Source organism: Dipodomys spectabilis, unplaced genomic scaffold (assembly GCF_019054845.1).
Source record: "Dipodomys spectabilis isolate Male_0828 unplaced genomic scaffold, ASM1905484v1 ptg000207l, whole genome shotgun sequence".
In the NCBI taxonomy this organism is placed as follows: domain Eukaryota; kingdom Metazoa; phylum Chordata; class Mammalia; order Rodentia; family Heteromyidae; genus Dipodomys; species Dipodomys spectabilis.
The window spans coordinates 12268520-12499156 of NW_024870884.1; the positions used below are offsets into that span (position 1 = coordinate 12268520).

Consider the following 230637-nt stretch of genomic DNA (forward strand, 5'->3'; position numbering starts at 1 on the left):
AGAAAAAGCACTTGTCTTTGTCCAGGGAGATTTTTATAATATAGAGGGGCTAAGGGTGGAATTTCATGCACCTGTTATGGTGGGCTAAGATTTATGGTAGCTGCCCAAATAGTAGATAAGGGGGCCTGCTGTTACCATTTATGGATGTGTCTGGCCAAATGGAATGTTACTTCAAGGAGAGAGGGAGAAAGCTGGTGATCAACTGCCTGCAACAAAAGCGCCCTTTGTTGGCCAATCTGGGGAAAGGAGCTTTACAGGTAACACCTGTAAACCTAGCTACTCAGGAAGCTGAGATGTGAGGATTACGGTTTGAAGCCAGCCAGGGCAGGAAAGTCTATGAGACCCTTTTCTCCACTAAACTACCCCCCCCCAAAAAAAGCCATAATTAGAGTTGTGGCTCAAGTTGTAGAGCGCTAGTCTTAAGCAAAAGAAGCTCAGGGATAATGCAATGCTCAGGTGCTGAGTTCAAGCCCCAGGACCAGCACCAAAAAAATAAAAATAAGAAAAACTAAAGCCGAAAGGGTTATCGGCATGGCTCAAGTGGTAAGAGGCACTGGGTTCAAAACTCCATTACTGCCAAAATGTCTCTGTGAGTGCACATACGTGTGTGCGCACACATACTGTGTGTGTGTGTGTGTGCCTAAGCTCCACGTGTACTATCGCACAATTTCAAGTGATTGGCTAGGTCAGGAAAGCTCAGCCTTGAAATTCTACGTAAATGGATTGCTGGTGCAATCTGGACCAACCAACAAACAGGTTAAAAAACAAAAAGTTTGGGGCTGGGAAGGTGGCTCAGTGGAAGAGTGCTTGCCTTGCATGCATGAGGCCCTGGGTTCAATTCTTCAGCACCACATAAGCAGAAAAAGCTGAAGGTGGCACTGTGGCTCAAGTGGTAGAGCTCAAGTGGTAGCCTTGAGCTGAAGAGCTGAGGGACAACACCCAGGCCCAGAGTTCAGGCCCCACGACCAGAAGGTAAAAAAAGGGGGGCAGGCACGGGTGGCTCATGCCTGTAATCCTAGCTATTCAGGAGGCTGAGATCTGAGGATCTCGGTTCAAAGCCAGCCAGAGCAGAAAAGTCCCCATGGGACTCTTATCTCCAATTAACCACTCAAAAACCAAAAGAGAAGCTGTGGCTAAAAGTAGTAACTGCTAGCCTTGAGCAAAAGAGCTCAGAGACAGAGGGCCCAGTCTCTGATCCCCCAGTACTAATACTAATAATAACATAATCATAGTGATAATCATACGAATCCCTGCATTTTTTTAAAAAAAGTTTTCCATGCCAGCTAGGACAGAAATCCATGAGACACTGATCTCCAATTAACCAGCAAAAAGCTGGAGATGAGCTGTGGCTCAAGTGGTAGAATGCCAGCCTTGAGTGAACAAAGCTAAGAAACAGCATCAAGCCCCATGACTGATACAAATAATATTATTATTAATACTAATACGAATCCCTGCATTGTTCAAAAGGGAAAGTTTCAACTCCCATTGGTTTTTTAGCAATTAAAAATGTACATTGTAATCACAAGAGCTTATCTAATTGCTATAATAGACTACCCCCAGGATCCCCTCCAGGGATTTCAGAATAAATGTTTCCTTCTTTTTTCTGTCACAGACTGCTGTGACACAGGCAGCTATTCAGTGCCCCAGATTCCTAGTATGTCTGGGGTTCCTCACCCCTTGGGTGAGAGATCTCTGTGTCTAGGACTCAATGGAGAGGGGGGCGGGCAGCAGGTGTGCAGGTGACATTTTATCACCAGGCCTAGAAGTGCTGAATTCCAGGGCAGAGCTGTTGAACAAATGAAGCTGAGATTGGTGAATACGTCATTTTTATTTCTGCTAACTAGTTAGAGTACACAAACAACTTTCCAAGAGAGAAGACAAAAATAAATTATTGTTTAAAAAACTGTGCTGAGTCAAAAACAGGCAATAAAATAGCAGCACAAGGGTTCCTGATCACTTAACACCCCTTCCTGACATGACCTCTCTAAGCCTTACTTCTGTAAATATAAATTGAGGGAAGATATTCTGACAAGATTCTCTCATCCCAAATTTTCTGCAACTGGATGGTTAGCTGCTGTGTGTGTGTGTGTGTGTGTGTGTGTGTGTGTGTGTGTGTGTGTGTGTGTGTGTGTGTGTGTGTGTGTGTGTGTGTGTTGGTGCCAGTACTGGAACTTGAACTCAAGGCTTCACTCTCTTGCTTAAGCTGTTTCACTTCTGGTCCTCTCCCACTTAAGCCACACCTCCACTTCCAGGTGTTTGCCGGTTGCAGAGAGGGGTCTGTCTGCCCACACTGGTCTGTCCACACTGGTTTTGAACTGGGCTTCTGAGTTCTCAACCTCCTGAGTAGCTAGGATTACGGGTGAGAGCCGCCAGCGCCGGCGCCCATTCTGATTCACCCTTAACAGGAGCCAGGGAACCCGACCCTGCGGTGGGCTCCGGAGAGCAACTTGGGCCCTGGGTGGGGCCTTGGAGTGGGGGTGGGTGGGGCCGTAAGTCCTCCACCCCCGCCCGCGAGGCCACGCCCACCGCCCAGAGCGGAAGGGCGGTTGCCTAGCAACAAGAGTCGCGCGGTGTGCCTGAACTCCTGGGGCTGCCCGGGTATGCCCAAGAACGCCGAGGTCACCCTGCGCTACGGGCCCTACAGCCCCGTGGGGCTGTCAGTGGAGCACCGCACCTTCCGCCTGGAGGGTCTACAAGGTGGGCTACTCGGCGGCGGCCCCAGTGTGTGCCCGGCCTCGGGGTGTGCGCGCCGTCCCCCTGGAACCCTTGCCGGCTCGGGCTGGGCCCCCGCTCCGGCTGGGCCTCCCCCCCCCCCCCCCCCACGCTCCGGGCGAGTCAGCCCTCCACCGCTGGACGTGAACTGAGAACAGACAGGAGTGTGGGCCCACTGAGAGCCAGCCAGCCACACAGATCATCTTGACAGAACACAGTGCCCAACCTCATTTTAGAAACAAGGTCCGAAATACCAAGAGCCATTCCCCCAGTCGAATGGCTGGGAAATGGCAGCGCTGAGACTCTATTCTGTGATCACTCGGTCGTGCAGCAGATCCCAGGTACCCAGGGCTCACGGCTGGACGTCAGTGTGTGTGTGCTGGAGCCACCTTCTCCCTGCTGAGAGCCCTGGGGGCTTGAGGTCGGCCCTCGGGAGACCTACGACTTAGCTACAACGGGGTGGGGTGGGGGGGAAGAAGGGAGGGAGATAGGGGCAGGTCAGGAAAGGCACATTCGATCACATTGCATTTGAGTCTAGAATGAGTAGAAATTAACCAGGTACCCAGAGGCAAGAGCATTCCAGACAGGACAGTTATGTGCCAAAGCTGAAGGCCTAGACAGTGTTGAGTTGATAAAAGGGAAAGCACCAGAGAGACAGGGGTCACACTGCTGTAGGTACGGCTGCTCTGACAGGTGACAGGGGCTAAGAGTGGCAGAAAGGAACTCAGAGAGGCTGCTGGGGTCTAGCGTTGAGGTGAGAGTCGTTTGGTCCAGGACGGTTATAAAAAGGATGCATAATGGTTCAGAGTGAAAGCAAGGAGACTCTCCACGATGGTGGATGTGGCAGGTAAGTGCAAAGAGGCACCCCACCCCCCACCCCGGGCCCATCCAGCCAGAATTGGCAAGAGATGGTGCTGATGAATGGGAATCATAATTTGGAACATGTTCCATTTGGGACATATTTAACTTCAGGTGCTTTTTGCTACCCATATCAAGGTAGCAAGTCAGATCAGCTCTGGAGTTCAGAGGAAAAATGCAAGATAGAAAGGGGTGAGTGGATAATTTGGGGAGAATATCCAAAAGAGAGCCCAGGGCTGAGCATTATTGATGAACTTCCATTATAAGATACAAGCTAAAGATCTTCCAGGAAGAATGATGTAACAGCCCGGAAGACCCAAAAATCACGGGAGCAATCAGGGGAAGTTTCCTGGAGGAGGTGGCATTTGAGTTTGAGTTTGAAGGTTGAGTGGAAAACCACCTGAGAAAGAAAGTTGCTTTCCATGAGAGAACAGTTGATGGAGGCATCTTATTATAAAGAGCTCAGTGTTGGTATTAGTTGACTTGAGCTGCAAATGCCACAGATTAAATGAGTTAAATAACAGTTTCTCAAGGCTAGTGCTCTACTACTTGAGCCAAAACTCCACTTCTATCTAGCCTTTTGGTGGTTAATTGGAGATAAGAGTCTTATAGACTTTCCTGCCTGGGCTGGCTTTGAACTTCAATCCTCAGATTGCAGCCTCCTGAATAGCTAGGATTATAGGTGTGAACCATCAGCACCGAGCCAATTTCTTAGTGAATTTTAAATTTCAGTTGTTAATACCTTCTAACTCTAGAACCTCTGCTTGGTTCCTTTTCAGAACTTTTGTCTTTTACTTGATTTTAGAAGTTTTTTAATAATCCATTTTCCTGCTTTGTTTTAGTTCTTTGCTAAGATTTCCTTAGGTTCTGTGAGGATATTTAAGAGGTGATCTAAAGTAAGCTCAATGTCTGCTATTTCTCAGGGACAGTTCCTGCCAGTTTTTCCCTTTCAATGTGGCATACTTCTTGTTTTTGTGTATGGTTTGTGGTTGTAGTGCTGAATCTAGATATTAGTGTTGAGTTCTAATACTAGAATACATTCTCTGTGGAAATAAGATTCTCCTCGGTCCTCAGAGTTTGCTCTTGCTGATTTCTGAAGGCTTGGGCTATGTTCAGTGTTTTCACTAACACTGCCTTGAATACCAGGAGCTTTCACATGAAATAACCCCTTGTCCCATGCTTTGTGTATTTTCCGGTTAAGGGACACTCTAATACTTAGCCAGGCTATTCACAATTCTCCTCAGCCTTTACTTACTTTCTGCTTCACTGGAGAAAGCTTAAGGATCTTCGTCATCTTTTCTGATAATGCATCTGCCCTGGGCAACACTCGACTTTCTAAACTGCTCAGTATATGTGAGCACTTTCGAATGCCCCAATTTCCCAAAGAAAATCTGAGCTTTAGTGTATGGCTCCAGTGTTATCTTGCCCAGGCAATTGTGGATTTTTCATTTGCCTTACAATTTTTGTGAGCTGCTCAGGGTTTTACCATCCTATGTAAATTCTAAGACAAGGACCTGTGACCTTACTTTAGGAAGCCCCCGAGTGGGTCAGGACCCTGACAGAAGCATTCAAACATAAGGTATTCTTTGCCTTCTCCAGAATCAAGGACGAATTTCACATTGGGAATGGGAGCTCCAGTCTTCAAGGCTATCACCAAATCAGGAGAGACAGGGCAAAGGCCGGAACAATGCCACCAAGCTTGTCTGCTGTTTGACAGGTGCCTTCTTCTGCATTCAGTGCTCACTTGGTTGCTGTAGGTCTTTCACTGTTTTCTGAATCCCTGACCATGTTTGTTCTGACAGCTCCTGGTTGTATTGTGATGTTTCTGAGGAGTATAGGAACTTGAGGCTGCCCGTTCTGCCCCTTTGCTGATGGCTGCAGACACTCTCAATTGTATTTCTTACTGCTTCCACAATCAACAGATAATATTGATTTAATGTGAATTTGATTGTATTATTTATGGAACCAGATAACTTGAGGGGATGGGTGGAGCTAAGAGAAATGAGAGAGAATGATGGAAAGGGTAACACTATACTCATAAATTCACAAGTTGAATCGAAATAGCTTTGTACAACTACTTAAAGATAATTAAGGATTTAAAACATGGAAAATTATGTCATTTACCAAGTATACCAAAAATTATGCTAAAGCAGAAGGCATACATAAATAAACCTACAAGGGCTAAGGAGGAATAAAAACCTTCACTTAGTTGGCCATATGAGTAATGCAAACCAGATCTGCACATAGGATAGTGAAGTTTGACACATGTTAATTCTTAATATTCCCACAGGGTCACAGGAAAAGGAGAGGCATCATGGGACCTGTTTGGAGAACAGGAAGAGCTGGCTATATAGAGGGTAGAGAGAAGCAACAGAGGCTTAGCAGCCTGTGTACTTATTGAGATAGGGTCTCCCTAACTTTCTCCCTGGGCTGGCCTTGAACTATGATCCTTCAGATCTCTATCTCTATCGTAGATGTAAGCTACTATATCTGGCATCATACATCCTTGATGGAAAAACAAATTGGACAGTTAGTTTGGGAAGCAAAGAGGCAGCATCTATTAAAATGTAACCCATACTGTACAATTTCTTTTTTTAATCTCTGTCTCTCTTGTGTGTGTGTGTGTGTGTGTGTGTATCTGTGTCTGTGTAGGGTTTAAACTCAGGGTCTCATGATCTCAGATTTTTCTGCTCAAGAATGACACTCTATCACTTGAATACACTTCGAGTTCTGGCTCCTTTCTGGATACTTAGAATTAAGACTCTCTCAGATCCATCTACCTGGGCCAGCTTCAAACATTGATCCTCAGATCTCAGACTCCTGAGTAACTAGAATTATAGGCATGAGTCACCAACTCCCAACTTGTTTCATTTTTTAAGTATTTTCCTTATTTAAAGAAAAAATTCAGGGCTGGGAATGTGGTTTAATGGTAGAGTACTTGCCTAGCATGCTTGAAGCCCTGGGTTCGATTCCTCAGTAGCACATAAACAGAAAAGGCTAGAAGTGGTGCTGTGGTACACATGGTGGTAGAGTGCTAGCCTTGAGCAAAAGAAGCTCAGGGACAGTGCCCAGGCCCTGAGTTCAAGCTCCACGACTAGCAAAAAAAAAAAAATTCACACATTCTCAGAAGGCATGCTATGAATGTTTTCTGAAACATTCTTGGTGAGAGCAAAAATTAAGAAACAACCAGAAACCCAAGTGCCCAATTAAATTGTAACACATATATCATCTGAAATATAAAACAGTGGTGAAAATGAATACCACACACCTATGAAAGATCAGGCCTGGGTCTCCACAACCCAGTGTAAGATACAGTCAGACCATGTGTGTTGCTGAATCCTTGTATACCCAATCTCCCTTCTTCTGAAAGAAACAGAGCAGGAGTAGGGAAAACTGTGAGATGATTTTGAAGTTTTTGTCCTTTTCTATAATTTCTAAGGGTCATAAAAGTCATGAGTCTAAATTTATAATCTGATAAAAATTTAAAAGTATAAAATTTTTTCTTAAGAAGCAAGAAAGACGCCACTGATGGTATACGCCTGTAATCCCAGCATTCTGGAGACTGAGGCAAGTGGAGTGCTAGTCTGAGGCCAGACTCAGCTGAATATAGCAGGACTATCTCAAGAACAAAAGCAAGATCTGGGCACTGGTGGCTCATGCCTGTAATCCTAGCTACTCAGGAGTCTAAGAGATGTGAGGACTGCAGTTCAAAGGCATCTGGGTCAGCAAAGTCTGTGAGACTCCTACCTCCAAGTAACCATCCAAAAAGCCAGGTATAGCTCAAGTGGTAAAGCACCAGCCTGGAGTGGAAAACACTAAGGAAGAACATGAGGCACTAAATTCAAGCCCTAGTACCAGCACACATGTGTGTACCTCTCCCTCCACACAAGAAAGGAGAATGCTTCAGCAGGGAGAGGGGAGAGCTGAGTAAGCCATTCAATATGTGAGTAGCTTCTGCACCTCTGGCCCTTTGAGAAGTCAGATTGAGGAAGAGGTAAAGGCACAGGTGGAGTCAAAGAAGCATGGAGCCAAGGCCCAGACTCTGGCCCAGGAAGGATGGGAAGAAGTACTTAAAGAAGATCCAGGGAGTGTTGTTCTGGTTGGAGGAGGCCTGAATCCTGCAAGGGATCAGCAGGTGGTTGATTTGTAAAATAAGCTCTGTGTATCCATGCTTGAAACTCCTCTAATACCAACTGCCAATGCACACAGAGGCCCAGTGACAAGGGCCAACGTGTTCAGAGGAACAAAGCAAAGAGCATCTGCTCCCTCTCCTAGTCTTCCCCATCCTGCTGTTCCACTTTAGACACAATGCTAGCATCACAACAAGTAAGTCTGTTTGCAAGCTCCCTGTCCTAAGTCTGCTTTGGAGTCCAGTGTGTTACTTTAAGAAATCATAGCCCTTTATCATTTGCAGAAGCCCTGCTGTCTTTAGGAAGATGACTGATCTTTTCTGAATTGACCGTGCCTTAAGCAACCTGAAAGCTCTCATTCCTTCTTTATTACTCATGAATGATAATAGTTCAGCAAATGTCTCCACTTGGACTCAGCACTGATTAAGTATTAACTAAGCTTAATTAAGGCTTAACAACAGAGTTCTCAGTAATTGCCTGGACCCTGGTTGATCCTTGCCTGCTGTGCTTGTGTCCACCAAACGCTCCACTCAAAGCCAGGAGCTGGTGGCTCGTGCCTGTAATCCTAAGGATTGTGAGTCAAAGCCAGCCCAGGTAAGAAAGTCTATGAAACTATCTCCAGATGAACCAGCAAAAAGCCAGAAATAAAGGTATGGCTTAAGTAGTAGAGCACCAGCCTTGAACAGAAAAGGCCACAAAAGAGAATAAGGACCTGAATGAAAGCTCCAGTATCAACTTAAAATAAAAAAAGACCCATTTACAGGAGTTGGAAGGAATCAAACAGATCCTTCCCCCCCAAATATATTTTTAATAGCTTAAATCTTATTTAATCAAGATACCCAAAGGGCCAGTCTCTTGCTAGTTATGAATTATCAGCCCTCATTCCCAGCTATTCACTTTGGATCTCTGCTACATGGGAGAAGAAAGCAATCTGACTGGGCACTGATAGATCACATCTCTAATCCTAGCTATTCAGGAAGCTGAGATCTGAGGATCATGGTTCAAAGCCAGCCTGGGCAGGAAAGTCCACAAGACTCTTATCTCCAATTAACCACCAGAAAACCAGAAGTGGTGCTGTGGCTCAAAGTGGTAGAGCGCTAACATTAAGGAAAATTGCTGAGGGATAGTACCCAGGCCCTGAGTTCAAGCCCCACAACTGACAAAAAGAAAAAGTGATCTGTCCTTGGACCTTGACTCTCCCTGAGCCTTATTTTAGTCATCCACAGAGAATGGCAGTTCCTCCAGCATCAAGAGGATTGAGTTTCCTATGTCCCTTTACAAAGAATGATGTGGCACTTCAAAGCGGTAGGTGGCCTGTGGGTGGCCTTCCAGTTTCTGGCTGATTTATGCTGAAGCTTAGCAACTGCCTTTGTGGACTTGGTTTCAAGGAGTATATTTATCTGACCTTTCTTTGAATAGGCAGCTCCATAGCAGCTCAGAGGAAAGCTAGGGTCCTCCATGTAAGGCAGTGCCATATGGATAAGCTGCAGGAATTCCGGAGTCTCTTCATCTTTGATCCCTTAAGTCCTACAATTGGACTCTGTAAGTCCATGACTGAGGGAAAGGAAACAGGTGTCCTAAGGCTGAATTCATGATGCAGGCTCTTTAGCAGGTCATCATCCTAATACTTCAATACAGGATCACTCTGACAGCCTCTCAGGGTCCACAAGAATTGATGATGGAGCCCAGCATTGTCTGAAGATGGTTGCTGGAAGACATCTGTGTTGATACCAGGCCCTGGGAAGTAGCAACAATGCAGTAGTGGAAAGTGAGGACCACACACGACCTTAAAGGCTAGAGGCTGGCCCAGGCGTGGTGGGGCTCACACCTGTATTCCTGGCTACTCAGGTAGGCTGAGATCTGAGGACTGTGATTCAAAGCCATCTAGGGCAGGAAAGTCCATGACATTCTTATCTCCAATGAACCGCCTGAAAACTAGCTCAAAGTGGTAGAGCATTAGCTTTGAGCACAAAGGCTCAGGGACAGTGCTCAGGCCCTAGTTTCAAGCCCCACAATGGACTTTAAAAAAAAAAAAAAAAAAAAAGACCAGAGAACCTGCATCTAGCAAAGCCATAAAAGGTTGAAATGAGGAGAGACCAGATGTAGGCAGGTTTCTTCCCTTGAGGCTACATTTGCTCTCAGTTAAGGTTGGTCCTCATTATTCACCAGGTCCAGCTCCCTGGGGTGAGTTATTTTGTAGATCAAATCCTATTTCTAAGCTACTGTGCCATATAAGAGTAATACTGCCAGGTGCTGGTAGCTTACACCTGTAATCCTAGCTACTCAGGAGGCTGAGATCTGAGATTCGAGGTTTAAAGCCAGCCGGGGCAGGAAAGTCTGTGAGTCTCTTATCTTCAGTAAACAACTCAAAACCAGAAGTGGAGCTGTGGCTCAAAGGGTTAGAGCACTAGCCTTGAGCAAAAGAGCTCAGGGACAGCGCCAGACTCTGAGTTCAAGCCCCAGGACCCACAAAATAAGGCAAGTGGGGGAGCAAAATTGTTGCCTGGTGCAAGTGGCTCATACCTGTCATCCTAGCTACTTAGGAAGCTGAGATCTAAGGATCTCAGTTTGAAATCAGCCCAGGCAGGAAAGCCTGTGAGACTCCTACCTCCAGTTAACCAGCAAAATCCCAGATGTGGACTTATGGCCCAACTGGTAGAGCAGTAGCTTTGAGCAAAAAAGCTAAGGGACAGTGCCCAGGCTCCAAGTTCAAGCCCCAGTAATAGTACATAAAAAGATTGTTAATGCCCCCATAAAGTAAACTGGAATGGGATAGGAGGCTTGGTCAGATGGGCCCTGCGGAGAGGAGGGCAATGGGAGGCTGCAGAATCTTCTGCCTTGGATTTCTCTTATAGGGCTGCCCCACCTTGAGTGTCACCCTCATTCTCTCCAGAGCCCCCCAGACTTAGACTTGGGTGTTAATAGCAGCACCTTGCCCCAAATGTGGAGTGTGAGGAGGGAATCAGAGCTGTTTTGCTCCTGCTTTCTTCCTCTCAGATGAAGCCTGCTCTCCAGGATGGTCTTCAGACTACGCAAAGCCAGAGTCAGGAAGCCAAGCTGTTCCACCCTAAAGGGTACTGCTTGGGGGATGTGGAAGTCCAGAATTTTTGCCCATGGGCTTCATCTTGTCCCTCTAGATAACCAGCTAACATTCTGAACTGGGCAGAATTGAGCATGTCCTTGTCAAGGTTACTAGTCTGGATGTGCAGGATTGTGTCCAGAAAGTGTTGAGGAATGAGGACTCTGGACCCAATGACAAGGAGTAGTATAGAAAAGAGCTCCCAAACAGAAAGGGCAGGAGGAATCCTCAGCCTTGGTAGAGCTAAAGTATAGGAGTGTATAACATTTATTGAAGTGTCCTCTTTACTGACTGGATAGTTATGTGATCAGGAATACTTGGAGCTTTCTTATTGATTGGGTGTATGTGTTTATGTAATGTGTGTGCCCATGTGCATGCCAGTACTGGGGCTTGAACTCCAAGGCCTGGGCATTGTCCCCTAGCTTTTGTGCTCCAATCTGGCTGTCTACCACTTGAACTATAGCTCTACTTCTGGCTTTTTGCTGATTAGTTGGAGAAAAAAGTCTCATGGACTTTCCTGCCCAAGCTGGCTTTAAACCACAGATCTCAGCCTCCTGAGTGGCTAGAAGTACAGGAGTTAGCCACCAGTGCCTGGCTTGTGTGGTGTGTATGTGTATGTGGGGGGGGGGGGGGGCATGTCTATACGTACATGTCCATACTGGTACTGGGACTTGAACTCAGGGCCTCATACTCTGGTTTAGCTTTTTCACACAAGGCTAGCACTCTACCACTTGAGACATAACCCTGCTTCTGGGTTGCAAATACAAGTCTCATGGACTTTTCTGCCTGGGCTGGCTTTGAACCATGATCCTCAGATCCCAGCCTCCTAAGTATCTAGGATTATGAGATGAGCCATTGGCACTGACTAAAGGGAACTTTTTCACATGGAATCAGCTGCCTGAGAGAGAATCTCTCATGCTTTTCACTTTTGGGTACCTTGTTTTCCTCTCACAAACTGAGTGCCTTCTTCAAAAAATGTTTAAGAACAAGACACTTAAACAGGATACAGTAACACAAATATGCCAAGGAAAACAATGCAGGAGGTCTTTAGAGAGAGGCATTAGCTAAAGTAGGTCAATTAGGGCCACCATTGGGTGCCAGAGGAGTGCTGTCTTGTTAATGGACATCCTGGCTGAAGCTTTCTGAAGTTTCTCTCCAGAAGTGAAATTAAAATCACACAATTAAAATGCTCACAGCTGGAGCTGGATGTTCTTGAACTGATTGAAAGATGAAGTGGACACGCGAACATTTTGAAGCAGCAATTGTTTCTGTAATTAAATGCAATTAACTGGCATAAATGTCTGATTTTTCTTCACCTAAGACTGATTGAAATGCTAAGACTTAAAAAAAAATCCACACCTGATTTCTCTTCCCATCCTACCTGAAAATCTCACCAGTGTATTCAGACTTTGAAGACTATACATTGGCACAGAAAGTTTAAGTTCAAGGTGACCACATCAGGAAAATTGGGAGGAACCACACTATATAAAATAGAGTCCCGCTGGAGTCTAGTGTCTCCCACCTGTAATCCTAGCTATCCAGGAGGCTGAGCACTGAGGATCGCCTTTTGAAGCCAGCCTGGGCAGGAAAGTCTATGAGACTCAATGCCAATTAACCACCAAAAAACCCTGTCTCTCTGTCTCTCTCTGTGTCTCTTTGTCTCTGTCTCTGACTCTCTCCCTCTTTTCTCTCTCTCTCTCTCTGTCTCTCTCTGTCTCTCTGTCTCTGTCTCTCTGTCTCTGTCTCTCTGTCTCTCTCTCTCTCTCTCTCTCATACACACACACACACACACACACACACACACACACACACACACCACAAAGAAGAAGGAAGAAAAGAGAGCCCAGTGCAGCCCAATGGACATCACCTCTCTTAAACCACACACTCTGCCTTTGCACAATAGAAATTAAATCTAACAATGGCTTATCTCTTCAAAGGAACCATTGCCTGAAAGTGATAACCAACCTGCAGACTCCAAAAATGAAGATAAAATGTTTACTAGCTTTTAGCTTTTTTTAAGTACTGTAGTTTGAACTCAAGGTGTGCAACCCACTCAGCTGGTGCTCAACCATTTGAGTCATGCCTCTAGACCAGCTTTTTGCTGGTTATTTTGGAGATGGTATCTTGTGGACTTTTTTGCCCTTGAACTACAATCCTTCAGACCTCAGCCTCCTGATAATTAGGATTGAAGGAGTGAGAGTGAATCACTGGCTCCACTGGCTTTTTTTAAATGCATACTTTATGTTGCTATTATTGTATTTTTAAATTAATTTTTAATGTATTTTTTGTTTATGTGTACCAAGGAATTAACCCAGGGCCTCCTGTATATTAGGCAAATACTTTACCACTAAGCCACATTCCCAGCCCTCCATTAGCTTTTGTAAAGAACATTTTTACAAATCATAATAAATCTGGAAATTGATAAAATAATCAAAAAAATTTCATATAACCTCACCATATAGAGAGAACCACTCTTTTTTTCTTTCTTACATGAACCCTCAATTGATATTGAACATTCATTCATTCATGCATTTTGTGCCTGTACTAGGGCTTGCACTCAGGGCCTGGGCACTGTCCCTGAGCTTTTGTGCTGAAGGCTAGTGCTCTTCTTCTTGAGCTATAGCTCCACTTTCTCCTTTCTGGTGGTTCATTGGAGATAAGAATCTCGCAGCATTTCCTGCCCAGGCAGGCTTTGAACAGAGATCTTCAGATTTCAGCTTCCCCAGCAGAATTACAGGTGTGAGCCACCAGCACCTAGCTCTGGATGTCTATTCATAATGTTGTAATAGACATATCTATATCTTCATTGTTGTTTATAATACTCTTAGAAATTTAACATTTCACAAACATTTGAAGTGTCCAAATAAACTCTCATCATATGTACAAATTTATGTTGACCATCCTTGTATTATTAAACATACAAGCCAGTCACAGAATTTTGCTGTTATAATAATATGGAAAAGACAATTTGTTGTAAAATTTTTCCTTCATTTAGAACTTTATTGGAACTTTTAAGTTGTTTTATTATGTATTTTTGTGCCAGTACAGGGGCTTAAATTCAAGATCATGAACTTTGCCCTGGGTTTTTCACTCAAAGTTGGTGCTCTACTGCTTAAGTCACTTTTCTACTTCTGGCTTTTTGTGGTTAGTTGGAGATAAAAGTCTCTTAGATTTGCCGGCCTGGACTGGTTTCAAACTTTGATCCTCAGATCTCAGTCTCTTGAATAGCTATGATTATAGATGTGAGCCACCAGCTCCCTGACTGAAGCCGCCTTCTGAGTGAAATATCCTGGGCCAATAGCTAGAATTACGTTTTGAAGCTTTTAGTTTATTCTGGTAATTGCCCTCTGGGAACAGAGTAAGAAGCTGGCGGGAGCAATTCGGAGTCCCCACCGATATGGAGCATCAACTCTGAAACCTGTGGAAAGCCCAGTAGACATTTCCAGAGAAAACAGATCCTCTGCATCTGGAATAATTTGCAATTTGAATTGCTCAAGTATCTGACTGTGTTTCCCAGTCAGGATCAGACCATGTGGAGGCCACTACAGGGAAGGGTCCATCGAGTGGTAAAATTATTGCCATGAGCACCAGGGAAGAGACAAGCTGCTGTATCTATGAGGACCTATAGCCAGGTTAATCTCTCTCTCTCTTGTCTGTCTTCTAGCTGTGTTGATCCAAGATGGACATAAGGTGACCCTAGAGAAGATAGAAGACTGGAATTTGGTGGAACTCATGGTAAATGAAGAAATCGTCTTCCACTGCAACATTAAGGACTTGGACTTTGGTGAGTAAGGTTTGTGTACAACCTTCTGCCTCCTTTGAAATGTCTCTCTGGTCAGTGTGTCATGCTTAAATCCAAATTGGGTTTCTTTTTGAGTGTTTAGGGGTTTTTAGTTTTTTTTTTTGGGGGGGGGTGTTGGTGCTGGTCCTGGGGACTTGAACTCAAGGGCTAGTGCTTTCCCCAACTTTCTTGCTCAAGACTAGCGCCCTACCACTGGAGCCACAGTTGTACATCTAGCTCTTTGGTGGTTAGAGATAAGAATCTCACAAACTTTTCTCCCTGGGTTGACTTTGAGCCTTGAGCCATACTCCTCAGATCTCAGCCACCAGAGTAGCGAGTGTCAAAGACATGAGCTGCCAGCCCCAGGCTTGTTTTAAATTCATACTCAGAGGCTTATGTGGCACATGAAAAAGAGCATCACAAACCACACCTAGAAAAGGGAAGAACTTGTTGCCAGAACTCTGGAAACATTGGTTTGTGAGTTTTGTTTTATTTGTGTGTGTGTGGTGTGTGTGTGTGTGTGTGTGTGTGTGTGTGTGTGTGTGTGTGTGTGTGTGTGTGTGTGTGTGTACTGATACTGGGGCTTGAACTCAGAGCCTGGGTTCTGTCCCTGAGCTTTTATTTTATTTGCTCCACTTCCTGAATGCTGGAAACAGAAGAGGAAAGAAAATGAAGTTAAGACTGGCCTTCATGCATATGTGCTGGAACTTAAGGACAATTGTTTTTAGTACTTTAATGTTTTATTATTGTTTTCTTTCAAAGTGATTTTTCTTTTGTCCTGAACTCAAACCCAGAATCTGATGTTTTGCTCATTGGCTGGCACTCTACCACCTGAGCCATGCCTGGGGCTGGGAAGGTGGCTCAGTGGTAGAGTGCTTGCCTTGCATGCATGAGGCCCTGGGTTTGATTCCTCAACACCACATAAGCAGAAAAAGCTGGAAGGCACTGTGGCTCAAGTGATAGAGCTGAAGAGCTGAGGGACAGTGCTCAGGCCCAGAGTTCAGGCCCTACAACTGACCAAAAAAAAAAAAAAAAGATTTTTAGTTAGCTTATTCATTCTATCCAGACTTGCCGAGAGTCAGCTTGCCTGCAGTGCAGAACACTTTCCACAATGTTCTAGAGATTTGTTTGCAGGGTTTCTGGCCTAGGAGTAAACTTTTCCAATCTACTAAGACTCTATTAAAACCTAGTTAACATTTTACATATCTTTAAAATGGTGAGGCATGGCTTAGTTGATAGAGCACTAGCCAATGAGAGAAAGCATCAGGAATTGAGTTTGAGTTTGGATCTCAGAGCTAAAAAAATGCATTGCTAGTGGGAACTCAGGTATATTTAATAGAACAGTATATTATGCATAATGCTAGCCAAAATCAAATTTTATTATTTTCTAGGAGGTGATGGTCAACTGGACCCCCTGTGTGAGAAGGCCAGGATCGCTGTGCTAGATGCCTACTGATCTCCTCATGGAGCCAGCAGAGTGAACATCAGCTTCCTGGTCTAGTCTGGAACACCAGCCACACAGGCCCTGTGGGAACCACACCCTGAGCCTCACCAACCAGAGCAAGCTGCACCCTCTCTGCCTGCATAGCCTCAGGCTTGCCACCCATGCACAGGGGCTCTGCAAAAATAATAAAACCACATCATTTGCAGCACCTCTCAATCTGGTTCCATAGGGAGAGCCCTCTAATATCAGGTACACATTGAGCTGAAGGAAATAATAAAATGCAATCTAATAACAAAGCACCATCCCTTACTAATAATGCACAGTTGCCAGAAGCATTTGAGATTCCATTCTACAGGAAGTGAAGATCTAGAATCAGGTACAATTAAAAAGGCCTTTGAAAATCTGACCAGAAAGTCAATGTGAGTACAGTATTTGGAAACCTGGCTATTGCTATAAATTTATTTCTTTTTCCCATTGGAACAAATAATTAAAATTGCTAACATAAAATTAACTTAAAAAAAATCAGATCTTCAGTTATTCTCATCTAAAACAAGACACACCTGTAATCCTAGTTACTCAGGAGGCTGAGGATGTCTCTTCAAAACCAGCCCAGGCAGGAAAGTCCATGAGACTCTTATCTCCATGACCAGCAAAAAGGCAGAAGTGGATCTGTGTCTCAAGTAGTAGAGCACTATCCCTAATGGAAAAAGCTAAGCTATATTGCCCAGGCCCTGAGTTCAAACAAGCCCCAGAACTGTGAAAAAGAAAAAAAAAAAATAAAGGACCAGGCTCCAGCGGCTTATGCACAATCCCAGCTACGCAGGAGGTTGAGATATAAGGATTGTGGAAGCCGGAAGATGCATGTTCAAAGACAGCTCAAGCAGGGAAGTCCGTGGGCTCTTATCTTTAATTAACCACCAAAAAGCTACTACTGGAGCCTTGAGTAAAAAAATCTGAGCGAAGGGCTGGGAAAGTGGCTCAGTGGTAGAGCGCTTGCCTTGCATGCCTGAGGCCCTGGGTTCGATTCCTCAGCACCACATAAGCAAAAAGAAAAAAGCTGGAAGTGGCACTGTGGCTCAAGTGGTAGAGCGCTAGCCTTGAGCTGAAGAGCTGAGGGACAGCGCCCAGGCCCAGAGTTCAGGCCCCACGACTGGACCCCCACACACATAAAAAAAAATCTGAGCGACAATATACAGGCCCTGAGTTCAAGCTCTGGGATGCGCGCGCGCGCACACACACACACACACACACACACACACACACACACATTTTTAAAGAAAAATATCTACCTTTTTTTTTTTTGCCAGGCCTGGGGCTTGAACTCAGGGCCTGGACATGGTGCTTGAGCTTCTTTTGCTCAAAGCTAGCACTCTATCACTTCAGCCACAGTGCCACTTCTGGCTTTTTCTGTTTATGTGGTACTGAGGAATCGAACCCAAGGCTTCATGCATGCTAGGCAAGCACTCTATTACTAAGCCACATTCCCAGCCCCCTATTTTGTGCATTAGTCAGTAATAGGTTGTTTTGAAGGGAACAGAAAGGAATCCTGAACAGAAGCTGGAAATGGTTCTCTTGTCCCTTGGGAGGGCAAGTAGGCCCACATAAAGGTGATCTGAGCTCCAGTCAGATTTTTTTTAAAAAATCAGTCATGCCAAAATGACATTCAGTTCACTTCTCTAAGTGTTAAGTGCCAAACTATAGTAAACATTAATTATAGTTGAAAGAGAGGGGGAAATGGAGATACTGTATAATGACGGTAAATCTGAGGTCATGGCAAGAAAGGCCTAATGCATTCCAGAACAAAGACAGACTCCCGACAGGGGCTGGAGCCTATGCTGACAGAGTAGGGTGTGTAGGGCTTGAAGCCTACAAGTTGTCCTTCCCCCTGACCTGGCAGTGTGAACCCTCCTGCACCCCTACTACAAAGGCCAACAGGGGTTCCATGAAACCAGTGCGCAACACAAGTTTCTTCTTGCATGTGATCAAGTAGAAGATATCATTTGAAAACTCCAGCCTAGCCTTTGCTTCTCAGAGTTGATCTGGAGCTTATGAATCACTTAGAACGCTGGAATACTTGGGGCTGGGAAGGTGACTCAGTGGTAGAGCGCTTGCCTTGCATGCCTGAGGCCCTGGGTTCGATTCCCCAGCACCACATAAGCAAAAAGAAAAAAGCCAGAAGTGGCACTGTGGCTCAAGTGGCCTTGAGCTGAAGAGCTGAGGGACAGCGCCCAGGCCCAGAGTTCAGGTCCCACGACCGGACCAAAAAAAAAAAAAAAGGAACTCTGGAATATCAAGGCTCAAAAAGATTCTTCCTGCCTGTGTCTGGTGCTGGCTTTCACTGTGTGTATGTGTCACTCTGTGTATGTGTGTGTGTGTGTGTGTGTGTGTGTGTGTGTGTCCTAGGGCTTGAACTCAGGGCCTGTCTCTGAGCTTTTGTGTTCAAAGCTCACACTTTACCACTCAAATCACATTTCTATTTCTGGATTTTTGGTGGTTAATTGGAGATAAGAGTCTCACAGATTTCCCTGTCAGGACTGGCTTCAAACTATGATCCTCAGATCTCAGTCCCCTGAGTAGCTAGGATTATAGGCATGAGCAGCCACTACCCAGCTCAGCTGCCACTGTTTTTGCTTGGTTGGTTGGGTGGTTCATTTTTTTTTTTTTGTCAGTCATAGGACTTGAACTCTGAGCCTGGGTGCTGTCCCTCAGCTTTTCAGCTCAAGGCAAGCACTCTACTTCTTGAGCCATTACACCACTTCCAGTTTTCTGGTGGTTAATTAGAGATAGGAGTCTCATGACCTTTCCTGCCCAAGCTGGCTTTGAACCGTGAGATTCAGATCCCAGCTTCCTGAGTAGCTAGGATTACAGGTGCGAGCCACCGGTGCCCAGCCTGCTGTTTTTAGTAACCCTAGACTTAGTTCCTTTTATCAGAGGCCAGCTGCAGCTACACTGATATAGCCTTCCACCTGGGTTCTTTCTGTCTTTCTTTCTTTCTTCCTTTCTTTCTCTCTTTCTCTCTTTCTTCCTTCCTTCCTTTCTTCCTTTCTTCTTTCTTCCTTTCTTTCTTCTTTTTTGTCAGTTGTGGGACCTGAACTTGGCCTGGGCTCTGTCTCTCAGCTCTTCAGCTCAAGGCTAGCATTCTACCACTTGAGCCACAGTGCCACTTCTGGCTTTTTCTGCTTATGTGGTGCTGAGGAATCAAACCCAGGGCCTCATGCATACAAGGCAAGCACTCTACACTGAGCCATCTTTCCAGCCCCCCATCTGGGTTTCAATTTAAACATCTCAATATCTAAAAAGAAATTAAGGGAAAAATATAAGTAGTGGTAAAGTACAAATTTAAGACCATTTGGGTATATTTGTTTTAGGTTTCTTCTACTTATGCCTGAATAGTCATAAGAAAGCATTTGTAAAAATTGATATTAGCCATACAGAATCACCTTATCTGTACATAATTGTAGATCCTTTTTCTAGCCTCTGCTGAACAAGATGCTGTCCAAGCATTCTCTGTCATTATTTTTCTAGTACTGGGAGTGAACCCAGGGCTGAATGCTTGTTAAGCAAGCACACTACCACTTTAGCTACACTCCCATATATCACTTTTACAAAAAGTTTTCGTTGCAATAGCCACACATGAATATAATGTACTTTGATCAGATTTACCCACTCTGTTGTTCTTTCTTATCTCATCTCCATTTTTGACAATTTTAATGGGTTCCACATTGTATTTTTATATTATGTGTATGAAACACTTTTATCATACGCACCCTCCTATCAATCTCTCATTTTTCCCTTCCCTTTCCCAATAGTCAGATCCCCTTTTACATTTATGTCACTTTTGTTCTAGGTCTAGCTTCTGCAGATGATAGAAAATGTATTGTTTGGGCTGGGAAGGTGGCTTAGTGGTAGAGTGCTTGCCTAGCATGCATGAGGACCTAGGTTTGATTCCTCCTTATCACATAAATAAATAAATAAATATATTTTTAAGTTTAAAAGATAAAGTAAAATTACAACTTTGATATAGAAGCCAACTACCTATATTATCTAGCCCACAGCTTGAAGAAATGCACCATCCCTTCCCTTCATTTCTCCTTCACCTCCCTCTGTCCTCCTCCCTGAGCAGCCGCCCTGCAGAGAACCAGGCAAGCCAGCGTGCTCCCCAGCAAGACAAAAGTGTTCTATGCATTAACAAGCCAGACATCTGGGTGCCTTTTAATGCTTTTAAAACACCACTTAATTAAATCGCATTTTAAGTTTTAGAAGATGAACAATGAATGCCACTCTGATGGAAGATTTTTTTAAGTGTCTTTTTCCAATGAAATCAGAAGCATAGCTCTGACTCAATCGTTTTCAAGTGAAATTTAAAATCTCTACATGTGTATTATTGAGTTTAAATTTTTTCAAAAGCAGATTTTTAGGATGCCTTTCATCCTAAAGCTGCTGGTGGGGATGGGGGACCTACTGGCTCTACCTGCTCTCGGGTGTTAGGTTTATTATTTAAAACCTAGAGACATTCAAACCTAGCCTGAGCAGAAAAGTCCCTGGAACTCTTAACTCCAAGTGGCTCAAGTGGCAGAGTACCAGTCTTGAGGGAAAGAGCTAAGTACATTGCCCAGGCCCTCAGTTCAACCCAGTACCAGCACAAAACAAAAATACCAAAAGAGAAAGCCATATGCAAAAGTACTGTGTTAAAACTCAGTTTTCACCAGGTGTGGGTGGCTTACACCTGTAGCTACTCAGGAAACTGAGAGCTGAGGATCACAGTTCAAAGGCAACTCAGGCAGGAAAGTCCCAAAATTCTCATCTCCAATTAACCACCAAAAAAGCTGTACAGCTAGGGCTCAAGTGGTAGAATGCTAGCTTTGAGCAAGAAAGCACAAGGACTAGCCTTGAATTCTAGCCCCAGGACTGGCACAAAAAAGACACAAAAAAAGAAAAAAGGAAAAGAGCCCTCAGTTTCCAGGATAAGTTGCAGGGACATTTCAGTAGTGACATTTCAGTAGTGAGTGGAACACTGCAGTGACCTTTGAACCCTCCACAACTACTCCCTGGGATACATCTCCCAGATGAATGACACTGGCATGTGAGTCTCAACTTCCCTTCTTTCAGACACTGCCTCCAGCTGGTGGCTTGGCAGACACTGAAGAATTACCAGGAAGTAAATCTCAGGTGACATGCCTGTACCCTGAGGGGGCCATGCTTCTAGAAACTGCACACCAATTTGATTTTTGTTGTTGGTTTGTTGTTGTTTTGTCAGTCGTGGGGCTTGAACTCTGGGCTTCAGCTCGTCCCTGAGCTCTTCAGCTCAAGGCTAGCCCTCTACCACTTGAGCCACAGTGCTACTTCCGGTTTCCTAGTGGTTTATTAGAAATGAGTCTCACAGAGACTTTCCTGCCCTGACTGGCTTTGAACCAAGATCCTCAGATCTCAGCCTCCTGAGTAGCTAGGATTACAGGCGTGAGCCACGAGCACCCGGCTACCAATTTGATTTAAAAACAGCAACAACAACAACAAAACAGGTGAAGACAAGAAAATGGCAGCCCATATCTGACATAAGACATGGAGAAGGATAGTCTTCCCTAATTGCTTAGCAATTTAAATGGATGACAGAAAAGAGCCTAGGAGAAGGTGGTTGGGACCATGCACTCTCTTTCCAGCTGTGAGCTGTGTGCTGAGTCATCAGCAGGAGATTGGGGAACTACAGGTAAGGGCAAGCCCTAGGGCTCAGGCAACATTGGGCTGAGTGCTAATTTGTATGAGAACACAAGGCAGCTCCATGACTGGCTCATGCCTGCAATTGTAGCTTCTCAGGAGGGTTCAAAGCCAGCTCAGACAGGAAAGCTGTGAGACTCTCATCTCTAATTACCAAGTTTAAAAAAAACAGAATTGGAAGTGTGACTCAAGTAGTAGAGTGCCATTCTTGAACCCAAACACTGCCAGCATAAGGCCCTGAGTTAAACCCAAATCCTGGCACAAAAAACAAACAAAAGAAAATGACAGATGGCATGGTGAGTGCCCATCTAGATAAGAAGGGAGGGACCAACAGCAGCTGTCCAGACTTAGAGCTGTGGCCACCACTCAGCAACAGTGCTATTGTTCCTGCAGGGGAGGAGATGGGCCTGGTGCTATCAGTATTATGGATTTTTCCAGCAAGACTAGAATTCTGAATTTCCTCAACCCTCAAAATTGATTTAAAAATCACCTGGCTCAGCCACACACCAGTGGCTCACGCCTGTAATCCAATTAACAACCAGGAAACTGGAAGTGGCACTATGGCTCAAGTGGTAGAGTGCTTGCCTTGAGCTGAAGAGCTCAAGGACAGTGCCCAGGCCCAGAGTTCAAGCCCTACCACCTATAAAAAAGAAAAAAAAAAAAACTCAATTGGCTGTAACTGAGCACTGTAGCTCATATTAATTCCTTATTGCTGAAAGCAGAACAAGAGCCTGGATGGGAAATCTTCCTATGGAGGTTCTGTACTCTCTCCATGGCCTTCAGCAGTCCCTAGAGGTTCTGCACCCTCTCCACAGCCTTGAGTGGTCCCTTAGGTGTCAAAGCACGGCCTTGAGCAGTTATACACGCGGGCTTCTTTGTATCACATAATGGCATATCATCCTGGAAGACTTGCCTGTGAACAGTGGATGGACTGGACCCCAGAGGGATAAGCTGAATGGGCACCCAATCAGAGAGGCTAATGCAGAGTTCACTCAGGCTGCTTGGAGCCTCTGATTGGCTCTGAGGACTGGTATGGCCCGCAGGCTGTCCAATGGTCGTGAGAGTCACATAGCCCTCTCCTAGAGACACCTTATGCACCCCTGCTTCATGCACCCCAGGCGGTGTCCTCCCGTGGGACCCCTCCTACCAGGAGAAGAGCTGCTTATCTTTTTCTTCAGTGAATCTTTGCTGTTTTACTTTTTCCTCTGTGTTCGTGGACTCATTCATAGAGACCAGGGATGCAAAAGAACCTCATCCAGGTGTAGCTCGTTTCCTGCTTCAGTGGGATTAGGTAAAAGGAACCAGTTTAGGAAGACAGCCTCACCCAGATCATCCTTCCTGAGGGAAGCGCCTCTCGGCAAGACGTATGCTACACAGTCACACAGACCTTCGTGGAAATGTGCTTCTGTTTGCACGGCTCTCCAGGGGCTGCCAAGAGCTGAGCCATAGTAGCTGAAGAAGAAAGGAAAGTAACCTCTCAGAGGAAATCAGTCCAGATTGTACTGCTGATGTCCCTCATAAGTAATAGGATACAGATTCCAAGCATGAACTGACACTGCTCTGTCTTGTAGAGACAGAGATTCTAGGCCTGGGTTCTATGATCTTATTCAGGACACCTGGGATGGGCCCCAGGAGTCTGTATGTCTATCATGTGCTTCTGCAGACTCAGATGTAAGCAGGCTATATGCATTCTGAGACCTGGTTCTGGTGTGAGGGTAAACCCATGTCCTCTAGGTAGAGGTGGGCATTGCCCCAGAGGGAAATGAGCTGCCCTTTGCCAGTCATCTGCAGGAGGGAAGGACAGGGAGGGGAAGGTGAAAGGAGGGAAAGGAAGTGGAGGAAAAAGGAAAGGAAGGGAAGGGGAGGAGAAATCTCTCCCTAGACAGGTGAAATAGAATGTTTCTTTCAGTTCTTAGGGTCTGGATTCCAAGATGTCTAAAGAGGCTTGGAGGGGTTGGGAATATGGCTTACTGGTAGATTTGCTTGCTCAGCATGCATGAAGTCCTGGGTTCAATTCTTTAGTACCACATAAACAGAAAAAGTGGGAGGTGGTGTGGTAAAGTGGTAAAGTGATAGCCTTGAGCAAAAGTAGTTTAGGGACAGTGCCCAGGCCCTGAGTTCAAGCACCAGGACTGGCACAAAAAAAAAAAAAAAGGAAGCTTGGAAATATCCCTGAGAAGTAAGAGAAGCTAGTTTCCAGAACTAGTCTGACAAGATTCCTGAGGTTGGTACCCTATGAGAATGAACATTGTCCCTGGTCTTCAGCCAGCTCTTGCTAACACTGACAGTGGCATGGAAAGGTTACTCTTCTGTATCTGCTTTTTGAGTTGGTACAAGGGCCAATAGGAAAAACATTCCCCTGGGAACTATGACTCAAGTGGCACTCTATCACTTGTTTTTTGTTTAGTGCTTTGCCTGGGCCAACCTCAGGCCACCATCCTATTGCCTGGGGCTGTCTGTGTTGCTGGAAGGACAAACACAAACCACCATGTCTGTTTAACAGTTGAGATGAGGTCCTGCTAACTTTTTCTCAGGGATGGCTTTAAGCTGCAGCCTTCTGATTTTAACCTCCCAAGTGGCTGGAATTATAAGTGTGCTCTACCACAATGGCCAGAAGCATGATTCTTGAGGAAAGGAGTGGAATCAAGGGATAGAAGGTGTACCTCCCTAAAAACATAGCTGATTTAGGGTTGTTGGATATGCAGAATCTTCCAGTGTTAGATAGTGTGACTTAATCTGTGAACATGCAGTTTAGTGAATTCCTGCCACTGCTGTGATCATGTGTTGAGACAGGAAAATAAGGTTGAGAACCACAGCTACAAATTTTGTGCTGTGTGTGTGTGTGTGTGTGTATGCACACGTGCGTGTACATGCACAGGTGTGCACAACAGTGCTGGGCTTGAACTCAGAGCCTGAGCATTGTCCTTTAGCTTTTTTACTCAAGTCTGATGTATTACCACTTGACCCACAGCTCCACTTCTGGCTTTTTACTGGTTCATTAGAGATAAGAGTCTCACAGACTTTACTGCCCAAGCTGGTTTTAAACTGGGATCCTTAGATCTCAGCCTCCTGAGGAGCTAGGATTTCAATGTGAACCACCAGTGACCAACTTTTTTTTTCTTGCAGTACTTGGGTTTGAACTCAAGGCTTCACACTTGCTAGGCAGACTCTCTACCACTTGAACAATGATTCAGCCCTCCATAGATTTTAATTTTAGACTTTGAAGTTTATTTCTGAACTCTTATGATTAGTGTAAAATCATGCTTACAATTTATTACGGTTTTTCAGTGTCTTTAAGTTCTATCACTGACCTAAACCTTAGCCTACATACATATTCTCTGGTTACCATAAAGTTCTCACAATATCTCAGACTAAAGCATAGCCTTTTCTGTGCTTAGTCTTGGAATACCAGAGGTCCTATGTTTGACAGAATTTTCAGATCCTGCTCACCCATTGCCCAGACCTTAACAGTTCTTCTTGGCCCCACCTCAGCCAGGCCTATAGCCCAGGTACAGCCTCATAGGCTTGAAGCTCTCCCTAATGCTCTGCCTGATAAGTTCAACCATGAAGATGTCTTCTCCGTGGTGCTTAGGAAAAGTAGGATCCAGGTCAGCAGCCTGTTTGGGGGAAACATCCACCATAACAATGTTATGAGTCAACCTGACTGGGCTATAGGGTGCTCAGATATTTTGCCAAATGTTATTCTACATATGTCTGTGAGGGTATTTCTGAATGAATTAGCAGTGAATCAGAAGATTGAGTAAAGCAAGCTTCCTTCTGTCCTGTGTGAGAGAGCCTTATTCAGATCCACTGGGGACATAAGTAGAATAAGAAGGATCTGCTGGGTGCCAGTGGCTCACACCTATAATCCTAGCTATTCAGGAGACTGAGATCTGAGGATTGCCTTTCAAATCCAGCCCAGGCAGGAAGGTCTGTGAGACTCTTATCTCCAATTAACCACCAGAAAACCACAAGTGGTGCTGTGGCTCAAGTGTGAGCTGAAGAGCTCAAGGACAACACCCAGACCCAGAGTTCAAGTCCCATGACAGACCAAAGGAAAAAGAAGAAAAAGAAGTAAGGATCTGTGTTTCCTTCTGACTGGTGTCAAGCGTGGCCACTGGACTTCTCTGGCACTTGAACTGGAATGAAAACCATCAGCATTCTGGTCCTTGGCCTCTCGTATTCAGACTGAAACTGCACCACTGGTTCTTCTGGGTCTTCAGCTTGCAGTGGCCGAGTGTGAGATTGCTCAGCCTCTGTAACTGTGCAAGCCAATTCCACCTCGATGAGGTTGGAGATAGAGATGGAGATACTCAATCTGTCCTGTCTTTGTACCCAGCGATCCTTCCCTCTGTTTTGTCATCTTTGTTTGGAGCCCACTGGTCCATATGGCTACTGAGTTTCCACTATGAGGAAGGACTGAGGGTTTGCTCCTCCCTCTTAAAAATTCTCAAAAAAACCTTCACAATGCTCCATAAATTTGGCCAAACCAAACCAGAGAAGGGATTGGGAGATGGATGCTGATGAATCATGACTGTAATCCTAGCTACTCAGGAGGCTGAGGTCTGAGGATCACAGTTCAAAGCCAGCCTGAACAGGAAAGCCCATGAGACTCTTATCTCAAATTAACCACCCAAAAGCCAGATGTAGAGCTGTGGTTCAAGTTGGGGTGTGGAACTCTAGCCTTGAACAAAAAAGCTCCAGGACAGTGCCAGATCCCGAGTTCAAACCTCAGGACTGGCATACACACACACACACACACACACACAGGATTAAGAATTAGAGATGTTCAGCTAAGAAGTGGTATGCTGCTAAGAAGTGGTATGCTGCTAAAAAGCCTTTTCAGAAAAATAGATGGAAGAATCAATATAAAGTCAGACACCAAGATTTACATGAAAAGATTCTCATGACAGATCGACTGTAGAGATGAATGGGACATTCTGATGCAGAGGACAATTTGTGAAATTTATAAATTATATTTTTGTTGCAATTTCCAAAAGAAAGAACCTTGTTATGTTTTTGTCATCTTTATTGACTACCTAGGTTAAGTGATATTCCTTTAAAGATTAAAAACAGATGAACAGATTATATCAAAAGATTATCAAATAATAGTAGCCAAAAGAGAGTACATCCCCAAAACTGACGAACTGGAATGTAGCCTATGATGTGTGGTTTTCTCAATCACTGCGGAAGAGTGCTTATTATTTTAAAATGCCAAAAAAATTGGGTAGCTCTCTGAAAGAAAGCTGGATTCATACTTACCTTTATTCTAGAATAAATTCCAGATGACTCAGCTAGTTGAATGTAATACATAAAATCACAAATCTGAAATTTTATAAACTTAGAATAAAGGCTTTTTTTAAATCATGGGCCTTGAACTCAGGGCTTGAGCACTATCCCTGATCTCTTTCTCTCAAGACTAGTGTTCTACCACTTTGAGCCACAGCACCACTTCTGGGTTCCTGGTAGTTAATTGGAGATAAGAGTCTCATGGAATTTCCTGCCCAGGCTGGCTTCAAACCTTAATCCTCAGATCTCAGCCTCCTGAATTGCTAGGATTACATGTGTGAGCCACAAGCATCTGGCTAATAAAGGCCTGTCTAAGTATCACTCAAAACCCAAAGAGAGAAAAATAAATAGATAAGTTCAACTCCATAAAAAATTTTTTACTGTTATAAAGGTGATGTACAGAAGGGTTACAGTTATTTAAATCAAGTAAAGAGTACATTTCTTCTTCTTTTTTTTTTCTAGTACTGAAGCTTGAACTCAGGGCCTGGACACTGTCCCTAAGCTTCTTTTTCTCAAGGCTGACACTTTTCCACTTAAGCCACAACGCCACTTCCTGCTCTTTCTTTTTATGTGGTACTGAGGAATCGAACCCAGGGCTTCGTGCATGCTAAGCAAGCCCTTTACCACTAAGCCACACTCCCAGCCCAAGAGTACATTTCTTTTTAGACAATATCACCCCCTCCCTCCCTCTCTCCCAGTTTTTCCTTCTGATTCCTACCTACAAGTTGTATAGTTCATTTTCAACATAGTATCTGAGTGCCACTGCTGCATAAAATTCAATTATGTACTATACCACACTTTTTGGATCCACTCATCTGTTGTAGGGCTTCTGGGCTGTTTCCACTATTTGGCTATTATGAATAGTAATGTGTTCTCTGATAAGGAGAAACTAAAAGCTAATAGCAAAACAGGCATGGTGGTGCTTGCCTGTAATCCCAGACCATTAAGATAGGAAAATTACCATTTTGAGGCCAGCCTGGACTACATAATGATTCTCAGATTAGTTCAGGATACATAGTGAGACCCTGCCTCAAAGAGGGGGTGGAGGGGAATGGAATGGGAAGGGGGGAGCAATAGAAGAAAAACTAAGATATATGGCCAAGAGACCATTATGAACTTATATCTAATCAATACAGAACTCCCACCAATTAATAAAATCTTCCAAGCAGAGGGGCTGGGAAGGTGGCTCAGTGGTAGAGCGCTTGCCTTGCATGCCTGAGGCCCTAGGTTCGATTCCTCAGCACCACATAAGCAAAAAGAAAAAAAGCCAGAAGTGGCACTGTGGCTCAAGTGGTAGAGCGCTAGCCTTGAGCTGAAGAGCTGAGGGACAGTGCCCAGGCCCAGAGTTCAGGCCCCACGACCGGACCCCGCAAAAAAAAATCTTCCAAGCAGAAAAAAAGGCAAAGGAAATGAAGAAGCCAAATAGAAAAGGATTTATAAACAATCCTTAAGCACAGGAAGAGATGTTTTAACTCACTCATAAGAAGGTCAATGAAAACTGAAATGAGGTACTAAATCAGAAAATGGATAGCACTTCACTATGGTGAGAATGTGGAAAACAGTCCCTCATTTATTGACCGAAACAGCATAAACAAATAAAAATGAAGTGCTTTCACAACAGCCTATACTATTGGCCACAAAATTAAATCATAGGGAGGTGTAAATCACAGGTGGTGTAAATCAGCTACTCAGGAGGCAGAGGTAGAAAGATCATGGTCTAAGATTGGTCAATGAGAAAAGTGCAATACTAAGGGTTGGAGATGTGGCTTAGTTGGTAGAGTGCCAGTCAATGTGCAATATGTCAGGTACTGAGTTGGAGCCCTGGTATTTGAAGGAAGGAAGGAAGGAAGGAAGGAAGGAAGGAAGGAAGGAAGGAAGGAAGGAAGGAAGGAAGGAAGGAAGGAAGGAAGGAAGGAAAAAAAGAAAGGCTCAAGTGGTAGATCACTTGCCTAGTAAGTGTAATGTTCTGAATTTAAACCCCAGGACAACACCACCAAAAATGTTGAAAAATCCTTTGACTCAGTATTACGTGTCAGTGTCCTAAAGATATGCACATACAAAACAATGTAGGAACAAAGAAACTTCACAATCTGTTAACAAAAGAAGTCTACAGCTGCTCCACATGCAGAGAAGGGATTAGGACACCTAGGGCCCTCCCAGGCAAGGAAGGCCAGTATATTCAATGAGAAGAATGGGAGAGGCCTTTGGATTTGTTATGGAAAGGACTCTGAGTGGTATGGAAGAGTGTGCATGCTGTGTTGCAACTTATGAAAAATCTGTATTAAATATCAGGAGCTAGGAAGCAGCTACCCTTAGCCAGGGAGACAGGGTAACAGGGAGACCTTTTCACATCCTTGTATTTGAAAATTTTCATTTAAATTTTAATTTGCACATATCATATCACCTATTCAAAAATAATGTTTTGTAAAATAAAGCAGCTGGAATTTAACTTGACAGAGAAATAGGACACTGGCATAGCAGAGACATACAAAACAAGAACCACCTGAAAAAAGTGTTTGGACAGATGAGCGGATTAAGTGTATACAGAAAAGTCCAAAGTCACTGGCCTTGAGAAATGGTGCTGAGCCAGGGCAGTGGCACATGCCTGGAACCTCAGTTAGCATGAGTGAAGCAAAGGTAGGAAGAGTTAGAGGCCAGCCTGACTGCACAGTAAAAACTTGTCAAGAAAGAAAGAAAAAGAAAGAAAGAAGGAAGGAAAGAAAGAAAGAAAGAAAGAAAGAAAGAAAGAAAGAAAGAAAGAAAGAAAGAGAGAGAGAGAGAAAGAGAGAGAGAAAGAGAGAGAGAAAGAGAGAGGGGGGGCAGGGGGAAGGAGGAAGGGAGGGAGGAAGGAAGGAAGGAAAGGAAGTAGGGAAGAAAGGAAGGATGGAGGGAGGAAAAAGAAGGGAAGGAAAGGAGGGAGGGAAGGAAGGAAGGAAGGAAGAGAGGAAGGAAGGAAGGAAGGAAGGGAAATGATATAGAAACAACTGTATAACCACATGCAGAAAACTGACACTAACCCCTACCTCACACCAAATATAAAAATTTTTTAAGTAACACAAAATGGGCCCAAATTATAAAAGTTACCCTATGGGGGTAAATCTTTTTATTTTTTATTCTTTATTGTTATTATAAAGGTGCTGTACAGAGGCGTTACTGTACAGATGCTACCAATAGCACAAGAAAAAAAATAGGTAAATAAACATCATTCAGGCAAAAACCCTTTGCCTTTCAAAGAGTACCATCAAGGAAATAAACTCTTTCTGTACCCTTTGTCTTGTATCTAAGTTTATCTGATTTGGGGAGTGAAGAGAAAGCACAGAAATGGTGGGACAAAAGGTGAACCAATTCAGCAGTGATGTTTACTAGATACTATGTTGAAAATGGACTAGACAACTTGGTGGAGAGAGGAGACAAGAGGAAAAAAACTAGAAGAGAATGAGGGAGGTGTAACATTGTTCAAAAGGAAATGTACAGCCTGTAATCCTAGCTACTGAGGAGGCTGAGATCTGAGGAGTGCAGTTCAAAGCCAGCCCAGGCAGGAAAGTCCGTGAAACTCTTATTGCCAGTAAACCACCAGAAAACCAGAAGTGGCGCTTTCCTTGAGCCGAATTGTTCAGGGATAGCACCAAGGCCCAGAGTTCATGCCCCATGACTTTCCAAAAAAAAAAGAAATGTACTCATTACCTGACTTAAGTAACTGTAACCTCCCTGTACATCGTCTTTTCAATAAAATTAAATTAAAAAAATAAACTGAAAGTGAAGAAATTTTTGCAAATCATACATCTGATAAAATAGCTGCATTGATTGTAAAAAAAAAAAAAAAACTCTTAGAGCACAATAATAAAAAGAAAACAGGGCTGGAAATGTGGCGTATTGGTAGAGTGCTTGCCTAGCATGCATGAAGCCTTGGGTTCAGTTCCTCAATACCACATAAACAGAAAAGGCCAGAAGTGGAGCAGTGGCTCAAGTGGAAAAGTGCCCTGGCATTTTCCACTGTTTTCCAGTCAGTATGGTTTGCCTGGCTACATTCCTGGCCCCACGTCAAGATCTCCGCAGAGTGCTCCAATTGCTTTGTAAAACACAAGTCTGGGACATGTGTTTAGGAAAATAATACTTGCTCACAAAGTTGCATGCATGCATGTGTGTGTGTGTGTGTGTGTGTGTGAGAGAGAGAGAGAGAGAGAGAGAGAGAGAGTCCTAGGGCTTGAACTCAGGGCCTGGGTGCTGTCCTTGAGCTTTTTACTCAAGGCCAGTGCTCTACTTCCAGTTTTTTGGTGGTTAAATGGAGATCAAAGTCTCACAGACTTTCCTGTCTAGGCTGGCTTCTAAGCTTGACCCTTTAAATCTCAGCCTCCTGAGTAGCTGTGCCTGTAGCATGAGCCACTGGCACCCAATTCATGCAGGCTATTGGATGGCATAGGGATGTGGAAAAAATGACTAAATTTCTGTTTACTTGGTCAGTCATCCAATCTGAATAATTCTGAGGTGCAAGAGATTGAAAGCTGAGGCATGAATGCCAACTCCCTCCTTACTACTAGGGTTGCTCAGTCTCAATTTCTGAACAAAGGGCCTTGCATTCTTGCTTGGCTATTTTGCTCAAGGCTGGCACTCTACTACTTGAGCCATACCTCTACTTTTGGCTTTGTGCTGCTTTGTTTAAGATAAGGGTTTCGTGGATTGTTTGCTGGGGCTGGATCTCAATTATGATCCTCTGATCTCAGCCTCCTTGATAGCTAGTATTACAGGTGTGAGCTCCCAGTACGTGGCAATCCTGATGTTATTATAAGGATTAAAAATGGAAGAATATAAAGAGAAGAGCCTGCTAGTACCCAGGTAAGGCATCAGTAAAGGTTAGAGATGACTATTCATTTGTTTTGGTGCTTTCTCATTTGTACTCAAAGACATATTTGTCCCATCAGGAAAAAAACAAAGCTTTTTTTAAAAGGATGCACTGCACTAAAGCCAAGCCCCTGTTTTCTCTGGCTTTTCTTTCTGGGTCCCACAGCTCTGAGGAGGAAATGACTGCAGGCTGTTTTCATTTTGTACCTCAGCTAGGAAAGAGGCGACAAGCAGCATGCGGAGGCGGATAATTTGTGACAGTTCCACTCCAGCCTCCCAACTTGGAGCTTTCCCTTCCATAGAACTGTGTTGGAAAGTTCTTTGGTTATTCAAAGTGAGAAACAGCTCACCACCTTCCCTCCCACTCCCCGTCTATGGAGAAAATTGACTGTACTTCAAGGGACCCATATTGGCCAACTTGGCTAGGCACTGAGCACCTGCCATGGATTGAGAGCTCACCCTATATGGCCTTTCTTAGTTTGCACAACAACCTATGAAGATTCTACCATCTGCTTGTGACTCTCGGCTGTGTGCCTTTAGAAAAAGTACTTACCCTCTCTGGGTCTTTGATATCGTAATAGCATGGAAGTAACCTATGCTTCCTGGAGGGTGGTAAGGATGAGAGACATTACTAAGTGAAAGGGATCACAAAACAGAACTGGATAGCCAGGACCTGGTGGCTCACTCCTTGACACTCAGGAGGCTGAGATCTGCAGATCAAGGTTTGAAGTCAGCATGGGTAGAAAAGTCCATGAGACTTATCTCCAAATAACCACCAAAAGGCTGGAAGTAAAGCTGTAGCTCAAGTGGTAGAGTACCAGCCTTGAGCATAAAAGCTAAAGGAAAAGCACTCAGGCCCTGACTTTACACTCCAGTCCCAGAACAACAACAACAAAAAGATGAAAGTACTAGGTAAATAGCAGATGTTGTTATTGGCAGCGTAGGATGGGCATCTGTTAGGCACTAGTGGCACTAGTGCCTGTAATCCTAGCTACTCAGTAGGTTGAGCTCTGAAGATCGCAGTTGGAAGCCAGCCAAAGCAGGAAACTCCATGAGATTCTTATTCCAGTCAGCTACCAAAAAAAAAAAAAAATCCATAAGTGAAGCTGTGACTTAATGGTAGAGTGCTAAAGCGCAAAACAGGCTCAGGGACAGCATGGAGCCTGAGGTCAAGCCCCAGAACTAGCACCAAAAAAAGCAAAACAAACAAAAAATGGACATCTATATTTTGCTCTTCCGACATCTTCTTTCTAGGAACCATACACCAAGTCTATTTGGCAACATACTCCACTGCACATGTATCCATTGCATGCGCATACTCCATGCATTGTACATGCATCCTCCACTGCATGTGCATCCTCAAATGCACATGTGCAATCCTCCATTGCACACATGTCCTCCATTACAGTGCATCCTTTACTGCATGTGCACCCTCCATTGCCCATGCATCTATTGCACATGCATCCTCCACTGCAGTGCACCCTCTATTGCATGTGCATCTATTGCATATGCATCCTCCATTGCATATGCATCCTCCATTGCACAACCATCCTCCATTGTGTTGCGCATAGTCTTCCGTTGCGCATAGTCTTAGGTCATCCCATGAAAGATACAGATGGCCCAAGACACGCAAAGCAGATATATTCTTTCCTGGAATTTGACAGCATAAGATGACCATATGAGATTAGAAATCTAAGAATTCCTCTTGGGTCTATTTTTCTATCCCTCCACTGCATAAGCTCCCCACCAAAGTTTCTGTAATTCCACTAGTCATTTCTGAGGCTTGAGATGGAGAAAGTCCAAGACATGCTTCAAGAACTCATCCTTTTTCAGCCAACCCTTTGCTCCAAATACATCCCAATGACAGATCCAATTGTAAAAGAGGAAGAGTCCAAAATAACTCACCTTTGACACCAGAAACAAGCCCAAAGGCAATGTATCTTTCCACAGCCCTAAGGTGCCTGAACATCAGAGCCAGACAGGGCAAAACCTACATATTCAAATAGTATATCAGGAGATGGAGGACAAACACCATGTCTCTGCTTAAAGGTAGGTATTGAAATGTGGATTCACTCCCTAGGTCCCTGGTTTAGTTGGGGTTCTGAACCTGAAGGGGACCTTGATTAGACACAGCTCTGTGGCTTCTTGTCTGCAGCTTGGATTTCTCTAGCATCAAAATATGCAGACCCTGTAAGTCTGTAGTGTCCTCATCTACAGGAACACTCTAGACTCTCAGTGGCTGTTAAAACAAATGATGGAGCCAAGCATCCAGCTCATATCTGAAATCCTAACTACTCAGGAGACTGAGATCTGAGGATCCAGGATTGGAGCCTGTCTGGAAAGAAAAGTGTGAGACTCTTATCTTCGATTAACCACCAAACAAAAGGAAATGGAGCTGTGGCTCAAGTGTAGAGGACTGGCTGTGAGCACAAAAGCCCAGGGACAGGGGCTGGGAAGGTGGCTCAGTGGTAGAGCGCTTGCCTTGCATGCCTGAGGCCCTGGGTTTGATTCTGCAGCACCACATAAGCAAAAAGAAAAAAGCCGGAAGTGGCGCTGTGGCTCAAGTGGTAGAGCGCTAGCCTTGAGCCGAAGAGCTGAGGGACAGCGCCCAGGCCCAGAGTTCAGGCCCCACGACTGGACCAAAAAAAAAAGCTCAGGGACAGTGTGTAGGCCCTGAGTTCAAGCCCCAGGATGGGCACACATGCACACACATGGAATTGGAACCATACATATACTAAGTATTTTCCTGTACACATGTACCCATGGCCAAGTTTAATTTGGCAGCAATCCCCCTTATCCAGTTTCGCTTTCCATAAATTCTAAAAACAGTGTTTTGAATTGCATGTCATTCTCAGTAATGTGATACAATCTGTTTGCTGTCTGCTGCATCCCACGCCGTGTGCACTCCCTGCACACAGCACATGCACACTGCATACATCCATCCGCCAGTCACTTGGGAACCATCCTGATTATCAAACCAACTGTGGCTACTGCTGGGTTTTAGTTCAAGGAACCCTTGTTTTTTTAATGACAGTCCTAAAGTATAAGAGGAGCGATGCTGGAATTCAGCAATACAGAGAAAAACCTTCAAGAACCGTTGAATGAGAAGTTGAAAGTCCTCAATAGAGAGAATAAAAAACATACACTGAGGTTGCTAAGATCTACAATAACTAATATTGCTAATTTCTTTATTTTCTTTCATCTTTTTTTCTTTCTGTGCTGGTCCTTGGGCTTGAACTCAAGGCCTGGGCACTGTCCCTCAGGTGATTTTGTTGTTATTTTTTAATGAACTTTTTTTTTTTTGTTCAAGGCTAGTTAGTGCTCTATTACTTGAGCCACGGCACCACTTCTGGCTTTTTGCTAGCTAATTGGAGTCTCATGGACTTCCCTGGCTGGACTGGTTTTGAACTATGATCCTTCAGCCTTCTGAAAAGCTAGTATTACAGCATGAGCCATGGACACCTGGCTAATCTTCCTACTTATGCCTCCCACTCAACAAGATGACAGGCACATGGCCATCTCATTGGTTGAGATGGATTCTTAAAACCTTTTTCCTCAGGCTGGCCTCGAACCTTGAACCTCTTGATTTCTACCTCCCAACTAGCTGGGATTACACGTGTGGATCTCAAGGCAAAGCTAATACATTTTTAAAGGCCATTAAAGCTGATAGGCATAGTTCTAAATGTATAAAAGTCAACTTTATAGTAATATGCTAAAGGTTAGAATTTTTTTGTGCCAGTCTCCTAGAGCTAGAGAACTCAGGACCTGAGCACTGTCCCTGAGCTTCATTGCTCAAGGCTAGCTAGTGCTCTTTCACTGGAGCCTTAGCTCTACTTCTGGCTTTTTGATGCTTGATTGAAAATAAGAGTCTCACAGACTTTCCTGCCTGGCCTACCTTTGAACTGAGATGTTCTTATCTCACCCTTCTGAGTAGCTAGGATATCAGGCATGAAATTGATTTTTTATGTGTGTGTTGGTCCTAGGGCTTGAACTCAAGACCTGAGCACTGTGTCTAAGTTATTACTCAAGGTTAGTGCTCTACCATTTGAGTCACTGGCCCACTTTCAGCTTTTTGGTGGTTAATTGGAGATAAAAATCTCACACTTTCCTGACTGGGCTGGCTTCAAACTGAAATCCACAGATCTCAGCCTCTTGAATAGCTAGGATTGCAGGAACCATCAGTGCCTGGCTTAGAAATTGAAATTTTAAAAATAACATTAAGCCAGGTGCTTAATGTTAATTACAGGCTCATGCCTGTAATTCTAGCTACTCAGAAGGCTGAGATCTGAGGATTGTGGTTCAAAGCCAGCCCTGGCTGCAAAGTCCATGAGACTCTTATCTCCAATTAACCACCAGAAAAAAAAAAAAGAAACTGGAAGTTGCACTGTGGCTCAAGTGATAGAGCGCTTGTCTTGAGTTGAAGAGCTCAGGGACAGTGCCCAGACCGAGTTCAAGCCCTACTACCAAAAAAACGCCCCCAAACAACAACAACAACACAAAAACATTAGCAGTGGCTAAAAACTGCAATATTTAGAGCAACTTAACTAAATATGTGGGCAGGGAGAGGTTGTTGCAGATTGCTTTTTGGTTTTTTGGGGGAGTGGGTTGGTTGTTGTTTTTGCTGGTTCTGGGGCTTGAACTCAGGGCCTTGGCACTGTCCCTGAGCCTCTTGGTACTCAAGGCTAGCACTCCTACCACTTGAGTCACAGAGTCACTTCAGCTCTGAGTAGTTTCTTGGATATGTCTCCCAGATTTTTCTGCCCAGGCTGACTTTGAATCACAAGCCTTAGATCGCAGCCTCCTGAGTAGCTAGGATTACAGGCATGATTACACCGATGCCTGGCTATGTTATTCTTGAACCCTGAAAACTACAATACATTGCTGAGTGGAATTTCAAAAGATATATGACAGCCAAGTTCAAGCCCCAGGACTAGCATGCATGCACACACACATAAACACACACACACATGAAATCTAGAACATATCGATGGGGATGGGCTGGAAGGAATTATATCTCTTGAAACTGATCTAGATTCAGCAAATGGTAATTTAAAATCTCAGATTTTGGAAGAGAGAATAATGGAAGGGGTAACTAAGAAGCACTGGTTATTTTTGGTAGACATGTTCAACTGTAATCTGAGTTATAAACCTGAGCTATACAAGGGATTAACATTTCCTTTAGTTCAGGATATCTTTTTATTTTAGTTTTTTTTGGGGGGGGGCGGAGTCTGTTGTAGTTGAACACAGGGCCTATTCCTGAGCCTTTAGGCTAGTGCTCTACCACTTTGCACCACAGATCCACTTCTAGTTTTTTGTGGTTAATTGGAAAGAAGAGTCTCACAGACTTTCCAGTCCAGGCTGGTTTTGAAGCGCAATCCTCAGATCTCAGCCTCTTCAGTAGCTAGGATTACAGATGTGAGCCACTAGCACCTGGCTAAAACTTAAGATTTTTATTGTAGTTTTATACAAAATCTTGAAATTGGGTACTAGAAGTCTTCTGCTTTCCACCTCAAAGTTGTTTTGACTAAATATCTACAGGTAAAATTTAGGATCAACTTGTCAGTTTCTATTAGTTTCATGTCATTCAGAAGGAAATTATATGGAGTCCACAGATTCATTTGGAGGGAAAGTGATTCTCAGGAGCATGAAGCCCTGTACCCATGTACTAACTTTCTTTACATACCTCAGGAATAATCTATACTTTCAAGTACAAGTCAAAATGCACATATATTCTTGTTTGTTGCTGTGCAATTGACCACATACACATACACAGAGGTACTAAATTAATTCAGTCAATAAAATGTGGTATTTTAAATAACTGACTCAGGATCGGCTAAGTAATGGAAACAAAAATCTTGACCCTCATCTTGCACCATATGCAAAGTAACTCAAAACATGTTTATAGACCTCAAGGGTTAAAACTATAACCTCTAGAAGGAAAAAAAAATGTCTATGACATTACTTTTAGAAACACATTTTTAGTTATTACACTGGTCTGATCTAAAAGTTTATGTTCCCCTACAATTCATACTGGGGTGATGGTGGGAGGGGGAGGGGAGGGTGTGGGGGCGGGACCAGAGGGTGACTCCAGGATGGGCTCAGTGCCCTCATCAGAGTCCTGCTGGGACTGCTGGCCCTTTCCAGCAAGTGAAGACACAGCGCAACCCACTTTATGAGTGGATCCTCACCACACTGAACCTGGGCCTTGACCTCCCAGTCTCCAGAACTGAGAGGGTAGACATTTGTTGAGCAATAGCTACTGTTACAGCCGCCTGAATGTGCCAGCAAGAAACAGTAAAACAACGAATTATACATCAGGAAAGTAACTCTTTTTCTTAGAGAAAAGTTAAAATGAGTCACAGCTAATATTTCCAAAATATAAAACATGTACCCACAAACTGATATGTGAAACTGAAATGCCTTTATACAACTACTTATTTAGTGTATATAATGTATCTATTACCTATATATGTGTTTATATGTGTGTGTGTGTATGCACACACACACACACACATTGTATATGTGTGTGGCATTTGCAGAATGCCTTTGTGCTGCAGTGCCCCAGCATCTTGGCTGAAGGCAGAGCAGCAAAAGGCTGCAGAGTGCAGAAGCCTAGGACTTGGAGCAGGGCTAACTAACTTTTCTGTTTGTCTTTCTCCACATTCCCTACCCTCTCTATAGCACATGTCCCTCCACAATTTTACAGGAAATGAAAACAGAAAATCTCTCTTAAGCATGTTTTTATTTTTGTGTCTATTGTTTTGTTTTCTATTTTGGTACACAGAAGCCGGGCTGCACTTACACGAACCCGTCACATCTTATTGCTCCCCGTAGTAAATCACCAGGTACCAGGTGTGGCTCTGTCTCTCTGCCTGTTAATGCTGCAATCTCTATTTCTATGAGCATAAAATAGAACATGTCTGAATCTACAGATGAACACAGAGGAAGGAACAGCAGCCAGTCTGTTGGGATAGGGAGACCGGTGACAAAGGGCTCTTGATGGTGGCTGTCTTTCTACATGGACCACATAAAATAACCCCAGAAAGAGCAGCACTTCTGGGGTAACTCTGTGGACCTCCATCCTGACTATTAGATCCCTCTGACCTTCTCAGCGCTAACATACCTTGGACAAAGGCCTAAGCTAACACCGAAGCCATGGAGCTCTTTGGCCCTAGGTGAAGTTAGTCCAGGGCTCCTAGTTGCACCCCTCCCTAGGCAGGAGCCCTACCCCTTCCTCGCCACCCCTCCACAGATGACCCCACAGCAAGGTCTGAGCAGGCCGTGCCCCACTCTAGAACGTCTTGCCCTCGAAGGCATGGAGATTAAAGGCAGTATCCAGAAACTTCCTCAGTGACACCAGGTGAGTGTTCTTGTTTCCAGTGGCTGGTGCAGCTGCTGGCTCACGGCCTACATACCTGGAGGAAGACAGACACGGGAGGTGGGGCTGGGCCAGGGCCACACTCACCCAGAACTGTTGGGCTGTGAATCTGAAGAAGGCTGGCCTGGAAGTCACTGAACTTCCTTCCCAGAGGACTGCCTGGCCTGGGGCAAACTCAACCACCCAGCCACACGAGGGGGGGGGGGGGGAGGGGAGGGGGGGGAGACAGCTCCTCCACGCCACTGGATTGGACAACAGATGTGGCCATAACACAAAGGCTTTGGAGGCAAACACACTTTGGGCTTCTCTGAGGTTCTCAGGTCTCCTCTCCTCACCCCTCCCAGGATAGGTGAGGCTGATACTGAGCACCAAACAGCTGCTGCATGCTAAGCAGCCCAGATAATGATGCACGCTCACCACCCTGGAGCAGAGCAGAGGAGAGAAAGGCTCCGGGAAGCTAGGTAAGGTGTCCTGACCAAAGGAAGGTGTGTGGTCTGCAGGAGGGTTTGTAATTCACTTCTAGATGCAGAATAAAAGCAAAGGTTTTTTTCCCCATGAAGGCAGGACTGACAGTGCTCCAGCCCTGCTGGAGAAGCCAATCTGCCACAGGCAGCCCACACAGAGCTTCAGGACTCTTGCAGTTCTCTCTGCAGTTTTCAAAGATGGACTAGGAAAGGACAAAGGGCAGTTTGGGGTGGCACAGCCCCAGGGAGCCCAGCCGAGGCAAGCGGCAGGTAGGGGGCCCAGCCTGTACCATATGGGCCGAGCCTGGCCAAGGATGGTCATGAAGCGCGGGCTGATGTAGTCATAGTAGCCCATGTTCTTGTGCTCCTCCTGACACCACACCAGCTCTGCGTCGGGGTACCTCTCTGCCTCCTGCTTGATCAGATCGAAGGGAAATGGAGAGATCTGCAGTGGCAGGGAGAAATGGGGGCACTGTCAAGGAGAAGTGGTTCTGCCTAAGGCCAACAAAACAAAACAGGATATGAGCCACAGGGCAGGCCTTGCCATTCCCAGCACTCTGGGCCCCGCCCACAGCACACCTGCTCCAGGCGAGTGATGGCCACCTGCCCCTCCAGGCCCTGGCTGCTCCGTTCCTTTACCAGATCGTAGTACACTTTTCCTGTGCAGAAGATGAGCCGCCGCACCTGCCCAGGAGCCTGCGCTGCAGCCCCATCTTCTGGAATCACTCGCAGGAAGCTGGTTCCTGCATCAGCACCAGAGAGGCGTCAGTTCCTGTGCACACCGGCTGTGTCCTCAGGCCCTCTCTGACCACTGCATTAACCCAGCCTTTTGGCTGTGGTTGCACTGGACACCTCTTGACTCAAAAGATGAAAAAAGAAACAAAGATACCCTGTAATGTCCCAGGGAGAGGACTAGAGGCAGAGCTGTAGCCAAGATCAAAGCCCCGGGAGCATCAGCCTTTAAAGTGCCAGGGAGGGGCCCTGAAGGGGAGGTAGTATGATGGACACAGATGTTGGCGCTGTTGTCTGCCTGGGACTGGCCAACATCCTGCATGGCATCCGGCTGCCAGTCACCAAGCCAAGGACAAGGAGTTGCTGGAGAGGTCACTGTGCATCCTCCCGCCCCCCAAAGCCCTATTTCCTTCCAGAGGTCCCAGCAAGTGTAGGTCAAACACACTTCAGACCTCTCAGGAAGCCACTGCTTCCTGAGCAGCATAGCTGTCTCCAAGTGAGGACATGGGGGGGGGGGGCTGCTGTCAGGACCCCAGAGAAGAGCTGCATCCAGCCAGGCTGCTCTGTCATGTGCTGGAGTTCTGCACTGGCCATGCCAGCCACCATCCATGCTGCAGCGGAGCGCTCAATCTCACAAGCAAAAAACAAGGTCAAGAAAGGGACCTCTCCTGTTACTGGACATCCTGTGTTCCAAGATGGCTCTGCTCTGTTTACCTCAGGCCTCACTCCCACTCCTCAACTTTCTATTGACCCCCCCACACACACTTTCAAGTCAATGAGACAGAGAGCTGCTGGAAGGGGCACCAGGTTCCCAGGGCCAGTAATGTCTGGTTCAGGAATAAAAATCGAATGAATGAAGGAACAATATTAGTGCCCAGTGAACCAGGCAGCTCTCCCTCCTGTGAAAAGCCCTGGTCAAGAACAGCCAGGCTGGACCTGGCGCTCATTCAGAGTGACCTGAGCTGGCCATGGAACCCATCTTTTAATTTGTGTGTGTCTGGTGGGGACTAGGCCAGGACCTGCTGCAGGGCCAACAAAGACACGGGGGGCGGGGAGGGGGGCAGAGGAGCCCCAGGGACAGAAGCCATGTCATGGCCACTTCCTCAGGGTACCCCACAGATCCAGACCACACGGCCACTTTCCTAGTAGGCCACCCCACAGATCCAGGCCAGGCACATACCTGACACCATCTGGTCGAAGCTGGACTTGGCCTCGGGGTGCCTCAGCAGAGATTTGGGTGTGAAGACAATCAGCTGGAAAAGAAACACATGGCTAGCTGCCAGCGCCCCCTCCGCCCCACACATCCCAGGCATACCCACAGTGGTGCCGACGGGCAGGCGCCTGGCTCACGGGCTTGCGGAAGGGCAGCAGGATCTGCCGGCGGAGCACGTGGAAGTAGCTGGCCGGTGTAGAGCAGTTCACGACGATCCAGTTGCAGTCATACAACTGGCTTACCTCAAAGTCCTTGGTGAACACCTGTGGTGGAAAGAGGTGTCTAGGGGGCAGCATGGACCCCAGGCCCTGCAGCACAGCAGTGTGTCCCTATGCTCACCGGGTAGGCGTCCGAGTCATCATTGCTCATCTGCAGGAACCTCTCAGGCCGTGCGGAGGAGTGCTCCGGGCCCTGAAAGCACACACAACACAGCCCAGGCTGGTCCACAGGACAGTGACAGCCACCCTTGTTTAGGGGGTCTTGGGAGCTTCTAGAACTGTTCCTTACCCTGGAGCCTAGCCCACAGGGACTATGGGATCAGACAAATCTGAAAATTGAGGTTCAAAATCAGCCCCGGCAGAAAGTCTGCAAGATTCTATCTCCAATTAACCAGCAATATGCCAGACTCTAGGAGTGGCTCAAGTGGTAGAGCACCAGCCCTGAGTAAAAAGTTGACACTGCAAGGGCCTGAGTTCACAGCTTGAACTCAGGTCTCACACCAAAAGGGGGGTGGGGGTAGGGAAGCAACCCTAAGGCAATTTTCTCACTTGAGGGGATGGTAGAGGGGGGAAGAGATAGGAGTGACACTGATCAAGACACTTTGTACTCATTAATTGAGATGTTGAATTAAAACTCCTTTGTACAACTACATATATATATATATAGTGTGTGTGTGTGTGTGTGTGTGTGTGTGTGTGTGCCAGTCTTAGGTGTTGTCCCTGACCTTTTTCACTCAAGCCTGGCACTCCACCATTTGAGCCACAGCTCCACTTTTGTCTTTTTACTGGCTAATTGGAGATAAGAGTCTATGGACCTGGCCCAAGTTGGCTTTGAACCTTGATCCTCAGATATCAGCCTCCTGAGTAGCTAGAAATATAGGTGTAAGCCACTAGCACCTGTCTTAAATTTTTAAATTCTGAACATTCTGAAACCGCATAATCTAGCAGCAACTGACTGAACTGTCTGAGTACCTACTTTAGGGACCACTGTATTCGTAAATTACTCATCTGGAGAGCAGCCCCAGGAGGTGGACACCTATTTCCTCTCCACACAGCAGCAAGGGAAGGGGCTGGCAGAGTAAGAATGGGCCAGCACCTGGCAGAAGAGGCAGGCTAACCCTGCTGGAGACAGACTCCCATCTGCCCACAATGCAGACCTCCAGGATTCAGGACCAGGAAGGCAAATATTATTCTCAACCTTGCAAGGGCCATTCCAGCTCACCTGCCAGCGCCTACATGGTCCCTACACAGCCCCCACATAGCCTGCTTGCCAGCCCCAACGTGGCCCACACAGAGTCTCACCATGCCCTCCATGCCATGGGGCAGCAGCAGCACAATGCCATTGTGCCGAACCCACTTGGCCTGGCCGGTGCTGATGAACTGGTCAATGATGCACTGGGCTGTGTTGTGAAAATCACCAAACTGAGCCTCCCAGAGGACCAGGGCATTGGGGCTGGCCATGGCATAGCCCAGCTCAAAGCCTAGAGAGAAGACATCAAGATGGAGCTTGCTGTATGCTGTTAACAAGTGTCAGCAGCTCCTGTCAAACCCATCCATTCCTCATATGCCCTCCCTGCCCATCCATCCTCGGCAACAGCCTGAGAAGAGCCCAGGGATTCCCCTGGGTCTCAACAGGACAGGATGTGCCTTGCTAGAAGATGCTCAAAGACATCACCCTTAGCTGTTACACCATACAAGGCCAGGTGCCAAGCCCAGGAGCCAAGTCCAAAGGTACCCTGGAGGAGGATACAGGACCCATCTGCCAAGAGAAACCACACCACACACACACGCACATGTGCATGTACATGCACATACATGCACATGTGTGTGGGCACACACACAGAGATAAGCAAGGCTGCTGAGGCAAAGGGGACAGAGGTAGGCACAGAGGCAGTTCTGCAGAGCTGGGAGCCACAGCCCACAGCTTTCTGTCTGGGCTCGATGACTACAGTCCAGAGAAGAGGCTCTGGTGTCTACAGAGACCCACTAAAAGGCACTCAGGGTCTCCCAACTGCAGTCTCTGAGAGTTCTAAGTGGGATCTAATCTTATTCCCTATGTATCTATCCCCCAGTACCTGCCACCCAAGGGTTCTCTAAGCTCTCCAGCCCTTGCCCTCCTCCCCACAGGCCTTAACTCCAGCTCTCCTCTATCATCCCTGGTCCCCAGGGACCTCAGGTCCACCCAACTCACCTAGGACTCCGTATTCTGAGAGGGAGCTATTGCACACGGTGTAGGGGGCCTGGTCAGGCCACAGATGGTTCATAGGAACACATGTCCTCCGGTCAACTTCCTGGTCATGAAGAACATGGTGCCTGTGGCTGTGGAAAGGCAGAGAAGGAAGGGGATGATTGCAGGGGTGACCTGTGTTTCACAGCAGGGCATCTGGGTCACTGCCCCCAGAAAGTCTGCAGAGTCTCACAAAATGGTGACACCAAGAAGGCTGTAATGACAACCTGGTCCCTGCCCACACATAGCACTGGGGGTCCTGGAGTAAGATGTGCAGGTTATAGGATCTCTGACCTCGGTGTCTTACTACACAGGGACCCAATGAGTCCTGCCCTGCTAGGCTAGCAGGAGCAGGTTGGAGCCTGAGATACAGGATAGCACACCACTGAGGCATGGGCCCCTACCCATCCTGCTATCCTCTCTACCAACTGGCCTGCCCTGCCCAAGCTCAACGGAGGCAGGAACTACTGTTCAGAATCTGAGGCTGCATAGTAAGGGGGGGCTGGCTTGAGATCTGGCTGGGTCTCAAGTCAGCAAGATGGGCAGCCAAGCAGCTGCTTGACTCCTGGTCTGGAGCAAGGCCAGCAGATGAGCACATAGGCCAGAAGGAAGAGCTTGTTGCTCTTGGAAGCCACACCATCATATCTTGCTACCATGGCACCAATTCAGGATGTAGAATGTCTGGGGCCCAAATCAGAGAAAATGGGACAGGGACAGTGGACAAGTGGGTCCCCATCTGTATCCAAAACCTCAACAAGCAAGGTAGGAAAGGCTGCCTGACAGCAGAGAAATAGAAACAAATGGTCCTAAGGGCCATAGATGACCACAGATTCCTGATAGTTGCCAGCTTGGGCCAACAAGTCTTGCTGTGGGGGTGATGACTTGGGCCTGGCTGGATGCCAATGGTATCTGTTGTGTTACCTCAGCCAGAGGAGGAAGGGCCAGATCTTTTCTATGCCTCCTATGCTGATTCTGGGTGCTCACCTTCCTTGCCAGGCTGAGCTCGGAGATCCTCCACTATGCCCTTACCTGAATGTGCCCCTCTCCACATCCTGGCCGCTGAGCCGCACATGGATGCCTTCCTTCAGCAGCGAGCCGAAGGCCATATACTCCGCCAATGCCCAGTCCACCGTGCGCTTCTTGGTCATGTCTGCACGGCCACGCAGGATGCGAGATAGGCCTATGGGAGGACGGGAGGGCCTGAGGAGCCTGACCACTGGCCTGGGACAGATGAAGCATCTGGGTTCTGGGGCCTTGGTGCAAAAGCAGGACTCTGGCAGGCTGCAGGAGAGCCCTACCCAGGCTCCCCTGCCCTGGCCTACAACCCACACAGCAAGATAGTCTGGGTCAACAGCCATAGCCTTCTCTACAAGGGAAGACCGGGTCATTCACTGCCAGGGCTCCTTGTAGCTACCCTATGCAGGAGTGCCTCTGCTTTCCAGAATAAGAGACTGTGGTTCATAGGGGAGACGTGTGTACTCAAGATCACACACCCAGCAAAGAATTCGAATTCCATCCCTTCCTATCTATAAACGACTGTGATACGCAGCGTGGCCTCAGCCCCAATGCCATCAGCAGGTTCCTCAGGAGAGATGGCGTCCATGGATATTGTGAGGTGTCCTCTTGAACTACAGCCACAGGACCCCAGACTTTCTAAGCAGAAAACACGATGGTCACAGCCAGAGGGTTCAGTCAGAAACCACCCACTAGCCAGGTTCACCAGCCGGGTGAACAGAGAGTAGCCAGGGGGCTACTCTAGCAACGGCAGGAAGGATTTCCAGCATAGTCCTCCCTATATTCCAGGCCCAGACACCCCTCCATGGATGCCCCTGCTTCCCTGCTCCCTGCCTGGTCAGGGATACCCCAAGAAACTGTTTGGCAAATCCAAGTTGCCAGTTCCTAGCACCCAGCTGGAATGTGGTGTCCACATCTTCCCAACTCCCTACATCCACCCTGAGGAGGGTTCATGGTACCCCAGGGCACAAAGGAGGCTTGGAGAGTGACAGCAAGCCAGTGAAAGGCGTCACAGGGATATGCTACATGTCAGGGTTCCCCACCAGCCTCCCCTTGGGACACTGTTAGGTCTAGGACAGTGGCCATGCTAAATAAAGCCTGTATAGCAACTCACCTGTGTGGATCTTAAAGTCCTCCAGGGGCACAGAGCTGGCCACATTGCCAATGTGTGTCAGCATGTCCTCTGGGATGCCAGTGGCAGGACATGTCATGCTCTTGGGCTCCCCATCCACGTTGAAGAAACCTGAGGGGACAGAACTCCATCCATACCAGGTTGTAGGGCTCTGCTGCCCCTGATCAGGACCAAAGGGACTATGTTCTCACGTCTACCAGCACCTGGACTCATCCTTGGGACCTGCTGCAGGTGGGCAGCTACAGCTGACCCACACCCTGACTCAGCCCCACCCCATCAAGAAGGCTCCTCCTTCCCATGGGGACAGCCATGGGGGGTGGCCTTCTCCTGGAGTCACAGAGACCTCCTGGGTGGTATCTGCTTTTCCAGGGCTGTCTGTTCTATGACAGTGCAAAAGTTCCAGGTTCCCTGAGTTGTGTGTCACTCACTCACCGGGCCAGGGTGAGTCCAGCCAGTGCTTTATATGAAGGATCTTTTTGTCCTTGGACCTGCCATATGCCTCCTCACAGATCCTGTCATACTTGGCAATTTCTTCCTAGAATCAGAATGAAGGAGGTATGGATGTCATAGCTGGCCTGAGGCTCAGTCTACCCACACTCATAAAATCTGGTCCCCGTCACCAAGTTCTAGAACTTTCTCCTTGGCTTGTAAGCCTCTCATGGCCAGAGGCCCAGATCCCAGAGTTTACAATAATCCTGGGTGTTCCCAGCCTGGTGGGCCAGCTGTGTGATCAAAAAGTGGCTTGAGGGAGACCCAGGAAAGACTGACTCAGTCCTCATCTCAGAGTTCCTTGAAGTGGAAGGACCAATACATCCATAGATAATTTGGAAGATGGACCCAGTACAGGTCTGATCCTACAGGAGGTCTTCCTGGACTCCTTTCTTACCTGAAGCTAAGCCTCCTCCACATCACAGCAATGCTCTCATCCTTAGTTCTCTGTTCCCCTTAATAACCAGGGGCTTTAGGCTCAAGGACTGTCGATGACATCTTTAAATCCTGTGCCTAGCACCGAGATGGTGACACAACCACACATGGGTTTCTATCCAGGGACGTATGTGGGGCCCGCATGACCTGCTGCCCACCTCAAACTCCTGCAGGGTAACAGTGCCCTCAGCGATGAGCTTGTCCGCATACTTCTTCAGCACAGGCACCTGCTTATGGATCTGCTTGTACATGAGGGGCTGTGTGAACATGGGCTCGTCCATCTCATTGTGGCCACGCCGGCGATAGCAGACCTACGGGGGCGGCCAGGGGGGTCAGACCCTGCCCAGACCTGGTGCTCAAGTGGGAGCACTGCAAAGCTGGGGCTTGTCCAGGTTGGCTCTCGTTGAGGCACCCAAAAGCAGCCACTACCACAACCACCAATTGAGAGTCCCAAACCCAGGCCTTGGTGCAGCTGGCATTTGGCTCCTGTCTAAAAAGCATTCTCAGCCTTTAGAGCTGAAGAGGTAAAGACCTGGCCAATTCAACCCAACAAGGACAGCTGTCCCCACTCAGGGTCAAGCACCTACCTCACTTGCTTGGCAAGGACAGGACTCTCCCTCTTTTCTTGATCTCAGCCACCCCCACGCCCACCTTGCCTGCCCAGAGCAGCAGCTCTTGCCCAGCCTCAGTCCTACAGACCTACCAGGTCCACGACGACATCCTTGTTGAAGGTGTTCCTCCACTCGGCAGCCACACTGCACACATAGATGACAGCCTCGGGGTCGTCGGCGTTAACATGGAAGATGGGTGCGTTGACCACACGGGCCACGTCAGTGGGGTATGGTGAGGAGCGGGCCATTCGTGGGTCTGTGGTAAAGCCAATCTGCAGAGGCAGGAAAAGCCAGCACACAGACCTGCTTAATTGCTTTTTGTTTTGAGGGGAAGACAAGATCTTACTATGTTGTCCAGGCTGGCCTCATACTTCAGGCTCAGGGGATATACTTGCCTTAGCCTCCCAAATAGCTGGGACTGGCACACACTACAGTTCCTGGCATTACTCTGCTTCCTTTTAACTAGACAGATGGTGCTGGCTCCAGAGATTAGACAAATCAAGGGGGTGAATGAGGGCCCCTCATAGGGCACAGGGATATACATTGGGCATAAAAGGGTAACACATGGATGGCTCTACAAGCCAACAAAGTAGCAGTCCCATAGACAGAGGTAGCCCTAAGGAGACTGTGCCTCCTCTCTCTGCCTGTCACTTTTCTTCTTTGGCAGTGAGGAACATAGGCCTGGTCCAGCAGTGAGTGTACAGCCGTGGGCAAGGCACTTCAATTCCAGTGTCTTCATCTATGAAAAGTGCTCATTAAACTCCTGCCTCCCAGTGATACTCAAGGAAGATTAAATGACTCTGCAAATAAGGCAGTTAACACAGGATGTCTAGGCTCCTGAGATGAGTTGCCATTAACTACAGCTGCCCTAAAGCAAAGGCACATGACACTGCCATTTAAGACCAAGGTGCTCTGGAGCGAAGGTCACATCCAGTCCCACATCTAGCCTCTGTGCTGTGTTCTTTCATCCTTATGACCTTCTCTGTGCTGTCTGTACAGTGTCCCTGGGTACTCATAGATATGAAAATCCAAAGATGCTCAAGTCCCTTACAATAAGAGGTATGTGCATAAAGCTCACACACACCTTCTCCTGCACTGTAAACCATCCCTAGATGGCTGCCCTTGGAACTCATGATCCTCCACTTTGCTTTTCAAGTGCTTGGATTACAGGCATGTATCACCATGCCTAACCTGAATATTTTGTTTCATTTGGTTGAACCCACAGCTATGGAACCTTCAGAAGCTGCAGATGCAGATATCTGGTATGGAGCCCACAGTCTCACCTGGTTGTTGACCACAACATGCACAGTGCCATTAGTGGTATAAGAAGGCAGGTCACTCAGGTGGAAGGTCTCATAGACCACTCCCTGGCCAGCAAAGGCGGCATCCCCATGGACCAGGATGGACATGACCTGGAAGGCAGGGTAAAAGCCATCAGGGCGCAGTACTCCAGACTATACAGCCTGTCATGCCCCTACTACCAGGGTCTCCAGAGTCCACCCACTCAGGGCGAGGTCCTCAGGGTCCACTTCTTCAGCGTCCAGCCCCTAGATAATATCCTTCAAGGCCCAAATGAGCTCACCTTCTTGCCCTGGGCATCCCCACGGTAAAACTGTTCTGCCTTTGTCTTTCCCTGAACTACAGGGTCCACAGCTTCCAGGTGGGAGGGGTTGGCCACCAGCGACAGTGTAATGTTTCTGTTGGTGACACGGTTGATCCTCTCATGGTACATGCCCAAGTGGTATTTGACGTCCCCAGAGCCCTAAAGGTCAAGGAAGCACATGATGAGCCCACCTCTCCTATGCCAGGCAGTGGACGGCCATGATGTGCCCACCTCTCCTGTGTCAGGCAGTTGATGGAGGGCAGGCAAGTTCAGCTGAAACTTGGCTCAAAAGCCATGAGCCCCTTGCTCACCACAGCCTATGGTCCTGCCATCATGACTGGTCTCAGAAGGGAGAGAAAGCATCAGGACAAAGGGACCGCCCCTGGCAGTGACTAGAGGAAATGAAGGGTAGCTCAAATCAGTGGAGCTGCTTGCCAGGCCTCTGGGAAAACACCAGATTCAAATCTCTACCTCATTCCTTACACCAAAATAAAGCCACCATTATCAGAGAAAACCAACCTATGTTAGGATTTTGGTAGGAAGTCTTTCTTTTCTTTCTTTCCTCTCTTGGGGGGGAGGGAGGAGGGTGAGTGTGTGCGTGCGTGCGTGCGTGTGCATGTGCGTGTGCATGTGTGTGTGTGTGTGTGTGTGTGTGTGTGTGTGTGTTGGGGCTTGAACTCTAGGCCTGGGCGCCGTCCCTAACCCTCTTTGTGCTCAGGCTAGCATTCTACAACTTCCAGCTTTTTCTGAGTAGTAATTTAGAGATAAGAGTCTCACAAACTTCTTTGCCTGGGCTGACTTTGATCCTCATATCCTCAGATCTCAGCCTCCTGAGTAGTTAGTATTATGGGTGTAAGCCACTTGTACCAGGTGGAAGCCTTATTTTCTAAACAATTCAAAGCCCAGAACCTGTAAGAGACAAAGCAGGTAAGGCAGATTAAACTGTCATGGATAGGGGAAGAAAATCAAGGCATGGTGTTGGGAAAGGAATTACACTGGGGAAAATATAAGACAAAAACAAGAGGGCTGGGAAGGTGGCTCAGTGGTAGAGCGCTTGCCTTAAATGCATGAAGCCCTGGGTTCAATTACTCAGCACCACATAAGCAAAAAGAAAAAAGCTGGAAGTGGTGCTGTGGCTCAAGTGGTAGAGCGCTAGCCTTGAGCTGAAGAGCTGAGGGACAGCACCCAGGCCCCAGAGTTCAGGCCCTATGACCAGACCCCCCCCCCCAAAAAAAAAAGAAAAGGACTAATGCCCTCAATAAGCAAAATGCTTTTACAAATCAGTAAGCTTTTTTTAAAAGTTAGTAAGATAAGGCAAAATGAGTGAAAACTATGAAAGGAAATTATAGAACAAGAAATAAAATGGTTCTAAGATAGGCGAAAGTACTCAGTTATACTCATAACAAGGAAATTTGTTAAAAATGAAATCATTGCCAGGTGCTAGTGGCTCATGCCTATAATCCTAACTAATTCTCAGGAGGCTGAGCTTTAAGGATCACAGTTCGAAACTAGCCTGGGCAAGAGATTCATCTCCAATTAAGCATCTAAAAGCCAGAAGTGGAGCTGTGGCTCAAGTGGCAGAGTGCCAGCCTTGAACAAAAGAGCTCAGGGCCAACACCCAGACCCTGAGTTCAAGCCACAGGCCAGTACAAAAAAAAAGTAAAAAATCATTGTAGTGCCTACCATATTGCAAAAATGACTGGACAAGGCAGGGGAGGCCAGGGTTGTGGGATACACAGGCTCACTGATGCCTGCAACATCCTCAGAAGGTAACTTAGTCCAGCCTCAGTTCTAACCACTGCCCTTCTCAGACTCCATCTAACACTGAGTCATTACACACATGTGAAGACACTCACTACAGCAGCCACAGCCTCACAGCGGATGCTCTGTAGGGCGAGAAGCCTGGGGCAGCTGCTCACACACTCATAGGAGACGATAACTTCGTTAAGTGAAAACAGTGAAGTGCCCATGACAGCCCAGGCTACTCCCAGGGCTCTGGACAAAGCTGCTTGCATCTGCACAGAACAGCCTTAGAATCACAAAGCTCAGCATGAACACAAGCACATACCCCAAAGATGGACACAGAACAAATCTCACAATGGAAACATATTCTCATTGCTCAAATTGTTTTTTTAAAACAATGTTCATATTTCATTGCCAACTTACTTTTTTGTAACATGCTAATGTGGTTTTTTTTTCAATCTAAAAAAAAACCATAAATATTTCAAACTAACCTTTGGCTAAGCTTTCTATCCAAACTCAATTCCCTCACTTCCCTCTCTCCCCGCTCCCTCCCTCACACAGATGGACACACAGACACAAACTCAGAACCACTCGGAGGCAGGTGCTTTCATCTTTGTTCTACAAGAAGCATCCAAAGCTTGGTGCCTGGGGGAAATGAACAGGATACAGAAAGAACCTGGGCTGGGTGCCAGTGATTGTGGGTGCTAGCCTTGCACTGGCACGGGGTTCTAGGTGTCCTTGGAGCAGTTACTGCAACTTTAACAAACCAAGCACTGTGCTGGGCACTGGGGCTTTGAGGACAAGGTCCCTGCCCTTGTCCTAGAGGGAAAGATAGATATGCATGCACGCACACATCAGGCTGGAAAAGGCCAGAAAAGAGGCAAGGAAGGGAAAAAAGGACACAGAGGAAGGACAAGGTCACTGCCCACAGACAGCCATCAAAAGGAAAAACAACAGCACGCTGTATGAAGGCAGGGCAGAGGAGGGGGAAGGCAGTGAGTGTTAAGGGCCCAGCATGGCCAAGGCCACAGTGACATGAGAACAAAGAGGGAGAGCAGAAAAGCAGGTCCTTGGCTGGCCAATGGGCACATCTGACTGCCACAGCTCTGTGGGGCCAACAAACAGGTGAGCTACCATTCCATGCTGGTAGCAGGATGGGGCACACAGGCTGAAATGACTTCCTGACAATTCTGTAGGATTCTCTCGGCTTCAGTTGCCACAGCTGGAAACAGGGAGATTGGCCAGGATGACCTGAGAGCTTTCTCAGCTGCCACAGGCTGCACAAGCCTTGGGAGCCTCACACACATCTCAGCCCTACACAGGTTTGTTCAGCCTGGAAGCTCCAGTGGGCCCAGATCCTCTCTGAGGCACTAGAACCAGGGCATGGCACCCACCTCATCAGCCGCCTCCAGCTTGGGGTCAAACTGGCAGAAGATCTGCTCCAGGTCCTTGCGGATCACGTTGGCCAGCACATTTAGCCTGCCCCTGGGACCAGAGGGCATGCGCTCACACCTGCCACCATGGCCACACCCCAGCCCAGCACTGCCAGGCAAGGCCCAGCCCTGTCCTGTCTCATTCTACCAAGCCATGAGGGTCCCGGCCAGCCAGCTCTCTGCAGGCAGACACTCCTACACATCACTAACCCCATCTCCTGGTCCACAGGAACATCAAGAAACTCAAGGTACACTTGTATGAAGTCCTATCCCTCTTGGGAAGAGTTGGCAACATGGCCAAAGAAAAGGAATCTCAGAAAACTCAGTGGGGCTTTGGCCAAGTATCTGGCTCTTTCATGAAGAGCTGACCAGGCCTGCTGACTCTAAGAACCTACCAGACCATCCACCTCTACCACCAGCATCCCGTCCTGATTTCCATCTCCTCCCTTGCCCGAGTCCCCTGGACAGCAGGCCCGCCTCAGAGGGGCGGAAGCCGGCTCCACCTGTGTGGCATCCCCAGGATGACATTCTCGATCCCCATCTCGCTGGACTTGTCGATGATGGTCTTGAGGGCAGGAATCATGACCTCACAACCCTCCAGGCCAAACCGCTTCTCTGAGGACCATTTTCGAGCGAGAAAGTCTTCAAACCTGATTGGGAGAGGGGATGGAAGGGGCAGGACTGGAGCTCATGAAGGCTGTCCCCAAACATGGGAGCTGGGTGCTGGGACAAGAATGGATTTAGACCCACACCTGACACCTTGTCACTCCCACCTAGCAAGAAGCACAAGATCAGTGCAGGCGTGGGCCCCCCAACTTCACTGAAGACCTCTGCCCAAAGCCTTCCCCTTCCCAGACTCCATCCTCTCCCCTCTTTACAGCCAAACTTCTCCACCCACTCCCCACCCACCCCTCACTCTCCTGCCTGCACTGCAAGGGGCTCTCTCACCAAGTCCTCAGACCACCACCTGGCTGAATTCCAAGTCCAGATCATATCTCACCAGGCTGGGTGGGTGAGCTGGACTGGGTGCACCTCCAGGCCTATACCCTGAGGCAGGTCCAGCCTCAGAGTCCCACTGCCCATGCTGGGAGTCTCCGCTGCCCTCACTCTACACTGCCCAAATAGTCCCACAGCCACAGTCTGCCCCTGACACCATGTTTCCCTGGAGTCCCACCTCTCTTCACTTGCCTGGCTCTGCCCTGGACCAGCTCTTGGCCAAGCTAACTGAACACCTGGTCCTAACACTCTGCTGAAGGCACTCCTAAAGCCAGGTGTGGAGGCCAGCCTAAGCTCTGGGCCCCTGAAAGTTCCCCAGTCAGCAGCCATGCAGGTGCCGGTCCAGGGCAGTGCTGACCTCATGGAGCGCACCAGCCGGGCCAGCAGGGTCCGCTTCTCCTCACTAGAGAACTGCATCACGCCAGGGGTCTCAAACTTCTGCCGGATCCACTGGCACTGCTCCACATCGTTAATGAACATGAACTCCAGGCCAATGTGCTGGCAATAGGTGCTCTAGAGGAAATAGGTGGGAACTCCACAGCCAGGAAGAGGGATGGCGGCCCAGGAGTCCTGAGCACACGAGGAAGTGCCCTCCCACCTCTCACACTGCTGAGAGCATCATCAGGTGTGGCAGACACACCTGCAGGGCTCACCTCCAGTCGCCGAATGATCTCCCGAAGAGAGAGCGTGTTTTCAGAGCCTCCAATGAAGGTGGTGGTAGGCAGCTGGAACTCCTTATCCAGGTCAGCCTCCTGCAGGTCGTAGAAAGCTGGGGAAGAAGCCCCAGGCAACAGAGAGGAAAGAGAGAGACCAGGTCTAGGGCAGGGTGAACATCCTCAAAGACCTCCCCACCGCCCCAACAATCTGCTCTGTACCCTCCCTCGATCTCTTTTTTTTTTTGGGGGGGGGGTCCAGTCATTGGGCCTGAACTCTGGGCCTGGGCGCTGTCCCTCAGCTCTTCAGCTCAAGATTAGCGCTCTACCACTTGAGCTACAGTGCCACTTCCGGCTTTTTACTTTTTGCTTATGTGGTGCTGAGGAATCGAACTCAGGGCCTCAGGCATGCAAGGCAAGCACTCTACCACTGAGCCACCTTCCCAGCCCTCCCTCCCTCGATTTTTGTCCTGGAAGCTCATTGGTAAATAGAGCTCACCTGCTACCAGGAGTGTGGGCTTGGACAAGTATCACCCCTGCTGGGCACAGTGAACCAGATGGGAAAGATGGAAAGGCATCCCTTTTGGGACACTGTGCAGTAGAAAGGAAAAGGCTAGAAGAGACCTAGACCCAGAGGCAGGCAGAGGTAGGCTTGGTTCAGGATGCAGAAGCCCCTCACTGGGCCAAAGTACCAGCTTGCTTTGCATTAACAGGGCATTAGGAAAGGGTCCCAACTCTCACCCAACTTATCAATAGTCGTGATTAAGTCTGAGGGCACAAAGGAGTCCAGATCTGCATCCAGAATGCCCAGGGGGTCCAGCTGGGCCACGTGGTGTCCCCGGATCTGAAAAGAGGGTGAGGAAAAGGCCAGGCTGGGTCCCAGATGAGAATATATTTGCCTAGGGTGAGGCTGGGAGCAGCTAGAACATTACTTCTAGCTTCACAATTTCTAGTTTCCACACATCTCACCCATGCTGCTGCCTGTGAGACCCCAGCCATGGCCACCAAAGCTGCAGTGAAAGAACCACATGTAGCTGACCAAAGTAGTGAAAGGCCTATATACAAAGGGATGTACTACAGTATAGAAATTGTGAAATTTGGCGGGGGCGGGGGGGGGGGGGGGGGGGAGAGGGGGAGAATGGGATGGGAAGGGTGGGAAGGGGAAACAAAGGAGGAGGCTACAATACTTGATAAGAAATGTACTCATTATCTTGCCCATGTAATTGTAACTCCTCTGTACAGTATTTTCACAATAAAAAATAAAAATTAAAAAAAAAAGAAATTGTGAAATTCTAGAAACTTCCTAAGTGCCCATCAAGAGAAGTCCAGCATACAGATAAGGAAAATCTACCTGAATGAGGAGGAATGAGGAAAACTCCCACCTGCTACAAGGCAGTCACCACAAAATACCTCTAAGGAAAAAGACAAATCCTGAAATAGTACACATAGTGAATTACCTATTATGTAAGAAAGGATATGTGAGTAAATATATGTATTTGTATGCACACAAACACAAGACTAAATCATAAAATGAGAAAACCATAAGACAAGAAAAAAATGATCATCTACAATATGGCACACACTGGAATAGACACAAGGACAGGTCTAGAAGCTATACTTTTTAAGAGAATAGCTTGCTTTGAAGGTATTTATTTGAAGATATTTATTATAGTAAACCTTTTATATTCTAAAACTAAGTGAAGCTTTAAAATTTGAAAGTAAAATGAAGTAAATTAATAAGTATATAATTCAGTGGCACCGATTCCAGTTGGCAAATGGAATATTCCCTAAAGACAAACAGAACTACAGGGGAAAATTGCATAAACTCTTTTCCATTACCAATCTTAGTAACAGTGTTTGAATTGTTCTCCCAAGACTGTTGCACGTGGGCTGTGGAGAAAAATCAATAAGCCACTGCACAGACGTCTTTGAAGATGTCTTTTTGGCATCTTTGAAAGGAGACAGCACCACAAGATTGATGAGGTCAACAGCAAACCCTTAGTCCTGCATTTGAAGTATGCTGCACCAGTATAAATCCATAATGCATGTCAGCTTTCTAGAGGAAAATAGTCATTTTCCAGCTCTAACTATTAAAATGACTAAACCAATGGGAACCTGGATGGATCCGGGCTGGGGAGAACCATACAGAATAAGACTTGGAACGTGTGTGTGTGTGTGTGTGTGTGGTGTGTGTGTGTGTGTGTGTGTGTGTGTGTGTGTGTGTGTGTGTGTGTGTGTGTGTGTGTGTGTGTGTGTGTGTGTGTGTGTGTGTGTGTATGTTGGGGGAGAAACATATATAATAAGACTTGGAGCGTGTGTGTGTGTGTGTGTGTGTGTGTGTGTTGGTTCTGTTGAACTCAGGGCATAGGTGCTGTCCCTGAGCTTTTTTGCTCAAGACTAGCCCTCTACCATATGAGTCACAGCTGCACTTTTGGCTTTTTGATGGTTAACTGAAGATAAGAGTCTCACAGATTTTCCTCTTATACTGGGCTTTGAATCTCAAGTCTCAGATCTCAGCCTTCTGAGTAGCTACGATAAGTAGCATGAATCACTTGCACCCAGCAGAGCCTCTTAAAGCAGTCAGCAAAGGACCATCAAGAACTGCCAGGGCTGGGAGTTTGGACACATTTTGAGCAACAATATGTCTAAAATCACATATATATCATCATATATCATTACAATATAATCACAATAAATACATATCATTTACAACAAAATGAAATCATCAAATATGCCTAAATGTATGCATTCACATAAAATTTTAAAAAAGGAAAAAAAACTCTACCTTTGGAAGGGTATAAAAAAATTACCACTTATATCTGAAAACCAATCAATAAAAGGAAAATCAAGTATTGCCCCGTCTCTACTATACAATGTGTACTTTGGGAGAAGCACTGTGGACAGAAGAATTTCCTGTATTTCAGGTAGTAAATAAAGAAGGAAAGTGAGAAGGCCACTATTTTGTTTTTGCAACTCCTAATGAATTCCTAATGAACTCCTAAAGAAATCACTGAAAATTCCCATCCCCATCACCAACTGGTAGCTGGTTTGTTGGGAAAATCAAACTTCTAGATCTCACCACCATTTAGAAAAATCACGTAGGACAGAAGAAGGAAGGTAAAATGACACCTAGGAATGTGATCAGCAAACTCAGGAAAACACAGGACAAACCAGCCGGCACAAAACCCGGCAAGGAACAGGAAAGGACAAGACTTCAGAGCCACATCAACCTCTGAAAACTGCAGGTTGTTTGGACCTTGCTTTACGCTAGCATCAAAAAGAAAGCAAGGCAATGGAAAATCATAAATATCACTTGCCTATTTCCAAGTTATTAAGGATTCTCCTTATAAAGAATTACTGCTATTAAGCCAGGCACCTAGGATTATATCCTAGCTACTCAGGAGGCTGAGATGTAAAGATAGTTATCTCCAATTAACCACCAAAAAACTGAAGTAGACCTGTGGCTCAGGTGGTAGAGCATTAGCCTTGGGCAAATAAAGCTCAGGGACAGGCTCTGAGTTTAAGCCCCAGGAACAGCTTTTAAAAAAAAAAATTATTGCTATTACTGCTATTATTCTTATATGTGTGAATACTATTATGATATTATGTTTCTAAAGATAATTTCTATAATTCTAAGGTTTTTTTTTCAGTGCTAAGAATTAAACTCAGGGCCTCACATGTGCTTGGCAAATGCTCTACCACTAAGCTACATCCTCAGATTTGTGGCTGCTTCGTGTGTGTGTGTGTGTGTGTGTGTGTGTGTGTGTGTGTGTGTGTATTTGCACAGACACATGCATGCCTGAATTGGGCCTTATAAACCCTTCACCTCAAGCTCTTGTTTGATTTTTCCACTCAAGGTTGCATTTGAGCCACAACTCCACTTCCTGTGGCAACTTTCTTATCTCTATAACTACAAACTGAACCATCCCTGGATCAAATGAAAGGATATCTAGGATACACCTCAAGCTAACAGCAGATAGAGGACAAGAAGAAGGGGAGCTAGACAAAGGAGGTTCACACCTGTAATCCCAGCTACTCAGAAGGCTGAGATCTGAGGATCATGATTGAAAGCCAGCCTGGGCAGAAACTCTATAAGACTCTTGTCTCCAATTATCCACCAAAAAAAGCCAGGAATGGGGTTGTGGCTCAAGTGGCAGAGCGCTGGCTTGAGCAAAAAAAAAAAAACTCAGGGACAGTGTCCTGGCCTTCAGGACTGGCATGCACACACGCACACGCGCGCACACACACACACACACACACACACACACACACACACACACACTAAAAAAGTGGAGGGAAGGGAATGGAAGAAATAAGATTATCCACGTGATGGGTAGGTGGCTCACTACATTATTCTGCCTCTTATATGCTTGAAAATGTCCGTAATCGGAGCTGCAGTTCTCCTCGTGGCAGCTATCAGTGTTGGGCCTCAGCTGTCTGTTCCTCAACTTCAGACAGAGCAAAGATGGGCACAATTCACAACTCCCCCACCAAGGCAGACTAGGACTTGCTTGGTCTTGGCTAATTACAAAACAAAGAGCAGCAACCAGCTGGAACTCAGGTGAAAGATAAGACCCTGAGGCAGAGGGGATGTTTACTCAGTTCTATACTCCCTGTTCTAATCATTGTCAAGGTCAATCACAGATCCCTTTCCATTAGTTTCACCAGCCAAGAAATGTAATACACTAGAATCTCCTTAACTTAAAATGCTTGGGTCTAGGGGCTGGGAAGCTGGCTCAGTGGTAGAGCACTTGCCTTGCATGCATGAGGCCCTGGGTTCGATTCCTCAGCACCACATAAGCAGGGGGAAAAAAAAAAAAAAAAGCTGGAAGTGGCACTGTGGCTCAAGTGGTAGAGCGCTAGCCTTGAGCTGAATTGCTGAGGGATGGTGCCCAGGCCTAGAGTTCATGCCTACAACTGGACCCAAAAAAAAAACAAAAAAAGAAACCAAAAAGCTTGGGTCTAGAAAATTAGGTCTGCTTGGGGAAAAAAATGGCCTCTTCCTTTATTCTCACTCTGTGCACACATAGCCCCTTGCCTAGAAGTCCTGGCCCAGTTCCTCTAGCAACTGGCACACCTAGGGGCAGTAGGAGGTCCCCCAGGCTGAGGTTGCTTCTTCTTCCTCTGAGATCACATCCACATCCACTATGGCCACACCAACTCCTGCCCTCTCCCTGTATATTCGGTCTCCATGACTACTTCCCCCTTCCTACTCTCTAGACAGATCAATCTCTTCTCTCCCTCTCTTCTCCCTCTGCCTGGCCTCCATCTCGAGAGCAGCAGTTTGCTCTCTCCCAACCCTGACCACCCTCCCTCATCTACCCAGACACCATAGCTACACAGTTCCCTTCTACAAAGAGGCAAGCCATCATTTCCATCTGCTAACACCCCCCTGCTGTGGAGCCAGTGTGGCAGCTTGCTGCTCCTTCTCACTGAGCCTCTGCCAAGGGCCCAGCAGCCCCTAGCATTGCCTCCACAGTCAAGTTTCCCTTACGAAATGCTTTCTACCCGTTTCCCAGAGATCTCTACTGATTACACTTCTGGTGCCAACACAGAGCAGCCCTCTAATTAATCCTGTTTGTTCAAAACCAAGAATATGAAACAACACAACTAAGAGGCCCAGCCTGAGGACCTGACACGGGACTGCCCAAGTTCGCAGAATCAACTGCTGTTGGGTGCATAATCACTAATTGTGCACCTACTGTAATCGGTCTTATTGGAATGCCCAGACTCAACAACAGACAACAATGATCAACACAGTTCCCTCTCACTCGATGTGACCATTTAGTAAGTGTTCCACTGGGTAATTAGGTATGGTTTGTGCCGGACAGACAAAATTTCAGAGACAGACCACAAGCCAGCACATTAGTAGGCACAAAATTCAGTCCTCTGTATGGCACTGTGGCAGACTAGACAGAGGCATGGGTGGCACTTGGCAAAGGACTTCAAGAAGGCTCTCTGGCAAGGTGACTGTGTTAAGAGAAACTTCTTTTTTCAGTGGGTCAGGTGGCTTCCTAGCCATGTCCTGGGTACCCTCACCTGGTAGGCCCGGATCAGGGACTGCACAGCCAGGTGGTCCTCCACCAGCTTGCTGGTCTTGGTGCGGCTTGAGGCTGCAGACCTGCTCTCAGGGACGACAGTCAGGAGCTGCTGGTGAGCAGGGCGTGCAGATGCTTCCTTACTGGCTTGCCGGAAGAAGCTGTCCCAGGCCTGAGCAGGGCAAAAGGAAGAAGCAGCTAGGTCAGGGCCTAGGAAGAGTCAGGAGTGGTCTAGGCTGGAGTACCGAGGAGCATCTGGTACTCCTTGGAGCTCATGGTTCTTAGGTCTGTTTAGAGGGCCTCTTCTCTAGCAGCTCAGGCCCCTATCCCACAGTGCAGCTGTCCTCAGGACTCAGTATGGTGGGGAGGAAGGTATAAGTTGTGGCTCAAGTACTTCAGCTGTGATAGGAGCTTGACCCCAGAGAAAACAAGACCTCACACATGGTGGGCTATGGGAGGCCTTTGTTCAGGGCAATGTGGCAGGTAGAGCCTCCACATGTTCAAGGCATGTATCTTTTGAGCTAGCAATTTATCCGTATGTGTATGTATATATGTGTGCCTGATATACATACAAAAAATGGTCCTTGCAGAGCTGGGATATTTATAAAAATGACAATGCAAGCACAACTTAAATGGCTTTTCAATAGGAAAGTGGCAAAACGAATGTACAGTGATCTCTCACCTATCACAGGAGTTATGTTCCAGAGACCTCAGGATGGGTGAAAATCTGCAGTGTAGTAGCATTGGATAGTTGTCCCTTGCTACATTGTGCTTCACTTATGCTACTTCTCAGATTTTTATCATGGGGGGTCTCTGGAACGTAGCTCCTGTGATAGGTTTAGGATCACTATTTACATATTTTCTTTTAAAACCTGTGGTACAGTGAAGCTGCAATAAGTGAATTGTGATACAATGAGGGACGACTATATGTTTAGAATCTGGAAGATTATACAATTGTAAAAAAAAAAAAAAAAAAAATCCAAGCACCAGTGGCTCATGCCTATATCCCTAGCTACTCAGGAGGCTGAGATCTGAGGATGGAGGTTCAAAGTCAGATAGGGCAGAAGTATGTGAGACTCTTATCTCCAATGAACCACCAGAAAACCAGAAGCGAGGCTGTGGCTCAGAGTGGTAGAGCCCTATCCTTGAGAGAAAGAGCTCAGGGATGGTACCCAGGCCCAGAGTTAGAAGCCCTACAACTGACAAGAAAAATAAATAAATAAATAAGAAGGTATATTCATGACCATGGATATGGAATATCATCAAGATATGTTGTAAAGAAAAAGTCAGTGATATGCAGCTAGCTACTCTGTGTAGAAGCAAATTCAGATGTGAATATGCAGATACATCTGTGTGTTTTCCAGGGAAAGAAGTGGCTAGTGTGGGGCTTAGAGGTAAGAGTACTTACTTGTCTAGCATATATGAAGCCCTGGGTTCTATCCCAGCACCACACAAACAAAAACAAAAGTACCTTCCTCCTTTGCTCACTCCCATTTAGGATCTGTGAGAATCAGTTCAAACACACAAACACACACACACACACACACACACACACACATACACACACACGGAAAGCAATCTGGCAAAACCCATCAAATGATACACACAGCTACTCTTGGATCAGACTCTTCCACTGGGAAATTTTCCTAGCTAGCTGTGCATGTGAGAGATGATGAAGCCACAGAGTATGCAAGACTGGATGTGGACCAATGGTCTGTCAACAGGGATAGAATGGCACGATGTTGCAATGGAATAGTATGCAGGTAGAAAAATAACAACGAGGGTCTTTACATACTTACATGGAAAAATCTGGGAGACAGAATGCTAAGTGGAAAAAAGCAAGGGACAAAACAGGATTGTTCACATATTACTATAGCTTACTTAAAAATCTCAGAGGGAAAAAGAAGAAACAGAGTAACTCGAGGGGGAGAGGGGAAGAATGGCAGGTGGGAACTGAAAGTTCAGGAGTGGTTGGAAGTCTTTTGACTTTTCCAAAGTTTTGGGTTCAGTCCATGTGCCTGTTTACTTTCCTCTGAGGAGAAGAGTGTTCCAGAAAAAGAGAGACAGCAACTTCTCCCCCAATCAACTTTTTCCAACCACTAAAAGGAACTTAATCAGATCATGAATCTATAATTTTTTTTTTGTCTTGACTCCTACAAAGACCAATAAGAGTCAGGGCGGGTTTCCACTGCCTGAGCAGGGCACCCTCAGGGCCACTTGGGCGGCAGCACCTTTCACAGCTGATTTCTCAGCAGGAAGGCCTGATGCCTTCCAGCCCCACGTGAGAACAGACCTGAGCCTCTTCCCTCCTCACTGCCCACCGCAGTGCCCCAGGTGTTCCCTTTCATGCAGCAGAAAGGGTGGAGTGCCCACCTGGTGGAGGCTCACATAGTGGGGAGAGTAGGGTGCCCACCTGGTGAATGCTTGTGCAGCGGGGAGGGTGGGATGCCCACCTGGTGAACGCTCCGCGGGTTTTCCAGCCAGGCGAAGTACATCTCCTCCACATAACTGGAGTCGCCTCCACCTCTGCCTCCTGGGAAGGTGGCAGGGGGCCCAGAGGACCAGTTGCGCAGGCCGGGCCCTGGGATACCCCTCGCAGACAGAAGTCTCACTGCCTGTACCCCAAGCCGGGATGGCAGCAGTCTCAGCTGACTCATTCTGCCACAGGCAATGAGAGAGGCATAAATCACAGGACCTGGACAGGAGTTCCAACAGGCATGTGTTCACTCATCACCACCTGGCATTCCCTCTGGATGAAGGGGCCTGGATGAGGCCATGGTGATAAGACAGAGGTCAGAGGTGACAATCTCCCCAGCATCCTGAGTTCACTGCCAGGTCAGGAAACCCCACAGTAGACACAGTCTTGCTGGCCCCCTCCCCCAGACCATGTTCTCTCCTTTCTGGTCCTGAGCCTGAAGAGACCTGCTGCCAGACCCTGCCTGGAGGGACAGGGGGGTGGGAGGGACTAACTCAGGCTCTGGGTCTCATTCCGTAGGTCCCAGGGCTGTGCAAATGGTCCTCCCAAGAAGGGGAACCTGGAACTTGGGTGAGGATGCTCCAAGCACTGACATGCTGTGTGTGGTGAGAAAGAGGTAACAAAGATACAGGGGTGAGGAAGAACAGTGGTGCATTATCTCAAGAGGCCCAGGACATGAGTGGGTCTCCTAGCATTGTGACCAAACCTGACCAGTGGCCACTCTGACTGGAGTACTGGCCCCAAGTGCCTTTCCCCAAGCCCCAGCCAGGAGGAAAGTGACGCAGGCCTAACAACTTGCTTGGTTTAGAGGTGTGCTGGAGGGCAGAAGCCAAAGCAGCCCTGTGCTCACTTGGCTCTTCACTGGAGCGACCCCAAGCTCACACTCCAGACAAATACCACCCAGGTCAGGCCAGGGTAACCAGAACTGGGAGCTTCCCTTCCCCAGCATGACACACACCCACCGTCCCAGGGGCTTCCTCTCCCTAACATGGCACACACCTGCCATCCCAGGGGCTTTCAATGGTGGAGATCTCCTCCACTCCACAGAGGACAGGAGTGGTAAAACTCTCCCCTGACCCTAGAGGACCCCCAAGTCTTGCTATCTGATCAGCCGGGTGTTGACAGGGCCCACTGAGGCCCCTGCTGCCCCAGGTTCCAACCTCCAAGTGTTTCCCCAGCCTCATCCTGAGACTAAGCAGCAGCTCTCCTCTGCTCAGTCCAGCTCTTACTGACTACTGGCCATTCAGGAATGTGTGGATGGAGCTGGGCCCTCCCCCTAACCCCCACCACAGGGGCCATGAAGTGGAGGAAGATCCCCCCACCGGCATGATTCAGTGACCCAGAAAATGTGCTTTCTGGGCATCTGCCTGGACTAGGACTTGATCAATGCCCTGGAGCATACTCTATCAACAGGTGGAGCAACTCCCCCACAGATGGGCAACTCCCCATCCCTGTCATTAGCTCAAACAAGCCACCAGGACCCCACTGGCTACACTTTCTGCAAGGGGCCAAGCCCCACCCCACCACAGGGCTTGATCACAGAGGACAGGAGTCCTTCACAAGGCTGGGGAAAGCCCCTCCCCCCCAGCCTACTGCCTCACTCCTTTTCTCCCCCCACCCACTGCCTCTCCCTGGCAAACTCACCTGAGCTACCGGAATAGGAGGAGGGATCTTCAATCAAGAACAAGCAGGCTCCTCAAGCCTGAAGAAAGGAAAATTAAAAACTCAAAACAACAGTCACTCCAGGGAGGGAGGGGGGTGAGCAGGGCTCTGAGCTCCAAATGCCCTCTCACCTTACCCCCACCCACCCCCCATGGCACATGCCCAGTCCCTACACTCTGGGCTGCATGTCCAGCCCACCTCTGCCCTGCAGCAGCAGCTGCTTAAGGGCTAGACAAACTCGAGGGTCACAACCCCAGCTATGCCTGGCAATCTAGAGCTGCACAGGATCTCTTGGCCCCAACCACCAGGAGCTTCCTTGTCTCCATTCTACACAAGCACAAGAAGCTGATGCTGAACCACCTGAGAGAAGAAGAGGAAGAGCATGTGCTCAGGCAGCCTGACACTGGAGCCGTCACAGTGCGCAACTTTACAGACAGGGAAAAAAGGCAGGAGAGGCTAAGCTTGCAATTGAGGGACTCTGTATGGGTCCAGGGCTCGGGCCTTCCTCAATGCAAATGCCAGGCCACTGGCAGTAGCTGATCCCTCCAGCAGCCCCATCCCCACAGGGGACGAATTCAGGGCAAACTGGGACAAAACCTGGCTGCACCCTAGGTGGGAACACTGTGTTTTGCAAGCTGAATAGTCTGGGCAAGGGGCCTCCACCCAGCCAGACGGGTGGGGACTTAACCAGGGTGGGGGGTAGGGAGGTCCCATATGGGCTCAGTATTTACAGCCAGAACCCACTAGCTAGCCTTGCTAAGGTGCTGTCCAAGGCAGCAGCAAGGAGTTGATATGAAATAGATAAATAAATAAGATACTTTGAGCCGGGCGCTGGTGGCTCACGCCTGTAATCCTAGCTACTCAGGAGGCTGAGATCTGAGGATCGCGGTTCAAAGCCAGCCCGGGCAGGAGAGACCGTGAGACTCCTATCTCCAATAAACCACCAGAAAACCGGAAGTGGCGCTGTAGCTCAAGTGGTAGAGCGCTTGCCTTGAGCTGAAGAGCTTAGGGACAGCGCCCAGGCCCAGAGTTCAAGCCCCACGACCGACAAAAAAAGAAAAAGAAATAAGATACTTTGTGCAAGCCTGGACAGCTCTTGTGGGGGATGTCCTCCCTGGGGACAACGCCAGAGTGATATGGCCAACCCAGAACTATACAGACATTCTTGCCACTAGGCCTCCGAACACACTGGACCCTGTGTTTGACCTGTTCCCCAACCATCCCTGGTGCAGGTTAGTTAAGCGAGGTGCAGGAGTGGAAGGAGGAGAGAGGAAGAGCCCACCTCAGAGTCAGGCAGCCCAAGCCTGGACTTGCGCTGGCCCTGGTCCCCGCACGCCGAGGACTGGGTCGGTGTTTGCTCAGTTGTGTAGTTTGGGGCACTGGAGAGAAGCAGGGCTGGGAGGGGTTGTGCGAATGTCCTTGGCAGAGGGGAAGGGGCTGTGCCAAAGCCAGGAGTAGGAAAAGTACAAAGGCGGCTAGGCCGTTTCCAGGCGCTGCGGGATGGGTGTCAGAGCTGTGCCAGGCAGCTCAGACCCGTGGGGAGGGGGGGGATGGGGCAGGGAGGGCGGGGGCCGGGCCCAGGCTCACTGCGGCCTGTGGGGAGCCAAGTTCCCTGTCCCCCATCCTCCCACTTCTGTGCGGAGGGACCGCGGTTGGCGCCGTCTCCGTGGGTCTCGCCCTCGATGCGGGGGGCCTCGAAGCTGTCGGGCGAGGGCGCGGGCCGGACCCCTGCGTGCGCTGCGCAGGGCGCGGGCGGCAGCAGCCCACCCAGGCCGTGGGAGCCCGGGGAAGCGGTCGGCGGCCTTGCTACAGGTTGGGGACCCTTGGTGACTGCTGAATCTCTGGTCGGCGCGTCACGCCGGAATAAAACGCGCCAAAAGGGTTGAGGAGGGGTCTCTGAGGGCGGCCGCGGCCACGCAGGCGGAGCCAGGCCTCGTCTCCGCCCCCTCCCCCCGCCCCAGCCCTCCCCTCCCCTCCCTCCCTCCCCTCCGCAAGGCCCGGCTCCGGGCGGCGCACGGGGCTCCCCAGGACCTCCGGTGGGCAGAGGAGGAGACGGCCCTACCGCAGGCGAGGACGCCGCAGTGCCGCGGGGGGGGGGGGGGGGGGGGGACAGGCCGCCGCGCTCACCGGGCGGGAGGGGTCGGCTTGGCGGCGCCGTCTGGAGGACGCAGGTCAGGGGGTGCTCAGGGGGCGCGCACCGCGCCGGCCGGGCCAAGTACCCGGGTCACGTGACGCGCGTCCCCGCGAGCGCGCGCCCGGGATCGGCGCGCGGTGACGTCTGGAGGACGCCCCGCCCCGCTGCGCGCTGTCCGCGGTGCTGACCGTGTGCAGCCCGCCCGAGGGCACTGGCCCCGGGGAGCGCGGACCCTGATCCCGCGCCGGCCGCGGGGCTGCACCGCCCGCACCTGTGCGGTCCTGGGTTCAGAAGTCATGCAGTGGTGGCTCTCGGGCTTCCGATCCTCGGCCGGTGAAACGGGAAATGTTATTTTTAAAGTTCCCTTTCCCGGGGCGGGTGGAAAAGATGGGATGACGCCGGGCCGTGCGCGCCACCAAGTCCCATGCCCTTTACCCATGCGCTTTCCGCTCTCCAGGGTGGTGTGGGGCATCTTCTAGCTATTATTGGTTATTGATTGATTGATTTCTCTTTTCTTTTTTCCTTTCTTTCTTTTTGTGCTGATCCTGGGGCATGAATTCAGGACCTGGGTTCTGCCACTTGAGCCACAGTGCCACTTTCGGATTTTGGGGGGGGGGGGGGGTGGTAATTAATTGGAGATAATAATCTCTCCGACTTTTTTGCCCGGGCTAGCTTTGAATCTGAATCCTCAGATATGAGCCTCCTGAGTAGCTAGGATAACAGGCATGAGCCACCTATGCCCAACTTGTCTCATTAGTGTTTTCATCTGCATTTTTTAATGTTGCCCTAAACACAAAACTTTATTGATAAAATACATGTCTTAGATTAACACGTGTAAACAATACAAAATTATAGCTTATTTGTGATTATAATTATGATTATACATAGACAAAGGTGATTATGACCACCAGTTTAAGTAATGAATACTAATACTTTAATCTAGGTAGCAAGATGAAATTAACAACAGTTTTCTTTCTACAAGCTCTAATACTCATTTGACATCCTTAAAATGATCCAGTCTCAATAGAACATCAATCACTGTTGAGCATCTGTGAAATTCATTGTTCCAAAATGGCAGCTTAAAGGATCTCTTTGCCATATAAGCACATTGAAAACCAAAAATTTATAAAATATACTGTTCCTATGTGCAAACTAAAAAAAAAATCACATAAATGTCATTTGGGACAGATCACAAATTAGAGTTTGGTTAGTACTTTCAGGATTTTGACTTTCACCACAAAATCATTGTGATTTGCTGAATTTTTTCCTGGATGATGGAAGCCCTTCACTTTTTATGTTGTCATTTATATTTTCAAAAAGGGTAAGGATATTAAGCAGAATCTCTCTATCCCATTCTTTATTAAAGAGTGAAATCAATTCTGATGGCACTTTACAACTGACTAGCTCTCTTGTCATGGCTGGATTTTCAGTGAAATTTATAATTAACTTCATAATTTGTATCTTGGTGAAGTGATTTCCCAGGAATAACAAAGCAAAAAAGTCTGTTCCTTCAGGGTGCTAAAAAGGGCCTTGGCCTTAGCCTCTAGGCCACCTCCACTCTGAGGTTCTACATGGGCCTCCTTCTTTACACTTGGACTGCTCTTGAGAAAAATATGGAACACTTCATGATTTGCATGTCATCCTTGCACAGGGGCCATGCTAATCTTCTCTGTATCGTTCTAATTTTAGTATATGTGCTGCTGAAGCGAGCACTCATCTGCATTTTTATGATGCCCAATGGTTTGTATCCCATATTGTTTGTTAGTTTGTAGTTTTTTTTAATTAGTTTTCTTTTGAAGGCAGGAATTCCTGGGATAGGAACTCACTATGTCTGTGGTGTAAGGCACCATCAGCCCTGTCCTGAGTTGTTGCCACAGTCTCCTAACTGCCCCTTCTGCCTCCACAGTTTCACTCCTGAATTCAAACCTAAACACAGCAGCCAGAATTTTACTCATAAAACAACAATTCAAACCAAGTGTCCCATGGCTCACACCTGTAATCCTAGCTACTCAGGAAGCTGAGATCTGAGAATTGCAGTTTGAGAAAACTTGGCAAGAAAGTCTATGAGACTCTTTTCTTGCATTAACCACCAAAAAAAGTTGGTAGTAGGGCTGGGAAGGTGGCTCAGTGGTAGAGTGCTTGCCTTGCATGCATGAGGCCCTGGGTTCGATTCCTCAGCACCACATAAGCAGAAAAAAGCCGGAAGTGGCACTGTGGCTCAAGTGGTAGAGCATTAGCCTTGAGGTGAAGAGCTGAGGAACAGTGCCCAGGCCCAGAGTTCAGGCCCATGACCAGACTCCTTTCTCCCTCCCTCTCTTTCTTTCTCAACCTCCTGAGTACCTAGGGTTACAGGAGTGAGCCATCAATACCTGTCTAATAATCTTCATTTTTACATTCTTCATATCATCTTCCCTTCAGCTGCCACAGAAATATTTCAAGAAAGTAACTCTAGCCAGGTGCTTATGGCTCACACCTGTCATTTTAGATATTCAGGAAGCTGAGATCTGAGGATCTCAGTTTGAAGCTAGCCCAGACAAGAAAGAGACTCTCATCTCCAATTAAACACCAAAAAGCCAGAAGTGGAGCTATGGCTCAAGAGGTAGAGCACCAGCCTTGAGCAATAAAAGCTCAGAGGCTGTATCCAGGCCCTGAGCTCAAACCCCAGTACTGGCACAAGAAAAGAATAAAAGACAGACAAGACAAGCAGGAGGGCGGGAAGGAGGGAGGGAAGGAGGGAGTGAGGAAGGGAGGAAGGAAGGAAGGAAGGAAGGAAAGAAGGAACAAAGGGAGGGAGGGAGGGAGAGAGGACGGGAGGGAGGGAGGGAGGGAAGAAAAGAAAAGGAAAGAAAAGAAGGAAAGAAGAGAAAGAAGGAGATAAAGAGGGAAATAAAGAAAATAAACTTACCCAGTAATGAACTGGCAGCAGAGATTCAGAGAACAGAGTTGGATACATTTACTCACAGGTCAGTGGCTGGTGGTACAAATGGTGAAAAGGCAAAGATGAGTCATAGGTTTCTGGGAAACAAGCTGTGATGCAGGTTGGGAGAACAGAAAAGTGTACAAGAAGAGCCATGAACAAACTACTTAAGGAAGAAGCAAAATAACGCAAAGCCCTAGCAAGTCAGGAGGATTTCAGAGCCTGTGTGGTCACAGTGGTCTTTGGAGTCACAGAGGAGATGGAGAGCCAAAGAGGGATAGACAGAGATCACATGGAGGAGGAAAGCAGAAGCCCTAACTGAAGAGGATGGGAGGGGAACCCAAGGGTGAAGCTACAGTCTTGGAGGCCTGTGGGCTGCCTGGTCTTCCCGCCTAATTGATACTTTGCTAATTACATGGATTAAAGCAAACATTTGAGACAATCAGGGCTCCCATGTGGGTGAATGCCATTCTGAGAAGCCTGAGAAGACTTGAGGTGGTGGCTGGGGACTCTGCAAAGATCTTCGGAAACTAGTATCTTGCTTTTCTTCCTTCTTTCCTCATTAGTGTCAGTACATGCAAGTTTATATTTATTTATCCCAGTTACCTAGATTTAAAATAATAGAGAAGCCAGGCGCCGGTGACTCACGCCTGTAATCCTAGCTACTCAGGAGGCTGAGATCTGAGGATCGAGGTTCAAAGCTCCTGAGACTCTTATCTCCAATAAACCACTAGAAAGCCGGAAGTGGCGCGGTGGCTCAAGCTGTAGAGCACTCGCCTTGAGCTGAAGAGCACAAGGACAGTGCCCAAGCCCAGAGTTCAAGCCCCATGACTGACAAAAAAATTTAAAAAAAAATAGAGAAATATCAAGCACAGGATTTAGAAACCTTTCATTTGCTGCCTCAAATCTCTCTCTCCCTCCCTTCCTCCTTCCCTCACTCCTTTCTTTCTTTTTTTTTTGGGGGGGGGGTCCAGTTGTGGGGCCTGAACTCTGGGCCTGGGCGCTGTCCCTCAGCTCTTCAGCTCAAGGCTAGCACTCTACCACTTGAGCCACAGCGCCACTTCTGGCTTTTTTCTTATGTGGTGCTGAGGAATCGAACCCAGGGCCTCGAGCATGCAAGGCAAGTGCTCTACCACTGAGCCACCTTCCCAGCCCCACTCCTTTCTTTCTTTCCGCCCTCCCCTCCCTCCCCTCTCACCCCTCCTTGCTTCCCTCCCTCCCTCTCTCCCTCCTTTCCTTCTTTTCCTTCCTTCCTTCCTTCCTTCCTTCCTTCCTTCCTTCCTTCCTTCCTTCCTTCCTTCCTTCCTTCCTTCCTTCCTTCCTTCCTTCCTTCCTTTCTCCCTTCTTTCCTTCCTTCACCTCTCTCTTTCTCTCACCAGCTACTCATTCAAGAAGATCGGGATTGCTTCCAGAAGTTGCCTATTTACAAGCAGATCTGCTATGAGCAGATTTTTGTAGGAATATACATCTTCATTTCTCTGGAATGAGTGGATAGGTTGAATTTATGGGTCATTATGGTAATCATATGTTTAATTATTTTTGCCTATCCTGGGGCTTGAACTCTGGGCCTGGGCACTGTCCCTGGGTTCCTTTTGCTCAAGGCTAGTGTACTACCACTTGTGACACAGCACCACTTTCAGCTTTTTCTGTGATTAATTGGAGATAAAAGTCTCACAGACTTTCCTGTCTGGGCTGGCTTTGAACCATGATACTCAAATCTCAGCCTCCTGAGTAGCTAGCATTATAGGCATCATACGTTTAATTTTTCTTTTTGGTTGGTCATGGGGCCTGAACTCTGGGCCTGGGCAATGTCCCTCAGCTCTTCAGCTCAAGGCTAGCGCTCTACCACTTGAGCCATAGCACCACTTCTGGCTTTCTCTGCTTATGTGGTACTGAGGAATCAAACCCAGGGCCTCATGCCTGCAAGGCAAGCGCTCTACCACTGAGCCACCTTCCCAGCCCCATATGTTTAATTTTTAATGACACTATTCTTTTTCAAGAGTGTCTGTACCATTTTACATTCTCACCAACCATGTATGAGCAATACTACATCCTTGCCAACATTTGATCTTAATACTGTGTGTGTATATGTGTGTGTGAGAGAGAGATTGAGAGAGAGAGAGAGAGAGAGAGAGAGAGAGAGAGAGAGATCCGTCCCAACAGGACTGTACTGATGTCTTATTGTTTTTTTGTTTTTTTTTTTTTTGTTGGTCATGGGTCTTGAACTCTGGGCTTGGGCTCTGTCCCTGAGCTCTTCACCTCAAGGTGAGTGCTCTACCACATGAGCCACAGTGCCACTTCTAGTTTTCTGGTGGTTAATTTGAGATGAGTCTCATGTACTTTCCTGCCCAGGCTGGCTTTGAACTATGATTCTCAGATCTCAGCCTCCTGAGTAGCTAGGATTACAGGTGTGAGCCACTAGCTCCCAGCTTGCTTTGTTTTTCTTACTGGTGAGCTTGAAATTTCTGTATATAATCTAGACACTAGTCCTTGTTAGATATGTAGTTTGCTAATATTCTTCTCTCATTCTATAGTTTGTCTGGTTATCCTTAGTAAAGGCTCTTCCATTGAGCAAAAGAAGTTCTTAGTGCTGATGAAGTCTAGTTTACATTACATGATTTATGTTTTTCGTGTCCTAGCTAAGAATTTTTTTTTGGTCGTGGGGCCTGAACTCTGGGCCTGGGCGCTGTCCCTCAGCTCTTCAGCTCAAGGCAAGTGCTCTACCACTTGAACCACAGCTCCTCTTCCGGTTTTCTGGCTCTTAATTTCAGATAGGAGTCTCATGGCCTTTCCTGCCTAGGCTGACTTTGAACCTCCATCTTCAGATCTCAGCCTTCTGAGTAGCTAGGATTCAATCTGAGCCACCAGCACTTGGCAAGAATTTTTAAGTAAAAAAAAATGTTTCTGGGGTTGGGAAGGTGGCTCATTGGTAGAGCACTTGCCTTGCATGCATGAGGCCCTGGGTTCGATTCCTCAGCACCACATATGCAAAAAGAAAAAAGCCGGAAGTGGCGTTGTGGCTCAAGTGGTAGAGCGCTAGCCTTGAGCTGAAGAGCTGAGGGACAGCGCCCAGGCCCAGAGTTCAGGCCCCACGACTGGACCCCCCCCCCCAAAAAAAAAAATGTTTCTGTGCTGCTTGGGATCAAACCCAGAGCCTTGCATATACTAAGAAAGAGATCTACCATTTTGTTGCAAGTCCCTGTCTAACAATTTTTCACATCACTCTAGATCCTGAATATTTCCTCCCATTTTTGTCTTTCAATTTTTTTTTATTGTTTTAAAAGGTTTACATTTAAGTCCATCATCCATTTTGAGCTAGTTTTTGTATAAGGTATGAGACTTAGGTTGAGCTTTTTCTCTTTTTTTCCTTCTTTCTTTTCTTTCTTTCTTTTGTGGGTGTGTGGGTGTGGGGGAGTGTGTGTATGCCCACACATGCCAATCCCCAGGCTTGAACTCATGAGCTTGTCCCATGAGCTTTTTTGCTCAAGACTGATTCTCTATCACTTAAGCCACAGCTCCCCTTCTGGCTTTTTGGTGGTTCGAGATAAGAGCTGCATGGACTTTCCTGCCCAGACTGGCTTTGAACAGCAACCCTCAGATCTCATCCTCTTGAGTAGCTAGGATTACAGGCATGAGACACTGGCAGGCACCCAGCTGGGGGAATCTTTTCTTGGACCTCAGGCTCTAGAGGACAACAGAGGGATGGCTGGGCAGGAGGTGTGCAGGCATATGGAATAAGTTGGTGGGATGCTGGCACTGGCCCTGTGCTTCCCCTGGGCATGCTCCCCTGGAATGGCCTTGCCACCCCTTTCCATCAGGGACACCAGGCAGCACTTCTTGGGCCCCAGGGCTCTGTAACCCTTCCACCACCCAAAGTTAAGACTGAGAAAGACTCCTTCCTGGTCGACCTCTTCCAACCCCACCTGTCAGAGAGAGCCCCAAGGAGGCTGGAGACCCCACAGCAGTTACTGCCTGCAATCACTCTGCAGCTAATCAACCCCACACAGAGTGTGGTGGAGCCATGCAAGGTGGGAGCTGCTCCCAGCGGAGGTGGGGGCAGAGTGGGGGGTGGGAGCAAGAAGGGGAGGGCAGAGCTCTTATTACTTGTGACAGTGGGTGCCAGGGAGGCAGGCCCTTGTCCAAAACTCAGGAGACCACTTTGTTCCTGTTCCAGTAATAAACTAATAACTTCCCTGGAACTCCTCCAAGGACAAAGATGAAGCGAATAGCCAACCAGGCCACACCTGTGACCTGGGAATGTTTTAACTCTGCATACCCTTTGTTATATCTGCCTGAGAAAAATGGCTCCTTCCCCCCTTCTCTTTGCACACCTCCATCTAATGTGGGGCAGGCAGTTGGTTCTGCTAATAAAATCTCTTCTGCCTGAATAACCACATGGCAAACCTTACATAATGCTGCCTTCTCTTGGACTGGACGACATCTCCAACTTCTACCCCTAATGTTGACACCCTTTGCCAGCAGGAAGTAGCCAGAGAATTGTGCCCCTGTATAACTATCAAAAGGCTGGAATGCTAAGTCTCCCCTGGAAAAACGGCCCCTTCCCCTGTTCTCCCTCATGCACACATGGCCCCTTCCCTAGGAGTCCCCACCCACCATCCATAACCCAGACAACTGGCATACCTGGGGGCAGCGGGAGGTCCCCCAAGTTGAGTTTATGTCCTCTTCCTCTGAATTTACATCCACATCCACCCTGGTTATGCCTCCTTCAGACCATGACTGGTTCCCAGGCTCTGAGGTCACATCTGCGTCTACTGTGGCTAGTGCCCTCCTCCTACTCTCTCCATATATAATTAGACTCCATAATTAGTTCCCCCTTCTCCTTCCCTCTGCACACCTCCATCTTGTTCAAGCCGGCATGTTTAGATCTCCTAATAAATTATTTTCTGCTTGCGACACATGGCAGTCTCCTTTCAGTGAACCTTACATAGGGTGCCAATACCTGGGAAAGGATAGTGTCAGGAGTCACTGGATCCCCTCCCCTTCTCCCTCCAAGGGTCAATCTGCCTCCTGATGACCCTTCCTTGGATCCAAACTGCTGAAAGCCAAAGGCACCCCACCTCAGACTGCTTGCCTTCACCATTGCTGGCTATTCATCCACCACACTGTCTCAGCTCTATGTTTGGTAAGTGACTTCCATCTATGGCCCTCTGTTTGTCTGTCTTTTTCAACATGGTAACATGCCAGAGAGACAACCTTCCCATGCAACTTTTTTTTTTTTGGCAAGTCTCCTTTCAGGAATTCCTGGAGAATTCATTTCTCAGCCATAGAAACTTTGGGTAGATAGGGCTCCCTATTTACCCATGGCCTCTTCCTCTTTCTCTGTAGGCCCTGAGAGGAGACTTGAGTTGGTACAGATCCATTCCAGGCTTTGCCTTTGTTTTAGGCAGACTCCATTTTTGACTGACCTATAAGGGTGCTGACTAAGAACTTTTAAACAAGGTTCAAACTAGAAAAACAACCTTAATCACAGGACCACATCTTGCCGCCAACATTCCTGGAATGAAAAATATGTATCTGGTTCCCTCCCCTTAACAACCTAACCACACCCTTGATTGTTCAGTTAAAGGCTGACTGATATAACAGATAGGTTGTTATCTGGCTCACTTTGGAGACACCACGTGCTTAAGGTAAAACGGCCCTTTGCAGGTGCTTATGGTAAACTCCACCTGGGAGTCTTAGGGATTTTTCAGCCCAGGCTGGCTTTGAATTGCAATCTTTGCCACAAAAGCCCTTTATTATTTCCAATTAAAGCAACAAAGAGATCAAGTAGAATAAGTAGAGCTTACCTGGTCCTTATCAAGAATTAACCAACAAATATTCTGAAATGACAAAACTCATTAGATGTGATGAGAATTTTAGCACAGATATGGTATTGATTTCTTTCTGGTAACCCTAACAGGTAGGGGTCTTCATCTGCACTCACCAGACTCACCTTCCCCCTCATGTTTCTTATTACGCTCTCTAGATGTCCTTTTACTCAAGGACTCCTCATGGAGTCCTTATTTTTATTGCCACAGTTTCTGCCAATGCAATGGTAAATGGCCAGAAGTTCTATATGTTCAGGCTCTCCTTGCTTGTCCTTATCTCTGTCTGTCTCCTGTCTCTCCTGCTCATAAGCCTCTCAGCCATCTCCTCTAGAAAGGTAATTTTCCTTGTTTCTTTCTCTCTCTCCCTCTCTCTCCCTTTCTCTCCCTCTCCTTCTCCCTCTCCCTCCCTCTCTCTCTCTCTCTCTCTCTCTCTCTCTCCCCTCTTCTAGTCTCTCTCTGCCTGTGCCCTTGAGAGTGAGACACAGGCTGGGTCCAGGGATCCCTCTAGGTTCCCTCTTGAAGGCTAGCCATCCCTTCCTGCTTGACTGCTTGCTTGCTTGCTTATTTAATAAAGCTCCATCAAGTTTTCTTACCATTGTGACTTGTCAAGCAATTCATCATCTTGGGTCTGGGAAGGTGGCTCAGTGGTAGAGTGCTTGCCTTGCAGGCATGAGGCCCTGGGTTTGATTCCTCAGTACCACATAAGCAGAAAAAGCTGGAAGTGGTGCTGTGGCTCAAGTGGTAGAGTGCTAGCCTTGAGCTGAAGAGCTGAGGGACAGCGTCCTGGCCCAGAGTTCAGACCCCACAACTGACAAAAAAAAAAAAATCATCATCTTTACCTTGTAGTGTGTTTTTGTGCCATACCCCCACCCGTCTGGGAAGTGTTCAAAGGTCAATATATATGCTAATGTGTCTCTTTACCAAAATTCTTTTAAAGGTTTTCTGGTAACTACTTAACTGGCTCCACAGGCCAAAAGAAGGGGGGAAAAGTCAGTTTTAAACTCAAGCAACAAAGAAGCTCATCAGATTTGGGTGCAAACAAATGTTTCTAATGTCTGTTACCCAAGTATGTAAGCCACCTTGGATACAGAGCTGACAATGGTTCAATCTTAATTAGTATCCTAAAGTGCTATATTCAGTTAAAAATTAACTAGATTGTTTAATCAGTTGCTGTTTCAAAACTCTCATCTTCACAGGGACACCTCCCCTCTTGGCTAAGTTTCTAACCAGTATCTGTTACCTAGGTAATTGGCACACTTGGAAGCAGTCACCTCCCCCTCTGGCTAGGTTACATCCTGGGCCACCTCTGGTCACATGCCTCCCATCTGACCTTAAGAGGGTCCCAGACCCTGAGGTCACATCCAGATCAAGTGTGGCCACACCTTTCCTCCACTTGGCCACACCTCTTCCTGTCCCTGGCTTAGATAAGTCCTGGCCCAGGGGTGGGTCGCCCCCTTCCTCTTCAGCCATGCCTCTCCACCATGCATGGCCGGAGAAGCAGTTCAGTAAATAAACTCCTTTTCCTGCCTGAATAGCACATGGTGCTCCATTCTCTTCATCAGCTACCTATGAAACCTACCTGTTTAACATACCATACACTACTGAATTTTGTTATTACAGATTTTATCCTCTGCAACATTAGTCAGACCCACAGAGGAATAAATAACTCACAAGTATTTATTGGTCAAACTTAACTTCTATTCTTAACAAGTTACAGGTGAGCCCTGCTTAAATACTATTTCTGTTGATCTCCTTGTTGCTTCAATTGAAAATAAAAAGGGTCTCCTGGCAAAAAAAGTCACTTGACCTGTCACCCTGCCCTTCCAATGCAGGACATGCCATCAGCCAACTAGGACATGTCATCCCAGCTACTAGCAAAACACCAACTGGGACAAGCCATCCCAGCAATGAGCACCTAGACCCCAGGGCAAAGCTAGTCCTGGTGATGAGGAGTAAGAGGGATCACATCCTAAATAGAGTCACTTTGTGATTGCCAATTCAAAACTAATCAGAGCCAGGAGATCAAAAGAAAATAGTTAATAAGAATGCCTATCCAATGTTCATACCTGTCTTTCTTCTAAATGGACAGGACTTGTATCTGCTACCTGCTATTTCTATTTATAGTAGGTCTCCTATCCATACTCTATAGGCCAGATACCTATAGTCCAGTTATAGGAATAATCAAGGCCTCCCACTGGTCCCTTAACCACTCCAATCCAGCCCCAGCTTCTGACTGTTTATTCTTAACTAGTCCACCGTGCTCTCCTCTCCCCAGTCACCAGATGTTACACAGTCAATAGTAGTCAGGGACATGATCCACCACTCCAGGACTGCCTGGAATGCAGGAGACAGGAACTAGCCAAGTCATCCATTTTTTTTTCTTTTTCATCCTGAATGGATGGTTGCTCTTCCTTCTGCCATTTGTGTGCCTTTTAGTAATATTTTTTCTTTTCTTATTGTTCAGTCCCTGCCTCACAAGATGTCCTTCAGACTTCATCCAAGGACACATCCACTCATCATCACCAGTGAAATTTTACTGCTGCCTTCTCCCAGACTGGATGACATCTCTGCCTTCTACCCCTAATATGGATGTACCTTACCAGTGGGAGGTAGATAGAGGGAATAAGCATCCCTTTATAACTATCAAAAGGCTGGAATAGGTCTGCCCGGGGAACAATGGCCCCTTTCCCCTGTCTCCTTGCTTCTCTCCACACACCTCCATCTGATGCAGCCCTTGCAGACCTCCATGTTGTGCAGGGCAGGCAGTTCAGTTCTGCTAATAAATTCTTTTCAGCCTGAACAATCACGTGGTGGGCTCCTTTCAGTGAATCTTACACCTTTCTCACTCCCTGCCCCAGTTCTTCCTGTTTAACCTGATGCCGAAGTCTGTCCTCATAAAGATTGCTAAAGACATACTGAAATTCTGCTGTCTTCCCACAGCTGCCATATAAGAAATCTCCTTTCTCTGTGCTTCACATGTCTCTTTTATTTGGCATATGGGGGCAAGTGGCCAAGCCTAACTTAAGACTCCCACATCTAGGGTATAAAGACCCAGTTTCAGGGTTGATTGAGTAGGCCCTTTACATCCTGGTTTGGAGTGTTCAGCTTAATCCTTGAGACCCCAAATTCCAGTGACTCTACAAATTGTTAATGCAAATGTTACTTGGTTTACTTGCCTTTTGCACTATAACAGAAGTTAAGAACACAGCCTCCTGGCACTTATTAGACCTATTCTTTTCTGAAAACTCTTTAGGCGACTGTAAGCAGGGTGACTTAGGAGCTCTGGCAGTATAATTAACTTCCAGTGGAAGCAAGGAGGAAGTGTGGGCTGGGGTTAGTTAATGAGATTGGGACAGGCTCCTGCATTCTATAAAGTGTGTGGGCTAGAGACTACAGCCCTAGGAAATAATCAATGCCATTGTTGGTTGAGCTCAGATTGATTTCATAAGCAAGAACTGGGCTATTGAAATATCAGAGTGAGATAACTTTTCTATTTAAACTCCTTTTAAGAAAAAAGGAGAGAGATTGCGTGTGTGTGTGTGTGTGTGTGTGTGTGTGTGTGTGTGTGTGTGTGTGTGTATGTGTATGTGTGTGACAATACTGAGGCTCAAATTCAAGGTGTTGACTCAGCATTTTTGTTCAAGCCTGGCACTTTACCACTTGAGCCACAGCTCTACAGCTTTTTGATCATTAATTGGAGATAAATATCTTTCAGACTTTTCTGCCTGGGCTGGCTTTGAACCATGACACTCAGATCTCAAGCCTCCTGAGTAGCTAGGATTATGGGTGTGAGGAACCATATGTTCTATTACAAATTAAAACACACATTTGGGAATCAGAAACAAACGCAGAGAAGAATAAATTAAAAAATTTACCTGTTGCCTTTGATAAGTGTTATACTGCAAGTTGCATAAACTCAATCTAAGGAACACTACTGACTAATCCCAGATTTCTTCATCTTGGCCCACAAATTGGGTTTCTTCATTGAACAACATTTGGTAATGTTTAGGGTAAAGATTTGAGTGAAATGAGATACTTTTCATGAAAAAAAAGTCTGAACTGAGAGTTGCTCTTGGTTGCACCACTTCCTTTTATGCATTAAGGTTTGGGAAGCAAAAAAAAAAAAAAAGATGTTTAAGGGGGGACCAGCTTGGGGCCTTAACTTTCAGTGAGTTCATCTGTAAATAAATACAAAAAGTCTATCTTGATGTTCAATTTTTTTATCTTTGCCAAAAGTGGTAGATGCACATGCCTGTAATCCCAGCTATTTAGGAGGCTGAGGCAGGAGGATTGTGAACTTCAGGACAGTCTGGGCAAAGGTAAAGAGACTGTCTCAAAAATGAAACACAAAGGTCTAAGGGTATGGCTTCATGACAGAGTGCTTGCCTAGCATACATGAGGTCCTGAGTTCAACACACAGTACTGAGAATTTCAACCTTTAAAGGAGCCTTTCCTTTTCCCCTGTCCAGGAGGCAATTATGTCTCTCCTCAGTGCCACTAGGAAGTATTTTTGTTATGACTTTTTTGGCAGACCACAGGAACATGAAATGTAAAGATCTTGTGTGTAATTCACAGACAGGCTCATTTCTTCCTAGGGAGCAATAATGTACACGTGTGTGTGTTTGTGTGTGTATGTGTGTGTGCGTGCACACATGCACGCACACATGTGAATCCACCACTACTGGGACTTGAATTCAGGGCTTTGTGCTCTTACATAACTTTTTAATGCTCAAGGCTGCTGCTGTACCACTTGAGCAACAGCTTCACTTCTGTCTTTTTGGTGGTTAATAGGAGATAAGAGTTTTCTGTCCTGAATACCTCTGAACCTCAATCCTGTGATCTTAGCCTCCTGAGTAGCTATGTTTACAGGCATTAGCCATCTGCACACAGTTAATATACATAAAGTTTTTATTTATTTATTTTGGTCCGGTCATGGGGCCTGAACTCTGGGCCTGGACGCTGTCCCTCAGCTCTTCAGCTCAAGGCTAGCGCTCTACCAGTTGAGCCACAGCGCCACTTCTGGTTTTTTTCTTTTTTGCTTATGTGGTGCTGAGGAATCGAACCCAAGGCCTCATGCATGCAAGGCAAACACTCTACCACTGAGCCACCTTCCCAGCCCACACACAGTTTAAAGTTTTTAGTATTGTTAATTATTTGGAGCTGGCTCTTTTTATTCTTTGTGGCTCATCATCTGTCCATGGTCATATTGTAGACTAGATTTCAACTCAGAGTAAGGGGCCAGGCTGGGAGTAGGGATGTACAATTCCCTCTTCAAGGATTTAGCCAAAGAAATGAACTCCTGTGGAGGCTGATTAATGGTGTTCTTAATTCCTACAGCTAAGGCTTTCAGCAGGGCTGCTGAAAGAAACAGGATCTGATGCACTAAAGAAAAGTTGTGGGGCTGGGAAGGTGGCAGGGGCTGGGAAGGCGGCTCAGTGGTAGAGCGCTTGCCTTGCATGCATGAAGCCCTGGGTTTGATTCCTCAGCACCACATAAGCAAAAAGCTGGAAGTGGTGCTGTGACTTAAATGGTAGAGCACTAGCCTTGAGCTGAAGAGCTGAGGGACAGCGCCCAGGCCCAGAGTTCAGGCCCCACGACTGGACCTTCCCCCCCTGGAAAAAAAAGAAAAGTTGTGCATTTGTCCCAAGCTTAGAGTGACCCAAAATAGCCCAAAAGCATCTGGACTTTTAAGTACTCAGGAGATATCCAACAATCCACACCTAGGCATGTGCACACATGCTGATATACTTTGAACTTTGGGCATCACACTCTTGCTCTTTTTTGCTCAGTGCTGGTGTTGTCCTACTTGCGTCACACTTCCACTTCTGTCTTTTTGCTTTTTAATTGGAAACAAGAGTTTCACCGATATTCCTGTCTGGACTGTCTTCCAACCTTGATCCTCAGATCTCAGTCTCCTGAGTACTTAGGTTTACAGGTGTGAGCCACTGGTACCTGGTTGTTGCAACTTAATCATGAATTGATCTTGAATTCTGTCAAATGCTTTTCTTCTGCATCTATTAATTGATTAAATGACTTTCATTAGCCTGTTCATGTAACAGATTCTATCAATTGACTTTAAATATTGAAGCAATGTTGCATAGCTAGTATAACTCCTACTCTAGCCAGGTGCTGGTGGCTCAAGCCTGTTACCTTAGCTACAGTTCAAAGACCATTGGGCAGGAAAATCCATGAGACTCTTATCTCCAATTAACTAACAAAAGCCAGAATTGGAGTTATAGCTCAAGAGATAAGGCACTAGCCCTGAACAAAAAAGCTCAGAGACAGCACCTGGCCCTGAGTTAAAGCCCCAAGATTCACACATCCACACATACATTCACCTCACTTTTGCTGAATTTCATTTGCTAACATGGTTTTAAAGACTTTTGCTTCTTGGAGGAATATTGGTTTCTCATTTTGTTTGGTTTTGGTATCAAAGCAATACTAAAAATTAAGAACTTTTTCCCTATACCATTTTTTCCCCCACTGTTGTGAGTCTTGAACTCTGGGCCTGGCGCTTTCCCTGAGCTCTTCAGCTCAAGGCAAGCACTTTACCACTTAAGCCACAGCGCCACTTCTGGTTTTCTGGTGGTTTACTGGAGATAAGACTTTCCTGCCCCAGTTAGCTTTGAACCATAATCCTTAGAACTCCTGGATAGCTAGGATTACAGGCATGAGCCACCAGCGCCTGGCTATTCTATTTCCTTAAAGAGGTCATACAGACATGTTCTACCAAACATTTAGTAGAATTCTCCTGTAAAACAAATTGAGGTTGAAGACTAGGTTGCAAAATTCAAATTCAAAAATTGCTATTCAAATTATAAAATTCATACTGGGTCAGTTGTGGTAGATTGATCTTTATAAGGAATTAGTCCATTTCATCTAAGTTGTAAAATATACTTTTAAGAGACTGCAAAATCTGTAATGATAATCCTTCATTCACTTCTGATATTAGTAGTTTGAGTCTTGTTTTTCTTGCAGTCTTCTGAGAGCTTTGTCAATTTTATTGATCTTTTCAAAGAACCAGATCTTTGTTTCATTAACTCTCTATGGATTTTTTATTCCATTTCATTGATTTCTGCTTTTTATTTGTGGCATTGCTTCCTTTGTGTTTCTTCTCTTTTTTTAAAATAAGTTTTCTGAGGTGGAGCTTTCCTCTTTTTTTATATATGCAGAAATTTTGTATGCTACAGATTCTCTGCTTAGATGTCCTTTAGCCACATCTCAAAAAATCTTGACATATATTCATTTTTACACACACACAGTGTGGGGATTGAACTCAGGTCTTGGTCTTATTGCTGAGCATTTTTTGTTCAATGCAGTGCTCTATCCCTTGAACTACAGCTCCACTTTTGACTTTTTGCAAGTTCAGTGAAGATAAGAGTCTCATGGACTTTCCTTCTTGGGCTGGCTTTGAATCTCAATCCTCAGATTTCAGTTTAAAGCCAGCCTACAGAGGAAAATCTGTGACTCTTTATCTAACCACCAAAGAGCTGGAAATGGAGCTGTGGCTCAAGCAGTAATGCCAGCTTTGAGTGAAAAAGCATGGGACAGGGCTGGAAAGGTGGCTCAGTGGTAGAGCACTTGCCTTGCATGCATGAGGCCCTGGGTTCGATTCCTCAGCACCACATAAGCAAAAAGAAAAAAGCTGGAAGTGGCGCTGTGGCTCAAGTGGTAGAGTGTTAGCCTTGAGCTGAAGAGCTGAGGGACAGTGCCCAGGCCCAGAGTTCAGGCCCCACAACTGGACCCAAAAAAAAAAAAAAAAAAAGCATGGGACAGTGACCAGTCCTTATTTCAAGTCCCAGTACCAGCACGCCACGTGCATGCGCGCGCACGCGCGCGCGCGCGCGCACACACACACGCGCGCACACACACACACGCACACACACACACACGACACACTCCCAGAATACTTCCCCAAAGACTTTCTCTTTGACCTATAGATTATTTAGAAGTGTGTTGTCAGTTTTCATGTATTTGGAGACTTTCCTTTGTGTGTGTGTGTGTGGTAATGGGATATGAATTCAAAGCTTCATGCTTGCCAGGCGGGTGTGCTTTGCTAGTAATTTTGGAGATGGAATCTAGTGAACTTATCTGCCTAGGTTGACCTTGAACTTCAAATCCTCCAGAGTAGGGGGCTGAGAATGTGGCTTAGTGGTAGAGTGCTTGCCTAGCATGCATGAACCTTTGGGTTCAAGTCCTCAGTACCACATAAACAGAAAAATCTGGAAGTGGTGCTATGGCTCAAATGGTAAGAGTGATAACCTTTAGCAAAAGCAGCTCAGGTACAGTAACCAGGCTCTGAGTAACCAGGTGTGAGCTCAGTTGGAGATTCATCTTTTTCCTGTTATTTCTAGTTGATTCTATTGTGGTACCAAAATAGATTTCATATTATTTCAGTTTTCAAGAATGTACTAGGGACTGATTTATGGCCTTGTGGCATATGTTCTGTGTACACGTAAAAGACATTTGTCCTGCTGTTTAGGGGTTAAGAGATCAGCAAGTGTCATTTAGATCCTACAGATTCATAGCACTGCTGAGTTCTACATCCTTGCTGATTTTCTGTAAATTCTGCCAACCTGTCTTTTATATTTAGTATTTTTATAGTTAATGCAACTCTCGAAGCTATTAAAACTTAAGATTTTCATTTAAAAGCTAATAAACGAACCAGGCATTGATAGCTCACACTTTAATCCTAACTATTTAGGAGGTTAAGATCTGAGAATCAAGGTTCAAGAGCTAGTACAGGCAGGAAAGTCTGAATCTTTGTTTTTTTTGTTGGCTGTAAGGATTGAACTCATGAGCCAGGCGCTGGTGGCTCACGCCTGTAATCCTAGCTACTCAGGAGGCTGAGATCTGAGGATCGCGGTTCAAAGCCAGCCCAGGCAGGAGAGACCGTGAGACTCCTATCTCCAATAAACCACCAGAAAACCGGAAGTGGCGCTGTAGCTCAAGTGGTAGAGTGCTCACCTTGAGCTGAAGAGCTGAGGGACAGCGCCCAGGCCCAGAGTTCAAGCTCCACCACCGACAAGACAAAAAAAAAAAAAGGATTGAACTCATGGCCTGGACACTGTCCCTGAGCTTTTTTTTTTTTTTTTTTACCACTTTGAGCACCACTTCCAGTTTTCTGTGATTATCTGCAGATAAGAGTCTCCCGTAGACATTCCTGCCTGGGCTGGCTTGAATAGCTAGGATTACAGGCTTTGGCCACCAGTGACTGACTGAGAGACTCTTAACTCCAATTAACCAGCAAACAAAACAAAACAAAAAGCAAATCCAGCAGTAGAGATGGAGTGGTAGAGCATGGGTTGTTAGTGAAAAAAACCAATGAGAGTACAAGGCCTTGAGTTCAAACTTCTGTGACAGCACAAAATAAACTCTGTGTGTGTGTGTGTGTGTGTGTGTGTGTGTGTGTGTGTGTGTGTGTGTTTGCCAATCCTAGGGTTCCTAGGGCTTGAGCTCAGGGCCTGGGTATTGTCTCTGAGCTTTTGTCCTCAAGACTAGCACTCTACCACTTGAGCCACTCTGTTAGGTCTGCCCAGAAGAGCAGCCCCTCCCTCTCTTCCTCTTCACCTGCCTGAAACAAGTAATCACTGATCAATCCCTGATTGTGAGTCAGCAAAGAATCTCAGGCTCTGAGGTCACTTCTTCAACTGAGGTCATTTCCTGAACTGCCCTGGTCCCACCTCCCTCAGACAACGAGGTTCCCAAGGCTCTGAGATCACTTCCCAATCCACTGTGGTCCCACTTCCTGCTTTTCTTTATATAATCCAGCTCAACACGAGTCCCCTGCTCTCTTTCTCTTCTTCCTTCCCCTAGTATCTGCATGCCTCCATCTTATGCAGGTTGGCAGCTTGCTCTTCCCCCAATAAGCTCTTCTGCTTGAACCATGTGGCGGGTTTCCTTTCTGGGTAACACACACTTCTACTTCAACTTTTTGGTGATTAACTGGAGAGGAGTCCAGGTTGGCTTTTGTTATCCTCAGATTTCAGCCTCCTGAGTAGCTAGCATTACAGGTGCGAGCCACCAGTACCTGGCAATAAACTTTGTTTTTAGAGTTGATCTTAGGTCCACAGCAAAACTGAGCAGGAAGTACAGAGTTCCCATATATCTTGCTATAGTTTGATCTGAAATGTCCTCCAAAGGCCCATATGTTGAAAGCTTTGTCCCCAGGTGTTGTTGGAAGGTGGTAGAAACTTCCAACTAGGTAAGGCTTGGTTGGAAGTAGATTTAAAAGGGGCATCCTAGAAGGGTATATCTAATTCCTGGCCTCTTTGCTCCCTGGTTGCCTTGAGGTGGGCTACTTTGCTTCAATGCACACTGTTTCACCATATTGTTTCATCATAGCCAATTGGTCAAGTGACCAAATGAATATTTCTGAAATGTACACTAGTAGTATTTGTGTTAAACTAAGTTTCATCTTTTTGTGTGTGTGTATTCCGGTCTGGGGCTTGGGCCTGGGTGTTGTCCTTGGGCCTTTTTGTTCAAGGCTAGCTGTCTACCATGTGAGCCACAGCTCTACTTCAGGCTTTTTGGTGGTTAACTGGAGATAAGAATCTCACAGATTTTCCTGCATGGGCTGGCTTTGAATTGTTATCCTCAGATCTCTGCCTCCCAAGTAGCTAGGATTACAGGTGTGTCTCTGGTGCCCAGCCTTTCTTCATTTTTTTATTGATTGAACATGTACTGTTCAGATTGAGGTGACGTATTTCCAAATAAAGCAGAAGAAACTTGACCTTTAATCGAGGTTGTTTGGATACACTACAGGGAAATGAACATTTCTAATAGGAAATCACTTTATTACCTCAGCTAAACTTTCTCAGATCCAAGGCCCCCTGGAATCAAGATGTGCAGCACTAAGTGAAGAGAAAGCCATTAGCTGGCCCACATCACATCACACTAAGCATTAGGACATTTGTTACACAACCCTCCTCAGAGAAAGCTGTGTAATAAGGAAGTTGTGGGGGAACTGACATGTGCAGGATTGTATTTGAGTTTCCACACTGAAAACATAAAGACTCAACAGGTTTCTCTAGGTCACACTGGACAGCGAAGAGAACTGCCAGTTGCCAGGTCTAGATCACCTAACTCTACTCTGCCAATGTTCAGAGCTGAGTACAGGGGCAAGTCTTTCATCTTTGCACCCCTTGATCAGAGTCCAGTGACTGGCCCAGAGCAAATACAGTGCTCACAAATACGTGAATGGTTAAGGACATGTCCTCAGAAACTTTAGGACATTTGTCTTGATTGTGATGTGAGCACTCTTGTGGGAGGATAAAATTAGGGAAAGGGCCAGGCACTGGTGGCTCATGCCAGTTAATCCTACCTACACAGGAGGTAGATGGCAGTTTGAAGCCAGCCCAGGCAAGGAAGTCTGTATCTCCAAGTAGCTAGGAAAAAGCCAGAAGTGGAGTGGTGGCTTAAGTGGCAGAATACTAGACTTGAGCAAAAAAGCTAAGAGACAAATCCCAGGCCCTGAAAACCTTGGGACCAAGTGCAAGCACACACACACACACACACACACACACACACACACACACACACACACACACACACACACACACACGATAAAGGAACAGGGAGCCAACAGCAGGAAAAGCGTGGCTCAAGTACCTCGCAAGAAAGAAAACACAGGCAGCCAAAGCCATCCCTAGTACTGGGGCCAGACATCACTTCTACATTCTAAATCCTAGTGGGGAATGGCAAGATTTCATGCAAAAAATGTTCACTGAGTCCCTAAGACACACTCCAAATGTTTCATTGAGCTCATGCACAACCTCAAAGGAACAACAAATGAGTATTTGAGGGGAAAAAAAATAATGGGTGATGAGGTCAGAGTTTATTCTCTATTTAAAAACACATTTAGGGGGCTGGGAAGGTGGCTCAGTGGTAGAGCGCTTGCCTTGTATGCATGAGGCCCTGGGTTCGATTCCTCAGCACCACATAAGCAAAAAGAAAAAAGCCGGAAGTGGCGCTGTGGCTCAAGTGGTAGAGTGCGAGCCTTGAGCTGAAGAGCTGAGGGGCAGCGCCCAGGCCCAAAGTTCAGGCCCCACGACGAGACCCAAAAAAAAGAAAAAACCCCAAAAAACCCAAACAAACATATTTAGACCTCACCCCATCCCCCAAATCAGAACATGACACATTAACCTTATATTTAAAATAAAACAAGGCGGGCACCGGTGGCTTGCCAGTAATTCTAGCTACTCAGGAGGCAGTGATCTGAGGATCAAGGTTTGAAGACAGCCTGGGCAGGAAAGTGTGTGAGACTCTTATCTCCAATAAAAATAAAAGCTGAAAGTGGTGCAGGAAGGTTGCCTGCCCCTTTTTCTTCGTCAATAAACAGTCTTCACCTGTCCCGTTTTCCGTTTTCCTAACAATCCCTATAGCAATGACAGAGTAGGCCCCTTTCATTATAAGCTCCTATTAGCTTACTGGAAAAATGGGCTAGAATACATAGAGCAACTAGTATGCAATAGAGCCTCCATAAATGTTTCCTAGTCGACTTTAATTTTTCATTTCTCAGTAGGTGCTCATTAGTCTATTTTTCAGCTGAGTTAAGTCTGAGATCCAATTAGGCAAGGTTAAAATATTAACTAGGAATGTGGCTAGCAGCTGAACCCAATGTGTCCGATTTAAAGTTTTATGCCTTTTCCATAACTGGATCCCACATCCTCAAATTGTTATTGTAGATTTGTGTGAGACAGAAGCTGAAAATGAACTTTATTAGAAACAAGATTTCTAAACTTCATAGATTAAAGAGGGAGTAAACAACAGGAAATAAAACCAAAGACTTTTCATGAAAGAAAATAAAAAGGTGCTGTTAAATAGCTCAGAACAGCTAGGCACTGGTGATTGATGTCTGTAATCCCAGGTACTCAGGAGGCTGAGATCTGAGGATCCTAGTTTGAAGCCAGCCCAAGCAGAAGAGTCTGTGAGACTCATCTCCAAGTAATCACCAAAAAGCTGGAAATGGAATTGTGGCAAAGTTGTATCAGTATCAAGGACAGCACCTAGGACCTGTGCAAGTCCCAGGACTGGTGCACACATATAATCTCAGAATAGATATGAATGCTAATCAGATGTTTGCTTTTGTTGTCTCTTACCTTCCTTTCTCTTTTAAGGACAAAGTTAACAGTGCTTCACTCCACTTTTCCTCAATGGGCATTAGCTCACTTCATTGTCTAATTTAGCTGTCTCAAGGACAGGATATGCAGGGACAAAGAGCCTATCATTTCCAAGTTCACTCCTGAAAATTCACAGAAGAGGTAGTTAGTAGCTGGCCACATCCCTAACCTTGCACAGAACTCAGGCGTTGAGTTTCAGCTTCCATGTTCTGGGATACAGGGCAGGTAGACTTATTGTAGTTTCTCTATCATTAGAATCTGCTTTGTTTTCATAACTCCGTATTGTTCCCATGGCCCACTGATTACCCTCCCTGGGGGACCCTTCCCAGAAGGGTCCTCCCAGGAATCTCATCAGAATCCCTATCCTTGAGCTATTCTCAGCAAAACCTACCCGAGGCCCCCATCCCTCCCCGCATCTTGTCTGGAAGTACAGAATTGTCTGCTGCAGTAGTAAGGGCATCACAAATCCAAAAAAACTCATGCTGGACTGTATTTTAAGCCCTAACCCCCGTGCTCTTGGTCCCTTGTGTCTCTGACTCTGTTTGGTGCTACTTGGTGATCCTCTTCAGCGATGATTAAATCCTGACCTGATCTGTTGAGGCCTTGATCATCTTCTTTCTTTTGCCTGCTTGTTCTTTCCTAGTATCACAAGAACCAGCTCATACTGTTCATGAAGCACTGTTGGCTTAATCTTGGACTAGCTAAAAGGGAAAGAGTACAGGGATGGAAAAAAGGAGGAAATGAAATATAACCATAAATGCTTAACTGAAACAGAGTTGAGATTCTAGAATCAGTGGAAATGAAGCCAAATTCCTCTGCATTTGGGACTTGGTTAAAAATCTTAGTTAAGGGCTGCGAAGGTAGCTCAGTGGTAGAGTGCTTGCCTAGCGTGCATGAGGCCATGGGTTCATTTCCTCAGCACCACATAAGCAGAAATAGCTGGAAGTGGTGCTGAAGAGCTGAGGGACAGTGCCAGGCCCAGAGTTCAGGCCCTACAACGGACTAAATAAATAAATAAATAATATTAAATACAGTAAAGCACTTCATCAAAGACAAGGGACTGACTTGTTAGGTTTAATCCCATTATCGCCTCATCTATAGAAATGTAGAGTTACCAATAATGGCCCAGACACTGTTTGTTTTTTCCTGTGAGTGAGGATAACAAGTTCAGACCAACTATTTCCAAGCTCCTTATTAAGAAGATTTAAACTTTATTGGCTTTTCCTGGCTGTAAACTGGAACTTCTACAGTGTGGTTGGGACTACTTTGAAAATCTCTATGTGATTTTCATGATAAAAATCTATGTAGTTAAGCATGGGATTAGCTTTGGCTTCTAGTTTAATCACCTCCCAAAGACATGGTTATTTTGTTGCTAGGTTTTTTTTTTTTTTTTTTGTCGGTTGTGGGGCTTTCTGAACTCAAGGCCTGGGCACTGTCCCTGAGCTCTTTTGCTCAAGGCTAGCACTCTACCACTTTGGGCCCAGTGCCACTTCTGATTTTCTGGTGGTTAATTGGAGATAAGTCTCATGGACATTTCTGCCCAGGGTTGGCTTTGAACTGTGATCCTCAGATCTTAGCATCCTGAGTAGCTAGGATTACAGGCATGAGCCACCAGCACCTGTTTTTGTTTTTTTTCTCCCCCTAAATGGACACAAATGTGAAAAACATATTTTAAGCTGAGCCTCCATTTAGCCTAACCCTAATCATGCCTCACCCCCACTCAGCTGGCCCTAGACTTTGTGTTCCTAAACAGATACAATTATAGAACATGCTCATATATATGTGTATGTATATAAAATACAGATGATGTGGGAGGTCCTGACAAATGATTTATTAATGAAAACATCAATTAGATAACTTCTGAATAGCACAGAAACTTTAATATGTACAAATCAGTATGAAGTTTCCAGTTGCCAAACTTTGGTTATAGAAATATGCCTCAAGCACCACAGTACAACATTGACCCTAATTTAAAAAGAAGAAAATCTCAAGAAAACAACAAAAACAAACCCTCAATTCTCTGAAATCTATTTTCTTTATAGCATATGAGGAAAACTTTTTGTTCTTCATTTCATTTTATCTTGGTCAGCTTCCAAAACAATGTCAATTAAAGTGGACAAAGTTAATGACTCAAGGGAACTAGTCTTGAAAATTATTCATCTTTGACTGTTTTAACCTAGAATACTTTTGTTATGCAACATGTACGGTTAATTTTCAAAATTCAAAAATTCAAACAATGCAAGCCTACCAAAGTTGGGGAGTGAAAGGCCTACAAGGAGATTTGTGGCACATCCCATTACAGAGATTCCTGGATTTCACCTTCTTCCCAGGCTCATTTGTGTCCACTAGCTGCAGAAGCAACTGGCATAGTACACAGACAGGAAAAGATATAGCAGCTAAGCATAATCTTTCTTGAGGTTTCACAAGAACTTAATCAAATCAAAGAATGAAGACTGAAACACAAGAAAATGGAAAGAACACATGTATAAACCCAAGTAGATCAGGATGGAGGGAGTATATGACAATTGCTTGTGTGTAGAGGGACCACACCCGTGATTACAAATATGGGTTATATACACGCTTGTATCAACTGGAGTTAGCTCATGAGACACCAGACAACTCCAGCAGGATGTCTTCAAGAGGTGAAGGCTGTTCTATTTATTTGCTCCTCATGCTCCTGTCCTTTGTCCAGCCTGGTCAGCCGTCTCCTCAGATGACTCAGCAGCATGGTATATGAATGGATAAAGCTTGGTGTCTGGTCCTGGGGTGGAACAGTTTCTGCATTCTTCGCTGTAATATCGTAACAATAGCTTATACACTTCTCCTAGAGTATAAAAGGCCAGAATGTTTTCAGTTAAGATTTGTACATAAAAAAAGTTTTATCTTAATCTAAACAGAATAGGTTCAGATTTAGCTTTTGAAAATGTAGCATGATTTCATATGCCCAGGAGGCTTTCCTGACATAAACATTTTAAGACTACTTTAAAGAAACTACTTGGGTCATGATCACAGCAGGTTACAGGTGGAACATGGTCTATGAATCCCTGCCAGGGTCATCTCCCATGGATGAGCACAATGCATTCTGACGGATGCAACAAACAGGACTCAGGCTTGAACCTACCTTCATATGTCTTCATATGTGTCCTCTACCTGTTCTATTTTTTTTTTTTTGTTGTTGTTGTTGTTCAGTGGATTGGAACCCAGGATCTCTCTTACATGAAACATGTGCTCTATTGAACTATACTATACTCCATAGTCCCCCTATACAAAAAAGTAAACACGGACATTTATCTTAGCTTTTTAAACCTATTTTTTTTTTTCCTGGGTGCCAGTCCTGGGACTTGAAATCAGGGCCTAGGCACTGTCCCTGAGTTGTTTTGCCCAAGGCTAGCACTACCAGTTAAGCCACAGCTTCACTTTTGGCTTCTTTGGTGGTTAACTGGAAATAAGAGTCTCAGAGACTTTCTTGCCTGGGCTGGCTTCAAACTGTGATCCTTATATCTCAGCCTCCTGAGGAGCTATGATTACAGATGTGAGCCACTGGCACCCGGTTTTCCTTTTCTTTTGTAAAGATGGTGTCTCACTATGTTGCCCAGGTTAGCCAGAAAATGACAATTCTCTTGTCTCAGACTCTCAAGTAGCTGGAATTACAGGAATGTATCCTGGTGCCCTGCTAGACCATATTTTATAATAAGCTGACATATTTATTCAACAGCATGGATGAAATTCTGCCAGTAAAGAAGACTGTAGACACTTCCCCTGAGAACTCTTTCCTCCCCATTGCAAGGTGCACATTTGTTTCTTCTTACCTACTGTGATTCATCCAGATTAAGCAAGTATTCCTCCTAAATGGTATACAATCCATCTAGATACCAAGTGTCAAGACCATCTTGCACTTACCAACAGTCAGTTTCCTCTCAGTAAGGAAAGTGTGCATGCTGTAAATGTCTCTCATCAATTCTGAGTCCCCAAAGGTGAAATAAACCACATCTCGTTCAGCTGCAGCCGCTGCCAGTATCTGTATTAAGGCTGTAAGCAGAGAAGAAGCAGAGCCTTGTTATATTTCCTATCCCAATGCCATTAGCTCTTTCAGCCAGCTAAGTTGTAGCTGGTATGCTACAGCTTTATCCTGGATTAAAGATTTATAGACCTAACACATTATTAGACAAGGTGGACAGAAGATGGGTATAAGCCAACCAGCTGTGTGACTCTTCAAATAGGCTGCTGAAAATATCGTTAGACTGCACAATTTCTACACAGGCACTATTTCTCAACCACAAAAAAAAAAAAAAAAAAAAGGAAAGTATATTTGAAACAGCAACCAAGGCATTTACTAATTCACTGATATTACTTTGGATTATTTAATCTTGATTTAATAACTTTGTCTTATTACACAGTCACTAGTCTTTTGCATCAGAGACACATTTAAGGAGGTCCTAACACTCCCAGTTGTATCACCACAAGATTCCCAAAACTGACCTACTGAGTCAAGGTATACATATACTGGAATTAACTCTGGTGTACTAAAAGAGCCATTCCATCTATACAGCTAGCTATATGTCTGTCTATACATCAAAGCTCCTATCATAAATTAAGCTCCTTTACAGTCTTAATTGAGATGTGTTTCCACAAATTAAGCTCCTTTATAGTCTTTATTAAGATTGGTAGAAATCATTATTTCTAAATTTTTTATTTTTTATTGTTATAAAGGTGATGTACAGAGGGGTTATAGTTCATAAGTAGAGTACTTTTTTTTTGGATGTTACCCAAAATTATTTTGAAAATAAAAAACAACATATTACAATAAATGTTCTTTTGCTATTACATGACTTTTATATCAAACGAGAAAATGGAAATAAAATTAAATTATGAAAGATGCTCTTTTATAGTTATGATTTGAGAGCATTTCAGAGAGCATTTTACATATTCAAGAAATAAAATTAACAATATGAATGGAAATGGAGAGTTATCTAGAATTAAAAGCAAATTAAAATAAACTTAATTTTAGTTCAAATGAATATTGTAATGAATGTTCAGGAAAAGGAAAAAAAAAGCAGTATTTGATTATCCTCAGGGCTTAAGTAAGCAAGGAGAAAAAAGGTGCAAACTAATTTTATTTTTTTTCACTAGGCTAGCTTACTATCATTGTATAGATGAACCTAGTTTTAAGTATATTGGAGGAACAAGCAAAAGAATAAATGTGTTGCTGTTGCTGGGAGCTGAAATTCTCACTAAAGAAAGAATGCACAATCAAAGAATAAGAGAAAGCTGGGCGCCGGTGGCTCATGCCTGTAATCCTAGCTACTAAGGAGGCTGAGATCTGAGGATCATGGTTCAAAGCCAGTCCGGGCAATAAAGTCCGTGAAACTCTTATCTCCAATAAACCACGAGAAAAAATAACAACAACAGGAAGTGGAGCTGTAGCTCAAGTGGTAGAGCACTAGCCTTGAGCTGAAGAGCTGAGGGACAACACCCAGGCCCAGAGTTCAAGCCCCATGACCGACAGAAAAAAAAAAAAAAAAAGAAAGAATAACAGAAGCCAGAAAGAACTTTGAAGATGGACAGGAGAAGGCACTAGTGTGAAGATTCATGCTGTTGCCAGGCATGCACAGGAGAAGGCCCTGGTGTAAAGACTCATAATGTCTCTGGGTGTCAGTGGCTCACACCTGTAATCCTAGCTACTCATAAGTCTCAGATCTGAGGATCACGGTTCAAAGCCACTCAGGGCAGGAAAGTCTGTGAGACTCATCTCTAATAAACCACTAGGAAACCGGAAGTGACATTGTGGCTCAAGTGGTAGAGTGCTTGCCTTGAGCTGAAGAGCTAAGGGATAGCATCCAGGCCTAGAGTTCAAGCCTTATGACCAACCAAAAAACAAAAACAAAAACACAAAAAAACCTCATGATGTCTAAATCATACAAGTATGTATATGTGAATAAGGATGGACATATGAATTTTCCAGCACTGATTGCTAAACTGGGCAGAAAGCATGCATTCCTGTAGCAACAAGCACACTTAAAGTCCAGGTCTTGGCTTTAATACTATTTCTCCTACAAGAAACTGTTCAAGGAAATGCCTGGTTCCATGGTTGGGACAAGAAAGGCACAAGATGAGCCTTGATCATCATTATATCACAAGGAAATGGAAGTCATTCTGAAGGAGTTCTCATCACTAAATGTGAACAAGCTAAGCACCAAAATACTAAATATGGTAATGAATTACAAACCACTGGAAAAAAATGAATCCCCCAACTTATATACATTAATACATTAGGAAAAAAGGCTTCTGGTGACAGGGGAAAGCCAGAGATGAACTGGAAAGCCTTGCTGGAGCTCTGAAGTAGGAATATTCTCGCTCTCTGAGTGACCATCATTATACAGACTGGATTAGGGCAAGGCGCAATAGTTCATGCCTGTAATGCCAACTATCTGGAGGAGATTGGGAGGACTGTGACTCAAAGCTAGCCTGGGCGAAAACTTAGCAAGAGCCCATGTTGTGTATTTTTTTTTTTTCTGGGTCCGGTAGAGGGCCTGAACTCTGGGCCTGGGCACTGTCCCTCAGCTCTTCAGCTAGCACTCTACCACTTGAGCCACAGTGCCACTTCCGACTTTTTTTTTCCGGCTTATGTGGTGCTGAGGAATCGAACCCAGGGCCTCATGCATGCAAGGCAAGCGCTCTACCACTGAGCCACCTTCCCAGCCCGCAAGAGCCCATGTCAACAAAATAAACCAGCAATAGGAGTTCATACCTGTAATCCCAGGAATGCAGGAGGCATAGATAGAAGTCAAACGTCTATGGCTGGCCTGGGTAAAAACTCAAGACCCTACTGTAACGTAACTGAAGCAAAAAGAGCTGAAAATATGGCTCAAGTGGTACGGTATTTGCTTTGTAATGTATAAGTTCCTCAGTTAGTGCCATCACCACAAAAAAGAATAAAAAAAATAAAGAAAGACTAGATCAGGCAAACATCAAACTAATATTTATGGAGCACCCTCAACCTGGGAGGTGTCATGACTAAGCCTCATTAATCTCAGAATGTTGAAAGTAATTAGTTTCAAAATAGAGGTAAGTTTTAATTAAAACTGCTCAAGCAACTTACACATGTATATTAAAACTTCAGTACATTCAACTTCAAAAGGTTCCCAATTAACCTAAACTACATATAAAAATGGAAACTAATGAATCGTCATCTTTACCTTCTAAGAGAAATTGTCTTATCTTTCAGTGAGAATGAAAATTTAGCTTTAAGTGTTTCCTCTTAAAAACAGTTAAAGAGTAGCCAGGTGCCACAGGCTCACACCTGTAATCCTAGTTACTCAGGAGGCTGAGATTCTAGGATCACGGTTTGAAGCCAGACTGGGCAGGAAAGTCTGTGAGACTCTTATGTCCAATTAATCACAGAAAAAGCCAGAATTGGCACTGTAGCTCAAGTAGTAGAGTGCTAGCCTTGAGCAAAAGGAGACTAGGGACAGAGCCCAGGCCTGGAGTTCATGCCCCACAATGAGAAAAAAAAAACAGGAGTCAAAAGAAAAGTCCTTTTTGTTCTAGTTCCAACTGACTAAAGTACTAGCCATTTGCCATTTATGATAATGAAGTATTAATAAAAACAGCTTAATTTTGTTTCCATGCAGAATTTGTTTTTAAGAACACCTCACAGGCCATTGTGACACAGTGGTCAAGCTCTTAAAGTTAAGCTTGACCCAACTACCAAGCAGAGACTGGATCCTAGCATGAGTGAGGAAAGAAGTAATAAAGCCAATTCACACGCCCCCTTATCTCTCCTTTTCTTTTTTCTTTTTTGAAGTGGTACACTGAACCTACACACAACATTTGTGATTTCACCTAGATTTCTGTTCAAGTCAAACCATTCCACAGCAGTTTAGATGAGTTAGGAGCAGGAGGTAGGAGACCCAAGTCCTCAGTCTCTGCTAGCTCTTTTTAGCGTCACTTCCACTAAACTCTCTTGGCCCCATTTTTCTCCTTCAAAGATGAGGATTCCATAGTCACTATTAGAATTTTCCTTTCTGATTTAGATGTTAGACTATAAATACCCAAATGAAATTTCCAGGAAGACAAATTAATCTCAATACTAAATACAGCAGCAATCACTGATAAAAGCTCATTTTAAATAGCACTGTCTATGGATCTCACTGTGACACTCTAAGATCTTTACAAATCTAGTGAATCATGCTCATGATTTCAGTGAACTCTCTTGCACCAAGCTAGATAGGAATGAGTGACAAATCTAATGGGGTAAGTGGATGAATTCCAAGTCTGATAAAAAAGCAGCAAATCTAACTTCAAGCACAAATAGGTGCCAAAATAATCACTTAAATTAATCTGCAGGGAGCTTGGTTTTAATTTTCTTTTTGGCAGCAATTTTAAGCTATGAGGAAAATGCAAATAAATATGAATAACATGAGAAAAACAGTTTACAAGGTCCTGCTGCAACTACAGCAAGTAAAAAATTATGTAAAGTACTGCCTACTCATACCACATGTGAGGTATAAACCCATCACCATGTGATGTTAGTAATACATGCTAACACAGAGCACTTACAGCAATATGAACACACTCCTAAGTTTCATAAGTACCAACTCATGATTTACAAGACTAACTCACTTAATCCTTATAGAAACAGAGCAAAGCAATTATTAACATTATCTCCACTTTGAGAATAAAGAAACTTAGGTATCAAAAGGCTAAGTAGGGGCTGGGAAGGCGGCTTAGTGGTAGAACGCTTGCCTTGCATGCTTGAGGCCCCGGGTTCAATTCCTCAGCACCACATAAGCAGAAAAAAAAAAAAAGCCAGAAGTGGCGCTGTGGCTCAAGTGATAGAGTGCTAGCCTTGAGCTGAAGAGCTGAGGGATAGCGCCCAAGCCCAAAGTTCAGGCCCCACGACTGGATCCAAAAAAAAAAAAAAGGCTAAGTAATTTGTCTAAGATAACCTAGCCAGTGTGCAGAGTTGAGATTTGAACTTTGGCATTCTATCTCAAGATCACATGATCTCACCCATTCTGCTTCTGGACTGTGTACCAAGTCATTTGTACAAAGACAATCCTACCATTCCCTCTGAAGTGGCAGCTCCCATATCTAGATCTAAATCCAATATGGATTAAAATAACAAAAGCACAGACCGTGGTCTCAATCCAGGTTTGAATTCTGCTACTGGCATTTGCTGTCTGTGTGATTTTAGGCTGATTATCTTCTTCTCTATGTTTCAGTTATATCACTTGTAAGAGGAAAACAGAGCTTTTATAATAGGTTGCTGTGTGCTTATACAGGTAAAGAATGTTCTCAGTATATTCTTTGACAGCAATGACAACAATAATGAACACAGTGGTTTTTGAGGAAGACAGGGCCAATTCAGACACTTACTAGCTGTGTCTCTTTAGACAGACTCATTAGTTTGTCTACCAACCTTGGCTTCCCATTCGTACAAATAGAGTCATAAAACTGAAGGGTAACAACACAAGAAGAAAATGCAGTGATTCTTATACCTGATCATCACCAACTTCAGTGTCCCCAAACTACTTATTTCCCAGATCCATTAACTTGGCATGACCTTTGAAAACAAATACTCCAGACATTCCTGACTGTACTTTATCACACAAGACCACAATCTCAGGTAGCATGGGGACACAAAGAAGGCAGTACAGGAATGTTAAGTAAGGAGAATCTTACTCAGGGAAGGCTAGGACAGAGATGGAGAATGTGATCTTTTCAGGGAGAAGGATACAGAGTTCTGATACCTCTGGCAGACAAAAGCTGTTGCACAATTCTATCTTGTGCCCCACTTCCATACCCATAATTCCCATGAACCCCCAAGTGACAAGGCCAACCATCACACAGCAGGCAATGATTCACTGACACTACCTAGGTTTAAGACTTTCCAAGATTAATGGTTTGTCTAAAGTTTAGCCATCTTGATTCTAAGCTAGCAAAGTAATTAGTAAAGTAAGAGAGGAACTAAAGAAACAGAAATAGTATCATCTACATCTTTACAGTACAGTAATATTACAAGTCAGAGCACAATTTATCTACTTATTAAAAAATTTACATAAGGTTATCTCCTGAACACTTCCTGTACTTGGTGTACAGTTGAGGCAAGAGGCCACCATACAATCTCCTCTTAGATGTGATGTAGAAAAACAGGGAAAAAAGCTACTTCTACTTTACCAATGAAGGAATGTGAAATAATCTACAAGATTACAGAGCACAAGCTTCTTCTTTGTTTGAGCTAGGTTTGCACCTCTATGCTCAGATCTCTGACTTCTGAGAAGTTAGGATTACAGGTATAAGCCACCAGTGCCCAGCAAAACTAACAAAATTTTTAAATCCAAATGCAAAGAAGGGAGCCATCTTGAGATACTAATGTGCATTGACTTACAGTGGGGGCTATGCCTTGACAAACCTACGGTTAGTTGAAAATATGGAAAGAGGAAAGTGCATTTAATCATCTAACTTATTTAGCATAACACACTGCCCTTCCATGGGGATCTTAGGGTATGAGTGGCAGCTGCCCAGAATTATTTGATCTTGGGGAAAAAAAATGAAAGTTTTATATTGGAAGTACGGTTTCTACTGAGTATGTACAACTTTTTTTTTTTTCTGGTCCTGGAGCTTGAACTCAGGGCCTGAGCACTGTCCCTGAACTTCTTTTGCTCAAGGCTCACGCTCTACAACTAGAAGCCAGACCTCCACTTCTGGCTTCCTGGTAGTTTCTTGGAGATAAGAGTCTCATGGTCTTTCCTGCCTCTGCTAGCTTCAAAAGGTGATTCTCGGATCTCAGCCTCCTGAGTAGCTATGATTACAGGCATGAGACACCCATGCCTGGCTAAGTGTATACTGCTTTATCACCATCATGAAGAACTACTGCAAACCAGGAAGACCCTATCTAAAGATATTTCAAATTCAAAAGCACTTTCTCATGTCCTTTAGAGTGCTCAGAAAGACTGAGAGCCTCAAAGGTGCACCAAAGTACAAGAGGTCACTGTCAAAAGCAATCCACAAATTCAGTGCCATAGCATTTGGAATCCAAATGTCATCCCTCACAGAATTACAAAGTCAGTCCAAAGAAGACTCTGAACAGCAAAAGTAATTTGAACTAAAAAGAGCATTGTTGGAGGTATCATAATACCAGACTTCAAATTATACTACAGTAACAAAAACAGCATGATACCAGCACAAAAACAGACCTGAAGACCAATGAAACAATATAGAAGATCTAGGAATAAAGCCACAAATCTACAGCCAACTTATTTTTACAAAGAGGTAAAAACATATAATCATACAATGGAGAAAAGACAGTATCTTCAACAAATGGGCAAAATGAGTATCCACCTGCAGGAGTGAGACCAGACCACTACTTCACATCGTGTGTAAAAATAAGCTCAGTCACCTGAGCAACAGCTCAATCACTTGAGCGACAGCTCTACTTCTGGCTTTTTGCCCCAAGTTGATTGAAGAAGAGTCTCTCAGAGTTGTATGCCTGAGCAGGTTTTGAATCTTGATCCTCAGATCTCGGTTTGAGTAGCTAGAATTACAAGTGTGAGCCACCAGCACCAGGCTCACAGACATTCCCTCTCCCCCCCCACCCCCGCCGCCCATCCCTTCCCTACCCCCTGCCTTGGGGGCTGAACTCTGGGCCTGGGTGCTGTCCCTCAGCTCTTCAGCTCAAGGCCAGCGCCCTATTACTTGAGTCACAGTTCCACTTCCAGCCTTTTTTCTGCTTATGTGGTGCTGAGGAATCGAATCCAGGGCCTCATATGCATGCTAGGCAAGCACTCTACCACTGAGCCAACTTCCCAGCTCCCAGATTTTTTTTTTTTAATCACAGTTTAAGAAATTAATCCTCTACTGAAAGACACTGTAACTGCCTGTAATATTTTGATCATCTAAGCAAATGAGAGGAGGGAGTTGTCTAAGAGTAATTCCAAAGCTTCAAAATCTCAGTAACTGAGAAAATGAATCATACAACTGAAATCTTTGACTACTATACCTGATAGCTACCAGAACAAACAAGCTTCCTGTCTTTTAAGCCACAAAGAAAAGGACAGAAATGAACACATTTATAAAGCTTTTCACATTGTCCAGCACAAATAGCCAGGCTTACAGCAGACCTGGTTTTTGGATTGATGGCATGAATCCAGCCATTCATTTTACTTAAGAGAAAAACGGGAGGGGAAAAAAAAAGAAGCATCTGTCAGAAGATCAATGAGCCCAGAGTGAAGAAAAGATTTCCTCAGATAAATTCAGGCTGATAATGAATTTTATAAACTTCTCTTCTATAAATTTAAAAAAAATGAAAAAATTGTCTTTGGCTAATTGGGTCTATTCAGAGAGCCCAATTTCCAGGAAGATAGGGTTCAATCACATGACCACTGATTTGATCAAGCACACCTATGTAATGGAGACCCCAATAAAAACTCTGGGTACCACAATAGGCAGAACTCACTTCTAGAACATGTTAGCATGTATAAGGAAACAGATCATAGGGGTTATCAATGCTCTGCACGCCCTCCTAGATCTCATTCTATGTTTATCTTTACGTGATCTTAAGTATAGGATTGGGGGCGCAATGGGTAACTTCAGTTGATTTCAAACTGAAGGAGTCATGGGAGCCTCTCAGATTGGCCAGCTGGCCAGAAATGCAGGCTACCTAGGGGGGTCCAAGCTTTTTGGCTGCAGATTGAAGTGGAGGCAGTTGTGCAGGGAATTCTACCTGGCAATCTGTAGGCTCTGCATTCATTTACTCTGGGTAGTTTGTGTCAAAATTATTACTATTTGTGTTGAATAAGTCCAGGTGAAATGAAATGGTAACTGTCCTAAATATACAATACTATTTTCTATAACTGATATTTTGAAAAGTAAAGCAAGTGTTATAATGTGATAAAGGGCCAAAAGTTTTGTTGATTGGCTTTTGTGACTTTTTCCTACCACAAAACAATAAAATACAAACATTGGTCTTTAACAGGCATTCACATGCCTCTTTCTTGGTGCCATTCAACGGACAGCTCCCCACCTATCCCCCACTATCAGAGTACTCATCATGTGTGCTGTATTTGTCTAAGCCTCTCTCCAACCAGAGACTATCTCTTATTCAGCTTTACCTCTTCAGTGCCAACCACAGTGCCCAACATAGCAGACTCATCTGTTTGGTAGTTAATAGGTCAGTGAAACTACTCTGTTCATAAAAACCACTCCCGGCTGGGCACTGGTGGCTCACACCTTGGATTCCTAGCTACTCAGGAGGCTGAGATCTGAAGATCATGGTTTGAAGCCAGGCCAAGCAGGAATGTCTATGTGAGATTCTTATTTCCAATTAATCACCCCAAAAATCAAAAGTTGAACTATGGCTCAAGTGTTAGAGTGCTGACTTGATGAAAAAAGCTCAGGCAGCATGTAGGCCCTGAGTTCAAGCCTCAGAACCAGCACAAAGAAGCAAATAACAACAAAACCCAAACTACTCTGGTGAAGGAAAAGGTTGGTGTGGGCACTTTGGTTCGAAATCGCTCAGCCATTTGCACTATTTTCTCCCTGACTTTTCTGTATTCAGGAGAATAACATCTCTGGTTCATCAAAAGATAAATGCCCCCCCACACACACACACATAAAAACAATACACTGTTTAAACATAGTAAGAATAAAAGAGGATTTACCAAATCTTTCTTAGACTCTTGTGGTCTCTAAGAACATCTGGCTTGAACTAAATATTTGCCCTTCTGAACAATTCACTCACCTTTCAGTCTGGCATCACCCCCAAATGCACCACATCCCCAGTTTCCTGTGGCCACAGCAGAAAGATGCTCGGAAGGAACCCCAGGACGGACAAATCCACAGTAAGCCTGTAGGATAAAAGAAATATCACAGCCCCTGAGCAACCAGACACAAACAGTACTGATGTACTGACTGATGTGTCCATTTATCAAACTTATGTTCTTTCCTTCTTATTTCCTGTTTCTTAGGGCCAATGTAGAGGGGAAAACAAAGAGAAATATCTAGGATTACATTAGGAAGAGAAAAAGAACCTATTGTTTTTTGAAATCTTTCTGATACCTCGTTTCTTTTTGTTTGCATTGGATAAAAGAAATCTGTGGGCTGGGAAGGTGGCTCACTGGTAGAGTGCTTGCCTTGCATGCCTGAGGCCCTGGGTTCAATTCCTCAGCACCACATAAGCAAAAAGAAAAAAGCCGGAAGTGGCGCTGTAGCTCAAGTGGTAGAGCGCTAGCCTTGAGCTGAAGAGCTGAGGGACAGCGCTCAGGCCCAGAGTTCAGGCCCCACGACCGGACCCCCCCCCAAAAAAAAAAGAAATCTGTGTTGGTCTAAGGCATTGGATTTATCCAATGTCCAAACTGATAATTATGAATATTGTTTCTTCCTCTCTTCCTCCATACTGCTTTCCAGAGTGGTTAAACAAGTTTACATTCCCACCTACAGTGTATTAGTTCCTTTCCCTCACATCTGTGCCAGCATCTATTGTTTGTATTTTTGATGACCATTTGGAAGTGAGAAGGAATTTCAGTGTTTTTGCTTGGCCATTTTTACTTTTTCTGAGAAGTCTCTATTTTGCTCATTTGCCCATTTGAGTGGTTGATTCTTGGAAGGTTTAGTTTCTTGAGCTCTTTGTATATATTTGGGATATTAGGCCACTATTCCTATACTGGGGCTTGAACTGAGGGCCTGTGAGCCTTTTCTCTCAAGGCTAGTTAGTACTCTATCACTTGAGCCACAGCTCTACTTCTGGCTCCCCCCCCCCCCCCCACCTCCCCAGGGTTGTAAAGAGTTTATTTAGCAAAGAGAAACTGAAGACCACTTGGGAGGGAGATTGGTGGGCCCTGGGGACTAGGTCACTTCTGGTTTTTTATTGGTTAACTGGAGATAAAGAATCCCATAGACTTTCCTGCCTGGGTTAGATTTGAACTGTGATCCTCAGATCTCAGCCTCCTGGGTAGCTAGGGTTACAGGCAGGAGCCACCGGCTCTATGTCCAGCCAAAGTTCTTAGTTTTTTGAAACCACCAGGCTTTATTAAGAATTTTAGTAGCAAAGCAAATCTCTCCAGGTTCTTTCAGATACCAACAAAGGCTAAAATATAGCTTATGTATAATAATAAGAAAAATTAAAAGAATGATCAGTGACAAATGTTCCTAGAAAAAAAAAAAAGCAAGGATATAGAAAGACACTTCTGTGAAACCCACACATGGAAATATAGTAAATCACTCTCTGAAGCTTACACAAGGTGTAAAAGTTTATTTCATACACTGTCTGGATGGATTAACAAGGCTATTCCTTCCAACACCTCCTAGGCTGTAAATTCTGACAGATATTAATTATAAGTTGGTGCCAGACTATTTTTCAGGACTGTGGCGCAGAGCTTACACAAGAACTCACAAATTACCTGCATAATCAGATGCATGGAGCTTCTGAAAATCTCTTTCAGGCTAACAGTAACAGAGAGCTCTGCTAAGTAGGTTCTCAAAAGATAAAGAATCTGACAGTACAGGAACAAGGATGGGGAGAGCAAAGCCTCTGTCACAATAAATGGAACGCTGTTACTGTGTGCTGTCAGGTTTTCTGAGCTGCCTACACAAAGAGGAGGAGCCTTCTGGCTTATGTCTTTGTCTTATACTAGCAAAATGTTTTTAGGCTTTTTCATTATGCCTTTAAGTATATTTGGCCAAGTTTATTTCAGCAAGCCAAAACAGCTTAGCTTAGTGAAGCTAAGACTTAACAATGGAGAACTGAAAATACAAAATTGTAAGAAGCAAAGGATAACAGTAAGAATTAATTTCCCCAAAAAGCAATCTTAAAAACTGGCCATTATGCTGGGTGCCAGTGGCTCATTCCTGTAATTCAGAAGGCTGATATCTGAGGATCACAGTTCAAAGCCAGCTTGAGGAGTTAAGTCTGTGAGACTCTTATCATTAGTTAATTACCAAATACAAAGAAAAATAAAATAAGGAAAATAATATAATATTAATAATATAAGGAATATTAAGGAAAAACTAACTAGAAATGAAACATTTTGAACTAATAGTCCTGAAAAAGATATTGACATATTTTACAGAGTTTGACATTTTTTTTGGCAGTTGTGGGGCTTGAACTCTGGGCCTGGGTGCTGTCCCTCAGTTCTTTTTTTTTTAAATTTAAATTTAATTTTATTTGTGAACATACTGTACAGAGGAGTTACAGTTACATGGGCAGGATAATGCGTACATTTCTTACCAAGCATTGCAGCCTCCTCCTTTGTTTACCCTTCACATCCCTTCCCAGCCTCCCCCCTCCCCCCCTTGTCCCTCAGTTCTTTAGCTCAATGTGAGTGCTCTACCACTTGAGCCACAGTACCACTTCCAGTTTTCTGGTGGTTTATTGGAGATAAAAGTCTCACAGACTTTCCTGCCTGGGCTGGCTTTGAACTGTGATCCTCAGATCTCAGCCTCTAGTGTAGTTGGGATTATGGATGTGAGCCACTGGCGCCCAGTCAGAGTTTGAAATTTTTTGGAATATTTGCACAAAGTTTTCATTGGTTTTATATCAAGCTTTGGTTTTAGTAATCCTATTAAAATTTGGTATTAGAACATAAGAAAAATCAAGACAGGAAAAAAAAAAATCAAGACAGGAATCTATTTTTTATTTTTTAATTTTTTTTTTTGGGTCCGGTCGTGGGCCTGAACTCTGGGCCTGGGCACTGTCCCTCAGCTCTTCAGCTCAAGGCTACTGCTCTACCACTTGAGCAACAATGCCACTTCCCGCTTTTTCCTTTTTGTTTATGTGGTGCTTAGGAATCGACCCCAGGGCGCCTCGGGCATGCAAGGCAAGCGCTCTACCACTGAGCCACCTTCCCAGCCCCATGGAATCTATTTTTTAAAAAGTAATGATGAAATCTACTTAATTTAATTTCCATCCCATAAGGCTCCATGAATACATTCACTATGTAACCTCATCTAAAGGAGCCTAGCATGGCCAACTACAACTTTTCACAGTGATTTCTTTTTTATTTCCTTCCTTGCAGTTATTTACCAATTTAGAAACTGGAATCATAAATCTTCCCCATGCCAAAGATAATTCACCTCTAGAATGTCACTCAGCTGATCTCTCACAAGATTAAATATAGCTTCAAAGTATCAGTTAGATAAAGTGAAACTGATTCCTTCCTTTTAAAATTCAACTCCACTTGCAAGCCATGATGTGGGTCCAACAGGAGATGTGAAGCCTGTATGGGGCCGGCATCTTCCAGAGGTTGAGGATGCCCTTGCAATGGTTACCTGGCCAATAATGCCTAGATGTGGCAAACAGACCTTTAGAGCTTAGCTACACAGACTTCTGCTGGCAAAAAGAGGTCTTGGGCTTTGTTGCTTCATTTAGAAAAATGCGACACTATTCCTCTTTCCTCTGGAATGCCAAAAAATAATAAATAAAAAAAAGAGCAAGTCATCTTTAAAAGGACTTAACATGCTTCTGTTTTCTTTTCTTTTTGTGGATTGGTTGTGGGGCTTGAACTTAGAGCCTGGGTGTTGTCCCTGAGTTCTTTTGCGCAAGGGTAGTACTCTCCTCTTTGAGCCACAGCACTACTTTCTGTTTTCTGGAAGTTAGCTGGAGATAAAAGTCTCATAGACTTTCCTGCCTGGGCTGGATTTGAACTGTGATATTCAGATCTCAGCCTCCTGAGTAGCTAGGATTACAGGCATGAGTAGCCAGCATTTGGCTAGCTTGGAAATTAAATGAAGTAGATTGCATCATTACTTTTAAAAACTTGTTTATATAAGGAAATGTAAATCATTGTTCTCTTCAAGTTTACTACAAGTTTATGTCAATGAAATTTCTATTTCTTATAATAAAATTCATAAACCTATTTTAATAGGTAAGTGTTACTAACAAGGAATGAAATGCTTTAAGTTAAAAGTGTGGAGCTACTTGGATTAGTTTTAAAAATTGTCAATAATAATAAAAGTATTTATCAGCAAACATATTAGATAGCTAATTCTGTTCTAAGGACAAAAAATTGGGGTATACAAACACAAAGAATAAGTAAAAGAACATATGTTTATGCCAGGTGTGGTGGCATATGCCTGCAATCCTCATACTCTGAAGGTAGAGGTAGAAGAAACTTGAGTTGGAGGCCAGATTATGCTACACAGAGCAATTCTGTTTTTTTTTTTTTAAAAAAGTCCTACAAGTGGTGCAGTGCTAGTCTTGAGCATAAAGATGCCCATGCCCTGAGTTCAAGTTTGACAACACACACACACACACACACACACACACACACACACACACACACACACACACACACACACACACACACACACACACACACACACACACACACACACACACACACACACACACACACACACACGGCCCCAAAGAAAGCTGGGTACTGGTAGCTCACATCTGTAATCCTAGCTACTTAGGAGGCTGAGATCTGAGGTTCAAGGCCAGCTCCGGCAAGAAAGTACAAGAGATTCTTATCTCTTATCTCCAATTAAGTACCAATAAGCTGGAAGTGATGCTGTGGCTCAAGTGCCTTAAGCAAAAAGGCCCAGGGGCCTACACACAAAGTCCAAAAGATTACACATTTATCAGTTACCCTCCATGTGTCAAGCCCTAAAAGGTGCTTTCTCAAGCTTAGTTTGAGGGCTATTTTAAATCTGGGGTATTTCCTAGTTTCAGTAAGTAGGTTGGGGCCAACCTTTGAGTTTTTGAAAAAGTGTAGCAGGCAGAAAAGACTGAGAGAGGGGCTGGGAAGGTGGCTCAGTGGTAGAGAGCTTGCCTTGCATGCATGAGGCCCTGGGTTCGATTCCTCAGCACCACATAAGCAAAAAGAAAAAAGCCGGACGAGGCGCTGGGGCTCAAGTGATAGAGCGCTAGCCTTGAGCTGAAGAGCTGAGGGACAGCGCCCAGGCACAGAGTTCAGGCCCACGACCGGACCCCAAAAAAAAAAAAAAGAAGACTGAGAGGATTCAATGGGTCATTAGGTTTACCATCAAAAGAGAAAGGGTGGCATACGCTTTTAGGAGATATGTTAACTAGAAGCAGGGAATATTCTCAATGATTTAAGATAAAAAATGGTTAAAAAAAAAAAGGGTAAAGGCCATGGCTTAATAAGCAGAACACTTGCCTCGCAAGCCCAAGGCTCTGAGTTCAAATGCCCAGTACCAAAAAAAGAAAAAAAAAGTGTAGGCCAAATCCAAATTTTCTAAATGGCTATGGGTGTAGACCAGTGGTATACAGCTAGACTAATGCAAGTGAGGTCCTGGGTTCTCCTCAGAGGTGACAAAAATAAAAGTAACTTGGCTTAGCTACTCACTAGCTTTATTACCTAGATGCAAATCACCCAACTTCCTGAATCTCAGGCCATGGTCTCTAAACTGGAGCTAAGAACAGTGTCTCTATCACCCAGGTGTTGATCTTATCAGATAATGCATGCCCCTACACTAGCTAACTGAGGGACTAAATCAAGAGGGTTACCCAAGTCTGCAACAGTGAGGCCTTGCTTTAAAAAAAAATTATCTATCTATCTATCTATCTGCAAAGAATCTATCTGTGTATCTATAGTGCTGAGAGGAGTGTCTAGTACCTAGTAATTAATCATTACTTTTACTAACAATGATATATACCTATATTATTTGAAAAAAATCCTATTTGCATATGACTCTAAAGAATCCCTTGAGTCATAAATGAGATTTAACTGTACAGTGACATAGTGACAAACAGAAAGACAATACAGAACTGAATTGCTATACTTAATGTCCAGCACTGGCTGACCTCAAAGAAATAAAATCCCTCCTGATGACAGCTTACATAAAGATTAATTCTTCATAAGATATGTCTCATAAATATTCTCCATTTCACAAATAAATGTTTTCCTTCTGATTTTAGCTTATGGAAAGATTCTTTTCTTTTTGGTCGGTTGTGGGGCTTGAACTCAGGGCCTTGGCACTTTCCCTGAGCCTCTCTGTACTCAAGGGTAGGGCTCTACCTCTTGAGTCACAGTGACACTTATGGTTTTTAAGTGGTTAAGTGGAGATAAGAGTCTCATGGGGACTTTTCTGCCAGGGCTGCTTCGACCCTCGACCCTCAGATCTCAGCCTCCTGCGTAGCTAGAATTAAAGGTGAGAGCTACCAGTGCCCAGCTAAGGTTAATTCTTTATGTAAGATACATCTCATATGCATTTTGTATTCCACAATTAATGTTCTTCAATGTTAGTGATAAAACTGATTTATCTATTCATACATACATATCAATATTTTTAACATTTCTGGTGTCATTAAGAGCAGGTAAACTGAAGGTTAGTGATATACAAGTAAATGTAGAGTGCATCAGTTAGACATTGGGAATTTCAAGAAAAAAAAGAAGACTCATTCATTCCAAAAGTTTAACATTGAAAAAGATCATGACTTCAGGTAATTTCTCAAAGTGAATGACTTACTCTCATAACCTATCCTATGAAAAGGAATCCTACAATTTGTGTCAATATATTGTACAGCTATGTTAAACATTCTGGTTTTACCTTCTTTTCATATATTTCTCTCCAAACCACCTATCATATAAAATGTCTTCTAGTTTCAATGGCCATTTGACAAATTCCTATATACATGTTTAAGTAAGGAACACTTGCCAAAATCTGAAGATAAATTGTTAGTCTACTTGATATACTCCATCATAAAATATCTTCAGTTTGAAGTCAATTTCTTCAAGGCAAGACTCTGGAACAGTGAAAGTAGGTTTACATTTATCCTCCTTCATTTCTTCCTTCCTTCTCTCTCTCCCTCCCTCCTTCTTTCCTTCCTTTTCTTTTTCTGTGCTAGTCCTGGATTTTGAACTCAGGGCCCTGGGCACTGTCCCTAAACTTTTGTGCTCAAGGCTGACATTCAACCACTTGAGTCAAAGCTCTACTTCCAGATTTTGGTGATTAATTGGCTTCAAACCATGATCCTCAGATCTCAGCCTCCTAAGTAGCTAGGATAAGAGGTGTGATATGCCAGTGCCCAGATATTTTTTTCTTTTTAACTGTTAGGGTAATAGTAAATACAGCTCCTTGCAAATGCCACACTCCCTGCCCTATACTTCAAATTGTACCTAACTACATTCTAGAAAAATATACTCCTCAGTACAAGTAAATCTGACTTTTACTCTTGGTACTGGATAGGACAAAATTTTAGAGCTTTTGACATCATAAAGAGCAGTCTTTCTGTATAGTTTTTGAAAAACCATAAAAAAAAAAAGGTATCTCAGGGCTGGGAAGGTGGCTCAGTGGTAGAGCACTTGCCTTGCATGCATGAGGCCCTGGGTTCGATTCCTTAGCACCACATAAGCAAAAAGAAAAAAGCCAGAAGTGGCGCTGTGGCTCGAGTGGTAGAACACTAGTCTTGAGCTGAAGAGCTGAGGGACAGCACCCAGGCCCAGAGTTCAGGCCCCACGACCGGACCCCGCCCCCCACCAAAAAAAAAAAAAAAAGATTTCTGTAAGTTCAATTTTAAGAAACAGCATTGTTCTAAAAAAAAAAAAAAAAAAAGTTGTTTTTTTGTTTTTTTTTGTTTTGGTGCCAGTCCTGTGACTTTAACTTGAGGCTTATCCTGAGCTGTTTTTGCTCAAGGCTAGTGCTCTACCACTTGAGCTAGAGCTCCACTTCCAACTTTTTTTGGGGGGTGGGGGGGAGGGGTGGTTTATTGGAAATGAGTCTTATGGACTTTCCTACACGGGTTGGCTTCATACCATGATCCTCAGATCTCAGCCTCCTGAGTAAGCTAGAATTATATCTCTAAACTTTTTATGAGATTCATTCCAGAACTCTACAAACGTTAAAATCATCTAATAAATTACAGATAAAACATGTTCATCCAAAATGAGATACTCAAATAGATCAGGACTTACTTCTAAGTATCTACTAAATTGTAAGGTTAATAAGAGCCTTTTGGGATTATTTGCTTTTTTATATATATCCAGACCCCAGTCTGGATATACATTACCAGAGGTAATGTAGCCAGGCAAAACCACACAACATGCTATCTTACTAGACAGATCCTACATAGAGTAATCAAACAGTTCGCAGAAGTAAGTTAGTCTTCTTGGCTAGCAGAGTAAATTGGGGAACTGAAGGAAATCTTAGCTGTTTTGGTAAGGGCTTATATCTGTAGAACAGAATCAGTATTCTATTGTGTGAAGGGGGTTATTAATCACAGTTAACAGAAGCAAAATCTGAACAAATAAAAGAGATATGGTTCATTTTTGTATTTGTGTAATACAAAAAAAGCACTTAGAACCACAGTATACCATTATTTCTGTCATAAACACCTCAAAAATGATCAAATTAATAAACAATGAATGGAACAATAATTCACCCTTCTGTTTTTTTCTTTTTTAATTCTGATCACATACCTTGTAGAGAAAAATGCCACTGACCCCTGGGAAAAAAATGTTTAGGTCAAATTCATTGCTATGTGACTTTACGATAATGCATGTGTGGCTAATATCAAGCAAAATCAAACAATTATGAAATGGAAAGTACATCTTGTACAAGCTGACAGAGCCATTAAATCAGGAGAGCGGCAAGCAGATGTACTAACACGGCAAGAGTTACCAGGAAGCATTAATTTCACCATTAATAAAATGGCAGTAAATAGATGACAGCTACCAGATAAACTCAGCAGTAAGGTTACTAGCCTTGTTAAGCTCACGTCTCATTTTCTCAGGCACAAACTGGTCGAGGTAGCGTCGGAAGTGAAGTGCATCAATGGCGACAATCTCAGTGCAACGTCTCTGCCAGTCATCCCTGGGATAGGGCAGAAGGAGAGCAAGATGAGCAACAGGCAAAGTCCCTAGGCAAAACCCTCAGAGGGGCTAGCTTGTGGACACTGGGCAGTTTAAAAATATTAAAAACAAACAAACTGTGATGACAGATCTTAGCCAAGCAGGAGGCCAGAAAAACAACCTAATTTTACATTCAGAGGCATGCGTATTGCCCACTGTCAGGTATTAAAGAATAAAGTGAAAAAAAAACAAGAGGTAACACCAGCTGACATATTGTAAACAGTGCATCATTTTCAGCAAGACTCAGAGGTTAAAGGATTTGGGAGTAAACACAAGGTAGCAAAGCCTGTGTTTTCCTCTAGAACAATAAACATGACATTCCTCCTTTACTCTGAGATCTGCTCTAAATCACCAGGGTGTAGCATCACTACATATTGTCCAGAAAATAATCCCTGAAGTTAGGTGCTATGAAAAATGTGTATTGATTCAGTACAACATTCTACCTACTGTGCTCAATTACTAACTGAGAGAAACTATTTTTAAAAAAACAAAGACATCAAAACAGACAATAACATGTTGCTTGGAAAGTAGGAAGGACTAACTGAGGTGATAATTACCAAAACTTGTACAATCCCCAATATATAATCTCTTCAAGCTTTCCAGCAACACTTCTGCAAAAAAAAAAATCAACCTCTGGCAAATCATACCATTTGGTAAGAAAGCAACAATGTGGAAATATAAAATGTATTTCAAGAATAAACTAGGGACAGAACCTGAAACATTCACCGTAGATTCTGTTGTCACTGCTGCGGAGCAGTTAGCAAACTGTCTCAACACAGGTTCCCATCTATCTGGTCTCTTGAAGAAATTAAGGACAGCTAAATAAGCTGATCAAAGGCTTTAAACTCTAGTTAGAACAGACCCTAATTAAGTTGGGTGTACTTGGAAGGTAACCTTTACTCCCAATAGGCTACCCAGAGGTAAAGAGCTGCAGAATTTTGCCTTGCTTGTTTTTGCCTTAGACTTTTGGATTACATATTCTGTTTTTCACTATGGTATATGGGGATAATAAGTATTTTAACTTCCAATGACCCTATAATACTAAATATTAAAAAGAAGGTTCAACTGCTGGAGTAAGACATAAAGGGATATAGAGTACACTGAGGCTAAGTCCACACATTTTCATTTTCAGTCAAACATGAGTGCCAGGAATACAGACCTTTCACTCCCATCTTCATGGCTTCGAGCCCACCGGTAAGTTTCAGCATACCCAGTGTATTCACTGTACTGTTCAGTACCTGAAACAAATAACCAATTACTATTCATGTCCCACTTAAAGTGGAAGGCAGAGATTACACTGTTTCCAATTCCACTCAGCAATGAACTACAAGGTTCTCTGCCTCCCACAAATGCAAAGAGAGAAGAGTAAAGGTGTGAGACTATATCTTTGAAAGAAAAAAAATAAAGCTCAAGTGACAGATTACTTGCCTAGCAAGCCCAAAGCCCTGGTTCAATCCCCAGCAACATACACACATATGCTTCTAGGATTGTCTTTAGGATTAAGGAGCCTCTGAGTCAAAATTTAAACATTGGAACAATATGAGTCTTATACCCAAAAGCATGGTCATTTTCTCCACAAGTCTTCTATATCAGTGATTCAGTTTACTCAGAGTTTTATAAAGTTTTGCTCTCATGTTTGATGGATTTAAAAAAAAAAAATTTTTTTTCGGTCCAGTCATAGGACCTGAACTCTGGGCCTGGGCGCTGTTCCTCAGCTCTTCAGCTCAAGGCTAGAGCTCTACCACTTGAGCCACAGCGCCACTTCCAGCTTTTTTCTTTTTTGCTTATGTGGTGCTGAGGAATCGAACCCAGGGCCTCATGCATGCAAAGCAAACGCTCTACCACTGAGCCACCTTCCCAGCCCCGTTTGATGGATTTTTCAGAAGTCTTTTCTTCTCTATTAGTATTTTTTTTTTTGGGGGGGGGGGTCACTTGTGGGACTTGAACTCTGGGCTTGGGGCTCAAGGAAAGCGCTCAACCACTTGAGCCACAGCGCCACTTCAGGTTTTCTAGTGGTTAATTGGAGATGAGTCTCACGGACTTTCCTGCCCAGGCTGGCTTTGAACCACAATCTTCAGATCTCAGTCTCCGAAGTAGCTAGGATTACAGGCCTGAGCTACTGGTGCCTGGCTTGTTCTCTATTAATATAGTCATACCTTTGATTTTACTAAATGTACTAAGGAATGCACTCTCTCTCATTCTCTCTCTCTTACACCCCAATTTTCCTTTCAGTGATTCCTTTATTTGGTATATAAACAATTATCACCACTTGCAAATAGAGATATAGTTTATTCTTTTGTTTATAGTTTTCTGGTTCTGGGGATTGAATACAGAGCATGGCCTGACTTACTTTTTGCATTCTTTAGGTCTTTCATCTTTTCTTAAATGATAACCAATTCTAACTTTGATCACATTTATAAAATACCTTCATAGTCACACTTAGAGTAGCACTTGACAGAATACAACATGGGCAGGAGCCTATCTAAGATGACCTCTATAAGCAGAAGCCATCCAACTGACTATCAACAGGACCTTTACAAAGCAAGTTCCATACCTTAATACACTCAAACTCATAGCTGAATCTCCTATACATTATGCAGAGGAAAAGTAACAAGATAGAAGAGAATATATCATATAAATCTTTTCATGAAATTCTAAAATAGATACAATTAATTTTGCTGGGGAAAAAAGGTGTTTGTTCAAGGCCTGGTATAGAGATTGAACAGAAAAAGACTCAAAGACATTTTTCTGAGGTGCTGGATAGACACTTTCTTTGTCCTGACAGGGATCAGAACACAAGTGGATATATGCTACCATATCCTCAGTATGTATTTAACATTATATACTCCAGCATGTGTCAATTTTACTTAAGAAAAATAGGAAGAAAGGAAAGAGCAAAAGAAGAGAGAAAGGAGAGGAAAGGAAAAAATACTGAACTTTAAGATTGCTGTTTAGTTGTGGCATTAAAAAAATCACTTTTTGTCTATTCAAAGCCTAAAATAATGAGAAAATAAATGGAAAGATGGAACCATGTTTTCTCACTGCTGAAAAAGTGAGTTACAAGTTTGGTAAGGGGAAGATGTGTCTGTTGAGGTGCTGGTAAGAATGCCAGGTATTCACATGGATTCAGAGAGGCCTACTTGTGGGTAGAGTATTATGTCCTAGTGCAAATCTTAACCCATCTGGGACAGATTAGCATAAACAGTTTATAGGAACAAAGGATAACCCACCAAGCAAAGTATTTGTATGTCTATACAACTATTAGTAAATAAGAAACTGAGGAAGAAGGAAAAGTCCTTCCTTACAACAGAATACCCAAACGTTAGACAGTGAGAGTTAAAGAGTTTGAACACAGGTTATTGTCATTTCCATTCAAAGTATGAAATGCACAAAAATTAACTAAAAAATTATTAATCTGAAAATAGATAGACTTCTAATGGAGCTTTCCTTAACCAACTGTTCACATACTCTATCACCGAACAGAACAGACTATGGCTAGTAGAATTCCTACCAAAACAGACAGCTGCATCTAATTAGAAAGAAACACTGGACAAACCCTGAGGGACAATGTACAGTGTAACTGGTTTATATAATTTAGAATGTCATAGTGATCAAACACACAGAAAGGCTCAAAAAATGCTCCCATTAAAGGACATTAATGGATTAGCTGGGGACCAAGGGAAATAAAATAGTAAAGGACATGATGGGATAACTGACAGAATTAAAAAACAGACTAGGGATCCTAATGTTAAATATCTGATTTTGACAATGGGGCGATGATGTAAGAGAATGTTCAAATCCTTAGGAAATAGTTTAATATTAAGGAGTAAGAGAATACACAATGTCTTCAATATACTCCTTTTTTTGGTTTTGTTTTGTTTTGTTTTTTTGGGGTCTGGTCGTGGGGCCTGAACTCTGGGCCTGGGCGCTGTCCCTCAGCTCTTCAGCTCATGGCTAGCGCTCTACCACTTGAGCCACAGCGCCACTTCCAGCTTTTTTCTTTTTGCTTATGTGGTGCTGAGGAATCGAACCCAGGGCCTCGAGCATGCCAGGCAAGTGCTCTACCACTGAGCCACCTTCCCAGCCCCTCCTTTTTTTTTTTGGTGCTAGTCGTAGGGCTTGAACTCAGGGCACAGGTGCTGTCTCTGAGGTTTTTTTTGCTCAAGGCTAGCACTCTACCACTTGGGCACAGCTCTACTTCTGGCTTTTTGGAGATAAGAGTCTCACAGACTGTCCTGCCCTGGCTGGCTTTGAATTGTATTCCTCGATACCAGCCTTCTGAGTGGCTAGGATTACAGGTGTGAGCCACCTGCCCAGCTGCTGTTAATATTATAGTAAAAGGAAAGAAAGAATGATGGGGCAAATGATAATAAACTAATAAATCTTAGTAAAGAATATATGAAAACTAGTGGTATGTGTCTGGAATTCCAGCACTTGGGAGATGAAGACAGGAAGATGGAGAGTTGAGGCTATCTCCTAAGTCCTAAGCTACAAAGCAAGGCTGTACAAAAAAAAAAAAAGGGATGGAAAATTCCTTGTATTACCCTCACAATTTCTATGTTAAGTCTGAACTTTTTAGATGATCTTACATATATTTAAAAACATATTTAAATTTAAATATAGCAGAAAAATACTGTTCTTATACATGATTAAAATTTCCATAGGATGGTAAAAGATACAAACAACTATAGTTTCCAATTTGTTGTTTAGCACACTACCTTTTAAAAATTTTAAATTAATTTATTCTTCAATTTCCATAATTCATCTACAGTGTAAGACAAGATACGCATGCTACAAATCAAGAAAATATCAAACTGCTGTTGAAGCTTTCCGTGGCATGGGAAATAGAGATCACTTTCTTCCTCCATTCCTCCATGGTATCCAGTAGATAATGACACAGAGTACTTAACAACTTGTTATTTGAAAACCAACTTGTTATTTGAAAACCCTGTAGATAATGACACAGAGTACTTAACAACTTGTTATTTGAAAACTGAAAATTTAAAAATAAAAGAATCCTTGAATAAACAGACATACCTTACTTATGTCAAAACTAAGTAATGTTAAACTCAATTTCCCTAAAAGTCATCTGAAGATTCAAGTCCATTATAATTCTGGCAGCTTTTTTGTAAATATTGACAAATGGATTCTAAAACTCACTAAAACAATTCTAGAAAAGAATGAATCTACATGGCTTTCAAAGTACTTGATACCAAGAATTTTTATATAGCAACATTAACCAAAAGAGAAAGAATATAAACAGCAAACTGTTAAACTAGATCTCAAAATTACAAACTTCTGTGTTTTAAAAGGTATTAAGAGAAATAAAGATATGCTCCATGTGTTTGATAGAAGACTTGCTTCCAAAATATATAATGTCACATTGTGCATATTAAAGACAGTTTTATAGACATAGAAAAACTTTACTGTGTATCAATTCTGTACTAATGAAACTTTAACTCCCTCACTGAACTATTTGTAACTACATTATCATCTTATAACAATAGAAAAGTTGTTGGGTAAAAACTTGCCTTATAAAAATAATGAGCAAAACAGAGAGAACACTGTATTAACTAAGATTAAAATACGATTTAGGAATATATAAACAGATAACTCTACATAACTGACCCATATTAAAAAATTGCATTGAAAAGCCAGCACAGCAAGGTAGAAAGAACACTACTAGAGGTGAGGAGATATACGACATCCGTGTCATTATCAGCCTGGTAACTTTGGATACTCAGATCCAAGAGGTTAGGCCAGGATTATCCAAATTCAGCTTTATCTTATCTTTGTACCCACAGAATTGCTTGGAAAACCAAGTAAGTTAAAAAAAATTTCAAAACCATAAAGCAGTCAATATTTTTGTTTCTGGACTTAACTTTGTAAAACAAAAGAGAAAACAAAGATATATGACTTCCACAGGGATTAAGAGCAGCCTAGATTACAGACCTGAAAGGAACCAAGAAAGCCAGGAACATTGGTTCTTTCTGTTTTCTGCTCAGTAGACAAAAAAGAAGCAAAAACAAAGATCTTTGCCTATTTTGAACTCATAATTATAAAAACAAACTTTTGTTTCAGCTTATAAAAAGTGGATAAAATATGAAATATAGAAATTAGCACGTGTCTATTTCAAGTAAGGAGGTAGGACCTAGTCTTCTTTGGAAAAAATGAGGATATATTTCCTTTGAGCATGGGATACAAAAAATGCTTTTGCTCTAAACAAATTAGATATTGAATTTTCTTTCTTTTATTTTTTATTTTTTGGGTCTGGTCGTGGGGCCTGAACTCTGGGCCTGGGCACTGTCCCTCAGCTCTTCAGCTCAAGGCTAGCGTTCTACCACTCGAGCTACAGCACCACTTCCGGCTTTTTTCTTTTTGCTTATGTGGTGCTGAGGAATCAAACCCAGGGCCTCATGCATGCAAGGCAAGCTCTCTACCACTGAGCCACCTTCCCAGCCCTAGATATTGAAATTTCTAAGTAGTTATCATTTACAATTACATCAACTGTTTTGAAAAATGGATGCCTCTCTTGTGTTTCACATTTAAATTAATAAAATACAATGAAAATGTAAATTCAAATGGTGATAACAAGAATGAATGGTCTTTAAGATAGCTCTCTCTAGAGAAGACCTATAAGACTGAACTGTCAGCTCCGGGCCTACAGAGTGGTTGCTTCCCTCTCAAACACCATTGGTCCAGCCACCGTGATAAATGTCAGCAGAACCACAGCAGCCCATCTCATGGATGCTACAGCCTCCCGGGGCCTCACAGCTGCCTGCCACCAGGATGGCTGGAATGGCTTTAGTCATGAGGCTTTTAGATTTGTTTCCAGGAGGGATTATGCGTCAGAAACAATCAAGGGTGCAGTGGTTGGGCAGTACTAACTCCTGTGTGGCAGTCATGGAGGGCAAACAAGCAAGGTGCTGGAGAATGCTGAAGGTGCCAGAACCACCCCTTCCGTTGTTGGCTTTACCGCAGATGGTGAGCGTCTTGTTGGCATGCCAGCAAAGCGACAAGCTGTCATCAACCCAAACAATACTATCTATGCCACCAAACATCTCATTGGCCGAAGATATGATGACCCTGAAGTACAGAAAGACCTTTTAAAATTGTCTGGGCCTCTAATGGTGATGCCTGGGTTGAGGCTCATGGAAAACTCTATTCTCCGAGCCAAATTGGAGCATCTGTCTTATGAAGATGAAAGAAACTGCAGAAAATTATTTGGGACATGCAGCAAAAAATGCTATGATTACCGTCCCTGCTTATTTCAATGATTCACAGAGACAGGCCACTAAGGATGCTGGCCAGATATCAGGACTAAATGTGCTTTGTGTGATTAATGAAGCCACAGCTGCTGCTCTGGCCTATGGTCTAGACAAATCTGAGACAAAGTCATTGCTGTGTATGATTTAGGTGGTGGAATTTTTGATATTTCTGTCCTGGAAATTCAGAAAGGAATATCTAAGGTGAAATCCACCAATGAGAATACTTTCTTAAGTGGTGAAGACTTTGATCACATTGTAAAGGAGTTCAAGAAAGAGACAGTGGTTGATTTGACCAAAGACAACATAGCACTTCAGAGGGAACAAGAAGCCACTGAGAAGGCTAAGTGTGAACTCTCTTCATCTATGCAGACTGACATCAACTTGCCATATCTGAGTATGGATGCTTCTGGACCTAAGCATTATGAAGCTGACATGGGCTCAATTTGAGGGAATCGTCACTGATCTTATCAAGAAGACTATTGCTCCTTGCCAGAAAGCTATACAGGGTGCAGAAGTCACCAAGAGTGATATAGGAGAAGTGATCCTTGTTGGTGACATGACTAGGATGCCTAAGGTTCAGCAGACTGCAAGATCTTTTTGGCTGAGCCCCAAGTAAAGCTGTTAATCCTGATGAGGCTGTGGCCATTGGAGGTGCCATTCAGGGAGGTTTGTTAGCTGGTGAAGTCACAGATGTGCTACTCCCCTGTCTCTGGGTATTGTGACTCTAGGAGGTGTGTTTACCAAAGTGATTAACAGGAATACCAGGTATTTTCAACTGCTGCTGATGGACAGACTCAAGTAGAGATTAAAGTATGTCAGGGTAAGAGAGAGATGGCTGGAGATAACAAGCTTCTTGGTCAGTTTACTTTGATTGGAATTCCTCCAGCCCCTCCTGGAGTTCCTCAGATTGAAGTTACATTTGACATTGATGGCAATGGAATTGTACGGGAACAGCAGATTGTAATCCAGTCTTCTGGTGGGTTAAGCAAATATGATATTGAAAATATGTTTAAAAATTCAGAGAAGTATGCGGAGGAAGACTGTCAAAAGAAGGAATGAGTTGAAGCAGTTAACATAGTTGAAGGAATTATTCATGACACAGAAACTAAATGGAAGAATTCAAAGACCAACTGCCTGCTGATGAGTGCAACTAGCTAAAAGAAATATCCAAAATGAGGGAGCTCTTGACTCGAAAAGGAAACAGGAGAAAACATTAGGAAGGTAGGATCTCCCCTTCACTGAAGCTCTTTGAAATGGCATACAAAAAGATGGTATCTGAGCGAGACGGCTCTGGAAGTTCGGGGAACAAAAAAAGATCAAAAGGAGGAGAAACAGTAATAGTTACATTTTGGAATGGAGAGGACATCATACTATGAAGCTTGGGAGTGAAGAAACTTCTGAACAGAAATGGGCAAATATCAGTCTTTTTACTGTGTTTTTTACAGTATTCTAGATATAATTTCCTTAATGTAAATTTAGTGTTAACTAGCTAATCAATCATTAATGAGTGATAAATCTAACAGTAGGAAGTTCACATGTTCTGCCCCTACCCTGTCATTTTTAAGCATGTAAAAGGGTAGGGAGACAGTTTATTGATCACTATAACGATCAGTTTGTGCTTTAGTGGCCATATTTTCAAGGGGTGAAAACATCTCATACAGAATGAAGGTAGGCTGTCATATACCTAGCCTGAGACCATATGGAGGTTAAGATCCTTTCAGTTGGCCAAAAGTGATAGTGTAATGAATGACCTGTTTTGTAAATGTGGTCCTTCAACTGAGGCCTTTGCAAGGCAAGCCAGCTAGCTATGCCCCATTTGTAGGTGCAGAAGCTAGGTCAATGGAAAACTAAGCTATTTATGTTAGGTTAGAGCTTTTAAAACTAAGGTAGAGATAAAATCCTGTTCCCAAGGCATACTTTTCTAGCTATTCTCTTGGCCTGTATCTGGCACCTACATCCTTGATGATTGTTCTTTTTTTTTTTTTTTTTTTTTATTGTAAAGCTACTATACAGAGGGTTACAGTTACATGAGTGAGGTAATGAGTACACTTCCTCTTAAACATTGTTACCCCCTCCATTGTTTTCCCCCTACCATCCCCTCCCTCCCTCCCTTCCCCGAGGTTCTTTTTTTTTGATTGTGATTAAATGATTACATAATTTCAAAGTCACAAGTTCATTCTAACTTCCCTGGAGCAAATTGTCTACCACAGTCTGTAATATATAACAGTGTTCACATGTTATATACCATATTTGTGATCAGCAGCATGGGGATATTTAGTAGTGGTTCAACCAGATGAGCGGGAGTTCTTTGTTTCTTAAGTTCTGTTAGTTTTGTCGTATCACCTAACCTTTTGGATTTAGCGATGATTGTTCTTTTTGATCCAGTCTGGATTTTTAAATAAATAAATTGGAAAAAAAAAAAAAAAAGACTGAACAGTCAAGACAGACCTTCACTTAAGGAAAAAATGAGAAGGAACTCATCAAATCTTAACAAGAACTCATGACAGCTTTAATAGACTTAGTAAGAAACATTCTTATTTTCTTTTACTACAAATTCAAGCTTGTAATGAACAGAGGGGAAAAAAAAACCACTATTTGGAGATTTAAAAATTCTACTTATCAAGGACTATGCCCTAAAAGATGGTTTACATGGAAGCTAGCTAGTCTATATTACTAGCCTCATCCATAGAGTAGTGATTATATATTAGGTAGAATGCTTTTGTCTTCAGTCCCAGTTAGTAAAAATTTAGAAAAGACAAGTCTTTAGTTTCCAAGCATTTTTGGAAAACTTAGCTGAACCTGATCTGGTATCATAGCAGTGGATTGTATCTATAATGATGGGCACCCATAGCACTGTAACTTAATAGGTAGATGGTACACCAGGATGACAAGCAATAGTGTCCCCATGTAGTCAGCTCTGCCAGCTGTGCTGACACCCAGAATCTGAGACATAAGGACTTGGCAATGTTTGGGATAATCTGATTCACTGCAGGTTGTATGTTAAGAATTCTAGTCCTCTGCTCACTAAATTTTCATGTACAGGCATTTGCTTTATGTGATCACCAAACAGAAGATGTTAACTCCCATCAGTATTGAAGCTATTTGCTGGTGAAGGAACACATGACTGAGGGGGAAAAAAAAATGGAAGAATGGAGTTCCAATTCTTTCCCTCCACCCAGACTTACCGAAAGGTTTTAATTCATGGCAGCCACGGGGAGGACCACAGTAAACAAAGGGATGATCCTGTCTGGATAAGAGTATTTGCCTGTTTGCAGGACCTGCTTCATATTCATTTAAAAGTCTGATAGCAACCAGATGTCCCACAATGATGATAAATTTAATTTATTTCCAATTTCTCAAACTCTTCTACAGATTCAGGCAGCACAGTCACAGCCATTAGCTCACTGGGCTTGGATGCATCATTGAAGGAATGGAATTGATCAGGCAGATAGATTGCAGGGCATGGTTAAGAGTCTCCTAAGAAGGGAGATGGCAGGAATCCAGACATCAAATACATGATGAAATGGCCATTTCCATTAAGGGAACATCACATCACAGATATTAATTAGGAAGCACTACAATAAAGTTAAGTGGATGGGGGAAGAATGCTAAAAGTCACCTTTAATGTCCTTAGCTTGAGGTAACTGCAGATCTGAAGTTGTGTCAAAGATATGCAATTTTCCATTCATTTCACAATAGCTACTGGTAAGTTAAAGACCAGAGTAACTCCAGAATGATTCTTCCTTAGACTGGGTACAAACTCACCAAAACAATGGAATTACAGGACAAGAATTAACACCAGGCTATTTAAATGATGGAAAGTAACTTGTTCAAAGCCTCTTAATTAAGGAGTGTTTTACAAAAGGTAGTGTGACATCAGGAAAAATGGTGGCGTGTAAAAACATTTGAAAATTCTCCCTTCTATAAAAGCAACGAGGACACTATGAGGATTAACTGAAGAAATTAGTGTTGGTTTAGCTTAAAACAACCCAGGAGTGTTTATTTCAGGAAATCTGGCTGAATCTTGGTGAAAACAGCAAGCTAGTGGCATTCTAACTTTCCCTATTTCCCATCACACTCTCTGTAGCTCTGTAGCAGCCTTAAAAACCAACTGTTTTAAAGTGTATGGAGAGAATCAGCAGCCACCAGAGGAGGCAAAGACCACTAAAGCTCCTTCAGAAGCCCATTCTCAGGGAAACGTCATTATCAGACCTGACTTGGTCCTCTGGAAGAAGCAGACCTCACTCAAGGCTATGTTTAGTTAACTCATTGTGAAAAGCTTAATCCCCAAGAGTTAGATGAAAACAAGCTCAGAAAACTGCTTAACACCGAGATTGCCTGAGGAGGTAGTTATCATTTGGGCAAATAATAAGCTAGACAAAAGCTTCAAAGGGAAAGGAACAATGTCCCCAAGGAGCTTAGAAAGTTTCAACATATTTCTGATAATCTAAAGACCATAAGCACATCCAGGGATATGCTCAGGATAGAGCAAAGGACCCACAGCAATCTCACTGACTGACCTTGAGGTTCTACAGCAGCACAAAGTGAAGGCTAATGCCGAGTTATCAACTACCTGGTGGAGAGTTGAAGTGAGATCCAGCACGGAGCACTTTGGCAAAAACTGGAAGTTATTGGATCCACATAGTTACAGAAATCTACACAGTCATTACCTGATTACTATTGTAACTGAGGAGAAACACTGGTGACAACATAGAAGAATACACTTTACAGAATCCCATTAGGAAAGTCAATAAACAAAAAAGAACTGAGATAAGAGGAAAACCTGATTTCCAGGGTCACAGTAATATGTTATTTAAAATGTACCAATTTCCAGCAACAATTCACAGTAACGGGGCTGGGAAGGTGGCTCAGCGGTAGAGCACTTGCCTTGCATGCATGAGGCCCTGGGTTCAATTCCTCAGCACCACATAAGCAAAAAGAAAAAAGCTGGAAATGGCGCTGTGGCTCAAGTGGTAGAGCGCTAGCCTTGAGCTGAAGGGCTGAGGGACAGCGCCCAGGCCCAGAGTTCAGGCCCCATGACCTGACCCAAAACAACAACAACAACAACAAAAAACAATCAACAGTAACAAAAAAGGACACATGATCTGAGGACACCGCTCAAGTGGTTAGCAACCCCTGCAAAACCTGTTCTTAAAAAAAAAAAAAAAAAGCAAATAAAGGTGAAACATAAAACGAAATCAGATAGTATGGCCAATAAACAGAAAAAAAGCAGTCAACAGAAATTGACATTGGACTAGAAACAGACCTTAAGTCAATTATGTAAAATCTGTTGAAGGAAGGTAAGAAAACTATATTAAAGTAACTAAAGAAAAGCTTGAGACTAAGGGAAATTTTAAGGAAGAAGATATACAAACTTAGGAATTGAAAAATGTAACAATTGAAACAAGAAGTTTACTAGAGACTAAGGTAGGTAAAAGAAGTTTAGTTAACCTTAAAATAGATTGAGATTAACTAATCTGAGGAACAGAAAGAATAAATAATGAAGTGAGGGCTTCCCAGCTTAGTGGCTTAGTGGTAGAGTTCTTGCCTAGCATGCATGAAGCTGGGTTTGATTCCTCAGTACTATATAACAGGAAAAGCCAGAAGTGGCACTGTGGCTCAAGTGGTAGAGTGCTAGCCTTGAGTAAAAGACGCTCAGGGACAGCGTTCAGGCCCTGAGTTTAAGTCCCAGGACTGGCAAAATAAACAAACAAACAAACAAATGAACAGAACCTGAGTTTATGGTCAAATGTTCCAACACTTGGGACTCAAGAGAGGAGAGAAAGGGGCAGAGATAATGGACAAAAATTTACCAACTTTGATGACAAATATGAATCTAAACATCTAAGAAGCCAAGTGACCTCTAAATTAGGATAACCCAGAGGGATCCACACCTAGACAAATCATAATCAACAGACAAAACAGAAAATCCTGCAAGTAACACATAAAAATAAATATAGATGGGCTGGGAAGGTGGCTCAGTGGTAGAGTGCTTGCCTTGCATGCCTGAGGCCCTGGGTTCGATTCCTCAGCACCACATAAGCAAAAAGAAAAAAGCCGGAAGTGGCACTGTGGCTCAAGTGGTAGAGTGCTAGCCTTGAGCTGAAGAGCTGAGGGACAGTGTCCAGGCCCAGAGTTCAGGCCCCACAACCGGACCAAAAAACAAACAAACAAACAAAAAAATAAAATAAATATAGATGCATCTGAAGCCAATATAGTTATATCTATACCTTGAGTATATATACTGATATAGCTGAAAGTGTACCACTATCTACTTTAAAAAAAAAGAGCATTATTGTATCATAAACTTCAAACTGGAGTGAATAGTTTTTACCCTTGCTCTTTAGTGCCAAGAAAGTATGTGGGGTAAAATGTGTTATTCTAGAGGTATTAAGTAATACTACTTAAATTTCAAAAAGCAAGTACAAATGAATGAAAATTCTAGGACTAGAAAAGCTTTACTGAGTAGCTTCCATTCCTCATGACAGTCATTCACATATGGGGAAAACCACCCTGTTGTATAGATTTTCAAAACTAACCTGTGATAATAAGACATTCATTGTGATCCAGCACCTCAGTGAAGAGCCGAGAAACAATCAACTCAGGGTTGATTAAAAAGCGTATTTCTTCTTGAACAAGTCCTGCACTGGTCACACCACCTCCAACAAAACGATTTGCAAAATCCACCTATTAGGGAAAATGCAGCATGTTAAGTGGTAGTATAAAATACATTATGTATGATAAAGAAGCTCATGTTCTATGTGTTCAAATCTCCTTTCCTTTTATCATGAAAACCAGTCCCCAAATTAGTAATCATCCCAAGAAGGACTGGTTACAGTGCTTGTACTCTTCTCATCTTGTAGCAGTTAGCACTTCTGTATTGCATGAGGAATCTGGAAAATGTAGCTTATAAGCAAAAATCTTATAGGAACTGTTACTTATTTATGGTCCTACAAGGTACATCTTCATCGGAAAAGATTTCAAGGTCATTTCTCCACATTTACTTAAGTTCCTTTTCTGTATTTCATACATGACATTAAAATGATCAAATATTTCTGATATAGTGCGGCAATCAAACACTTGTCCTAAACAACTGAAAAGCTTAGTTAGCAGTTGGCTGTTTGGGTATAAGCTATTTTTTGTGGAAAAAAGAGATAGAATTTTTTCCTGAATTCAACCTTAATTCCCAAACTTTATGAGTATCATCTTTTTTTTTCTTTTTTAAAAGAAAACATATCCCAGTAAAGGATAAGGGAAGAAAACCTAGTGTAAGAAGTATAATCATAAAAATTAAGCATTTTAAATTTTAGTCTGCAACTATATGTACATGTACTTCTTTTCCTTTTGTGGTGCTGAGAAACAAATCCAGGCTTCCATACAGGTTAGGCAAGTGTTCTGCCATAAGTTACATTAATAAAGAGTTAGAAGAATAATGTGAAGAGAGCCCAATTCCTACTGATTCAGAAGAGTAAGACAAGCCTCAAGAGCATGCAAATTTAACCTGCTAATATTTCAGTTTATGGGAAAAATGTTGTCCATCTTTGCCTTCCGTCATTCTGAAAAGTTACATTCAAAACTTGTATATACAGGTATACATAAAAGACACTTTAGGGCTGAGAAGGTGGCTCAGTGGTAGAGCGCTTGCCTTGCATGCATGAGGCCCTGGGTTCGATTCCTCAGCACCACATAAGCAAAAAAGAAAAAAGCTGGAAGTGGCGCTGTGGCTCAAGTGGTAAGCGCTAGCCTTGAGCTGAAGAGCTGAGGGACAGCGCCCAGGCCCAGAGTTCAGGCCCCACGACTGGACCAAAAAAAAAAAAAAAAAAGACACTTTACTAAGTACTGTAAGGAAGACATATGCCTCTATTGTTAAATATAAGATCTAAAATTTGTCATATTCTCTAAAGAAATGGAATGGATATTAAATAATCTGACACTTATTTTATGAAAGAAGAAGAGCATGAATATTTTGCTAGGTAAAACACATCTAAAGAGAGAAATTGATAGTGAAGGCTTTTTTTGTACCATAAAAAAACAAACTAGAAAATATTGAAACACCATTGATAAATTCCTGAAATGAATTACTGCAGAGTTACATAGGTGGTTTTTATACCTGAATACCAAAAATCAATACAATCTTTCCCTCTCTAACTATTTAGCTCATACAGAAAAATGATTTTGGTAAAACAAATCTTATTGGTTAGAATTAGCTATCTACTATATATGAGGTCTTTAGCCACTGGGTCATTCATGCCTTAAACTGTTCAATTTAACAAATATTTACCACGTTATGCTGGGAATTGTAGAATATAAAAAATGAATAAGAAATGCATGGTTCCTGAATAAGAAATGAATAAAAAATGAATAAGAAATGCATGGCTGAAGATTTAAAATCTAGATGGGAGTCAGGCACATAAAATAATGGAATGATGATTAATGAAATTACAAGTTTATTCAATACTACCCAAACAATAGAATTAACTAAAACCTGATCATGGGAGGATGTGACATTCAGTCTAGAGTTAGCCAACATATGGGTTGAGGGAACAGAGGTGAAACATAAGGGGAATATAAACAGATTTATCAGACTGCCTGAAATGTCGGGTCCATCATAAGGAAGATAACAGTTGGTGAGAGGATGGTCTGGTCTAGAGAATTTTAACTCAAATGTGCTTCTGAGAAAGATTCTTCTAAGAACAGGGCTTGTGTTTTAGTATGATAATTTAGAAAGAAAACTTAAAAGCAAAAGTAAAATTAAAAGCAAAAAGACTGGCTAAATGACTACTGACTAGTTTAGTCAACACTAACAGGGCAGTGGCAAAGTAAACGGAAGAGACCTAGTAATCTGTGAAATAAAATGGACATATGAGAACTGAGATCAGCTGCATGCCTGCAAGTGATATGCCACTGTGAATACATACGAGAAATCAAGAAGGTTTGAGATCAGACAAAGTGATTTTTACTGGAATAAAGCATATAAGTGAAATAAAAAGCTAAGTTCTATCTAACTCATATACTACCTAATAATGATGGTGAAATACATGTCATACACATGCCATTGTTCACTCCTGGAATAATAAGCTAACAACATTGATTACTTGAGAGGTATGCACTGAAATAAACACATTGTAAAAGCAAGGCTCTTTAAGAAAACCAAACTTTCTTATGTTCCTATTTTACATAAAGGCTCGCTATAACAGGCAAGAAACCTGCATACATAAGTGAAAATTAACTTAAGTGTACTTGTGGAATTTTAGCCAGTCATTTTCTTAGTCTCTTACTTTTAAGCTACTTGTTCAGATTACTCAGCTTCTGAATTGTAACCTGATGAGGAGAGAAATGATAACACTCCTTAGAGAGGTTTTTGTAGTTGCCAACAGCATAATTTACTACGCTTTACTACACAAGGAAGGAGCTTTGGAGAGCTGCAATACAATATTCCCCAATCTCCTGGGGAAACCTGGCGTGGGCTGGGAGAACAATTCATAGAGCTAGAAGACTTTATGGTACTCTTTTTAATCTGCCAAGGTCTCACGTGTCATCTGTAATACATGGCAGGGAAGAAGAAGAATCTTAGCCTTGACTGGTAGTAAATAATTCCTTGCTGAGTTGTACTGTAATGAAGGGTCAGTATTCCTGTAGTGCTAATAGCAGTAGGTTTGGGTATTTTATGTGCATCAGGATTCTTCATTTTATTCAAGACTTTGATGAAGGAAAAAAAAAATCGCATAAAAGGGAATGTGGAGGAAAGTGATGATCACTTAAAATATTTTTTAGAACATTTGAAAAAGAGACAGTATATGATTAAATAAAATTAAAATATGTGGAGGTTGGCAAAAATTCAATGTAAGTTATTCACTTAGTTATCCTAAGTATTTTTGTTTATAAGCTCAAATAATCACCAGAGAAAAGGTAGCATAAGTAAAAATATAGTGTGTTTATGTAAAGATTTTAATTACAAATGTCTACATAAAAGGCCATTTCAGAAAGAATCTGACCCATGAGTCACTTGGACCATACATATAGGACAACTACACACTATTTTTTGACAACTGCTTTCTTTTATCTTCTGACATAATGTAAGCACCAAACAAGAATTTAAGCAGGAAAATCAGCTATTTCCAGTATAAATAAGATCATGTACAAGCTTCTTTTAAAAAATAATGGGAAAATGGGATAAAAACATAAATATTGACATCTTAATCTCTTAAAATTTGAAGAAATGATTATAATTCAAAAGGAAAATAATTATTTTGGCTGTTACAATATGTTAAAGCTCAACTTTTTTCATATGTATTGTTTTTGCTTTTGAGACACAGTCTAGCCATGTATCCTGGATTGCCCTTGAACTAGCCCTTAACTGTCACAACCTCCCATGCTGTGGAGGTGCATGCTGAGAATACAGGCATGCATTTCCACACTCAACTTACTGATAACTTTTTATAAAAAAATTTTTTGAAGCTAGGTGCAGGTGGCTCACGCTTGTAATCCTAGCTACTCAGGAGGCTGAGATCTGAGGATTGTGGTTCAAAGCCAGCCCAAGCAGAAAAGCTCATGAAACTCTTATCTCCGATAAACCACCAGAAAACCGGAAGTGGCACTGTGGCTCAAGTGGTAGAGCTCAGGGATAGCATCCAGGCCCAGAGCTCAAGCCCCATGACCGACCAAAAAAAAAAAATTAAAATAGTGATAATAACTAATAACAAAGATAAAGAATAGTCAATCAACAGGATATGTACTCATTACCTTACTCATGTAAGTGTAACCCCTCTGTACAGTATTTTTACAATCAAACATATAAAAATGATTTAAAAAAAAGAATAGACAAGACTATTGGCTCTTTAACAGAGAAAAAAGAGGAGCAAGCATAGCTAACTCATTGTGCAGAGGCCTTTCTTACCAAGTACTTTTAGATGCCTGCCTCCTAGGCCTAAATAGGGCGCTTGGTGGCAGAAAAATATCTCAAGCTTGTCATCATTTGAAGCAGAGCAACACAGCCTGGTGACGGCTTGTCAAGACCATACTTTGGGAACTTCCTCTATTGTCAATCTACAATCAATGTCTGAACCAGGAGGACTGATGGTGCTCAGATCTTGAGCCTGTCAAAAGCTATTTAAGGAGGGACATACAAGACGGAGAGAACAAACACTGGCGAAATAACAACATTACCAAGACTGTCAAAGAGATCTGTCTGGTGTTTTTTCCCATTCTGCTATCATGCTGCTTTTGCATAACATCAGTTTTAAGAGACAAACAGATTTTCAAATTCCTTTTGCTGCCAAAGGCTTAACAATGGCACACACACACACACACACACACACACACACACACACACACACACAGATTCAATTACCTGTAGCATGCCTTGACACACACACACACACACACACACACACACACACACACAGATTCAATTACCTGTAGCATGCCTTGGCCATGTCCTTCAATGGTACCTTCATAAGTAACATGTAATCGTGTCAGGGGTTTTTCACATCTACAATGTAAAAGATTTTCTTTTAATCGTTTATTTTCTTTAATTGTAAGTAAATCACAACAGGCGAATTTGAAAATATAGCTGAAGGGAAAAAAAGTGGGGGCTGGGAAGGTGGCTCAGTCGTAGAGCGCTTGCCTTGCATGCCTGAGGCCCTGGGTTTGATTCCTCAGCACCACATAAGCAAAAAAAAAGAAAAAAGTCAGAAATGGCTCTGTGGCTCAAGTGGTAGAGCGCTAGCCTTGAGCTGAAGAAAAAAAAGAAAAAACATAAGAAAATATAAGTAACTTAAAACAACAACAACCCTGGAACTGCCTCAAAGAGTTACTATTCTTGGCACTGATCCTTCCAGTTTTTTTCTTATTTAAATCTGTAAGTATATACATTTAAACCACGGTGAGACACACACTCGCCCAAACCTTTTCCTTTATATAATATCAGTTTGCCTTGCCTTTCCTCTCCTTTCCTTTCCTCTCTTCTCCTTTTTCCTTTCCTTTCCCTCCCTCCCTCCCTCCCTCCCTTCCTTCCTTTCCTTTTTCTTTCTCTTTCTTTTTGTCAGTCCTGGGGCTTGAACTCAGGGCCTGGGCACAGTCCCTGAAGCCTCTTTGTGCTCAAGGCTAGTGCTCTACCACTTGAGCCACTGTGCTACTTCTGGCTTTTTTCTGAGTAGTTTATTGGAGGTAAGAGGCTCACAGACTTTCTTTCCTGGGTTGGCTTTGAACTATGATCCTCAAATCTCTGCCTCCTGAGTAGCCAGGATTATATAGATATGAGCCACTGGTGCCCAGCCAAAGTTTTTCTTCTTTAAGATAGCTGAAAAATTCAATGCATTTTAGGTTTTCTGTTGTAAGCGGGATAACAGACATATGCCACCATGCCCAGCTTTTTTGGGCTGATAATTTTGTGGACTTTCCATCTTGAGTTGGCCTAGAACTGTAATCTTCCCATTCTCAGCCTTTAGGATGACACGGGCTTTCCACCATTCCCACCTATGGATTTAGAAAGAGGTCTCAAAAATTTTACTTCCTGGGCTAGCCTTAAACTGCAATTAACCCTTTCTTAGCTACTCAAGTAATTAAGAATGAAGAAATGAGACAGCACTGAGGTTGGGACACTGATTTTAATTAAATTCTCCCACTCACTTATGAAATAACAAAAAATTTTAAAAAGTGACTGATAAAATAAAAATTGGTTAGAAAACGTACCAAATTAAATTCTGCCTATGAAAGTTGAGGGTGAATTCTTGTCTCACTTAGAGGCAAAATGACTGTCTTTTAGTCACACAGCAGCCTTGCTAGTCTTTGCATTTCTACCAGTCCCTCTTCTCCAACATGGTGATATACAAATGGGTGTCTATTTACATTAATGGCATATGAATAAACCTTGTGAATGATCTTATGAAATTAATACCAAGGTGACATGAATAAGATATCCCATATTTCTAAATTCCTCTCATCCAAACTAATAGAGTGAAGAAAAGCAATCTCCTATACTTGGTCTGACCTGATGACGCAGCACAATGTTACTTACAATTCTAGGAAACACATTTTAAGATAAAACTAATGAATGCATGTCAGAAACAGGGTTAGAACTCAACAACTATAGCACGGTATGTGTACAATGTTAGAAATGGGAGACAGTCAAGAAAGCATTTTTAGGATACACAAAGAAGGGCTGAATGCTAAAGAAAATTAGAACTTAGATTTAATTATTCTAAGATCAGAGAGAAGAACTAAGAAGGGAGAGAATAGCGCACAGATGTTTTTTGTACCTCTAGTTATTAGGTAACAACTAACAATAGACTTGACTGATATAGAACAGTGAATTTCCCATCTCCAAAGCTGTCCAGCCTCAATCTGTCCAAATTATTACAGAGCTGACATATTTTTGTCAGTAGCCAGGCCAGATGACTTCCTAGATCCTCTTATTTCTAGTATACCATGATTCCAAAGTGCTACATGTTTTCTTCTTTTTCTGACTCAAAATGTTTAATCTTTTATCTATTTCTATTAATAATCATTTCAACCATGCACTTAGCTTTCTGAAGTTTTTCTTTCACCTCACAAATGCATTTGATGGATGAAACCCTTGTAGGAAAACTATCCAAGCAGGGAGGCCTTCTCAAGGTAACTTCCCTTAAGAGTAATTCTTTCTTATCAGTAGTTCCAAATGAAACAATTATAAACTATGACAAAAATTATTAGAAGGCCAGGTATGGGTGCCTCATGCCTATAATCCTAGCTACTCAGGAAGTTGAGATCTGAAGATCGCAGTTCAAAGCCAGTTGAACAGGAAAGTCCATGAGATTCTTATCTCCAATTGATCACCAGAAAACCAGAAGTGGCACCGTGGTTCAAGTGGTAAAGTGCTAGCCTTGGGCTGAAGACCTCAGGGACAGTGACCAGGCCCAGAGTTCAAGCCTCATGACTGACAAAGAAAAATTAGATGTGAAAATGAGAAGCATTGCTTAATGACAAACCTCGATGCATGTTAGATAGTAAACTTACTTTATTCCTCATCTGAATTTAAAAAGTATATCTATGTTTAAGTGTGATAGGAATTTGCTCTAGGTTAGGAAATATGGTAACTACTCAGAGTATTAAAGATCTAACAAATCTGAGAGCTCAGTATGATAGCTTATAACTGCAATCCTAGCTAATCAGAAAGCAGAGGTTGGGAGGATTACAGTTTGAGGCTAGCCTGAACAAAAAGTTAGAGACTCCTCCCCCATCTTAATCAACATGCAGTATGGGTGGGGCATACTTGTGATCTCGTCTAAGCAAGAGGCACTAGAAGGAAGAATGGTGTGAGGTATAAGATCAGGCAAAATATAAATTTTATCTAAAAAAAAAACTAAAGCAAAAAAGGGCTTGGGGGTGTGACCCAAGTGGTGGAAAGCTTACCAAGCAACCATGAAACCCTATGTTCAGTTCTCCCTAAGTTATTGGTTATTATTCTCAATATTTATAGTTAAGAAAAAAAAAATCACAGTTAATTGGTAACTTCCATGAAATCTGCAAGTAGTAGACATGGAAAGCCCAGTTCAAAATTCCTGTCACTCAGACAGTTTCTAAAACTCTTTACATTTTATTATACTAAAACACTTCATCAAGTTTTGTCCTACAAAAAGCCAGAAAATATAAACATTAATGAAAGAAAAATATAAGTACTGAAGTTTTACTTAATATTAACATAAACATTTCTTAATTCTAAGCAAAACTTGTTTCGGAAGGCAAATGGTGGAAGTCAAAAAGTTCATTTGAACTTAAAAGATAATTTTTCAAACAAAGCTATCTGATAGGTCATTTATGAGAAGAAATTCTCTGGCTGTGGGGCAATAAGAGTTTGACAAACCTTTATAAGGGCATGACAGCCCTAATCTACAGGTCTATGGTTATTTTGATTATTACCTGTCCCATTCTGGAAAATCTTCTAGACTCTGTCTTGTAAATGTCACCAACCCAGTAGGCTCTAAAAAAGCAGGAAAGAAAAAAACAAAACATAAAATAAGCTTAAAAAAATAAACTTAAAACTTTACTTACACACACACACAGTAAAAGAATGGGTCAAATGTCAATGAAACTAAGGAGGAAAAAAATCAAGTTTAGTTTAGTATATAGGCTTGAAATATGATCATCTCTCTGTACCGATAGAGAGTTGTTCCTGGAACCTACTAGTAGATACCAAACTTTATAGAGGCTCTAGTCCCTATGTTTACACATAACCTACCATATCCTCCCGTGTACTTTAAATCATCCCTAGGTTATTGATAATACCTAATACAATGTAAATGCTACATAAATAGTTACTATACTATATGGTTTATGAGGATAATGACAAGGAAAAGTCAACATATTTGAGTGCAGATGGTATTTTTTTAGAAGGTTCTGGTAGGTTGACTCATAGATGGGGAAGCCTTGGAAATTCAAGGCAAACTTAAAATAGAACATTGCTTTTGAAATATTATCTTTATATCAGAAGCTCCTATAAAATAGTATATCCTCACTAAATAAAACTATACAATTAACAGCATGAAAGTAGAATTTGAGAGCTGATATACATTTTTTGGAAAAGCAGTAAAAAAGATCATAGTTGGTATAGCTTCAACAAGGGCAAAACTGAAGTCTAATCCGTAGACTCTATTTCAAAGAAAAACCTTAACCCTATACTCTAAGACTGGTAAACAAGACACTTTCTGTGCTTTATGTTGATGTAAAATGTCTACAATTTAAAAAGAGTAACTTTGGCATGCCCTTTATGTAGCACACTATGGCTGTGGCTCAGATGATAAGCAACTGCTCTACTGGCAAGAAGCCACCTTAACTGGAGGAAGAATTACTACTTCTAAGAGTTTAGAGAATAAAGATGACTTTTTTTAGGGAGTAATAGGTTTGAAAGTATAAAAATGAGCCAGGCGCTGGTGGCTCATGCCTGTAATCCTAGCTACAGGAGGCTGAGATCTAAGAATCGCGGTTCAAAGCCAGCCGGGCAGGAAAGACTGTGAGACTCCTATCTTCAATAAACCACCAGAAAACCGGAAGTGGCGCTGTGGCTCAAGTGGTAGAGTGCTCGAGCTGAAGAGCTGAGGGGCAGCACTCAGGCCCAGAGTTCAAGCCCCACGACCAAAAAAAAAAAAGTATTATTAATGCAGTCAATAAATTTTAGAGATCTTCTTTTTGTTAGATTTACTTTTTTCTAAAAGCCTGTGGCAAAACAAAAAATAAATCAGCTGACCAAAAGTAATCTGTCTGCTAAAAGGGCTATGCCACTTCTGTTATAAAAGAAAAAAAAGCTCTTAGGCACAAAGAGATGTCAGGAACTATTAGTGATAATAGTGTTGAGCCCAAATAAAGCTTGGCTATAATTTCATTCCTAAGGACAATTCTGCATTTTATTTTTATTTAATTTTTTGCTGCAGGTGCCATGCAGTACCAACTTAAATACCATACTGAGTAGCTGAATGCTGAATTAGAAAACACTTTAAAAAAACCTGTTTAGCTTTGTGATATGGTTTGCACCTGTACTCCCAGGTGAGAGGAAAGTGGTCAGAAAGACCGAGAAAAAATGCATGAGACTCAAGCTTAAAAACACTCAAGTAAAAAGGACATGGCTCAAGTAGTAGAGCACTGCCTTAAAAGTAGAAGTTCCTGAGCTCAAAGCTCAGTAAAACCCCAAAACATTTTTTTTATTAAAATGCATCTTAAAATACTCTTTAGAATATTTAACTTTAAAATGATGGACAATATATTTCAAACACATATGTAAGAGACTAAACAATCTGGACACTGGAGAAGCAATTCTAATAGGAAACTAGGATGGATTTATATCATTTTTCAGCTAATTGGCAGAGGAGATCATTAGCTGTTCTCTATACAGACAGAGAAACCTAGAGAAATTCATAAACACTGCTGGCAAAGAAAGACAGTGAGGAAGGTATAGTTCTTTAGATAATTTTTTTGTACTTTAATAACATTGTGTTCTTTAAAATATTAAGTAGTTGTAGAAAGGGACTGTAATTGCTTTTTTTTTTTTTTGGGGGGGGGGTCCGGTCGTGGGGCCTGAACTCTGGGCCTACGCACTGTCCCTCAGTTCTTCAGCTCAAGGCTATACCACTTGAGCCACAGCGACACTTCCGGCTTTTTTCTTTTTGCTTATGTGGTGCTGAGGAATTGAACCCAAGGCCTCAAGCATGCAAGGCAAGTGCTCTACCACTGAGCCACCTTCCCAGCCCAGGAACTGTAATTCCTAAGTCAGATTATGAGTACAGTGCTTCCTGGTCCATGTTCCCCATTTCCCCCTTTCTCATCCTACCCTCCTCCAGAAATAATTATTAACAAAATGCCTTGAGAGCATGTCTGTATTATTTATTTTGGAATATGTGACCTATAAGATACTTTACCTAAAACAATTTCATTCAGAAAGCTCTTTGAAATCCTTCAATATTTCATTGTTTTCTTCTTCTCCTCAGAGATTATGTGATGGTACTTCCTACCATCTATGTTTTAGATTTGATTAAATACTTTAAACAGCTTTCTCAGTCTCTTTTCAGCAGGCTCCAGAACTTCCGTGCAACTTCTACCATTATACTATAAATCTTTTATTCCCTTTAGTTTTTCTTCTTGAAGCCACTGAATTTATATCCTCAAAATCTAGAATGATACCTCACTTTATTTCTTTAGTTCTTTGAACTAAATTAACATGTATAGGGAAAAAAATCCTGGAAAATAGGATGCTTAATTACAATTTATTCCTTTCAGTCTAACTTGTGAGAAACTGTATGCTTCTAGCTTAAAAATATAAAATCAAAACTTGTGCTTTTTTCTCAAAATACCTGAAATCCTAAAACATAGAAAGGCAAATTAGCTTTCAGAAAAGAGATATATGATTTGATCCCTAGGACAGAAAAGTAAACTCTGAATTACTTATTTATAATAATGTATTTATAATAGTCCTATTTAGATTGAAAAACCATGTCAGTAAAAAAGAAAGTAGTTGTTTTTCTAACAAGTAATTATAAATTCTAATTTGATGCTGTGTATCATAAACCTGAAAGACCCTGCATTTTTCTTAATGTTTTATTCAGTACTGAGAACCAAACTAAAACTCAATAAGCTAGGAGATAAATACTCCTTTACCAAAAAAGAACATGATTTTCCCCTTAAATATCAAAACCATGATACTTTATTTCTTTCCAAAAATTAGAACAAGATCCAATGTTACATATGAAAGTGAAGAACACAAAATAGAATGTAATGTGAGAAAAATTTAAAAGTTGGAGAAAAATGACTGTAGGAAGCTTTGAAAATATGTTTAAGAAAATCCCACAAGATAGATGGCTAGAGCCAGGCACTGTGGCTCATGCCTGTAATCCTAGCTACTCAGAAGGCTGGGATCTGAGGATCGAGGTTCAAAGCCAGCCTGGGCAGGATAGTCCGTGAGACTCTTATCTCCAATAAACAACTCAAAACCAGAAATGGCATCATGGCTCAAGTGGTAGAGCTGAAGAGCTGAAGGACTGCACCCAGGCCCAGAGTTCAAGCCTCATGACTAAAAAAAAAAAGATAGATGGCTAGAACTAAAAAGAACTCATTTAAACAGAACAGACCTGATTTACTTAGCAAAAGGAAACTTTTTTTGTCAGTACTGTAGTTTTAACTCAGAATACCATACTTTGCTTGGCTTTCTTACCCAACTGGTATTCTACCACTTGAGTCACACCTCTGGCCCAGCTTTTTGACAGTTATTTTGGCAATGGAGTCTCTTATACTTTTCTGGAAACAGACTGGTCTTGACTTGTAATCTTCCAGATTTTAGCTTCTTGAGTAGGTAGGATTACAGGCATAAACTACTGCACCTAGCTAGTTAAAGGAAACTTCTGAGTGTGCTGGTTTTCTTTATTATCAACTTGTAGAAAAGGCTACCCATTGATAATAGCTAATACCTTAAACATGTATTCTCTTCTTTAGTATCTGCCAGAGCCTGATTTTATTTCACAGATAAATGAGGTGGAGGTAATAAGCAATTTGGTCATGGTCATTCAACTGGATCTAACACCAGCTGGTCATTAACCTGCACTTGCTGGAAAGGTACTGTGGTCTAAAACTACCACCAGATACCAGTAAAACAAGATGGTAAGGTCCAGTAGAAGACAGATAAGTAAAAACTAAATGTAATTTAGTTTTATAAGAACTCCACCAAGGGTGTAGGAGGACAAAAAAGAAGGAATGGGTAGGAAAAGAAGTAATTCCTTGATCATCTAAATGAACCTAAATTAGTTCATGCTTCTTTAAGAGCATTCAAGCTTTATTTTCTGGTTAATATACGGTCCTTTGAAAGTGCCACTTCACTGTTTTGGCTAATAAAAATCCTTTAATTTATACTATAGATTTAAAGTATATGGGTGTGATTTCAGAGCACATAGAACCCATATACATTAATAGCATACAGTTTTGTATTTATGTAAAAAGTCTAAATTACACCATTTTATCATTATTGTTTAACTGTGGTTTGGGCAGGAATATACATGTTAGGTCCAAAATGTCCCATTTGTCACTTGATTTGAATTGTCCTCATTCACGTAATTACATCAAGAATAAAAGGAATTTACTTTTCTCAGTGACTCTTCGAAAGTAGCAGAAGAGTGTTTTCAGTTTCTCTGGTTTCCTTGATGAACGTCCTTCAAACAATCTGAAAGAGACCCAAAATGAAGAGGATGGAGAATGATTTAAAATGCCTTAATGACTATGAAAACACTCAATCTGTTATTTCCACTAAGGAATAAAAAAGAATTCTTTCAGAAGGTTACTTGATAATAATGGAAGATGGTGCAGTGGTTTGGATTCTAAAGGTGTCTGCAAAATATTAAACCCCTCTAGAAACAGGCTCCTTCAAAGCTTACCACCACTACAATCTATCTTCTCCAGGGGAAAAGCACCATCTAGTCTTTCAAGGCCAATTAGGACCAGTCAGTTAAAGCACAGCCATTTGCTCCATGGCAAAAAAAAAAGGGGGTAAGGGGATTACAATGTATAGTTACTGGTAGCTACAAAATTAAAGAAAAATGATAATAAGAAAATTAAAGTGAGGGGAATGTAATGAAGAGAGTTGAGCAGGTATGGTAAGATAATAAGGATGATTATGAAGTACCAAATAGACCCTGTTATATACTGAATGTTTCTGTCTCCCAATATTCCTATGTCAGAGCTGGAATCCACAAAGTAGTTGAATTTGGAGGCTGGGCCTGTAAAAAGATCGTAAGTGTTAACTGAAGACATATCCTAATTTATAAGATTAGGGTTCTTATAAAAAGTAACACCAGAGGGGCTGGGAAGGTGGCTCAGTGGTAGAGCACTTGCCTTGCATGCCTGAGGCCCTGGATTCGATTCCTCAGCACCACAAAAGCAAAAAGAAAAAAGCCAGAAGTGGCGCTGTGGCTCAAGTGGTAGAGCGCTAGCCTTGATCTGAAGAGCTGAGGGACAGTGCCCAGGCCCAGAGTTCAGGCTCCACGACCGGACCCAAAAATAAAATAAAATAAAATAAAATGTAACACCAGAGCATCTCTTGTCATGTGAAGGTAGAAGGAAGACAGCGATCTACGAGACAGGAAGAGAGTCCTCATCTGGAACCAAACTGGATAACACTATAATCTGGGCTGTCCAGTCCCAGAATTGTAAGAAAACAAATTTCTGTTGTTTGCGCTATCTATCAAGTGGCATTTTGTTATAACAGTTCAAGTTGACTAACAACAATACCTTGCTTGGTAACCAAAACAGTGCCCACCCTATGTCATCCAGTTTCCAGCAACCTGGAGGTACACTACTTAATGTGATTTTCCTTGAAATGGCATGGCGTTGTTATGGGTAACATGTAATTCAATTTATCTTGCTGAAAGAAAAGCAGAGCTTTAGAAGCATAGGAACTCAGTAAGTAGCTTACTAAAAGATTTCTTATACAAAAGCATGCATTTGTGAATAAATTCTAGCTTTCCAAAGGCATTTAAAAATTGCAGGGAGATTTGGTGGCTACAAATGGTAAGGATTCTTTGCCTCTAGTCATATATTATGACTTTAAATTGAGAAACCCTTCAAGCAAAAGTCTATTTTATTAAGTGTTTCACCATTAGAAGAGCAAGCTTATGTAAGTATATAGAAGGGGAAAGTTACTTTTAGGAGAAAATCCTATTGAGTAACTGACATGAATTAGGAAAAGGAGATGAAACAGATTAACAGATATCAAAAGTTCTGTTTACAATGATCTGAAATCTGTATTTAGGACCAAGTTCTGGAAAAACAACTTCTATGAGTATTTTCTAAAAAGAAATGTTTGGGTAGTATTTTAACTCTCTAAAATTTAATCTATTAAAAAATAGTTCCAGTGCTCAAGTAATCATTTTTACTCATTTCAGACTATCTAAAATATTTAACACACATTCTGTGCATGGGGGGTGGGGTGGGGGTGGGGGGGGGGGATCGGGGACTTGAACTTAGGGCCTGGGTACTGTCCTTTAGCTCTTATGCTTAAGACTGGCACTTTACCACTTAGGCCACAGCTCTACTCCTGGCTATGAGTCTCATCGGCTTTTCTGCTCAGATGGTTCTGAATAGTGATCTTCAAATTTCAGCCTTCTGAGTAGCTAGGATTACAGGCATGGAGCAACAGCACCTGGCATTATACATACTTTCAAAACCACATGCTACCTAAAAAAAGTGCAGGTTTCAGCTTGAGTTCTCTACAATATGTCAACCAGAATACAGTTTATCAAAATGATAGTCAAGATAAAAACGCTACTTGATAGTTTAACAGCATATATTAATAAATATATTTTACTAAATGCATATCTTGAACTGCATTGCAAAACTCCTTCCAAGGGATATTTTATAGTAGAAGTAAACAGTAAGAATATAGACAGCAGCTATCATCTTTTTCTGGAGATGAACTACCACATTATACAGTTCAGTTAGAGGGAAAAAGTTCTTCCATAGGGAGATGCAGCAAAATGGCTATTGCTCTTAAGGAAAAATTTCCCAAAACACAAAAAGCAAAATGTCCCTAGCTCCTATTATGTGGTTGCCAGGTGTTTGCAAAACTGCATCAAAGTCCACATATTTCATGCCTATGATGACAGTTTATTAATCTTAGGAGTCTTTTGGGACTACACATTTATTATCTTGGTAATATGGATTTTTGTGGGAAATTAGATAGATATTACTATTATTACAAATGAGTGACACTGTTCAACATGTGTCCAAATCTTAACAGTCAGATGAAGCAGAATCTCAATCTAATATATTTATTTCTGGCTCCAAGCCTAATTTCAAATCCCTGTGTAACCAAATAGGCTTTCCCATTTCCCTGATGATAGGTAGGAATGGTGTGTATGGATGCGTGTGTAGCAGTGAAGATATATTCAGAAGCAGGAAGTTGGTTTAAAACCTTTATGACAAATCTCAGACTTACCTGCTACTTCTCTTTTATGTTATAGCCACTAAATAAAAGGAATTATACCATCATTGCACTAAGTGAACATAAAACAGGAATGCACAGGCAACAGGCATGAAAGAAAAGTCATCATAAGAAAGTGATGTCCAATCTAAGGTAAAGGGTCTTGAGGATAGAGCCCAAGAAGAGGGAAGGGAAGACTAGAGAACAGAAATGGGGCTGGAGATGGAGGGAGGAACTGAAATGTGAAAATAAAGACATTACTGAGATTTTTTGGGGGGGAAGCCCTCATAATAGTCAAGCATGGTCAATTTTTAGACTCTTCTCAGCATCTTTTTTGGGGGAAGGTATATATATTTTCATATGTATGGAAACAAACTAAGCCATAATAGCTAATGTATATGTGGAGAAGACATTTTGGTATGTCACTAAATGATAACTACAGATTATTTTAAAAAGCCAACAAAAAAAGCCAGTCAGATAACCTCACTTTGTTTACTTTATTTTATTGTGAAAATACCATACAGAGGGGTTACAATTACATTAGAAAGGTAATGAGTACATTTCTTATCAAGCATTGTTGCCTCCTCTGTTTCCCCTTACCATCCCTTTCCCATCTCCTGCTCTCCTCCGCCCCCACTTTGTTTTAAATAAAACAGTTTTTGCATTTTCAAGGGAAGAAGTCAATCAAGGGTCAGATACTTATTAACTGGTGATTTTCTTTCCATATTTATAAAGAGAAACATGGTTTAATAAAATCTTTCCCTGAATGGAACATTGATAACATTACTGGAAGTGGATTCTAGACACACACTCCATACCATTTGGAGTTAAGGATTAATTCCATTTGTACATACATAGTAAATCAAGCATGAAGCACTATAACCTCCACTTTAAAACAGAAGCAAGTGATAATGTGGGTCTCAGCCAGAATGCCATTCCTGGCTCCTTTGTGAGGTACTCTGCCATATGGCCCCAGTAGCATTTTTCAATCCAGGGAAGAAGTAAGACATAAAAGCCTTCCAGGCTGACCATTGCTGAGACCTACAATTCATCTCTGACCATCTAGTTTCCATGCAATTTCAGAAGCATCAATGCTAATCACATTGGAAGCCTTTATATGAATGTTTAGGCCTTGAAAGGCAAGCAGGGGAAAAGGTCAGGAGTATTTAACATAACTAAGCAGGTCTGGAAGAACACAACAATAAATAAAAAGAGAAGACTTATTTGATTTACTGACATCAGCCTCCTATCACATACTCAATCAACTAGGCAGCCATCTTTCATTTAAAATTAAATAACAGCTCACACATACACACACAAAATTCCCAATTGCCAGAAACTATCATCATAAATACAAACTATGCAGAAAGGAAACACACTGACAACAAAGTGCTACATAGTTAGCTTACCAAATGGTTCATGAGAATGCTGCATGGCAAAGGGGGACTTTGAGATGTCTTCCAATTCCAGCGCGCTCTCAGAACATTATGCTCTCGAGAGGCAGTGAGACACAATGAAAGGCACAGAGTTTAAACAAGACAGTGTTTAAGTCCCATGAACATTAGTAATGCTTTACGAGTCCCTACCTAGAAATTTCCATAGATAGAATCAAAGTGCGCCACTGACAGATGCATCCATGCTTAGTCACTGTTCCTATGTCACTAAAGTACGTATCATCTCCTACTGAGAAGTGCAGACAATCTGCCTGCTAAAAGTCCCCGTGACGATTATGAAGACTATCATGAGTTTAGCAGCTTTAATTCATTTTCAATGTTCTAGTATCCAAAAGAACATCCACTAGCCAGCAAGACAAGAATATGTCTCGCTTTAAATCTTCAACAAACCCAGTTAAACTCTTATTGGGTGAAAATGCTATTTACTGCAACCTGAAATCAATCATGGTCACTCTGGGCTTACAGATGGCTTTGATTCATTTAATAGAACAAAAATTATCCTTAAGAATTGCCCTAATTGCTGACTAACTATGAGGTATTAAGTTATTACTCTGGTTTATTCAAAGGGAGATTGTGAAGTGGGGTGATTAGGGACATAACTTGTAGCAGCAGACAACATCCTAAAAGAATCCAAACTCTTCCAGAGACTCTGTGAATGATGAACAACCCAACCACCCAGACCTCTACCTTTTCTATGTGAAAAATGGGAATGATAGCAATATCTAATCAATAATATCCTCAATTGATTAAGAATTAGGTTTTAGTAGTGATTAGCACAATTGCTTGATTAAAAAGTAACTATTAAGATATTCTCATGCAAATTTATTTCTGATGCCATAGCAAGACTAGATACTTAAGCTAAACATCATAACTACTGAGAAATCAATATGCATTTATATAAAGTGTTTGTATTGTCCTAATCTATATTCTTTTCATAAAAAAAATAACCTAGCTTCACCGCACCCTCCCCCCAGCCCCACTCCTGTCAATAATAACATGCTCACACCCTAGGCCAATAGTTTAGTAATTGACAAAGTACACTAAAAGACATAGAGCTTGAGCTAAATGATCATGGAGCACTAAAAGCACATTTAGTGTTGGTGGCTGGCTAACACCTATAATCCTAGCTACTCAGAAGGCTAAGATCTGAGGATTTTGGTTCAAAGTCAGCCTGGGGAAGGAAGGAAGCTTGGAGAGTCCAAGAGACTCTCACCTCATTTAATTACCAAAAATAAGCAAGGAGTGGACTCTCACCTCATTTAATTACCAAAAATAAGCAAGGAGTGGAACTGTGGCTCAAGTGGTAAAGTGCTAGCCTTGAGCAGAAAAAGCTCAGGGACACTACTCAGTTCCTGAGTTCAAGCCCTAGGAGACAGAGAGACAGACAGACAGACCCCCCCACCCACACACACACAATCTGCCAACCTCCCTCCCCCAAACAAAACAGTTTTAGTGTTTTTAAGCTAAATAATGGTGTTCAGTAAAAACAGGTTTAGAGTTTGAGTTAAATGACCATGTCTAAAAACATAAACGTGTTACTGCCAGAGTACCATTAGAAAGTTAGCTGGTCACAACAGAATCTGGTTTATAATACTATACCTAACAAGAAAAGGTAGAAAAGTGAAAAACAAAAGGCAAAACAAAAAAATCCACCTAACCTCTATTCTCCAAGCTGAAATAAACTTGCATAAGAACAAGCACTCTTCAGATATACTTCAAGGTTAATATCCTAATGAGAATAACTTTTCTACTAAGCTTCATTCCAATTTTCTAGCACTTGACAAAGAAAATCCAATTCCAAACATTCTTTGAATCCTAGTAACATTTGTAACTATTTTAAGTCATATTATATCCTTTCTTTTGACAAAACCCCAAACAAACAAAAGACAAAGCCTGGCTATTCTCAAGGTCATCCAATAATCAAAAAAAAAAGACACCTAAAAAACCAAAGATTGGGGCTGGGAAGGTGGCTCAGTGGTAGAGCGCTTGCCTTGCATGCCTGAGGCCCTGGGTTCAATTCCTCAGCACCACATAAGCAAAAAGAAAAAAGCCGGAAGTGGCGCTGTGGCTCAAGTGGTAGAATGCTAGCCTTGAGCTGAAGAGCTGAGGGACAGCGCCCAGGCCCAGAGTTCAGGCCCCACAACAGGACCTCAAAAAAAAAACAAAACAAAAACCCAAAATTAGAACATATATTAAGATGAACATAAATTTTGGTAACTGCTAACAGGGAATGGGAAGTTATGAAGCCAAGCCTTTTAAAGACTTCTTCATTTCTGTCCTTTGTCATTCTGCACTTACACTGTTGAGAAGATATGCACTATGGAGAGCAGTGCATCTCCTCACCACTTAAGATTCTTGGTTTACTTTTGTCCACTTGCTGAACACAATACTTGGGGTAAAGAACAGGCAATCATAGAGTGACTATGGAGGTACAACTGTGAAGGAGGTCCATATATTTGCTTTTGCTTTTTTTCTCTTTTTCCATACCAGAACTAGGGCTTGAACTCAGGGTGGTCTGGGCTAGTTCAAAGCTAGTGTTCTACCACTTGAGCCAGAACTCCACTTTTGGCTTTTTGGTGGTTAGTTGAGATCAGCCTCATAGATTTTCCTGTCTAGGTTTGCGTCAAACCACAATGCTCAGATCTCAGTGTCCTGAGTACATAGGATTACAGGTGTGAGCAACCTTTGCAGGCTCTTATACTGTCTGTGGGATTCCTTTTCAAAATAAAATAACTTTTATTAATTTTGTTTTCTGCTTAATTGTGATAACTTCTTCCTCCTGTAAAGTAACTATTTAAAGGCCATATATTAGGATGAATGGTACCTCTGAAGAACTGAAATCCAAGATCTCTAACAAGTGAAACTAAGTATCTGGAATTTGTTTTAAAAGTGAAAAGGAAGGAAGGAAGGAAGGGAGGGAGGGAGGGAGGGAGGGAGGGAGGCAGGGAGGGAGGGAGGCAGGGAGGCAGGGAGGCAGGGAGGGAGGGAGGGAGTGAGGGAAGTGACAAAAGAACCAACACAGCAAAGAATAGTTCTAAGTATTGAGGCTGGCTGACTAAACACTGCTATACTAACCTACCCTCAAAGTCAGCAGATGGATGATTAGAGGTGGTGGAGGTAGACATTATACAAACCTACAGACAAAAGGAGCATATATAGACCCATAAAGATATCCTCAAGTGAAAAAAGAAATACAAGTTGGAAGAAAAAGCATTGGTGAGTGAAGAGAGAGAAGGAAAAATATGCTATTCATTTGCCAAGAAGAGGCATTACAATGCTTTCATTTGTGTAGATGATGGAAAAATGGATGGAATCTATAATCTTCAAAATGTGTTTATGGTGTATTAATGTAGACAATAATTTGAAATACTCCTTTGGGAACCCTACTGCAATGTTGGTAGGAATGTAAACTTGTTCAACCACTCTGGAAAGCAGTATGGAGGTTCCTCAAAAGACTACATATAGACTACACATAGAGCTCCCCTAGAACCCAGCAATCCCACTTTTGGGCATTTACCCAAATGATCACAAACAAGGCTATACTAAAGCTACCAGCACAACTATGTTTATTGCTATTTACCATAGCAAAGATATGGAACCAACCCAGATGCCCCTCAGTAGATGAGTAGAAAATGTGGTAAATATATACAATGGAATTCTATGCATCCATCAGAAAGAATGACATCATCCCATTTGTTAGGAAATGGAAAGCCTTAGAAAAAATGATATTAAGTGAAGTAAGCCAGGCCCAAAGAAACAAAGGTCCCATGGTTACTTGCAATAATTAGTATAAGTCTAGGACAAGCAGAAAAGGTTTAAAGCTATGTACATATGACCATATGAGATGATGCTAAATAAAATTAACCCTGAGATAGGGACACAAGAGATTTATCTTTCTTGCTGTTCTTTTTAATATACTTATAATGTACTATGTGATTTTTTTTTGTTTTTTTTTTGTATGTTCTTCCCCCACGGTATAACCCCTGTTTTCATTGTATTTGATTTTGGTGCCCTGCATCATCTTGTATATACATTTTTCTAATTTGGGGAGAGGAAGGGAAATAACAAAATGCTGAAATAAGGATACAGGTTGACTCATTGTAGCAATGAGATGTACAAGATACTATGTTGAAAATGAACTTTACAACTTCCCAGGGGGGCAAGGAGGGAGAAATTGTGGGGAGGGAAGAGATGGTAGGAGAAAAACAAAGGAGGGGGGTAACAATGCTGGATAGGAAATGTACTCATTACCTTCCTCATGTAACTGTAACCCCTCTGTACAGTATCTTTACAATAAAAATATTAAAAAAAGAAATACTCTTTTGATAAATTAATCATGTCTATAAAATATCCATCACTTTGTAATTTTCACTTTTGACATATTTTTGAAGCCTTAGATTTTAATACTTTCACATTTTGAGATCCTTATAGAAAGGACTCCCAGTGTCACATTATTTCAATATATAAAGAATATAATGTACAACAAATATTTCCATGAGTAGTCAAACTAGAGGCTGATGGAACTGTGAGTGTTTGAAGGACAATCTAAAGATGGAACAACAAAGTACTGGAATAACTAAGATAGAATCTTAGTTCTGTGACTTACAGGGCTCTGGATCCCAATCAGTTCTTTACTTTCATGAACTTTAACTACCTTGCCTGGAAAATGGTAAAAACATCACTGAAATAACAGTAAAGATATATATAAAGTGCTTAGTATTGGCAAATAATTAAAAAAAATCTATTAGTTTCTTCCACCATTCTCCATTCCAGTGCAAAACAAGTGATTTCTGGAAACATACCGATTGAAGTTAATGTCTGGGTAACTAGAATATTCCGATTTCATCTTAGCATTTCGGCGGGGAAATGTGCAGAAAAAAGCATTGGCTAAAAGACTGGCAATCTGTTCCTGTGACATTGTAATGGAATGATTCATCTTCTGCTTCAGAAGTGGTATTGGCTGATGGGGGAAACAAAAAATATAGACGAGAAGAGCAATAATTAGTTTAGTAATTCTGAAAGCAGAGGCACCAAATTGCATTTTCTCAATTAAGGCAGGAATAATATCATGCCACTCTTTAATCCTATGTCAGCAATATTATTAAACTCAAGGGCTGCTTATCAGGCCTGATTGAAAAAATGTCCTTGTTTGACAAAGTACAGATTTCTAATCAATAATAGTGATCATGGAGAGGACACAAAATATCAGTAGTAAAACACAAAATTATAAATTAAACAGAAATAGATTAATCATGCAATGAAAAATTAAAAGATGAAACAGAAACATCACACTGAATTTAGAGATTATTGCTTATATTAAATTGTCCTTATAATTAAAAATAGTTGGACAGAGCATTTCTTAGTCATTAATAAGATGATCTAAGGTGAACAGTTCAATATGAGGAAAAATTTCCTCATATTCTGAATCACACTATACATTGGCAGCTTGAAATCTAAATCTGATTTTATTAGACCAATTATTGGAATATGTGAAAAATGCCACATAGACTTACATATAACTTGTCGAAGATAAGTATTTCCTAAGTAATCAAACATTCCATGACAGGGAAAATACAGGACTTCTTTCCTTTATTTCTTTTTCTTTCTTTTCTAGTCCTGGCACTTAAACACCGGGCCTGGGCATAGCACTCTACCACTTGAGCCACAGCGCCACCTCGAGCTTTTTCTGTTTATGTGGTACTGAGGAATGGAACCCAGCACTTCATGTATGGTAGGCAAGCACTCTGTCACTAAGCCACATTCCCAGGCCTCAAATCTGTTATTTCTAAAATGTTTTCTATTTACCAAACGCAAATTCACTGAACTGTATAGTCAGTACAATCCACAGGACCTGAATATTGTGTTCAGTGGATTTTAATCTATCTCTAGTGTCTAAACTGTGGGGTTTTTTTGTTTGTTTGCTTTTGTCTGTCATGGGGCTTGAACTCTGGGCCTGGTTGCTGTCCCTGAGCTCTTTAGCTCAAGGCTAGCACTCTACCACTTAAGCTACAGCACCACTTCCGGGTTTTTGGTGGTTTATTGAAGAGTCTCATGGACTTTCCTGCCCAGGCTGGTTTTGAACTGCGATCCTCAGATTTCAGCTTCCTGAGTAGCTAGGATTATAGCTGTGAGCCACCGGTGCCCAGCTAAACTGTGGTTTTAAAGACAGGCTTGTAAACCAAAAACCAACTGTCATGCTATTTTGTTTAAATTTCAAAATGCTCACTACACGTAGATGGTGGCACACATGTATAATTCCAGCTACACAGGAAAGGGAAGTAAGAGGAGTATGGGTAATATTGGCTCCAGGCAAAAACTCCATTTGGAAAATAAGCTAAAAGCAAAAATACTGGCATGGCTCAAGTGATAGAGCAGTAGTCTAACAAGCTCAAGTCTCTGAGTTCAACCCCGTGTTGGCAAGAACAAAAAAATACCTCTCTATAACATTTAGAGATTATTTCTGTTTTCTCTTTCAGCAATATCTAGAACCAAGACTGCTGAGTGTCTGCACAAATCTCAAGCAAACTGCAGAGAGAACTGCCCTGATAAAACCTCTAATATCCAAAAGGCACTTGAGGAAAGGTAAGACTAAACAAAATCATAATTTCTCTCAGCAATAGGAAAGTACATATTAATAGTACAATAAAAGATTAAAGTTACAATTCAATTTTCTAGTTCTCTTATAAAAATTTAAAAAGAAATAAACAATCAAAAGGTAAAACTTCCAAAATCTCGCATTCTTTCAGGCCTTAGTAATTACCATTTGTCAGAAAGCAAATATGGAACTCTCTTCCTATCCTAAATATTTATTCAGAAGCTAGCAACGAGGTTAGAAAAGATGACAGGGTATCAATGGCTTAAAGCAGCCTAATACTTGGTTGTAATGAGAAATTACCCAGGAAAATTACATTCAATTTTAATGAATAATATTGCAACCTTAATGAACTTGAAATACAAATCTTACTGGCAAACACTCAGCTAGATAAAGTAAGAGACTGGTTACTATGAACCAAGGTATTTTAAAACATTCCAAAATTTGTTTCCTTTGATTTTTTTCTTTATATAAATCTAAAGTTACCTTTTCGATTTGGCCTAGAATGCTTTAATATAGTAACTAACTAAATATACAACTTGTCAAAAATGTATTTTGATCTCTAATTGAAACCTTAACCTCGACTTTCCAGAAAAAAAAAAAAGAGCACAGAACCGAGATGTTCTTGAGCCAGATGTGGTAGGGAAAATTAAGTTCTGGTCAACCTACACCTTTGTTTTTAAAAAAATAATGTGGAGAGCCATGAATCTGATGTGGGTTCTATCAAGAGATTTAAAGTTTACAAATTTAATTTTTTTTTTTTGCAGGGAAGGGGAGTAGACAGAGAGAAAAGATGGGCAAATACAGTCCTTATATTCAGTGTACATATGTGAAAATATAGCCAAGTAACTTGAGGGGATGGGTATGGGTTGGGAAACCCCTTTGTACAACTACTTAAAGATAATAACAAAGAAGCTTAAATGATTTTGAGCAAATTTCACCCCCTTCTCCCCGCTAAGTAATTTATGGAAAGGTTTTCTCCAAAAGCATGAAAGGATGAGAAGATTAAGTCATCTTTGCCCAAAGGCTAAATGCCATCAAACTACATGCTGAACTCAAAAAAAACAAACAAACAAAAAAAATATTTAACTGAGCCAAGCTCTGGTGGCTCATGCCTGTAATCTTAGCTACTCAGGAGGCTGAGATCTGAGGATTGAAGTTCAAAGCCAGCCCAGGCAGGAAAGTGAGATTCTTATCTCCAATTAAATCATAAATCATAGAAAAAGCTGGAAATGCATGGTAGAGCACTAGCCTTGAGGAGCTCAAGGACTGTGCCCAGGCTGAGTTCAAGTCAGGATGTAGGTGTGGGGGGACATTTAACTGAACAGAAAAAGAGGCAGAGCCAAATTCCTTTCTCCTGGGTATATTGATGACTATTTTCCTACAGGTAGAAAAATAGAGTAAGTGACACTGGCAGCCTTAAAAGATGTGCTCATAACCTAGTGTACTTCTGAACTACCTCCCTTGGCTTGCTTATACTGGGAAAGTTAGCTACCAAGTCACAAGGATATCCAATCAGCCGATAGAGAGGCTCATGGTGAGGACACTAGTAAATAAATTTAATGTTATTTGTTAAGTAGCAAAATATATTTACTGTAGTCTAAACTGAAGTAATACAATATTCTTGTTATTTTTACAAATAAGAAAGCATTATGAACTCATTTGCAAAAAAATACATCTCTTCCCTTTTTGATTTCTGTACCTTTGGTCTTATATGTAAGTTTATCTGATTTGGGGAAGGGAAGGTGAAACAGAGAAACTGTGGGACAAAGGATGAACCATTTCAGCAGTGAAACCCAATAGATACTATGTTTGAAATGAACTATACAACTTTGGGGGAAGGAAAAGTCGGGAGGGGAAAAACTGGGAGAGAATTAAGGGAGACAGTGTTCAAAAGAAGTATTCTCATTACCTGACTCATATTACACCACTTATACAATAAAATTTTTTTTTTTTTTTGTCGGTCGTGGGGCTTGAACTCTGGGCCTGGGCGCTGTCCCTCAGCTCTTCAGCTCAAGGCGAGCGTTCTACCACTTGAGCTACAGCGCCACTTCCGGTTTTCTGGTGGTTTATTGGAGATAGGAGTCTCACGGTCTCTCCTGCCCGGGCTGGCTTTGAACCGCGATCCTCAGATCTCAGTCTCCTGAGTAGCTAGGATTACAGGTGTGAGCCACCAGCGCCCGGCACAATAAAATTTTTAAAAAGGAAAAAAACACTTTTCTTTGGAGGAGAGTTAGGAAGGAATAGATACTACTGAGCCATTTTTTTTTTTTTTTGGTCAGTCATTGGGCTTGAACTCTGGGCCTGAGCGCTGTCCCTCAGCTCTTCAGCTCAAGGCTAGTGTTCTACCACTTGAGCTACAGCGCCATTTCTGGTTTTCTGGTGGTTTATTGGAGATAAAAGTTTCACAGACTTTCCTGTCCGGGCTGGCTTTGAACCATGATCCTCAGATCTCAGTATCCTGAGTAGCTAGGATTACAGTCGTGAGCCACCGGTGCCCAGCACTACTGAACCATTTTAAAAACAAAATCCCAGATCCATTAGGATGTTTTCAAATAATGACCACACTTTAAAAAAGACAGATTGTTTAAACAAAAAGAGGAAAAACCTGAGTAAACAAACTTCAATAGTGGAAAAATGAAGCTCAGAAACTGAATGCTGCTTTCTTAATGCCCTTGTGCGGTATTCTCTCTAGCCTCCAATCTTTTCTTTTTTTTTTTTAGGTCCGGTCGTGGGGCCTGAACTCTGGGCCTGGGACCTGTCCCTCAGCTCTTCAGCTCAAGGCTAGCGCTCTACCACTTGAGCCACAACACCACTTCTGGCTTTTTCTGCTTATGTGGTGCATAGGAACCAAACCCAGGGCCTCACGCATGCAAGGCAAGCGCTTTACCACTGAGCCACCTTCCCAGCCCCACGCCTCCGATATTTAACATAGCAAAGTTATCATACTCTTTGGCAAAACCTTTCCCTCTCTCCATCCTTCCCTTGCCCTACTCCCCCTCCATCTAGGTCATTAGAGTTCAAAGGAAATTAAACTGTGAGCCTCAGGAAAGTTTTATTTCACTAACCTGGGTGCAAATATTTGGTAGACAGAGTGCAATTTTCACCATATCAGGCAAAATAGACTGATATAAATGCTGAGCTTCTGCTTCTTCAAGTACCTGAAAACCAATAAAACATTATATGAAATAATAATGATTAATGAATAGTAAGCAATGGAAAAACATTGTTATAAAATTAAGAACCTATTTCTTGGGATCATACCACCAAATACCCAGGAAAGTTAAACCAATATACTGAAAATTTCATACACACATAGACACACACACACTTCACCTCACTTTAAGGCCCTAAGAAACCAATCAAATATTTCCTACATTCATTAAGAAGTGTTCTACAGCATCTGCCTAGCATGCAAGAGTTCCTAGGTTCCATACCTAGTCTCCTCCTCTCCCTACCATCTCTCCTCTTTCTCATACAAATATCTCATGTCAACGTTTACAATACTTATGAAAGAAAAACAGTACATTCTACTTTGGCTACACCAACTAATAGAAACAATCAACTGTCAGAATCCCTTAAGGACCCATAAATAATTTCAGTGGTTTGTAACTTAAAGCCATCACTATAAAAGCTATACTAATTACTTTGACGAATACAAACAACAGAAAACAATGAGATTTCTTATAACCGTAGAATTTTTCTTTTCTGGATACCATTGGGAGTTAAAACTACAATACCCGTATCATTATTTGAAGCACCACATAGATGACATTTGTGGTTTGTTTTTGACAAAGTTCTCATTTCTACAAGCAAGTGAAAACAAGATTATTATTTTTTTTAGAATAAGTTGCTCAGAAGTAGAAAGTTATCATAGCTAAAAAAAAGAGAATATTGCTATTACTGAAGTGAATCTGACAATTGTAGTAAGAAAATAAAGAGGCAGCAATAAGACATATGTTAGTGGTGATAGAGAAATCTAAGCAAAAACGAAATCTTAATTTCTCAAAGTGGGAAAAGGGCCAACACAGGGGAGTTCAGAGTATTTAAAAGGCTACTACTTCACAAACCTCTTTAAAGCTGAGAAAAACAAACACTAAATTTAAAAAGTCATACATTCATACAAGGCTATTTCAGAGGTAGAAATAAAAGATAGTTGCTTTCCTATGTGTAAATGCAGTCATTTACCACATCCAAACGGTTCCTGCTTATAATTAAGCCTTTGCCTTTTAATTTTTGTATTTTGAACTAATCACAGATTCATAGGATATTCAAATATAGAAGTCCAGTATACCTGTTACCCAGTTTCCTTCAATTTGTGTCACACAGTAGCATCCAAGGTCTGATGACTTTATACACAAGTTCTGTGTTCACTCCTTCATTTTCTCAAATCAGTGGATAGCTTCTCTAAACTTTAAAAATTAGTCAGAGGAAATATTTAGGCCTATAGAGTAAACTATTACAACTGTGCATATTTACTAGCTACCACTCCACTGTCTCTCACATGCCCTTTGCTATCCTGAAACTACCAGTTTTCTTTTTCTTTTTCTTTTAATGTCTGAAATAAAGAGTATGCTTGCACTGTTTAAACCTTGGTTCTTCTCCCTCTTTATGTTTATGCCTTGAGTGATGGTCAACCATTCCCAGTTCCCTGCTTTGCCTTACTGGCTTTATCAATTTGATGAAATCACAACCCTTTTGAATCTGCTTCCTCACTAGTAAAATGAAAAGATCTATCTATATTATGATGGTGATGCTTCTATTTTACCTCTGCCTTTTACTACTACTAAACTACCAATTAAACCTGAAGGCTCCATTCACACTTCCCTTTAAAGCCCTCTCTGTCTTGGCTAATGGCTCCTTTTTCTGTGAATCTATAATCAACTACACATTCCTGTAAGAGCATTTACTGTAGTTTGTTATAATTGTTGTACACATTTTTTTCTCTTCTAATCTGTGAAAGACTGAAAATGCAAAGATTGGGTTTAAAACATCTTGCACCCCCATTAACAAGTACAGTGCTCATTTACATTTGCTGAGTAGAAACATTTGACTACCATGAAGCTATGTGGCAGAAGCCTCAGAACTGCAGGGGTGGGGGGGGGGGGGAGGAGGGGGCAGGAAGAGTTAGTGACAGTGAACTAAAAGTAGCACTGAAGAAACAAAAGTTCAAAGGTTAAAGAGATCTGGAGAAACTAAAGTCCAAAGAAGTGATATAGCACTTTGCTCATACTCAAAAACTTAATGGCAGATCCTGAGATTACATGCCAGGGCTTTTCTTCCAAATTCATGAAGGCCAAAACACTTTATAAATTCATTGACCAAAGACTGGAAGTCTACAGTTACAGACCCATATCTTTACATTAATAAGTCTCTGTATTAACATTGAACTATCCCAAAATTTTCACTTTCTCATCCATAATTCTACTGTTATGCTTAACTCTCAGAGTTAGGAGAGATTCTATATAGTAATGTTTTATGAATTTAAAAACCTCCAGATTCATATACAAATATAACATTCTATTAGGTAATGGCCAGTAATTCATCTTTCTGGAGCCTCCCCTGCCTCTTATCATCCCTGTATCAATTTACTACTAAGTGCCATTGACTTACCCAGCAGTACCTCAGTCATTTCCTCTTCTTACTATTAAGAAACTTTGACTTGGCCCCTCATAGTCTCACCAGGAATTCTACCATAACCCACCTGATGCCATGATGCTAACCCACCTTCAGGTTCTGCCTAAGTACAACCTGGTGTTTCTGCTCCATCTGAAAGCTTTCTATGACTTGACATTGCCTTTTCAATAGAATATAAAGTCCGTGAATTAAGTCTAGCAAGAAAGTCTTAGAAACTTATCTAGTCTTATTTACATAAATTCTCTCTGTATATGTATATATGGGTGTGTAAATACACATAAATAATACACATACACTATTACAGACATTTTACACACTTGGCAATTCAGAAATTTGTTCTTCTTAATACCTACCTGTGCTTCCAGATAGATATGATCTGCACTGTGACTGGAATATCCTTGCTCTACTGTAAATTTTATATAATTTTTGATATCTCGCTGTAATAACACCTTATCTCAAAGCTCTCTTTCTCCCTCTCTCTTCCTTACCCTGCCCTCACTCCCGTTTCTTGGTATACTTTTTTCACAAGGTACTTAAGATTAACAGCTTCGGGTTGGATTACTTTTGGACATGCTTTGTAGCCCTTTCTAGGAGTCCCCCCACCTCAACTTTTTTTGGTTGGTCGTGGGGCTTGAACTCTGGGCCTAGGCACTGTCCCTCAGCTCTTCAGCTCAAGGCTAGTGCTCTACCACTTGAGCCACAGCACCACTCTGGCTTTTTCTGTTAATGTAGTGCTGAGGAATTGAACCCAGGGCTTCACGCCTGCAAGGCAAGCACTCTATTACTGAGCCACCTTAACAGTCCACAGGGGTCCCTTTTAAGACATTTACAGTTGATTTGCTAGGCCAAAATCTGTGATGTTTGTATTGTAACCCCTTTAAGAAAAGTATCTAGTTAATTAACTAAAGGTTTCAACCACAATTAACTGATTGGTCAAACCTCAGCCTTACAGAGGATTCTGGAAATCATTCTTTCCATTGACCCCAGAATCTCTACGGTTAGCAAAATCACTACTGTGGTCTCTAAAAAAGTTAACTGCATATCCACATGATTTTCTATAATATACCCTAAGAATACTAGAGATTCTACTATCATTTCCTAAGATGAAACAAATTCTTATTTCAAAATTTAAAAGTAATTCAAACTCTTACAGACCTTTCAAATCTACTTATTCTTCATACATACTTTGTGTGACAAACTAAACATTAAAGGAAAAGAAAAAATATAGCACTAAAGAATATAAGAGTAAAATACTAGCTAGAGAAGGTTTCTAACAGTTATATGCGCACGACTCTGGCCTGACACTTTGAAGAAAAGACTATGACAGCTTACAAGAAAACAATCTCACTTATTCCCCTTAATTTCTGAAGGCTCATGAAAGTCTGACAGCTAGCTACAGGATGACCTCTCATGTGCATCACCCATGACAATTGTGGCTTCAATGAAATGTTTGCCAAATTTTAATGAAGAACATTCATTTTCAGAAAACAGAAAGTCTAATCTTTTCATATTTACAAAAGCACAATTCACAAATGAATTGTTACCTAAATAAGACTGGTTAAAATTTTTACTTTATGGCATCAAAATTAATGTGGGGGCAATAAGCAGGTGATATGAAAGGTCAAGGGCTCTCAGGCTCACTACGGTGAACAAAGAAAAACCCGGCAAAAGTTTTTCTCTCTCTACTTGCTTTTAATTTTGATTTTCCTTTTCAAAATGCTATTTAAAAATTTCCTGTGAAAATTTTGAAAGGGTTCTGATTCAGTCTTGGAAATTCTAATAAAAAATCAGAGCTCGCTATAAGCATTTTAAAAAAAACCCACCAACTATGTTTTACAGATAAATGAGATAGATACACTTTAAAGTAGTTGCTCTAAGCTGCGCACTGATGGCTCACACCTATAATCCTAGAGACTCAGGAGGCTAAGATCTGACACCATGGTTTGAAGCCGCCTGGGCAGAATAGTCCCCATGAGACTCCTGTTCTCCAATTAACCAGTCAAAAACCAGAAGTGGTGCTGTGGCTCAAGCAGTAGAGCACTAGCCTTGAAAACATAGTTTCAAAGATAGCGTCCATGGCCTGAGTTCAAGACCCACAACTTAAAAAGTATTTGTTTGATATGTAATAAGGTAAAGCTGCTATAGATACTATTTTCTTCCCATTTGCTGGTAGCAAACAGGAAAGAGTATGAAATGATGGAACCTCCTTTTGTTCTTTTCTATCATTATGTATGTATGTACAAAGGGGTTTCACTGTAGTATTTCCATATACATATGTAATGTATTTTGATCATATATACCTATTATTTTTTGTGTTTGTGTTGGTCCTGGGACTTGAATTCAGGGCTTGGGTGCTGTCCCTGAACTGCTTTTTGCTCAAGGTTAGCATGTTACCACTTGAGCCACATCTCCACTACCTCGTTTTGTAGTTTATTAATAGTAGATAAGAGTTTCACAGGGCCTGTGAAGGTGGCTTAGTGGTAAAGTGCTTGCCTAGCATGCACAAAGCCTGGGTTCAATTCCTCAGTACCACATGAACAGAAAAAGCCAGAAGGGGCACTGTGGTGCAAGTGTTAGAGTGCTAGCTAGCCTTGAGCAAAAGAAGCTCAGGGACAGTGCCTAAGCCCTGAGTTCAAGCCCCAGGACTGGCTAAAAAAAAATAAAAATAAAGAGTTTCACAGACTTTTTTGTCTAAGCTAGCTTCAAGTCACAATCCTCTGATCTCAGCCTGAGTAGCTAGTATTACAGATACCCACCCAGCTCCTCACTATTTTTTATCTCCATTTTTCTTACATTTTTAATGGGTTCTATTACCCTACTGTATTTAACAGTACTTTGGTCATATTCAACCACCTCTTCTTTCTGCTATCCCCTTTTCTCATTGGTTCTGCCCTCAAATTCTACCCTTTACACTTTCATGTCACCATTTTTCTTTTCCCAAGTGTAGACTCCTCACATGAAAGAAGATATGTGTTATTCATCTTTCTGAGTCTGGCTTATATTGCTTAAGATGTTAACTATGGATTATACTAAGATAATTCATAATATTAATATATTAATGCAATACAACAATGTTATAATATAATAATGTAATTTGCATATTGTTATGCTATCGATATTAATATGTATAATAAAAATAAATTATATTCATTCTTGAGCAAATAACATTATTTTGTACATCCTTATGACTGAATAATCCTCTATTGTATGCATACCCTATTTTTCTTTATCCATTAGTTCATGGACATTTAAGCTGATTCTATTGATTAGCTATTGTAAATATTGCTGCTATAAAAATGAGAAGGCAGAGACTCTCTTATGTCAATTTGCATTCTTTCAGATATCTGCCCAAGAGAGTTGTGACAAGGTCAGAAGGTAGGTCTATTTTTAGTTTTTACTAGAATCTCCATACAGATTTGCACAGTGGCTAATTTATATTCCATCCAGGTCCCTTTCCCCCCATAGCCTTGTTAGTATTTGTTTCCTTCGTGATAGCTATTATGATTGGGGTGAGATGCAGTCTCAATGTAATTCTTTATTTGCATTTCATTTATGGCTAGAATGCCAAACATTTTCTAATTTATTGGCCATTTGACTTCTTTTGAGAACTGTCAATTAATTTATAAAATTATTTGTCATTTTGATGTTTAATTTATATATTCTTGGTATTGACTACTTGACCCTTAAATAGCTTGCAGATATTCCTTTCAATTCTATAGGCTGTCTTTTCATTCTGGTAAACGTTTCCTTTGCTGTGCAGAAACCTTTTCATTTGATGCAATCCCATTTGTCAATTCTTCCTCTTATTTCTGAGTTATTGGAATACATTCAGGTCTTGAATTAAGGGATTTGATCCATTTTGAATTGATTTTTGTACAGAGTGACATAGTGATCTAGTTTCAGTCTCTTATGTAAGAATACCCTATTCTCCCAATCCCATCTGTTAAAAGGCTCTCTTCTTACATACGTACTTTTGGAACCTTTGTTAAAAATTGTACGGCTACAGCTATGTCGGCTTACTGTTCCACTGGTGTACATGCTTGCTTCTGGGCAGGTCCAGCTCCTCTGACTCTGTAATATGCTGTGTACTGTGAAGGCAGTCATTGCAATGCCTCCAGCATTGCTCTGAATTCTCAGGACTTCTTTGCCTATTCAGGAACTTATAAGCTGCTAGGTGAATTTTAAGATTTACTTTTCTCTTCCTGTAAAGACACTGAGATTCTGATAGAAATTGCACAGTATTCTGTAGCTTTTAGTAGAACAGCTTTTTTCACTATTAATTCTGCCAACTTATAAAAGCAGAGGAAGTCTTTTCATTTTCTAATGTCTTAGTTCTCACTGTAAGCTCTTTTGCCTTTTTAGTTCAGTGTATTTGTAGGATTTTTTTTTTCTTTTCTGAGGCTACTATGAATGAAATTGTTTTCTTGGTTTCTTTCTCAGTTTGCTTAAAATTAGTAAATAGAAATGCTGTTCTTTTCTGTTAATTTTGTATCTGCTACTTTCCCAAAAGTGTTTAACAGATCTAAGTTTTAAAGGTCTTTAAGTATAGTATCACAGCATCTGCAAATAGGGTAATTTAACTTCTTCCTTTCTTATTTGAATCCTTTTGCTTTCTTTCTCTTGCTTTACTGCTCTGGCTAAGAATTCAAGCACTATGATGAATAAGAGAGACTAAACACCCTTGTATGTCTATGTATACAGTTATTATATCCTCTTGATAAACTGTTTCCTTTATTGATATGAAGTGAAATTCTTTGTGTTTTAATTTTGGTCTGAATTCTGCTTTGCCAGATATGAGTAGTAACTCCTATTTGTTTTGGGAGGCCATCTACTTGGAAACTCTTTTTCCATCCTTGTACTTTAAAAGCATGTTTTTGCCTTTTAATGGAGGAGCATTTCCTATATATAACAAATGGGTGTTTTTGTTTTGTTTTTAAATCCAATACATCATTTGTTTATTGTCTCATCTTAGTTTTTCCTGTACTTTAGGTTGTGTTTAATCTTCCTATTCTCTGTGTAGGTTTCCTTTTTTTTTTTTTTTTAATGTTTTTATTGTGAAAATACTGTACAGAAGGGTTACAGTTACATGAGCAAGGTAATGAGTGCATTTCTTATCAAGCACTGTTGCTTCCTCCTTTGTTTTTCTCCTACCATCTCTTCCCTCCCACTTCCACAACTACACTCCCCCCGCCTCCACCTAAATTGTGATGCTCGTTTTCAACATAGTGTTTTGTCATCTCATTGTTACAATGGGTCAATTTGTATCCCTATTTAAACATCTTATTTTTTCCCTTCCCCTTCTCAAATTATACCAACATCAAATGCAGTAAAAACATACAAAGCAACAAAAAAAAAAATCACGTAGTACCTTATAACTACATTAGAAACAATAGCAAGAAAGGAAAAAAAAAAACCATTTGTGTCCCTATCTTGGGGTTCATTTAGCTTAACATCATCTTAGCTGGTCATATGTATATAGCTTTTGACCTTTTTGTGCAAGTTTCCTCTAAGTATCTTCTGCAGTGATGATTTAGTGACCATTAAGTTCTTTTAGTTTTTATCATGGAAAGTTTTTATTTCCCCTTCAGTTAAAAAGAATACCATTCCCAAGATAGGGACACAAGAGGTTTTATCTTTATTGCTGTTGTTTTTAATGTACTTATAATAAACTATGTGGGATTTTTTTTGTACTATGTGATTCTTATGTGATTTTTGTTTCTTTTGTATGTTCTTCCCCCATGTTTTCACTGTATTTGAGTCCAGTGCCTTGCATCTTGTATATACATTTTTCTAATTTGGGGAGAGGAAGGGAAATAACAAAATGCTGAAACAAGGATACAGGCTGACCCATTGTAACAATGAGAGGAGTTGGGGAGGGAAGGGATGTTAGGGAAAAAACAAAAGAGGCGGGTAACAATGCTAGATAGGAAATGAACTCATTACCTTACTCATGTAACTGTAAACCCTCTGTACAGTATCCTTACAATAAAGATATTTAAAAACATATATAACAGATACAAATTAAAAAAAAGAATACCAGGGGCTGGGAAGGTGGCTCAGTGGTAGAGCGCTTGCCTTGCATGCATAAGGCCCTGGGTTCGATTCCTCAGCACCACATAAGCAAAAAAGAAAAAAGGGGGAAGTGGTGCTGTGGCTCAAGTGATAGAGAGCTAGCCTTGAGCTGAAGAGCTGAGGGACAGCGCCCAGGCCCAGAGTTCAGGCCCCACGACTGGAACCTCCCCACTCCCCAAAAAAAGAATACCATTATTGCATACAGTAATTTAACTTGGTAGTTTCTTTGAGGGTTTGAAGTACATTATTCCATGACTTCTTTGCTTTTAGAGCTTCTGATATCTGCTGTTGTTCTGATGGGGCTGCCTTCATATACAACTTAGTGCTTCAGCTTCCTAGTTCTGTATATTTAATGTTTTAACTACACTATTATATAGATTCTTTTCTAGTTTTGTCTGTTTGGAATCTGAAAAAGCTCCTGAACAGTGACGAATGTCTCTTTCCAAAGCATTAGGAAAATTTCTACTATTCCTTCCCTCCCACCCTCCCTCCCTTCTGTCTTTCTTTCTTTCCTTTTGTTGGTCGTGGGGCCTGAACTCTGGCCCCGGGCACTGTCCCTCAGCTCTTCAGCTCAAGGCTAGCGCTCTACCACTTGAGCCACAACACCACTTCTGGCTTTTTCTGCTTATGTGGTGCTGAGGAAACAAACCCAGGGCCTCATGCATGCAAGGCAAGCACTCTACCACTGAGCCACCTTCTCAGCCCCTCTACTATTATTTTCATGGCTATGTTTTCCAAGCTTTTACATCTATTCTTATATAATCATGAAGGCTTTGATCTTTTAAGAAAGTCTCAAAGGTTATGCATGCTTTGTTTGTACTCTGTGTAAATGTTCTAATTCAACTCTATATTCAAGACCTAATATTCTGTCCTAAATTTGATCCAGTCTATTGCTGAAGCCTTCAAATGAGATTTTTTTAATTTGACTTATTGAACTCTTCATTTCTAAAACTTCAATTTGATTCTTTTTTCAGGACTTCTGTGATTTCATTAAATTTTATACTGAGGTCCTGCATTTCTTTCTAATTTCATTCAGGTTTCGTCTTTGAATTTATTCAAGCGTTTATTCATATCCTTTAAATTTGGCCATTCTTGTGATCATTCTTTTCAGATTTCATCACTTTAGCTGAGCACTGGTGCCTCATGTCTGTAATCTTAGCTACTCAGAGGAGGCTGAGATCTGAGGATCATGGTTTTCAAAGCCAGCCCAGGTTGCAAAGCCTGTGAGACTCTTATCTCCAATTACCAAACATCCAGATATGGACCTGTAGAAGCTGTAGCTGAAGTGGTAGAGTACTAGCCTTGAACATAAAAGCTCAAGGACAACACACAGGCCCTGAGTTGGGGCCCTAGGACAGGCATTAAAAAAAAAAAAAAATCATCATTTTACTATCTTTAGAGTACATTATTATAAAGTACTATTTTTAAAGGAATCATGTCTCTAGTTTTTCCCAATTTCTGTCTTTCTTCCTTGGGATTTGCTTATCTGTGATCATGATGGTTGAGGTTTTAAATACTGTAGTCTTTCAGAGGTAATGTTCAATATTCACATGAACTGGGTAGTGCCCAATGTAGAGGTGCAGTTTCTCATTAAGAGTGAGGGTATAGCTCAGTAGTCAAATATTCACCTGTATCTTAGGGGACAGGGAAATGGCTTCCTGAACTGTGACTGTTTCTGGCTTCCAGGTATTCAAAGTAACTCACTCTCAATCAACAGACCCCTTTCACAAAGTGTACCTGGCACTTAAGAGATATGGTACACAAGACTGACTATATGTCTTCTCCAAGGCTAGCTTGCCATGCAAAATCAGTCACCATCTTTAAATCCCTACAAAGTATAAAGCTTGTGAGTTATCTTCCAACTACATCTACTAGTCGGTTGCCATTTGTTGTATCTTGTGGTGGTGACTTAAACGTCACCTAATCCTTGTTGACAGAACTGTAGACTATGTCCTACTTTTCTCTGCTATCTGTTTCTCTGTTATTCAGCTGTTCAATCACCTCATTCATGATTCTCAATGTTCTTCCTCTTTCTCTCTTTAAAAAAGTTGTGTCTTTGTTACTTGACTTTTCTTATTTAGAGTCAAATGAAAGAAGCTTTGCTGCCACATGGCCCTCATTAGCTTTCCCTTAGTCTTACCTGCACTCCCACTACCAAGACAGGAGAGGAAAGAAATGAAGAGAGAAAGAAATCTACTAGTCCTCACAATTCTACTCACCCCCATTCCAGACCTCTCCTAATCACAGCTGCTTCTAAAGACAGTTTCATATTGATCCTAATTTCTCACAGAAAACAAGCTATCAGAGACTTAATATTCACAAGCTTTTGTAGATGGGATGGAATTTTACTATTATGTCTTCCTAATTCCAGATAATTACCAACTAAATGGGAACACAATCAGTTTAGGAAAAATATCTTCATGTAGTTCTTGAAACAAATTATGCCTCTAATCACAAACAGACTGTTTCCCACACAAATTTCATTAACCATAAAGAACTGTATAGTTTTATAAAACTTGAAAGATGCTCTTCTCTAAATACTATTCACGGTAGAATCATTATCTATTTCATGCTAACAGTAAAATACGTATGTATTATCAGCTTAAAAAGGTCAAAGCATAGTCATATTCCCTAGTTATTCTCTGTCTCCAAAAAGAAAATCACTTCTCAAAACTGTTATGGTGAATGATTATTCCCTAGAGAATACTGGCTCAGGATGTCACTTAGAAATGGCATATCTATTAGTCGTATCAGTCACTTTTGCTAACTCCACCAAACCATGATGCTATTACATAAAAGCCAACATGTAGACATATTACTAAAAACAGGTAATCAAACTCAACATAAGATTTCAGAGAAACAGCTAATGGTAATTAAAAGTTTTCTAACCCTAGAAGCAAAACTGAGTTAATTTGTTCAAGGAACATATATAACAAATGTTATAGTTCACACTGTTTCTGAACTCTTAAGAATTACTTTAATTCTTAACTCATCTATAATAATCATCTATAATACTAACATAATTATAATATATATAATAATCAATATTACAGTTGAATTTCAATCTTATTAAGGCTCATATCTAATTTTCCCAAAGGTTTTGAGGGCACCCTCTGGTGGCAGATTGATGAAATATAAAAATACATTAGTAGTTTAAAAAGATTACAATGAAAGTATTTTTAAAAATCTGATTAAGTTGTACCTGGAAACACAATTATTTCATGCAAATTTTAGAAAAATTAGTTGTCTGAGAGGTGAATTTACTTATCAGCAGCATTTACATAAGAACCTTAGAGATGACGTAGTACAGTGCTATCTAACCAAACCTACTGCAATGTCCACTGGCCACAAGCTACTGAGCATTTGATATATGGTAGTATGACTGAGGAACTGAATTTTTTATCTTAACTTTTAATTTTATTTCAATCTGTATAGCCACATATGTCATTAGCTATTATTTGCAAAGCACAGCTCTTAATTCTTTTTGTTTCTTTGAACTCTGGGGTTGGGGGCTGTCCCTCAGCGCTTCAGCTCAAGGTTAGCACTTCTGTGCAGCTCTTATTCTATTTGATATTTTACTTCAATAAAATACTCAAGCAGAAAAAATTCAGGGATTCTCAGACACATGAAGGTATGAGTATTGACACTAAATCACTACTTTCCGCTTATAGTCTTAGAAATGAACTACATTTTATTCAGCTAGTTAGTCTACATTTGGTGTTTGTGATTCATTTTAAATTAAGCTGAATTTGAAAATGGTCAAATATCCTTCTTGAAATAATTTTGGCTTTATAGATTACATAAGACTGGAAACATGAAGATAGCATAGCATTTAGCTCTAACAAGAAAAACAGATTAAAGGCTCAGCTCAATCTATCATCTGGGACATTAATTCTTTTCTTGCATGTTAGAAACTGAAGAAGCAAATGGGCTTTGTGTGGCTTTGGGAGCCCAGGAATCTGAGAACAAGAATAACCATGCAGGCTCCTCTGGCTTAAGTCTAATCACAGGTTGTTAATACACACCGGGCACCAACTTTGGTGCATTAGAAAGCCTTTTGCTGTAAGGAGAAAGGGATGAATGAAAAACACTAAGGAGTTTTTAATTCCCACTTCCTACACAGGGAGCATGAAGTGTTTCTCTTTCTCTATCCTTATTTTAATCTTGTTATACTAAAACAAACCCTTGTTAAAACTTAAAAAAAATAAAGCAAAGCACTGAAATCAAGCTGCCAAAATGTGTATTTTCAAGGGCCTTAGATCCCTCAATAAGAGGTGAAATGAAGCTGGGCATGGTGGCTCAGGCTTGTAATAGCTACTCAGGAGGCTGAGATTTGAGGATCAAGATTCAAAGCCAGCCCAGGCAGGAAAGTCCGGGAGACTCTTATCTCCAATTAACCACCTGGAAACCGGAAGTGGTAGAGCGCTGGCCTTGAGCTGAAGAGCTCAAGGACAGCGCCCAGGCCCAGAGTTCAAGCCCCATGAATAACCAAAACAAAACAAAAAACAGAAAGTGTTAAAATAAGAGCAGATAAACTGTGGCCTGTAGGTTACATGCAGAAAATAAGGTGGCTCAGTGGCAGAGCACTTGCCTTGCATGCATGAGGTCCTGGGTTCGATTCCTCAGCACCACATAGGCAAAAAGAAAAAAAAAAGCCGGAAGTGGCACTGTGGCTCAAGTGGTAGAGCGCTAGCCTTGAGCTGAATAGCTGAGGGACAGTGCCCAGGCCCAGAGTTCAGGCCCCACAACTGGACCCAAAAAAAAAAAAAAGAAAGAAAGAAAGAAAAGGTTCCAAAATAATAATGAGCAAATACATAAAAGCTGGCAAAAGAATCAAAGGCTCATAAGTTAAGATTCAATAGCATGAGGCCTATGAATAAGATTTATTATTTCCTCCCTCCCTTCCTTCCTCATTATAGCTGTGTTTTACAAAACGTGTTCCACTGATTATTAACTACAGGGCAACTCATAAGCTGCTACACAAAAAGGTTCTGCTTATTGGTAAATCTGAAGAAAAAGTTTAACAAAGCTATGCATGTTTCCTTCATGCATATTTCTCAGAACTATTTCTAAAAGAAGGATATAATACATAGCTGTTCAACTCTTTCTTTACAAAGTACTTGTACAGAGAAACAGTACACCAGATTAAAAGGCTAGAAGCAGTAAAAACTTTTGTGTTTTTTTTTTTGGTTGGTCGTGGGGCTTGAACTCTGGGCATGGGCTGTCCCTGCGCTCTTCAGCTCAAGGAGAGTGCTCTACTGCTTGAGCCACAGTGCCACTTCCGGTTTTCAGAGTGGTTTATTGGAGATAAGAATCTCATGGACCTTCCTGCCTGGGCTGGCTTTGAACCGCAATCCTCAGATCTCAGCCTCCTGAGTAGCTAGGATTACAGGCCTGAGCCACCGGCACCCAGCTACCGTGAAAACTTTTGAGAAACAAAAAGCACATGAACAAAAAATGAGTGGAATATCAGGTATTGTGGAAAGAGGGAAATTCACAACTCAAAATCTTATCAGGAGTTGACCCATGGAATATCAGGTCCAAGCTGGAGTTACAGGTTAAAAAAGGGGAGGGGCTTACCTTTGGACTTGAGACTTACTGATAACTGGGCCATCAACATATTAGTTGACCAAAGGTATCCAAGTTGGAGTCAGTTTACAGGTTAGAGGAAAAGCAGCATTAAAGATAAAGTGAAAAGAGGAAACATAACTGAATGGCAAAGGATTCAGAGGAACACAGATTGTCAGAATTAGGCAGGTACATTCTCCAAGTCTTTAAATGAGACTTCAGGCCACAAAGACCATTTTTTTTCTACAGGATTTTTCCAAGTTCTTCTATTTATAAGTATAATCTTTTTTTTTTTTTTTTTTTGTCGGTCGTGGGGCTTGAACTCTGGGCCTAGGCGTTTTCCCTCAGCTCTTCAACTCAAGGCGAGCGCTCTACCACTTGAGCTACAGCGCCACTTCCTATAAGTATAATCTTCGAAGTGATTGGGGGTCCCTAGTTTTATTTAACTAGTTTACTTTATGTAACTAGTTTCTACAAAGAATCTTCCCCTTTCCCTAATCATTTCCAATTGACTTAAGGTTCTAGAAATATTTTCAACTGATTCAGCTCTGTGCCTACTTGGTATATGAAAGATTGACTATACGCATGAGATCCCATTTACTGGCTTATACCCCTATTAAAACCTTTGTTTTCATGGGTTGGGAAGGTGGCTCAGTGGTAGAGCGCTTGCCTTGCATGCATGAGGCCCTGGGTTCGATTCCTCAGCACCACATAAGCAAAAAGAAAAAAGCCAGAAGTGGCACTGTGGCTCAAGTGGTATAGCCTTGGAGCTGAAGAGCTGAGGGACAGCACCCAGGCCCAGAGTTTGGGCCCCACGACTGGACCCAAAAAAAATAAAAAATAAAACTTTGGTTTTCAGTCTTTAACTTGTAAATATTGACAGTGTTAATCTGAACACTACATCTACTTAGTGAGGAGGGTGGAGTCATGAGCAATAGAAGAGATATGGCCTATACCATACTTGCTGCATACTCAAAATCTTGAAAGCTCCATTGGTCTGCCCCACAGATAGCCAAATAGGAGTTGCAGCAAACAAAGAAGAGATAGCTACAAGGGGGTCTTGTAGAAGGGGTAAATCTCAGAGGAGATAGGGCCATACTACAAGAAGAGCTTCCAACAGAACTGATGCTGCAATGATCTGCAATATGAAGAGGGAAAGAATCACACAGGCAGACAGTAAAGAGGCTACTTAACCAGTTAGCACCTTGAACATTCTACTCCCAGAGAGAGATGGCCTAGATGCTCTTGGAGCTGGGCTTTCCAGGGCTGAAGTGAGTAAAACCAACAGCAAGTATTGTATCAGTATGTATCACTTGTGCCTTCATTTGAAAGCATTCTGTGGGTTACCGTGCTGCAAGTTGTTCTTGATATAAGTCTTTTATAGTGTTCTTCATGTAATCAGGGAACATCTGTGGTAGTTATGCATGTACTATGCAGTTTATGAAAAATCATTTTTGCTTGTTTTGTAGAGCACTTGTCTAGTTTGTGCCAGGCCCCATACATAGCCCAATCCTCAATGGAAGAGAGGGGGAAAGGGAAAGGAAGAGGGTGTTTAGGCAGCTTAGAATCTGAAAGCCCCATAAAGTTAATTACCTATCACTCCACAATAAATCATGGGTGAATGCTTTTCTCTTACCAGTAGCAAAATTCTAATAAGGAGAAAGACCAGTTGATCTTTGGGAGACCATATAATTTAATAGTGTATTGCTCACAGACATAGTCTTTCTAAGTGAGTTGACTGCTTGTTCTACAGGCTATACATTAAAACAGTACATAAATTTGAAAAACAGCTTTATCATTCTATTTTGACTTATTCTTATTATTTTTTATCTTTAAATAAGTCAGACTACCTAGTCCCACCATGGTCAGATTTGAGGTGTTACATGTATGAAAGTTTACCCAAAATAAATATATAGAATTTATTCTTAATAATTTGGAGAATAAGAAATGTAAATTAATAGGCATTAAGGCATCAAATCAAACTACAACAAACACTTCATAGCGAAATGACAGAGAGATAAATCATAAAGGAGATTAAAACATATAGTTACTATCATCCTTTAATGGAGTTAGGTTTCTGGAAAATGAAATCAATGTCACAGCAATAGGGAGTAGATAAAGGGAATAGATTCTGCTGCTATTTGATCCAAAGAAAGAAATGAAAGGCTAGAGTTACAGGATACTATAACAATTCAGAAGGAATCCTACTGAATGGACTTCAATTTTTGAGTTACAGTAACATCCAACTCCCTTCTTTGTCACAATAATAAACACAAGCCAGTATTTTGCAATAAAAATATAGCACACAGAGTGCTCAACTAATAGTTGTCTTTCAGTAACTCTTTAAGCCTAGCAAAGCAAAGTGCTTTGTTCCAACTGGAGCAATTTATCTTCTAGGATACAAAAGCACATATTAACCAAAAAAGGGAGAAGGATGACACATAATCCATATAAATCTAGAAGTTACATTTAATCTGTTTTAATATTCTAAGTGACTGATTAGCTGGCTTTTGGCTTCTACAGTTCTCATGAATTACATTGTGCTGTAAAGTAATGCAGACCTTATTGATTCCAGAGACTGTGAGTCACCAAGGGAAGAAGTCCAAAAAGGTTAAATTTCCACTGAACTCCAAATCAGAGGTTCGAAAGCTAGAGAGATAAAGACATTAGCTGTAGTCTTATGAAACATTCAAAGCTGCATTCATTTGATTATGAGGTTAGTTCTGGCTCCTCATAACAAATATAACAAGGATGCTAAATCTTTTAAGCTTTGATGACCCAGATAATAGATTATCTATAAAGAATTCTAAATCAGAAGCTAAAAAGTAAAATGTTTTATTTGCATTTAGAAACTACTCACTTCTATACTTGTTAGTACCAAAAACAGACAAACAACAAGAAGGAAAACCCCATCACTACAACCCCAGAAGACTATCATGGAAGAAGGCCACCTCCTTACTGATTACTAATAAAGAAATCTATTCTGATCTGAACAACCAATTGCTTAGAATAAGCTTTCCCCAAACTAGTCAAAGAACACTAACATTCAGTAATGTATTTATAGAGGTTTCGGTGAGTGGGCTATGGGACAGAAAGAAACTTTAGCTTTGTTCCAAAAAATTCAACAATAAAAATGCTAAATATTTTGATAATTATAAGTTATCAAGAGATAAGCTACCCATAACACTATGTCATATTCTAGAAAGCCAAGAGTTATACTGTAGAAGATACCACTTCATACATAAATGCACTGGTACTCAAGTGGTGCATAAGCATAAGACTACTGTGTTTTATACTATTTAATGACAGCAGATTTATGCTATGATCTTTGCCTAATAACTTGAACATTACATTTTAGCCCTTTATCAAATAATACAGTGAATCAAAACTTAGTTTCATCTATCACATATACAAGTAACATTTTTGTAATCTACTTTGATCCAACTTTTTACTATTATGTCAATACATTATAACTAAGTTTTTCTTAGTTATACAGAGTTCAAAAATGTTTAAATACTTGTACACACCTCACTCTCTGTGACAATGAAGTATACTGTATCTGTTTTAACATTTTAAAATAAGGAACACAGGAGGAGGAACAGAATAAGTGGGAACAGCCCACACTAAGTAAAAGGAAAGAAATGTAAACATCACCTGATGTGGAAAAAACAACTTGTAATGTCAAAGCTCATAGAGTTCACAAACTGTATAGACCATGATCATGACAATTTGCCTTGTGAAAATTAAAATGTGTTTGTGACTCACTATTCCACAATACTGTGAAATATGTAAAATTTATGTAATCATCTAATCTCAATTAAAGAAAAAAAAGTGAGAGAAGGGATGGATTAAAAGAGATGGGTGACAATGTTGTCAGACATTTTGTACTCATATACTGTTTTGTAGAATGGGAACTTCTTTGTACAACTACTTAAAGATAATAAAAGAAATTTTAAATAACACATTAAGAACTCCAAAGGAAAACATGGTGGTTAAGCCATAAAATATGCTCCATTAATCGGACTGTTTCAAAACGCAATTTAATCTACATTTCCCTTGTAAAGTGAGTAGAACATAAACAAGGATATGAATTCATTACTGCTCTCTGACTTAACAGAAAAAGAAACTTTATGCAGTCTTCATCTGAGAAGTTATAGGTAAACAGCTAATAGTACAATGCATGTCCAGAATTTTAATAACTATATCAAAGTCAAAATATTCACAATTTCTAGATTATCTAACAATATATCTATTCTGTATGTAAAAATCTCAGAAATAAGAAGTGTCGCTGTAGCTCAAGCAGTAGAGTGCTTGCCTTGAGCTGAAGAGTGCAGGGACAGCGCCCAAGCCCAGAGTTCAAGCCTCACAACCGACAAAATAAAAAATAAAAATAAAAAAAATCTCAGAAATAGATATAATGCTTATTTATTATAGTTTCCAAAGAACATATCACTAACTTAGCCAAAGTAAACAACTTTTCTACTTCAATTTTTTCATTTAAAAAGTTTAAATGTCCCCTTATTGTTCTACTCTTAACTCTCTCTCTACTTCTAGCAGCCAGCAGCAAACAAAAACAAAAAAATTCATTTATTTATGGCAAACTTTGTGGATAAACCAACAGAAGGAGGAAATAAGAAGCTTAATCATTTCTATCTTTTCAATCCCGGCATAAAATAAAGCATACAAAGGATTCTGGTGAAATTGTCACCAAAATCCTTAGGTATTTGCTGAAAAAGTTTGCTATGAAATCAATTTTAGAACTGGCTCTTAATATTTTAAACATTTTATACATATGTCAACTACATATTTAAAAGCTTCAAAAGTTATGGGTGTAGTTTAATAAATTCTAAATTCATTTTTAACTACCGCCCAAATCCAGAAACAGAAGCTAGCTCAACAGAAACCCCTTTTAAAATATGCCCACTCTTTTTCAATCACTGTGGCTTTTGTGTTCAATGTAAATTTTATGTGTTAATTCATTAAAAATGACATTAAATAATGCCACGGGTATTGTGAGATTAAAGTATTAAAAATTCTTCTGTAATGCATTACATAATAACAAGAACCTTTTCTAACATATAGTATATTTTATTGAAATTTCCCATAAAAATGCCAGGAATAAGTATATTGATTCATTTAGAATATAAATTATTGAAGTGCTTGGATTTAATTTTGTGGAATACCACACAGGAGAGCCATAAAACAGATCATTTGTTCCCAACATGACTAACAGCTGGCAGGGAGGAAGACTAAGATTAGCACTCAAGATGCAAAAACACTAAATAACATCAGTATGACACAATAGCACAAAAATCTATACCTATAAATTACGTATTAACAGATGGATCTTTGTGATTTTTGGTTGAGTTCTAACAAAACAATAAAACTTCTGGCAATATTCCCCACCCCAATATAGAGAATCTCCCACAGCAGGGTGTGGACCGGTTCTTTTCCATCTTGTAGAAGACAGCGGTCTGAAGGTAGTAACAGTAAAATGGAATCATATTAAATGATGGCTGATACTAATTCTTCCTAAAGTAGTTTGGGTTATAAAATCCATTACTCATAAAAATCAACCACAGGAAGGTTGTGGGGTTGCTTTTTGCTTTTTTGTTCTAGTACTGGGGTTTGAACTCAGGTGCCTCTAGCTCTCACTCACTGGAGTCTGGGGCTCTACCACTTGAGCCACACCTCAGTTCCAGCTTTCTGAGCTTTTTGGAGATAAGAGACTTTCAGATTTGTCTGTGCAGGCTGGCTGCAAACTGCAATCCTCAGATTTCAACCTCCTGAGTATCTCTACGAGTCAAGCATACAGGAAGGTTTTAAGGAGATGAGTATCAGTAGCTTCAAAGGATTGATAAAATGCAAATACTAATCTTGTAATCTTTCATGATGACATGAAACTAGATAGTTTAAGTATGTAAGTGAAAAATTTTCTAAACTCTGCATAGCACAGTGAATTATAGATAATAATGTACTATACATACTTTAAAAAGGCCACAAGTAAGAATGAAATGACACATAAGACGACAAATATGCTTACCCTGACTAAAACATTACACTGTGTATTCTCATATTGAAACATCACATTATTCCATAAATAGGTTTAGTTTTTATCAATCAGTTAAATATACTTAATAAAATAGAAAGCAAACAAAAATATCCAAATTCTCTTAATGTTTAAGAACCCTTTAGATTAAAAAGCAGAACTAGTACAAAATGCAGACACAGATATTCAAGTATTGTTCATTAGTGATTTAAACATTTGTCTCCATACAATAAATAAATCCGCCATCACTGCCCTCTAGATATGCCTGACACTCACTTCTCACTAACCACAGCAAGCCTGGGCAATGCTATTCCCATACGCTACATCCTAATAAAGTTCCATATTAATCTTTGGGGCTTTGACAGACATAAAAACACACCAAAATATTCAACATCCAAAGTGTTTAAAGTGTTTTGTTATGTAATGAACACTGCAAGAAGATACATGGTCACAGAGGAAAAAAATAGATTTCTTCAAATCTCTAACAACAGAATGGCTAAGCAATGATTTGTCAATTTAATTAAATATTGGGCAGCTATTCTGATAAAGCTATATACTGTAATAGAAGACTTTGTAATATAGACTAAAACATTAAAACTATAAATGAAATTGAGCTATAAATGTAAGACATTATGTACAAGTGCATAAGAAATTATATGTGTGTATATATATATGTGCATATATAACATGTTATATATGTATGCTTGCATGTGTGTGTTATGTGTGTGGAAAGATTGGAAGAACATAGTAAGAAATATTTGGTATATTTTCAGGAGTCTTCAATCCTTTCATGTTTACAAAGTAAATAAAAATAAGAAGGTCAAAACTGCAATGACTCTTCTCCCTAAAGAACTATAAAACTATCATCAGTCCCTTAGTAATCACCTTATATTTATGATCTGCATTAAACACACCAAAACTTGCTATCTATTACCCTCTCGGGTATGCCTCTTCTAAGCAAGGTCACCAAACAGAAGGGAAACAAGATCCTGTCTGGGCATTCTGATAAAGGAGAAAAAAGTGACAGATGTACTATTACCAATAGCATACTTTATTGCCCTCTGGTATCAAATTTAATAATATTTCTTATTAACCAGTGTATCCATTTAAGCCTAGAAAAATTATAGCAAACAAATGTTCTGATAATTTAAGTGACAGAGAAAATGGTCATATCAATTTAACTTTTCAATGCACCAAAAATAACATTTTTAACAATGAGACATTTAGACACAAGGATACTCTCTGAGGTTTCTAATTCACTGACAGAGAGCTAATGTAGCTACTACTTACTTTATAGATGCCTAAAAATTGCCCTTTGTAAGCTTGCAGAAATGAACAATGTAATCCTAAAATTCATGTTGAAACATATTAAAACAGTCAAACCAAACTGCAAGAAAAACAAAGTTAGAGTATATGTGCTTCTTGATTTTAAGACTTATCACAAAACTATAATAATCAAGACAGTATACTACTGGCATAAGGATGGACATATATATCAATGAGATAAAACTAAGAACACAAACTTACACATTAATAGAAATAGGTTCTGAAAAGTGTGCCAAGACAATTTAATAAGGATAGTTTTTTCAACAAATGATGCCAATAAAATGAACTCCACAACAAAGTAATAAAACTGAACCCCTGCCTCCTGCTACTCTGAAAATTAAATGAGTATTGAACTCTACCTCACATCACACATAAAAATTAATACAAAATAGGGAATGGACAAGAATAAGAGCTAAAATTGTTTAACTATTAGAAGAAATACAAGCTCTTTACTTAGACATAGCACCCAAATGAGCAACAACAAAAGAAAAAGATAAATTACACTTTATCCAATAAAATATGTGCTTCAAAGGATACCATCAAGAAAATAAAGACAACCCACATTATGGCAGAAAATACTTGCAAATCATGTATCTGATAAGAAAAATATCTAGAATATATAACTGAATAATAAAAAGAATGTGAATAATTATTTCTAAAAGGCCATTGTCAAGTGAAAAGACAACCAAATTACTATGGAAAGGCCTATCAAAACACAATGTTATTATTATACCCTTACTAAAATAGCTAACATTAAAAAAATGAAATGCTACTTAAGTTACAAAGAAATGGAACCACTTTTTTTTGGAGGGGGGCCCTCAACTCTGGGCCTGGGTGCTGTTCCTTAGCTCTTCAGCTCAAGGCTAATGCTCTACCACTTGAGTCACAGTGCCACTTCTGGCTTTTTTCTTTTTGCTTATGTAGTGCTGAGGAGAACCCAGGGCCTCATTCATGCAAGGCAAGCGCTCTACCACTGAGCCACCTTCCCAGCCCCTGGAACCACTTTTTTAATGCTGGTGAAATTACAAAGTAATGCAGCCACTTTGGAAAATAATTTGTTACTTCATCACGGCTAAAAAATTATTATTCTATCCCAGAGCAAATCAATCCCATAGGAAAACATATGATCACATAAAAATCTCTTTACAAATATCCATAGCATTCCTGGTAATAGCCAAAACCTGAAAACAAGTAAGCATTCAATCCCTGGTGAACAGATGAATGACATTTGGTACACCTATACAATATTTAGTTACCACTAAAAGGTACAAAACAAACTTTGAAAGTAAGGTTAAAAGTCAGTACACTTAACATGTTATTTAACTATTGACTTTTCGCAATTTTTCTTTGATACTCCCAATCACCTAACTGATATTTCTCTTTACATTTGGTTAATGTCCCCAAATAAACACTCCTTCTGCCTTCTGTGATCTACCAGGCTCTACTAGAGAACTTCTTTTACTATTGGGCTTAATTATTATAGTCAACTATGAGTGTGCAGAGTGCCTCCTGCTTTCTAATTAAGCTGTCACTCAAATCTGAACATCCTGTAGAGTAACGCCTTATATATACACAGATATTCTATATGAGGAATTGAACCCAGGGCTTCATGCTTGCAAGTCAAGCATGAAGCCACATTCCCAGCCCTATTCAGTGTTCGTTAAGGGATAAGAATTACCATAATGGACTTAGTATAGACTTTGGAGTCTATACTATTAGTCTTTCCTTATCCCATGAAGTTATTGAACACCTAGTTTGTATAGAACTTAATTCAAATATAGCTTTGCCCCCACACACAAACACACACGTTGAACAAATTACTTAATTTTTACAAATCTAGCTATATTTTTCTCTTTAAATTGAACATTTCAAAAAAGTGAGGATTTAATACATTAATATATTCCTTTTTGTTTTATTAGTACAGGGATTTGAGGGCCTTGCACCTTTCCAACCCTATCTTGTGATTTTTCTGTCTGGGCTGTCTTGGAACCACAATCCTCTGGGTTTGCCGCTTTAGTAGCTAGGATTATAGGCATAGGGCACAGAAACCCAGATAAGATTCCTTTGGATGTACATGTCTTCAGTATTATTTCCTTTTCTCTCCTTTCCTTAATAGCAGCCAAAGAATATTCCTCAGACTTTCAAGACAAGTTGATAGAATATAACTGCTAGGAAATTACTGTATCCTAACGAGAATCTGTTTTTTCAAGAAGCTCAAATATCTTCTAGATATACTTTCTTAGAGAACAACCCAACACTCATATTAAGCCCTTATCTTGCAGATACTATGTTCTTAGGATCTGTGACACCCTGCCAATAAGTATACTATGAAGGGAGGCTTAGAGATACAGGCTTCCACACTATAGGTGAGAACAAGAAAACACAACCACCAGTTGGAAGGAAAATTGAGAGCATGTGTCAAAGGTCTTAGAATTAACATACCCTCTGCCCTGATCATTATAGTCCTAGCTGGAAAACTATTTTACAAAGACAGTGGATGCAGCAACACTCAGAAACTAAGACACATATTTTAAAATAGTAACATAAAAATCACATAAACGTTTACTTTCTTTTTTTTTTTGGTACTGAGGACTGGACTAAGGGCTTTCACTCGAATAATGCCCCACTCCCTTTTTTTTTGGTCGTTCGTGGGGCCTGAACCCTGGGCCTGGGTGCTGTCCCTCAGCTCTTCAGCTCAAGATTAGCACTCTAGCAACTTCCAGCTTTTTCTGCTTATGTGGTGCTGAGGAATCGAACTCAGTGCCTCTTGCATGGAAGGCAAGCACTCTACCCCCGTTTTTATATTCTTCAGATAAGATCTCCCACTTTTGCTGGGATAACCTTGGAGATCATCTACCTTCTATCTTTCTAGTAGTTGACATCACAGGTATGGACCACCACACCAGATTTGTTTTCAAGATAGGATCTTAAAACTGTATTAAAAAATGTTAAGTTATTATTTCTGGGTAGCAAAATTACAAAATGTATACTGTCTTTAAGTTTTTTTATTTTTTATTGTGAAAATACTGTACAGGAGTTACAATTAGATGGACAACATAATGAGTACATTTCTTATCAAGCATTGTAGCCTCCTCCTGTTTCCCCTTCCCATCCCTTCCCAGGCTCTCCCTGTCCCCCCACCCAATCCCCCCCCCCCACCAAAGTTGTAAAGTTCGTTTTCGACATGACAACTTGTACTTCTAGAGTTTTTTTTTTAATGTTCCAAGTTTATTAAGAATAACAGACTCTTTGGGGATTTGACAGCTGTAATCCAAGGGCTAACCTGGTTGTCTTTTTGTTTTTTCTGGGTCAGTTGTGGGGCCTGAACCCTGGGCCTGCACACTGTCCCTCAGCTCTTAAGCTCAAGGCTAGCACTCTACCACTTGAGCCACAGCGCCACTTCTAGCCTTTTCGCTTTATGTGGTGCTGAGGAATCAAACCCAGGGCCTCATGCATACAGGACAAGCACTCTACCACTGAGCCACCTTTCCAGCCCCTAACCTGGCTTTTTTGGCAGACTGTGTTTTACTACTTGAGCTCTAGATTTTTGGGGGAACAGTCCAGAGGCTTGAACTCAGGGCCTACCTTCTTTGCTCATGGCTAGTGCTCTACTGCTTGAGCCACAGCTTTATTTAGCTTTTGGGGGATTAATGGGTGATAAGACTCTCATGGACTTTTCTACCTAGGCAGGCTAGCTTCAAACCACAATGCTTGGATCTCAGTCCTTGTGAGAAGCTAGGAATATAGGCATGAGCCACTGGCACCCAGCGAGCCACGATGCATGGATTTTTCTGCCAAGACTGGCTTTGAACTATGATTCTCAGATCTTAGCCTCCTGAGTAGCTAGGATTATGAAGAATGAGTTGCTACCGGGCGCCAGTAGTTCAAGCCTGTAATACTAGCTACTAAGGAGGCTGAGATCTGAGGACTGCGGTTCAAAGCCAGGCCAAACAGGAAAGTCCATGAGACTCTTATCTTCAATTAACCACCAGAAAATGGGAGTGGCACTGTGGCTCAAGTGGTAAAGCACTCACCTTGAGCTGAAGAGCTCAGGTACAACAACCAGGCCCAGAGTTCAAGCCCCACAACTGACAAAAAGAAAAAAAAAAGAATGAGCTGCTGATGCCCTGGGAAGAACCAACCTACCTTCCTTCTTCCCTTTAAGAGGCAAAATAAACTTAGAGATAAGACAGTAATAATATTAGATTATTAATGCAGAAAATTCAAGGTGATTTCAGCTACACTGGTTGGTAGGATCCTTAAAACATGCCTTTAGGGTATGATTTTGTCCTTTAACATGATGAAATTAGGTGCAGAGGCCATGTAACTTGTCAAGGTAACAAAGCTGACTGCAAAACCATTCTTGTTTCTAATTCTATGCTTTCTACTCCAAGTGGTTCTTGAAGTGTGGTCCCTAAAACTAATAAAAAAAATTGAAAGTCTCAGGTCCCAATGCAGACTTACTGAACCAGAAACAAGAAGGTCAGCAAGTAGCAATATGTTTTGTTTTGTTTTCTTTTTTGTCGGCTGTGGGGCCTGAACCCTGGGCCTGGGTGCTGTCCCTCAGCTCTTCAGCTCAAGGCTAGTGTTCTACCACCTGAGCCACAGTGTCACTTCTAGTTTTCTGGTGTTAACTGGAGATAAGAGTCTCATGGACTACTTTCCTGCCCGGGCTGGCTTTGAATTGCAATCCTCAGATCTCAGCCTCTGAATAGCTAGGATTACAGTAGTGAGCCACTGGGGCCTGGCTTGCAATATGTGTTTTAACAATCTTCCAAAAATCAGACACAAAAAATTTGAAAGTCACGCTTCTGTACCACATTGCCTCACAAATACTTTGTGAGGTAACTGAACATTACGGGAAACAAATAAGATATGGTGGTGTTAGTCCTACTACATCAGCATGTCACATTTCAAAGCTCTTTCAAATTATTAGAGGAAATTAGAATAAATGTTCAGAATAATTGCAAGATAGTTAGTTAACCTTTAATTTGGATTACTACCAGCAATCCTAAGGATACACAGTCTTCCTGTCATAGGAAGTGAACTGACAAGAACTTTGCAACATCATTTGCTCAGAGAAGTTCATTATCTTGGGCTGTGTTTTATGCTTGGGAAGAAGAAGAAGACAGAAATCAGAAACATGCTAATTTTTCTTAACTTGAACTATTTCTACAGCTTACGGCACTCTCCTGACACTGGTAACTATGAAAATCAATATGACTATCTGACCTGCTGAAATCAAGTCTATAAATATTTACTAAGCACTTGCTAGACGTAAGGCATTGATTATACCAGGCACTATAGGAGAGTCAAAGCCAAGATTCCCTACTTTGCCTCAGGAAAAGTTTCAATGTTGTAGATAATGTCAGCATTTCACAAACAAAGCAAGACAAAGAGAGTAAGTTACACAAAATGAATTAATACATTTGTCACAGAAACTCAAAGAAAGGTGACATCTCATTTTGGAAGGGGTAAGCATAATATGAGTCAAGGAGAATTTCAAAATAGTAGAGGAAGATGGGTATATGGGTTGCTCAGAAAACGAGGAAGAAGACGGAGGTCAAACAGGCTGTGTAGAGAGAAATCATAGCATGACTGTATGCAATAGTAAGAGAATATTGATTGGGTTAGATTGTCTTTCCAGGGACAAACTATGAAATCTTGACCTAACAAGTCAAGTTCATCTCTCAAAATCAGAACTCCTCACTTGTGAAAAGGTAATAATAATAACAGCTATAGTAATTACCTCAGTTACTTAACTGCCTAGGTTAAAAAACAAAGAAACAATGTAAGCCATGTTCACAGTTCAATAATTATTCTCTGTAAGATAATCAAAATTGTGTAATATTAAAGCTATTTCAAGCCAAGGGCCAACTGCTCACTCCTATGATCCTAGCTATTCAGGAGACTGAGATCTGAGGATCAGTTTGAAGCCACAATGGGCAGGAAAGTCTGTGACACTTTTATCTCCAAATAACTACCAAAAAGGTATAGGTAGGGTGTGATTCAAGTAGTAGAGCATTAGACTTGAGCAAAAAAGCTCAGAGACAGAGCATAGGTCCTGAGTTCAAGCTCTAGGACCAGCACACAGGCATACATAGTTTCAATTCAATATTTCAATTCCAATGTATCCACTTCAAATTTCTACTATTATGGCTGGGAAGTTGGCTCAGTGGTAGGGCGCTTGCCTTGCAAGCCTGAGGCCCTGGATTCGATTCCTCAGCACCACATAAGCAAAAAGAAAAAAGCTGGAAGTGGTGCTGTGGCTCAAGTGGTAGAGCACTAGCCTTGAGCTGAAGAGCTGAGGGACAGCACCCAAGCCCAGAGTTCAAGCCCCACAACCAGATCTCCCCCCAAAAAATAAATAAATAATCTATATTATTAGCAAATAAAGTATGACTGCGATGACTCAAAGTAACACCAGGAGCTGAAAAGATTCAAATTATTTACCTTTGGGATGGGTATGCAAAAGTTCCAGGGTTTGAACTCTGGGCCTGGCCTGATACTTTTTCTCAAGGCTAGCACTCTACCACTTGAACCACAGTGTCACTTCTGACTTTTTCTGAGTAGCTAATTGGAGATGAGTCCTTTCCTGACAGGGCTAGTTTCAAACCACGATCCTCAGACTCAGCATCTGGCTTGTTTACAATTTTTTAAAAATAAAAAATAATAACTTACCTTTTCTTGGGAGGGGGAGACACTTGGTAATATACTTGGCAAAAAAAATTATCATTATTTTAAGGTAGATCGATACTCTTAAAAGAAGTAGTTTGGAAGCTTATTCTGAAACTAAAAGTTTATTTATCAAACATCATAGTAACTACACTATTGGGTAAGTATCTCAAAAAATAAAACTATGACATGTTTATGAAAAAGCCTGTAGTCAAAAGTGCAGAGCAACTTTAGTTGAAACAATACTAAAAACAATCCAAATGGCTTAAATGAGCCTATTGCTAAACTAATTATGATCTACATATAGAACAGCATACTATTCAATTAAAAAAAGGAAAAATAATCAATATATTTTGTGGATTTCAAAGGGATTATGCTAACTGGGAGAAAAAGCCGGGAGCGGGAGAATGAATAGAAAAGGGAATCAGGGACAAATACAGTCATAATATTCAATGTACATATGTAAAAAAGGAAGTAGGAAAAGTGACAGGACTCCAGGGGGAAGGGAGTAGGAAACCTGATAGAGAACTCCAGGAAGAAGAAGTAAGAATGATCAAGATGTACTAGACACATACATGAGGAGGTTAAGATGTAACCCACTTGTACAAGCATTTGAAGATAAAGAAGAAAGAAAGAAAAAACAAGAGAGAGAAGGCACAAATTACCCTATCAATCAATCTTGATATAATATTTGTTTTGAAAAATGCTTTCCAATACAAATGATAAACCAGGGAATGCCTTGAGCATAATGCAATTACATTATGATTATATACAATTGTGTATAGAAAAAACACCAAGTACAGAAAAATGTACCCCGATGGGCCAATCCATGTAGGATACGCAAAATGCACACCATGTACACAATGAACATTTCCAGACTATTACAAATTACCAATTATGTGATGGGCTACAGCCATCTGTATCTGGTACTGGACTTACATTCAATTCATGAGATCCTTCTACCATTACCTCCTAAGAGCCCACAGGCTGACACCTTCCCAATGCCCACTTCCACAGGCAAGCCACAGCTCTTTTCCAAGTTTAAGTGCCATTTCCCATATGTAAAACTATGATGCTTTAATATGTATTTTTATCATTAACAAAACTCCTGAATGTTGACCTTCTACCCCATTTTACTGTAAGTTTTGTGACTTACATTGTGTAATTTTGCATAGCACAATGATTTTAAAGATGTGGCATAAAAGCAGAATTGACTGTATTTTTCCAAATGATTAAATCTAGTGCCCTTAACAGTGCATCAGATGCCATGTTCCTCTTGATATAGGGCAATATGAACCACACAACACCCCAAGGTTTTTACCAAAAATCTTGAAACAGTTTAACTAAGCCTTATAGATCTAACCTTCATAGTGAAGCGAAACAGGAGTAACATTAGTTTAGTGTCACAAAAGGGAAATGATTAGAAAAATTCAAACTGCTATAGTCATCCAGACAATTTCTGTGATTAAATCCTATTTTGGAAAAAAAAAACAAACCTACCATAAAACATATTTATGGTATCATAAAGGCAACTGACTAGACACCGAAGTATTAAATATAGTATAGAAGTATTGTTAATTTTAAGAATGTTATTACAGTTATAAACCATCCTTATTTTAGAATTAAAATCTGTTTCCGTTCAAAAAATAAATATGGGAATATATCTAACTATATATCTATGTGGATGTATAAAATACATACCCATATATAACAAGTTACTATAGTGTAATTAAGTTATGGAGCAGAAATAATTTTATCACAGAATATTGTGGATAATGCTAATTGTTATACAATAAAACAGAAAATGAGTATTATGAGAAAATGAAATAATTCATTCAGTATTAGTTCCTAATTCTATTACCTAATACATGTCTTTACCAAACAGAAATCTGGGCTGAGGGCATGGCTCAAGTGATGATGCTTTTGAAGCAAGCACAAGTCACAGAGTTCAATCCCTAGCAAGTTGTTGAACAGAGGTGATGCTTATTGAAAGATAAAGATAGGAGTCTCCATTGAAAAACAAACTACAAAAACAAAAAAGATTAGGATGTTGCTCAAACTATAGAGTGCTACAATCACAAAGATCTGATTCTAAGCCTTTTTGGGGAGCCCAGGAAAGAAGGAAAACAAACATAAAAACCAGGACATCCATGGAAATAAAATATGATTATGTTACATGTATAAAAATTTCAGATATTTTTCTTAAACTTACAAGGTTTTATTTCATAGTTAAAGAAATATGCATACTATTACCTTATCCCAGAAGTCAACCAAAGCTGTAAAGTCCCATTTTTTGGAATATGCCACATTGTATTTCAGAATAGCATCCTACAGAAAAAGCAGAAACAAGACTTCATGATAAGAGTTAAATTATCTGTGAATAATTTTGCTTCTTTGTGTTCAAGGCTAGTGGTCTACCACTTGGAGCTACAGTGCCACTTCCGGCCTTCTCTAAATAGTTTATTGGAGATGAGAGCCTCATGGACTTTTCTTCCCAGGCTGACTCTGCACTGAGATCCTCCAATCTCAGCCTCCTGAATAGTTAGGATTATAGGCATGAGCCACCAGTGCATAGCTTAGGTAAACTTCTTAATATTAAAAAAGCTGCTTTTTGCCATTAGCTACTCCACATCAGGAGCTATAGATGAACAGAATGTATATTAATTTATTAAGAAAAATGAGATTAGAAAGGTCAAATAATAGGAGAAAAACATAATTTCCCTAAAGCATGCATTCTCAATATGGGTGTTATATTCCAAAGGGGCAAGATTTGGATCTTGGTTCATAAAAAATACAATGCATGAAATGGTTACCGTATGATGTGTGTATATAAATGTGTATATACACACATATATACATACATTATGTACGTGTGACAGCACACAGATATAGTATATCTGTAGTACTAAAATCTCACTCCAGGGAGATGAGATTAGAAAAGAGTGCATCTGCAATAAAGGCAATAATAGAAAAATATGGAGAAATAGTATTTTAAAGTATAAAATGGTCTTTTCTCTTTACTATTGGCTACTTTTATAAGCTATATATAAATGGTTATCTTCCCCCAGCAATTCATAGACGTTATATTACTACATGGGATGAAAAGCTGAAAAATTATGCCATCTGCTGGTGTAACTTTGTACTGAAGAGATACAAACCTGGCTTCTAGAGTCAGTTACACATAAGGCAATCTATTAGCTGTGGAGAAAAGGCTATTATTTATCATTATAATTACAATTTATTATAAATAACAAATAAATGTGTAGAACTTATAAATGACTATATTAGTATAAACACATTTTTTTTTTACTGAAGGAGGTACAAGTCTGAAAAATACTGTGTTAAATTACTACCACAAGTCTCCCAAATAACCAACACTCTGGGATGTAGGTAGCCCAGTGGTAGAATGCATGTACCAGGCCATGATGCTGATCCCAAGCACCACAAAAACAAAATCAATACACTGCCGAAGAACTTCCTACAAAACGTAAGCGAACAAAACACACATAGTATTTACTTGGAATCATGGGACATTCAAGGGCCTACAGAAAACAAAAGCACTAATAATAAAACAAGAAAAGGTTCTATGAATCTCATCTTCAAACACTATAAATACACATTATAAAACTCTATTTATATAAAGTGTCAACTGATCTATAGTGAAAGAGCAAACTAGTTGTCTAAAGCCAGAGTAGAAACCACAATGGAATGAATCTTCAGGTTTACAAAAATGTCTTATATTTTGACTATAACAGGGACTGCAGAAGATAGATGCAAATATCAAAATGCACCAAAGTATTTGCTTAAAAAGAAATGCTTATAAATTATTCCTTAATGTTGATATGGGGAAAAATAATATTTATTCTCTAATTCCTTACTGGGATTTTATAAGTAGAATTATCCCTCATGTTGGGGATTGGTTCATAATTATCTAAGGATAATATATATATAATATATAATAATAAATAATCTGAAGATGTTCAGTCTTATATACAGGCTGGCATCAGATCTAGACATAATACACATATCCTCCTAAATATAAATGTTACTATACTGTAGTGGGGCACTGACAGTTCACACTCATAATCATAGCTTCTCAGAAAACTCAGATCTGAGGATTGCGGTTTGAAGCTAGGCAGGACAGAAGAGAGTTAATTAAACTCTTATCTCTAATTAACTGCCATCCCCCACCCCCCAAAGGCATAAACAGAGTTGTGACTCAAATGGTAGAACACTAGCCTTGAGTGAAAATGCTCAGGGACAGCACCCAAGTCCTGAGTTCAAGCCTCTGGACCTGCATATACACCAAAAAGTGATACTTTGCTGTTAGAAAATGAAAGGAAAAAAGTCTATGTATGTATAGTTCCATGCTAGAATTTTGTTTTCAAATATGTTGGTTGAATCTAATGATAAAGAACCTGTAGAAGGCTGACAATATTTATTTCACTATAGTATTCAAACCTCTGACATTAGAAAAACTAGATGCTAAATTATATTCTTAGCTATCATCTGCTGAAGGAGTTCAAGATGCATGATAATATGTCTTAGAGGACTTTTCATTTTTTAAACTTTGAATCTCTCTAATTCCTCCAAATCCATCAATAAATAGCAAGTATATCAACAGCAAGAAGATCATTATATTCAATCACTATATTCATCATTATATTCAACCAAGTGCTTTAATGTTTCTCCCTTCTTCCCTTGCAGCATTCTTTCAAAATGGAAAAAATTACTATAAGCACATAAAAGTCTCAGTGGATTATAGTTCTGTTGAATCTATCATACGATAAAGAACAGGAAATGCACATTAAAACAATGGCCCTTTCCTATTATCACCAGGGTGCACTAAGGAATTGCTAAAAGGTATAAGTCTGTAATTTGGAATGTAATAATTATTCTGTTTATGTTTGAAGGAAAAAAAAAAGGAAAATTCTTAACAGCCCACTCAGAAGACCATAAAGAATGTAAGACACTCCTTACAAATGGAGGCTGGATAGTGTCTTAGGCATCCTGCTACTGTGTATTTAAGTGCATAATTTGGGGTTTGAAAACAAAGTCTAAAATACAAACTGCAGAAATAAAGTTGAATACTTTAAACAGTTAAAAAGAAAAGAAAAAGTCAGCAATCCTAGAATACATCACAGTTACAGGTATGTCAAATGCTAACACAGTCACTATGGTATTTATTTATAAGTTGATATTCTGCATAAAGATTCTATCTTTGCATTCATCAACATCCATCAACCACCTATAATTGCTTACTCCCCTGGAGTAAACAGATGATTTTTTCCTGTGTATTTTTTTTCTTCTTAAATCCTGTATATACTATTTGGGTCTTTGGATTAGTGGTATGCTGACAAAGTTTCCACGGTGGTCATAAACACAAATTGTTCATTATGCTTAAAATGGAACAATGGAAAAAATTAAGTTGCTATTCCTGTAGAAGCACTATAACTCATAAGGTGTTTAGATTTAGTTCTGTTTGCACATACGTAATTAACATGAACTGGTAGACCTTTATAGTTTTTTCTAGTTACAAATCAAATTACTATTAAAAAAAAAATTTTTGGTACTAGCCCTGGGGCTTGAACTCAGTGCCTGAGTGCTGTCTGTCCCTGAACTTTTGTGCTCAAGGCTAGCACTCTGCCACATGAGCCACAGCTCTACTTCAGACTTTTTGGTGGTTAATTAGAAATAAGAGTCTCACAGACTTTTCTGCTCAGGCTGGCTTCAAACATGATCCTGAGACCTCAGCCTCCTGAGGAGCTAGGATTAGAGGCATAAACCATTAGCATCCAACTCAAATTACTATTTACTTTATTTTTATTACTGCTAGAATTTAAACTCGGTGCCTCAAGCTTACTAGGCAGGTGTTCTAAAACTTGAGCACTGCCTACAGTCCTTTTTTTGCTTTAGTTATTATTTTTTCGGTGGAGGGGTGTGTGTGAAGTAGAGTCTTTTGTTCTTCTCTGGGAACTGACCTCAGACTACATTCTTCCTACTTAAAATTCCCATATGGTTGGAATTCCAGACTTACATCATTATGCCTGGCTAATTGTTGGGATGGAGGTCTCAGTAACTTAGCTCAAACTAGCCTCAAACCACAATCTTTCTCATTTCCACCTACCAAGTGATTAGGATTAGAAGCATGTGTAGCCCTTGCTCTCTAAAAGGAGTCAGTTTTTTTTAAGTCTATTACAAGAGTGAAAAATACTATTTGCAAGAAGCGAAATTCTCAAAATAGATTACTATATAACATACCTATATTTTTCATGTTAAGAAAGAAAGAGAAAAAAGCCCAGAAGCTATGAAAACAGAGAGAAAGTTTAAAAATAATTTGGTGGAAAACATCGTGAACCCTTGAAACTGTCCACAACAAATTAAGTCTCTGAAAGAAAATGAAACCCATTTTCATGAAGTATAGAAAATCCTGTCACTGTTTATATTTATAAAAGTTAAAAGTCTCTATGGCTACAGTTTTCCTGTAATATAAATATGTTCATGCATATTTTAGATATTACTAATGATTGTCTTAGAATAGTAAATGAAATAAAAAATCAAAATGTAAATTATTGCCAATCTTATAAGATTAATAATTAAAGTGCTAAAGCTACATTAAAAGAAATAAAAGCAAACTTAATGTATATTTTAATTATCAGGAAACTTCAGCTTCCCTTGAGGCAAATACTGCTGGAGTCATAATTCTTTCCTGATTTCCTTTTAAATACATTTCAGAAGCATGATAATTTTAAAATAAAAAATAAAAGAGAAGCTTAGACTGAAGGAAATTGGACAGGGAATCAAGAAACAGAGGTCTTATTCCTGGTTCTCCAAATTATTCTGTGTGGCTCCAGGCAAGTCATTTACAACTCTCAGTTGTTCTGCTCAGTTCCCAATGATGGAGTAGAAACCAAGAAGGTCTCTAAGGACCCTTCCTTCAGCTAGGAAGCAAGCACTCTGCATACAAAGAATGCTGTTATTCTATCTAATGATTTTAAAAACATGTCTTGCCTCTTCCTTAAGGCAAGAAACAGAAGACTCATCCTTAAAAGCTATCTATGAGAGACAAGACTGGTAAAAGAACACACCTTTAGGTTTTGGGGTCGCGTGAATTTGTTGAGAAGTGCAGTCTGAATGAGCTCCCATCGACTACCTGCAGTTCGCTCACCATTCTTAGAAAAAAAAGAAAAGCACAGTTAAACTATTCTGAGTTTGTATGATAGAATAAAAAGCCAAACAATCATGTACTAAACCATGTTTCAGGCATTTGTCTTACCTCATCTTCCACAGGGTACAAGTTTTGCTCAGAACAAGGCATTTTAACATGCTTGTTATCCCACAAATCTTTATAATGTGTTGGGAAAGGTTTGGGAACCTCTCCTGTTCGCAAAAGATCTACCTGAAATAGAGGGTAAACAGGAAAACGCTAAGTGCACAAAAATTAACTTTCTTCTATAATATAATGCAAACAATGCAACCAAAGCAAATACCCTAAACTGCCACACTCAATTCCTCTCAGTTTCCAAGTCACCATATCTTGTGCATTCTAATTCACTCCATCTAGGTGCTAGGCCTGAATTCCTACCAGCAATATCCTACCTGTCTCCCTAATGCCACTGACTCCAAGTCACATCATCCCCCCTACCACCCTTAGACCCACTTAAACATTATTTTTGAAAGTATTTTCATTCTCCTGATCCTACAGGGCCTGTACTCTGATTCCAAGTGTCATTCCATTCTATAGACTCTCTTACTGATTGATAGGTGACAGTTAGACACGGATATTGGAACAGAAAAGGAAATCCTTGTGTTACATACTCAAGAGTCTCGTTTCTAGCAGGCTCCAGTGGCTCACACCTGTACTCCTAGCTACTTAGGAGGCTGAGATCTGAGGATCGTAGTTCAAAGCCAGCAGGCAGGAAAGTCCGTAAGACTCTTACCTCCAATTAACCACCAAAAAACTGCAAGTGACTCAAAGTGGTAGAGCTCTAGCACTGAGCAAAAAGAGCTCAGGGATAACGTCCAGGCCCTAAGTTCAAGCCCCACAATTGACAAAAAGAAAACAAAACCCCAAGTCCTGTTTCCCTCCTTCCTCCCTACCCACTTTCCCTTTCCATGCTCTCATATCCCCCTTACATACAAGTTATGAGAAACTCCTCAATCCTAGGTTTGCCTCTAAACCATGGTAAAATGATTTGTAAGAAAAAAAAAATCTCAGTGTGAACCAAGAAGGACTGCTATCCGGTTCTACTCCAAATAAAATTTGCTCTGAAATGTTACTTTTGTCTTCTTCCACTTTTTAAACAGATAAAGTGGCCCCATCCCTAAAGGCTTCCTTAGATCATGGATAATCATATGGGAAGAATAACATATTTTTGGCAAGGAGAAAGGCTGCAATGAGGTTTGAATTTAGGACCTTATACTTGCTAGGCAAGCACTCTACTGATGAGCCACAACTCCAGTACTTTTTTGGCATTATTTATGTTTATTTATTTTTACTTATTTTTGTTGGATGTGGGACTTGAACTCAGGGCCTGGGCACTGTAACTGAACTATTTTGCTCAAGACACTTTGAGCTACTTCCAGTTTTCTGGTGGTTAATTGGAGATAAGAGACTCATGGACTTTCTTGCCCAAGCTGGCTTCAAATCACAATCCTCAGATCTCAGCCTCCTGAATAGCTATGATTATACGCATGAGCCACCAATGCTCAGCCTGTATTGGCTTATTTTTGAGATGGAAAAATCTTACTTCCTGCCCAAGTGCATGGCCTGTGATCTTTCTATATTCTGCTTCCTATTGCAGCCACAATGGCAGGCCTGCACCACCATGCTTAGCCTTTTCTGTTGAGATGGAAGTCTCATACACTTCTCTGCCTGGGCTGGCCTGGAGTCAGAATCTTCTTATTTCTTATGTTGTGAGGATGACAGGTTATATGCCATTATGGGTCTGCTGTGCGTATGTCCAGTCTGGCCAAAGACCATCCCATTCTTAGCCTGCCAAGCAGCTAGAATTACAGGTATGAAGTGAACAGCTCAAAGTGATTCTTGAAACTTCTAAATCTTATACAACTTTCATGTCAGTAACTCCCTGTGGACTGGGCTTGGGGAGGGACTTGATATACTAAGTGCCGGAGCTAGGGGTGGAACTAGGGGTCCCTCTAGATTTCTACTTATGAGATAACTCACTTTTACTTCTAAAAGTATGTTTCTTTTCTAATAAACTATTCCTTTTACTACAGTTCCAGTTTTACCTGAAATCTTTCACTGGACACAGAATCAAAGTAACTATACTAACCCTCTTAAAACATTACCTAAACACTAGACATGCTGGAAGTCTTACATCCTTAACAACAATAAATTCACTTTCATTCCTAAATGCCTCGCTATATGCTATGTCTTCTTATCTCTTCCAAGCAGTTTCATTTCATTGTGTTATCATTATCATACTAACATACACTTATTTCTCGTTTCCTCATTAGGTCTAAAGTTCTTGAAGATAACTACCAATTAAATTTTGTATTTGGAATATTTAAGACAGAACCTTGTGTGCATTTTACATACATATGTACGTGCACATATATGCAGAAGTACACATAAATATGTTTGTATATAATCTCAGCTATTATAGTAGTATTAAGTAAAACATTAAGTAGTTGTATAAAGAGGTTTGAATTCAAAGCATCTTGACCACACATTCCATCATTTTCTCCCTATTTGTCCCAACCTCCGTTAAGAAAATCTCTGAGGAAAGGCATTTTAAATTATAAAAGCTTTGGACTTTGATCATTCTGGACATTTAATAAAAATGGGATCACACAATATGTAGGCATTGTATTTGGCTCTTCAATGATGATGTTTGTAAGGTTTGTAAGGTTTATCCCTTTCACAACATGTCACCACTACGTTGCAGAGAATCATCACATAAAACATATAAAAACTATAACATTCTATGAGTGAGGAGTTCATGGTATTATGAGAACTTGTTCTAGAAATTTATTTTATCTGGTGAGTTGGAAAGGTTTCCTTCAGGTTGTGGCAACAGAATTATTTCAGAGATGGAGTCTCATAGACTTTTTTTGCTCAGGATGGCCATTAACTGCAATCAGCTAGATCTCAGCCTCCTGAGTAGCTAAAATTATAGATAGACATCAACTACTGGTACCTTGTTCTTTTAAGTTTAATAGGAAGTCTCAGCTCAGTTTGTCCTGAGTTTCTGGATTTTGGAACTACTAAGGCTATGTGGGAACTGGACCTGTGGCTCAAGAGGCAAAGTGCCACCAGCAGTGAATAAAAAAAAAAAAATCAAGCAAGGGCACAAGGCCTTGAGTCCATATCCCAGTACTAACACCAAAAAAAAAAAAAAAAGAAAGAAGAAGAACTATAGAGATTCTTAAAGATGTATTTACATTGTAAGATGGGCATAAACTTTGGAAATCTAGCTTGGATCTAGAGTGTCCTTTAAAATTTGGTATCCACCTATGAAGCTCTTGGGAGGTAGAAGACCCTGTGGAAGGAAGTAGGCTATAGGGGTGGGCCTTTGAAAGGAATACTGGAATCCTCTCCCTTCTCACCTTTTCAGTCAGTGCTCAACAGTTAAAATATTTTATGCTTTTTTTGTTATTTAAAAAAAAAACCTCCAACCAAACCTTCATTGAGTATTGTAAATTCACCTACAAAGTAGTCTATTTGGTGATATTTAGGTAATTTAGTGAACTATGTAACTATTACCATAATCCAGCCCTAGAGGGAATATATCAATTATTTAACAGTTATTCATCTCATTTCTCAAGAACCACAACAAAACTAAAGTCTGTCTTCTTGCCTACTGTATTTTCTTCTAGGTTATTTTTCTCGACTATGATATATATATATAAAACCATGACTTTTATATACAGTGCCTAGTTATCTAAGATGTCAGATATTAATAGTTATAGAATTTCATGTAACACCACCAATATTTAGTTTTAGAACTGTAAGGCAATCTGAAATTGCTTGATAACACAAATGTACATTTGTTTATCATCTTGTTTATTACAAACACAAATACACACAAATCTTTTTCTTAAGTATATGTTTCCTTTTGTGTGGAGTCAACTACTTACTATTCAATTTCCTTAAATGACATGGGACAATTTTACCATTGGTGAGAGTAAAAATACTTTAAACAAAGTTATTGACTCAGCCATATTTGACTATGGACCATTTTTCAAAGCTAGCCCAGGCAGGGAGGATGATGAAATGATTATCTCCAATTAACCAGCAAAAGACCAGAAGTGGAGCAGATGACTGTAGTAGATAGAGTAAAAAAGTAAAAAAGAGTACAAGGCCCTGAATGCTGAAAGCAAGCACTAGACCACAAGAAGAATAAGAAAAATAAAGTTAACTAAGAGCTAGGGAAAAGTAGGGAATAAGTTTTATTGCTTAATACAGAATTTGTTTGAAAATATGAAAAGTGGTTAAATAATTACAATACTGAATTATGTCACTGAATTATATACTGAAAATGCTTAAAATGATTATCTTTATAAGTATCTTAGTACAGTTGTTAAAACATGAGATTGATTTTAGACAGGCTGAGATCCATAGTGATAGAGACATATTTTTTCTTAGAAAAGAGGCCAAAGTTGGCCAATGTATAGAACCATAAATAGTTTTGAATTTTAGGAAACAATATAATATCTAACAAGTAGTGGATAGCCAATAACTATTGCCAGCTTGCCAAGTGAACTAAAAAAAAAAAAAAAAAAACAGAAACAGATGGGTGCTGTGGCTCTCACCTATATCCTAGCTAAGGATCAGGAGGCTAAGATCTGAGGGTTGCAGTTCAAAGCCAGCCCAGGCAGGAAAATTTGCGATATTCTTATCTCCAATTAACCACCAGAAAACCAGAAGAGGAGCTATGGCTCAAAGTGCTAGCCTTGAGCAAAAGAGCTCAGGGACAGCACCCAAGCCCCAAGTTCAAGCTTCACAACAGACAGACAGACAGACAGAAAGAAAGAGAGAGAGTGCAAGCAAGCAAGCAAGCAAGAGAGAAAGGGAGAGAGAGGGAAAGAGAGGGAGAGAGGGGGGAGAGAGGGAGAGAGAGGGAGAGAGAGGGAGAGAGAGGGAGAGAGAGGGAGAGAGAGGGAGAGAGAAACCACTGAGCCAAGCACTATTGGTTCACATTTATAAATCCTACCTACTTGGGAGGCAGAGGAGAAGACTGTGGTTTGAGGCCAGCCCAGGCAGAAATGATCATGAGACTTTTCTGTTTATAGCTGAACTAAGTAATGCATGCCTGTCATGCAAAGCTACATGAGCACCAGAGCAGCAAAGTCTACTAGAATCCCTCTCAATGGAAAGATGCTGGGTGTGGTGGTACATGCCAGCCACTAAGGGAAACCTAAAAATGGACTATAGTCCAGGAATGTACCTGGACTGGAAGAAAGACCCTTTCTCCAAAATAACCAATGCAAAAGAAGGAGAGTTAGAGGCGTGGCCCTGTGGTAAAGTAACTACTATATATCATGCACCTCAGTGCAAGGCCCTGAATTAAAACCCAGCACCACCAAAAATAAAACAAACAAGACTCAAGGTTCTTAAAAATACTGAAAATTCAATTTGATCATCAGCTGACAATGATCCAGCTTGTTAAATGCTATATTAAGTTCACTGAAACCTCTCTCTCCATTCTAAAGATTTCAGATTTAGGAGAACTTTGTAGGCCCTGGTTTTATTCACATCAATAACTATCACAGTATATCAGGACTTCCAGACTTCTCAAAGAGGTGATACTCACTCGAATAGTTACTGTGTGACTGGCAGAAGGTCTCAAGAGAGGTAGCCGGGACCCACACTGAGGCATCTTCCTCATCTCCTCAATAGGTGTTCCAAGCCACTTCTTATCTGGAGAAAGGTGAGGTGCAACGTATTTAGGGATCTTCCTTTCTGCTCTTTGATGTTTGATTTCACATTGTTCTTTTCTAAGGTTGAGAATAAACGCATTCAGACAAATTATTCATTTTGGTTTCCTTAAATACACAAATATGAAGCTTACCCAGAATATTATTTTTTTAAGTAAGCAAGTTTGCTCTCACTTCAATTTGCTTTCTATTTGTAATCAATAAGAAAACTTACAGAGCTCATATTAAAACCAGGTGCTTATTTTTTTTTTTTTTTTTGTCGGTCGTGGGGCTTGAACTCTGGGCCTGGGCGCTGTCCCTCAGCTCTTCAGCTCAAGGCGAGCACTCTACCACTTGAGCTACAGTGCCACTTCTGATTTTCTGGTGGTTTATTGGAGATAGGAGTCTCACAGTCTCTCCTGCCCAGGCTGGCTTTGAACTGTGATCCTCAGATCTTAGCCTCCTGAGTACCTAGGATTACAGGTGTGAGCCACCAGCGCCCGGCTGCTTATTTTCAATAGTGTGTGTAGAAGGAATTTTGAAACATATGTAAGTCATTTTGAAAACAGAAATGAATCATGGTTCACAATATAAACTACCTATTGAATCTTTTCACAAGAGTTTTCAATTAAGTGAACTTAGCATCACATACTTGAAAATGAGAGCTTAGAAATTATTGACTGAGCTTTAAGATTCTGTATTGGGTAATGGCAAAAATATAAGGTTTCTAATTATATACACATGGAGTTAAATCCCAGTAATACCTCCCATAAGTTACAGGATTTCAGTGAATTTCTCACCGAAATCTATTTTCTCATTTATAAAGAAAGTCTAATACCCCATCTACATGCCTATCAAAGTATTAAAGAAAGCAAAATATACAATGATCTGGAAAATACAGTAGCTGTTACCAATCTGATTATTTTCATGTTTTAACAATTTCCATAAACTCCAGATGAAAGTTCATAAATCTAAAACTCTGATTGCCAATGTCGTATTTCTTATTATTATTTCTGGCCTTTATGAGAGTTTAAATGGCAGTTTATTTAAATTTAGCATAAACAGTTAATAAGAAACATAAGCAGTTCTTTCTTCAATTATAAATGGCTTTAAATCACCTTATAAAATTTTAAAGTATGTTATTGGGGAGATACACCTGAAGGAAAATAATTACCTTCTGTCGTCTGCTTTGGGTACTCTCATGAAATGGTCTGTGATTTTAGAATCTTTCTTTCCATGATGCTTGGAATTTCTGCATTCTACATTAAGGCTAGAGGTACTTCCAGGTGGCCTGACATTTAAGTCACTCATCCCAGAGCGACTTTCTCCGCCTTCAAATTGAAAATGCAATTTAATTTCACCTCCTTTAGTAGAGAACCGTTTTCTAAGTTCAATGTCAGCTTCTCTTGCTTGGCACCTTGAATGTTTATTTGCTATTTGGGAGGGACTACCATCTTCTTGCTCATCAAAACCTGGACTTGCCTCTTCATCTGCTTCTGAGTCTTGACAACTGTTTTTGGAATTATCTACATCCATAGGTGACTCGGGTTCACTTTCCTTCTCAAATGCAGGAGAATTTGCTATGCTGTTTTCTTGTCTGCTTAACTTGCTGTCATTTTTTAGTTCATTTCCAATGTCCTCAGAGCCAACATCTGACAATGGACTCTCTGGTACCACATCTATTTCCTCCTGCTGACAACAGCCTACAGAGTCTTCCAAAGGATGGCTTCTGGCCTGCCCATCTTCTGTCATCTGCTTGGCATTTGCAAGCTTTACAGGTGTTAGAAACTGTTGATTATCTCTATTTTCTTCACTATCTGTGTCACTGTGGTCATCAGTTTGTGGCAACTCATCAACATTAGCATTACTAAACTGCTCTGGAACCAGAGTTGCTGGCAGAGGTTCACATTTCCCTTCTGTCTGTTTCCCTTCATTTTGCCATTTACACATAGCTGTGGTCTGTTGCTGGTTCAAATATTGTGTACTTTTTTCAATTGGTGATTTATCAACACTTATCTGAGAAACATTCTCTAATTTTTCCACGTTATGTTGGTAGAAGTTATCTTTTTGTACAGAACTCATCATGGATTCTATTATTGTATTGTTGTTTTCTTTACTATGCAAACTACAAGAGAACAGAAACAGCCAAAACCAACTTATGGTACAAAAAAGTAACTTATTCAACCAAACTCCAACAATGTGACAGCAATACAGCATTCCCTATGGTTACCTGAGCATAGTACATTCTTTCGTTACTCTGTGTCTTTGTACAAAAGTGCCAGTAATACCCTTCCCAGCTGTGTGCCTGCCAAGTATCTTTCCTTCAAAACCTTAAACTTCACTCCCCTCCTTTTACTGTCTTTCCTCAAGGTCAAAAGGTTAACTTAACTCTATGTTTCTTCTCCATGCTAGCTACCATTCATACCTTTACTTCCTCATACCTTTACTGCTGCAGTTAATCCAGCAGGCAGTAATTTATGTGCTTTGTGTCTATAACAATAACAATATGGTTCACCTCTAGATCATAAATATAAAGGAGAGTCTCCATTTACACAAGATTCTAAAATATTTAAATTGAAAGAACATAGATGAAGAAATGCAAAAGGAAAAAATATCTATTCATACCTTTCTGATTCAGTTGTCTTGATTCCTGTAGTGTCCATCCAACTGGTAATAGTCTTTTGTCTAAAAACTGTAATATAAAAACTAAGTAAGTATATATTCATACATTCTTTCACACAGAAAACATATAGAACATAAAGTATTTTGCTGGGTTCTGTAGGTTAAATAAAGGCTAATTATCCCCTATACTCTCAAATATCAAGATAGGAACAGGGGGCTGGGAAGGTGGCTCAATGGTAGAGTGCTTGCCTTGCATACATGAGGCCCTGGGTTCAATTCCTCAGCACCACATAAATAGAAAAAGCTGGAAGTGGCGGTGTGGCTCAAGTGGTAGAACGCTAGCCTTGGGCTGAAGCTCTGAAGGGCAGCACCCAGGCCCAGAGTTCAAGCCCCACAACTGACATAAAAAAAGATAGGAACAAAGATACTAATATATATGGCACACACAGAAAGTGGCCAGCCCCTAAAAGGTTAGGTATGGACAAATGTATAACAGTAAACACTGTGGAGTCAGAGCACCTGCAATTAAATCCTGGCTATCTCACAGGCTTCCTGTGTAACTTTTGAGGGTGATATTTCTCTTTTTATCTGATCCTTTACCTGTAAAACATTCAAATTAAAATATTTTTTCTTCATGGAATTGAAGTGACAGATTAAATAAGCCACATAGGACACTGTATGGTATATGCTCAGTAAAGGTTAATTACTATTAATATTAAAAAAGATCCTGACAAGGAAAAAAGACTACTTTAGGAAACGAGAGTAAATAGTAAGATTTCCTGAGATAGTGCTTGAATTGTGCCTTGAAGAATACATGTACAGACACGTAAGAAGAAAATCCCAGGGGCTGGGAAGGTGGCTCAGTGGTAGAGTGCCTGCCTTCCATGCCTGAGGCCCTGGGTTCCATTCCTCAGCACTACATAAGCAAAAAGAAAAAAGCCGGAAGTGGCGCTGTGGCTCAAGTGGTAGAGTGCTAGCCTTGAGAGCCCAGGCCCAGAGTTCAGGCCCCACAACTGGATGTCCCCTCCCCCTGCCCCCCAAAAAGAAGAAAATCCCAAGCAAAGGAAATAATGGCAGAGAAGTATAAAAACTTAGGAAGAGGGGCTGGGAAGGTGGCTCAGTGGTAGAGCGCTTGCCTTGAATGCATGAGGCCCTGGGTTCGATTCCTCAGCACCACATAAACAAAAAGAAAAAAGCCGGAAGTGGCGCTGTGGCTCAAGTGGTAGAGCGCTAGCCTTGAGCTGAAGAGCTGAGGGACAGCGCCCGGGCCCAGAGTTCAGGCCCCACGACTGGACCCCCCCCCCCAAAAAAAAAAAAAACTTAGGAAGAAAGCAAGAGCAACTGATTCAAAGGCTAACTTGGTCACAGAAGATTTTGAATGATGCTTAAAGTCATACTCATATTCACAATCACAGAATGCAAATCTAGGAAGTTATAGCCATGCATGAAAGTCTGAAGGACAAACAAATAGCAAGAAGACAGAGAAAGTTACTTGTTTTTTCTTCCCCCTTTTTTTCTGTCAGTAGGTCCCAAATTATCCAGGTCATCAAGAAGCTAGCAATAAATGGATTGCCAGGTCATATTCCAGACCTACTAGGCCAGAATCTGGAAGCATTCTAGAAATAAGAAGAACTGGAATTTTGAAAATCAATTTCATTGAAGAATTACAGGACAAGGACTAAAATGAGTTCTATTAAGAATAGAAAAACTGAGAAGATACTTTGCATACTTCATGATGATTGGGGACAGTGAGCCTTAAGCTTAAAATGAGTAGAAACAACTAGCAGACAGTATCGAAAGTAGAGCTGATTAGCTCAAGAACAGAAGAGGTCTTTTTTTCTTTTTTCTTGGTATTACTATTTGGGCCTGAGCACTCCTCTGAGAATTTTATACTCAATGCTAGTGTTCTACCACTCAAGCCACAGCTCCACTTCCAGACTTTCACTGGTTAACTAAAGAGTCTCATAAACTTTTCTGCTTGGGCTAGCTTCAAATTGCAATCCTTAGATCTCATCCTCCTAAGTGGCTAGGATTATAGGCATGAGGTACCAGTACCTGGCTACAAACTATGTTTAAGTACACTTTCAAGTTTGTGATATGCTAGACACAAGTCAAATAACTTTATATAAAACACATTCTCAACCACTCTCTAATTGCAATATAAGAATTTATATACCTATGTTACAGATCTTCTTACTGTGCTATTATTCCCTCAAACACCAAAATAGACATAGGCTGAAACAAGGAAATAGTTTATCACTGAAATAACAGCAGAAATAAAATACATTTCAAATTGGGAAGACATATATCCAAGTAGTTGAGTACCATATAATTTATATCTTCCACAAAGTATTCAACTGCCATATAATTAAAATGTGCCATCTATAGAGTAGTCCCAACTAGTAAAAATCTTTTGGACTAGTATTCTTTAACTGGTTTCTATCACAAAAACAAAACTATAAAGTTGATATTTCTTGTTAAACATCACTGCAATAATTTTCATTTCATATTTCTGCAGTGGATTAGGTTTCAACGACAACCAAAAAACCCAGCATCACTCATCAGTAGATAAAAGGATGAACTATTTGATTTTAGAGGCTTTTTTCTTACAGTTCCAACTTTTCTATTTAATTTCATTACTCAGGTTATGCATCCCTGAAAAATGCCCTAAAATCTGACATTTTTTGAGTCCCAGCACTAATTCTGGAACATTTCAGTTTCAGATTAGAAATGTTCAGCCAATTTAGTAAAAGTGCAAAAACCTCCCAAATCTGACAAATATCCAAAATCTGAAACACTTCTGGTCGCAAGCATTTCAGGTAAGTAATAATCTGTACCAACCACATTTATAGTTCAGAAAATCCTTAAATTAGAAATCAGCATTGTCGGGCTGGGAAGGTGGCTCAGTGGTAGAGTGCTTGCTTTGCATGCATGAGGCCCTGGGTTCGATTCCTCAGCACCACATAAGCAAAAAGAAAAAAAGCCGCAAGTGGTGCTATGGCTCAAGTGGTAGAGCACTAGTCTTGAGCTGAAGACCTGAGGGACAGTGCCCAGGCCCAGACAGAGTTCAGGCCCCACAACTGGACCCCCCCCAAAAAAAAAAAATCAGCGTTGTCAAAACATTCATTTTTATGAACCAGGTTAGGATTTCCATAAATGTGAGGAAATTCCTCTAACACACATAAAACACAAAGCTACAGAAACTAAAAACTGCATTTCACTTACATATATACAATTCATTGTTATGCCATTATACTTGCAATTTTTTCAACTATAAAAGTTTTATTTTTGGAAGTGGCGCTGTGGCTCTAGCGGTAGAATGCTCTCCTTGACTGAAGAGTGCAGGGACAGCGCCCAAGCCCACAACCGACAAAAAAGTTTTATTTCTAAAACTTACTATTAAGTAGTTGTAGTTTACACTTAAGTTACATTATGAATACAACACATCATTCTCTCCCATTTTAGAGTTATACTTTGGTATTGTACCCTTTTATAGACTTGTTCTTTTATATATGACACGTAAACAGTTTTATAGTGTATTGCCTTCTAGAATTCTGACAATGTGCCCTGTTTTGTTTCTTCTTGCTCCAAAACATTGTATTCTGGTCTATTACTCTGTTTTTTAATCCAAATCTCTAGCATCGTTTAAATCAATATTTACAGGAAAACAAAACATGCAATGTATTCCGGTGAAGTTGTGATCCCCAAAACCCAAGAAAGATGGGAGTGTGACTATGATTCCTAAGGCATGAGTAAAGGATGAGAAGGAAAGGCAAGAGATGAGCATTCAATAATTCCTGCTAATCAAATATTCCTCAGTCCTTGTTTGAGCTCCAAAGGTCTGCCCTACTTCTCTTCCCAATACTACCTCTAGATTTCAAAGATTTCTTTTCAAACACAGAGCTTTATCCCTCTTTCTCCTAAAGTAAGCATAAAGTAACAGTTCTCAGGATTCTAAGGAATTCCTTTCACTTAACTAGAAATGATCACTGCAAATAAAAAGATGAAATAAAAAAGACAAAGATGTTCCAATCCTGTACAGAGACCACTGCCCAATTAAAGGCCCTACCCTGCTCAAGTTTTTCACTTCTTTGAGCCACTGCTTCCAGGGGTTATATGGATCCATTAGAATACAAAAATAAAGAGACACAGAAGGTAGGTACCAGTGGCTCACACCTGTAATCTTAGCTACTCAGAAAGCTAAGAGGGCCAGTTGAGGCAGGAAAGTCCATGAGACTCTTATCTTCAAGTTACCAGAAATCCAGGTAGAATCAAGTGGTAGAATGCTAGCCTTGAGTACAAAAGCTCAGGGACAGTGTTCAGGCCCTGAGTTCAAGCCTCAGGACTGGCACACACAATAAAAAGAGACAGAGGGTTGACTTTAAAGTTCTTTGCACAATTAGCTTTTGCTAATAAGAATTTTTTTTTTTTTTTTTGTCGGTCGTGGGGCTTGAACTCTGGGCCTGGGCGCTGTCCCTCAGCTCTTCAGTTCAAGGCGAGTGCTCTACCACTTGAGCTACAGCGTCACTTCCAGTTTTCTGGTGGTTTATTGGAGATAAGAGTCTCACGGTCTCTCGGCCCGGGCTGGTTTTGAACCACAATCCTCAGATCTCAGCCTCCTGAGTAGCTAGGATTACAGGCGTGAGCCACCAGCGCCCGGCTTGCTAATAAGAATTATAGAGAAAAAAAATTCACCTCACAAAGCAATATTCAATAAATATTAACCCCCAAGACTTCTATCCATTGAGATCACTAACTCTCCCAATTTATTGTAACTTCACACTCTCACTAGTATCATCTTGCATAAACAGTGTATTTCAATGAATTCATTTGATTAGCAACTATTAATATAAAAGTAAATGGAATAACATGCATTAAAATTCACTTAGATTTCCAAGGAACATTCCATTTCTACAGTCTTCTATAGCAATTGGGGAAATCAGTCTCTATCCAAATGTGAATACTGAGTTCTGCCTGTATGTAGATTTATGACAAAATACGTATCCAGAAAGATAAATACAAAATTTAAAGATACTCAATACTCTTTCTCTTTATTCCTTTTTTGCCAGTACCAGGGTTTGAACTCTGGGTCTTCAACTTGTTCAACTTGCTCTTGAACCACACCTCCAGCCAGACATTTTGCAGACTTTTGGAGATGGAGTCTCTGCTTGGGCTGGCTTCAAAACTAGATCCCTTGGAGTAGCTAGGATTAGCTAGGATTATGAGTAGCTAGGGTTAGAGGCATGAGCCATCAGCACCTGGCTAAAGATAATTGAAAATCGTTTTCCTTTTTTTTTGGGGGGGGGGGATGGGGTGGGGGGGTGGGAAGGGAGATGGTTGGTACTGGGGTTTGAACTCAGGGCCCTGTGTACAAGGTAGGTATTATATCATTTGAGCCTATGAACACAATTTCTTCTTAAGTACTAGTGTCCTACATTCTCCAAGTGTCCCTTTCTCTGTTGCCTATATTTAAGCCTAAGTAAAAATTATCTTCTTTTTCCTCAAAACCAATTGTTTAACTAGTCTTGGAACTCCTTTTGGCCTTTCCACCATTTTTTAAAAATTTCCACACACAAATGATAGGGTCCTTTCAACACATAAATCAGGGACCCTCCCTCTCCCCCCTCAACCCATACTGAAAACTCCTTAATGTCTTCTCATTGTCCTTGGAGATAAGATTTAAAATCTTTAGTATAAGGCCCTCCAAACATACTACATTTGGTAAAGTACTCCACTGTCTGGCAGGTAGGCAGTTCTACAGAAACTGTTCTGAACTAAACAGAACCCTAGCTGCATTCTGGAAAGGACTGTAGAAGCTGATAAAAGTGCTTCTCACTGTTAATAACTGAGAAAGTGATCCTTCAGCAGTCTCCTGGAACAGCTAGCTGAACTAACAAAATTACATTTTCTCCTGCATATTCAAGGCTTATAAATCTAGCCCTAACCCTCTTCAGGGCCAAAATTGCCTAACTTGTCTGCCCCTTTCCTTGCTTGTCACTTGGATTCTTGGTGAATTCTTTCACTCCCTGTGAGCCAAATATAGCCCTTCAGCCCTAACGCTCAATACTGTGTATATATCACGTTTTGTATAACATGTTTTGTCCTACCTGCCCACTGCATCTCCCTACCTTGTTTCCTTGCTCACCAGCTGCACTTCTCTTTTCCTAGTTACTCAAAGTACTCAGTCAACAGAATAAGTACCTCATCTTTTTTTTTTTGGGGGGGGGGGGGCCTGACCTCTGGGCCTGGGTGCTGTCCCTCAGCTCTTCAGCTCAAGGCTAGCGCTCTACCACTTGAGCCACAGCACCACTTCCGGCTTTTTTCTTTTTGCTTATGTGGTGCTGAGGAATCGAACCCAGGGTCTCATGCATGCAAGGGAAGCGCTCTACCACTGAGCCACCTTCTCAGCCCCAAGTACCTCATCTTCTGCAGGACTATCTTTGATCCCCTAAACTACATTCGCGATAACCCACAGTCTATCACTTACCTAACAGAATATCCATTACCCTTTGTTATACCTGTTGATCTGTGCTATGGTCTCTCTCTCTCTCCTGATAAGATTCCAGGGTATGAATAAAGGGGCCACATTCTTCATGTTAAACACTGTGTATCAGGCACAAGTTCAACCCTAGCAAAGACTAAGTAGTTCTGCACTGGAAGCAATAGTCTGAATGAGTAAACTTGTAATAGCTATCTTTCCATCGAGAAAGATATTGCTTCCCACACACAACTAGATCTCTCCGAATAAGGTAACTGCTCTATCAATCCCCAGGACAGCAAACGAGTACCCTAAGATTTTTCGCCCGCCCTGTGAATAACTGTCCTTTACGGTTTCTAATATCAGGAAAACTTCGGCACCACTCTCCCACGAATGGCTTTGGAGGCTGAGCAAGGGACGACAGCTGTGCACACAAGACCTTAAAGGCGTCCTCGGACTGAAACCAGAAAAGAGTTTGGGCCCGGGTGAAAGACAAAAGTTGGGAGGATTCCCCCCCCCTCCGCCCCCCACGTACCAAGGGAGATGGCGTTGCCTCTGCGCTGTTCCGCCCGCCTTTGGCCCAAGCCTGGCGAGGACGGCGAGACCCTGAACTGCACCCGGGCGTCCTTGGGGTCGAGGATGCGCCTCTGCCTGCGGGGAAAGCGCCGGGAGTCCGAGGCAGCCGACGCAGCAGCTCCCGCGGCAGCCCAGCGAGGTCGCTTGGTGCAGGGCTCACAGCCGGGGCCCGCACTCATGCTGGGACCCGCGGCGTGCAGCCCCCGGGCCGGCCCGGGCGGAGAACCGCATTCACTGCCCCTACCGGGACGGACGGCGCCTCCTTCCCGGCGCCTCCCCGCACCATTCCTCCCTGCCGCAGCCCGCTTCCGCGATGGCTGACCCTCGGGCCTGCGAGTCAGGCCCTTCCCGGCTCGGCCGCTCGCCTTCCCTCGTTCGCAGGGAGCTGACACGCCTCACGACGTCCCGGTCAGGGCCCGGCGCCGGCTTCGCCTCTTTCCCACCGCCGGAAAGCCACCACCGGAAAGCCGTCGCCGAGCGCCCGCCCCGACTTCCGGAGTGCGCTGCCGCAAAACGGAAGTAGGTTACTTGACGGCGCGACGCCCGGAAGGTCACCGTGCGACGAAGGCGGCGGTAACGCGGGTTCTCCCGCGGTCACCGAGGAGCGACGGCCAAGGCCGCGACCGGGGAGTGAGGCGGCGGCTCGTAGCAGACGGCGCGACACCATGGAGGGTGGCGGGGGAAGTGGCAACAAGACCACCGGAGGGCTGGCCGGCTTCTTTGGAGCCAGTGGGGCCGGCTACTCGCACGCGGATTTGGCCGGCGTGCCGCGTAAGTACGGGGCCTGTCCTACCCACGAGGCCCCGCCACCGCCCCGGACGGGGCGTCCCAGCGTCTTTCGTGGCGGCACCGTGGAGTCACCACCAGTGGTGGGGTTTGTGTATCAACGCGACCAGTCTAGGATTGGACTAATTCTGGGGTTGGAGATCCTCGGGAAACTGCTTACTCTGGACTCTGGTGGGAGGCGATGCGTGCTTTCCTAAATTTAGATTTAGGGCTCCCTTACTTTTAATCACACTCAGTTCTGTGCTTGACTCTTGAGTTAAGAGTCCAGAGATGGAAAGCCCATCTCTGCAGTTAAACATTCGAATTTGCTAGCAAGTCCCCACCCCCAGCACAAATCCCAGAGTATTATTCGGACAAATGGTTAAAAAAAAAAAAGCATAGAGGCAGCAAATGATTGTTATTTGGGATAGGCGAGGAAACCATCTGAAGGGACTGGAACCTCAACGGAACCTTGAAGTGAAGAAGGAAGCCAGATGATTAAGGGGGAATACAGGAGTTAAGATGCAAAGACATGAACGTCCTGATTATGCTCTCCTCAATCTTGTGTTTATTTCAGATTTGGGAGGTTTGGTATGTGTGATCCAGAGAACTTGGATTTAAAGATGATAGAAGTTGATGGTGGAAAGATATTTTCCTCAGCAAAAATTTTATTTTTTGAAAACCCTTATTTAACTATGCCCTGTATATTCAACAGCCTAAAGAATGCACTTTCATTTCCCTCATGTCCCACTTGTGTCAAAACTTAGTCTAGAAGTATTGGAATAAAGATTGTTAACTGTGACTTGATGCTCAGATTTTGGTAACAATAGCTATGATATAGGTAACAATTGAAAATAGAGTAGAACTTTGAAATGATTCGTCATAGGCAGTGCATTCATTTGTGAATCAAGATACAGAAAGACCCAAAGGTTAAAAAGTGTGTTAGAAGACATTAGTTGTACAAGGAGAGTTTCATTGTAACATTTCTACACGTATACAATTTATCCCAATCAAACTCAACCCCTCTACCATTCTCTCTTACCCTATTTCCCCCTTCTTAAAACACTTTATTTGTGCCTGTCCTGAGGTTTGAATTTATCATGGCTAAGACTCTACCACTTTGTGCCATGTCTCCATTTCCAAGATTTTTTGTAACTTTTTTTTTTTTTTTTGGTCAGTCGTGGGGCGTGAACTCTGGGCCTAAGCGTTGTCCCTAAGCTCTTCAGCTCAAGGTTAAAGCTCTACTACTTGAGCCATAGAGCTTCTTCTGTTTTTCTGGTGGTTAATTGGAGATAAGAGTCTCACGAACTTTCCTGCCTGGGCTGGCTTTGAACTGTGATCCTCAGATCTCAGCCTCCTGAGTAGCTGGGGTTACAGGTATGAGCCACCGATGCTCCAGCTTGCACATTTTTAAAAATAATTCAAAGTTGGTTTCAATTTAGCCCTGGTTTGCATTTTCTCTTTCACTAACCCCAAAACTTCTGGTTTAAAAAAAAAAAAAAAAAAAAAACTTCTGGTTTAAAAAAACATGAATTTGGGCTGGGAAGGTGGCTCAGTGGTAGAGTGCTTGCCTTGCATGCCTGAGGCCCTGGGTTCAATTCCTCAGCACCACATAAGCAAAAAGAAAAAAGCTGTAAGTGGCGCTGTGGCTCAAGTGATAGAGTGCTAGCCTTGAGCTGAAGAGCTGAGGGACAGTGACCAGGCCCAGAGTTCAGGCCCCATGACCGGACCCAAAAAAAAAAAAAACCATGAATTTAATATCTTGTAGTAGTAAATTGAATTATTTTTTTGTTGTTGTTGTTGTTGGTTGTGGGGCCTGAATGGTGTCCTTCAGCCCTTTAGCTCAAGGCTAGCGCTCTACTCCTTGAGCCACAGTGCCACTTCCAGTTTCTGGTTTTGGGGAGTTTTTTTAGTGATTAATTAAAGATGAGTCTCATGGGGACTTTGCTGCTGGGGTTGGCTTTGAACCAAGATCCTCAGATCTCAGCCTCCTGAGTAGCTAGGACTACAGGCATGAGCCACCATCACCCAGCCTGACTTAAAAATTTTGGAAGAACTGCATTGAACATTGTAAAAGTCAGAAACCCAACTTCTATTTTTCTCTAGAGGTTAAGTCATTTTCTTTTGTTTCCATAGTTTCTTACATAATATGAAAGAAACTAGCTTTATAATTTGCCCAAGCTGCATGTTCTACTACTTTGTTGATTTGATTTATGTTACTGTTAATACATTGTGAAAGTATAGGCAACCAGTCATTCCTGTCTTGAAATTGAGGACCCCCACCAACAGATAGCCCCCAAACTGACAGGAAGGAGAAAATGAGATAATTTTCCACACTATATACAATAATTTTTGTTGTTAATAATGACCAGAGTAAAACAAGCTCTAGTAAGTAGTTGGTTATCAGTAGTAGGAAGATAACTGTAGTTGAAATTCTTCATATATGACAGTAGAACAGTAAAACCAGTTGAAATTGTTTTAACAAGGAGAAAATGGAGATAAGATGGTAAAGTTAGTTGGGTACAATGTAGATATGTGTAGAAATGTCACAGTGCAAATACAACTAATGTATACTAATATATAGTTTTTTCAACTTCAAAATTTGTGTATTAGGAGCTACATTAAATTCTTTATGTTGAAATGTAATGTTTTCTTTTTAGTAACTGGTATGAACCCTCTATCTCCTTATTTAAATGTGGATCCACGATATCTGGTGCAGGTAAGATTAAAATTTTATTGGTTTGGTGATTTTAACTTTTTTAAAAGTTCACACCTGAAACTAGCAACTTACCCTATAATCTTAGCTGATTGGGGCTGAGATCTGGGTGATCAAGTGGTCCAAGGTCAGCCCCAGCTGAAAAGTCTGCTAGTCTCCATTTCCAGAGTATACCAACAAAAAAATGAGGGCTGGAAATCTGATTCAAATGGTAGATAGAATACCAACTAGCAAGTGTGAGGCCCTGATTTCAAACCCCAGTACTTAACACCAACTATAATAACCCCCCCAAAAAAACAAACCCTCTGAATTACCTAAAGCCAACTTGAACTGTGACAGGCACTTCTAGAGCACTAAGTCTCTGGTCTCCAGTCACCTTAGACAGTTGGCTTACATCTTTCTCTGAAGCCATTTAACTTTTCTTAAGAAATTTGCTTTAACAGTATGAAATAATGAAAAAGCCAGTGCTTGTGGCTCAGGCATGTTATCCTAGCTGTTCAGGAGCTTGAGATGAGGATATCAATTCAAAGCCAGGCCATCAGGAAAGTGTGAGACTTAATCTCTAATCAGCCACCAAAAAGCTGGAAGTGGAGCTATGTCTCAAAGTAATAGAGCGCTAGTCTTGAGCAAAAAAACAGTTCAAGGACAATACTCATGGCCTGAGTTTGAGCCCCAGGACTGGCACCAAACAACAACAAAAATAATGAAAAGCACTTCACCTTAGCTGAGATCTGAGAATCATGGTTTGGAGCCAAGCTGGGCAGACCAAATTGAAAGACTCTTATCTAGTTAGCTAACAAAAAACTATAAGTGGACCTCTGGCTCAAAAAATACAGTTGTACAAAATTCTGAGTTCAAGCTGGAAAAAGAGAAGGGGAAAAGGATCTCTGTAAAAGTGAACTTTATTCTTTAAAAAACTTTAAAAAGCTCAGTTTGCAATATAGCGTATGGGACTAAATGTCAAACCTTTAAAAGATTAATGGTTGGACATCTCAGGAGAGCAACATTGATTTAACATCTGAAAAATCAATGTTCTATAACTTACCAGAATATAATATAGCAGTAAAGAATATAGAACAATAAAATGATTCAGTAGATGCATAAAAAGCATTTGAGTAACATCCCTTCATGATTAAAAAAAACATGCAAACTAGGTATAAAAAGAAACTTCTTCAAGCTGGGCGCTGGTGGCTCATGCCTGTGATCCTAGCTGAGATCAGAGGATTGCAGTTCAAAGCCAGCCTAAGCAAAAAGGTCTGTGAGACTTTTATGTCGAATTAACCACCCCAAAACCATAAGTAAGGTTATACCTAAAGGGATAGAATGCTAAGCTAGCTAACCTTGAGCAAAAAAGGTCAGGGACATAACCTAGACCCTGAGCCTGTCCCCGAGCTTTTTCTGCTCAAGGCTAGCACTTTACCATTTGAGCCACAGTGCCACTTCTGGCCTTTACTGAGTACTTTATTGGAGGTGAGAGTTTCACAGACTTTCTTGCCTGAGCTGGCTTCAAATTGCATTCCTCAGATCTCAGCCTCCTGAGTAGCTGGGATTATAAGCATGAGCCACCAACACCCTGGTTTTTTTTTTTGTTTTTTTTTTTTGGGTCCGGTCATGGGGCCTGAACTCTGGGCCTGGGCGCTGTCCCTCAGCTCTTCAGCTCAAGGCTAGCGCTCTACCACTTGAGCCACAGCGCCACTTCTGGCTTTTTTCTTTTTGCTTATGTGGTGCTGAGGAATCGAACCCAGGGCCTTGAGCATGCAAGGCAAGCGCTCTACCACTGAGCCACCTTCCCAGCCCACTAACACCCTGTTCTAATAAAGGATTTTTATCTGTAACAATTTTTTGTTTGTTTTTTATCATACTGGGTTTTATGCTCAGGCCCCTCCATTTGCTAGGCAGGCACTATAACTTAAGCCAAGTCTCTAGTCCTTTTTGCTTTCATTATTGTTCTAATAGGCTAGCTCTTGCTGAGACTGGCCTGAACTACAATCTTTTTATTCATGCTTCCTGAATAGCTGGGATGACAGGCACATATCACCACATCCAGCTTTTTATTCACTAAGATAAGGTCCACTTTTTGCCCTGGCTGTCATCAAACCACTGTCTGCTGATCTGGGTCACTCTAGAAAACTCTTTAAAAATGATGTTTTAACTATTTTTTATTTATTTATTTTTTTGTCGGTCGTGGGGCTTGAACTCTGGGCCTGGGCGCTGTGCCTCAGCTCTTCAGCTCAAGGCGAGCACTCTACCACTTGAGCTACAGCGCCACTTCCTTAACTATTTTTTAACTTAATAATTAATAGTAACAATCCACTTATATCAATGGGTCTAAATATTCTCCATAAAAATATATAAGTGGTGTCATGAAGTAAAGAAATGCAAATCGGGGCTGGGAAGGTGGCTCAGTGGTAGAGCGCTTGCCTTGCATGCCTGAGGCCCTGGGTTCAATTCCTCAGTACCACATAAGCAAAAAAGAAAAAAAGCCGGAAGTGGCCCTGTGGCTCAAGTGGTAGAGTGGTAGCCTTGAGCTGAAAAGCTGAGGGACAGTGCCCAGGCCTAGAGTTCAGGCCCCACAACCGGACCCAAAAAAAAAAAAAATACAATTCACAAAAACACAAAGAGATAATTACTATAATCAAAACCACAGAAGCAAGTATTGGTGGGGATATGGAGAATTTAGGGCATTTCTGGTAGGAGTGTAAATTGATACAGCTGCTTTGGAAAGAGTCTGGCACTTCCTCAAAATGTTAAAAATAGTAGTATGACCTGACAGTTGTACCCTTACATAAACACCCAAGAGAATCAAAAACATTCAGCTGGGAGCTGGTAACTCATGCCTGTAATCCTAACTACTCAAGAAGCTGAGATCTTAGGAAAGAAACTCCATGAGAATCTTACTTCTAGTTAACCACAACACACTGGAAGTGGAGCTGTGGCTCAAGTGGTAGAGCTCCAACCTTGAGGAAGAAAGTAAAGGACAGTGCCCAGGCCATGAGTTCAAGCCCCAGAACCAGCACAAAACGTAAAGTTAAATAAGTAAATACAAACATGTTCCTGGGCTGGGAAAGTGGCTCAGTGGTAGAGTGCTGGCTTTGCATTCATGAGGCCCTGGGTTCAATTCCTCAGCACCACATAAGCAGAAAAAGCCAGAAGTGGAGCTCTGACTCAAGTGGTAGAGCACTAGCCTTGAGCTGAAGAGCTGAGGGACAGCGCCAGGCCCAAAGTTCAGGACCAACCATATCCATATAAGTTGTACATGACTGTTGGTAACACTATTCATAATAGCCAAAAAGCAGACGCAAACCAAATATTACTTCATGAATGGATGAACAAAATGTAACAAATGTAGGATCTCACAATAGAAAAAAGAATGAATTACTGATAATGTGTCAACATGGATGAACCTTGAGAACTTGCTGAATCAATTAGTCTCATCACAAATTGTATTTCATTTACATGAAATCGTCACAGGGGCTGGGAGGGTGGCTCAATGGTAGAGTGCTTCCCTTACATGCATGAGGCCCTGGGTTCGATTCCTCAGCACCACTTAAGCAGAAAAAGAAAAAAACCGGAAGTGGCACTGTGGCTCAAGTGGTAGAGTGCTAGCCTTGAGCTGAAGAGCTGAGGGACAGCGCCCAGGCCCAGAGTTTAGATCCCACGACCAGACTCCTCCCCCCCCCCCCCCAAAAAAAAAAGAAAAAAAAAATCTTCACAGATGAAGCAAATATATAAATGTAGATTAGTAGCTATGTGGAGTTGGGCAGGATAGAAGAAGTGACTCATGGCTTCAGGGTTCTTTTTGTAATGATAAAATGTTCTGAAATCAGTTATGGTCTTTATTGTGCAGCTCTGAATATACTACAGACCATTGACTTGATGCTAAATAATGTGGTATATGAGTTAGGCTATTAGTAACTGTTTATTTGTGCATGCATGTATGCATTTAGGCATTCATTGCATTTGAGTGCTGGTGGCTCACACCTGTAATTGTAGCTATTCAGAAGGTAGGCTCAGAATCTCAGTTTGAAGCCAGGCTGGGAAGGAAATTCCATGAGACTTTATCTCTAGTTAACCGCCTAAAAGCCAGAAATACAAGTGTGGCTCAAGTGGTAGAGCACCAATGTTGAGTGGAAAAAGCCATCAAGAACATGAGGTCCTGAGTTCAAGCTCTAGTATTGGTGCATGTGTGCACAGTATTAAGGTACAGACCTCGCTGGTTTTGTTTTCTTAAGAGTAAGAGAGTTAGTTTGGGTTAATTTTTCATATAAATAAAATTGACATTTAAGACTCTGATATTTCCCCCTTTTTTTGGCAGTAAATGTTAACTTTTAGCACTGAGTACTCTTATTTTAAAATTAACTCAAATTGGCAAAAAAAAAAGTATTTTGCTTAAATGTTAAATCCAAACTTAGAGGTTATATTCAACTATGATAACTACCAAGTTATAGTTCTGAATTACTACATAGGGCTTACTAAGATTAGGTATAAAAGAAAATTCAGAAATAAAGTGTGAATTCCTATTTCATGAAATATTGTTCTCTTCCATTGTAATAGTAGAGGGACTTCAGAATTTAAATAGTTTTCTAAATTGTCTCTACTGTTAAAAGTAATGATGGAAAGCTTTTATACAGAGACAGTAACTTAAACATTGTACCTTACAAAATATTTTTCAATACATTTTGTTGTTGTTCAAGCCCTGGGACTTGAACTCAGAGCCTAGATGATGTCCTTGAACTTTTTGGCTAGTACTCCACCACTTCATCAGGACCCTGAGTGGCTAGGATTATAGATGTGATTCAGCAGTGCCTAGCAACTTTTCCATACTTATTTTTCTTTTTTCTTGTTGGTTGGTTATGGGGCTTGAACTCTGGGCCTGGGCGCTGCCCCTGCATTGTTCAGCTCAAGACAAACTCTCTACCGCTTGAGCCACATCACTACTTTCAGTTTTCTGGTGGTTAATTGGAGATATGAGTCTCACAGACTTTCCTGCCTGGGCTGACTTTGAACTGCAGTCCTCAGATCTTAGCCTCCTGAGTAGCTAGGATTACATATAGGCATGAGCCACTGGCACTGGGCCTTTTTCCATACTTCTGAAGATGGGAAACATCTTGACTGGAAACTATTGACTCACCATAGTTATTTTGGCAACAGTTTTCATCTGAGTCACTATTTGTGTTTTCTCCTACTCCTGCTTTTGTGTTGTCACTACTATTAAAATGTAATGTAATTTTTAAATTACATTAAATGTATACATTTTCCTTCTGTTTGCCCAAGTGACTATCTAGTAGTGAAGACAAGCAGAATTGAAATATTTCCAACATCTACAGTGTCCATATGAAATTATTTGGAAGTATATGGGCCAGTGGTAGAGTGTTTGCCTAGCATGTGCCCTAGGGACAGTACCCAGCAGTAAAAAAAAACAAAATACTAAGGGGATAATTTGTCCTATAAGACTGATCCAAAATGTTGCTTTAATGATTTTTCCTCACATTTTTATCATCATTTGGTCTTAATACGCAGTAACACAGTGTTAGTGAATAGTTGCTAATGAATTAAGGCTATTTTTCTCATCCCAGGATAATATATCTATCTGCTGATACTTCTAATTTTCATTCTTCATTTCTTTAGAATTGTGCTTTCTATATTCTCTTGTACTGTTGCTTCAAATTTACCATTAGAGCAGGTTACCTGTAATCTTATCAGATAACATTATGAATTAATCTGAATTAGAAGAATCCCTTTTAAGACTTTAAATGGTTTTATTTCACTTTTAGATGTTTCTGTTGTATAGTTTTGTTTTTGGTTCAATAAGGTAGTTTAGGATTTTAGTTTGTTGAAAAACTACTTTGAAAAGTTAAAAAAATTCAGGGCTGTGGTGACTCAGACATATAAATTCTAGTTTACTTAGGAGACTGACAGTGGAAGGATAGTGGTTCAAAGCCAGCCCAGGCAAAAAAATTCACAAAATTCCTTCTCAATAAAGAACTGGCCTCAGCGGTGCCTGTTATCTTAGCTGTGGGGGAAGCCCAACATAGACAGCTGGCACCTACACACAAGACCTGGCAAGGAATGATAGCATATCACAAAAACAATCATGAGAACTTAGGACTGAAGGTGTGGCTCAGAAGGAAGAAGTGCAAAGACTAGTTCAAACCCAATACTGCTAAAACCATAATACTAATAGAACAGTTTAAAATTTTAGGAGGCTGGGGCAGAAAGACACAAGATTGAGATCAGCCTAGTCTACATAGCAAGACTTTTCTCAAAATTTAAAATAAGGTGGGAAAAAGAAAAGAAGACAAAAGGAAGGCGAGAGACCAGGCTTGGTTCCTCAAGCTGATAATCCCAGCTATTTAGGAGTTGGAGATCTGGAGGATTGGGGGTTAGAAGCAAAGCTAAGCACAAAGTTCAAAAGACTCCATCTCAACCAATGGCTGCACTCAGCTAAAGAGAGTCTGAGCACGAAGATTGATTTTAGTAGCCCTGGCATGAAGTCAGATACAAAATAACACCAAAAGGGCTGGTAAAGTGGCTCAAGGGGAATAGTGCCTGCCTACCAAGTGCAAAGCCATGAGTTCAAGGGAAAGGGAAGGAAGGAGGTTGGTTGATTGCTTTAAGAACACTTTTTACATTTTATAAGTATGTGTCTTAATATTTAGCTTGGTTTTCATTGCTACCCCATAGGACACCGATGAGTTTATTTTACCGACTGGAGCCAATAAAACCCGGGGCAGATTTGAACTAGCCTTCTTTACTATTGGAGGATGTTGCATGACAGGTGGGTATAATACTGCTTTTTCAGATTGCTTTTTATCCAAATTTGTATCCAAATTTAAAATGAAAATCTGAATATTGGTTTGATGTGTCTTTTATAAAAAATAATAAATTTTAAAGGTCATTATTTACTTTTATCTTTTATGTTAAATAAGAATGAAATTTAATCAGAAGTACAGCTTCCTTCTAAAGATAAATATGTATTATTTGGATGAATTATTGTAATTCACTAGGGGCTGCATTTGGAGCAGTGAATGGTCTTCGTCTAGGATTGAAGGAAACCCAGAACATGGCCTGGTCCAAACCAAGAAACGTACAGTAAGTTTTCTGTAATTGTCTGGTGTAAGATGCTTGAACATTAACCTCTCTTTTGTTAATGTGATGGGTATAGTTAAAACTACAAAGTTTAAAGAACTAGTACTTTCCTTTTTCCTTTCTTCGGGGTTTCAGTTATTTCTAAAGTAAAAGTAACCAAGAAATCAGATTACTGAATCTTAGCTTTGAAAAGGAGTAGTTTTCTTGTCACTGTCCCTCAGTCAGCTGGTGTTATCCTGTCCTAGGTTCTCAGCTGCATGTATTGCATTTCTAAGCCTGTATGACATGCTTTCCTAATGGCTGAATTACAGAAAATCTGGATTGTTCTGAGGCTGACAAAGCCAGAGGAATAGCTAATGACAAATGGCTACGTCTGTCATGTTTCCCTGAACTTCTTGACTTCATTTTCTAATTCTGAAATGAGGAGCCACAAAAGCTTTAGATTTAAAAAAAAAAACCTTAAAACTTAGAGACCGTTCTAAAAGAAGGTAAATGTCCTTTCTCAGGATTTGAAGTTTGCAGTAAAGTTTTGAAAATACAATTATAAGAATCAGAAAGTGGCTGGGTGCTTGTGGCTCACACCTGGAATCCTAGCTACTCAGGAGGCTAAGAGCTGAGGGTCACAGTTCAAAACCAGCCCGGGCAGAAACATCTGTGAGACTCTTATCTCCAGTGAACCATCAGAAAACTAGAAGTGGTGCTGTCGCTCAGTGGTAGAGCGTTAGCCTTGAGCTGAAGAGCTGAGGGACAGCGCCCAGGCCGAGAGTTGACCCATGACCGACAAAAAAGAAAAGAAAAGAATTAGAATGTGAATGGAAACAAGGATTTTTTTCTTTTTTGTTTTGTTTTTTCTTTTTGTCTTGTTTGTTCGTTTACCTGCCTTTCAGAGGGAAAAGGAGGGCAAAGAAATGGAGAGACAGAGTGAACAAATGAAGCAGTGGTACGCACTAGACACTGTTGAAAATGAACCATGCAACTTATGGATGGGGACAGAAGGGAAAAATTGGAAGAGAGCAAGGGAAAGGGTGACTTTGTCCAGAAAGAAATATATTCTTTACCTGACTTATGTGAGTGTAACCCCTCTATACTCACCTTTATAATAACAATTTTTAAAAAGAATCAGAAAGTTGTAAGCTCGGTGAAAATGATGAAAAGGGGTGACACTGACATGTTGAATCAAAACAGCTTTGTACAACTACTGAAAGATAAGAAAAGTAAGAAAGTATATATGATATGTTCGCTGCTTAATAAATCAGCTTGACAGTCCCTGTTGATATTGTGTAAATAATATATTGGTCTGCTCTGCACATTTTTATGTTTTATGTAATTGGAGTGTCTATTCTTTGCTGGCTTGATTTTGTTTTAGGACATTAAAATCTGTCTTCCTCACAGATTGTACAGCCAGTAGGTGGCAGCAGATGTGCTAGAATTAGACTGGGAAATTTGAAAACTTGTGTTACTAACCCAAATCATTTATTATTTTTATGTTTATATATTTTTTAGTAGAATATGGAGTTTTTGCAGGCTGTAGCCTCCCAAATACACATAACACAGCTAGGAAACAGGTTAGAAAGGAAAGAAAAAGCAAAAACAATACCAACAGCTATGGAGAGCTGCATTGGGATGCTATGATGACTGGAGATGAGCCAGGAAACGATCATGGAGACACATGGGAAACGATCATGGAGACACATGTGGCATGGCTGATGGTGGCTAGGCTGGTCTGGGCCTAAATAGGGTCCGAGCAGGAGGGTAGATCCACAGGAAATTCCCAGACCAGCACTGGACTGACAGATTCAGTAACCTATCAGCCAATTTCCCACCCCTGTCTCCTGGGCACACCCATCACCTGAGAGGCAGGTGATGGTAGGGGTGTTTCCTTCACCCAGCATGAAGACAAGATGCCAGACCCTACCATCTACCATGTGGCCAATATGGCACCAGCCAGACCTGACCTCCTTACTTCATTCCCCCTTTTACTCTAATGCGCATGAAATCAAATCATGGATTTCTCTGTAAGAGGGCCAAACTTTTGCCTGGATTGTTTGCTTATATTCTTAACATTTGTCCCTTGTTCCAATAATTTTTGATGTTGTAATTGATGGTCGTGGGGCTTGAACTCTGGGCCTGGGTGCTGTCCCTCAGCTCTTCAGCTCAAGACAAGCGCTCTACCACTTGAGCCACAGCATCACTTCCAAATAATTCTTTTTTTTACTTTTTGTACTTGGAATTTTGAATCTTTACAAAAGTAGACAAAAAGTAATGAATACCTATGAACCATAACTTACCTTCAAAAACATATCAGTCATAACTAGTGTGTTTCTTCTCTCCTGTATTATTTTGAAACAAACTCAACATTTTGTTTAATGTAGCATAATTAGTATACTATGTAAATAATATGATGGAATATATTGATGTGATTAATTTGGACATCGAAAGTCTCTTAGAAAAGACTGTGTGTGTGCACGCACTAGGGCTTGAACTCAGGGCCTCATACTCTCACTTAGCTTTTTTTGTTAAAAGCTGGTGCTTCTAAGACTTCATTTCTTTTTTTATTTTTTGTTTTTTATGGTTATTATAAAAGTGATGTACAGAGGGACTACAGTTGCATAAGTCAGTTAAAGAATACATTTCTTCTTGGGCAATGTCACTTCATTTCTTAAAACTAAAAATGGTCATGTAGTCATTCTGATCTCCCTACATAAGCAGACAGTGTTTAACAGTGGAAATGCAATAGGATGTAGAGCCAGGAAGATATAAGTGACCTCAAAATCCTAGCATCACTACTTAGTGTTTTCTGTTGTTGAACAGACAGGTAAGGGCTAAATAAATGGAGGCCTGTAGCCTGCCAAATTCCAAAGAATTTTATCAATTTGCAATGCTTTCAGCAATGTAATAAGGAAAATGAATAGCTTTAATGAAAACTAAATCTTAGTACAGAGCTTAAAATATATTAATAGCCAGGTGCCTGGCTCATGCTGTAATCCTAGCTACCCAGGAGGCTAAGATCTGAAGGATCACAGTTTGAAGCCAGCCCAGTCAAGAAAGTCCACTCTTACCTCCAAGTAATTATCAAAAAGCTGCAAGTGGAACAGTGGCTCAAGTGGTAGAGCATCAACTTTGAGCAAAAAAAGCGCTCAGGGACAGTACTTACGCCCTGATTTCAAGCCCCAGGACTGGCACAAAAATAATCATTTGTATATGCATATATGTAATTTTTAAGTATTTTAAATATATGTTAATAAATATGTGGCTTGTTGTTGCCACCTGTCCTGGGGCTTGAACTCTGGACGTGGGCACTGTCCCTAAGCTGCTTTTGCTCAGGGCTACCACTCTACCACTAGAGGCACGTGCCACTTCCATCTTTTTTGAGTAGTTTATTGGAGATGAGATGTCTCATGGAGTTTCCTGCCCGGGCTTGCTTTGAAATGTGATTCTCAGATCTCAGCCTCCTGAGTAGCTAGGGCATGAACCACTGGCACCCAGCTTATATGGCATAGTTAATTAGAAAAATACACCATAGTTATTATACTTTGTATGTGTGTGCTTTTTTAGACAGGGTATAAAACTTAAACTTTTGATTCTCGTGCCTCAGTTCAACCTTTTGAAAGCTAGAGTTAAAAGGCATTTACCACCACATCCACCTGACATTAGTATTTCTAAACATTTGAGAAACAATACATTGTTGTCACTGTAGAACCTTAACCACTTATTAATGAGTTTTTTTAATCGCTGTAATTGTACTTTGGTCATTTCCAGCAGTAGTCAGCTGTCTGGACAGAACCATTCCTGTGATGGTGTTACACTGCTGGGAGAGCAATGTCTTGTCTTCTTTATCCAGTTGCCTGTGTCATTGTTCTAGTGGCCCATGGTGCTGGTGCAAGGCAGAACTGTGCTTCCTTGAGAGTGTGCTAAGCATTTGCTTTAGATGCTTAGTTCTAGTCTGGGAGCAGACAAAGAGCTTTCTCCATGCATTCTCGTTAGATAGCTATCCTCTGTTCAACTCTTAATAGAACTGTTTTGTATTCTATACTTTGGTTTTCTTCACTCTGATTCTATTTAATACTCTAAATACATCCACTCTGAAGAAGAATATTGTTTTTTCCAATTACAACTTTAAGATTTCTCTATTAAGTATATTTCAAGCTGTTATTCAGAATGTCTAAAAAATTTTTCTTCAATCATTGAAAATTTTATCCTAATCCTCATTTGTATAGAGTAAAAGCCATCCTTATAGAAATCTAAGTAGGTATTAAGATGTATCTGAAAATAGAAAAAACTTTGGGGCTTGAATCTAGTCACTTTAAAAAGCTATTAAGGGTTGTTGTAGATTAGTAAAAAGAAAAAATTGTTCTAAATACAAATTCTTTTCTTTCTTTCCTGGTAGGATTTTGAATATGGTAACTAGGCAAGGAGCACTTTGGGCTAATACTTTAGGTTCTCTGGGTAAGTAGAAATCTTATTTGATAAATGATTAGGCAAAGAAAGAATAAACAAGTATGAACAATTTGGTCAACCAAATTGTTCTAGGATATGAAACACTGAGTTTAAATCCATTCTGGTGAGTATAGACCATGAATTAATGAAGTAATCTCAGTGCCATTTCCTTTTGAATACTATTTCTGATTTTTTTTTTTTTTTTTTTTTTGCCAGTCGTGGAGCTTGAACTCGGGGCCTGGGTATTGTCCCTGAGATTCTTTTGCTCAAGGCCAGCACTCTACCACTTGAGCCACAGCACCACTTTTGGCTTTTTCTGTGTATGTGGCACAGAGGAATTGAACCCAGGGATTCATGTATGCTAGGCAAGAACTTTACCACTAAGCCATATTCCCAGCCCCCATTTCTAAATGTTTTAAATCCTTTAAACAGTGACTTCTGTCCAAGCAAGAAACCAAATAAAACCATGTTTTAACTAAATGAAATCCAGTTAGTTTAGGTCCAAGACAAAGGGCTGTGAATGTTAGGAAAGGTTCAAAGTCCTGTAGTGAGACGTGCTAGATTAGCTGAAGTTCAGACCTTTTGCTCTGTTTTTCAAACAGACTGTTCATCAGTCAGTTTACCTGTGTAGATTTCAAAGACCTAATTACTAGCATAGCAGTAGGGACTCTGTAGATAAAAACATTCAGAGGTCTACACAAGGGGTAATTTAATGGTGCTGAGTCAGACCCGGTGCTTTCATCACATCCTGTTTATGACTAGTCAGTTCTTTTGATTATTGATGACCATAGAAAATATGTCTGCCTGTGGCACGTATGCCCTTACATCCATACTTTCTGTGCTTAGTATAAACAAATGTCAGGAAATCTTTTCAATTGTAGTACATTGAATAGGGGAAATTTATAGACAACTCTTTAAAAAGAAAACCCTCTTTTGTGATATAGTAAGATCCTAGCCTTGTTGTGGAAGCCATGCTTTTTCACACCATAAAGCCAGGTTTGCATTTTGGGTTCTGATGCATGGCTGTTTCCATATGACAAAAATTGTATAAGAAGAAGAAAATGGTTTAATGCATTGGTGCCTGATAAGAACCTATAAAGTACAAATGAAAGGTTTATTTGGGTGAAAATCTTGTTAAATGATACTACATCTTGCATTCTTTTTAATTATAGTCTTATTAAGTAAATATGTAAGCATTTAATGCAAAAACAAATATTTATAAAACAGTGACATTTTTAAGTATTCTTTTTAAGACTCTACTAGTACTTTGCAGAAATAGCTACTCTTGATATTTCTTCTGAATCTTTGCAGATACATATATCCTTGCATAGCTAGTTGGATTGGTACTGGTGTACCTGTCTCTGCCTGCTTTACCAAATTGTTAACCAATATAGCCCTACCTGGCTTTTTGTTAAGTGTAGCATTTAGTTTTATGGAAAATCCTTTCTGCCTTAATCCAGGTGTGATACAAATGTTCTTAGTCATTTTATTTGTTGCTAGTTTTTGCTATTTTAGAAACAATGTTATAGTAGTTGCCCTGTAAATGTCTAGCTTAATTTAATTACCATGCTGACTTTTCATAGTTCTTTTGTGACTGGTCACCTATATTTCAGCTTTGCTCTATAGTGCATTTGGTGTTATTATTGAGAAATCACGAGGAGCAGAAGATGACTTGAACACAGTAGCAGCTGGAACTTTGACAGGCATGTTGTACAAATGTACAGGTAGGTGCTGTTACTACTGTGAATGTAAAGCTGAAATGTGTACTGTTCTTGTGGTTACTTGGGGAAGGGAGGGAAGAGTTATGGGAAAATTTTAGGTATTTTTTGGTGTTTTGTTGTTGTTTTTGAGGGGTCGTAATTGCTTTGAGATAAGGACTTCCTAGGAAGCCTAGGCCAGCCTCGGCATTCTATATAGTTCACACTGGCCTCCAATTCAATCTTCTGTGTCAGTCTCCCAAGTACTAAAAGTGCGCCATTATGTCCTACTGCAAGTTCCTATTGTTGTACAACCAGTCTCCAGAACCTTTTCACCTTTATATTCTATGCTCATCAAGCAGCTCAGTTCCTCATCGTTTCCATCTTCTCAACTTCTGGCAATCTTGAATTTTCTGTGTCTGAATGTACGTAGGTACCTCATACATGGGAACCATATATTATTTGTCTTTCTGGTGCCTGGTTTATCTTACTTTGCATATCTTAAAGGTTCTTCCATGTTATAGAATGTTCAGAATATCCTTTTTTAAAGGCTGAGTTGTCTTCTTTTGGGGAGATTGAGGTCCTGGAGATGGAACTCAGGACCTTGCACTTACTCTGCCATTTGAGCCACACGCTAGCTGGTTTTGCTTCAGTTATTTTTCATATATTGTCTTGTGCTTCTGTCTGGGGTCAGCTCAGACTGTGATCCTTCCACCTCCCATGTAGCTGGAATTACAAACATCGCCATATCCAGCTTGTTTTTTCTTGGGTCTGGCCTTTAGATTCTCCCAATTCCGTAACTGTTTATCAAGTAGTGATAGAAAAAAAGTTGGTGTTGTGTGTTAGCTGTTGGGAATACTAGCTAACATACCTGATTGTGTGAACCTTCTTTCAATTATTTTAGATTGTTGGTTGTTTGATTTAAAACAACATATTAACTTATTGAAGAGTATTTGCTTAGGATGCATAGAGAAAAAAAGGTAAAACTCTATCCTGTATATTCCATTGATTTTATTTCTTTGTCTTAGACTAAGCAATGAAATATTTGAAATTATAGGTTTTACATCAAGCAAAAATCTGCAGTAATCTGACCTGGGAGATCAGTGTATTAAAAACTGTCACAAAACACACATAGTGTCAAAGCTCCAGGTCAATTTAGAGCATATTATGCCCATGAGAATCTTACTCTACCAGAAGATGAACATTGTGTTGCTATAAAGGATAAGTATTGACTAGTTTACAAGTGAATGTCTAACTAATACTAAATTTATTGTAAGTCTATCTTAAAGAGTTCAGTAATGAGTCTTTTGCATACATCCTTTTCATTAGTTAGTTAATTCCCTGTTCCCAAAGAAGTTTGGCACTTTTCACTCTTTACACCTTTATGTTTTCTTTTCTTTCTTTTTTTTTCATTCCAAGATCAAGATTTAAACTCAATATTAGTAGAGCGATAGCCAGTGAAAGTGGCAGATGCCAACCAAGTTCGAGTCTTGTCTTGTTGTTTCTCATTATTATTATTTTTGAATCTGAGATACTGCCTATTGACTTCTCATCAGGAAAACTATTAAGTCTAGTTAGAACTGTACAAAAAAAATGTACTTGATAGAAGAGGAAGTCTCTGTTTTTACACATTATTTTATTGACAGGTCTGTGAAGAGAATGAAATAAAGGTCACCCTTATTTGGAGCCACACTACTATGACTCCAAACCCCATTTTTATCACCATGTCAAATTACCTCTAAGATGGGAAAATCAGAAATTTTAGAAAAGAAGAAGGGTAATAATAGCTGAACTGGGCCTGAAGGATGGACTGAATTTCATTTGTTACCGTTTGCTTATTTGATGAGTATGTGGGAGAAAAGTCTATGAGAGTTTAGGTTTGAAGCATAGGAGGCTAGGGTGAGAGGTCAAAGGCACTGTCATCAGAGGTGTTAGCACATGACATACTGGAATCATCCTTGTTGACTTAACAAGAAACAATGGATAGATAAGGCAGTTTGGAGGTGGAAGTCTAAAGTCAAAATGTACTATTAGAGAAGTTAGGGTTTGTGATGGGCCTCAGCCTGGGGGATGTAGACATGCTGATGAAATGAAGAGATGATGAGAGAAAAAGATGAGTCAGAGGTTCTTTGTCTTTCTGTTTCTCTCTTGAGTTTCTCTGTTCCTCTCTCATCTTCTATTTTCCTCCCTTCATTCTCTCTTTTGTGGAAGCAGTGTGTGTGACTCTGAACTATACAAGATCTAGGATCTTGGGCTTCCTCATTACTGCCATGTACATCCCATACAGGCTCTTTGAGACAAAGTCAGATGTTGCTTTTAACTCCATAATACAGTGTACATTTAGAACTTCTTTTTTATATTGTTTTCATTTTTTACCAGTGATGTTAAGTCAGTTATTGCAGTTCTGTGGTATGCTAAGTGTCTATGGGGATCTTAGGAAAGTTTTAGAAGGTTCATGAACTCAGAGGGTTGAACACATAAATCTCTAGAAGTTGTAATGGATACTTTCAGGCTTATTTTACTAAGGGGAAATCCTGGTATTTAGCAGGTAAGAACTAGTCCAAAATCCAGGTAATCCCTGTTTTTTACAGTGGCCTGATAAGCTCCCTCCTTCTGCTGTATGTGTTCCCTTGTCTTTTATCTCCCCCTTCAGGGCCTTTGATACTGGCTGTTCTCTTTTCTTAGAATGCTCTTTGCAGACAAGTACCTCAACTTGCTACCTCATCTGTCTGTCTCTGTTAAGCTAACAGCTTCCTGAGGCCTCTCAGAAATATTATAATACATAGAATTTGATACTGTATGGTAAACTGCTAAGGGTCAGGTTTTTTTGAACAAGCAATACACAAAATGTTAATAACTCTTGAAAAAAAGTGTCTTCAGAGTATAGACGGTTGATTTTATGCCACTTCTTGAAAAATATACCCATGTTTTCCCTGACTTCTTAAAAGATTGAGCAACCACTGTTTTTAGGTGGTCATTACCTCTGAAGTCCTTCATATCTTTTCACCTGGCTTGTTGAAACATTTTATATATAGGGCAAGCATCTCTTTACCTATTTAGATTTATTACGCAAAATTGCTTACTGGAAGAATACCAGTAACAGGATAAAGAAGTCATCAGGCTATGCTTCAGAATGTGAAGTTTAATTCTGAAGGCCTGCCATTCATTTTGTTTTCCATTTTGGAAAGTACTAGAATTTGAGCTAAGAGCCCAGTGCTTTCTAGCCTGGAGCTGTCTTGCTTGATCCATACCTCCAGCCCTGTTTGTCACCAGGTATTTTTGAGATTAGGGTCTCACTTCCCACCTAGAAGTGCTTAAGTGCCAATATCTACCTGCTTGTAGGCTTCCCATTATTGCCAGGATCACAGGCACAGACTGTATACAGGTTTCCTCAGTGGAGACAGTCTTGTGTATTGGTTTGCTTAGTTAAGCCAGATACTCTGATGCTTCCCATCACAGCCTCCTTTGTAAGACAATAACAGGCTAATATGACGTTTGGGGGAGTTTTTTTTTGTTTTTTTGGTCTGCCATTGGGCCTGAACCCAGGGACTAGGTACTGTCCCTGAGCTCCTTTGCTCAAGGCTAATGCTCTTCATTTGAGTCGCAGATGCACTTCTGGTTTTCTGGTGGTTAATTGGAAATAACAGTCTCACGCTTTCCTGTCCAGGCAGACCTTAAACTGCAATCCTCAGATCTCATCCTCCTCAGTAGCTAGGAGAATAGGCATGAGCCACTAGCGCCTGGCTTTAACATGAAGTTTTGATGGTGATAAAATAATAGAACCTTTTAATAGTAACCTTGATGATAACTGTTTAGAAAAACAATTTGTATATCATTTTACTTTTATATACTTTGTTGTTATAAACTTCTTTATGAAAAGTGTGGGCTTATCAGGACTTGGATGTTAGAGAAGAGGAAGAGGAATCACCCTAGTTTTTTGCACCTGAGAATTTTGTTTCCTGAAAATATTTAATTAGGCTACTCTAAGACTCCTAAGTGTTTTGAGCAAAAATATAACAGTTCTTATTGAGGTGTAGAAGATGGTCATTATTGGAACTTTCTTATATGCCACAGGGAATCTTGTAATACTGTTCCACACCCTATGAAAAATCCATAGTTCACTAAAGAAACATAAGACCTGGATTACAGTTATATCATCTGAACTGAATTCCTCCTTTAGCCTAGTCTTCTTCAGTCTGACAACTGCCCATTTTCTTATGTATTTTTCATTATTTTTTATTATATTTTTTCATTATCTTTTATGTATTTTTCATTATTTTTTCATTATTCCACTACAGTAACTCCGTACCTCCTATGTTAATCTTTAATTCTAAGCTACATCCTTTTTTTGTCCTGTTAAAATTTGTTTTTAGCCAGGCGCCGGTGGTTCATGCCTGTAATCCTGAGGCTGAGATCTGAGGATCACAGTTCAAAACCAGCCTGGGCAGAAAAGTCCGTGAGACTCTTATCTCCAATTAACCACCAGAAAACCAGAAGTGGTACTGTGGCTCAAGCGGTATAGTCACCTTGAACTGAAGAGTGCAGGGATAGTGCCCAAGCCCAGAGTTCAAGCCCCATGACCAACAACAACAACAAATTGTTTTTGAGGAATACATGGGAGATTAGAAATACTATATGTTAGCAATAAGTTGCCATTTGCCAAAAAAAAAAAAAACAATTCCAGAATTCCTAAATGCAGATCATAATTTTTGAATCTGGAAATCGAAGATATATTTGTATACCTACAACACAGAGTTTATTCCTGTGATTTTTTTTTTGTTTGTTTGTTTTAACACAAACTGGTTAAACAAAAATAAAAAGACCCTAGTCACCTTTTTAGAGTGATTTTAGTGTGTTGAGCTAAATTGTTTAGCCATACTGTGAATTGGTGTTGAGATTCTGGGTCAGCCAGTTACTTCTCTCCTTTATTCTATAAGTGCAGTGGAAATTCAAATGTTTGCCACTTGACATAAATTTTCCTTTTTGTCATTTTTATTGAAAATTACATGTGAATTCCAGTCGTTCTTACATTGGGATGGCCAGAATACAGGAAATGCTACAGTACTCCTGCATATGTTAGAAAATAGGCAGTGAGCTGGGTCTGCCTGGAGCTTCCCTGACTTCTTAGGAGGAATTACCTCTCACTCAGTTCTAGTATCTGCCTTAGGCATTGGACTTGGTCTGTCATACAAAAGAAGCCAAAAGCTCAGATTTTCTTTTATTTTTTTTTTTGGATCCTGTCGTGGGGCCTGAACTCTGGGCCTGGGCGCTGTCCCTCAGCTCTTCAGCTCAAGGCTAGCGCTCTACCACTTGAGCCACAGCGCCACTTTCCGACTTTTTTCTTTTTGCTTATGTGGTGCTGAGGAATCGAACCCAGGGCCTCAGGCATGCAAGGCAAGCGCTTCTACCACTGAGCCAACTTCCCAGCCCAAATTAAACATTTTTAAACATAGTTTGGACCAAGAAATCTCTTAACTGGTTGAGTGCCTTCCTGTGCTATCTGTTAAAACTTTAAATTTGCCTCACAAAAGCTCAGTGACAGCTCCCAGGCCCAGAATTCAAGCCCCAGGACTGACTCCCCCCGCCCCCCCCCCCCCCAAAAAAAGCGCAATCCATTTTCAATATAGAAAAAGACTTGTCCTCAAATATTTCAGAAAAACTTGGATTTTATAATTTTGAGACTTCCTTTTATATCTGTGGAATAAAGTTGGTGATCATGAATTACCAAAAAAAAAAAAGGCCACCTCAGCAAATCAGGTTGGTGCATAATAAAGTAATCTAACAATAAAGAGGCATAAATATAGAATATGTAGTAAGCAGTGTGAGTATCTGTTACTAAAGATCTTAATACTGGGTTCATCTTATCAAATTAGGATGTGATTATCACTTTAAGGGTGGTAATGCTTTTTGTGTGTGTGTGCTGGTCCTAGGACTTGAACTTAGGACCTGGATACTCTCCCTGACCTTTTGAAAGTGGCAGGCTAGTGCTCTACCACTTGAGCCATAGCTTTTCTTTCGGCTCTTTCCTTCCCAGGCTGGCTTCAGACTGTGACCCTCAGATCTCAGCCTCCCAAAAAACTAGGACTACAGGTGTGAGCCACTGGCACTAAACTCACGGTAGTACGTTTTAAATGAGAATATGGCAGTTAATGCTTATTGTTGGAAGTATAATTCTAACTCATTGAATGTTAACTTCTTTTCTGTCTTCTAGGAGAACTAGATATTTGATATTTGATCTTTTCTAGGCCATTTTGATCCAACTTATGGGCTTTGATTTGACCATTTTTCAAGTTTAAATTGTGTTTAGTATATTCTTGTTCATAAAATATTATTCACAATAATTAGAATGTAGTAGTAACTCAATTAGAGAAGAATGAGCACTCAAACATAGTGTATATATACAACACGATATTCACCCTTAAAAGGAATTCTGACACTTTACTACCACATAGGTGAACCTTAAAGACCTTATGAGAATGCTAATCCAGTCACAAAATTGCAAAGACTATGTGATTTTACTTATGTGAGGTAGTAAGAACAGTCAAACATACAAATACACACACACACACAATGTTTGTTCTAAAGAGGCCACCATCTTCTGTGTATAGCTACTTACATATTCACTGTCTGGCAGCTAAGAATGTTTTGCCTCCTTAAAAATATTTTTAAATGGTTATATAATTACCCCCAGCACTTGTCTAGCATGTATAGTACAAGGTACTGCCCACATAATAACCTTTGATCTCAAAGCCTGAAATATTTACTATTGGTACTGTTTAAGAAAGATTTGCTTATCTCAAGAAACTATCACTCTAATGGCTAAGTACTGTCATTAGTCAGTTCTATATAAGAAACATGGCAATTAAATGTTTGTTTTGGGCCTCATTTTGTACTTAGCAAAGGTAAAGTAATTCTTGTTCTGTTGTCTGCAAGAGTTATGTAAGGATCCAAGATAAGGGGTAAAACTAAACATAAGTCTCAGTTTGTTCTGCTTCATAGAGATTAACCATTGGCCTTATTTACTTACTTTGTGTTCAAAGCAAGTGTATTTGTTAATGTACTTCCTCTGCTTAGTTGGGCAGAAAACCTAAAGCACGCCTTTAAGCTTTCCTAACAAACTGACAAGTTGGGGAATGCTGGAAAGACTTAACACTTAAAACTGGCTGGTATGTGGTAAAAGGGTACTCTGAGTAAGATTTAACTATGTGCTTGGTGAATCAGGTGCTGCAGTTACTGGCTATATCCTTGCTGGAGTTAAATTTTTCTATCTAATCTTTAGAAGGAAGTAACTAACTTGTCTTGAAGGAAGCTTTTATTTTTATTAGAAAATAGAAAGCTTTCTGTGCAACCAGTTATTTGCAGGAGACAATGTATACCAGTAAACCTGAGAACTAGTCTGAGATTTCTCCCACAAACAAAAAAACTCTGTTTTTAGGAAACTCAGCAAAGGATTGATTCAAAGAAATGGTTTCCAGCTCTTCTCATATTAGGGGTCAAGGGCTTGTGTTCCAGTGATAGTGCTTTCCTAACAACAGGAGGCCCTGAGTTCAAACCCCAGTACTGCAAAAAATAAAAACAAAAACAAGCCAGTGGGCAGTCTTTTTTTTTTGGCGAAGAGTCTCATGGGAACTTTTCTGCTTGGGCTGGCTGTGAACTGTGATCTTCAGATCTCCGCTTCCTGAGTAGCAAGGATTGCTGGTATGAGTCATCGGTGCCAAGCCAATCTTTTTTTTTTTTTTTAAATCATTGCTGGGGATAGAATCAGAGGCTTCATATATTCCAGGCAAGCCTTCTACCACTGAACTACAGTCTCAGCCCAAGTGGCTTCATTCAAGTCCTTTGGGTCTGTAGAGGTCTAGAAGTTCACATGAAGTTGAATGTTTATAGGAAAGTGTCTGCAAGAGAATATTGAGTTTTCAATTTTCTGCCTCTGTCATTTTTCTACTAACATTGATAGGGGTATCTTGGCCTTTGTTTTGGGAATTCAGAGTAAAATTCAGTGTAATTTAGAGCATATTTTGCTGCCTGATTTAGAGAACTTGTAATACATTCAAAGTTTAGATCTTATAACTAAACCATAGATATCTTTGGCATTTCTTCTCCCATGCCTCAGTTTGCTTTTTGGACCTTAGGATTTTGGTATAAGTATCATTTTCAGTCCTACAATTCTTTCTCAACATACTAGTCCAAGACACAAAATTTAACCTTATTTCTAAACTGAGATCATTTTGTTAACTTAATGAGTTCACAGTATTTTACAATTTTTAAAAATTCCCAAGCACATTTTAAATAAGCTTCAGATTCAACTGCTATGCGTTAGTCAAGGTAACAAACGATATGGACAAATGTCAAGGAGATACCTCCTGTTTACTTTGATTTGTGGGACCTTTTCCGTAATGTTTTGATCCCTCTCCTCCACACTTGGCAGCTGTTGTCTACAGTTTGAGTCTGTTTAAGGGAGATAGTTGTTGCAGGATTAAGGGTGGGACTCAAATGGTAGAGGGCCTGTCTAGTTAGTGTACAGCTCTTGAGTTTAATCCCCTATACTGCTATAGAAAAGAGGAGGAAGAGGAGAGAGACAGAGAGAAGGAAAAATTAGGAAAAAGATCATTGTGACATTTCACAAGGGGAACCTAACTTAGAAGCAGGTCAGCTATCAGAAGTCTTCAGACTGGAGAGATTCTTGCAGGGAGTGGCCCTTTAATGTATCAGCTGAAGCCATCTGGTGGACACTCACTGCAGAAATGTTCCTTTTGAAGTGTTTTAACACAAGTCACTGAAGTTCACAGAAGCAAAGGCTTCTAGTGAGGTAACTGCCATAGCTTAACCTCATTTTGTCTTAACATATAACCTGAACAAGCACTCTGTAAACTCAGTATAGGTCATCTGAAGTCTCCCGTCCATACTTGCAGGAGAGTATTCCATTTTTTAAGTTCCTTTTGGAAACCTTTTTCCTGTGGAGTTTCTTAGTTTTTCCTTACCTTACCACATAAAGAGAAACTACGACTATCAGGACCATAGCCATTTGTTGAAGCATTTTGTGTTAAAAATTTTCTGTATAACTTCCTTATTTTTCACTTGAAAAAAGTTATTAGTATAGTTAAGTCTTCATTTTTTCCCCCCCGGAGTATATGATGGTCAGTGCTTCTTGTTAGTATGAGAGACTGGCAGGAATGAGGGTGTATTCGTCAGCACCTGATTGCAGCCATCTTATTACTACTCCTTGAGTCAATATTTGGAGGATATGTCCAGAGTCCAAAGGCTGCTAAGACTGCTTCCATACTGGCTGTTTACATTACTATAATATGACTATCAAGAAAATGAGGGGTTGGAGGCCTTACATAGTTAGTAGTGTGCTATAAGTTAGATGAGTAGAAATTACATCATTAATTAATCTTGGTGCTTGCAGTTACAAACCAAAGTTTAAAGTTGGGGTAATATGAAATTACAAAAATGTATTTAAACAAGTAGTTTAGGGAATTTATTTCCTGGACGTAAGTTTTAGTTTCTTTAAAAACTTTTCCTGTTTGAAATGGGATATATATTTTTAGCCGAAATGTATGTATGGGACAGTTTCCCACTCATCTTGGTTGACAGTACTTTCAGTGCTGCTTCCTTCTGAAGAATAGCCTTCTGTAAGCCTCACTTGTTCCTCCTATAGACTGGCAGAGGACACAAAACTACTGTTTGTGCATGGCTAAAGACCGTGGTAATTTTATAGCATCTTGGGCATTTTACATGCTCCACACCAGGCACCACTTGTATTTCCTCCTCTCCTCTTAAGGAGAGGGATGAAGGAGATACTTTGCAAGAGGCATGTTCTCGGGAGGAGGTCACCTCCACCGGAAAGGCAGAACATTTTTTAAGTCCATAGTTTTCTCCACAAAGTCTTTCCATCTTACCCTACTTTTATCTAAACTTTTGATGCTGGGACACTGTGTAGTAGAAAACGATTTCAGGAAGGCACTGGTGGCTCACATGTATAATCCTAGCATCAAGGCTAATGATCAACTAAAAAATAAAGCTATTTTATTTTCTTTTCCTTCTTTCCCAGGTGGCCTTCGAGGGGTAGCACGAGGTGGACTGGCAGGACTAACACTTACCAGCCTCTATGCACTGTATAACAACTGGGAGCACATGAAAGGCTCCTTGCTCCAACAGTCACTCTGAAGATTTTTGCCACCTTGGAAACGGAGGACACTTCAGTAATCTTTCAAATCAATTAAGTCAGTCTGGAGTTAAGTGCCCTCTTCTACCTACAACTACTTTCAAAAATTGGAGGTTGTGATTTGCTGTGGTGAAGATCATGAATGGTTGACCAGGACCGGCACTCCTTTCCCTTAATGAGCTGAAGCCAAAAATCCTTTGGTAGCTCACTCAGTAATGTGGTTCTCCTTTGGAGATGATCTTGGACCTGTCCTCTCTTCCTACCCTCTGAACCGGAAAACCACTCTCAGAATTCAGGTCCTGCTTATTGTCAATATTTTATCACCAAGTGTATTTAATCATCTGAAACTGTAATGCTGCCCATGTTCCAAATAAAGGGTGAGAATAGAACCAAAGTCATAACTCCAATCTAAACACAGTTGATATCTGTTTTAAAAAACATCTTTCCTAGATATAAGGTGAAAGTTAAGTTTCTCTTGAGCCAGGCACTGGTGGCTCATGCCTGTAATCCTAGCTACTCAGGAGGCTGAGATCTGAGGACAGTACAGAGTCACTCCTGGCAGGAGAGGCTGTGATCTTATCTCCAATAAACCATTCAGAAAACCAGAAGTGGCACTGTGGCTCAAGTGGTAGAGCGCTAGCCTTGCCTTGAGCTGAAGAGCTGAGGGACAGGGCCCAGGCCCAGAGTTCAAGCCCCACAACCAACAAAAAAATAAAATAAAAAATAAGTTACTCTTGGCTTATTTTTTTTCTTGCCTAAACCAGTTCAAAAGAAAATATATTTTCCATGTTTATACTGAATTGAAGGCTTACTGCTGCCATTAACAGCTAGGGTAAGGTTTTTTTTTCTCCAACAGCTGACATCAAGCAGCCTCAGGGTGTTTCAGGTTAATCATTATTGGAGCATGCTAAAACTTTGTCAACTTTTGTCATCCAGTAGACAGTAATTCACTCCTCTCTGGAAAT

General features: G+C 41.4%; 4 protein-coding genes, 1 long non-coding RNA gene and 2 other non-coding genes across 9 annotated transcripts; 4 read left to right on the forward strand and 3 right to left on the reverse strand.

The window, feature by feature from the left end:
• Positions 1-2600: 2600 nt before the first annotated feature.
• Positions 2601-16016, forward strand: CUNH10orf53 (chromosome unknown C10orf53 homolog). Its single transcript, XM_042696272.1, has 3 exons — positions 2601-2697; positions 14444-14563; positions 15952-16016. Exons 1-3 carry the CDS (start codon positions 2601-2603, stop codon positions 16014-16016), a joined length of 282 nt encoding a protein of 93 aa, XP_042552206.1.
• Positions 16017-39120: 23104 nt separating this feature from the next.
• Positions 39121-64382, reverse strand: Ogdhl (oxoglutarate dehydrogenase L). 2 transcript variants are annotated; one of them, XM_042696396.1, is made up of 23 exons: positions 64344-64382; positions 62677-62881; positions 60225-60395; positions 54927-55029; positions 54186-54301; positions 53891-54045; positions 53040-53186; positions 52498-52588; positions 49340-49519; positions 49041-49169; positions 47850-48029; positions 47305-47457; positions 46655-46757; positions 46205-46333; positions 45106-45256; positions 44041-44168; positions 43152-43330; positions 41971-42042; positions 41769-41894; positions 41599-41671; positions 40266-40429; positions 39977-40131; positions 39121-39259 (listed from the first exon to the last, which is right to left on the reverse strand). In XM_042696396.1, the coding sequence occupies exons 2-23, from the start codon at positions 62878-62880 to the stop codon at positions 39136-39138; spliced, it is 3033 nt and encodes a 1010-aa protein (XP_042552330.1). In that variant the 5' UTR covers position 62881; positions 64344-64382; the 3' UTR covers positions 39121-39135. The 2 variants fall into 2 exon arrangements, with proteins under 2 accessions (XP_042552330.1, XP_042552331.1); XM_042696397.1 differs by lacking the exon at positions 49340-49519.
• Positions 55218-67733, forward strand: LOC122122288. Its single transcript, XR_006150142.1, has 3 exons — positions 55218-55228; positions 60473-60481; positions 67407-67733. It is a non-coding gene; the product is annotated as an uncharacterized LOC122122288 (long non-coding RNA).
• Positions 67734-68102: 369 nt separating this feature from the next.
• LOC122122394 lies at positions 68103-68208 on the reverse strand. The gene has a single exon (XR_006150155.1). It is a non-coding gene; the product is annotated as a U6 spliceosomal RNA (small nuclear RNA).
• Positions 68209-90170: 21962 nt separating this feature from the next.
• Positions 90171-203247, reverse strand: Parg (poly(ADP-ribose) glycohydrolase). 2 transcript variants are annotated; one of them, XM_042696319.1, is made up of 19 exons: positions 202760-203247; positions 195750-195816; positions 194299-195249; positions 193022-193205; positions 187519-187641; positions 187331-187414; positions 182496-182570; positions 151984-152076; positions 147126-147283; positions 138036-138115; positions 133339-133399; positions 129856-129931; positions 124980-125127; positions 112332-112410; positions 111026-111134; positions 102103-102208; positions 92262-92390; positions 91037-91185; positions 90171-91005 (listed from the first exon to the last, which is right to left on the reverse strand). In XM_042696319.1, exons 1-19 carry the CDS (start codon positions 202977-202979, stop codon positions 90997-90999), a joined length of 2901 nt encoding a protein of 966 aa, XP_042552253.1. In that variant the 5' UTR covers positions 202980-203247; the 3' UTR covers positions 90171-90996. The 2 variants fall into 2 exon arrangements, with proteins under 2 accessions (XP_042552253.1, XP_042552254.1); XM_042696320.1 differs by having other exon boundaries at positions 90171-91185.
• A 93-nt stretch (positions 203248-203340) lies between these two features.
• Positions 203341-230073, forward strand: Timm23 (translocase of inner mitochondrial membrane 23). Its single transcript, XM_042696514.1, has 7 exons — positions 203341-203571; positions 206226-206284; positions 212966-213059; positions 213289-213373; positions 217758-217816; positions 219421-219531; positions 229559-230073. Exons 1-7 carry the CDS (start codon positions 203466-203468, stop codon positions 229672-229674), a joined length of 630 nt encoding a protein of 209 aa, XP_042552448.1. The 5' UTR covers positions 203341-203465; the 3' UTR covers positions 229675-230073.
• LOC122122387 lies at positions 217125-217328 on the forward strand. Its single transcript, XR_006150150.1, has one exon. It is a non-coding gene; the product is annotated as a small nucleolar RNA SNORA74 (small nucleolar RNA).
• Positions 230074-230637: the final 564 nt, after the last annotated feature.

Excerpts from the sequence above, each read along its gene's own strand:
- Parg (XM_042696319.1), bottom strand. The coding sequence starts at position 202,979 with ATGAGTGCGGGCCCCGGCTGTGAGCCCTGCACCAAGCGACCTCGCTGG. Across the intron at positions 138,116-147,125 it reads CCAGACATTAACTTCAATCG|ATTGTTTGAAGGACGTTCAT; the intron begins GTATGTTTCCAG and ends GGTCTCTTTCAG. Across the intron at positions 129,932-133,338 it reads GATTTTCCAGAATGGGACAG|ATGTGAAAAACCCCTGACAC; the intron begins GTAATAATCAAA and ends TTTACATTGTAG.
- CUNH10orf53 (XM_042696272.1), top strand. The coding sequence starts at position 2,601 with ATGCCCAAGAACGCCGAGGTCACCCTGCGCTACGGGCCCTACAGCCCC. Across the intron at positions 2,698-14,443 it reads CCGCCTGGAGGGTCTACAAG|CTGTGTTGATCCAAGATGGA; the intron begins GTGGGCTACTCG and ends TCTGTCTTCTAG. Across the intron at positions 14,564-15,951 it reads CATTAAGGACTTGGACTTTG|GAGGTGATGGTCAACTGGAC; the intron begins GTGAGTAAGGTT and ends ATTATTTTCTAG.
- Ogdhl (XM_042696396.1), bottom strand. The coding sequence starts at position 62,880 with ATGAGTCAGCTGAGACTGCTGCCATCCCGGCTTGGGGTACAGGCAGTG. Across the intron at positions 47,458-47,849 it reads AGGATGTCGTCGTGGACCTG|GTCTGCTATCGCCGGCGTGG; the intron begins GTAGGTCTGTAG and ends CCGCCCCCGTAG. Across the intron at positions 39,260-39,976 it reads GGCCAGGCTCGGCCCATATG|GTATGTAGGCCGTGAGCCAG; the intron begins GTACAGGCTGGG and ends GTCTTCCTCCAG.
- Timm23 (XM_042696514.1), top strand. The coding sequence starts at position 203,466 with ATGGAGGGTGGCGGGGGAAGTGGCAACAAGACCACCGGAGGGCTGGCC. Across the intron at positions 206,285-212,965 it reads ATCCACGATATCTGGTGCAG|GACACCGATGAGTTTATTTT; the intron begins GTAAGATTAAAA and ends GCTACCCCATAG. Across the intron at positions 213,374-217,757 it reads TCCAAACCAAGAAACGTACA|GATTTTGAATATGGTAACTA; the intron begins GTAAGTTTTCTG and ends CTTTCCTGGTAG.